Raw genomic sequence first — 210403 nt, forward strand, 5'->3', positions numbered from 1 at the left:
AATATCACAGATAATCGTAGCAAGATAAGCAGAGTCTACTTGAATTTAATTGTACGACCTGTTACCGAAATTTGTAAGTAGAATGTTTTCTCCACATTGTTACTTTACTTGATACTTCAATAAATTTCAGCTTTAAGCTATTTCGCACCAATCGAGAGTTTGCGTCAGCAAAAAGGTTTCGGAAGAAAACCGCCTTTTTGTTCTCGGAATAGTTGTGATTTGTATGTACTGGTATAACGATGTCCCATGGGGTTGCTCCAACTAACACACAAGCTCAGTACCCTATGAATCACTCTGTTGGTGTTGTAGACCTTCAATATCTGAACTCAAGAATGGTTTGGAGTACCGTAGCTATTCTGGAAATGATGATTTTTTATATACTGATGTAATGATGTCCCATGGGGCTTCTCCAACTAACACACATGCTCGGGAGCCTATGAATTACACTGTTGATATTGTAGATCTCCAAGATCTGAACTCAAGAATAATTTGGAGTACCGTTGATGTTCTCGTAACACTGCGATTTGATTAAAACAGTTTAATTATGTCTCAAGTACAACTTCAAATTAGTATTGAGGCCCCGTAAAACGCTTTGTGGTTTATGTAGATCATCAAGATGTGGACTCAAGGGAGGTTTGGAGACCCTAGAAGTACTCAAAAAAATTATTTTCCCCCATATTTGTAATTTTTCGTGGTTTGCATCCGTTTTTTAAGCAGTATGTCGAAAGTTTATGTTGAAATACGGCGAAAAAAACTGTATTGAATCGGCCAAATACAAAAACAGGTGCGGCTTGTTATTCCCTCCCCTATCCAGCACAGGGACCGATTAATGTCCAGAATTTTACATGTCCTGAAATGAAAACCCCTCACCATACTTCCAAATTGCATTACAAACTGATCCTATAATCTTATATTCTATTTTTTCCATCTGACACATTCTATGTTGGGAATAGTGCACCATGTTCGTTTGCCTTTTTCAAGGAAAAAGCTTCGCATTTTCATGAGAACTCAATCAACTGGCACTTAAAAATCACAAAGTTATATATTGAAATATAAACAATTATGCACAGCAATGATCTGTTGCTTAAACGTCATCTAAGAACATCAGTAGTGTATTAAAAACGTGCTTATACTATCTGGAACACCTCATATGTCATGTGTGAGCTATATTTATAAAATTTCTCGGAATATCATGACATTAATGTACTAGTTTGGTACTAAGGGCACTAACGCCGCCGATTTTAAATTTGGAGCAAGGACCTGTTGACAAAGTTTCCGGATTATTCAAGCCTTACATTGTTCTGGCTGTGTTCGAATAGATTAGATTACGTCCTTCGGATTTAAGGAAGTACTGAGTTGAGACCTCACGAAATTATAGATTAATAAATTGAGCAAAATAGGTGGTGTTTAAAAAATCCTAAAAATAGATACAGACCGATAAAATTATGGAATCCGACCGCATAAAAAGCGACCCCTGTGCCAGCACCTTCCCTCTGCGTATGAAATAATATTTCCTTCAAAACCCTCCCGAGCCCCCAACTGGTACATGCTGGTGAATTGTGTAATTTCTAGCTTTTCGCTCATCACAGCCCGGCAACGACGGCTATGAAAACGAAGACGACCGTGCCAGTATCGAATGTACCACGTGCTTTTTTGGCGCAAAGGTTCTCACTCTCATCCGCATGCTTGACGATAGCTCAGCCGATGTGACGGTTTCGGATGGTATCATATGATTCCGGTCGTGTGCTCGCTCGCTAATGAAGATCTCAGCAGGATTACTCGATGTATAGACACTCTGCTCCGACACGATAACGCATAATGAAAACATAGCCGGTTGATGTTGGCATTGTCGGTCCCATTCATGGAAATTCCAACCGGGTGGTCGAAACGATGGGGTTCTTTGCGAAATTTTAGCTTGTACAACCGGAAAACAAACCTCGCTACTGCAGCATTGCGGTGGTGGTTGACTTTGGCTGTAAAGCAAATTGGTTTATGAGGAATCATTCCTGAAACGAAAATCCTAATGATTGGCGGGAAGTCAGCCATTTCGATGCGAGTATTTTCAACAATCATTATTCTGCGATGGATTTTGTTGGCGGTAGAAAGTACACGTAGGTATCCGACGAATAAAGAATCCCACAAACATGCTTGTGATTGGATGTCAATCCACATATTTGATTGCATAGCAGAGGCTTGATCTATCGTTAATTAATCTCGATTTACCATTCTCGCTGTAATGATTCGATGAAATGTTATCTCTTCATTAGGGCACCATAATTCGTGGCGCTTGCTCAAATTCCAAGCAGGGGGCCATGCACTAATTACGCGAGGGTCTGTCATTTTCTAACGCTCTATACAAAAATAAATTGCGAAGCCAACACATAGGCGCAAATGCTAGCGAATAAATAAGTGTACCATGTGGAAGCAATAAAGGCGCATATATCTCCATTTGGCTGCTTGCAAAGTGTACGCATATGGCCTTCATTTTGTACAATAATTTGATATGATATACGATCTTGTGTTTGCTGGGTGATTTGTATAAAAGTATTATAGTGAAGATGGATAGTGGAAAAGGTGGAAGAGGTTTTCCATTATAGTGGAAAAGGTGGTTGAAAAGCCTAAAAAAAATCCTTACGTAATTATTGTTCTGCCACAATTTGAAATCCACATTTCAATGTTTCCTTCTACGGCTAGCGAAATGGGCAACAAAAACGAAAACTGAACGAATGGCAATGCGTCTGAGCTCAATTTCTTGGTATGCACTTAACTACTCAATAGTCTTTCAACAAAGTTTGCCACTGATCTCATGAATGGATAGGTGGGGAGATATTCTGCGAAATGTGTTTCTATGGCAAAAGGTTTCTATTATTACCGTTTATCATGTAAGTGCCTGTCTAAGTAAGAGACTTTTCTGGTTTTAGTCGGCATGGCTATCAAGTGGACCTTATTTTTCCATTTCGAAATTAAATTTCAATTTCGAAGTTCGTAGCACTTTGGCTTTTCAAACTTCTCATGCATTAAGTAGCTTCTTTTTCATTGGCTCTACATTCCTACCGGAACCAAACTTGCTTTTTCAACTTAGTAACTGATAGAACAGCATTTCAACCATTTCCTGCTAATTGCATGAATATCCATCCTGTGTGGCAAGTACAATGGGTATATTATCAGGGTATGCAATAGCGCACGTTTTCCTGGCGAATCGAAACGAAACGAAATATTAGGGTTATTTACTTAACGGCGTAGGTTGCTGCGTATCTGTTTTTAGAAATGTTTCATGAACGATTTGAAATATGTTCCTTCTGATTGTGTATGAAACATTTCAATAGTCAGATACGCAGCTGCTTAAGATGTTAAGTGAATACCTCTAGGGGTATACACTTAACAGCGTAGGTTGCTGCGTATCTGATTATAGAAATGTTTCACACTCAATCACAAGGGACATATTTCAAATCGCCTATGAAACATTTCCATAAACAGATACACAGCAACCTACGCCGTTAAGTAAATCCCCCTTCTAATATTTTTAAAATCGTCCAACCGCATTTAAGTTACAGAAAAAGTAGGCTATGATTAAAGGCGCGTTCTCGTTCACCATTAAGGATAGAGCTTTTATCGTCGATACACCTCTAACTGGCGTATTGTTGAGCTCCATAATTGTCGGACTCCAGTTTCCCAGAACGTTTAGGGTCCCCAGGTCCGCGTGCAGTCATCGTGTTTATGGCCTTCTATGAATTCGCCGGCCTCTATCCGGTTCTCTGCTGAATATTGTTTTCGCTCTTTTTTCTTGCGAAATTCGCACTAAGTCGGTTGTCCACTGAAGTCTACCGTATTTTATATGATTTTATATGGTCATTCGACATAACAGTTGTGTAAACACCGATTTCAGAACTAATACAAAACATATTTATTAATCCTAATTATTCAACAGGCTAATGCGCCAATGGACATAACGAAGTTTCTTTGAAGTTTCTGTTCACAATTTCATATTAAGCATATTACAGAATATCATAACTTTTCCAGAACCATCGCCAGAATGAGCAACGGCCTGGGCATACTGCTCCGTTACAAACTTTCTTATTCAAATTTGCTTTTCGTTTCGATAGCCGCCTTTTGTTCGTCGCTTCGATGAAATCAGATTCTGCTGTGGAGCTCGATGCTGGTGCTTTATCGTCGTCATCGTCGTCGTTGCTATTGTCTGCTTCAGTCAACGTGCCTTTGCTGTTTGCCGGGATGACGTCACACGAATCAGTGGGAGATGGTACTGCATGACTGCTATCCACCGCAGTTTGAGCAGCATTTGCAGTACCACCGGCACACTATTTGAAACGCCAGGAAAGTAGTGCTTCCTGCGCTCACTTTGGATGGAGATCACATTACCAAACTTTCTCATAAATTCACTAATTGTCCCGTGAGGTGTGGGAGTAGAGAGTCACTACCTCACTATCCACATACACGGAAATCTAGAAACGCTTCTCGATAGAAATAAAAACTCGCTTTATGTTATGCGCCTTTTCATAGCGCTGCATTGGATACTTTTAACTTCTGCAGGATTCAAATTGATTTAATTTTCTAGGAATTTCTACGGTTGTAGGACAAAAAGTCGAAAGTCAAAAGATCGAAGGTTAATAGGACAAAAGTTCGAAGGGACGAAAGATCGAAACAAAAATCTGTGCAAAAGGTCGAAGGACAAAAGGTCGAAAAGACGAAAGGTCGAAGGAACAAAAGGTCTAAACAAAAAAAATCTTCGACAAAAGGTCGTAGGACATAAGGTCAATACAACGAAAGGTCGAAAGAACAAGTGATAGGAAAAACAATGACTGGTATAAAATGTCGAAGGGACAAAATGTCTAATTTACAACAGTTTGAGGTTTTATTCTAGATCCTGTCATTTTTTTAATCACCTACTGTTATCTTGAATTTTACTTTTTCATATTTATTTGAGATTCACCTAATAATATTTCATTTTTTAATGAATTTCATATTGTTATCACGTAGAATTACGTTTTTCAAATTTGAGACCGTCACGAGGGTCAGGAAGTGAGAGCCAATAACTCAACTGTTTCCCAACGGATTCTGGAATTTTTGGTCAAAATTATTTCATTAGTATGCAGTTTACAATTGCTTTAGAATTTTCCGTAAACGAAGAACAGAAGGAATTGGCAACAATGGAGAAGAAATTTATCACTCATGCAGTGGTTCGGCGAGAGAACAGCAGCAGCGCTGACCAATCACGCAATGAGGATTTCAAAATAAACAAACTCCAGCTGGTTTTGGAAAATGAAAATATGAGCCGTTTCTAGAACAACATTAGAAATAATCGTGAGAGGATTTCTGTAAAATGTTTCCACACAAGCTTTGGAAACGATTTGGATAATAAAAATGGTGTTGGTGTAAATAAGCCAAATAAGGCAAATGAGAGTTCCTCCGGGAATTCCTCCGGAAGTTCCTCCGGGAATTCCTCCGGAAGTTCCTCCGGGAATTCCTCCGGAAGTTCCTCCGGGAATTCCTCCGGAAGTTCCTCCGGAAGTTCCTCCGGGAATTCCTCCGGAAGTTCCTCCGGGAATTCCTCCGGAAGTTCCTCTGGGAATTCCTCCGGAAATTCCTCCGGGCATTCCTCCGGAAGTTCCTCCGGGAATTCCTCCGGAAGTTCCTCCGGGAATTCCTCCGGAAGTTCCTCCGGGAATTCCTCCGGAAGTTCCTCCGGGAATTCCTCCGGAAGTTCCTCCGGAATTCCTCCGGAATTCCTCCGGAATTCCTCCGGAAGTTCCTCCGGAATTCCTCCGGAAGTTCCTCCGGGAATTCCTCCGGAAGTTCCTCCGAATTCCTCCGGAAGTTCCTCCGAATTCCTCCGGAAGTTCCTCGGAATTCCTCCGGAAGTTCCTCCGGGAATTCCTCCGGAAGTTCCTCCGGGAATTCCTCCGGAAGTTCCTCCGGGAATTCCTCCGGAAGTTCCTCCGGGAATTCCTCCGGAGGTTCCTCCGGAATTCCTCCGGAAGTTCCTCCGGGAATTCCTCCGGAAGTTCCTCCGGGAATTCCTCCGGAAGTTCCTCCAGAATTCCTCCGGAAGTTCCTCCGGGAATTCCTCCGAATTCCTCCGGAAGTTCCTCCAGAAATTCCTCCGGAAGTTCCTCCGGGAATTCCTCCGGAAGTTCCTCCGGGAATTCCTCCGGAAGTTCCACCAGGAATTCCTCCGGAAGTTCCTCCAGGAATTCCTCCGGAAGTTCCTCCGGGAATTCCTCCGGAAGTTCCTCCGGGAATTCCTCCGGAAGTTCCTCCGGGAATTCCTCCGGAAGTTCCTCCGCGAATTCCTCCGGAAGTTCCTCCGGAAGTTCCTCCGGGAATTCCTCCGGAAGTTCCTCCGGGAAATCCTCCGGAAGTTCCTCCGGGAATTCCTCCGGAAGTTCCTCCGGGAATTCCTCCGGAAGTTCCTCCGGGAATTCCTCCGGAAGTTCCTCCGGGAATTCCTCCGGAATTCCTCCGGAAGTTCCTCCGGGAATTCCTCCGGAAGTTCCTCCGGGAATTCCTCCGGAAGTTCCTCCGGGAATTCCTCCGGAAGTTCCTCCGGGAATTCCTCCGGAAGTTCCTCGAATTCCTCGGAAGTTCCTCCGGAATTCCTCCGGAAGTTCCTCCGGAATTCCTCCGGAAGTTCCTCCGAATTCCTCCGAAGTTCCTCCGAATTCCTCCGGAAGTTCCTCCGGGAATTCCTCCGGAAGTTCCTCCGGGAATTCCTCCGGAAGTTCCTCCGAATTCCTCCGGAAGTTCCTCCGGGAATTCCTCCGAAGTTCCTCCGAATTCCTCCGGAAGTTCCTCCGGGAATTCCTCCGGAAGTTCCTCCGAATTCCTCCGGAAGTTCCTCCGGAATTCCTCCGGAAGTTCCTCCGGAATTCCTCCGGAAGTTCCTCCGGGAATTCCTCCGGAAGTTCCTCCGAATTCCTCCGGAAGTTCCTCCGGGAATTCCTCCGGAAGTTCCTCCGGAATTCCTCCGGAAGTTCCTCCGAATTCCTCCGGAAGTTCCTCCGGAATTCCTCCGGAAGTTCCTCCGGAATTCCTCCGGAAGTTCCTCCGGGAATTCCTCCGAAGTTCCTCCGGGAATTCCTCCGGAAGTTCCTCCGGGAATTCCTCCGGAAGTTCCTCCGGAATTCCTCCGGAAGTTCCTCCGGGAATTCCTCCGGAAGTTCCTCCGAATTCCTCCGAAGTTCCTCCGGAATTCCTCCGGAAGTTCCTCCGAATTCCTCCGGAAGTTCCTCGGAATTCCTCCGGAAGTTCCTCCGAATTCCTCCGAAGTTCCTCCGGGAATTCCTCCGGAAGTTCCTCCGGAATTCCTCCGGAAGTTCCTCCGAATTCCTCCGGAAGTTCCTCCGGAATTCCTCCGAAGTTCCTCCGGAATTCCTCCGAAGTTCCTCCGAATTCCTCCGGAAGTTCCTCCGGGAATTCCTCCGGAAGTTCCTCCGGGAATTCCTCCGGAAGTTCCTCCGGAATTCCTCCGGAAGTTCCTCCGAATTCCTCCGGAAGTTCCTCCGGAATTCCTCCGGAAGTTCCTCCAGAATTCCTCCGGAAGTTCCTCCAGGAATTCCTCCGGAAGTTCCTCCGAATTCCTCCGGAAGTTCCTCCGGGAATTCCTCCGGAAGTTCCTCCGGAATTCCTCCGGAAGTTCCTCCGGGAATTCCTCCGGAAGTTCCTCCAGGAATTCCTCCGGAAGTTCCTCCGAATTCCTCCGGAAGTTCCTCCGGAATTCCTCCGAAGTTCCTCCGAATTCCTCCGGAAGTTCCTCCGGAATTCCTCCGGAAGTTCCTCCGGAATTCCTCCGGAAGTTCCTCCGAATTCCTCCGGAAGTTCCTCCGGGAATTCCTCCGGAAGTTCCTCCGAATTCCTCCGGAAGTTCCTCCGGAATTCCTCCGGAAGTTCCTCCGGGAATTCCTCCGAAGTTCCTCCGAATTCCTCCGGAAGTTCCTCCGAATTCCTCCGGAAGTTCCTCCGGAATTCCTCCGGAAGTTCCTCCGGGAATTCCTCCGGAAGTTCCTCCGAATTCCTCCGGAAGTTCCTCCGGGAATTCCTCCGGAAGTTCCTCCGGAATTCCTCCGGAAGTTCCTCCGAATTCCTCCGGAAGTTCCTCCAGGAATTCCTCCGAAGTTCCTCCGAATTCCTCCGAAGTTCCTCCGGAATTCCTCCGAAGTTCCTCCGGAATTCCTCCGGAAGTTCCTCCGAATTCCTCCGGAAGTTCCTCCGGGAATTCCTCCGGAAGTTCCTCCGAATTCCTCCGGAAGTTCCTCCGGGAATTCCTCCGGAAGTTCCTCCGGAATTCCTCGGAAGTTCCTCCGGGAATTCCTCCGAAGTTCCTCCGGAATTCCTCCGGAAGTTCCTCCGGGAATTCCTCCGGAAGTTCCTCCGGGAATGCCTCCGGACGTTCCTCCGGAATTCCTCCGAAGTTCCTCTCGGAATTCCTCCGGAAGTTCCTCCGGGAATTCCTCCGGAAGTTCCTCCGGGAATTCCTCCGGAAGTTCCTCCGGGAATTCCTCCGGAAGTTCCTCCGGGAATTCCTCCGGAAGTTCCTCCCGGAATTCCTCCGGCAGTTCCCCCGGGAATTCCTCCGGAAGTTCCTCCGGGAATTCCTCCGGAAGTTCCTCCGGGAATTCCTCCGGAAGTTCCTCCGGGAATTCCTCCGGAAGTTCCTCCGGGAATTTCTCCAGAAGTTCCTCCGGGAATTCCTCCGGAAGTTCCTCCGGGAATTCCTTTGGAAGTTCCTCCGGGAATTCCTTCGGAAGTTCCTCCGGGAACTCCTCAGGGAATTCCTCCGGTAGTTCCTCCGCAAAGCATGAAAAAAGAGTCGTCGAATGACTTCTTTTGGCGCTCAAACTGAAATTTTCTCTTCTACAGGCTCTTCTGGAACAATCCGTAGGTCCTATATTCAAACATCGCTTCCTGATCGAAAACCATGAAAAACCGCGCAAACTGGAACGCTTTCTTCTAAAGGTTCCCCTGGGGCAATTGGTAGGTCCTAGAAGTGGTCATAGTCGTCAATGGTCCATTTTATATTCAAACTGCGCTTCCTGATAGAAAATCATGAAAAAAGAGCCGTCCAGTGACTTGTTTTGACGCTAAAACTGAAATGTTTCCTTCAACAGATTTCCTTGGAGCAATGCATAGGTTCCGCAAGTGATCATAATCGTAAATAATTCATTTAATATTTATATCTCGCTTCTTGACCGAAAACCTTAAGAAAAGAACCCTCGAATGACTTATTCTGGCGCAGAATATGAAACGTCCCCTTCTACGAGTTCCCCGGGAACAATCCGTAGGTCCCGGAAGCGGTCAAAATCGTCAGTGATCCATTTTATATTCATACCCCACCTTCCGACAGAAAACCATGCAAAACGAACCGTCGAACGACCAGTATTGGCACTAAAACAGAAATGTCCCCTTTTTTATCCCTGGGGGACAATCTTAAGGTCCCGGAAGCGGTCAGATTCATCAATGTTCAATTTTATATTCATAGAACGCTTCCCGATCGAAAACCATGAGGAACGAGCCGTTGAATGACTAGCTTTGGTGATGAAACTGAAATGTCCTCTTCTACAAATTCCTCGGAGACAGTCCGTATGTCCCGGAAGCGGTTAAAGCCGTCATTGGTCCATTTGATATTCATACCTCGCTTCCTGTTAGAAAACCATGAAAAACGAACCGTCGAATGACCAGTTTTGCCGCTAAAACAGAAATGTCCCCTTCTACAGGTTCCCCAATCCGTAGGTTCCGGAAGCGGCCAGAGTCGTCAATGGTCCATTTTATATTCATACCTCGCTTCCCGATCGAAAACCATAAAGAACGAACCGTTGAATGATCAGCTTTGATGCTTAAACTAAAATGTCCTCTGTAGGAATAATGGCAGGCGGTTCAATTTATCGCAAGTTTTAAATACTCTACGCGAGAAATGCAACATTTTCATACTTCTACAAGATCCCGGGGACAATTTTTTAGGTCTCGGATACGGCCAAAGTCGTCAGTGTCTACAGGTTTCCCGGGGACAACCCGTAGGTCCCGGAAGCGGTCAAAGCCGTCAGTGGTCCATGTTGTATTCATACCTCGCTTCCTGATAGAAAAACATGAAAAACGAACCGTCGAATGACCAGTTTTGCCGCTAAAACAGAAATGTACCCTTCTACATGTTCCCCGGGGGCACCCCAGCAACTTTGGATCCGTCTTTTTAATTGGTTTTTCATTATTGCCGTATCAGAAGACTTTTGGAATGTAATCACAATGGAATATTAGTCAAAAAGCTTGATTCAAATGAATTTGTGGCCTGGTCCCTTTTAAAACTCCCGGTCGGCACCGATTCTAAACAAATGGCCATATCTCACTTGATCCTGGTCCGATTTCGAATTTCAACATATGGTTCCCATCAGTAAGAGCCCTACTTTATTTGTGGTTACTAATATTATTCTGTTTTTAACCACAACTAATCCTAATACCCACCACAAATTCACGGTTCTGAACCTAACCTCGAAAAACCCGGAATATCATCCGATGGTCGAGGTCGGTTCCATGGACATATGATGAAACTACATTAAATTTCTAGTTCATGCATCCCTGAATTGTCGAAATCGGATAATAATTGACATAGTTACAACACATCTAATTATGCCCAAAATGTGCCAATCCCAGTTATTTTGGACATCCCCTGTATATAATATTCTCTATCAAATGAAAAACGAAAAATCGATCATCAGTTTCGCATTCGGTAACTTATTTCTCATATCTTCCTCTTCAACTAAATGTCCTCTTTTTTAACCACGATTTTGTGGATTGTCCTCCTTCGGAAATATTTCTTATTGTCACCCTAAGTGAAGCGATGCACTACAAGAATCGCTGTCCAAAAACGAGAAAGCAGACGAAGAAGAAGCATGGAAGCCACGCGCTGTTAGCTGCAAGAAGGATGCTAGCTCCAAAGAAGAAGAAAAAGATTCGCTTAATTACTGACTCTGAGGCAACCGAGCACATGGTAACCGACGAGACAATTTTGAAGGACGTAAAGGTGCTGGACAAACCCGTCGCAATTTATTCCGCGAAACAGGGAGCTTCGGGCTACAAAGGCACGTAAAATGACATTAAAATCGGTCATTGGATTCAATAAAATGACAAACATTAAACTGTACAATGTTTTGTTAATTCCTAGTATGGATTCGAATGTTCATTCTGTGAGGAAGGCAAATGAGATGGGGAAGAAAGTCGTTTTTGTTAACGAAATTGTTCTTTTCATTAGCTTCGGGGAGGATCACTGGCGGAGCCAAGCTAGGGCACGTGACCCACCAAATTGAACATTTTCTTCACAATTTTAATAGATACGCAAGCGGAACTGAGGAATTGCTTTGAAAATTCCTGGGGAAATTCCAATATTTTTTTCTCGGGAATTCCATTGCGAATTATTTCGGGAACTCCTACAGGAAATTTCTTGAAGAGTAATTCGGAAAATTCCGCAAGTATTTTCTTTGGATACTCCTTCTCCTTTTAGAAGATTCTTCGGAAAATCCTGTGGAAATTTCAAAGGAATTCTAAAGATTGAAATTTATCCAAAAGTTCCTTCATTCCTTCGAAATTTCCCTTAGTAAAATCATATCCTTGAGAAAATCTTTCCAAAATGGCTGCAAGAGTTCTCTTCAAATTTTACTAAAGAATAAAACAGTTTCCGATGAAAATCCTCAAGAAATTTCCGAGGAAATTCCTGAAGGCATTAGGAAAAGAACTCATTCTAGAGAATCAATTAACTTGGTAAGTGTCGTGTCCTCAGGAGACGGCTGCATCCGAATCAGCCGTCTCCAGCTGCTGCTCGATCCGCAGCAGCTCCGAAGCACTACTGCTTCCCACGAAATACATCACAAAACTGAAGCTGACTCCGCTCATCTGTCACTCACACATCTGGCACTCGTGTCCAATGTATATGCCCTCTTATTCTGTTTATATTTATATTATCAATACCCGTCTCAATCCCTACATCTTCCGCCTGTTCTACTCTCTTATAGCTTCATTATCATTATTTTGTTCTACTATTTAATTCAATCTACTGTTTTATAATGAGTTTTTTTCAGTTGCGAGTTTTAAGTTCCGACCGAACAGAGAACTGTGACATTCATGAGATTCACAACAAATTAAAAAAATAAACAAATAAACTCATCAAGCTTTTTTTTCTACTCATATATGAGTGTTCACTAATTCCACATAAGTTTTACATAGTTCCAAACCGATTTACATAGAAAGTGTTCAAATCATGCAATTTAAAATTTTCTAATAAAATTCACACACGAACACGTAATTCGAATCTCCAATCAAACCATTAACAACATTCTACGCAACTCTTCGCTTACTTGAACTTAATCTTTGTTACCATTTTCTAACACTGAACTCAAGACAAACACTGATCTCAGAATGCAGTCATGGATAGAACTTACCAGGCTCTAGAACATCAATCTTGCATCAAAATCGAAAAATAATCATTAACAACATTCTACGCAACTCTTTGCTTACTTTTCCCAACTTTTTTGTTTACATTTTCTAACACTGAACTCAAATCAAACACTGATCTTGGAATGTACTCATGCATAGAACTTACCAGGCTCTAGAACATCAATCTTGCATCAAAATCAGAAAACAATCATTAACAACATTCTACGCAACTCTTTGCTTACTTTTTCCTACTTTTTGGTTACATTTTCTAAAACTGAATTCAAGACAAACACTGATCTCGGAATGCAGTCATGGATAGAACGTACCAGGCTCTAGAACATCAATCTTGCATCAAAATCGAAAAATAATCATTAACAACATTCTACGCAACTCTTTGCTTACTTTTCCCAACTTTTTTGTTTACATTTTCTAACAACGAACTCAAGGCAAACACTGATCTCGGAATGCAGTCATGGATAGAACTTACCAGGCTCTAGAACATCAATCTTGCATCAAAATCGAAAAATAATCATTAACAACATTCTACGCAACTCTTTGCTTACTTTTCCCAACTTTTTTTGATTACATTTTCTAACACTGAACTCAAATCAAACACTGATCTTGGAATGTACTCATGCATAGAACTTACCAGGCTCTAGAACATCAATCTTGCATCAAAATCAGAAAACAATCATTAACAACATTCTACGCAACTCTTTGCTTACTTTTTTTCTACTCTTTGTTTACATTTTCTAACACTGAACTCAAGGCAAACACTGATCTCGGAATGCAGTCACTGATAGAACTTACCTGGCTCTAGAACATCAATCTTGCATCAAAATCAGAAAACAATCATTAACAACATTCTACGCAACTCTTTGCTTACTTTTTTGTCTACTCTTTGTTTACATTTTCTAACACTGAACTCAAGGCAAACACTGATCTCGGAATGCAGTCATGGATAGAACGTACCAGGCTCTAGAATATCAATCTTGCATCAAAATCGAAAAATAATCATTAACAACATTCTACGCAACTATTTGCTTACTTTTCCCAACTTTTTTGTTTACATTTTCTAACAACGAACTCAAGGCAAACACTGATCTCGGAATGCAGTCATGGATAGAACGTACCAGGCTCTAGAACATCAATCTTGCATCAAAATCAGAAAACAATCATTAACAACATTCTACGCAACTCTTTGCTTACTTTTTTTTTTCTACTCTTTGTTTACATTTTCTAACACTGAACTCAAGGCAAACACTGATCTCGGAATGCAGTCACTGATAGAACTTACCAGGCTCTAGAACATCAATCTTGCATCAAAGTCGAAAAATAATCATTAACAACATTCTACGCAACTCTTTGCTTACTTTTCCCAACTTTTTTGTTTACATTTTCTAACAACGAACTCAAGACAAACACTGATCTCGGAATGCAGTCATGGATAAAACTTACCAGGCTCTAGAACATCAATCTTGCATCAAAATCAGAAAACAATCATTAACAACATTATACGCAACTCTTTGCTTATTTTTTTTCTACTGTTTGTTTACATTTTCTAACAACGAACTCAAGACAAACACTGATCTCGGAATACAGTCATGGATAGAACGTACCAGGCTCTAAAACATCAATCTTGCATCAAAATCAGAAAACAATCATTAACAACATTCTACGCAACTCTTTGCTTACTTTTTTTCTACTCTTTGTTTACATGTTCTAACACTGAACTCAAGGCAAACACTGATCTCGGAATGCAGTCATGGTTAGAACCTGGGAGGGAGCTCTCGATACTACACATCAAATAAACAAATACTGTCGTCAGGCAACAAGAAAATTTTCTACAAGAATAAACAATCAACGTAGGCGCACCTAAAAAGGCCAAATTTTGTTTTGTGTGTTATTGTTGTTATATTGCCTTAGAAAATTTTCTTGTCGAGAGTTTTGTTCTCGGCTCGCACTGACATTTCATGACAGCTAGATTTCGGCCCGGCTTGACACATAAATTTTTTTAATCTGTTTCTCCCTCCCAGGTTAGAACTTACCAGGCTCTAGAACATCAATCTTGCATCAAAATCAGAAACAAATCATCAACAATATTCTACGCAACTCATTGCTTACATGTTTCTCTCTTTGTTTACATTTTCTAACACTGAACTCAAATCAACTACTGATCTCGGATTGCAGTCATAGGTAGAGCTTACCAGGCTCTAGAACAGCAATCTCACATCAAAATCAGAAATAAATCATCAACAATATTCTACGCAACTCATTGCTTATATGTTTCTTTCTTTGTTTACATTTTCTAACACTGAACTCAAATCAACTACTGATCTCGGAATTCAGTCACGGATAGAACCTACCAGGCTCTAGAACATCTCGCATCTAAATCAAAACCAAATCATCAACAATATTCTACGCAACTATTTGCTTACATATTCATACATTGGTACCCTCTCGGGGGAATGATTGTTTACCCTATCAGGGATACCCTCTCGGGGGAATTACTGTTTACCCTCTCGGGGGAATTACTGTTTACCCTCTCGGGGGAATTATTGTTTACCCTCTCGGGGGAATTATTGTTTACCCTCTCGGGGGAATTATTGTTTACCCTCTCGGGGGAATTATTGTTTACCCTCTCGGGGGAATTATTGTGTACCCTCTCAGGGGAATGATTGTTTACCCTATCAGGGATACCCTCTCGGGGGAATGATTGTTTACTTTATCAGGGATTACCTTTCGGAAAATTATTGTCTAGTTCACACTACTAATAATCCACACTCAATCCCTACAGTAAGTAAAATGAAAAGTAAAAAAAAAACAATTACTAAAACAAATCAAAACACAAAATTTAGAAATATTGATTTACACAAAGCTTTGCAAGGGGCCGTACACTAATTACGTAAGCATTTTTTCAGGGTTTTTCAACCCCCCCTCTCCCCATGTAAGATTTTTCCCATACAAATTATTTTTTATTTATATGGAGCGTAAGAAAATGGCAGAACCCCCCTCCCCCCATAAATGCTTACGTAATTAGTGTACGACCCCCAATTACGATGACAACCAGATTATAGAAAATGTGGCGGATGTGATCCAATCACATGCACTTAACTTCAGTATTCGCGAAATGGGTAGAAAAATTTTGAGGAAAGGAGGAAGTCTTGCAGTAATACTAGAAAAAGCGCGAGCTATCGAAATCGCAAAGAAAAACGAGGAGTTATTCGCCAAGTCTCACACACAACAGACCCACGTTGCGCCAGTTTCTTCCGGATATTCATCAGGGTCCAGTCGAATTGAGTCTCATTACGCTCGCCCGGAATACGATCACCAGTATCAGTCGCCTGTTGGAAGTCAGACAAGGTTCGTCAATCAACAAATCAGACCTAGCAGACAATGTTTTCATCGGGATACAACCTCGCAGCCAAAATATAAAACTTGTTGGCGTTGCTTGGGTAGATATCACTTAGCTTCTTCATGCTCAGCGGCGGACAAAGTCTGTCGAACTTGTCTACGGAAGGGACACTTGGCCAAAGCTTGCAGCCAATCACGAGAAACTCAAAAACGAAAGGCGCTCAATGGTAATGATGGTACCGTCGGACCGACACCGAAGAAAATTGCCATGATTACCAAGGACGAGTCTCCGGAGGATTCTAACGTAAGTCATATTGTGTAATTCTCGATACGGTTCTGCTACTGTTTAACATACTACATTTCCATTGATTATTTTTCACATGAGTTGTGATTTTATAAACACACTTATTCTTGAATTCAATTCACTTACATTGAAATAAATAAAACAATACTACATAGAGCTTTTTTTGTATAGAACAAAAAAGTAAATATTTACAAATAAATTGAATAAACACTGGGTGTTTCTTGCGTTGTTTCAGGCAACGGAAGCGATGGTCAACGAGGTGCCTGTTTCACAGTTAGGGATTGAAAATGGGGCTTGTATTGAAGGACTTGTTGCAGGATTGTCTGGTAATTTTCTGTTCGACTCCGGAGCCGAAGTTAATACAATCAATGGAGACATTTTTCGAGAAATAATGAGCAACGATTAATCACGAGCGGCCATCTTTAACGTCCAAACAGGTTCAGATAAGGTATTGAAGGGTTACGCGGCCAATAGCAATATCAATGTCCTAGCCAATTTCGTTGCTGAACTTATTATCTCCGAGGATCGTCCAGTATTACTGGAAAAGTTTTACGCTGTAGATCAGGCTAGGTCTCTCTTAAGTAAAAGTACTGCATTTCGATATAGCATTTTGCAAGTTGGATTAAGGGTGCCAGTTATGAACGATGGTAGTTCAAGATCCAGTCCTACGCCTGGAGAAATTCTTTCAGTTTCGGGAACAAAGGAGTTTCCTAAATTTAATGTTCCGCCTGTTATACTAGCTTACGACAAGAACAAGCCTCGTTCAAGAAGCATTTATACTAGTATTCCACCAGCATTTAAGAAGGAAGTGAAACGTAGATTGGATGAATTGTTGGCGGCAGGGATAATTGAACCGGTATCAGACGGTATGGAAAAATCCTTTTGTTCTTCTTTGCAACCTACTTCTCTACACTTGATTTATCAAGTGCATTTTTTCACATAGTTTTGGATGAAAGATCTCGACACCTCACCAATTTCTTCGCTGGTGATGCGACTTATCGATTCAGAAGATTGCCCTTTGGGCTATGTAATGCCCCAGACATATTCCAGGAAGTTTGCCAGACAGTAATACTTTCTGGTTGTCAAGGAGTCGTGAGTTATTTGGATGACTTCTTAGTTTTCAGCCGCACTAAGGAGGAGCGCGATAGAAACTTGGAAGAGATATGTCAATAATCTGTAAATATATCTTGAAGTTAGCCTGACCCTTGCTGTTATCAATAGGTGCTTCGTCGTCTTCGCGAGCACAACGTTTGTCTTAACGAGAAGAAATGTGTTTTCGGTGAGACTTCTGTTAAGTTCATAGGATTCACAGTGTCCAGCGAAGGCCTTATGGTAGAAGAAGAGAAGTTGAAAGCCATTAAAAACTTCCGTAGGTCGGGGACGCAGTCAGAGGTTAAGAGTTTCCTGGGTTTAATCATTATCAAGCGGGCAGATAAGACGGAGAAGTTGCGGGAGTTGGCTAAATCAGAAACCTTCTATTGGACTGAGGACGAAGACTCAGGGATGATGCACTCACTACAGTCCTGAAACTGGGTTATTTCTGCAGCGATGATGAGACAGACGTCTTTGTGGATGCTTCGCCAAGCGGGCTCGGTGCTGTCCTTGTCCAATACGACAAAGAGAGTAAACCTAGGATAATCTCTTGTGCGTCGAAAGCGTTAACGGAATCGGAAAGAAAATATCCACAGACTCAGAAAGAGTCATTAGCTATTGTGTGGGGAGTAGAAAGATTTTCCTTTTATTTAACTAGCAAGTCTTTTTCGATCCAAACAAACTCTGAGGCAAGCCAGTTTATTTTTTGTGAAGGAAGAAAAGTCAACAAGCGAGCTCTTTCTAGAGCGGAGGCATGGGCGCTAAGACTCCAGCCTTTCGACTTCACGATAAAACGAGTTCCCGGACATATGAACGTAGCAGATGTGCTCTCGAGGCTTATCAGCAAAGCACAATGTGATCCTCCTTTTGATGATGCAGACGATAAATATGTTCTTTACGCTCTTGATGCTGGTTGTATGGATATTTCATGGAGCGATATCGAAAGCCGGCTCACTGCGCTCACTGCCTGACATCTCACGAGATTCCAGCCGCAGTGTGATTGGTGAACTTCAGGCCGCTCCGTATATCGTCTCAGTCAGCAGGCCACCAAACCACGATTCACCGCCTCTACCAGTTACACCTACCAGCGCTCGGCATTCCTCAAACCACATGATATCTGTTTACTACCAGAACGTGAGAGGGTTGCGCACAAAAATCAGTCAGCTTCGTTTGGCGTTATCCAGCTGTGACTATGACGTGCTCGTTTTCACAGAAACGTGGCTACGATCAGATATCAAAAGTAGCGAAATTTTCTTCCGATTACAATTTTTTCCGTTGTGACCGCAACGATTTAACTAGTCATCATTCACGAGGTGGTGGCGTTTTAGTCGCAGTCAGAAATTCACTGAAAAGTGAATGTGTATCATTAGCCAACTCGGTTGAACTGGAACAAATCGTAGTCCACATTAAGTCGAAGCCTCGTTCGCTTTTCGTTATTGCTGTGTATCTCCGCCAAACTCTAGTATGCAGTTATACGAATGCGAATGCTGTATGTTCCATAGCAAACAATTCCTCTGAGTCTGATAATGTTCTATCTATTGGTGACTATAACCTTCCACATTTGCGCTGGAATTTCGATGTTGATATCAACGGGTACGTCCCTTCCAACGTTTCTACTGACACTGAGCTGAACTTCACGAAAGCAATGTTTACCAATGGCTTGAGGCAAATTAACCATGTTGTAAACATAAATGGAAGACTTCTCGATCTGATATTCACAACTCTCCCTATATAATTGAGCCAACATCTCCGCCATAACCACCATAAACCAATCATCGTACTTCTTGACGAGAATGTCATACCAGCATTACCTGATGATGACACTGTTTTATATTTACCTATACGGCATGCAACTTCGATCTGATTAATTCTACTTTTAACGACATCGATTGGACATCATCTCTGCGGTCTGATACAGTGGACGGAATGCTATCGGCCCTCTACGAACTTCTCTTTGAAGTTATCAACACACACGTTCCTCGTAAGAAGCGTGCCTTAAAGTCTGATTTAAATAAAACTTGGTTTACTCCTGAGCTACGTAACCTTCGCAACAATCTCCGCAAGCTGCGTAGCCGATACTTCGTAACAAAGAACGTTTCTGACAGGGACAGACTTCGTGATTTCGAGCTGGAATATAAAGCAATTCTTTCTGCTGCCCACGAAAACTATGTGCACAACGTTCAAGCTTCTGTGAAAGAGAATCCTTCCCGTTTCTGGAACTACATAAAAAAAAGAAGAATGACTACGGTATCCCCAGTTTGGTGAAATTTAATGGAACTACTTCAGGAACAAGCAATGAAGCAGCTAACCTTTTTGCTGCCTACTTCAAAAGTGTTTTCTGTAAAGCATATCCTGTCCGTCGCCAGAATTGTTTTGGTCAAATACCTTCCTACAACATTGTAGTGAATATAATGGATTCAAGAAACTAATTCGCTGAGCAAGTGAATGTTTGCAAAAATAAAAATGATAAATAAAGTAGAAATTATTTTACCGAATAATCTATTCGAATGAGCGCCCAATTTTCTCAGACCAATAATGATTGTCAATGAGGCATTATTCCGAACTGTTATCAATGACGATGCGCTGTAAAAGCTTCACCGAAAGATCTATGTGTGCCACAAAAAAAAAGATGCTTAGGCTACACGTGTAAGTATGAGTGAGTCAAGGAGAGAAAACGAGCTGTTGATTGCCGGGGATTATGGAGTTTAAAAGTAGGAGATAGAAGGAAAAGGAAATAGCGAGAGCTTGCGTTTGAGAGTGTGTATGTGAGTGAATGAGTTTGATCCGGGCTGAAGAATAACAATCTTCAATTGCCTGGTCATTCTGTGCACGATCTTTGGTGCGAACTGACACGTTTTAAATTTTTCCGTTTCTGTTTTCGCGGATACGACATGGCGCGGTCGGTAGTGAACATTGTTGTGTTGCACAAGAGGTAAGAAAAATAGTGTAAAGAATATTATTATACGTGCAGGACGGGTGGGTACTTGCACGTAAACAAAAAAGCCAATGAAGTTACTGAAGTTAAAAAAAAGACCATAAATGAAAATTCAATCATTTGAATTGCATGCAGGACGGGTGGGTACCTGCATGCCAATAAGAGCAAATGTGAAAAATGTGCGGACGAGTGGGTACCGGCACGATTGATAAAAAAAATGCTGATGAAAGCAAATGTGAAAAAATGTGCGGACGAGTGGGTACCGGCACTATGGATAGAAAAAAACTAACAATGACGGTAATGTAGAATGCTTTTAAAAAAATATATAACGAAAAACATAAGATTTGTTTGGCTTGAAATGCGGTATCGGTTATAAAGGTAACAGAAGTTGAAATTAAATGTTGCGGTAGTTAAAAACTAAAATGAAAGTGTTGCATGAAATAAAATAAACAATTATAACCTGTAACTGATTATGAAATAAAATTAAATATTCATGTAAAAATGTAGGTGTACGGAAAGTCATTCATGATAAAAGATGATTAAAACTGGTTTCTAAATGATAAACAAAACTCGGCCTTGAACTGCGTTTAAAACGATTGATTTTTTTGTTGATTCGATTTGGATACTAATTTGAGTAACTGATCCAAAACTAGCTAATCAATTAAAAGAAGCAATTTAATTCATTTGCATACATATTTGACGGGAATTAATATGAATAAAATTGATTTAGATTTAGATCGGATTTGAATTTGATTTGGATTGAATAAATTGGAATCAAAATCAGTTGAAGGTAAGAACTAAATTTAGTTCTCGAATTGTTATGCAAAACTGGTAATTTTGTATAACATCTCGGGTATTAAGTAAAGCTGATGCAGACTCAAATTCCTGATGGAATAGAATGAATTCAGAGTGAGTTTAATTTGTTTCGATTGAGATTGGACGACTTTGGTGTGAGTCTTATATAACTTTGGACTGGATTTAATGTGTTTTGAATTGGATTTGGATTCAACTTGAATTGAATTTTGATTAACTTTGGATTTAATTTGGATTGGACTTGGAATGGATTTGAATTCGATTTGGATTCGATTGAATTTGAATTCGATTTGGATTGGATTGAATTTGAATTCGATTTGGATTGGATTAGATTTGGATTGGATTTGAGGTAGATTGAAGTTAAATTGGATTGTATTTGGATTGTATTAGGATTGGATTTAATCTCGATTTGGAATGATTAGGATCGAAATTAGATTGGACTTGGAACGGATTTGAATTCGATTCGGATTGGATTGAATTCGCATTGGATTAAGATTGAATTTGGATTGTAAAGAGTTTAGATTGGATTTGTTTTAGATTGGATTTAATTTAAATCTAAAGGCATGATTTAGATTCAATTTGGAATGGATTTGGATTGTACTTGAATTGGATTTGGATTTGATTTGGATTGAACTTGAATTGGAGTCAAATTGGGTTTGGATTGATTCGGGCTAGATTGTGATTGAATTTTTATTGGATATGATTTGGACTTGGAGGTGATTTGGATTCGATAAAATTGGATTTGTATTGAATTTGGATTGAAATCAGATTTGGATTTTGAGTAGATTGAAAATAAATTAGATCTGGATTTAGTTTGGATTGGATTTGGATAGGATTTGGAATTGTATTTAGATTGAATTTGATTGAATTAGGATTGGATTGGATTTTATTCCGATTTGGAATGATTTAGATTGAATTTGGATCGAAGTTGGGTTATATTGGTTTTAGATTTGATTTGGATTGAATTTGGATTGGAGTCAAATTGGGTTTGGATTATATTTGTATTGGATTTGGATTTTAGTTGGATTTGATTTGGATTGGATTGGAATTTATTTGGATTTGAATTAAATTTGAATGGGACTTAAATTGGATTTGGATTGGATTTGGATTGGATTTGGATTGGATTTGGATTGGATTTGGATTGGATTTGGATTGGATTTGGATTGGATTTGGATTGGATTTGGATTGGATTTGGATTGGATTGGATTTGGATTTGGATTGGATTTGGATTGGATTTGGATTGGATTTGGATTGTTTGGATTGGTTTGGATTGGTTTGGTTTGGATTGGATTTGGATTGGATTGGATTGGATTGGATTTGGATTGGATTGGATTTGGATTGGATTGGATTTGTATTGGATTTGGACTGGATTTGGATTGGATTTGGATTGGATTTGGATTGGATTTGGATTGGATTTGGATTGGATTTGGATTGGATTTGGATTGGATTTGGATTGGATTTGGATTGGACTTGGATTGGATTTGGATTTAGTTGGATTTGATTTGGATTGAATTTGGATTGGAGTGGATTGGAATTTATGTGGAATTTGATTAAATTTGAAAGGGACTTAAATTGAATTTGTATTAAATTTTGATTGAATTAAAACTGGATTGGATTTTATTTCGATTTGAATTTGATTTGCAATGGATTTTGATCGAATTTGGATTGGATTTGGATTGATTGGATTTTAGTTGGATTTGATTTGGATTGAATTTGGATTGGATTGAAGTGGATCGGAGTTTATTTGGGTTTGGATTAAAATTGGATTAAATTTGAATTGGTCTTGAATTGGATTCGATTTTGATTACATTAAGATTTTGGATTTGATTTGTATTGTATAATATTGGATGTGGGTTGAATTTTTATTGAATTTAAATTGGATTTCAATTAGATTTAAATTTGATTTGAATTTGAATTGGACTTTAATTGAATTTGAATGGGATTCTGTTTGGATCGACGATGAAGTCTCAACTATTTTTGAAAATCACTTTAATAAAGCATACAAAAATTTATTGGAGTTAAATTATATTTGAATTGGTTTTGGATTTGGAATGGAGATTTGCATTGAATTTTGATTAATTTGGGATTCGATTGAATTGGATTCAATTTAATTTGGATTAAGATTTGGATTTTGATTGATCTTGGGCTGGATTTAAAATGGATTTGGATTGCCTTCGGATTGGATTTGGATTGGGCTTCGATTTGATTCGGATTGGATTTCGAATGAATTCGGATATAATTCAGATTGTATTTGAATTGGATTTGAATTCCATTTGGATTGGATTTGTATTGAATTTAAATTGGATTGGTGGGAATATGGATTGAATTTTTATTGAATTGAAGTTAAATTGAATTAGATTAAATAAGGATTGGGTTAGAGTGGATTGGATTAAATTTGGATTTGGATTAAATTTGAATCGGACTTTAATTTGATTTGGATTGGACTCATATTGGATTTGGATTCAATTTGGAATGTATTTAAATTGGACTTGGATTGGATTTGGATTGTTTTTAATTGGATTCGGATTGGATTTAATTTGGATTAGATTAAGTTTGATTTTAGATTTGATTTCCATTGGATTGGATTTGTATTGGATTTGGATTGAATTTTGATTGAATGAGGATTGGATTTGGATTTTATTCTCTCAATGAACTCTCAATTATTTTTGAAAAATCACTTTAATAAAGCATTTAAAAAAATGAATTGGAGTTAAATTAGATTTGGATTGGATATGATTTGTATTGGATTCAGATTGCATTAAGATTGGACTGGATTTGGATTGGACTAGGATTGTATTTGAATGGAATTTCGATTGGACTTGCATTGTTGACGGCGCTACTTTGAGCATCAAGCCCCACGCGCCCCGCAAAATCGACATGAATTTGGAATTCATCCACTCTACACCCATCGCACGTTCGGAGGATCGTGCGAGATCTAGCGATCAAGAGAAGGTCAGACAAGTAAACAACCGCGTCTATTGTGTGGTCTGACCTTCGTCTGTAGAACGGTAGTGCATCAAAAGTGCGGAATGCTAAAATTGAACTACATATCTAATTGAATTATATCTTAAAAGTACTTATGAACTACCAATTTGAATGAACTATATCTTAAAAGTATGTGCTTAAAACTATTTACGAACTACTAGTGTAAAACTTATCATCTACTTATAGAGCTAAACCGTAAATCTAGGAGGTTGCTTATCCTAACTAAAACTACGATTACTGCCAAGTGCGTTTAGGTGGTTTTCCTGTGGCAAATATGCATTAATATTGCAATTGATTAATATAAGTATGTGACTAAGACAAAATTACAAGACTAAAACTAATCTGTGAATCCTAAAGTCGCTAAACAGGTTACGGATTCTTCTTAGGTGGTAACAGTCGTCGAACCTCTTTGTAGGAACAGTTGAGGCTCGAGTCGAGTAGAGGTGAGAATGGAATAAGAAAACCTCAATGAAATTAAATACTTACATAAACTTATAACTAGACTACAATTAGAACGACGCACAGTACGACTACGAAAAATTAAAATAATCACCGTTGAGTGGTAGTATCCACTAACGTAAGTTATAAGCATACATCCTATTTTTTTATATGTAACTAAAATTATTTTTACACGGCAGGAATTTTGTAATAAACCCATATATTCGCCAACGGATTGGTTAATTAACAAAATTGAGGATTTTACTACTACCACCCAACATTTTACAAAATTCGTTATTCATCGTAACAATGTTCGGTAAGGAGTTAAGGAATTCCAGGACGAGTTCCAAATCGAGTTCGGACATGGCTGCGGCGGGCCAGCTTTTGGCCACGGGTGCAATTGGAACCAACGACGCCATGGGTACTCCAACAACCAATGCAGATGTAGTTACCGGTATCAACAGTCTCACTATCGCGACTAGCGCGCAAGGCGAAGCGAGGGACTTAATGACGACGGTAACCGGTGCCAAGAGCCATGCATCTACGGTACAGGAAATACCCACTCCCCCAAGTTCTCAGGTAAATGCTGATATTGCCAATGTTAGTCCCAGAGGAGCCATACCGAAATTAAAAGCTGGTGTCAATACTAACGTCAATCCCATACGGTCGTCGAATGTCAACGATAACGCGAGTCCCACCGCGCCGCCAAATTCGAATCAACGCGTATACGTTACTCGGTATAGTCATTGCGAATGGTGTAGTGAACGAGATAATAGTAGAATGGTGCAGTGTGATGGTTGCGATAAGTGGTATCATTTTTCTTGTGTGGAAGTGACTGGTGGCGTTGCGAACCGAAGTTGGATTTGTCCAAAGTGTCCACATGAGCCAACGGGCGCAAGTAATCAAATGGAACAAGTACCAACACCCCAACAAAATCAAGCGGTAGCTCCACCCCCAAACACTACAAATACAAGGAAGTCCGCCGGAAAGGCAAGCAGCCATCGGAGTCATCAACGCAAGGTCGATCTACAGTTGCAGAAGCTCGAAGAACAGAAGAAATTGGAGCAAAAGTTTTTGGACGAGAAATACCGCATTTTGGAACAAGAAGACGGTGAGGGAACAGTGGTTAGTGATGATGATGTAGAGTCTGGTGAGATGTCCAAGGTCCGAGGATGGCTGAGAGATACGGATAAATGTGGTGAAGAAAGTGATTCCAGTCTAGTTGAAGAGTACGTGAACGGCGACCAGATGCAGCTTAGAGTTCAACAGGCACCAGATGGCGGGCAGATAGAACGGCGATCAACGTTACAGAGTTTCGTTCCCCCTCTACGATCAACACCCCAAGAAGCGGATCGATCAGATGTTCCGCTGAGGAATCGTGAATTTCGAACTTCGGTTCCTACGCCAATCCCCGAAGATCGGTTCCAGCGAAGATCAATACTAGTTCCAGAGAAGCAGTGTCCTCCGCCACCGTTTCCAAATAATCAACGAGCAGATGCAACACGAGGAGTCCAATTTCGTCGACCGCCGGCGTCCTTTCTTGAAGATCCGCGTCAGATGGCACAATTTTCAACTCCAGAGAACTTTTCTCACCAACACAAAGTTCGTCAATCAGTTCCAGTATCAGGAATACAGTTCAACCAACCGCAACATCGTCAACCGGTTTCATCTCAAAGCTACCAGGCTCAGGACCAGTGGTCGGGTTCGAATCCAAGAGCCCAGTTGCATCCTTCGTTCGATCCACAGGGGGCGTTTGGCCCAACAATCTCGGGTGTCAGAACAGCGCCCTCCGATCCAAACGTCCAGTTCTGGTCTGAACCATCTTTCCTACAAGAAAACCAGGGAAGGAATCCTGCCGGGCTTTCGAGTCAACACCTTCGAGGGCTCAGAAATTCGGAGTTTGACGATCGTGATGCTGACGATAACGTGTGTGTCCTCAACCGAAGTCAGGTGGCGGCACGCCAGGCTGTATCCAGAGACCTACCGAAGATTGGCCTCTCTTCTTCTCGATGTACACTTCATCATCTCAAATGTGCGGTTTTTCTAACGAGGAAAACATGCTCCGTCTTAGGAAATGCCTGAAGGGAAAGGCATTAGAAGCCGTTCGCTGCCGACTACTCCATCCGTCCAACGTTGGCGGTGTAATGTCCACATTAAAAATGCTCTATGGTAGGCCAGATGCAATCGTACATGCTTCGATTGGGAAGATCCGGTCGTTACCATCGCCACAAGTAGAAAAACTCGACACGCTGGTCACGTTTGCACTAACGGTCGAAAATTTGGTTTCTACTATAGAAGCATGTGGAGTTCAGGACTTTATCTACAATGCTGCACTGAAAGTCGAGCTGGTAGATCGCCTTCCACCCGGATTAAAGCTCGACTGGGCAAAGTATTCTCGAAGTAATCCTGCACCGAACCTACTACACTTCAGTCGTTGGCTGTATTCGATTGCAGAAGATGCTAGCGCCGTTATGCAAACTCCTTCCAATACACCTAGAAGCCGCGGCTGGAAAAATGACGGATTTATAAACATCCATTCAGATGTTGAAGAAGAACGAAACCGATCCGCACCAGCAAAAGCACTAGCTGGCCACCGATCGTCCTCAGCGTCAACCACTGCATGCATTACATGCAAAGGAAGCTGTCCCACGGTTGCCAAATGTAAACGGTTTGCCGAATTAAGCCTAGATGCCAAATGGGCCGTCGTACGGGAGGCAAAGCTGTGCCGTAAATGTCTACGGAAGCACAATGGTACATGCAGACAACAGAAACATTGCGGAATTAAAGGCTGCACCTTTTTCACCACCCGTTGATGCACAACGATAAGCAGGACAGTTCTGCTACCAGAAGCTGTAACATCCACCAAGCGCTAACCAGCGAAGTATTGTTCAGGATTGTTCCCGTGTTGCTCCGTGGGCCATCAACGCAGGTCCAGACGTATGCCTTCATAGACGATGGTTCGGAGCTAACGCTAATGGAGGATAGCTTAGCTGAGGAGTTGGGAGTAGACGGGCCTCGAACTCCGCTGTGCTTAAAATGGACAGGGAGGTACCAAGAGAGTAGAAAATGCGTCCCAGAAAGTTGGAGTAGAAATCTCGGGCATCGAAGCCGCTTCCAAGTCTCACAGGATGTCAAATGTGCATACGGTTCAGAGCCTACAACTTCGGCCGCAAACGTTAGTGTACTCGGAGTTACTGCAACGGTTCAACCATCTCGACGGGCTACCCGTAAAGTCCTACAGTAACGTATGTCCGAGAATTCTGATTGGTCTTGATCATGCGTCGCTTGGGCATGCTCTAAAAAGTCGAGAAGGAAAACCCTGTGAACCTATCGCCGTCAAAACGCGCTTGGGTTGGATCATCTATGGGAACACCTCACGAACACAACGACAGGGAAATTACGTGAACGTGCATTCTGTTAAAGTGTGTGAATGTCAGCATGAATCCGACGAGAATCTGCACGCCGCAATGAAAAGCTACTTCAATCTGGATAGCCTTGGGATTTCAAAACCGGAAAAGATTTTGCGGTCGAATGAAGATCAACGAGCGTTGGATATGCTTGAAAAGCTAACAACCCCAAAAGAGGGAAGGTACGAAGCAGGACTCCTCTGGAAGTACGACAACGTTCGTTTTCCGAATAGCCAAAGTATGGCTTTCAGAAGATGGCAGTGCCTTGACCGGCGTATGCAAATGGATAATAATCTCGCAGAAACCGTTAGGATGAAGATGAAGGACTACGTGAATAAGGGTTACGTGCGAAAGCTGACGCAAGCAGAACTCAACAAACAGCAGTCTCAACAATGGTTCGTGCCCGTATTCCCTGTTGTGAATCCCAACAAACCGGGTAAGGTACGGCTAGTATGGGACGCCGCTGCTCCTGCTCATGGTGTTTGCCTCAATTCGTTCCTAATCAAAGGCCCTGATCTTTTGACATCGCTACTAGCAGTTCTCGTCCAGTTTCAGGAGTTTCGCATCGCTATCTGCGGGGATATTCGGGAGATGTACCTGCAGATTCTTCTGAGACAAGACGTTCGCCTGTGCTTCTTTTGGAGGGACGATGTAGGGAGCGCTGAACCCAGCATATACACTTTGCTGGTGTTGCCGTTTGGGGTATCATGTGCCCCTAGTATCGCACAATATGTGAAAAATACCAATGCTCAGCGATTCCAGGAAAGTCATCCGGCAGCGGTTCGAGCCATCGTCGATAAACATTACGTGGATGATATGCTTGCAAGCGTCGAAAGCGAACAAGAAGCAATAGATCTCGCGCTGAACGTGAAGGAAATCCATGCTGAAGCCGGCTTTGACATGAGAAATTGGATCTCAAACTGTCCGGCTGTTTTGGAGGCGCTACATGAGAGAATCACGGAAGAGAAGGACCTTAGTATGGCGGAAGGAGCCACTACGGAAAAGGTACTCGGAATGTGGTGGAATACTTCGACTGACTGTTTCACCTTCAAGATTTCTCCTCGCTATGATCCAGAGCTTATGTCGGGCCAGCGGAGACCAACCAAGAGGAAGTACTCAGAACGTTGATGATGATCTTCGACCCCTTGGGGCTTATTGGTCATTTCTTAATGTTCTTGAAGGTGGTGTTACAGGAAATATGGAGAACGTCCGTCGGATGGGATGATCCTATAGAAGAAAAACAGTTTGGAATGTGGATGCAGTGGCTAAAGGTACTTCCTGAAGTGGCGACGGTAGAAATCCCACGTTGCTATAGGACCGCTACATCAATTGATAGTACCAACGAAGTGCAAATGCACATCTTTGTCGACGCTAGTGAGAAAGGGTTCGCTGCAGTGGTATATCTGCGATTCAAGCAAGGAGACATCATTGAAACGGCGCTGGTAGGATCAAAGACACGTGTTGCACCTATCAAGTTCCAAGCCAGCGTAATCGGAGTAAGGTTGGCGAACAGCATAGCGCAATCGCTGTCCGTCAAGATTAACAGGCGCTTCTTTTGGACCGATTCAAGCGACGTCATCAGCTGGCTCAAATCCGATCATCGCAGATATAGCCCGTTTGTCGCTTTCCGAGTGAGCGAGATGCTGGAAGCTTCGGATGTCAGCGAATGGCAGTGGATTCAAACGAATAATAATGTCGCTGACGATGGAACAAAGTGGAAACGAGTACCTGATATGAGAAAAACAAGTCGATGGTTCCACGGCCCGGAATTTCTCAAAACTTCAGAAGTAGAATGGCCTGTGAAGATACACGTCGATAACGCTACCTCGGAGGAATTACGTCCACATTTATTGCTGCACATCAAATTTCCAGAGCCAATCATCGATCCTCAAAATTTCTCCAAATGGACTTCGCTTCTACGTCGATGCGCATACGTTTTTCGATTCATCGGGAATGTAAAGACATCTAGCTCTGAAGAAAGAACTGTTGGAGCATTGACAGCTGGTGAGCTAGTAAAGGCTGAAAACTACTTGTACCGGCTGGCCCAAGGTAGTTCGTACGCAGATGAGCTAGCAATACTATCGAACACAAGAGCGTCCAAAGATTCTACCTTGACGATACCGAAGAATAGTTCAATCTATTATCTCTGTCCGTTCCTGGACCAACATGGCGTACTCCGGGTGCGTGGTCGAACCTCGGCGTGTCCCGGTGTGAATCCGGATGCAGTGAATCCAATCATCCTTCCACGAAATAATCACATCACGCGTCTCATCATATCCCACTACCACAACAAATATCATCATCAAAACCACAATACCGTGGTTAACGAGTTGCGCCAACGATACAGCATTTCTCGACTGAAGCCTGCCTACAATGAGATTCGTCGATGCTGTCAGCAGTGCAAAAACGATCGTGCACAACCACTACCACCAGCTATGGGCGACTTGCCATTACCTCGCCTGGCCGCCTACGCTCGACAGTTCACGTATATGGGGGTGGACTACTTTGGACCAATTATGATTACCGTTGGACGTCGTCAGGAGAAGCGTTGGGTACTTCTCGCCACATGTCTAACCACTCGCGCCATCCACTTGCAAATCATACACAATATGACTACCGATTCCTGCATTCTGGGACTGAGAAACGTAATGGCAAGGAGAGGGGTACCTGCTGTAATCTTTAGCGACCGGGGTACAAACTTCGTGGGAGCTAGCAGAGAGCTAGAAAATGCCATGCAGAACTTGGATCAAGAGCTTCTTGCAGAAGAGTTCACTACCTCACACACCTCTTGGAGCTTCATTCCCCCGGCCTCGCCCCATATGGGTGGATCGTGGGAGCGGCTAGTACGCAGTGTTAAGGCTAACCTTGCGAACCTGAAACCGAATAGGACGTTGTCCTATGAAGTGCTGGAAAACATGCTAGCAGAGGTCGAGAATATCATCAATTCTCGTCCACTAACCAGCATTCCGCTGGACGATGACCAGTCCCCAGTGCTGACTCCCAACCATTTTTTGCTGGGATCAAGCAACGGATTAAGACCTTGGTTGCGTTTGACGACAGCTCGAAGGCGCTCAAGTACGGTTGGGAGCTATCTCAAACCTTAACAAACCAGTTCTGGAAGCAATGGCTTCGGACTATCTCCCTACAATAACACGGAGGACCAAATGGTTTGCAGAGACGAAGCCCATATGTGTCAACGACATCGTCATCATTGTAGACCCGAAGCTCCCTAGGAACACCTGGCCCAAAGGTCGGGTCATTTCTATTAAGAAGGGATCAGACGGAAAGGTCCGAAGTGCTGCTGTGCAGACATCCAGTGGCATCTACGAGCGACCAACCGTGAAGCTTGCTGTGCTCGACGTAGGCGTTAGGAGTAATGGGCATCAGGATAACCAGGAGCCCATTCCGGGGGGACTGTTGACGGCGCTACTTTGAGCATCAAGCCCCACGCGCCCCGCAAAATCGACATGAATTTGGAATTCATCCACTCTACACCCATCGCACGTTCGGAGGATCGTGCGAGATCTAACGATCAAGAGAAGGTCAGACAAGTAAACAACCGCGTCTATTGTGTGGTCTGACCTTCGTCTGTAGAACGGTAGTGCATCAAAAGTGCGGAATGCTAAAATTGAACTACATATCTAATTGAATTATATCTTAAAAGTACTTATGAACTACCAATTTGAATGAACTATATCTTAAAAGTATGTGCTTAAAACTATTTACGAACTACTAGTGTAAAACTTATCATCTACTTATAGAGCTAAACCGTAAATCTAGGAGGTTGCTTATCCTAACTAAAACTACGATTACTGCCAAGTGCGTTTAGGTGGTTTTCCTGTGGCAAATATGCATTAATATTGCAATTGATTAATATAAGTATGTGACTAAGACAAAATTACAAGACTAAAACTAATCTGTGAATCCTAAAGTCGCTAAACAGGTTACGGATTCTTCTTAGGTGGTAACAGTCGTCGAACCTCTTTGTAGGAACAGTTGAGGCTCGAGTCGAGTAGAGGTGAGAATGGAATAAGAAAACCTCAATGAAATTAAATACTTACATAAACTTATAACTAGACTACAATTAGAACGACGCACAGTACGACTACGAAAAATTAAAATAATCACCGTTGAGTGGTAGTATCCACTAACGTAAGTTATAAGCATACATCCTATTTTTTTTATATGTAACTAAAATTATTTTTACACGGCAGGAATTTTGTAATAAACCCATATATTCGCCAACGGATTGGTTAATTAACAAAATTGAGGATTTTACTACTACCACCCAACATGCATTGTATTTGAATTGGATTCGGATTAAATTTGGATTGGACTAGGATTGGATTTGAGGGGCCTTCTTCTGCCGTGTGGTAAGATGCGTTTCTACAAAACAATACCAAACTGAAGGTTCAATTATTGGTGCGGCCTAGGAAATTTTATCGACATCCCTGAGCATAGATGTAACATCATATTAGTTCTATGGTATACGAATGGATCACAGGTAACAACTGCGAAATTACTTAATGAACACACAAGCTGCGAATCGGCAATGTCCCAGTGGGGGATGAAATACCAATAAGAAGAAGCAGGATTGGGATTTGATTGGATTGAATTTAGTTTAGATTGAAACTGAATAAGATTTTAATTGGATTGGATTCGATTTGGATTGAATTTGGATTGGATTTGTATCGGATTGGATTGGATTTAGTTTGACTTCGAATTGAACGTGGATTGAATATAGATTAGATTTGGATTATGATTAGGTTGGATTCGGATATTATTTGGATTTGGTACACTGAACATATTCTACACGCTTATTCTATATCCTTATACACGTGGATGGGACGTGTTTCTTCATTCTGCAATTTCATTGTCAATCCACGTTAAACCTTCAAGTGGAGAAGATGAATTCTTACCAATGAGTAATACTGTTTAATCTAATATGTTTTGAAACAGTTTTGAGCAGGTTTTGTTTGACAAGGCATGTCATCTTAGACAAAAATTGTTCATGTTTTTGACGAAAATTATGTTTCATTCAAAAATGGATGTGTAGCTTAATAAAGATTTATTAGGAACTCGATTGAAGTTTTACCAGCTGCAACATAAATAAGGATAATTACACCAGATTGGATTTCTAAAACATGGATGCCCGCCCACCATATCCAGCCGATGATAAACATAATATAGAAAATAATGAATAAATAGCTCACAAAAAATGTTTGGAAAGTTTGTTTTATTAATAATTATTCAAGTGAAATGATGTTTCATAAATCGAAAGCTTAAATATTTCCGTAAAACGAATGCTGGCACTGGCGTCCCACAATAATTTCTTGGCGATTTAACGTGTTTTACTATTGACTTCCTCGTGTTGTTCAATTATATCGAGCATTTAGGTTTTTGACATTTTGACTGGTTTTACACGTTGCATCCACATGTTTCTCAATAAGTGAGGATAGTGATGAACTTTGTTAAAAACTTAAAAACCACTCTAATAAAGTTAAAAAAAAGTAAGTGAGGATTCACGTGTGAAAACAGTAGCATGGACATGTAGATTATTTTTAGTGGATTGGAGTAGGAATGGATTTGCATTTGAATCGGATTGAGATTGGATTTGTGTTGGATTGGATTAGAATTCTATTAGGACTTGGTTCTAACATCCATTGCATCATGATTTGTTGGAACTATGTTTGTATTTTATTATAATGAAATTTAAAGCAAATTCGGATGTTGTTCGAGCAGGATTATTGACTACATTATTGGATTTAAATTGTTGATTTGATTTGAATTGGTTCTGTTTTGGATTTGAGATGGAATTCATTGTTTTTTGCCTTTCTCGTACAACAAAGTTGTACCGAAAGGCTATCATTTCACTCCGAAAACGAACTTTTTATAGAAGCCTCGGAAACCCATAGTGTTATATACCAATCGACTCAGCTCGTCGAGCTGAACAAATGTCTGTCTGTCCGTGTGTATGTGTGTGTGTGCACACGAAAACCGAAAAACATTAGCCAACTTTTCGTATAGTAATTTTTAACCGATTTCCTCGCAACAAGTTGCATTCGACGGGCGACAAACTCTAGTTGATCACTATTGAATTTCATAACGATCGACCGTTGCGCTTAAAAGTTATAAAGAAAATGGCACATCGACTCATATTAGCACCATATAAGGTTGGTGTCTTGGCTAAATGCGAGAAAGGCAGTATCACTACTCGGTGAAATAAGTTGAGTTTTTAGAAAGAAAAGCATGATTCGGCGCTAGGCTACATTGAACACATTCTCCACGCCATTATACAAAAATCATAATGGTTTTCTGGAAGCAGACACTTTTCCATTATCCTAGTTTAAATTGTAGAGAAGGGGACGAATGTAGTGAATATAATGGATTCAAAAAACTAATTCGCTGAGCAAGTGAATATTTGCAAAAATAAAAATGATAAATAAAGTAGAAATTATTTTACCGAATAATCTATTCGAATGAGCGCCCAATTTTCTCAAGCCAATAATGATTGTCAATGAGGCATTATTCCGAACTGTTATCAATGACGATGCGCTGTAAAAGCTTCACCGAAAGATCTATGTGTGCCACAAAAAAAGATGCTTAGGCTGCACGTGTAAGTATGAGTGAGTCAAGGAGAGAAAACGAGCTGTTGATTGCCGGGGATTATGGAGTTTAAAAGTAGGAGATAGAAGGAAAAGGAAATAGCGAGAGCTTGCGTTTGAGAGTGTGTATGTGAGTGAATGAGTTTGATCCGGGCTGAAGAATAACAATCTTCAATTGCCTGGTCATTCTGTGCACGATCTTTGGTGCGAACTGACGCGGTTTGAATTTTTCCGTTTCTGTTTTCGCGGATACGACAAACATCAGCTTACCATGCTTTGAGTTTTCTCCTGATGAGATTCGAACAGCTTTGGATGATCTTGACACACCTAAAGGTCCAGGAACAGACCATCTTCCTCCTGCATTTTTTAAGAATTGCGCCGCCACGTTAGCAACCCCAATTGCTGCAGTGTTCAACCGCTCGCTCCAAGACAGAGTGTTTCCATTTGCTTGGAAAACCGCGTCGATAATACCGATCCATAAATCTGGAAGCTGAAATTGCGTCACTAACCATCGGGGAATATCCATCCTCTGCTGTTTAAGCAAGGTTTTTGAAAAGCTGATCCACGCAAGATTGTATAGAGCCGCTGCACCGATTGTCTCGAGCTGCCAGCATGGATTTATGAAAAACCGCTCAACAACAACAAATTTGATGTGTTACGTGTCAACCATATCTCGAGAGCTTGAAGCCAAGCGACAAGTTGATTCCATATATGTCGATTTTGCAAAAGCTTTCGACACTATACCCCATGATATTATTATCGAGAAACTGAATCACATAGGATTCCCAGCGTGGGTCACAGAATGACTGCACTCTTACCTATCTGGTCGCAAGGCTTTTGTGAACTGCAGGCGCTCCAATATCTTTTCAATGACATCTGGAGTACCTCAAGGCAGCGTCCTCGGTCCTCTAATATTTGTCATCTACGTTAACGACCTCGGTTTAGTGATTTCAGCAAGCAAGATTTCATATGCTGACGACCTGAAGTTTTTCCGCGTAATTGCATCTCGTGCTGATTGTGCTGTTATTCAGTACGACATTAATCGTTTGCTTGTTTGGTGTGGCGACATGCGCGTAAACAGTAAAAAATGCAAGGTCATAACTTTCACACGTTCTGCCAACGCTATCCTGAAGCATTATTGCATTGGACCGGACGGCTTGGAACGCGTCAGCTCTATTTGTGACCTAGGAGTAACCATCGATGCGAAGATGAGATTTAACGAACACATCAGCATCATAACATCTAAGGCATACACTGTGCTGGGATTTATCCGTCGTCATGCTGCCGGCATCAGCGATGTTTACTGTATAAAAACACTGTTCTGCTCATTTTGGTACGGAGCATTTTAGAATACGCTTCATCAGTTTGGTCTCCATGTTACCTGGTCCATACGCTGGCACTCGAAAGAATTCAGAAAACTTTCATTAGGTTTGCTTTAAGACAGCTACCTTGGAACGACCCATTTAACCTCCCGAGCTATCCAAGTCGTTGCAAGCTGATCGACTTGGAAACGCTTTCCGCCAGGCGCCTAAAAATGCAGAGATTGTTTATCTTTGACCTCCTGACAGGGAATCTGGATTGTCCCGAGCTATTGGAGCTCGTACGTTGGAATGTTCCCTCACGCAGATTGCGAAACTCGCCTTTATTTGTGATCCCTTTTTACAGAACAAACTTTGGCTACAATAATTGTTTTGATTTGTGTTTGCATTCTTTTAACGATGTTTGTAACAAGTTCGATTTTATTCTGTTGAAAAATGTGTTTAGTGCTAGGATTAGAGAATTAGAATAATTTAGCGATTAAGGAAGCAATCTGTGCGACATGGTCGAAGATGGTGTACTAATAAATAAATAAATAATTCTTTCTTCTCTCTTCTTCCTTCTGCCTTCTTCCTTTTTCCTTCTTCCTTCTTCCTTCTTTCTTCTTTCTTCTTCCTTCTTCCTTCTTCCTTTTTTTTTCTCTTTCGTTCTTCCTTCTTCCTTCTTTCTTCTTCCTTCTTCTTTCTTCCTTCTTCCTTCTTCATTCTTCATTCTTCCTCCTTCCTTCTTCCTTCTTCCTTCTTCCTTCTTCATGCTTCCTTCTTCCTTCTTCCAACAAAAAAACAACAATTATCCCTGGCATGTTACGCTTTGGCATATATAATGGTAAAATCATGTGCAAATTCGAGAATTTACCAGCAGAGTTGTAAACATGTTTCATGACATCATTCGTTTTCAGCTTATGCCGGTTACCATTGTCCGCACATTTAATTATTCCTCCTGGAATATCCATGAGAGATCATGGAATTTGGAGCAGCGAAACCGAAAGCGATTGATGATGCATCCCGAAAATGAATGACATTCCGAAAGGGGCGGGGCCATCGTATATATCATCTGCATTCAGGATGAAAATCTTTTGCTTCTCAGCGCGTCGAAAACCGTACGACAGTGCTCACCATTGTTGGGGGCAGTGAAGGTCGGGAATGAGATGTTTTTCCTTCGATATCAAAGTAGGGTGACATACACCAACTCTTGGCACATGAAATCCAGAATATGATTTTATGATTCGAAGGGAATGGCGTATCATATCTTGAAAGGAAGGTGATTTGGTTCAGTGTAGAGAAGTCTTGAACACTAAAGAGGTTGTATCCCTGGTATTAGTTCCGTTAAACTCTGGGAGAGAAGAGGGGCGAGAGGAGAGAAGGAAGGAAAAGAAAGCAATGAAAGAACGGCCGAGACGACGAGGACTGGAGGCAGAAAGTCGAGAGAGCGCAACAAAAACGGTCGAACGGAAAAGTTTCCCTAAAAACGGAAAATTTTGATAGATTCCCGCGTGTGAAAGTGGTGTCCGTATAAATGGTCGTGGTAAAGTCACCCGAAAAGGACGCCGTGTAGCAAATCCAACGTAAGAAGATCGACTAGAAGCCGTGTGGGAATCCCACTGTTGCTTCGTATTTGGGACCCCGAGGTGAAAATCATCCGGCAAGCCACGATATCATTAGGCCACACGCCACGGTCGACGGTAGCCCTCGTTGTGGCGGTGAGGGCGATAGTGAGGCCCGGCGGGTTCGCCCCCGCTCATTGTTGCTCAAAACCCTATGGGCTACTATCCCGTCAGCGAGCGATTGGGACGTCGGTGACCAGAGTTGCCCAACCAAACATCGGATCGTTAGCAGACGAACTCGAACGAGATCAATCCGGCACAGCAACAGCGCACCTTGAGAGTACGAAGGATATCAGGGACGGTACCAGACCATACCCCTCCCTTTCGTTACTAGCCACGTGAGCCACAGTTTGGAAATTGAGTGGGCACCCCAGGTACGAAGAGCATCAAGGACCGTACCAGACCAAAAGTCCCCTTCGTAACACGCCACGTGAGCGACGATCTGGAATCCGAGTAGAAACTCCTAGGAAGTCGAGACGTGACCGCTTGACCGAGAAGCATTAAACCTGGTAAGTAAAGTAACCTCTCTCTCTCTTATTCCCGCATGGGCCCCAACGGTACTATCGGCCGGCCGCAACGAAACCGCCGCCCCAACAACGTTATCATCGCCTGACAACGTTTTATCTGAATTATAACTTAACTGATCAACTCCTCTAATTAAAGTTCTTACTGCCGACGTCAAATTATCAATGAACCGTTTACGCCAAAATTACTGTTGCCCTGCACATTGAGCAACCAGCATTCAGGACAAAAAAAGTTCATGCTTTTCACCCAAAATTAAACAAATGTAAACCATTAAATGTTAAACGAAAAATAATTCGCTTCTGGAAGATTTTTCGCCCTATAAAAACAAATTTATGAGACATCCGCCCTTTCAGCGTCCACCACCAGCCACCATCTTTAAACCAGCACTCCCTAATATTCTCAAATTGTCCTTCACAGGAAACACGCTTCTAGAATACACTTTTCTAAATATCTCGCTCCCCCTTAGATTTAAAAAAAAAAATTAAATCCTTTGGTGCGTCAAATGAGAAATAATTACCCCTAGTAAATTCGTTTTCCCCTAAGAGTGCTTTTCAGAGAAGCTTCCGCCCCTTATAGGTATTATCAAATTGTCTTCTACAGGATTTCCACTCTCGTAAACTACACTGTTCAAATCATTGTGCGCCTTCGTACATCAGTCTTCAAGGTGCAACATATGTGAGATCTTCACGAAAGTTTTTGAACCCAATCAAACCTTGCTTGCTATGTTAGAACTTGCACATAGTAATCTGAGCCCGAGCCTGAACTCCGATACACCCAGCCGTAATGTACATGTCATATATTGGGTTTTAAACCTTTCAAACTTGGGTTTGAACATGTACGCTTGCACGCGAATTTATCTAGTAGGCACTACGCTTGGGCAAATGCACGGGTTGCTAGGGAAACATTGTTGATTCTTCACGTCTCCCAGCCTCGTTATTTATGTCTCGAACTTAGGATTAATTCAACCAAACTTCAATGCAGGTTTGATTGAAAATTTGAAACATGTGCATATTTTCTGCAAATTGCATAACGAAGCGTTTACACCGGCGAGGTCTTGATTCAGGCCTTTCATCCACGACGTGGTCGTAGGTATGAATTTGGTCTGAGCGGAGCTATTTGTTACATTTTCCAAGTTCTGAAAGCAATTCTCAGGATTTCGGAATTTCGGGGCGTAACTGCATTGATCGATCTCTCTTCCTCGATATTATCTTTTTAACAATGCGATAGTTTGCCGATGGTTCAATGGTTTCGTGTGTCATAGTATGATTGCATCTTGCACCAGAAGCAACAATCACGGTTGCAAATTTCAATCCTGGGGTGTTATTGAAGAATAATAAAATCGATGAAGAGAAATCGACCATACAATTACGCCTCTATGATTCTAAGTGCGAGATGAGATATATAGAAATAGAGAATACATTACGAATAGAGCATCTACTATCTTTTTATCTCTATCAATGTCAATTTTGGTTTAACAATGAGTTCTTCACCCTCCCCCACTAAAAGCGTATAATTTCCATATTTTCTATATCTATATTTTCTGCACGATATGCAAATCCCTGAGTCTTTAACAAAACAAAATGCATACTTGCATATGTAATGTGTATAACATGATTTAGGGCCTAAATTTTAGACTAATGGTGAGGAATATCTACGTTCCGAAAAATATCAATACAGAATTATTTCAACAGCTCGTTTAAAACATAACGCAATGATACCGCGTGAGTTCTTCCCCACATTTATGCATGGTTTCGTTAGTTGCTGTCATATCGCATAGTGGTGGGTCCCAATACAAATGCCGGACAAAACCTAATATGTTGCTCGAATTTTTCACAAAAGAGTAATTTTGGAACCCTAAATTCGTTTTGAGGCTAGAATTGTTATCCAACATATACTATCCTACTCAAGTAGTTAAGAAAGCCCATGCCTTAAGGCCAGGAGCATTAGCACCATCCTCATTTTGACATTAAAACAGTCAATTTCCAGCATTTGAGCAGCTAGGAGCAAATCACCACACTAAGTACCTGAGAAACTACACAAAAATAGGTTTTAATATATTATACCAGATCAAAGAATAATTACCAGATGGTTTCGAATCTTTCCCTAAATAAAGTTTAGTCAAATTTTCTTTTACCATACAAATTTGTTAGGGAGATGCTTTACAGCGTTGAATTCAAAAAGCCACCAAAGGTTAAATATACAAGCTACAATCATAAAATTATGGAATCAGTTTATTTAATATAGGTATGTGTGAAATTAAAAAACTCAAAGGTGCAGCCCAATCGGGTTGTACGCAAAGGTGACGCAAAGGTGAAGGATGGTATTTGCCATAATAATTTGTGCCTCTTTATTAACATTGAGCAAACTGCTCGGAGGTCAACTGAATCAAGAAGGTGAATAGTTGCTTCCAGTTGGATGGACTTTGAGTCTCTAACCATGGAATTAACATGACTCATCGGCCGCATCGCCGCTGAAGCCACTCAACTGGCTTTCAGTGGAGTATATCACAATCCTAGAAGACAACATCCTCAAAAAAAATAAAAAAAAAATAAAAATAAAAAAATAAAGGAGAAATAAGCAGAATCAGAAATGGCATGAAACCAAATACAAATATATTTGCAACGTTTGGTTTTCGCCCGCGATGGGAAAGTGAGGAGAACTTAAAGAATTAATTGCACATAGTTCTTTTCAGGACTTAAACTATTTATCCAAGAAGAGGTATTGGCGTCTTCATCGATTTGGCTGTCATCGGCGGAAAGTGAAATTTTCTGGCAAGATTATTTGGTTTTGTTTCTGTTAGTCATTGGAATTGAAATCAGTTTTTTTTTCGAGCCACCATTTTATACAAAAGAAGGTCAATTCGAGATAAATTTTCTTCAAAGTGCAAAACTTAATCGTTTTGCGACGGCAGAAAGCTACTCTTCGGTAACAGAATCACAAGCGCTCGATGAAAGGGATGATGCAATAAATTTGTTTTGATGGATGGAATCACTCACAGCAACCAAGTCACCACGCCAAACGCCGATGCAACCAAAACAGACTATTTTTGCAATCAACCCTGAGAAGAACCGATTTTCTTTTCCCAATCCGCCTTTCCAATAACTAACTGTATCCAAATGCTTTTCAGAACCTAGCGTTGAAATTGTCCGACAGTCACTCGATGATCTTTCGCTAAGCCTCCACCATTTGAAATAAATTTTCAGCATTGCTACTGGTGCTACCCACGCCTTCATGCTACTGTGTCCGATCCGCTGCATAAAATCTTGTTTAACCGCTCTTTGCGGAATCCCGTTCAAAAAGGCTCGCGCGCGCCGGAAAGCAGCTTTCTTATATTCAATAAATTAGACCCGTAAGCCCCGCCCCTTTGTGATCTGATAAATATAATGTGCACTCATAACGATTAATGACGATTAATGGCTTATGGAATTACTTCATTAGATATAAGAAAGCTGCTTTCCGGCGCGCGCGAGCCATTTTGATCGGGATTCCGCAGACAACGGACAGTTTGGAGAATGACAAATTCTAAGAATCCTATGAAATTTTCTTGCAAGATTCTGAATTTGGTTATGAGCTGTTGATTATCTAAGACGCGTATTGTTGTGAAGAATAACAACAGAAATTTGACTCAAGACGAAGTTTCTTCATATTACAAAACATAATCTCTTGGCTTCTGTCTGTCCGAGCGACGTTCACTGATGGGTAGTTGCTGTAGATAGTTTCCACTGAGATTGCGTCTTCATTGATTTTATACAAAAGCCACCATTTTATACAAAAGAAGGTTGATCCGACTATCCGCAATAATCTTTCTTCAAAGTACAAAACTCAATCGTAAATAGCGAATTTGATAGCGCGTCGGAGGGAGATGATGCAGTCAATTTGAATGGATGGAATCACTAACAGAAACCAAGCTACCACGCCAAACCCTATGCCACCGAAACAATCCATTTTTGCAATTAACTCTTTCTTTCCATAAAATGTTGGTCCTGAGACGAACCATTTTTCATTTTCCAATGCGACTTTCCAATATCTAACTGCATCGAAACGCTTGCCGGCACTTTGCGTTGAAACTGTCCGACCGCCATTTGATGATTTTTCGCTGAGGCTCCAAAATTTGGAATAAATTTTCCGCATTTCCACTGCCACCCACGCTTTCGTGCTGCCTTGTCCACTGCGCTGCATCGAATGTCGAACCGCTCTTTGTGGAATCTCGATCTAAATGGCTCGCGCTCGCCGAACAGCAGCTTTCTTACATGTAATAAATTGAGCCCGTTAGCCCCGCCCTTTTGTAATCTGATATGGGTTTAAATATAATGTGCACTCATAACGATTAATGAAGGGGCGGGGCTAATGGAATTACTTCATTAGATATAAGAAAGCTGGTTTTCGGCGCGGGCGAGCCAATTTGATGGTGATTCCGAAAATAATGTCGGAGAATGTTATTTGCCACTGCCTTGCAAGCGGGAAAAAAAGCATCAAAAATAAATAAGAGATTTTAAAAAAATAGGTTTTACGTTAAACAAATCAAAACAAGGCACAATACATTTTTTAGCGAAGAGTCCTAGTTGGAAAACGCATCATAAGTGAAAAAAAAAATTGTTTTGCACTTTTTTTCCCGAGTAATTTTGTCAAAAATCAAAAAACCAAATATTCAAGAAAGGCAAAGTATTCTTCACGCTAATCACGCCATAATCTAACACATGAGATGTAAAATAATAAGTACCAATGGGAAAAATTATATCTTTGCCATCATTTTTCAACGAATTATAACTGAAAATCCATCTTCCACTCGAAACTTACGATCTGTTCGTAAAAAAACGTTCTCAAATTGACATTTCAATTTTTATGGCTTTATAGCTGCGATGGATTTCCGTTGAAAATGTTACCAGAGCCTCCGTGATGCTGTGTCCGCTCTGCGTGAAATCTTGTTTTTAACTGAGGATTAGATCCAAACCCGCAAGTGATTGATGTTTGATGTTGTGGAGTTTATTCTGATTATTTGCAAGCGGGAGCCACTTGGAACACCTTATCGCACTGTTTGTTCACTGAATGTGATCGACGACACATTCCCCGATTGCTTTGATTGCTGATGATGTGACTCTAAGTTGTGGTTCACATTAGGCCTACTTCGATGGTTTAAAAGCAATTGAATATATGATTTATGTAGTAAACGGCAAGTACTGTTTCACTGCCACACATTTCCCCTCTTCTCAGGAATTTATGTGAAAAAAATTGTCATTTGAATTGACTTTCAATGAAAAACATGAAAACTTTGTATTTTTATTATGCCTATAAGAAACCAAAATATAAACCCGTTTACTGTATGTGGCACATACTACATACATCACTTAACAACTGTGAGACGAAGTTGAATTCAGCTTGTAAAATTGTGTTGTTCTCCAGATATGAGTTCTCCAAATATAATGTTTACACTGACTAGATACCGCAAATATGCTATGCTAGCTGATCCGTCGAACTTCGTCTCTCCAAAAAAACTATTATTTAGCGCCAACATAGTTTTTTTTTACTACTTTATAGGCAAAATTATATCGATTCAAGCGCTTAGCAACGTACGTATCATCTGGTATTATAAATATTGCATTTATAGTATATGACTACTTTTATGCAAGGGCCTTAAGTGGCATTTATTAGAATGCAACTGACTGTATCTCATTGTTAAATGTAATTATATGAACCACTCGCGCTCCTTACGAAGATTAGCTACACTAAGTCTCACTTATCAATTTATGCGAGCACCACTCGTGCTCATTTAAAAAGTCATAACAATAACTCGTACTGAGCACTTCATGCGAGCACCACTCGCGCTCATTTAAAAAAAACATCATAACAATAACTCGTACAGAGCACTCAATGCGAGCACCGCTCGCGCTCATTCAAAAATTCATAACAATAACTCGTACTGAGCACTTTATGCGAGCACCACTCGCGCTCTTTACGAAGATTAGCAACACAAAGTCGCACTGAGCACTTTATGCGAGCACCACTCGCGCTCATTCAAAAATTCATAACAATAACTCGTACTGAGCACTTAATGCGAGCACCACTCGCGCTCTTTACGAAGATTAGCAACACTAAGTTGTACTGAGCACTTTATGCGAGCACCACTCGCGCTCATTCAAAAAATCATAACAATAACTCGTACTGAGCACTTAATGCGAGCACCACTCGCGCTCTTTACGAAAATTAGCAACACAGAGTCGCACTGAGCACTTTATGCGAGCACCACTCGCGCTCATTCAAAAATTCATAACAATAACTCGTACTGAGCACTTAATGCGAGCACCACTCGCGCTCTTTACGAAGATTAGCAACACTAAGTTGCACTGAGCACTTTATGCGAGCACCACTCGCGCTCATTCAAAAATTCATAACAATAACTCGTACTGAGCACTTAATGCGAGCACCACTCGCGCTCTTTACGAAGATTAGCAACACTAAGTTGTACTGAGCACTTTATGCGAGCACCACTCGCGCTCATTCAAAAAATCATAACAATAACTCGTACTGAGCACTTAATGCGAGCACCACTCGCGCTCTTTACGAAAATTAGCAACACAGAGTCGCACTGAGCACTTTATGCGAGCACCACTCGCGCTCATTCAAAAATTCATAACAATAACTCGTACTGAGCACTTAATGCGAGCACCACTCGCGCTCATTCAAAAATTCATAACAATAACTCGTACTGAGTACTTAATGCGAGCACCACTCGCGCTCTTTACGAAGATTAGCAACACTAAGTTGCACTGAGCACTTTATGCGAGCACCACTCGCGCTCATTCAAAAATTCATAACAATAACTCGTACTGAGCACTTAATGCGAGCACCACTCGCGCTCTTTACGAAGATTAGCAACACTAAGTTGCACTGAGCACTTTATGCGAGCACCACTCGCGCTCATTCAAAAAATCATAACAATAACTCGTACTGAGCACTTAATGCGAGCACCACTCGCGCTCTTTACGAAAATTAGCAACACAGAGTCGCACTGAGCACTTTATGCGAGCACCACTCGCGCTCATTCAAAAATTCATAACAATAACTCGTACTGAGCACTTAATGCGAGCAACACTCGCGCTCATTCAAAAATTCATAACAATAACTCGTACTGAGCACTTAATGCGAGCACCACTCGCGCTCTTTACGAAAATTAGCAACACAGAGTCGCACTGAGCACTTTATGCGAGCACCACTCGCGCTCATTCAAAAATTCATAACAATAACTCGTACTGAGCACTTAATGCGAGCACCACTCGCGCTCTTTACGAAGATTAGCAACACTAAGTTGCACTGAGCACTTTATGCGAGCACCACTCGCGCTCATTCAAAAAATCATAACAATAACTCGTACTCACTCACGCTCATTCAAATATGCACAATACTAAGTCGTACTAAACACTTCTTAGCATGTCTGAGTTGAAACTATTGTTAATTAACAACACATTTTATTACAACGGGAATCAAAAAAAAGATACCACTACCAGAGAAATTTTCGTTTGGTAATCATGAACAGCCCTATACGTGTGCTTGGGCCTACCTTTTTTTTATGTGCAAGTTTTCCGAGCAAAGCTTGAGAGCAAATCGATAACTAATTTTGTTGTTGTGAAATCGCCTAATTTTGATAACTCAGGTTGATATCCTTTTGGTCGTTTTAACGGTTAAAAGATCAAAATCTACAGCAGAAAAATCTTACTGTGACATCAAATCGAAAACTATTCGATGAGAGAAAATCGAAAACTAATTTTGATATTGGTTCCGATATCAAAATAAATACACAGTTTGATGTCAGATCATACAATTTAGAAATCAACAGCAAAATGAGATCAAAATATGTAATCAGTCATGATGATTCATATTTGAAAACAAATTAAGATTTCGATTTGATATCAATATCAAAATATGTTTTCTATATGCTCTCATTATGTTTTCAGACTTTGCTCGGGTTGTCCATCTATTTGCTTAAGTTGGTTTCAAAATAGGGGAAAAATGTCCATGCATTGGACAATTGTATCATCTGAAACAAAAACACTAATCTTTTTTTCTTATGCATATTTCATAGTTTTCTATAAGAAAATAAATATGTTCTGCGTTGTAGAAACATTTAACAATTGAATAAAACAGATAACATCTCATTCTTTCATCATTTTAAGATTTTTTTTACGGCTCTCGAATGTACCAACGATTTCAAGTCACTTTTGGAGTGAAATCAGTAGTGATTCAGTCTCGTTGCAAACCCTCGAACATCATTCTAGTTTGAATCTGAGGTAAAATAGAACAAACTCACTGGCTTCTCCAGCAGTGTTTTATTCATGTTTGAAATTTGCTTTCCCTTAGAAGAAACTAGTATGCTGCTGCTAAGAAAAGCGCCGCAACACAAAATGGATTGATCCGTACATAAAATGACGCATTCATACACCAACATAACTGAATCTCGTGATTCATTAGTGGTTCAAATCTGCAGAAAATAACAGGTCCAGTTTTAATTAATTTTCTAAAATTTACTCACCCAATGTCCAAGTATTTGACCACATCACGTCCACTTGCACAAACAATTCGATTACTTTATGGGTGCTCCCGCTTGCTCAATACTACATTTTTTTTTAAGGCTGAAAATCCAGTAGGATCGCCAAATGTGGAGTTTATTCTGATTATTTGCAAGCGGGAGCCACTTGGAACACCTTATCGCACTGTTTGTTCACTGAATGTGATCGACGACACATTCCCCGATTGCTTTGATTGCTGATGATGTGACTCTAAGTTGTGGTTCACATTAGGCCTACTTCGATGGTTTAAAAGCAATTGAATATATGATTTATGTAGTAAACGGCAAGTACTGTTTCACTGCCACACAGATGTCTGTGCTAGTAATGCATGTACGTGATTGGTTGGTTTACCTATTTCTAAACTTTTTATCAATTTTCGATAATAAATAGTTAAAATCAGTATTTCCATATAAATACAAATAAGCGTTGACTCATCCTTGATCGAATGGTCCAACAAAATTGAAAATCCATCGAGAAACGGCTGAGATATTAAAATTTAAAGTCTACCATATTTTCGTGACGGTCCCTGATTATCGCAATCGTAAAGTGTACCCCAATATAGAAAAAACAGACGTAGTCCTACGTCAAAAAATACGAGGAATCGATTGGTGATAATTTTATTGCAGTCAAGCAATGAGAAAGGCCACATTTTGCCCAATTTTCCCAAAAATAGGACTCAAATATTACCCAAATGTTGATAGAATATTGGTGAAATGGATTGCATTGAGCTTTGTACGTGACATATCTCAAAATTAATTACGGGAAATCTTATTTGCCTCTCTCGGAGATGTCTCAGATGTCACTCATGTGTTAATAGAATATTGGTGAAATGGATTGAATTGAATTCTGTGCGTAACATAACTCAAAATTAACCTATTTTTCCCGATTCTTCAAATTCAAAATTAACCTATTTTTCCCTAGGTTTCCTCGAAGGAGTTCCTCAGGAAGTTCCTCAAAGGAATTCCTCCGGAAGCTCCTCAAACGAATACCTTTGGAAGTTCCTCCAGGAATATTTCCGGAAGTTCTTCCAGGAAGTCACCCGGAAGCTTCTCCTAAACTTTCTCCGGAAGTTTCTCCAGGAATTCCTCTGGAAGTTCCTTCATGAATTCTTACGGAAGTTCCTCCGGATGTTCTTCGAAGAAATTCTTCCAGAAGTTCCTCAAAGGAATTCCACTGGAAGTTCCTGAAAGGAATTCGTTCGGAAGTTCCTAGAAGGGATTTCTCCGGAAGTTTACAAAGGATTTCCTTCAGATGTTCCTCAAAAGAATTCTTCCGGAAATTCCTCAAAAGAATTCCTCCGGAAGTTCCTCAAAGCAATTCCTCCGGAAGTTTCTAAAAGGAATTCGTCAGCAAGTTCCTCACATGAATTTCTCCGGAAGTACTACAAAGGAATTCCTCCGGAAGTTCTACAAAGGAATTCCTCCGGAAGTTCCCCAAAGCAATTACTTCGAAAGTTCTTCAACGGAATAACTCCGCAAGTTCCTCAAAGGAATTCCTCTGAAAGTTATACAAATGAATTCGTCAGGAGGTTGCTGAATTAATTACTTCGGAAGTTCCTCAGAGGAATTCCCCTGGAATTTGGGGAACTTCCGGAGGAAAACTTTTGTGTAACTTACGAATAAATTCCTTTGTAAAGCTTCCGGGCGAATTCCTTTGCAGAATTTTCGGAGGAATACCTTTGTAGAACTTCCGGAGGGATTTCTTTATAGAATTTGAGGAGGAATTCCTTTGAGGAATTTCCGGAAGAATTCCTTGGAGAAACATCTGGAGGAATTCCTTTGAGGAACTTCCGGACGAATTCTGTTGTAGAATTTCCGAAGGATTCCTTTGCACACTGTTCGAACGAATCATGTACATTTACATCAAATATCATGCACATAATTGGAGCATGATAAACGATAGAAATTTCCATTTCATTTTATCTTTACATCACTTATCATCTGTTGTTTTAAATTTACATTTTCTATTTTATGCTATATAAATAAAAAAATCGGTTAACATGAGAATCGAACTTAGGTCCGCGGAGTGATAGCCCGTTCTGATACCACTCTACCGTCTTCACTTCTTGAAACCGACGATGCCCAAAGAGTAACAGGTTCTGAGTTATGGCGATTCAAACATAAAGTATCGAACCCGTCGCGATCGGGTTCTGGCTAGGTAATGTAAAGTTACATGCACTGAGTAGGCGAATGCGCATCGTCAAGAGGGAATATCTGACTGAATGAAGTGCAAGATTTTGAAGTTTTTCCATCGATTTAAGTAAACGCCTGATGAAGTACACCGATGAAATGCAGCATCATGGATGCTGCTTTGTAGTCGTAATGAAAAATCTTCACTTTAGTATGACGGTGGTCGAAAACGAAGGTTTCCCGCTGCATTTGCAGCTGCCTTGATGGAATTGTTTGTTTTGTTTACCGAGATCGTCGCAAGCGTGGCCATCTTTAGTTTCGTTCACATAATATCATGTAAACTTAATTGTTTATAAATGAATTTTCAGGGTGAATAAAGTATTGCTTTCAATAAAGTGTAGTCATAATGGTAAGGTGCTGTATTTATACGGTTTAATTCATGCTCTGTTTATGTGCATGATTTTCAACGCATAATTACATTGAGAAAACGATTACATGATCTGCATTTACATTATTCTTATTGATTACATTACCAGTAAAAGTCAATTTTTTTTGCTGTGCAGAACTTCAGGACGAATTCCTTTGTAGAACTTCCGGAGTAATTCCTTTGAATTCCTCCCGGAGTAATTCTTGGAATGGTTTTCGGTCGTTGGTATTGAAATGGGTTTCCGGTCGTTTCAACAAAATTCCAAATTCCAATATGCAGACATACATATTCTAGCCGTATCTTGAATAGCAAAGATCATTTTAAACGCAAGATATTACTTTCCAACAGCTTATTTAACTAAGTCATGAGTTTGGGGGAGAATCGGGCAAAATAGACTAATTTTGAGATATGTCACGTACAAAACACAATGCAATCCATTTCACCTATATTTTATCATCACTTGAGTAATATATGAGTCGTCTCCGAGAGAGGCATATAATATTTCCCGTTGAATAATTTGCTTTTTGATGTACACAGAATTCTGTTTTTACACGATTTTTTTCGCTCGTTTTTTTGGTCGTGTCATTTCAATTTACCACCAAAATCTCTGCAACATGTTTAATAAAATGGACCCATTCGTAAATCGTCAATCACGAAACGATTAGATTATTATAACAATTATAGCATCTCGGACTCATCACTCAATATGAAAGCATTGCACAACTGTCATTTTTATTGTTCCACGCATGCTGCGACGCAGCAAAGCTGGAATAATAAAAACAAAAGTTGTCCGATGCCCTCGTATTGAGTGGTGTGCCCTTGAAAACGTGAGTGAATTTAGTTTTGGATTCTGTGATACTTGTCCTTAAACTTGAGAAATTACTTTCCCGCTGGTTACTTAACTAAATCATGTTGATGACTAGTCCGATCCGCTTAGCTTCCCTCTTCAGTCTGATGTAGGCTTCCTCCATCTTCTCAAAGTTACGTGCCATAATATCTATGTCGTCGGCGAAGCCAAATAGCTGGACGGACTTATTGGAAATTTTACACATTTATTCTTAAATAAATGAACAAATGAAGTAGGCTGGCCAAACGTTGCCAAAAATTGTTAATTCAACCCCTGAATCTACATTCAAAATTTGGTAAGGATAGGTGTTACAGAAAAATAGATATCCTTTCAAAATGGGGTATACCTATTAGCGTATAAAGCGTATAGGCGCTTTTTAAGAAGCTTTTGCCCTTTATATTCTTAATTTGTCCTCTACAGGATATCCACTCTATTTAGATTTTGGAAAAGGGGTAATGACGGCTTTGGCAGGTTTGGTTCTATATTATTGTCAGAGGGGTTGTCGTTAACTAATTATGCTAAAATTTGGCCTACACATTCTTTGCATATCAAAGAATATTATGGCAAAATTTCATAAAATTTGGTCAACAAAAACCCCCTGACAGTAATAGAACAAATCCTGCCGACCCCGTCATTTCCCCCTATATAAATCCATTGACACTTCAAATGGTATGTTTTCCGGTCATTGAAAACATCATTTCGAGAAGCTTCCGTCCCCTAATATTCTTAAATTGCCCTCTGCTATCATAGAATGTACTGTTCAAAGTCTACATCGATGTTTCAGCAAGCAAGCGTCCCAAAAAAATATTGATTTTCCTTTTAAAGATTTCTCCCATAAAATTAAACTTTCTTTTGAAAATTTCCGTCCTTGTAAAAGTGTTTTCTGTAGAAACGAAACAACCCAATTAGCATAATACAGTTCCATTTTGTAGCACCAACTTATTATTAAATGAACAAAGTCACATAGAACTCTGGTCTCTCTTCAAATGTCGAATAAAGTCACATAGAGGTTGCTGTAATCATTTTGTGACCTGTGTGCTGCTCAGATTCTCTGGTTTTCCAGCACAAATAAGCATGCGCCCACAAAATATTTGTTTTTTCTTAAGGGTTTCCGCTCTCCAAAACATTTAAATTGCCTCCAAATTATTAAATTTTCCTCCTGAACAGCACATTCTCGAATAACCAATCCCTGATATTTCACCACCATCTCCCATCCCAAGTTATTCAAATTTTCCTCCTAAAGGTTGCCGCCCTCCAAATTATTCAAATATTCCTCTTGAAGGATTCCGTCTTCCAAAGAGCGTATTCTCGAATAACATATCTACTCTGATGTTTCAACACTATTGAGCAGGCGTCTTCAGAATTATTCAAATTTTTGCTCTTTGCCCTCCGAATTATTCAAAGCGCTGCTACCGTTACCGGAACTCTGGCTCCGCCAGTGGTGAGGATATTGCCAAAGGAAGACTTTATTGTAAGGAATTTCTCCATGATTCGGTGGTCGACCCTTCAGCGTTGGTTGGTGCAATCCACGTAAGTAAGGAAAAGCTCCATAGGCATTTACGTTTTTTGGGATATAAAAACTGCTTTATCAGGTTGACATGGTTGAGGGAATCAATCAGTGTTTATCTACAGCAAAAAGTTAGGAAGGTATGTGAGAGTTATTTGGCAGGGAAACAAATTGATTTGAGCATCAAATTCTTCCTAGATCAAAAAGGCCGCTTGACATTATTATACATTTGGATGTATGTATGCGGTCCTATGGAAGCGAAGACGTATAATGGCTATTCGTATTTCGATACGCTTACCGATGATTATACACATTTTAATATTGCTTATTAAATAGCACGAAACAGCGATGTCTTCGATAAATGCGAAGACTATTATAATGGTGGAAGGACACTTCAGTCGAAGTATCACCAAGATCAGGTGTGATAATGGCGGTGAATACATTGGAAATGAATTCCAAGGTTTTTGTAGAGCTAACGGAATTCAAATGTTTTTCACAATACCTGACACTGCTCATCCCTTTACCAAACGGAGTTGGCGAGAGGTTAAATCGGACTCTGATATGAAATCGGAATGCAATTGGAAATGGAAACAGATGTTCAACGAATGAACTTGATGTGGAAAACAAGACTCCATATGAAATTGTTTTCAATGAACAATTTGATGTGAGTAATCTGAGTGTTTTTGGGAGCACAGCTTATGTCCAGTATCATAAGGAAAACCGACTGAAATAAGATGACAAGACCTAGCGTCTTACTTTTGTGGTGAAATAATGAATCTCGAATAATTAAATCTGTACGAAGTGTAATATTTGATGAAGAGAAATTATTTGAAAATCATTCAAACCATCTTGAAGATGAAAAGGATAAAAATTCCCCTGAAGAAACTATCGCAGTTGGGAATATTCCTGTTTCAAATGCAGCCAATAAATAAAGAAAAGAAAGTATCTCTAGAAAGGCAAGAATTAGTGATTAAAATACTCTAGCAGAAATATGACTAGAAAGAGACTATGAAAGTACTTTCGCAGACCAGTATTCCGAATAAACATAATGATGTTCCGTTTCATATTTCCATAGCACTGTATACAGGTAAGGAATGTTATGCCAAAGTTTCAGAAAGGTTGCAGTTTTTATAAAATAGTTAGATTTGTTTTTCTGATTAGAAAAAGGGCCAAAATTCAATGCTTTCGGAGGTTGATCTAAATCCTCAAAATATTGAAGAATTGAAAAAGCGAGACGATTGGGAGCAGCGGAGAGCTGCAATCAACAGTAAAATACAATCTTTGGAAGATAATCAAACTTGGGGCATGGCACAGACAAGCATTACCAAGAAGCCAATTCAATCGAAGTGTATTTTCAATACTAAAGATGACGGGCGATATAAGGCACGGCTATAGTGCCCAAAGGCTGTTTGTTACGTCCCGCGGGCTCAAATATATGGCGAAACATTTTCTCCAGTCGCAAAGATGGGAAGTGCTCGAACAATTATACCCATAGCTAATGAGATAAAATTGCAAATCCATCCATTGAATGTAAAGACGGCGTTTCTTAACGAGAACTTGGATAAGGTTATCTACATGACTACATATTACCAATGTCGGGAAAAATCAAACGATTCTTTTGCAGACCAGTCTGGATTGATTAAAACAGGCTAGCAGAAGTTGGAACCAATGATTTGGTACAGTCAGAGCGCATTGTGCTCTTGTACTGTGCGGTTGTCTGTTCTCTTTGCTGAAGGAAGTTTTTAATATTACCCGAAGCTATTTTAATGTCCACAGCGCTTCTCAGCGCTAGTTGTACCTGCTGAACCCGTTACGATCTTTGCTTGGACCCGTTTTGCGGAAGTAAATTTCTGACACCAGGACACCTTGGGCCTTGAAAAATGTACAAGAGTTGTGCAAAATAAAATTCAATAACCCATATATACAATTTGCAAGGCCCGTTCTACGAAATGCAAACTTTAAACCCAAAATGAAAAGTTTCTATGAAAATATTTTCTTTCAAGAATTTTATTCCGTTTTTTTAAATCAATGTATGTGCCAAATAAAATCAAACAATCCACATGCATTCTAGAAGGTCTATTCTATGGAAGTCAAATATTATTCTCGAATTGAAAAACCGACATATAGCTTTGTAGAGTAAAACACCAAATTTCTCTGAAAATACGTAGGGGAAGAAGCCCCAAAACGCGTCGGCGAATCAGTATTGGGGGCCTCTTCCCCTACTTGCGTCTTCACGCACTAGCCATACCAGAATGCTGATTCGCCGACGCGTAGTGCTTTGTTCCCTAGGAGATGCCAGCTAAAAGGCGTTTTGCCTCATGAGTTTTCCGGCAACAGAATATCACCACTTTTTTGAAATGTAAATATTATCAATATGATTAAGATTTTTGATAATTTTTGAATGGCATCAACTAGCTATCTTGTTTAACTGTTGCATAAAGTAAAAATACCCATGAATAGCATTACAAAGAAAACAATAAAGCAGTGTTTGCTAAACTAGGGCATATTGCTCCCTCTTCCCCTACTTTTGTTAATTGAATTCCGTTTTTCACAACAAATCTATGTGCTAAGAAAAATCCAACAAAACATATGCTAGGGTGGTTCAAAAAATCGATTTTGCTCCACAGCGCTCATTTGATTCTTTATCATGTTCTGAGTGTCCTCTGAAAATTTGAATTAAAACTGATTTAGCACAATCCGTTTCAAGTTTGCATCCAAATTAGTATGGGGAAATTTATTTTTTCATTATACTGTTAATGATGCTTCCCCATTAAGCACAGGTTATAAGAAAACCTACATACCTGGAAAGAATACTCAAAAGCTTTCACCCAACGAAAACCGCAAAATGAATCCAAATTTGTTATTATTTAAATTTCAACGACATTTCAGTATCGATTATTCGAAGGCTTGATTATCCGTAAAAAATGCTAGACCATTATAGTCCGACTTGCATAATACTTTACTCAGTAAAACCTTCGCCAATACTTCTAGAGGTATTTGCTCCAAATAATTATATATTATTAGGGGGGACTTGCTCCTCTCCAGATTTGCAAATCTGATCGAGCGTCTGTTCTCCATGTTAGAAGCGGCTCACAACAGCGTCTGTTTGCATGTTAGGGTAGGCTGATCATCTTCCGAGTGCTAGCGAGGGACTCTAAATAAAACTGTGCACATCATCGTATCAGCATCGAGAAGGCAGCCCCTTCAACGCGATGTAAATAGCGCAACCCTGGTAAGGTAGCATACCGAAGATTCTGCAGTTACCAAGAAAGGCAAAAGTAGAGCAAACGGATTGATTCAACGGGAACAGACCCGGCAACGAATAAAAGACAACGATTGGAAAGTCGGATCTTGGAACGTGAGAACTTTGAATGAACCCGCACGTGTTGGGCTCCTGGCTCGTGAGCTGCAGAAGGTCGGCGTGAGTGTGGCAGCAATCCAGGAAATACGGTGGCCCAGAACTGGAGAACGTGAATTCCGGGCGGTGGATCCCATAGCGAATACCACAGTACAGTACCACATCTACTATAGCGGCGGTGACAGAGCAGAACGAGGAGTTGGCTTCATGGTGATAGGGAAGCAGATGAAGCGTGTTATCCGGTGGAAGCCGATAAGCGACCGAATTTGCGTGTTGAGAATGAAGGGCAAATTCTTCAACTATAGCCTGATTAGCATCTATGCTCCAACGAACGATAAGCCTGATGGCGTGAAGGATGAGTTCTATGAGAGCCTTGATAAGGCCTATGGAGAGTGCCCAAAACACGATGTAAAGATTGTCATCGAGGATGCAAATGAGCAGATCAGAAAAGAAAGTTTCTTTCGCCCTGTTATTGGTACGGAAAGCCTTCATTCCACTACCAACGATAATGGTATGCGACTTGTAACCTTTGCTGCTGCTAAAGGGATTTGTTGAACGGTGAAAATGAAGCTGAAGGATGGACATAGTAGGCGACGGTCAAGCTGTACAACCACCAACGCTGGACGAGGTAAAGAAGGCTCTAAACGAGCTGAAAAACAGTAAAGCTGCTGGGAAGGACGAGATCCCGATCGAGCTTCTCAAACACGGAAGTGAGTAGCTGCATCAATCAATCCACCACATTATCTAGAAAATATGGGAGAATGAAGAACTGCCTGCCGGCTGGTTGGATGGTCTCATATGCCCAATCTATAAGAAAGGGCACAGACTAGAGTGCTCCAATTTCAGAGGGATCACCCTTCTGAACTCGGCGTACGAAATCGTGTAGCATATCCTGTTTAACAGGCTGATACCGCTTGAGCAGTTTTCGTCGGCGAATACCAGGCAGGTTTTCGTGAGGGTCGATCAACGACGGATCAGATGTTTAGCCTGCGGATGATTCTTGATAAATTCCGGGAGTACAGCTTACAAACTCATCAACAGTTCATTGTTTGCAAAGCAGCGTACGATTCAGTGAAAAGAAATGAGCTGTGGCTAGGGATGAAACGATACCACTAAGGTGTCAATAATTTTACTTTAAAGTAGTATCGCATAAAAGTATCGATACCACTAAATATCGAATTAATAGTATCGATACCTACTGGTATCATATGAGTACTCATAAATTTAAAGTAAATTTATTTTGTCACTAACAAGTAGTTATCCATAATTTATCTGTAATGAAAAAAAATAAAAATAATAAAAATAACAGTTGAGCGTTGCCCTTGAAAACGCGAGTAGATTTAAATTAGGATTCCTGAAGGCTTTTCTTTTTTACTTTTTTAACTGTATTTTGAATTCATGTTCCTATCGATGTGAATCCCTGATCCTTCTTCAATAGGACTACTAGAAAACAGCTGCAAATATTAGTGCAAAGTCAAGATTACCCAAGATATTTGAGTAATTTATTATTTATTTATTTATGTATTAAATTCTAATAGAATTGGATTAAAAGTTAACCATATTTCCGTTTCTCAATTTCAAGTTGATCATACAAAAATCATTAAAATTAATAAAACTTGATTCGCTTTTGCAATTTTCACTAATATTTTCAAGCAGTTAGCAGAAATAAGTGTTGAGCAAAAAAAACAATGTTTCTATTTATCTTTAGTAGATTTAATGGGTTTTGAATTGAGTACTCAATTGATTCAACTACTTCAATCCGATACTTACTTGGTATCGGGCATCACAGAATCGATTCCAAAAGTACTTGGTATCGAATCAAAAGTATCGAGTATTTACTCGTATTTACTTGTATCGATTCATCCCTAGCTGTGGCAGATAATGTCCGAACATGGTTTTCTGGCGAAACTAATTTGACTGATACATGTAACGCTGGATGGCTCAAAATCAAGTATTGGGATTGCAGACGAAGTGTCAACCTCGTTTGTGACCTTAGACGGATTGAAGCAGGATGATGCATTTTTGATTTTATGATTTTACCGTTTTCAAAATCAACTCCCTGTGTACCATCTGTACTAACAATCGGTGAACGGGAGGGCTCGTATACCCAAGGTGATGGAAAACGAGAGGAAAGCATGCCCTGCTGCTCTTTATCATGCTCGGTTTTCAGTAAAGCTTGACTTCCACCAGTAGGTTCGGTAGTATTCTAAAATCTAAGATGAACCAGATTTCATAGCAATGTTGCATATATGTTATGTGCTGGAACGCTTATGACATGTGACAATGACGTTTCCCGTGAAGTGAAAAGACGTATTGCTGCTGTGAATAGGGCCTTTTACGGATTACGTAACCAGCATAGGTCCTGCAACATGCAGACGGAAACGAAATTTGCTCTTGTCTTGTCTTGTCTTAGCACATGCACAGCCAGTAATGAAAAGCATCCTAGAAATGTCGGTTGTGTTTCCGAGCATTTTCTTGTCTGCATTAATATTTGCAGCATATCATAAATATGACACAAGTATTAAAACGACCAGGCCCACCGTGCAGGCTTGAATTTGGGAGAAATCCATAACTCCCCGGCAATCAGATTATTTAGTAATAAATAACATGATCAACGAAGAGTTTTGAATCTACGAAAGGAAGAGACGGGGACAGCCGTACCAACCGTTTCACATTCAGGGGAAAGATGCTTGACGAATCGTTGGGAGTGACTTTGCTAAGAAGATTAATGTATACTCCTTGGGTCCTCAACGTCTTGGGATGGGACACAGTTTTTAGTCTAGAGCCGTGGCTTATACACTGATGGGCAAAAGTATTCGCATAATTTCAGATAGATTACTATGAAAACATGACGAATACTTATGTACATCAGTGTACATATGGGCCTAGGTTTAAGCGCCATTACTCGCTCTCTGGAACGAGAAAAGAAAAAAGAAACAAAAACGATGAAAAACAAGGGGAAACTCATAAGACGATTCAATTATACCTTATTTTTACTTACAACATCTCCATATTTACTTCGTATTGACTTCATGGTATAACAAAACTGGAAGTAAATAACTAGCTTCAAGTATACCACATAATCTCTTCTAATTTGAACCGTTAAAAGTGACATGCGTATGAGTCAAGTCAAATACCACCAACATAAAACGCAAACAGAAAATCTGAACGATCAGAATCAGAGTCTGAGTCTGGATTTTTAGTCAGAAACATCGTGAATTTAATGAAAACAAAATTGTCTAACAGTTCAAAACAGTCAACCAGTAAACGAAAATTATACATCTGTCCTATGCATCAAATGCTTGAAAAATCTTGAAAGGCACTTACTTTCATGAACCTCTAGAATGTGAAGTGATCGATGAGCCTCACTTTCATGCATTTATCTAGGGGAAATAATCTAGAACAATGATAAGAATCGTAATTTCAAAAGGCTTCTCTAAAGATTAGGCCACGCTAACATTTGTCAAAACTTCATAGAAGAAATGTGCTCCTTACTTACGCAACCAAAAATATCTTTATAAATCCACCCACATAGGAATGACAATAAAATATGCAACCTAAAAATGTCCTAAACCGAACTGGAGATACAACTCAGGCACCTCCAGCATGATCTTGGCATGCCTATGGCACAGGTAGCGATAATGATGTCCTTTGAAATGTTATAAAAATCGTTAACCTATTCCTTATGAATCACATGCATTAAATGAATGTTCTTCATGTTACTTTATTTTAAGCCTAATTTCAAAGGCTCAGATGCGGAGAAGAATAGCGGAGCCGCAAATACTAAATTCAATAATTAGCTAACAAACATGACCGCTCCGCAATGGTTAACCCCACTAAATTATTATTAAAAGCAGCCTCTCCCTGGTCAATTTACTTTTATTTTTTGGTGAAGCTTTTCGGATAATAATGTAATTAGTAAAGTTCGTAGAGATCAACTATATCTTTGCAATTTGATAGTTTGAGCTCGAAAAACGATTGGATTCCGACATTCAAGTCATAAAGATTACAGCAGTGCTTGTCTTATGTTTAAAAAAGGAGAACAATGCAAATACCTTGTGAGGCAACATCTTAAAGAATTCCTTACCAATACCCAATTAAGAGAGCGCGAACTCGAAGGTGATATCCGTGACAGATCCTATCATAATTGCTACTATGAATAACTGGATGATGACTCTGGTGCGTTGTTTGCTGGTAGTTCCACAAGGTTGCACAGCACGATTTTAAATGCGTTTGATGTTGTACGAGACTCAAAAACTTGAGCCTTTAGGACGGCTGTTGAAGTTTGTTTTGAAAACAGCGTACTGATTCAAATATCGAAGAAAAGTGAGATAATAGAAGCAAACGGAAGTGTCCAAAATTGAAAAATTTAGAAGGTTTCCAAACATCGTTAGATGCGAACAAAGTTTTTCAGCTTACTACTGATTACTACTTTTTGATGAACAGTCCGTCAAACCAACAATGCATGAAAAAAGGAACGAACTTACCGAAGGTGTTAAACATATTACAATGTTTTTCTTTCGACCCTTTTGCCATCCATAGCGATGTCCACCAGAACTAATAGCTCCAGTATTTTGATCCGTATTCAAGGTATTAAAGCACTATGTAGACCTTCCTACCGTGCCGCGAAGCCGGCCTTTGGTGAGATTAATCTTCGATGTACAGTCCCATCCCGATTTTGGCAACACCCGTTTTTGTCTACCTCCGATTCTGGCAACACCCGTTTTTGGCAACATTTTCTTCCCGATTTTGGCAACAGTCTCGAAAACATGTTTTTTATTACTTTTTAGAGCTAAATCGTTTTTATTAATATGTTATAGGATAAACAAAACCAAAAGTGAACATCATTGAGGTTTATATGCATATTATGGGCTCTGTACGAATAGTGGACACTTTCACTGAAAAAATGAATCATCACTCGTATCACCGCTCATTGCAAACAGTTTCTATTGAAACTTTTCTGCTCTTTTTATTCACGTTTTCCATGTCCCTATTCACACTACCCTAATCTAACCAGCCCACCGTAGAATGTCGTATTTTTTGGCATTCTCACTGATTTTGTCGTCGACAAGCCAACTCACCCCGTTGTACATAGTAGGGGAGAATGGTCCAAAATGCACCCCTGGGCCAAAATGGCCTAACTCATAAAATCACTCATATAATCTGTTGTAGTACATTTATGAACGAATATTACCATTACAATTTATAATTAGTTATCCATCATTGAGCTCCATTGGAAAAATTTAGCAAAATCCATTCATATTCACTCAAATTTAACGATTTTCTATTCTTCCACCACATCCGTAAGTTTGCAGTTCAATCCATTAAGAAAAAACAAACAACCATGCGTTCACCATCATTTTACATGCAATTGAGTCATTTTAGACCACCATTCGGGCGTTTTGCCCCAGGCCTATTTTTAAAACATTTTTTAAATGCGTTAGAAAGTCATGAAAACCTTATTGTTTTGAATAGAAGAACATTGTAAAATGTAGCTGGGTTTGTAAATGTTGCACCTATACGTTGAAATGGTTGAGTATTTTTGTTAACATGGGCGAAAACATCGATAAAGCTTAAGGGGAGCATTTTGGACCGTTCTCCCCTACAACACCTATTAAGCGAAGCCCGCTGTTTACATCACAATGCAACCGATGCTGCATAAGTGATCCAGGAGCATGCAAGCCCCAGTAGATTTAATTGCTAGTGCGATTTTCTGAATGCGCTATATAGCCATCAAGTCGTTATGCTCATTATGCGCCTCTTTTCTGATATCAGCCGAGAAACTGTAATTTTATCATTTTATCCATCTTTCTGCTGCATTGGGGTCGTACACTAATTACGTAAGCACTTATGGGGGGAGGGGGGGTCGACCATTTTCTTACGCTCCATATAAATAAAAATTGATTTGTATGGGAAAAATCTTACATGGGGGAAGGGGGGGGGGTTGAAAAACCCAGAAAAATGCTTACGTAATTAGTGTACGGTATAGGTAGCCAATAAGCAATAATTTTATTTCAAAGAGTTTTATTGTTTTAAATTGAAGCAAATTTGTCTAGCGATTAATATCAGAACACTATGGGCTTTTCCAGTTTCCTGATGTGTCAATTGCATTACGAGCCTTTTGATTCCAGCATGTTTGCCAACAATGCGACAGTAATGGTAAGAGTTTGGTAAAATGTAACCGTAGGGCTCTCGAACAGGCATTGAAAAAAATCAGATCATGAGAAAAAATCGGGTTAATCTAAGCCAACTAGATGCTTTGTCGTGGGACAAGTTATGAGCAGGTATTGAAAAAAACTAGAAAAAATATTTTAAGCTGTTTTTAGTGGAATGTATTCTACCGTCTAAGACGAGTTTAGTACTCTCCATTTAATTCCCCTACATTTTGTTATCTTTGCAGATACGCGAAATGCGTATCTGCAGAGATAATAAAATGTAGGGGAATTAAATGGAGAGTACTAAACTCGTCTTAGATGGTTGAAAAAAATTAGTTCATGATTTAAAATCGATAGCCTCTGCGTACATAACAGTTGTCTCCGTCCACTGCTGCACGTTACCAGTCATGCAGTCTACAGAGGGTCCGTAAATCGTCTTCCACCTGATCGATCCATCTTGATCGCTGCACACCTCGCCTTATTGTGCTTGTCGGATCGTTGTAGAGAACCATGTTTACTCCAAGTGCGCGTTTGTCCTACACAAGTATTGTCCAGATCTCGTGTCCAAGGTAGGCTATCGCCACCGGTTTAATAAGGGAGTCTGTTTGGCACGGCGGCAAACTCTATTCGATCGGAGAGTTTTTTGGAGTCCAAAGTACGTACGCTTTCCTGCCGCGTTGCGTCTCCGAATTTGTCTGCTGGTCGTTATCGGAGGTCAAGTGAGCCCAAGTACACGAATTCTCCAACCACCTTGATTTTGTTGCCATTGCAATGCATTGATACAAGCTCGTGGTTAATGGCCGTTGTCTTCTCTTAAGCCTACTTCGTCTTCAACGTGTTATGACTTGTCCGATCTGTTTTGCTTCCCTCTTCAATCTGATGTAGGATTCTTCCATCTTTTCAAAGTTATAATAATGAAAGTACCGCATGGAGAACAGGAGTGCGATGACCTGCAGAGAGTACCAGTTTGTCCGTAGGTTGACTGCTGTCGAGTGTCACAGGTGGCATGCCGCAAATGGTCTTCCAGCTTCCACTTGGCCACACTGTCACTCGTAGTGCGAGGTGCACATTGTGCTGATGGATCAATCATTGCCGCTTGAAATATTCCTGAGTTGAGTGCTAGGAGACCGACTAGTGCAAAGGGATTTGGTTTTAGTGAGTCGAGTGTAGTTAACCCATACTCATACTACATTGGATACTCTTGACCAATGTGCAGAATGCAGATTTCTATTACCATTTTATAAAACAATGGAATGTCTTATGCCTTGCGTTCATTTTTTCCATAATGTCAGCGAAAGTTGTGAAAGAACTTTACTCTTAATCACACCGACCACAAGAAAGTTTTCCTCCATCAAAATCCATTATATAAGAATTCGAAATTTGTATCACATTTAGTCATCTTGTATCCGTCGGATCACTATTTGATTTATATAGTGAAAAAACAAGCATTTTTGGTGGACTCAAATTTATATGAGATGTCAGATTGAAGTTAGCACTTCAATAAACTACAATAGAAACGTTTTTTATCGCCACAAATTTTAGTAAGGACGTGGCCGACGCTATTGTTAATTTCTTATATTATTTATTATTAAATTTGTATTACGAAATTGGCTAATTATTTACATTATCGTTTGATTATCATTCTTGAAGTTTTTTTAAAATATGTTTGAACTACATTCTCCGAGTTATGAATAATACCGCAAAAATGTTAATTATGATGCACGTGCATCACTTAACTACACTTCACATACTTTGTAGTACATATTCTAAATATTTAGAATCAATCATGAAACCAAAAAAAAAATGAAATTTTGTATGAAATTTTTTTCCCGTTTTTGGCAACATCCCCATTTTGGCAACATTAAAATCCGGTCGTGTTGCCAAAATCGGGAAGGGACTGTATTCTAAAGCTTGACAAGTGTATACTCGAACTACTTGAAAATTTTCGCTCTCCCTCCTTTTCTCTGTTCGAATCTATTTTGACAGCTTCGCTTTTTTTGGCCCAATCACTCAAACTATTTGGCCACACTTTTATTGCAAATTTGTTATTATTCATGAAAATGACCACAGCAGCATGATTTTTTACGTCGTCTCTTGTCCGCAGCTTGCTAAGACTCCTCGCAAACGGAAACGAAATTTGCTCTATAGAAAACTCTGATTCTACCCGGTGGCCCTTTATGGACATGAAACACGGACGTTAAAAGAGGCGGACTGGAGAGCTTTCGGGGTTTTCGAGCAAAAAGTGCTGCGTACAATACTCGGAGGGAAACTAGAAAATGGTGTGTGACACAAACGCATGAAATGAGCTGTATCAAGTATACAAAGAAGAAAATATTTTGAATCGTATAAAATACGGCAGACTTCAGTGGGCTGGTCACTTAGTGCGAATGTCAGATGAAAGAATAGCGGAAACAATATTCAACAGAGAACCAAATAGAGGCCGGCGACTTCGTGGAAGGCCACGAGCACGCTGGCTGCACGCGGTGGAATCGGACCTTTAGACCCTAAACGTTTGGAGAAACTGGAGGAACATCGCCCAAGACCGACGATTATTGAGCTCTACAATACGCCAAGCATAGGTGTATTGACGATGTAGCCAACCAGGTATCCAGGCTGGTATTATTGTTGTGTTTATTAAAGATTCTAGCAGCCCTCGGCTGACTCATATCTGAAACAGTACTCCAATAAGAAAATAAACATCATCCATTTTTAGATGTTGTAAAAAAAAACTTTTAACTTCACTTCCATAAAAAATCACCCAAATTTAAAAAAAAAACTGTTTTCAATAAAAATTGAGTTGGATTGCATATTTCAAAGACACGATTGAGTGAATTACCGATTTTCGATATGTTTTTGTACACATCTCCATGAAGTGACACAGACACATATACACACATGTACATACACGTACATTCACAGTCCCACGTACACTAACACATACATTCACATCCTCACAGACCCATTCACAGATCACTTTGCTCCGTAAAGCGCATCTCGAAGCGAGGGATAATGGAAAATTGCATCCTCCATTCCCGACAAATGATAACAATGTTTGTTGAACAAAAGCAAGTTAAATTAGTTTCTATATTCATTTATATGTCGGACGAAGTCATGTTTATACATTATCATAAATAAAGTTTCTAAATATGGGAGCATATGTCTGCGTCTACCATTCTAACGAGCTCGGTGGTCTGGCGGCTGTCGCTTCTGCCTTGTAGGCGGGAGGTCGTGGTTTCACTTCCGGGCTCGTCCCTTTCTTGTTTTGTGTTTCTGTCTTACTTCTTTCTGTGTTTACGGTGCACCGGGGCGATTCCTGCTGCTGTAGCCCTTCACACGGTCCCGGGGCCTCTGAGAGGTCGTGGAGTTCTCTGCATCTTTCTTGAGTGGGTGTCCGGCGGGCCATCCCTCCCCTTCCTCAGCGTTTGCAGGGACGTGGCCGGGGCTGGTTTCGACTGATGGAGGGTGCATTGCTGCCGTCTGAGAGTTGGGGATTGGTCCCAGATCGGTGGATGTGGGGGAGGATGAGAGTGATGCTGCTTCATGCAGTAGTCTTGGCTTGTGCCACCTGAGAGTTTGTGCGAGCTGCAGAATGCTAGTGCTAATATGTCTGCGTCTACCATTATATAAAATTGAAGAATATAGTGGATATAAACTATTATACCTCCATACATTTGTGAATGAGAAGATCTTGTTTTTTGAACAGCAGGAATTCAATGTGTTGGTAAGTAAAATTTTGCATAATTATCTGCATTTTTATGTACGTTTCCATTTTAGGTATCCCGAGGAATGACCTGATTATAGAGTACTAGATCTACCAAACAATCGGACAAAGTAAGTGTGATCATCGAATATCTGTATACGTCTTAACGTTAACCAAACGATTCCCATTGTTAAACCTTTCCCCCACTCCAAAAAACTCCCGTGACACCTATGAGAGGTCGTAGAGTTCTCTGCATCTTTCTTAAGTAGGCGTACAACTAACTATCCTTCCCTTTCCTCAGCATTCGCAAGGACGTGGCCAGGACAGATCTCGACTGTTGGAGAATGTACTGCTCTCGTCTAAGAGATGAAGATTAGTCCCAAATCTTTTTCTGTGGTTACGGACGAGAGTGATACTACCCTTGTACAACAGTCTAGGCTTGTACCACCTACGATATTGTGCGAACTGCTCAATGCTAATGCTAATGCTAAATTGAGTTGGATTGCATATTTATCCTAAAATTTTTAGATATTTACTCTCAAATTTTTCTGTCTGGTACAGTACAGATTTTTGAAGATTTCGGTACAGATGAAAAAGATTTTGGAGTCCATGGTAGTAGTCATAGGAGGTGACTTCAATGCCTGGACTGTGGAATGGGGCAGTCTAACACAAGATGATATATCCTGCAGGAAGCTCTATTGAAGCTAACTGTACGACGATTATACGTACGATTGTGCAATGAAGGCTGCATGAGCTCATTTCGGAAAGACGTGAGGGCATCTATCATCGACATCACGTTCTGCAGTGGCAAACATGGACTTGAGAGTTGGCGAAGAGTACACCCACAGCGACCACCAGGCGATCCACTACAGTATCGGCCAACGAAACCCTGGTTCAACACGGAGAATGATGCCCAATGAACGGAAATGGAAAACGAAAGCCTTCGACAAAGACCTATTCGTTGAGGAACTTCCTCCATAGAGATTACGAGAAAGTTGCTGTGGCCGAGTTAACGAGAAGAAAAGTAACGATTTGCGACGCTGCAATGCCGCGAAAACTGAATCAGAGGTGTCCAGCATAATGGAGGAATGATAGGCTACGTGTGCTACGTTCTGCTTGTCTCAAAGCTAGGAGGCGGGCACAGAGAGCGAGGATGGAACTAGAGATTCATGTCTCTCTAGGCGGCAAGGCGGCTTTCCGGGAAGCTAGGACCGCATTAAAACGGGTTATCCAACTTAACAAGTCAGACTGCTTCAAGGAGTTGTGCCTGGAGAGACAGGTATCGAATCGTGTTGGCGAAGATTAAAGGTTCGTCTATGCCAGCTGAAAAGTGGCCGGACAATTTGAAAGCGATCATAAAGAGCCTCTTCCCGAAACAAGATCTGACCTCGTGGCCACCAACACCGTACGGCGAAAAAGGAGAAGCAAACGCTGATCTAATAGCGAGCTTGCATGACCGACAAAACGTCTGAAAGCGAAGAAAGCCCATGGACCATATGGAATTCCGAACGTGGCGCTAAAAGCTGAGGTCCTAGCATATCCAGACATGTGCAGGAAAGCGTTGCAAAAGTGCCTGGACGAAAATAACTTTCCAAAAATGTGGAAAGATCCTGATATACTGCCAAAGCGAAGAAAGTTACCCGCCAATCCGGTCGCGTACAGACCTATATGCTTGTTATACACGCTAGGGAAGCTCCTGGCAAGCATCATCCTCAATAGGCAAACTAAATGTACAGAGAGGGAGAGCAGACTGTCGATGTTGCAGTTAACCCAAGCAACACCTCTTGTTTCTCAGTGAGTAACAACAACTGTGGTGTGACTTACTAAAGGTCTGACTTATGCACAACGCGTCGTATTTGGAACTCCTTTGTGACACGGGGGCAGCAGGGACTATGTCCAAGGGCTTGACGATCCCTCCCCAGGCCATCTGCGAGTTGTGGGGCTTGCCTAGGATGTGGTGGGGTTTGACAGTGGGCCCTGTTAAACCTCTATAAAAAGCTGCATGTATCCGCAAGTAGGCTCCGCCAAAGCGACCGTGTGCCGCTCAAAGCGCACAAGCCCAAGTCCTGGTGTTAGGTGGGACGCTAAACAGCCCTGACACGACGGCCCTCCGACGAGACAGGAGGTTTGCGCAGGCCCAATAAGCCGCCTAGAAAACCAATCATTACGAACAATATAAGAGATAATGCGACTCGATATAATCGGCAAAGACCTAGGCGACGAATACAGGATCACGATTGGAAGCTTGGAACATGGAATTGCAAGTCGCTAGGTTTCGCAGGTTGCGACAGGATGATCTACGATGAATTACATCCCCGCAACTTCGACGTCGTGGCGCTGCAGGAGATTTGCTGGACAGGACAGAAAGTGTGGAAAAGCGGGCATCGAGCGGCTACCTTCTACCAAAGCTGTGGCACCACCAACGAGCTGGGAACCGGCTTCATAGTGCTGGGTAAGATGCGCCAACGCGTGATTGGGTGGCAGCCAATCAACGCAAGGATGTGCAAGCTGAGGATTAAAGGCCGTTTCTTCAACTATAGCATCATCAACGTACACTGCCCACACGAAGGGAGACCCGACGACGAGAAAGAAGCGTTCTACGCACAGCTGGAGCAGACATACGATGGATGCCCACTGCGGGACGTTAAAATCGTCATCGGTGACATGAACGCACAGGTAGGAAGGAGGAAATGTATAGACCGGTCATCGGACCGGATAGTCTGCACACCGTATCGAATGACAACGGCCAACGATGCATAAACTTCGCAGCCTCCCGCGGAATGGTAGTCCGAAGCACCTTCTTTCCCCGCAAAAATATCCACAAGGCCACATGGAAATCACCTAACCAAGAAACGGAAAACCAAATCGACCACGTTCTAATCGACGGCAAATTCTTCTCCGACATCACGAACGTCCGCACTTACCGCAGTGCGAATATTGAATCCGACCACTACCTCGTTGCAGTATGCCTGCGCTCAAAACTCTCGACGGTGTACAACACGCGTCGAAGTCGGACGCCGCGGCATAATATCGGGCGGCTACGAGACGGTAGACTAGCCCAAGAATACGCGCAGCAGCTGGAAGTGGCACTCCCAACGGAAGAGCAGCTAGGCGCAGCGTCTCTTGAAGATGGCTGGAGAGATATTCGATCCGCCATTGGTAGCATCGCAACCGCTGCACTTGGCACGGTGCCCCCGATCAGAAGAAACGACTGGTATGACGGCGAATGTGAGCAGTTAGTGGAAGAGAAGAATGCAGCATGGGCGAGATTGCTGCAACACCGCACGAGGGCGAACGAGGCACGATATAAACAGGTGCGGAACAGACAAAACTCGATTTTCCGGAGGAAAAAGCGCCAGCAGGAAGATCGAGACCGTGAAGAAACGGAGCAACTGTACCGCGCTAATAACACACGAAAGTTCTATGAGAAGTTAAACCGTTCACGTAAGGGCCACGTGCCACAGCCTGATATGTGTAAGGACATAAACGGGAACCTTCTTACGAACGAGCGTGAGGTGATCCAAAGGTGGCGGCAGCACTACGAAGAACACCTGAATGGCGATGTGGTAGACGAAGATGGCGGTATGGTGATGGACCTGGGAGAACGCGCGCAGGACATAATTTTCCCGGCTCCGGATCTCCAGGAAATCCGGGAGGAGATTGGCCGGTTGAAGAACAACAAAGCCCCTGGGGTTGACCAACTACCAGGAGAGCTATTTAAACACGGTGGTGAGGCACTGGCTAGAGCGCTGCACTGGGTCATTACCAAGATTGGGGAGGAGGAAGTTTTACCGCAGGAGTGGATGGAAGGTGTCGTGTATCCCATCCACAAAAAGGACGATAAGCTGGATTGTAGCAACTACCGCGCAATCACATTGCTGAACGCCGCCTACAAGGTACTCTCCCAAATTTTATGCCGTCGACTAGCACCAACTGCAAGGGAGTTCGTGGGGCAGTACCAGGCGGGTTTTATGGGCGAACGCTCCACCACGGACCAGGTGTTCGCCATTCGCCAAGTACTGCAGAAATGCCGCGAATACAACGTGCCCACACATCATCTATTCATCGACTTCAAAGCCGCATATGATACAATCGATCGGGACCAGCTATGGCAGCTAATGCACGAACACGGTTTTCCGGATAAACTGATACGGTTGATCAAGGCGACGATGGATCGGGTGATGTGCGTAGTTCGAGTTTCAGGGGCATTCTCGAGTCCCTTCGAAACCCGCAGAGGGTTACGGCAAGGTGATGGTCTTTCGTGTTTGCTATTCAACATCGCTTTGGAAAAGGGTAATACGAAGAGCAGGGATTAACACGAGTGGTACAATTTTCAATAAGTGCGTCCAGCTATTTGGTTTCGCCGACGACATAGATATTATGGCACGTAACTTTGAGAAGATGGAGGAAGCCTACATCAGACTGAAGAGGGAAGCTAAGCGGATCGGACTAGTCATCAACACGTCGAAGACGAAGTACATGATAGGAAGAGGTTCAAGAGAAGACAATGTGAGCCACCCACCGCGAGTTTGCATCGGTGGTGACGAAATCGAGGTGGTAGAAGAATTTGTGTACAGGCATACCTCGATAGTACGTACACCTCCGTAATTTTAGTGTACGTACTATCGAAGCGTATGTACTATCGAAGCAAAAAATACTGAACAAAAAAAAATTTGTTTTTGCCTTTCTATTTATTTGGGAGTGGTGTAATGTTTATAAAACCGCTCGGAAGCCAAAATTTCGATAGAAGGCTCTGTATTCTAAGCAAATTTATATTTGATATAGTACACAACGGACCAGCATGACTAAGATTTCTCTTGAAATGGTGCCTACATGTAGCATTGCGCAGAATTATCGTCCTTGCAAATGTGAGGCTATTGTTTTTATGAAATATTGTATGTTAATGCTTCGGAACATCCATAAATTACGTGATATTCGTAACGTTATAAAAATATGTTACACATCATGCATAATTATGCATGTAACTACAAAAAGTGACGATTGGAGGTGGATCACAACATTTTTACGTGACGTATTTTATGGATTCCACCTATAGATTTTATGTAAATGAAAAGCTTTAAGCTTGTCCCTAACTGTCACTGTCATTGTGATTCTATTGGCTCCATTGACGCTTCCTCACCAAAGCGACAAACTGTTAGCTATAGCAACAAACGCATCGCGTTGATTAGGAGGAATCTTCATTATGATTCGTAATTTTATACATAAATACATTACACTAAGATGAGTATAAAGATAACAAATAAACTGATTTCTAATTTTCTAATTTATTTTAATTTTCTCGTACATACAGGGTGTCTGCAAATTATCCGTACAGATTTTGATAGTTTGCTTCTACAAAACAAAAACAGACAATAATGGACTGAAAGGCTGTAACAGATGTATATTCTGAGAACACTGAGCGTCACATCAGCTTGATGTGCCGGCGAACACATCAGCTTGATGAATTGAGGTGTTGTCTGTCGATAAAGTATTTAAATCTAAATCATTGGATGTTGATCTACCGAACTAGTTGAACTAGCGTGGATCTCTGGCTAAAAAGTGCGACGTGGGATAATTTTCGGCAACATAGCCACTTTTCAACACATTCTCGGCCAAACATAAAGCTACTTTTTTCTGAAAATGTGGGTTTGTTCTTCAGGACACTAAGGAATTACTCCAAGAACACCCTCTGAACTTCTACTAGAGTTTCTCCGTATTTTAGTTTGAAATTATTTTAAAACTTTATTTGAAATTTATTTTGACATTCAAAAATATTTTCCTCTGAAAATTCCTTAGGAAATTCATTCAAAAAACTTCTTATTTTCATATTTATCCTGGATTTGTTTCAGATATTCTTCTAGGATTTTTTTTCGAGAATATCTCCAGGAAATCCATCAAGATTTTTCGAAACTTAAACTCAAACCAAGAAATCCATCGCGATTTTTTTCAAAAATTACTTTAGGAAATTCTTCAGGAAATCCTTTCGGATACTCCTATTCTTCCTGAAAAAGGAACTTCTCAGAGCAGTTTTTGAAGGAATTTTCTGCAGAATAATTTGAGAAAATTCTGTGGGAATTCCGATACGAAATCCCGGATAATTCTTGAATAACTTTTCGGGGGAACTTTAAAAGAGATTTCTGAAGAAGTTCTTGAAGTAATTTCCGGGGAAATTATTAATGGATTTTTTGGGAGAATACATGGAGGAATTTCTGGAATAAAAAGTGTGAGAATTCTTGAAGAATTTTCGAGGTTGTTGTTTTAAGATATTGCTGCGAATTCATGGAAAAAAATCTCGGAAAATACTCGGATGATTTTTTATAGAAATTTTAAGCGAAGTACCGTAGAAATTTTGAGAATGGCTGCAGGATCTTCCGGGAGAATCCCTTAAATAATTTTCAGAGGAATTTTAAGGGGAATTTTTGTAGGTAATTCCGAAAGAGTTTTGACCAGTGGTGGAAATCTGTGAACCTTGTTCACAAAACAAGAATAAGGCCATGCAAAATACTCGGGAAAACTTGTTTTGCCTTTTCTTGCCTACCTATTACTCGCAGAGAAAACAGAAAAGCGAACCCCGAAAAATGTTCGTAGAGCTCGCGAGTCATTTGGGTTAATTTGCTAAATGTCATAAACCAACCTCGGAACATGATTCTCACGGATGTTCGAGCAAGAACACATTTGTTTTTGTGTTTATGTTAAGTAAAATTTATCCATTTTATTCGAAGTAACCACAAATACTCGTGATCGTGATTTTTTCCTCGCGAAAAATACTGTCCTGCTTTTTGTCTTTGCTCTGCCCGTACTCGCGAACAAAGCAAGCGCTTGAAAAAATGCAGGCAGTAGGTTCACGCGAATTACACTCTTTTCTTACTCGTGAAGCGAGTATTTCCAGCACTGATTTTGACGAAATTTAATTTTTGTACCCAGATGAATTTGCAGACGAATTTTGCAAGGAATTTCCAAGAGAATTCCCGAAGAAAAAAAAAACAATTTTCCGGGAGAGTTCTTGGAGGAATGCCTGGGGCGTGAATATCAAGGACTTCCACGTGAGTTTCTGAAGAAATTCAATGAGAATTTCCGGAAAGACCTCGAAGTAATTAATGGAGAGATCTTCATGAAATTTCTGGAGTAACTCCAGAGAGGATGCCCGGAAGAGTTTGTATGGGAATTTCTGAATGATTTTCTGGTGGAAGTTCTGGGAAAGGGGATGTGGAAATTTCTAAGATAATTCCTAAGTGAATTGCTGAAGAAATTACCAAGAAAATAATGGAATTTAGAGGGAACTTTCAGAGAAATATCTGGAAAAACTCCCGTAGGAATTACCGAAGAAACTTTCGGAGGAATTCCTGCAGGAACATCTAGATAAATTCCGGAAAACTTATAATACACGAAATTGATTCACGCTGACTCACGCCGCCGCCAATCACCACCACGCCACTGCCACTGGCTGAAAATGATCTATCACGCCTCACCGTCGATAAAATTTCAATCGGCGCACAGGTCTAGATAGAATATCAAGTTAAATCATGTATGGAATTTTGAACCGAACTACCAAGGTATCCCAGGAAGAACCCTTGGGAGAACTACTGCTCCAGGATAAACTTCTTCGGAAATCCCAGTAAGACGTCTCAGAGGAAATTTTCGACCAAAAATTTTCCTCATTTTAGTAACGCTGCTAATTTGGTTCTCAAGAAAAAAATAATTTTACCGACAAGTGGATAGAATGGAACTAAACTTAATGTAAACTTAATTAAACAGTAAAGTATCTTGTCGAAAATTCAATTTTATGAATCACCATTCCCATGATGGAATTAATTTACTCCTCGGGGAAATATTTTCTGGTCTATCAGGTGAACTAATGCATGGGGAAGGGTTCTAGAACTAGAACTAATTTCCTTGATTGATAAAATAATTCATAAACATAATAACTGTTTAATGAAGTGGATAGCTAATCTGCTTTATAAGAAAATTATTCCCATAAAATTTCAATTATTGCTGATAACACTCTTATGCCGATGACATACTCACGCGAGTGCGTGTGCGAACGCGTCCAAGACAAAAGAATTCCTCTTGCTGATATTCAGCTTTATGAGGGCTTGGACGCGCTCCGCATCGCTCAGCCGTTTCAGATGTTCCTTCAATTGTTTAAAATGATAGTATAATATGTGTTATGTAAGACTGGGAAACATTTATGACACGCTGCTTTTTCAAAGTTTTGCTACTAAATTCTTTATAAGCTCACGATGGTGTTTAAATCAGTTGTGAAATTATTACGTAACATATGAAGGACCCCCGCATGTGCCATGATCAATGCATATTAAATTTTTTACTAAAATCGTACAGAAAATTGAACGAAAAAAAAATTTTTTTTGTGTACGTACTATCGAGGTAAAATGTACGTACAATCGAGGGTACGTACTATCGAGGGTACGTACTATCGAGGGTACGTACTATCGAGGTATGCCTGTACTTGGGCTCACTGGTGACTGCCGAAAATGACACCAGCAGAGAAATTCGGAGACGCATAGTGGCTGGAAATCGTACGTACTTTGGACTCCGCGAGACGCTCCGATCGAATAGAGTTCGCCGCCGTACCAAACTGACAATCTACAAAACGCTCATTAGACCGGTAGTCCTCTACGGACACGAGACCTGGACGATGCTCGTGGAGGACCAACGCGCACTTGGAGTTTTCGAAAGGAAAGTGCTGCGTACCATCTATGGTGGGGTGCAGATGGCGGACGGTACGTGGAGGAGGCGAATGAACCACGAATTGCATCAGCTGTTGGGAGAACCATCCATCGTTCACACCGCGAAAATCGGACGACTGCGATGGGCCGGGCACGTAGCCAGAATGTCGGACAGTAACCCGGTGAAAATGGTTCTCGACAACGATCCGACGGGCACAAGAAGGCGAGGTGCGCAGCGGGCAAGGTGGATCGATCAGGTGGAAGATGACTTGCGGACCCTCCGTAGACTGCGTGGTTGGCGACGTGTAGCCATGGACCGAGCCGAATGGAGGAGACTCTTATATACCGCACAGGCCACTTCGGCCTTAGTCTGAATAAATAAATAATAATTGTGACACAAAAAGCGCAAGAGGTGGAGCCTATTTGCAACATCTTGCGGTCACAATGAAAATAAAAACACAAAAACCAACCGGGAATCGAACCATGGACCTTGAGAATTGCAACCTTCTACTATAACCATTACACCAACAATTCTATTTGGAGGTTCTGCTACAAGTGCACTACATAAACAACAAAGTCATTTGTAACTTCATTGTAGCTTATACGGAACATGCAGGGGACTGTCAAAAATAAAATACTGTCAGCTGAGCTCTAAGTGTTTTGCTACATATCAGAAACATTGTCGTAACAGCAATGAACCGAAGTGTTATTATTTCTGCAACTTATCTGTTTTGTTTCTGATATGAAACACATCGAATTTTAAACCACCCAAGAAGTCAGATGGGTAGAATATTGCGACGCCACTTAAAAGGAAATGAAACATTGTGATTTCCTGAAACTGGGAAGTAGCTTTAATGAGACTCGATGTATTGCCAGTGTCTTCAATGCAATTCATTAGGAACAAACACCTATTTGAAAGATGTTGCACGTGCTGCTTGGGTAAGATTCCGTAAAGGAGTATCGATGGTAGATGCAATTCGAACAGTGCTCGAGAGTGCTGAGAAGGCGTCCAAACGGAAGAGACTAGGAGATTGATACTGCGCAGTGGCTACGATAGAGTTCAATAGTTCCAGCTTTGTGGCGATTGCCGCAACACTGCACAGAATGCGGGCTCCAGACTATCTTTGTCATATCAAAAAAAGCTACTTCCAGAGCACAGTCTTGGCGAACGTCACGATTATTATTATTATCAGACTAAGGCCGGAGTGGCCTGTGCTGCACGTAAAAGACTTCTCCATTCAGCTCGGTCCATGGCTGCACTTCGCCAACCACGCAGTCTTCGGAGGGTCCGCAAATCGTCCTTCACCTGATCGATCCACCTTGCCCGCTGTGCACCTCGCCTTCTTGTTCCCGTCGGATCGTTGTCGAGAACCATTTTCACCGGATTACTGTCCGACATTCTGGCTACGTGCCCGGCCCACCACAGTCTTCCGATTTTCGCGGTGTGAACGATGGATGGTTCTCCCAACAGCTGATGCAACTCGTGGTTTATTCGCCTCCTCCACGTACCGTCCACCATCTGCACCCCACCATAAATGGTACGCAACACTTTCCTTTCAAAAACTCCAAGTGCGCGTTGGTCCTCCACGAGCATCGTCCAGGTCTCGTGTCCGTAGAGAACTACCGGTCTTATAAGCGTTTTGTAGATAGTCAGTTTGGTACGGCGGCGAACTCTATTCGATCGGAGCGTCTTGCGGAGTGCAAAGTACGTACGATTTCCAGCCACTATGCCCCTCCGAATTTCTCTGCTGGTATCGTTATCGGCGGTCACCAGTGAGCCCAAGTACACGAATTCTTCAACCACCTCGATTTCGTCACCACCGATAGAAACTCGTGGTGGGTGGCTTACATTGACCTCTCTTGAGCCTCTTCCTATCATGTACATCGTCTTCGACGTGTTGATGACTAGTCCAATCCGTTTAGCTTCGCTTTTCAGTCTGATGTAGGCTTCCTCCATCCTCTCAAAGTTACGTACCATGATATCAATGTCATCGGCGAAACCAAATAACTGGACGGACTTCGTGAAAATCGTACCACCCGTGTCAATCCCTGCCCTTCGTATTACTCCCTCCAAAGCGATGTTGAATAGCAGACACGAAAGACCATCGCCTTGCCGTAACCCTCTACGCGTTTCGAAGGGACTCGAGAATGCCCCTGAAACTCGAACTACGCACATCACCCGATCCATCGTCGCCTTGATCAACCGTATGCAGCCGGCGAACGTCACGAACAAATGGCAAAAATCCATGTGTTTTACAGCGGGTATTCCTCAAGATTCCATACTCGGTCCAACCGTCTGTAATGGAATGGAATGGAATGTATGATGGAGTTCTGACACTGCGGCTGCCCAGGAAAGTGAAAATCGTGAGTTTTGCGAACGACGTATCATTAACAAGAAGTAGGTGCTATCAGTCAGCAACTGCAAAGCGAAGGTAATGAACGTGATAACTAGGATCAAGCCAAACGTTGGCGGTCCCAGAAGCAGCACGACGCGTCTGCTAGCCAGTGTCTCGTTATCGATACTGCGGTATGGGGCTCCTGCACAGAAACAAATCCATATCCATGATAATGAACATAAACTCATAAAATCATAGAATTTGTCAGATCATGAAACCATGATAATAGTTCACGATTTCAGGAACTTTATTCATGAAGCTCTGCTCATCAGTCGATAATATGCATAGCCTGTTATACTTCGATTGTTCCGTTCCCAAGAAGCACTCAGTGGACTCAAGTTCGATCCTCGTGTTGAACCTTTTGGGATGGGATTGTGCCCATTTGCATCATCCTGGGAAAGATGGTGAGAAATCATTCGATTGCAATGTGACAACAGGAGTGGAGCAGTACAAAGAAAATAAGATGGACCCACGGGCTTATTCCAAACTTACCAAAGTGGATGAACAGTTCTTGCTCAATCCTATCGAAATAAAGCACAAAATTTTCGATGGAACATTTCTGTTTTTATTGTATAATCTCTCCTTTTTTCAACATCACATACATAAGTGTGATTCATTACACATGTTATTGTATATTGTTTTTTATGTTATATCACATGAAGGACACGCATTATAAACTAGGAAACATTTAGATAGATACAGTCAGCAATTTATTTGTAATCAGTTATGCATTACTAATTGAACAATCAGTTTGTTTATTACCCTCCAAAAATTCTTTCCCTCGTCATATTGGAGTAATAAGTTTAACGTGTAAATATTTCCTTTGTCCACACACCTGGAGCCCGTTCATGTCCTGTCATACAAGTAAAACTTAATAACTATGGAACTTAAATATAAGGCTTTAGTTTCTGTGTATTGTTTCGGCCATTGTTTGTGGGTGTTTGTGTACTCTGTATTCTTACATCGAATTGTAATTTGTATCCTTGGGTATCGGTGCACTGCTAATTCTGTTTAAACAATCTTCAGATAAACCGGCTGCATATCGGCGTACCAGGCTACCTCTCCGTGGTGGTTCGGGATTGCACCTTCCCGGCAGGTAAGCCAGTACGTGTCCATTAAGCCTTTTCCCTTCACGTCGATAAGTCCCCTGTGTTCGGTTTTGAAGCCGCCGATTTTGACTAGTTCATCGTTCATCTCAGTGGAAATGTGAATTTTGAGTGCTGGAAATAAAGTAGATTTTGAAATGTTATCAGGTGTTATTTAAGTCCACAAAATATTGATTCAGGGTGCACCATGGTTCAAAAAATTTATTTTGTTCCACATCACCCATTGGATTCTGTCTCATGTTCTGGGTCTCATCCGTAAATTTGTGCTTATTTAGATAAAAACTAGGGGAAATGTGAGTAAGTCCGGCACTGTGGATAAGCCTGTCGCCCCCAGACTTTGACAAGAAATCATTTTTCAATTAACTTTATGACCTCATGTAATGTCAGCTTTTCTTAGTTTTGCTATTCTGAATCACATAAAACCTATGATGAACTGAATGTCAAGAGAATTAACAAAACAAGTGCAAACATCGCCGCCGCGTTGCCGGCGTTTAAGGGCACTCCTCACGGAATCCAATTTTCAAGGAACTCGCGTTATCAAGGGCACACCATTCGATGCGGAAGCAACGCACAGCTGTCATTTTTATTTTTTCAGTTTTGCTGCGTCGCAGCATGCGTGAAAAAATAGAAATGACAGTTGGGCGTTAATTCCGTATCGAGTGGTGTGCCCTTGAAAACGTGAGTACTTTGAAGTTTGGATTCCGTGAGGAGTGCCCTTAAGGTCACTCCTGACGGAATCCAAGTTTCAAAGTGCTCGCGTTTTCGAGGGCACCCCACTCGATACGGAAGCAACGCACAACTGTCATTTTTATTTTTTCACGCATGCTGCGACGCAGCAAAGCTAAATCAACAAAAATGACAGTTGTGCGTTGCTTCCATATCGAGTGGTGTGCTCTCGAAAACGCGAGCACTTTGAAACTTGGATTCCGTCAGGAGTGACCTTAAAAAGCTTTCAGAACATCAGTTTTTTCGTACAAACATTCTTTTGTGTACTCTTTGCTGTCATTAAGGTGGACTGAAAGGTGCCTATGATCAAAGATTTATTTATTATGGTGCTTTTGGAAAAAAAATCATAAGGGTTGTGTACAAGACACGACCGCCCGACGTAAACTACGTAAAACAGTTTGGTGAAATGAAGAATCTAGCAAGTCTCATCATTCATGAATATTGCTCTTTTAATTACTTATGAGACAACACTGGTTTCGAGCAATATTCAAAACATGAAATTTGTTGAATACGACAATTTAAAATTTACTTTTTGAAAGTAACTGATATATTTATGTAATTCAGCCAAATTTGTTAAATTCTCGAAATATGTATAATATGAGAAGTTTAGTTTTGTTTGTTCAATTTGTTAGGGTTTTCACTTTAAAAAATTCAATTTCATTGTTGTTTTTTTTCGAAAAATCTTCTAAATGAGCTTAACTAAATTTGGGTATTTCTATTGCAAATAATATTTTGTAAGGTTAAATTGCAATCTTTACTGAATTTAACCATTAAAATGTCAGTAATCAAGGATAATTACCGTCAAATCGCTGAAGGCGCATCTCGGTGAACAAAGCGAATTCGTGATTTTGCTACTGACGGCATCGTTTTGATTGAACTGTCGCCATCGCCATTTGCACTTTCTTGCAGTTCTGCGTAACTAATAGAAGTTTGTCTCGAGTCAATTTTATATTGTTATTTTTCGCATTGGAAATCACTAAGAGAACATAATCAAATTCATAATCTTGCTAGAAGATTTTACTGAAAGCCAAGAGTGTGCTGGTCACTAGTGGTTGCACTCTGGAAAAATCCTCTCAGCTTAACAACATTTTTCCAAGATAATGATGGTCATCAAAAGAATCGATTTACTTTAAATGACTATCAGCAATTACCGCAGCTCCACCATTGACGACGCGACCAACATCAACGCGGCAGCCTTTGTCGCTTGGACCGCAACCGGACGAAATTTTCACTCCCGTGAGGCTGCCGTCCCGACCGTCGCTCTACCATCGTTGACTGCCGCCTATCGCTGTGGGATGCCTTTGTCGCTGAGATCGCTACCCAACGCCATGATCCACTCTCCGCCCGACATTCACCTCCCATGCTGGTTCAAGGCAACAAATGAAGCATCGTGTCCGCTCTCTGAAAATGCTCGAATGAAAATGACGCGCGCGTCCGAGACAAGAGCTTTTATGCATAGAGAAATGGAGCGATGGGCGAAAAGGACCGTAACTTATAACAAACTGATGTCCGTCTTGGGGATACAGGATTATTGATTGGGTCTGAATATTTACTGGGTTTGGAAAGAATTAAAATTTCCACTAGTTTAACGTTGATAATCAAAATTTCAATAAAACTTATCAAATTGGTGAAGAGTTTCCGAAGCGCTTGATATATAAATCTCAAAAATCCATCAAAAGTAAAGATTAACGTTTAAAATCTTACATAATTACGTGACGGTCCCCAATTTTGAGATTTTCATCTTACGCCCTGTATCAGAGCCTCCACCTTAGACGTAGTTCACATCAAAATGCGATCACATTACCAATTTACTATTCATATGAATATACAGGGGATGTCCAAAATAACTGGGATAGGCAAATTCAAGGCATAATTAGATGTGTTGTAACTATGTAAATTATTATCCGATTTGGACAATTCAGAGATGCCTGAACTAGAAATTTGATGTGGTTTCACCATATGTTCATGGAACCGACAATGGCCGACATGGCCATCGGATACCGGAGAAATTCCGGGTTTTTCGAAGGTAGATTCAGAACCGTAAATTTGTGGTGGGTATTAGGATAAGTTGTGGTTGAAAACAGAATAATATTAGTAACCACAAAGTAGGGCTCTTACTGATTGGAACCATATGTTTAAATTCGAATCAAGTGAGATATGGGCATTTGTTTAGAATCGGCTCCGATCGGGAGTTTTAAAATGGACCAGGCCACAAATTCATTTGAATCAAGCTTTTTGATCGATCTTCCATTATGATTACATTCCAGAAGTCTTCTGTCACGTCAAGAATGAAAAACCAACCAAAAATACGGATTCTGAAGTCGCTGGGGTACCCCCGGGGAACCCGTAGAGGGGACATTTCAGTTTTGATACCAAAGCTAGCCATTCGACGGTTCGTTTTTCATGGTTTTCTATCAGGGAGTGAGGTATGAGTATAAAATGGACCATTGGCGGCTTTGACCGCTTCCGGGCCCTGTGGATTGTCCCCGGAGAACCAGTAGAAGGGGAAGTTTCTGTTTTACCCCCAAAAGTGGTCATTCGAAGGTTCGTTTTTCATGGCTTTCTATCAGAAAGTGAGGTATGAGTATAAAATGTACAATTGACGGCTTTGCCCGCTTCCGGGACCTACGGCTTGTCCCCGGGAAACCCGTAAAAGGGGCATTCCAGTTTTGGCACCAAAGCTAGTTATTCCACGGCTCGTTCTTTATGGTTTTCGATCGGGAAGAGAGCTATGAATATAAAATTGATCATTGATGACTCTGACCGCTTCCGCGACCTCTGGATTACTCCCAGGAGAACCTGTAAAAAGGTCTTTTCGGATTTAGGTCAAAACTAGTCATACGACGGATCTTTTTTCAAACACGGTTTAAAAAAATGTCTTCCTTTTACTTCCACTAATTCGTTTTTTGGTATCTACATAAATACGTAATTCATTCACCACTTGTGGACATATTCAGTGTGTTGTTTATCGTTTTATTAGTCGAACATTTTCCCCTAAGACGCTCGCAAATAATTATTAATCTAAATTAATGATTTTGTGTGTGTTACTTCTACGTGAAGTTAAACGATTTACAATGATATGGAAATGCTAATATCATCTTCCAAACTTGGACGTACATGTTCATGATAGAATTAGAGGCGAAAGTATAAAATTGATAGTTCCGTTAGGATACGGCAGGCATGAAGAATGTTTTTATAGAAGTCGATTTGAAAGCGAGTGGAGGGCAATATTTGTGATGGCACATATCACACGACCTTACTTCTGCCAAACTCCCGTATGAAGGGGGAGGGAAGAATATCAGTGTGGAAGCTGATATATCTCCACTGGCAAAAGGAAGGTGGTTTGATTTGCTCATATGCCATAGCATGTGGAAGGATTTTCTGTCGACGAGTACTGTCTCCAAATTTCTAATATGACATCAGCATCTAGTCGAATAGGATTTTTATTACACAGTTCTGTTTTCTCATTGCGTCCGTCTCGTCGACAGGACAGGACAGAAAGTGTGGAAAAGCGGGCATCGAGCGGCTACCTTCTACCAAAGCTGTGGCACCACCAACGAGCTGGGAACCGGCTTCATAGTGCTGGGTAAGATGCGCCAACACGTGATTGGGTGGCAGCCAATCAACGCAAGGATGTGCAAGCTGAGGATTAAAGGCCGTTTCTTCAACTATAGCATCATCAACGTGCACTGCCCACACGAAGGGAGACCCGACGACGAGAAAGAAGCGTTCTACGCACAGCTGGAACAGACATACGATGGATGCCCACTGCGGGACGTCAAAATCGTCATCGGTGACATGAACGCTCAGGTAGGAAGGGAGGAAATGTATAGACCGGTCATCGGACCGGATAGTCTGCACACCGTATCGAATGACAACGGCCATCGATGCATAAACTTCGCAGCCTCCCGCGGATTGGTAGTCCGAAGCACCTTCTTTCCCCGCAAAAATATCCACAAGGCCACATGGAGATCACCTAACCAAGAAACGGAAAACCAAATCGACCACGTTCTAATCGACGGTAAATTCTTCTCCGACATCACGAACGTCCGCACTTACTGCAGTGCGAATATTGATTCCGACCACTACCTCGTTGCAGTATGCCTGCGCTCAAAACTCTCGACGGTGTACAACACGCGTCGAAGTCGGACGCCGTGGCTTAACATTGGGCGGCTACAAGACGGTAGACTAGCCCAAGAATACGCGCAGCAGCTGGAAGTGGCACTCCCAACGGAAGAGCAGCTAGGCGCAGCGCAGCGTCTCTTGAAGATGGCTGGAGAGATATTCGATCCGCCATTGGTAGCACCGCAACCGCTGCACTTGGCACGGTGCCCCCGGATCAGAGAAACGACTGGTTTGAGCGCGAATGTGAGCAGTTAGTAGAAGAGAAGAATGCGGCATGGGCGAGAAAGCTGCAACACCACACGAGGGCGAACGAGGCACGATATAAACAGGCGCGGAACAGACAAAACTCGATTTTCCGGAGGAAAAAGCGTCAGCAGAAAGATCTAGACCGTGAAGAGACGGAGCAACTGTACCGCGCTAATAACACACGAAAGTTCTATGAGAAGTTGAACCTTTCACATGAGGGCCACGTGCCACAGCCCGATATGTGTAAGGACATAAACGGGAACCTTCTTACGAACGAGCGTGAGGTGATCCAAAGGTGGCGGCAGCACTACGAAGAGCACCTGAATGGCGATGTAGCAGACGAAGATGGCGGTATGGTGATAGACCTAGGGGAACGCGAGCAGGATATAATTCTACCGGCTCCGGATCTTCAGGAAATCCAGGAGGAGATTGGCCGGCTGAAGAACAACAAAGCCCCTGGAGTTGACCAACTACCAGGAGAGCTATTTAAACACGGTGGTGAGGCACTGGCTAGAGCGCTGCACTGGGTCATTACCAAGATTTGGGAGGAGGAAGTTTTGCCGCAGGAGTGGATGGAAGGTGTCGTGTGTCCCATCTACAAAAAGGGCGATAAGCTGGATTGTAGCAACTACCGCGCAATCACATTGCTGAACGCCGCCTACAAGGTACTCTCCCAAATTTTATGCCGTCGACTAGCACCAATTGCAAGGGAGTTCGTGGAGCAGTACCAGGCGGGTTTTATGGGCGAACGCCATTCGCCAAGTACTGCAGAAATGCCGCGAATACAACGTGCCCACACATCATCTATTCATCGACTTCAAAGCCGCATATGATACAATCGATCGGGACCAGCTATGGCAGCTAATGCACGAAAACGGATTTCTGGATTTCTGACTGCCGAAAATGATACCAGCAGAGAAATTCGGAGACGCATAGTGGCTGGAAATCGTACATACTTTGGACTCCGCAAGACGCTCGGATCGAATAGAGTTCGCCGCCGTACCAAACTGACTATCTACAAAACGCTCATTAGACCGGTAGTCCTCTACGGACACGAGACCTGGACGATGCTCGTGGAGGACCAACGCGCACTTAGAGTTTTCGAAAGGAAAGTGCTGCGTACCATCTATGGTGGGGTGCAGATGGCGGACGGTACGTGAAGGAGGCGAATGAACCACGAGTTGCATCAGCTGCTGGGAGAACCATCCATCGTTCACACCGCGAAAATCGGACGACTGCGGTGGGCCGGGCACGTAGCCAGAATGTCGGACAGTAACCCGGTGAAAATGGTTCTCGACAACGATCCGACGGGCACAAGAAGGCGAGGTGCGCAGCCGGCAAGGTGGATCGATCAGGTGGAAGATGACTTGCGGACCCTCCGTAGACTGCGTGGTTGGCGACGAGTAGCCATGGACCGAGCCGAATGGAGAAGACTCTTATATACCGCACAGGCCACTTCGGCCTTAGTCTGAATAAATAATAATATCATTGTAAATTATCTAATAAAATCTTTTTTCATAGTTTTCTATCAGGAAGCGAGGTATGATTATAGAATATATTATTGACGACTTTGTCCGCTTTCGGAACCTATGCATTGCTCCAAGGAAATCTGATGAAGTATAGACATTTCAGTTTTAGCGCCAAAACAGGTCACTGGACAGCTCTTTTTCATGGTTTTCTTTCAGAAAGCGCAGTATGAATATAAAATGGATCATTGAAGGCTCTGACCACTTCTGAAACCTACCAACTAAAGGGAGCATTCCAGTTTTTGCGCCGAAACTAATCATTCGACCGTTGTTTTTCATGGTTTTTGATCAGGAAGCGATGTTTAAATATAAGATGGACTATTGACGATTCTGACCGCTTCCGGAACCTACGGATTGCTCCAGGAGAGCCTGTAGAATGGGACATTTCAGTTTTAGTGCCAGAAGAAGTCGTTCGATGACCAGAAGTCATTCGAAAACCATGAAAAAAGAACCGTCGAATGACTAAATTTGGAGCCAAAACTTGAATATCCCCTCTACGGGTTCCCCCGGAACAATCCGTAAGTCCCGGAAGCGGTCAAAGCCATCAATGGTTCATTTTATACTCTAAACTCACTTTCTGATAGAGAACCATTAAAAACGAACCGTCGAATGCCCAGTTCTGGCGCTAAAACTGAAATGTCCCCTCCACAGGTTCCCCGGAGACAATCTACAGGTCCCGCAAGCGGTCAAAGCCGTCAATGGTCCATTTTATACTCATACCTCGCTTCCTGATAGAAAACCATGAAAAAACGAACCATATGGCTAGCTTTGGTGTCAAAACTGAAATGTCCCCTCTACGGGTTCCCTGGGGGCGCCCCAGCGACTTCAGAATCCGTATTTTTGATTGGTTTTCCATTCATGACGTGACAGAAGACTTCTGAAATGTAATCATAATGGAAGGTCGGTCAAAAAGCTTGATTCAAATGAATTTGTGCGCAACCTTTCCGTTGGAAGCGCCATCCAACACCATCGATGGGAACGAATTTTCTGCAGCAAGAACGCCGACGACCACCACCGATGCTGATAGATAACCGTTGGGGCCGCTTCTCACGAAATTTCGACCAAATGAAGCGCACCTATGCTGATGCTGGGACTGCTCTACCCTCTCCGCGATATATCGAACGAAATAGCTCACGCGCGTGGGAAAGCAGCTTTCATGTAAGCAATAAAGTAAAACATGTAGCCACGCCCTTTTGTAAAGTGTTATGGTTGCAAATAATATTTGCACTCATATCGATAACAAAGAGCCGGGACTAATGGGCTTCCTTTATTAATTACAAGAAAGGTGCTTCCCGCGCGCGCGGGACATTTTGTTCAAGCTGTCGCGGAGAACGATCCCAGCATCGGCGGCGGTCGTCGGTGAATTGCTGCAACGTCAACACTTTTCAGTAAGAATCTTGCGTGAAAATTTCACTTTTCGCCGACGACAGCCGAAGCGATAATTTATCGCTGAAACGCCTTCCACCCATGCCAATCAAAAGTCCATTGCAGCGTCTTCCTCCGAAGGGTGCTTATGATTTCGCTGATTCTTTACGACTGAACTATCTGTCGTTGTCCAGCGATTGTGAAGAGAATTAATTTCAGATCAACTTCCTCTAGAACAAATGGTGATTTCCAAAGAACCTATTTATCTTTAACAATGTGTATTAATAATCACTCATAGCGACAGAACAAAATTCGAAATCTTGCGTGAAAACTTTACTTTCTACCGACGACAGGCAAATCGGCATAGTGAAAAAAAAATTGTAGCAAACATCAATACTGACGCCATACGATTTTCTTCAGTCATAATGCGAATCAATTGTTTGCATCGTCTCCTTCCGACAGTTGCTTGGGATTCAACTACCAACGTTAGCGTTGCGCTTTGAATAAAGTTCATATCGGAACAGAATCATCAACAGGAAAAATACAAAGTTAGAGTCTCGCGGGAAAATTTCATGTAGTGTCGACAACATCCAAATCGTTGCAAACGCCACATTAGTGAATAAATTGCTGTAGCAATCATCTGCTGACAGCCTATGCTCGGATCGGCACTAATCCTATGATTCCGCTACCGATGCCAAACAATTATGATTTGTTCTATGAAGAAAGTTCTTCTAATATCAACTTTCTGAATCACTAAAATCATATAACTCCGAATTACGCTAGAAAATTCTCCAGTTCCTAGCGGTTGCAATTTAGAAAAATTATTTCAACTTAACCTTCCTCCCAAATATAATGATGGTCCTGAAAAGAACCGATTGTTTGTTGCTGGAACCGATTAATTTCCACTTCTGTGCCTTATTAACAGCAACCACTGGGCTGCGCGACCGCTATCCGATGATTCGGCTCAACGGATGCCGTCGATTGCAAGATACGCCGAAGATGGAACACGGATGCAAATGATGTGCTGCTGCTGCCCCGACCGCGAAAAAATGTCATCCGCACCACCACAGCCGTTGTCACTGGGACCGCTTCTAGACGCCCTGGTCCGCTCTCCGTGACATCCAGAATGAAAATACTGCAATCTGATGTCCGTGTTGGGGATTTATGAACGGGATTGATTATTTCTGAATTAGTTTTTAGTTAGTCTAAATTAGTTAGTTTAACGTTGATAATCAATAGTATCAATAGAATTGGCAAATTGCTGGAGAGTTTCAGAATCGATTGATAAGCAAATGTCGAAAATCCATCGTGATCATCGTGAAAATCAATCGATCCTAATTTCTTGACGGTCTCGAATTTGGAAATTTCCGTTTTACACCCTGTATCTGAGTTTTCCCCTTAGACTAGGGACGTTCCGATACTTCCGATATATCGGAATATCGATATTTTTGTTTCGATATCCGATATTTTTGTATCGATATTTTGCTTTCAATATATCGGTCATATCGATATCGACAAATGGCATTATATTTTGTGAAAGAAAATTCTTCAAAATGGATAGTGTGTGGTGTGCGCTGCCAAATGGTTTTGGCTACTCGACACGTTGCATTGACACGCCGTTGGGCAACAACTGTCACGCCGCTGGTCCTTGAATCCTCACGGGAATTCAATTATATATTTGACGTGGTAAATTTGATAAATTATAGCTTTAGGAATTAGAAAGAGATTTGTGGAAATGAGAATTTGGAAGAATTTGAAAACAAATGAAAATTTTCTGACGAAATTCAAAAGAATGCTCATTAGGAATGAAGGAGAATTTCCTTAAAATCAATTTTAATTGGGAAAGTTTTTTGATCACCGTACATGACTCAATCATTATTGATTTATTGGCATTAGGCAGAATAACAGCGATTTCAACAATGCTGTTCTCACAACTGGCCCTCTACTAAAAAAAAAAAAAAAATTTTCAATTTCTGTTCGCTTCATACTCGTCGCTCGCTTGTGACACCTATCCATACTGTTCTTCATTGTTGCGCTCCCTCTTACTTTGAGCTTTAGATGTTGTACTCACCGATAAATGCCAATAAATCAATAATGATAAAATCAATTTTGAAGAATGTCCAAAAAATCGAAGAGAATTTCCTGCCGAAATTCCTGGGAATTTCATATTGTTTCAGATAATTTTTCGTGAAAGTTTAAGAGAATTTCCTTTTTTAATCCTAAGAATATTCCAATGGATTTTTCCGTAAAAATTCTGATTTTTTAATGAAATTAAGAAGAAACTTACGTGGAAATTCTGAAGAGAGAATTTTCTGTTTTTAAAAATCAGATTGACTTGAAGAGAAATACAGAAAAAAATGTCAATGGTATTTCAGCAAATTTCTCAAAACTTCATATGATTTTTTTCAAGCGAACGGAAAATATTGAGGTCAGTGTCATGCAAAAAAACACCGCCACTACCGGTTAAAACTACCATGAACGTCGCTGCCGAAAATTGTTGGACTTGCACACTATAGAAGCAGATTGGATTAAGTAATAGAGAAAAAAGTCTATTCCAATCATTATTGTATTACGCCTTTACAATACGTTAATACGAAACGTTAATACGAAAAAAATAATCTAATAACTATAACAAATATATTATAAATATTCTCATTTCTGAAATATCATATGATTTTCCGATATATCGATATTTAAATTCCAATATATCGGTGATATCGATACATTACTTTGATTCGATTATCGTATCGAATCAAATATCGATATTTTGAAGTATCGGAACGTCCCTACCTTAGACGTAGTTTACGTCAAAATTGTAGATCCCTGAGGAAAACCGAGACCAAGGGCCGAAACGTAGGAAACTAAACCAACGATTTTTGTGAGAATGAGCCACTAATGCCAAAGTTGTTATTGTCTCAATTAACTAGGTTTTCGTCACCAGATCGCTTTACCTTGATTCCCGAAAACAAGAAAATATCACATAAAATAATATTACAAAGCTTATCCTTGCCACGATGATGGCTGTGCACGAGGCTGCAAAACAGCACAGCCGATATCAATACAACCCAGAGGAATGCTCTTCCGTTTAATTGCGAAAATTGTGGATCCTTAATATCATCATTGCTCAGCCGGCACATTCTTTCATGTATACCGCCAAATAACGACGATGTGGGTGCTCGATGAGATGCCAAACCTCAATAGAGATTCTCACGTCCGAATGTGTGAGTGGCCGAGTTGAGTTAAAATGATTAATGTTTCCGTACACCCAGGTTTTTTTTACACGTTTTGGTTTTAGTCGTTTGAGACCTTCAGCGTCAACGAAACAATGAGTTAACCCCACGAAAAAAAATCACAAAAAATCAAAGAAAATTCAGGTGGTATTTAAAAAGCTGTGAAAGTTCGGGTTAACCGAGAAATTAATAAATTCCAACCGTGTAAAAAAAAACTGGGTGTATATTATTTAACGTGGTTTAACTCTTCTACAATAATTGTGACGACAGATCAATTTTGAGGTTATGACCAGAAGGAAAACCAAAATATATTTACATCTGACGAAGCAAACATTAATGTGCGTTAATGCGCCAAACGATACTCATGTCAATTGATTTATTGATTGATTCGTCGTTTCCATAAAGGTTCCCCCAAACACACGCGACGTGACAGTCGCGACGCGATTCTATCGCTTGGCGACAGCGATTCTGTCGCCGTTGGTATGGAAGCGTAAATCAAACATATCCTGCAGCGACCCAACGATCGAATCGCGGCGACTAGTTGTCGCCGTCGCGGCGATGAATTCGCTTAGGTCTGGGGAAGCCTTAATGCTACATTTAGACTAGACAAGTGAATTGAGCAAGTCGCTTGAATCGAACGCGAACTGAACGTGTAAACAACTTAAATAAATTCACTTGAACGCAAAGAAAGTTGAACATGTTCAACTTCTGGAAAGTCAATTGAATTCAACCGAGTTGTTCAATTCACTTGCCCTGTCAAAACGTAGCATAATCCTACATTTAGGCAGGGCAAGTAAATTGAACAAGTCGCTTGAATTTAGAGCGAATTGATTGTCTAAACACCTCCATTCAACTCACTTGAAGGAAAAGAAAGTTGAACAGGATCATCTTTTGGCAAGTCAATTGAATTCAACTGAGTTGTTCAACTCACTTGCCCTGTCAAGCATAATTGTTACAAAAACCCTGATTCATCCACCTAGCGGTGTTTGTGCCTTTCTCGTGCATTATATATACTAAAAAGACTTGAGTGTATTTTCTAGCGTGTTTTTTTACGTAAACTACACGGAACCGCGAAACAACTCACTTTATGGTTCCTTTCACTCAAATCCGCCCTTGCGTGGAAGAAGCCAAAAATAGGTTAAATGCGAAAAAAAACCCGGTAAGTAATTTGCCTTTACTCGTACTCCCGCGTTGAATTTTCACCCACTATGAAGTTTCACCAACTCAAATTTATGTTATTTTCACTCACTCGAGACTATGGTGAAAACAACTCAAATTTAGCTTCTTCCACGGAACAGCACACGTTGGGTCGATGCAGCTCTCTTTGTTTATAATATCATTCATGAGAGGGAGTGAGAAAACTATCTAATATTGAGTTAAAAATTTGTACTCCGAACTCAAAGTTGAGTTCTTTAAACTTTTTTTTTTAGGTTCTTTATTTTTTCTGTGTATGTCTAAGGGGAAGACTCGTAAACAGGGTGTAAAATGAAAATTTCAAAATTGGGGACCGTCACGAAATCATGTAAGATTTGTAACATTTATAGGTCCTTTATCTTTCAATGGATTTTAAAGATTTATATTTCAATCGATTCGCACTCTGTACCAATTTTCCAGTAGTATTGAAACTTTTGAGTATCAACGCTAAACTATTGAAAAATTTCAGGCATCATGCATCCCCTATACAGCGCGTTCCAATCCTTGATAATTGCCTACTTTTAGGGTATTATCAATTGCGGAACTGGGGTGTATGAATGGGGTGGTCCAGCTGCTAGACCCTCCCTGTGGGATGGTTCCTTCTCTTATATATAGAGCGGAATAATTGGTTCAGTGTACTATATTTGGTGTTACCTAGTTTACGTCGAGCGGTCGTATCTTGTATACAACCCCTTTTTTTTTTGTACAGAAATCGTATTTTGGCCATAGCTTTTGATCCCACAGTTCGATTTGGCCAATTTTAATAGGAAACTAATGAGACAGGATTCCCCATGGAATGCAACATGATCAAGATAAGTGTCTAAAAGATGAGTGAGTTTTATTTTGCGCACATACATACACACACGCACACACATACAGACAGACATCATCTCAATTGGTTGAGCTGAGTCGATTGGTATATAACACCATGGGTCTCCGGGCCTTCTACCACAAAATCGTCTTGGAAGTGAATGTATAGCCTTTTCGTTGCACCTTGGTGTACGAGAAAGGCAAAAAGGCAAGAATAGAAACAATTAAAAGGTTTTTATTTTTCACATTCATTGATTAAGTTTCATGAATTCCTTGTTCCAAAATTGGTAATTATTTTACTCACCTTGTCAGAAACTTATTCTTCTGCAATGAAGGAATAAATACCTATTTTGTGAATCGGGTTTCCTCATTGAATGGGAAAATAGACTTCTAACCATAATGGGTGTTTTTTTTTTTGCAATCAACCGTGTATGGTTCTGAGCTTATTTTATTCGAATGACCGTTCCAAATACCCTTGATATTGCGAGAGCAAAATTAAAGTGAGTTCATAAGTAGAGTTCAACGACTACTCTCCCACAGCTGGGAAACATCACTGCCGTAATTAGGCAAAGCGATGCGTTCGCCAATTTGTCAATGGTGTAAGGGAATTACGGTTCCCCAAACACACGGGACGCGCCTGTCGCCGTCGCTTGGCGACTGAAATTCTGTAAATGGAACATTGAATGCAGCGACTCAGCAATAGAGTCGCGGCTACTAGTTGTCGACGTCGCGACGATCGCTTCGATTTGGGGGAGCCTTTATTATTATCATGATTTTCAGTTTCAAAACATCAAACGGGAAAATGGGAATCGTGCTCAGGGGCCATATACATATTACGTAAGGGATTATCCGGGTATTTCGAACCCTCCTTCCGCCATGAAAGATTGTTTCATACAAATTTTGTTTTAATATATGGAGGGTAAAAAAAAAAGACAGACCCCCTCCCATCATAAACCCTTACGTAATTAGTGCACGGCCCCTAATGTGCGCTCGGCTTCCAACGGCAATGCAAGGCATGAATGAAATCGACAGACAGGTGGGCAATGGAGTATTGTCTAATTTAATTACAGTACCTTCTCCGGTGGACTCCATCCTGGACGCAGTATTCACCGTGTCTCCGAACAAGCAGTACCGGGGCATTTTGGTTCCGACGATCCCCGCCACAACCGGCCCCGTATGGATTCCGACCCGTATCTCTACCGGCTCGTTGGATCTAAAATAATGAGCAATTTCAGTATCTCAATCATCGTACAGCCACCCATGCACTCACTTGTGTGGAATGCTGAAGCACCCGGACGCGTCCAGCAGGTCCAGCGCCATGGTTGCAATCTCCGACACGTGCTTGTTACCTGTGAAATGGAAAAGTCCGCAAGTGCAAGGCAAGCCTTTTAATTGGTGATATGAGAAGAATGCCATCAGAACAAAGCTTAGGGGGAAATAAATCACCGTTCTTCACCGGGAGGCCCGACGCGACCATGTACGAGTCCCCGATGGTTTCGATCTTGTACACGTCGTAGCACTCGATGCGTTCGTCAAACATCCGATAGATGGCGTTCAGGAACGAGACCACCTGTAGAAGCGGAAAACCGGTTGCGTGTAGGGAGAGACAAACGCGGGAGAAAAATATTAATGAACGTGTCGAGTGATTGATGATGAATCTCGTATTTGTTATATATCGTGGATTCAATGGCGGCTTTAGAACTATGATGGATATAGATTTTTTTTGCATTTCCGCTTGGCATCTGATATAGATGAAGTCCTTGAGACAGAAGTGTCATTTCCGGATTATCAAAATTCCAGATATTTTCGTATCCGTAAAACACCATTCAAAACTAACAAGTAGGTTTCTACGCAGAATAAAAATATCATCGGTAGAGTATCAATAAAAGAAAACATTCTAAATGAAAAAAAAAAAGAAAACATGAGAAATTTATATTTGTTGAAATTAAAGTGCTGCACCTTACTCTGTAAATCTGATATGCATGCCTCTTTCTAGACTTTCAAGACATAGAGAGTAGGACCATTTGGGCAGCAACCCCTATTCAGGTCCGCAACGTTCATTACTCGATTGCTTTCCAACCACATGACTTGATTTTGATTTGATTCGGTTCTAATGCGCCCGAGTAATAAACGTTGCGGACGGGAATAGGTGGTGCTACCCAAATGGTCCGAACCCCTACAAAAACTGAAAATTCCGATTCTTGCAATATTCACATACCTCCAGGGGCGTGCATTCCGCCGCTATCTCGGTAAAGCCCACGATGTCACTGAAAAAGATGGTAACGGCCGAATAGTATTCCGCCGGAACGGTTTGTGCCTGCTTCAGCTGGGTGGCCACCGTGGGCGGGAGCATCTGGAACAGCAGCGAGTCGGATTTGCGCTTCTCTCGTTTCAGTTCTTTGGCTTTTTGTGCCAGATTGACGGCGTACATCTGTATGGTGGCGACGGCATTCCGTACCAGAATAATTATGATGGGTGACACGATGAGGACAACGATGAGAATTCCGATGCCGAACGTTTCCATGCGGTCGGCGGTGTCCAGCACCTTTTGGACTTCTTCTCTGGAAAGTTTGTATGAGATGTAATTATTATTAGCTGAAGAATAGAAAAAAAAATTTTTGAAAGAATGAACGACACAATGATAATAAAATAAGAAGCCTTCGTTGAATTGGCAAAGGCTGCTGTCTAAACATATTAAATCGAGATTCTCATAAGCTGCATTCAACGGCATATGAATCGGGTGTTGACTGTTGACACAGGATTGGAATTTTATTATTAGGGTACGTTGCCTGAATAACTTTTCACTTTAATACTTTTGACGTAGAATTACGTCCTTAGGTAAGAAACGGGGGGTCATTCGAAAGTTTCAAATTTGGAACCGTCACGAAAAGAGGCCAAAAAGTACGAGCTAATAACTCAGCCGTTTTTTTATTCTTTATTTGTTTGCGAATGGTAGAATATTCAAAAATTTATTCAAAGAAATGACTTGATTGTTGCACTACTTTGTCACTAGGGTGTACATGATTTTATTTATTTTTTATCCATCTTAAGGAATTCAAACATTTTTCTCCAAAACATTTTCCCCTATCTAATAGAGGAATGTCTATTTCAATACCAAATTTTCAAAACGACTTATCTGCTTTTGTAAACAAAAATTCAAACGTCGATTTGACGAATCTGATAACACTCCCACGCAAACCAACACCATCAATAAGGCTTTTGCTAGCTGTTAATGGTGTTGATTTGCGTGGGAGTGCTATCAGATTCGTCAAATCGACGTTGGATTTTTTTTTACAAAGGCAAATAAGTCGTTTTGAAAATTGGTATTGATTTTATGCTGTATCGTGTTTTTCTCAATGTCGCGACCAGTATATTGTCGACCCGGTTTTAATCCGCTACCAACAGTGACTAGTGGAAGGGCGGTCGACTTGAGTTACAGCCTTTTCACTACCACCCGACATCACCCTGTTGGTCAGCTCAATCAGACTCCGTCCGAGCCTCGAAACTGGGCTCCGTCCGAACACTCAACCGAGCTCCGCCCAAGCTTTCAACCCGAATGCTGGTTCTCCAATCCGGGTCCATCCGCATCCGTCTATAAACTAAAGCTTCCTGCGACTTGACTTTTAATTAATTGATTTTTCAATGATTGGTGCCAGCAAAAGTGGTACATAAACCATTTTTGTCGATTTTGAGTTTTTTGCACCAACGGCTTCTGTTAGCAAAGATCTAGTAAGGGAATAACGAAAAAGTGATTTCCTACAACTAAATCTGGAGATATGCACTTTTTAATTTCTGGTATATATCACAATGCCAATTTCGTTGCCAGGAAAAGTGGTACATGTACAGTTCTACCCATTAAAATCAGCTTATTGATAAGAAAATTTGACAACATGGATGTTTTCGTTACAGATTTTAAGTCTATTTTGAATTTCAAGATGGTTTACTGCCATTTAAAATAATTTTATTAATGTACATGTACCACTTTTACTGGCAACGATTTTCGGTTTCTGTTGCATTTTATTCCTATTAATAGTGGTACATGTGCATTTTGTTTCAACAAATTTAAAATTTGTCAAGAAACATCGCAAATTTCTCATTACTGCCTTTAGGCACATCAGTCATAACACGTTGGTGCAGTTGAGTAGCAGAAAATTGCAAATTTGAATTTTATTTTCCATGTTTTTGGAAAAATGCGTCTCCTGTAAAATTTACTCATTGTAACATGTACCACTTTCGCTGGCACCGGTTCATATAGAGGAGAACAGTGCATAATGCACCTCTGGGGCGAAATGGCCTCACTTATAAAATCACTGAGAATATAATCTGTTGTAGGACATTTATGAACGAATATTACCATTACAATCCATAAATAGTTATTCATTATTGAGCTCCATTGGAAAAAGTGAGCAAAATCCCTTCATATTCACTCAAGATTAACGATTTACGATTATTCCACCTTACCAGTAAGATTGTTGCTCAATCCATTAAGAAAAAACAAACAACCATGCGTTCACCATTATTTTACATGCATTTGGGTCATTTTGCACCACAATTCGGGCGTTCGCCCCAGGCCTATTTTTAAAACATTTTTTTAAATGCGTTGGAAAATCATGAAAAGCATACGGCGAGAGACTTTTCTCGCAAGCTGTCATAATAAAGAACTGATTCGTGACGAGATATTTTTTAAAAAGCTCAAAACGCGGGGAGCATTGGTTCTGATGATGTATTTCAACACACAGTTCTACACAGCTGTGCGGTTTCCAACACAAAATGAGCGAGAACAAAGCGAGAATCATCACTTCTCTGTGGTTCTATTTTTGCTGATGAGCAATTTGGTTTTCGCCACGGGCATTCAGTAATTAAAAGTTACGAATTTAATCCTACTCAACAAATCTGAAGGATATTCGACTGGAATTGCTCTTTTTGATATAGAGAAAGCATTTGACAGTGTTTGGCATGAAGGTTTGATTGTAAAATTATTGAATTTTAATTTTCCTCTGTACATTATTAAACTGATCCAAATTTATTTATCAGATCGCTCGTTTCGATGAACCTATGCCGAATGGAGTATCCTTCTCCACTGGACTAGATCCTGGGCCAATCGCTTCCAGTCGCCCTGAACATTGAGCGCCCTCAGGTCCTCTTCAACTGCAAAAAGCCATCGTGTACGTGGCCTTCCACGAAGCCTGCGGTCTCTTCCGGGTTCTCTACTAAATATTAGCTTCGCTTGACGTTCTTCCGGCATACGAACAACGTGACCAGCCCACCGTAGTCTGCCGTGTTGTATAAGCTTAATAATATCCAGCCCTTCATACACCTGGTACAATTCGCGATTCATGCGATCATCAGCCTCCTTTAACATCCATGTCTCATAGCCGTATAAAGCCACCGGAAGAATCAGAGTAGTATACAGCGCGAGTTTTGTTTTCTTTTGCAGACTACGGGACTTAAGCTGGTTACGAAGTCCGTAATAAGCCCTATTTGCAGCTGCAATACGCCTTTTCACCTTGCAGGTAACATCATTATCGCACGTCACTAATGTTCTAAGGTACACAAATTCTTCTACCACTTCAAATTTTTCATCATCCAGCACCATTTTGCTACCACCACCACTAATGAACCCACGTTGATTACCAGCGACCATGTACTTCGTTTTGCTGGTATTGATCGTAACTCCAATCCTCGCTGTCTCCCTCTTAAAAGGCACAAAAGCCTCTCCTACGGCACGGCGCTCAATCCCGATATTATCGATATCGCCCGCAAATCCCAGGAGCATATACGATCGTGTAATAAAATAATGGTACCGCTTCTTTGCACACTAGCTCTCCTAATCGCTCCCTCGAGCATAACAGTAGATTCGAGAGTGCATCACCCTGCTTTAATCCAAAGGTAACAAATGACGTCGATATTTCATCCGCAGCCCTTACACTTGATTTCGATCCGTCCAACGTTATACGAATCAGCCGTATCAGTTTCGCCGGAAAACCATGTTCAAGCATAATTTGCCATATTTTTTTCCGTTTCACTGAATCGTACGCCGCCTTGAAATCAATAAACAGATAAATTGTCTGCAAGTTGTACTCCCGGAATTTATCAAGGATTCGTCTCATGGTAAACATTTGATCCGTCGTTGATCGGCCCTCACGAAAACCTGCTTGGTATTCGCCGACGAAGGACTCTTCCAGCGGTCGCATTCTGTTAAATAAAATACGGGACATAATTTTGTACGCCGAATTAAGGAGGGTTATTCCTCGGTAATTGGCGCACTCCAGTCTGTGCCCTTTCTTAAAGAGAGGGCAAATGAGGTCGTCCAACCAGCTAGCAAGCATTTCCTCGTCTTCCCATATTTTCGACATAATATGGTGCAGAACTTCATAAAGCTGCTCACTGCCATGTTTGAGAAGTTCAGCTGGGAGCTGGTCCTTCCCCGCAGCCTTATTGTTTTTCAGCTCTTTAACAGCTTTTTAAACCGCATCTAGTGTAGGCGACTCCACAAGTTGTCCATCGTCGCTAATATTTATTCTGTTCACCGATGCACCGTCACTTCCATTATTTAACAAAGTCTCGAAAAGTTGCTTTCATGTACCAGCCACTTCGGTTTTATCTGTCAGCAAATTCCCTTGTTGGTCGTTGCACATGACGGGAGATGGCACTGTCTTTCTCCGCACGCTATTGACAGGCTCATAAAACCTCCGCATATCGTTCTGCTCCATTTTTTCCTACGGCTCGCTAATCACTTGTTCTTTATATTCTTTCTTCTTCCTGCGGTGGGTTCGTTTTTTGGCTGCTCTTGCTTCCTTGTACCGATCTCTACTCGATAGGGTACCCGACACCAACACCGGCTTCTGACAACGTTCTTCTCGTCTGTCACTCTCTGATACTCCACATCGAACCAACTCGTCCTGGTTCGCCTCTGTGCAGTGGCTACCACTTCTCGTGCTGTTGTGCTCACCACTCCATGGATCGACTCCTACAGATCGTTGATGTTGTCGCTAACGTTGATTGCGCTTAAGGTGAATCGCGTTGGAGTCCAATTAAAATTCTACATAGCGCTTTGAAGGGCACATAACTCGAAAAGTAAACGACAGACATAAACGGAAAGTAGTTTTTCACCTTTGCTCACTTGCAGCATACACGAAAAAATGGTTTCCAGATGTGCTAACCGCCTAAATATTCACATTTGTGCGAGCAAAAACGCGAGGTGAGGGATAGCACGGCCATTGTGGCTGCCATTTTTGGACGCCGCCGTAACTCACCTTAACCGTTCGTCAAGCTTCTGGCGGTACTCAGCCGATACTCCTTCCGCCGACAATCGCTGCATATTGTAAAGCATCGTTCGCTGTGATCTTTCATTCGGTACAGTTGACAACCATGATCGAATTTTACTGACAACGAGGTAGTGATCAGAGTCAATGTTCGGGCCTCTGAATGTCCGCACATCGATAACATCCAGGGGGTAATATGCGGTGCATCGCGCCTCCTCGACATGTAGAATGAAGCAAATGTAAATAAACAATCCCACAAATTTTTCGTTAGTCAGCAGTAGTGTAGATTAAGTATTAACCAATATCTTACAAGATTCCAATTCGAACAATGTTACACTTGCCAAGCGGGGTGGCCCGCCTTTTCCAAGTGGCGTGGCCCGGATAAAACATCTTGGGTAGGCTTGATTTGTTCGTAGATGACAGGCTTACTCCCCCCTGATAACATCCGAGAAATGGCGCACATCCACCAGAACATGGTCTATGTGGTTGCAAGTTTCATCATTTGGGTGTCAATAGGTGTGCTTTCGGATATTCTCTCGTGCAAAATAGGTACTACTGATGGCCATCCCTCTGGCAGCAGCGAAAATTACTAACCGTAGGCCGTTGTCATTGGTAGCGGAGTGAAGGCTCTCCCTACCAATTATGGGACGGAAAAAGTCCTCTCTACCGACCTCATCGTTAGCGTCTCCGATAACAATTTTCATGTCATGCTTTGGGCTATGGCTATGGGCTATGGAGGCTTTATCAAGACATTCATAAAACGAGTCCTTCACGTCGTCGGATTTATCGTTTGTCGGTTCGTAAACGTTGATTAGGCTGTAATTGAAGAATTTGCCCAGTATCCTCAACACACAGATTCGTTCGCTAATGGGTTTCCACCGCATCACTCGCTTCATCTGCTTGCCCATCACTACGAAACCAACCCCATGCTCTGCTTTTCCGCCGCCGCTGTGATAAATATTATACTTGAATACAGTGTTGGTCGTGGGGTCCACGGCTCGGAATTCACGATCTCCGGATCTGTGCCATCGGACTTCTTGAAGAAAGCTCACTCGTCCAGGTTCATTTAGGGTCCTGAGATTCCAGGTGCCGAGTTTCTAATCATAGCTCTTATTTCGTTCCCAGGCTGCACTACCAGATAAGTACATAACCCTCAGCTGGCGGTCTTTTTTTCATCGGACGACCCGTGGAATCGTGAGATAGGAACTTGTGGGTACCAGAGCTCTGTTGGGCGCTCCTTCCTTGATGTCAACCCACCATTTTGCAGCCAACATATCAAAGCAAAATTTATGGTAGTATTTGTGTTGTTTACCAACATCTGATTTGATTCCCATTGGGATCCATAAATGTCAGAGGGAACCAGTCGTGCAATGTTGGCAGCAAAAAAGCCCATTGTGCGAGATATGGATGACATCCGCCTGGTAACTCCGTTCAGAAGTGTGCGCGTTCAAAGAATGACAACCGCCGCTCTGAAAACGGACTTCGTTCGGAACTTTGTGGACGCCAGATACGCCTGTTCCGGCATCTACAACATCTTGGCACTATTGGACAACAATCAGAGCATCAAAAGAACGGCAGGTTCCGGACGGCCGACGACCCTGAGCTACAAGAAGCTCCAAGGAAGCTGAAGAGGAAGACCGAGGGAAATGTGGCTGCGTGTACTTGGACGGCCAAACAGTGAAAAAAGTACCTGGCGAACATGAACATAAGAAATTTATCAAAAGCAATTATCTACCTTAGCTTTTTTATCACCGTCCGAAAAAAAAGTTTTTTTTTAATGCAAATGTTACTGAAAGGTATTGAATTCCTTTTATGAGGAATTTCTCCGATAACGAATTCTTCCGGAAGCTCTACTCGGAATTTCTCTGGAATTACTTTAGGCATTCCTCCAGACGGTGAACCCAATGATACTTAGTGTTTATCAGCAGAGATCACGCAGAAACTGCAAGTATTCATTAACCGATGTCTACGTTTTAAAATTCGGGCCTGATGGCCTCACAACTAGATCTCGAATTCTGAGGTTGAAGCGAGCCCATGAGCCCATTTTGAGCTTAAAGCCGCCCATGATGGAGATATTTTACGTTACTATGTACCCCTAGACATGCTCAGCATACATGACTAAGTGAGTGATTCCTCTGACCAGAAAATCCATTAGGAGCTACTCAAAATGTTTCGTATTGAAATCCTGCGTGCCCCCTAGGGAGTCAGGCAGTTGGGAACTCTTCCAGACGTAGCCAATGTGTCCAAAACCTTTCAAAAACTCATCTATTGAGTTTGTCTTTCAAAATCATGGAGTTTGATATGTCGCAGGATGGGTTTCGGTGCTAATCGAAATTTGTCCACTTCCTTGAGGGAATCAGGTTTCCGGGAACACATCCGGACGTGGCCAATGTGTCCAAAAGCTCTCAAAAACTCATCTATTGAGATTGTCTTCCAAAACCATGAAGTTTGATATGTCGCAAGACTGGGTTTTACACCACTTTAAAATTGTCCAGAACCCCAGTGAACCAGGTTCCCGGAACATCCGGAACCATGTCCTGGTGATTCAATTGTATCAAAACTAACTTCTGGTGCTGGTCAATGATGATTGACTACGTTTGCATCAACATTCTAGGCACTTTCGTTCATTTATCAATGGTTTTAAAAAAATGGCCCGTTTTTGACTGCACCTGACCCAGGACCCCACCCCTTAATGAATCCGGCCTGATTGGCACCATGGTCAAATCAAGTTATGAACCAAAAAATGGACATGATGACGCTTGTTCCCTGAAAATTTCATGGCAATCGGACGAAAAATGAGCCCACGCCACACGGGTTATTTCAATTTCGATTTCTAGGTCAGACCGAAACGGATTAATGCAATTTTTCTAAGAACTTCTTTTCTTTCAATTCTTTCAAAAATACTCACCCCGGGGATTTTTTCCAGCAATTTTTCGGTAATTTCTATGGAAATTGGATTATGAATTCCTCAAGAAAATTTTTATATAAAAATTCCTCTGGGAATTCATCCAGATATTCCTTAAAAATTCCTTCAGGAATTCTTCAGAAAAAAAAATCGCAAAGAACTCTTTATATTCCTCTGAAAATATTTTAAATAATTTTCTTGGCAATTTCCAAGGAAATTTGGCCAGAAACTCTCCTAGACGTTCCTGCCGGAAGTCTTTTAAAATATCTCTATGTACACCAATAAAAATTTCTCAAAGAATTCACTAAGAAACCTTTTAGGAATTTCCTCTAGAAATACCCTTAGTTTATCCTTTAGATATTACCCAGGAAAATCTTCCAGAAATCCTCCCACTTTTATCCACGGACTTCTCCTTAAGTCGTTCAGAAGTTCTCTCAAATTCATAAAGTAATTTCCGATGTTATTTCTCGATGATTTCTCAATGGACTCTCTGAAGGAATTTTCGAAGAAATTTCTGGTAGATTGTTTTGAAGAATCTGCCGGAGATATTCGTAAAGGAATAGTTTGGATCCTTGAAAAATCTGTTTAGAATTTATTCTTGAATGAATTTCAGATGCATTTCCAGGAGGAATTTTCAAAGGAATTCCTAAACAGTTTCTAAAGAATTTGAAGAAAAAATAATGTTTGGTCAAGCATAGGTTGCATAGCAACCCGAAAAGAATAGGTTTATTCTTCATCCCAATGTAAAGAATTGTTTCACTATAAAAAATGATTTAAAGATTCTCTGCTAGCCTTATGCCAGGTAAACGCATTCATTCAAAGAAGCCATTTCTTTGCCTTATGCCAGGCAGATTCGTTCATTTGAAGAAGCATCATCTACACTGTTCGCACAATACCGGGCAAACGCGTTAATTTATAGAAGGCATTATTTCTTATTTCTGCCTTATACTAGGCAGACGCGTTGATTTCGCCTAATACCAGGGAAACGAGTTCATTCAAAGATAACATCATCTATACTTTCCCCTTATACCGGGAAAACTCGTTTATTAAAATAAGGCATTATTTCTCCTTTTTTGTCTTACACCGGGCAGAAGCATTAATTTAAAGAAGTCATAGTCTTCTTTGCTTGACTTATACCGGCAATACGCGTTCATATAAAGAAGGCCTTATCTACTCTGTTTAGCTTGTACCGGGCAAACGTGTTCATTTAACGAAGGCATTATTTTTTCTTTTTGCCATATGCAACGTACACACCAGTCAAGCAGTTTGACGAACATTGACTCCGCCCCCAAGAAAACGCCTCGGTTGCTGCTTTGTTTGAACGTGTGTGAAGTTGTTCGACAACCATTTGACAGTTGGCGGCTCGGTTGGAAAAAATTGAAACGGTTTGATTTTGGTTTGAGTTGTCGGGGGTGGAGTCAAGGTTCTCCGAACATGTTTGAGCATTTGTAGTGAAGTTGCACAAGCCCCCATATATTTTTTGATGGTTGGGGCTCAAGTTGGCGCTTCGGTTGCTCTTGTTTGATATTGTTGGTAGAAAAAATTAATTGTTCGTGCCGCTGTTGGTTAAACTTGATGGATGTTTGAATAAACGAGAGGTGGAGTCAATGTTGTTCGAACTGCTTGACCGTGTGTATGTTCCATTATACCTTTAAAGAAGGCATCATCTACTCGGTTCGCCTTATACCGGGCAAACCCGTTCATATCTATAAGGCATTATTTGTTCTTCTGGCTTATACTAGCTAGATGCGTGGATTTAAAGTAGGCATTATTTATATGGTCCATAAAAAAATGCGAAAACATCAAAATTATAGTTACGTAGTTACATAGTTGAGAGACTATGTTACAGAGTAACAATTTTTTTCATTAATAAATTCACTAGATACAAATGTTTTTTTCATGATACGTTTGCTTACACACATATACATGAATAGTAGAAATAACACTTTCATGTACAAAAACATAAGTTAAAAAATATTTTCGCTTTTTTTTATGGGCCATACTGTACTACGCTACGATTTCAAATGATAAAATCCACCTTTTGTTTTTTGACCGATTTGCATGAAATTTGAAGGAAAGATGCATTAAACCCTATATTTTGTGTAGATGTATTGATTTGGTCTATTGTATTTGTGTTGCAAAATCATCAAGTTTGATGTATCACAAGCTGGGTTTCAGAACTACTCAAAAAGTGACCACTTCCCTACGGGCATCAGGTTCCCAGGTACCTCCGGAAGTGCCCAATGTGCCCAGATACTGCGCAAATGCCTTCTATTGTATTTGTGTCGCAAAATCATGAAGTTTGATGTGCTGAGTTTCAGACCCACTCAAACAGTGACGACTTCCCTGAGGGAACCAGGTTCCCGGAACATATAGAACCGGATTTTGGAGGTTCAAACGTGCCATTTTCATTCCCGCTATTGCAAAATAATGAATAAAAACGATTGCATCATTATTGAGACCATTTACTACTAGTTATCTACGATTAAAAGGAAGTTTACCTATTTTTGACCCCATTTGACCCAGGGGACTCGCTCGATAAAACCGTCTCCAAGAACCCAATCAGCAATTCAATACATCTACACAAAAACCTAGGGTTTAATGCATCTTTCCTCCAAATTTCATGCAAATCGGTAAAAAAACAAAAGAACGGTGGATTTTATCATTTGAAATCGTAGCTCGGGCCGAATGGTTAAATAGTGGAAACCGAAAAAAAAAACAGATTTGTAATCAACAGTTATTTGATTGTTTTCAATACTTTCACTATGTTTACAAAAAAATGGTGAGGGCGATACAAATATTTAATAACAATTATGTCCCCTCTCGTCCCCAATTATGTCGAAAGAAGCGTTCTACGCACAACTGGAGCAGACATACGATGGATGCCCACTGCGGGACGTTAAAATCGTCATCGGTGACATGAACGCACAGGTAGGAAGGGAGGAAATGTATAGACCGGTCATCGGACCGGATAGTCTGCACACCGTATCGAATGACAACGGCCAACGATGCATAAACTTCGCAGCCTCCCGCGGAATGGTAGTCCGAAGCACCTTCTTTCCCCGCAAAAATATCCACAAGGCCACATGGAGATCACCTAACCAAGAAACGGAAAACCAAATCGATCACGTTCTAATCGACGGTAAATTCTTCTCCGACATCACGAATGTCCGCACTTACCGCAGTGCGAATATTGAATCCGAGCACTACCTCGTTGCAGTATGCCTGCGCTCAAAACTCTCGACGGTGTTCAACACGCGTCGAAGTCGGACGCCGCGGCTTAACATTGGGCGACTACAAGACGGTAGACTAGCCCAAGAATACGCGCAGCAGCTGGAAGTGGCACTTCCAACGGAAGAGCAGCTAGGCGCAGCGTCTCTTGAAGATGGCTGGAGAGATATTCGATCCGCCATTGGTGGCACCGCAACCGCTGCACTAGGGACGGTGCCCCCGGATCAGAGAAACGACTGGTATGACGGCGAATGTGAGCAGATAGTGGAAGAGAAGAATGCAGCATGGGCGAGATTGCTGCAACACCGCACGAGGGCGAACGAGGCACGATATAAACAGGCGCGGAACAAACAAAACTCGACTTTCCGGAGGAAAAAGCGCCAGCAGGAAGATCGAGACCGTGAAGAAACGGAGCAACTGTACCGCGCTAATAACACACGAAAGTTCTATGAGAAGTTAAACCGTTCACGTAAGGGCCACGTGCCACAGCCTGATATGTGTAAGGACATAAACGGGAACCTTCTTACGAACGAGCGTGAGGTGATCCAAAGGTGGCGGCAGCACTACGAAGAGCACCTGAATGACGATGTGGCAGACGAAGATGGCGGTATGGTGATGGACCTGGGAGAACGCGCGCAGGACATAATTCTACCGGCTCCGGATCTCCAGGAAATCCAGGAGGAGATTGGCCGGCTGAAGAACAACAAAGCCCCTGGGGTTGACCAACTACCAGGAGAGCTATTTAAACACGGTGGTGAGGCACTGGCTAGAGCGCTGCACTGGATCATTACCAAGATTTGGGAGGAGGAAGTTTTGCCGCAGGAGTGGATGGAAGGTGTCGTGTGTCCCATCTACAAAAAGGGCGATAAGCTGGATTGTAGCAACTACCGCGCAATCACTTTGCTGAACGCCGCCTACAAGGTACTCTCCCAAATTTTATGCCGTCGACTAGCACCAACTGCAAGGGAGTTCGTGGGGCAGTACCAGGCGGGATTTATGGGCGAACGCTCCACCACGGACCAGGTGTTCGCCATTCGCCAAGTACTGCAGAAATGCCGCGAATATAACGTGCCCACACATCATCTATTCATCGACTTCAAAGCCGCATATGACACAATCGATCGGGACCAGCTATGGCAGCTAATGCACGAACACGGTTTTCCGGATAAACTGACACGATTGATCAAAGCGACGATGGATCGGGTGATGTGCGTAGTTCGAGTTTCAGGGGCATTCTCGAGTCCCTTCGAAACCCGCAGAGGGTTACGGCAAGGTGATGGTCTTTCGTGTTTGCTATTCAACATCGCTTTGGAAGGGGTAATACGAAGAGCAAGGATTAACATGAGTGGTACAATTTTCAATAAGTCCGTCCAGCTATTTGGTTTCGCCGACGACATAGGTATTATGGCACGTAACTTTGAGAAGATGGAGGAAGCCTACATCAGACTGAAGAGGGAAGCTAAGCGGATCGGACTGGTCATCAACACGTCGAAGACGAAGTACATGATAGGCAGAGGTTCAAGAGAAGACAATGTGAGCCACCCACCGCGAGTTTGCATTGGTGGTGACGAAATCGAGGTGGTAGAAGAATTTGTGTACTTGGGCTCACTGGTGACTGCCGAAAATGACACCAGCAGAGAAATTCGGAGACGCATAGTGGCTGGAAATCGTACGTACTTTGGACTCCGCAAGACGCTCCGATCGAATAGAGTTCGCCGCCGTACCAAACTGACAATCTACAAAACGCTAATTAGACCGGTAGTCCTCTACGGACACGAGACCTGGACGATGCTCGTGGAGGACCAACGCGCACTTGGAGTTTTCGAAAGGAAAGTGCTGCGTACCATCTATGGTGGGGTGCAAATGGCGGACGGTACGTGGAGGAGGCGAATGAACCACGAATTGCATCAGCTGTTGGGAGAACCATCCATCGTTCACACCGCGAAAATCGGACGACTGCGATGGGCCGGGCACGTAGCCAGAATGTTGGACAGTAACCCGGTGAAAATGGTTCTCGACAACGATCCGACGGGCACAAGAAGGCGAGGTGCGCAGCGGGCAAGGTGGATCGATCAGGTGGAAGATGACTTGCGGACCCTCCGTAGACTGCGTGGTTGGCGACGTGTAGCCATGGACCGAGCCGAATGGAGAAGACTCTTATATACCGCACAGGCCACTTCGGCCTTAGTCTGAATAAATAATAATAATATGTCCCCTCTCGGACAAAAGCAAAAAAAAATAAAAATTCAGGAGGTAACAAAAAATTCGGATAACTTTGAGGATTTTCAAAACATGTCAGATAGTTGACTCATTGTTATCTGTTTATATGTAAGCTAAATAAATTAAATGAATTAATCGTCATAAAATTTGAAGTTATAGATTTTTTTCAGTCTCACACCATTTACCTGATAATCCACCGGATACGATCCTGGAGTTTTCGCAGCTCATCAATATAAGCAGCCATGGCTTCATAGTAATCGGTCGCCGTCGATATGTCAGGCTTTTTCTCCACATTCATTCGTATCGTATGACCCCACTGCTTGAGCTTTCCATATCCCTTCATTATCCGACTCAATTCCTTGTAGTTTGCTTTAAGCTTCGGTATGTAATTCAGCGATCCATTGAGCAGCTCTTTCCCGACGATGTCATGCTGGATGTAGTTCACATATGGTTCCGGTTTCAGCACACCACGACCGTAATAAATGATCCCGTACATAGCCGAAATGTCCAAACACTCTATGCTCTTCAGCATGTTCTTGAAACTCAGCAAGAACCTCCAGACCCCACTTTTGTTGGCGTCTTTGATCTGATTCGTCAAATGCTCCAGCAAAGCCCCGTTAACAGTCGTGTACCAATGCAGAACGTCCCGCACTCGGCTGGTTTCTCCATTGTCCGACGAAATGTTGTCTCTGAACTCTGTTAGCTCCGCTCGGAACTCACTCATATTCAGCCATGTCACTTTACCATCGTTCAGCGTAGCAATGGTCAAATCGGGCCACGCGGACATATTTTCCAGGGCACGGTCCGTCTCCTGGAAACCTTTGGTCAAATTCCGCCGCAGCATACCTCCGTTGGTGTAGATATAGAACGCAACATCGGATCGCTCCAGCTGTAGCTTGGTAACGACCTTTCCCAAATCGGTGGCCATGGTGACCTGGCTCTCAATCTCGGTGGCCTCCATCCGATAACTGACGATGTCAATCATTTCGATTGAAGTTTGCAGGATCAGAGCCAGGATGGGAATGAACGGTAAAACAATCATCTGCATCAGCTGGATTTGGCGTCCGCGTTTGAAGGCTGGATTTTTCGCTTCAACACTGCAGCAGCCCTTTCCGTGCCAATTGGCGGCTGCTGCCGTGCTGATGTCTTCGGAACTGATCGATTTTATCGATGCACTGTCGACGTGGGCCAAATTGTTAGGCTTCATGGTGACAAGATCTGCAAGCAAAGGAAGACAAAAAGTACAGTAACTGTGAGATGGGTGGTGAATGGAGCGCTTAATTTTCCTCCTCACGGGAGGTTGGTGTTTCTGTAGTTCGTTTTGCGGGCGAGTTTTTGCTTCCCGCAGTGCAAAGAAAGTAGCATAAAAAGCGCTCGGTGCCAACCGAGAAGCCTTAGAAGAGATGTCTTTTGTATTTGATTGTGAAAGGATTATTGAGCGTGAGTGGAGCGGCCGGAACGGGGTCCGATACTGCAGCCGTACCCAGAAAATCGTTGGCATGAGTTGTCTACCGAAAAGCACTGCCGAGTCGTTACGATGAGAAACAATGGAGAGGTTTAATTAGGTAGTTGGAATTCTTGGAAATAATTCAAATGTCGCAATACACGTAAAGGGTTTCGTTTCACACTTTTTGCCCAGAGAAAAGATATTAAATTTAGGTAAGAGGCATCAGTATTCCACTTCATTCATGAAACAAGCAGGAGAATAAGTTTTTGGTTAAATCAGCTTGCTTGTGCTTGTGCCTACCATGTGTTAAATCAAGACCAATATTTGAAAAGGACGTAACAGCCAAAGTTTAATCTTTCCAGTTAATTGTCTATGTATGTAGACAAGGAACCGTTTCTCTCTTTCAAATGTTGGTTTAGAAATGCTCGATTGTTAGTTTCATCGTGAGCTAATCTGTCGCCGAAAGCACAACTGCCCCATATTAATAAGGATTTCATAATAATATGGGACAGTAATGCTTGCGGCATTTCGGAAAGTTCTATTATACTATTGAGCCTTCCAGATAAACACAAATTTTAGTCTTACTCTCAAAGCGTTGAAATCTCTTCTGTAAATGGATTACCACTCGCTTTATATTATCCATCTTACACAGTGGTTTCTGTGTTTATGAGGCTAAATTAAGAGTACTTAATTATTCGGTAATTAGTAGGGTGATTAATCACTGGTTGTATCGTATATGGATATATGGGAATAAAGCAGAGCAGTTTTTGCCACGTACGTTTGTTTAGAAAATTGGAAGCGGGCTTGGTAGTCATATGGCTACTGCTTCTGCCTCATACGCAGAAGGTCGTGGGTTCAATCCCAGGTCCGTTTCATTCTCCTACTTTGTATCTTTCTCTATATTTCTCATGTTCTAGCAATCGCTAGAACTGGAAATGGACTTCCATATCGTTTCCATTTCTATTCCTATATACCTTCAACTTGAATATTCTAGCAGTAATCTGCTAGAATAGGAAATGAACTATAAAGCTCGTTTCCTACATCCAATTAGAAATTCCATCAGTTGCTTTCTCCTATCTATCACATTGGCAGCTCGTTAACCAAGACGGACCTCTGCCTCTCGAACCTAACTCAAAAATTCCAACAAATTCCGCATGAACTCGTGGCAAGTGCAGAGGTATATTCGGCTTGCAGTGGGCGAGTGATTGTATCATCGTTTCCTTCCCCTTCCCTACATTGACTTCCATTCTGACGTGGCTGGCGCCAGTATGACCTAACAAATGAGATCACCAGTACTTGTACATTGAATATGTGGGCTAGTCCCAAGCAAACATCTATTGGTTCCCTGTGCAAGAACAGCTGATCTGGTCATAATGGAGTAGCAACTACGAGCAGTCAATCAAGCTCAAGCTCAAGCGTACGTTTGTTTAGAAAATTGGGCTGAATTTAGTGACTCCTATGTGATGTGTGTTCAGGAAGCATTATGTTTCCGAGATTGGATTGGAATTTCTTCCGAAAAAAGGGTAAACATGTGCTAGCTTTCAAACATCGTCATCAGCTCGTTGTATACACTCCTTTCATATAACGGAATGTCACGCCAAGTTTGCCTGTATGCTGTTGATTACACTGGGTTCGCTCTTTACACGATTTACGCGATACTATTTGCTGGTACTTAGCGGGGAGGGGTTTTCATGGAAAACAAGATTTCTATATCTCTTCTATATATGTCCATAAACATGAATTTCTGTCTGTCTGAACCTTATAGACTCCGAAACTACTGAACCAATCGGCGTGATAATTTGTATGCAGAAGTTTTTTGGAGCGGGATGATTCTTAAGATGGGTTGAGACCCCTCCCTCCTTTGGAAAGGGGGGTTCCCATACAAATGAAACAGAAATTTCTGCATAACTCGGAAACTAAGCAGTTCGTCGGGTCTGCTAGTAAAGTTCTAAAAAAAAGTTATTTTTATGCTTATTTTGCTTATATCTGAAAATCCTACACATTTTGAACTGCCCCTTTTCAAAACAGATTATGCAGGAAGGCGTGTGCTTTGACATAAGGCATTGATTAGTTTAGAACTTGGTCGTTCTTCTTCTTCTTATTGGCATTGTATCCCCACACTGGGACAGACCCGCCTCGCAGCTTAGTGTTCATTAAGCACTTCCACAGTTATGAACTGCGAGGTTTTTGAAATTCTAAGCCAAGTTACCATTTTTGCATTCGTATATCATGAGGCTAACACGATGATACTTTTAAATCACGGTGTATTTTTGCTGGTTCTTGGGTTAGTCTAAAATAATGATTTCATGAATACCTACACCTAACAGCCCTGGGACTCTCCTTAGCCATGCGGTAAGACGCGCGGCTACAAAGCAAAACCATGCTGAGGGTGGCTGGGTTCGATTACCGGTGCCGGTCTAGGTAATTTTCGGATTGGAAATTGTCTCGACTTCCCTGGGCATAAAAGTATCATCGTGTTAGCCTCATGATATACGAATGCAAAAATGGTAACCTGGCTTAGAAACCTCGCAGTTAATAACTGTGGAAGTGCTTAATAAACACTAAGCTGCGAGGCGGCTCTGTCCCAGTGTGGGGATGTAATGCCCAATGGCGGAGACAGAGGTGGGGCACCACACGATGCAATCACACCATTGTTCTCAACGGCTATTATTCTTGCAACAAGTGGTGCCACACCAAATAACAATAGCTGGCTCCGCCAGTGGTAATGCCAATAAGAAGAAGAAGAAGAAGATTCGACAATATAGAGCGTTTGTCAATAACAGTACCTATATGCTGAAAAAATATTAAAATATATTCATCAAATTACTTACGAACCGTCCAAAGGAGGACAAAGTAACCTGGATTTTACAAATGTTTCGCATTATATACAAAACACGTTCAACCGCACACTCATTCACCGAACATTAAAATCAGAACCAAAAACTCGGATTTTACGAATGTTCTAATGGGCCAAACACAATTGATACGTTTGCGTGCGTTTTGACAGTTTTCCCATGGAAAAACTGTCAAAACGCACGCAAACGTACCAATTGTGTTTGACCCATAAATCCTACCTGAAGCACGTCCGATAACGCACCAATTTATTTATTTATTTGCCGTCAATCAAATGTAGACCAATTATACTTTGTACAATAAATACTTATTATCTAGTCTATGTGTACTTCAGTCATTACCTAACTTGTCTAGAGAAGAACACTTTTTTTAGATTAGTTTTACTCATCGTTACATCAATTGTTTCACAATGTGCATTATAACATGTCATCATTCTATTTATTGGGCCATTTCTGCCATAGTTTGTTCTTTGATTATTGATATAAAATAGACTTCTATTTCTAAGTGGACGGATAGGGGCGTAAAAATAATATTTGCCAAAATTTCACTACTATCCACTCTTTGTGTGATAATATCGTTCATGAAAGCTATCATTGAGAATTCCCTGCGTTTTTTGAGTTCTTCTAGGTTAATTAATAAACACCGTGATTCATAAGGAGGCAATGGTAGAGACGTCCACCCTAGTTTTCGGAGCGCAAAAAATTCAAAATTGTTTCTGAACTGATTCTATGCGGTTTACATGTGTTTCATGATACGGAGCCCAAACTACACTGCAGTATTCTAAATGAGGCCTAACATGTGCAACGTACAAAGTTTTGATTGTGTAAGGATCATTGAAATTATAACTGAATCTTTTGATAAAACTAAGCATGTTGCTTGCTTTATAGATAATATTATTATAGTGATCTATAAACGATAATTTGGAGTCCAGAATGATACCTAAATCTCTAATTAGTTTGCATCTTTCAACTGTTTTCTGACCTATGTATATTTGTTCTTGTGCCGTATTGATCTTTCTTGTAAACGAGATTGAATGGCCTTTTTTGACATTCAGTTGTTACATATTTTTCTTACACCATTTATAAAAATCGTTGATTTCATTTTGAAACACTAGTAGATCAGATTGCTTATGTATTTCTAAAAAGAGTTTCATGTCATCTGCGTAAATTGAAACATTCAGGTAATTCAAAACATGATTCACATCGTTGACGAATAAGATGAATAACAATGGACCAAGGTGGGATCCTTGTGGTACTCCAGATGTAACCTTAACTTGTTTTGACAAACATCCATCAAATCTTATTCTCTGGGTTCTGCCAGTCAAATATGATTCAATCCATTTTATTAACCTGGGATTGAGGCCTAGCTTGGATAATTTGAAAAGTAAGAGAGAAATATCAACTCTGTCAAACGCCTTACTGAAATCAGTGCATAGAGCTTCAACATAATTTCCTCTATCTAAAGCGTTTATCGAAAATGATACAAATTGCAGCAAGTTAGTCGTTGTTGACCTTCCTTTAACAAAACCGTGCTGGTTACGGGTAATTAAACCTTGAACTTGTGTGAAGATTTTATTGTTAATAATGGATTCAAATAACTTAGGAATGCAAGACAATATAGCGATGCCACGGTAATTTTTAATGTCAGATTTTTTGCCACTTTTAAAAATTGGTATCAAAAACGATTGTTTCCAAGTAGAAGGAAGCGTATTGTGTTTCAGAGATGAATTAAATAACCAAAATAGAGGTTTTACAAACTCATTTGGAAGTGATTTAAACAGTATGGGTGGTAGGTGGTCAGGGCCAGCACCCTTCGAAGAGTCTAAAGATTTGAGGGCATGTAGAATTTCGTTTGGAGATATGTTATCGACTGCGACATCATTTTCTAACTCAGGAAGGTAAGAGAAATAAGAGTAATCACGATCACAGTTATCATGTATTGTGTAAACGTCTTGAAAAAAATCAGCAAATAAGTTACTGACTTCAAATGAATTATTCCCAATCTTATTGTCAAGTTGCATTTTTGTTGGAAAACTACTGGATTTTTGTTCATCTCGAACATAGTTGAAAAATGATTTTGGGTCTGATTTAATATTGCGTTCAATCTTATTAGTGTAATCACAATGTGCCTTTTTAATTTCTAAATTCAACTCATCACATAATGACAAATAATATGCTAAATTTGAATCGTTCCTATTATTCTCATACGCTTTATGCGTTTTTTGTTTTCTATTTTTTATATTAACTATATTCCTATTGTACCATGCTGGAATCTTATTTTTATATTTTTTGTTTTGCTTTATTGGTACTGCCATCATTAATACATCGCTCAATGTTTGATAGAATACATTTACGGCTTGGTCAGGATTTAGGTTGCCGATAAGGGTTTGCCAATTGTTTACTCACTCGGCAGCGCGAACTATCTGCTTACTGAGCAGCAGTCTTCCCAACGAACATCAAACCCGCTCGGTACAAGAGTACGCGTACTCTTTTTGAACTCTCTTCTTCCGTTCGAACCGCAACGCACGATGATGTACTCAAACCCGAACTTGCGTTCGAGTTCATTTTCAAACCCAAGTTCAAACTTCGGTACGGTAAGGGCAGGGTGGTATATATCGGGTGGCCCAAACGGCCTAGTTTTGCGAGTGTTGGTGAGTGTTTTGCCGTTGCAACGGAAAAAATTCATCGAAAATTTGCCATAAAGAAACCGAATCAGCTGTTGTTTACTTTTTTGAAGTAACAAATTTGAGCAAAATGTTGAAAATTTTCAATGAAGGGATGTGTTGTCAGCATAAATACGACGGAATCTTAGTACTGCATGAGAAAAATCTTGTGCAATACTTCAATTTCGACGGAAATTTTTTCTTTGTTTTGGTTAGTTGCCATAAGGAAACCGAATCGTGAACATTTTGCCATAAGAAAACCGAAAAGTTCACTGGGTGAGTACAAAATTCACCGAGCTCGGATTACCAACACAACTACACATCTTCCCACCCGTAATGTAGAGCCCTGCGGTAAGGGTACAGTACAGCTGACGTGTTGTGTTGTGTTTCACACTTATGTTCGTTTATTCCGAACGGTATACACGGGAGGTGCAACATTTGTCATCGCAAATACGAACAGTTTAGGTGCACCTGTTTGACTGCCAACACATGTTTTCGATGGAGTTGGTGATGCTGTCAATCAAATAGCAAGTAAATATTATTGAGATTTATACAAGGATTTATATTAAAGCCTGTCCACGTTAAATTTCGGACATCCATCATCCAACGCGATTTTTTTTAATTTACACAAACCACTGAGAAGATCAATTTACATAACAGCTGAATCTCTCCGCTTTGCGTGATGCTTTCAGCATGTTTTTATGCTTCTCCAAATTGATAAAATGGCTATAAATCAATTGGACATTGTCTAAGTGTCCAAAATTTAACGTGGACAGGCTTTATATTTTTATATCTACTTTATATTGCACAAATTATTACACCAATTTTGTAATTTAATTTTGCAAATTGAAAACGTAAAACATGGTTAGGCATAAGGTTTTGTTTATTGTTAATAATGTATGTAAGTGTAGAAAAATAAAAATAAAACAAATGGTTCTTGTAGGATTTGATTAATTCTAGACCAACATTTGAAAAGGGCGTAGCAGCCAAAATTTATTCCTTCTGATTCTTTGTGTACATATATAGCTTTATATGTAGACGAAGAATCAGAAGGAATAAATTTTGGCTGTTACGCCCTTTTCAAATGTTAGTCTAGAATTGTGAATGCTAGAAATTTATGGAATCTAGCCGTGGAAAAGTTACTGGATTCCAATCATATTATATGTTTGTATTTATTTAAAACTTACTAAAAATGAAGATTATTTCAATTACCGCCATCGACATTACTGACAGCCAAGAGGTCGATAACAAAATCGTTCGAAAAGGACTTTCATAATTAATAAATTCTTGCACTAAACACATTCTAAGCTGTTGAAACAGTGACCAATTCTCAACCCTATTCTCACCCCTCGATAACTGTATCAAAATGATCGTAAAATTTGAGTTTTATCCAAAAATAATGAGTTTGTAGACTTCAACATAAATAATTCATTAATTTATTATTACATTTATAGATGGTTAAATTTGAAAAAAATAGCACGTTGCAGGATTTACTTCAAAGTCGGTCTCTGGAAACTTGACATTGTTTCTTTTACTCCAATTATTTCATATAAATAGTATAGAACATAATTACACAATACATTTATATTAATAGTAGAAAAATTCAGATATGTGAATGATCCAAGTTTTGAATTTGAGTCCACCTTATATCTTTGCTTAAAAAATGATATGATGCGTAAAACTGATTGAAGTTAAAACCAAGAACACTGTTCTTGACCGCATATGTGCAAATTTAAATTATTTTTCGATTTCAACATAGTTATGTAAATTGACTATTAATTTGAGATCTATTTCAGAATTTCACAGTGAAAAACTGTTAGATTATGTCAATATTTGTTGGAAAAAGTTAAAATATACTGACTAATTGTTAGGTAATATGACTGACTGCAAGGTAATATTGAATATAGAAAGATTTTTCTATGAAGATTTAACATGTATTGAAATTTGATCTCCCTTTTTTAATGTCTACCTACTTTTGTTGATTTTGATATATTTAATCGTTTATTTTAACCACTGATAATTGTAATAGTCTATAAATATTATAACAAATTGTACATTTATAGAAAGGTCTTAGATAAAGAATCTTTGCAGCTTTTGATTGTACTTCAACAACATTGATACAAATTATCAAATACTAGTCGACCCGGCAGACATTGTCCTGCATAGTAGGCGATAAAGCGCGTTGTGAACTGCCCATGCGAAGATTCCAAACAAATCATAATTTTAATTTTTCACTATTTACTAAACTTTTCACGTAATTTTCGCATGAGGAAATATCATATAAACCCGTCGGAAACGATAACCAACATACTTGCTGAAGGAATGAAGAAAATCCATCCAGCCGTTTTCGAGTTATGCGGATACAAACACAGTCCATTTCATTTTTATTATATAGAAGATAATTTTAATGAGGCATAGATATCAGCAGATAATAAAACACACAAGTATTGTTACCACGCGGTGCCTACCCGCTTCAGGCAAAGTGTAAATTTTTCTACACCGGTGGCAAAATAAAGCAATAATGAAACTGCACCGTTTTTAAAAACGAACGATTCCAGTGTAAGTTTACCTACACCGGTACGAATAAACGAAAACGACATTATTCTTTTTTATTCTCTGCTGAAAAAAAAATTAAATCAAAATTTCTTTCGACATATAAAAAGAACGCTGGATCAGAACACTAGCATTCAACTCTTATCTTTACAGCCTCTCCCATTCTCCTTTCGCTTCTTTTCGTCGAAGTTTACAGTGACATACTTCGTCTTTTGTTCGGATATAGCTCGTCTGTGTTTGGTGTACCACAGTTCGAACCGAAGTTTTGTACTTCAGTTTATACATGTACCGCTCGGTACACGGTATACACCCGAACCTGAGTACAGTAGCGATGCGGGTTTGGAACTGAACGCAACTGAAGAAAATTAAACTCAAGTTGAACTCAGTTCAGGTTCGTGGGAAGACATAGACACTTAAGAGAACGATCATGATCGTTCTCTTAAGTGTCTATATACACTAAGGTGGCTCAAAAAACACTTTTTTAAATTTTTTAATGGGCTGCCCTCTTATTTGGTTCTATTTGATGCCCTGATGCTCTGGACAAAATTTCAGCCAAATCGGTCTACGTTTGAGCGGTGCTAAACTCGTTGGAAGTTTATATGGAAAAATGTATGCAGAAACATCCAAAAACAGTGATTTGCATTTGGACGGCACAATTTACGATCAAGAACCATGATACTCGTTCAGTTCTTGTAGAATTAAATACAGAATGTTATGCTGAAAACCGCGAGAAGATTAGAGTTTATTAGGCAAAGATATTAGCATTTTACTGGAGTGTAGTAGGGGTGAATTTATTTCTTTTCAAAGGTAAAAGAAACGAAATTTGCTCAAACCCCACTTCAGAAAAATGCTAATAACTTAGCCGGACAAACTCATATCTTCTCGCGGTTTTCTGCATAACATTCTGTATTTAATTCTACAAGAACTGAATGAGTATCATGGTTCTTGATCGTAAGTTGTGCCGTCCAACTGCAATTCATTGTTTTTGGATGTTTCTGCATACATTTTTGCATTAAACTTACAACGAGTTTAGCACCGCCCAAACGTTGACCGAATTGGCTGAAATTTTGCCCAGAGCATCAGGGCATCAAATAGAACCAAATAAGAGGGCGGCCCATCAAAAAAATTGAAAAAAGTTTTTCCCATACTAATTTGAGCCACCCTAATATACACTTATAAACAGAAAATCAAAACTTTGTCTCAAGAACAAAATTTTTATTTACAAACAAATTTTTAGACCTGCAATGTTGTATGCTGAGCCAATATGGACTAGTTGCTGCAATAACAGAAATAAGGCACTTCAGAATCACCGCATCGTGCTTTCGTGCTGTGCGGTTCTTTCTCTCTTTGCGGAAGGAAGTTTTTAATACTACCCGAAGCTATTTTAATTTCAACAGTGCTTCTCAGCGCTATTTGTACCCACTGATCCCGTTACGATCTTTGCAAGGACCCGTGCCTTCGTTTTACGTTGGACCCGTTTGCGGAAGTAAAATTCCGACAAGCGGTGGTAATCCTGCAGGGACACCGTTCTGGGAAAAAACCTCTTAGAAGGTCACGTCTCCAAGCTCATCAATGAGTATTAACAAAAACAAGAGGAAGGGGGAGTCTCTGAATTCTCCACTTCCTTCAAAGAAACAAGGTTTCAAGACCGTCCTGCCCAAGCGCGGAAAAAATAGAAGGAAGCTGGAGATATTCCTTCTAAATCTAATGTTGACATTGTTTCTTCTCCTATCGAACTGAGCAATCAGTTCGATTTGATTAACGAGGAAATTGAGCAAATCGAATCTACCTTTAGCCCAGGTGATTCGATTCATGCGAAGAAACAACGGATTCCGCCAATTGTGGTATCTGTTGCCGAGTTTTCTGGCTTTCGGAATGAAATCTTGAGTAACCTTCAGGGGATCAAGGTTTCATTTCAGATTGCTAGGAACGGTGACTGCCGCGTTTTGCCGGGATCCTTTGACGATCGCAAACGTCTTCTTCACTCTTCAGTATTTAACTGAGAAGCGCCATAAATTCTTCACATACGACGGCAAAACTGAGCGATTGTTCAAAGTCGTCTTGAAAGGTCTCCCCAGTGATGACAAATCTCTGGATGAGATTAAAATTGAAATTTCTCAATTACTTGGATTAGTAATTAAGTAATTAAGTAATTAAGATGAAAAAGAAATCCCACTCTGGTACTTCCCAGAGGGGCATTTCTCAAGAATTTTATTTAGTTCATTTTAACAAAAGTGAACTAAATAATATGAAAAGTTTGGAAAAGGCCTGTATTATGTCTCATGTCCGTGTTACATGGGAACATTTCCGCAGGCCTGGGGAAAATTTCCAAAACCCCACCCAGTGCCGTAAGTGCCAAAAGTGGGGTCATGGAACCAAACATTGTCATATGGATGCTAAATGCATGATTTGTGGTGGAACCTCTCACGCCAAGGACGCATGTCCTGTGAGAGAAGATTCCAATAAATTTAAGTGCGCAAATTGTGGGGGCAATTATAAATCCAATTTCTGGGAATGCCCTTCACGCAAAAAAGTTTTGAATTCCCGTGCAAAATTGGTGACGGGAAATTCCAATCGGATCCCAGATTCGACGGGTAGAAATTTTTCAAACGCTCAAATTTCGTTACCGGTCGAGCAATTCTTACCCACCACAATTCACACACAAATTTTGCCGCTCGTCAGCGGGTAGCTAGCACTTAAGTAAATTCCAATTCTTCCTATGTACCTACGTATGCAAACATCGCTGCTGGTAGACAAAATCTCTCTTCTCAAAATGAGGTTTATACCCATGTCCCAACGGAAAATAACGGTCATGTTGCCGATTCAGGTAGCATGACTGCTTCCGATTTTGATTTTTTAACTGAACAATTGCATCACATGATTGATGCAATGTTCAAAGCAAATACAATTCCTGAAGCTGTTCAGGTTGGTATGAAGTACACACAAAAAATTGTTATCGGACTCCGTTTTAATGGATCTAAATAATTGTGTGAAAGTTCTAAATTGGAATGCCCGCTCTCTAAAGGATCTTCTTCTTCTTCTTCATTGGCATTACATCCCCCACTGGGACAGAGCCGCCTCGCAGCTTAGTGTTCATTAAGCACTTCTACAGTTATTAACTGCGAGGTTTCTAAGCCAAGTTACCATTTTTGCATTCGTATATCATGAGGCTAGCACGATGATAATTTTATGCCCAGGGAAGTCGAGACAATTTCCAATCCAAAAATTGCCTAGACCGGCACCGGGAATCGAACCCAGCCACCCTCAGCATGGTCTTGCTTTGTAGCCGCGCGTCTTACGTCTTACGTCTCTCTAAAGGATAAGGAAGATGAATTATTCAACTTCCTAACAGTTCATAATGTGCATATTGCCATTATAACAGAAACTTATTTAAAACCAGGACTCTCCATTAAAAGAGATCCAAATTATTTTATCTACAGAAATGATCGTCTTGACAGTGCCTGTGGTGGGGTCGCCATTGTCATCAATAGACGTATCAAACATAAATTATTTTCTTCATTCGAAACCAAAGTTTTTGAAACCTTGGGAGTTTCTGTTGAAACAAATTTTGGACAATTTTCCTTCATTGCAGCCTACTTGCCTTTTCAATGCAATGGACAGCAAAATAATTTGTTGAAAGCTGATCTTCAAATTCTGACTCGCAACAAATCTAAATTCTTCGTAATTGGTGACTTCAATGCCAAACACCGTTCATGGAATAATGCTCAAAGCAATTCCAATGGTAAAATTTTATTTGAAGGTTGTTCTGCGGGATATTATACTATTCAATATCCCAATGGACCAACTTGTTTTTCTTCCAGTCGAAATCCTTCTACAATTGATTTAGTTTTAACGGATTCAAGTCAGCTGTGTGGCCAATTGGTAACTCATGCTGACTTTGACTCTGATCACCTTCCTGTGACGTTTGAAGTCTCACAAGAAGCCATTTATAATCCAATCAGCTCTACTTTTAATTATCATAGAGCTGATTGGGATTTATATAAAACGTATATCGATAGGAATTTTGATGTTGATATTCCTCTCGATACCAAAAGTGATATTGATAATGCTCTCGTATGTTTGACAAATTTAATTGTCGAAGCCAGCCATTGCAATTCCGAAATGTGAAGTTAAATTCAACTCCATTATTATTGACGACGATCTTCAGCTACTGATCCGTCTTAAAAATGTGAGAAGAATGCAATACCAAAGAACTCGCGATCCCGCGTTGAAAGTTATTTGGCGTGATTTGCAAAATGAAATTAAAAAACGTTTCGCTATTCTGAGAAATACCAACTTTGAGAATAATGTCTCGAATTTGGATCCCAGTTCGAAACCCTGGAAATTAATAAAAATTCTTAAAAAACCTCAAAAGCCAATTCCAGCGAAGGGAAGGGAAATAAAATTTTATTATCAAATGGCGAAAAGGCTCAAAAACTTGCTCAGCAGTTCGAGAGTGCCCATAATTTTAGTCTAGGTCTCACAAGTCCAATTGAGGATCAGGTTACACGGAGCTTCGAAGACATTCTCAATCAAGAGAATGTTTTTGACCCTTCGTTGGGAACTAATTTGGATGAAGTGAGATCTATTACTAGAAAATTTAAAAATATGAAAGCCCCGGGTGATGATGGTATTTTCTACATACTTATTAAAAAACTTCCTGAGAGCTCTTTATCCTTTTTGGTAAATTTATTTAACATACAAATGTTTTCAATTGGCATACTTCCCAGATAAATGGAAAAACGCCAAAGTTGTTCCTATTTTGAAGCCGGACAAAAATCCAGCTGAGGCTTCTAGTTATCGCCCAATCAGTTTGCTTTCTTCAATAAGCAAACTGTTTGAAAAGATTATTTTAAATAGAATGATGGTTCATATTAATGACAATTCTATTTTTGCTGATGAGCAATTTGGTTTTCGTCATGGGCATTCAACCACCCATCAGTTATTAAGAGTTACGAATTTGATTCGGCTCAATAAATCTGAAGGATATTCGACTGGAGTTGCTCTTCTTGATATAGAGAAAGCATTTGACAATGTTTGGCATGAAGGTTTGATTGTAAAATTGATGAATTTTAATTTTCCTCTGTACATCATTAAACTGATCCAACATTATTTATCAGATCGCTCACTGCAGGTAAACTATCAGAATTCTAAATCTGATAGATTACCTGTAAGAGCTGGTGTTCCCCAAGGCAGCATACTGGGGCCCATATTGTATAACATTTTTACTCCTGACTTTCCTGATTTACCACCAGGGTGTCAAAAATCTTTGTTTGCAGATGACACGGGCCTTTCAGCCAAAGGGCGAAGCCTTCGTATCATTTGTAGTAGATTGCAAAAAAGTTTTGATATTTTCTCCACTTACTTGCAAAAATGAAAAATTTCCCCGAATGCTTCCAAAACTCAGCTTATAATTTTCCCACATAAGCCGAGAGCTTCTTATTTGAAACCTTCTAGCAGACATATTGTCACTATGAATGGGGTTCCAATTAATTGGTCTAGCGAAGCTAAATATTTAGGACTTCTGCTAGATCAAAAATTAACTTTTAAAAATCACATTGAAGGCCTTCAATCCAAATGTAACAAATATATTAAGTGTCTATATCCACTTACAAACAGAAAATCAAAACTTTGTCTTAAGAACAAACTTTTGATTTACAAACAAATTTTTAGACCTGCCATGTTGTATGCTGTGCCAATATGGACTAGATGGTGCAATACCAGAAAGAAGGCACTTCAGAGGATTCAAAATAAAATTCTGAAAATGATTCTGAAGTTGCCTCCGTGGTATAGTACCAATGAACTTCATAGAATTTCTAATATTGAGACATTGCAACAAATGTCCAACAAAATAATTTCCAATTTTAGACAAAAATCGTTGCAATCTTCTATTGCAACGATTAACTCCTTGTACCCTTAGTATAAAATAGGTTAAGTTTAGTTTAAGTTGAAAACTTTGTAATTCCTACATGGTTCAATTCAACCAGAGGAAAAAAATTCTAACTGCCAGAGGCAATTGAAATGTATTAATAATAACTAAAAATATGACATAGCAAATAAGGATTATAGTGTTAAGAAAACACGGAACACCTAGTCTAAGAGATGAATGCATGTATTAGATAATTAGCAAATAAAATTAGTTAAAAAAAGGCACTTCAGAAGATTCAAAATAAAATTTTAAAAATGATTCTGAAGTTGCCTCCGTGATGCTGGTGGTACTCTACCACGGAGCCAACTTCAGCAGTCATGAAAACAAAACTATCGCACTTGTATACAAGTTGGAAAAAATCTGATTCGGATAAGCGCCCACCAAGGGGGTTTGATAAAACGTTATGTTGACACTCATTTTATGTTGGGGACCATTTTGTTTGCACGGCTGTGTAAAACAAGTTGAAATGCATAATCAGAATCGGTGCCTCCCGCAATGGGGGCTTATCAAAATAAATTTATCATGGGTACCCCGAATCAGTTCATTATCGTAAGGGTCTGTTCACAAATTACGTAACGCAAAAATCCGAGTTTTTGACCCCCTCCCTCCCCCTCGTAACAAAAAGTAACATTTTTTGTACCCCCTCCCTCCCCCATGTAACGCGTAACTGTGAAAATTTTAAAGACAGATTTTTTTACCTTCTCTGAAGCATTTGGGTTTTGGTATTTTGTGAACACTGTTAGGATAGGGACGGCACATGATTAAAAATCAAGGATATCAAGAATGCAGCTAGTAAAAACGAAAATAGAATTTGCGATCATAACCATTTACATAGTTTTGCGGAACTGTGGTGTCGAGAAATACAATATTCGCTTGGTATTTTTACGCATATCAGTCCCGCTATGTCAGCATGCTTGATTTCGATAGTGACTAATATACGATAATGACAGCAATTACTTCAATCAGTGATTAAAAAAAGACATTCAAATAAATTTTTATTCGCGTTATGCGTAACATGTGGTAGTACCCCTTCCCTCCCCCACCTTTTAGTGTAACAAAGTATAACGCCAGTTGGACCTCCCCCTTCCCCCAGAAGCGTTACGTAATTTGTGAACAGACCCTAACATCAACCGAAAAACGTCCCTCACGGTATGCTACCTATCGAGAGTGTATACAGACATGACAAGTGAGAGATTTTCTCATTCTCCTTTGGATTCAAACCCTAGTCCAGGTTCAACACCCGTCTTTGGCCGAATTTTTTTTGTAAGGTGACTGAGGTTGTCGAAGTATACAGAATATTATTCCTTGATGGGAATGTAAAATAAGATTCAATGTAGACACAAACACATAACCAGTTCTTATTTTCTCGTGACCGGGATCCTAATGCAAGGGTCTGCCATTTACTTAGTGCAATCTGTGCATATGTCGCAAATTGTGGAAAACTGTACGCAAAACTAATGCAAGATTGCAATAAAATGTTGCATTCTCTGGTTGGGTGTAGTTGTGCAACTTTGATGGAGAACATCTTAATGCTGGCACGTTGTCTTTGAGAACTATAGCGTGCATGCGACGACTGGTGCCCCACCTCTGCCTTCGGAATTGGAGCTCTAATTTACGAGTTGATGAAGTCCTCAGGGCATCTTTAGTAGAATTATAAATTGTATGGGAGTTAGGAAATTAATTTGAAATCTTCAACAAACGTTATAATTTTATAAATTCGAACAGTTTCGTCGGGAAATTTATAACTGGGATACTGCTCAGTTGTATTTTTTGCAAGAATTTGCAAAAGAATTTACTCGAGTTTTATTTCGTTCGAAACAATAGAAGATGACGTCATCAGCTACCAAAAATACTATTTCATCGGCATCATAACAGTTTGACATTTGAATTGGCCTCGGAAGATTATATTTTCGTTTTCCAGTATAAAACATGTGCAGTTTATAACTGCTACTGAAGATGCATTTCTTGTTTTATATTTTTGACAGTTATAAAATGTTAAACTCGGGAAATAAACATAACTATAACTGTAACATTACTAAAGATGCCCTTAGGGTTGTAGAATTGCTACCATTGTGCGGTAGGATCCGGACTAGTAAAAGCAGTGAAATGGTTTTGATTTTAATGGGTCGGATAAGAATTTCTATGACAGCCATACCCACACTACCTAAGTCTTCTTCTTCAGGTGTCTAGTTGCAGATTTCAGTTTACCTCAGGAAAAAACCGCAATCTTGCACACCATCAACGATGGCATTCCAATTTTCAAGCCCATATGAGTACTCCTCGAGTATTATCCATGTTTCATGTCCATACAAAACCATTCCGGCCTTGCTAACGTTTTGTGCATATGATACATTGGGGGCAGGTGTGAATCTTTTTTTGAAGACAGTTACTTCTGGAGCTGTAAGTAGCCACGACTTCCACAAATGACGTGCCTCCGTATTTCACGACTAATGTCATTCTCAGCCGCCAGGATGGTATTTTATTTATATTGACGAAAAAAATTGCTTGGTCGGATCTGATGTCACGATGATAGTAACCTTACTACATGTGTCAACAACGCAAACATATTCTATTTGCATCCATGCGTGTCCGATCGAATCACATTGGGCATCAATCATCTCACACCCCTGTTCGATCGAAACGGTTGTTGTTTATAGCTGAAACCGTGACTTAGGCACGATACACGAATTGGACAAACAAAACATCTGTAATAGAATAGGCAACCCTTGTGGTCAGCTGATGAACCCAAGGCCGAAAATCTGCACAAACAAGCATTCAGTTTGGATTATATTATTGGCTCTACCACTGATACGGATGCGGAATTGAAATTAGATACTGTGGAAATAGAAGCTCGTACCCTATGTCTAGTCCGTCTACTAATAAAAATCGAAATCAGGAGCTTTACTTTTTATTGACTGTAGGGATGAAGTGCCCAAAATGCACTCATATAGGTTGAAATATATAAAGCATAACATAAAATCACGCTAAAATCGGTTCAGGGTAACTTTAATACAATTGATACTTCCATGTAGGTATTTCATATATAGTGACCATTGCGACTTTACGATTGCGGTGTACATGATTTGGTAAACACGCTTTGAAAATGCTACAGAATGTGCTTTTATCTGTAAGATAGGGTAATAAGTTTGAAGAAAAATGTTATGACTGACTAAGAAATGGTAAATGTAAAAAAGGTGGTCTAGTGGTTTTAATATATTTTACAAACACCCAATTTAAGTGAAACATCATGAAAATATCAGTTCAATCAAAGATAATTGCCTATTTCCGGGGATTAAACCACCCGACTTGGACGTTAATTTACAATGTTATGAAAACTCATATGTGAATATGTACGTTATGTGGAAGATATTGATTTGAAAAATGTATTGGAGGTAACCACTTTCCCTTCGATGGGACTCGAACCCATGACCCTACTGACCTACATCGAAGGGAAAGTGGTTACCTCCAATACATTTTTCAAATCAATATCTTCCACATAACGTACATATTCACATATGAGTTTTCATAACATTGTAAAAAAATACATGAAAATATGTTTATCTTTCAACAAAGCCGTTAAACGAACTTTCAACGAAATCCGTTTGTTCAAGAACGCAAGCGTTACAACGCGTTATGTGGATACGTCAAGTATTCAATTTATTTAAATTTATGTCCATTCCTTATAGAAACTTCTTTCTATTGAAATATCATTAAGGAATTGTTATACCATTAATTTTCCGACACTCTGTATACACATTACACATATTACATTCATATCATTGATCGCATCAAAATCTGTATATTCACCAACCCTGTAAAAATATGCTGGTATCTTAGGGATGCATATTTGATCAACCTCCCCTACATATGGAACAGCAATACACTAGTGAAGATATCGAAACAAAACATGGTCGAGTGGCAGAAATTGGTGTTGGTTCATATATTTGTGCTTCCTTATTTTCCGCCTCAGCTCGCAATCTATTTCTATCGTATTTTCTTTAGTTTGTCAGTGGTTTGAGTTTTCGGCATTGAGTATCCTGATTTTAGCTTCGGAGAACAAATAAGCTTCAGACCCAGTGAAGGGAGGGGAGTTCGTTCACGGGGTTACGATGTGACCGTTAACCTCAGCATGATTGCTCCCCAGGGCCACAGAGCCGTTTAACAACGTTTTACATAATTCTAGAACGGACAGGGTAACGTTTTTCAGCTGCTCATCCGGGCCTTTAACGTCTTGTAACTCATAGAGAAAATCTCAAAGATTCAGCTCAATCGGGTTGTACGCAAAGGTGACGTTGGACTACGTAGCTGTATGTTACGAATGCTGTCTGTAATTATGGTTTCTGTGTCTTCAGTACATTCATATTTCACTGCTCTCAAAATATCAAATCGTTGCAAATAAATTTTCTCCGATGATCGCAACGTATGCTGATAGTTTACCGCTGTAGCTCAATAAATTTTAGAACTAAACTTCGGCAGAAAAAATCATTTATTTATGATTCTCAGTAAAATATTTACTGTTCCTCAGCAATCGAAACGTCGCTTTCACTGAGATCTCGACAAAAATTATGTTTGCTGAAAACGGTGGTGCCCATTTTTGGATAATAAATAAAAAATGCTGCGATCTCGACGAAAAAACTCAAGTGTCGTACATATACTTTGAAAAAGCCATATAATTTTAAGTGCTCCGAGACTGACACTTAGGGTCTGTTCACAAATTACGTAACGCTTCTGGGGGGAGGGGGGAGGTCCAACTTGCGTTATACTTCGTTACACTAAAAGGTGGGGGAGGGGGTGGGTACTACCAAATGTTGCGCATAACGCGAATACAAATTTATTTGAATGTCTTTTTTTTAATCACTGATTGAAGTAATTGCTGTTTATCGTTTATCGTATCATATATTAGTCATTATCGAAATCAAGCATGCTAACATAGCGGGACTGATATGCGTAAAAATACCAAGCAAATATTGTATTTCTCAACACCACAGTTCCGCAAAACTATGTAAATGGTTATGATCGCAAATTTCATTTTCGTTTCTGCTAGCTGCATTCTTGATATCTTTGAATATTAATCATGTGCCATCCCTATTCTAACAGTGTCCAAAAAATACCAAAACCCGAATGCTTCAGAGAAGAGAATTTTTTTTTCACAGTTACGCGTTACATGGGGGAGGGAGGGGGTACAAAAAATGTTACTTTTTGTTACGAGGGGGAGGGAGGGGGTCAAAAACTTGGATTTTTGCGTTACGTAATTTGTGAACAGACCCTTACGAGCATGATCACTATTGATGCGAAATTGTGTAGTGACAAAGGTGAAACTAAAATTCACTATTAAGGTCTGAGGGAAGCTCTCTCGCGGTAGCTCTTAATAGGCAGGGATTTCGCTTATCCCAGCTGTCAATCTTTTTGAAATTTATCAAGGAATGTTCCTAGAAAACTTCGTGGACCTACTATTTCCCAAATTTGAATTAAGCTCTAAATTCTGAACTATTGTACAACTGAAATTTTTGCTTGTCATTACCTCTCTCGAATGACTTGAGGCATAAAAGAACCGAATTTTGCATTACCCAACTCAGAAAAGTTTTGAAATTTTCCAACGATCATCTTGGTGTAATAAATATTTGTAACCACCGAGGTAACCACATAATATTTTGAAGGAAAGTCTTTTAACTTCAACCAAGTTTCCCAAATTCCATACAAAAAATACCATTTTGGGAGACCAGCCAACAGCATATTTTCTCGTGGTGCACGGCAGAAAAGGAGCGATGAGAGACCCCCCCCCCCCGGTACGCCATATTAACATAACGAGTTTGACAATAGCCACCCTGTCCACGGGGGAGTAAGCCTGTCATCCACGAACAAATCAAGCCTACCTATGTATAGGCCTTTTCATGTGACACTGCCGAGACTGCACTTGTTTACAACCGCTGAACAGGCCCGCAACCCCGAAGCTGTCACCTTCATAGAAGAAACTCTCATGTCGTTTTCGGTTTTAAACCTGGGTCAGGTCCGACCCCGACCCTGAATAACCGAACGAAAAACGAATCGGGATCGAGTCAGTATGCTGGTATTAGTGAGAACTCAAGCCCTATCATCTGTTTTGTTTTCAATTCGCACTTTTATCAGCTGGCAGAAACAGACATATTTTATCTAATGAATTTTGTTATTAGTGTTATTTTTTCTCGTTTGGGAAAATCAGATGTTTCTTCTGTTAATTGTTTAATGATTAAAATGACTATTAATCCATCAATAAATTAATGTGATTAGGAGCTTGTGATGAATGATGACGGCAATGTGGATTGCCGTGAAATAATTTATACCAATCCGTGTTTGGGTCTGTTCTCAAATTACGTAACGCTTTGTGGGGGGGGGGGGGGTGGGCAGGTCCAACTTGCGTTATACTTTGTTACACTAAAAGGTGGGAGAGGGGGTGGGTGCTACCAAATGTTACGCATAACGCGAATAAAAATTTATTTGAATGTCTATTTTTTAATCACTGATTGAAGTAACTGCTGTTTATCGTTATCGTATATTGGCGACATAGCGGGACTGATATGTGTAAAAATACTAAAAGGACGTTGTATTTCTCGACACCACAATTCCACAAAACTGTCTGGTTATGATCACAAATTCTATTTTCGTTTCTACTAGCTGCATTCTTGATATCCTTGATTTTTGATCATGTGCCGTCCCTATTATAACGGTGTTAAAAAAATACCAAAACCCAAATGCTTCAGAGAAGGAAAAAAAATCTGCCTTTAAAATTTTTACAGTTACGCGTTAAGTGGGGGAGGGAGGGGGTACCAAAATTGTTACTTTTTGTTACGAGGGGGAGGGAGGGGGTAAAAAACTCGGATTTTTGCGTTACGTAATTTGTGAACAGCTCCTTTCCCGATGAACTATTATGCTGATTCTATATGGCTTTTTGATTAACAGTGATTGTGGTGATTGTGTTACAGTAGATTGAATTATCAATTATGTCATTGAAATGGAACAGAACAAGAAAATATGGGAACACTTTGTAAAAAATCCAATACAAAATTTATTTAGATTTGGTGCCTTTTATTTTAAAACAAAGAATCAAATAGTACAAGAGTTGAACAGCATTCTTTTTTGCTATTTGCATTCTTTCTGCTATTTTTTCTCCCCAGAGGGGACCCTTTGGGATAAATTGCGATTTCGTCAGAACTGCAAAAACCAAATATACAAAAGAGGCCAATAATTTTTCACTACAAAATCTAAACAGGAGATTCAACATAATAAATATCAATGGGAATAAATATGTTTTTGGCCGTTTTTTAACGAATTACAATTAAAAACCTTTCTTCCACTCAAAAATTATGCACAATTCGTATGAAAACTGTTCCTAAATTTGTTGAAGGCAACATAGGGGGAAAGACGGCTTTGGCAGGTTTTGTTCTATTATTGGTAGGGGGTTTTTTATGTCTGACTATGCTCAAATTTGGCCTGAACATTCTTTGCATATCAAAGAACATTGTGGCCAAATTTCATAAAATTTGGTCGACAAAAACCCCCTGCCAATAATAGAACAAAGCCGTGTTCCCCCCTAGTTGCTAAAGCCTTATAAATGGGTAATGCCAGGGTTAATACATTATGTGTATATTCTTCAAATCCGTAACCTTGAACAAATTATTCACAGAACTGCAATAATGAATAAAATAATGGTAAGAACATTTTGGTATAAATAACTTCATAGCGGCTCTGGTACGCTATTTTCCCATTGATAGAGTAATTATACCTAAAGTATATGTACGAATAAACAACGTAATAGTGAATAAATAGCAGCTACCTTCTCGTCACTGCATTTTATAAATCACATTTTCAACAAAATGTTTAACCCTCATTTTGTTTATAATGGAGCTACCATTTGAGGTAATCAGCGAAAAATATGACGATATCTGAATCAGATTCACCATCAGAGAAACTTGAAGACAGCACAACATTAAAATAATCAATTTTTGCGTGGAAAACAGCAACAAAATTGATAAATTTAACAAATGAAACAAACAAAATCAAATACCCATCCGTGTCTTTTACGTTTTCATTTTCCTTTAGCGTAAACATAAACACCAGTTTGACAATTTGTGTTCGAATGTATTGGTGAATCTAGGTTGGATCTCGATAAATCGGCAGAGCATCATTCATTTTGGGTCGGATCTGGTGCGGATCGCGATCCAACCTGAACGAATAACCGAACGTTTTGACAGCTGTTAGAGCGGATCCGGTGCAGAACTAGGTTCGACCCAGCAATAACCGAAAACGACATCAATTGACGATAAAATCAGCTGCTTTTAAACGTCTCGTAAAAAGGCACATTATCCGCGCCACGCCGCTTGGGAAAGGCGGTAGAGCGCTATTTTCAACCCCGCTTGGCAAGTGTAATAGTGTTCGAATTAGAATCTTGTAGGATATTGGTTAATATACACTACTGCTGACTAACAAAAAATCTGTGGGATTATTTATTTACATTTGCTTCATACATCCATAGGAGGCGCGATGCACCGCATATTACCCCCCTGAGTAAAGTAGAGGTTATTAAGAATCAAGAAGATTTGAAAAACTTAGTACGACTCTATTCGACGCACACAGGGGCAGACCACTGTATTTGTTGGACAAAACCTCTAGCACTCTCTGTATACGTCCTAGAGTTTTGGTGTCTTCAGCACACTATCGCGGGTGATTTTAAGCTTCATTTTGTTTAGTTGAAGTTTATTTTTATCTAGATAAGTTAAAACTTACCTAGATAAGTGTTATCTTTTGATAGAAACGAGGTAGAGCAACACTTTCTTCTACAAAGTGGTTTGTTTTGACATTTTGTACTTATGCTCCATAAACACCAATGCTCTAAAACCTCTACAAGATAGCGCTGTACGTTATTTCCTTAAAAACAACAAGGAAATGGTTTTCTTCTAAATTTTTTCGCGTTAAACCTCTGGTAAAAGTTTTTTGAGGTATGCTTTCAAAGGATAATAATAATAAAGCTGATCGTGAGATGTTAACAAGGATTTTAAAAGCTTTAGTAGTGGATTTCTGGAAACTAAGTAAAAAACACTGTTTAGAAAAATATGAATAACTTAAGAATGGGCAGATGGTGGCAGCTAAAATTTTATCTGAACTTAGTTCAAACTTATATCTTTGATATCAAGAAGAAAAAAGCGGAGACTTGTGGAGCTTTTTGTCTGTGATTTTTATATTTTTTGTATTACTATGCATTAAAAATCAACATATTACAGAAATTCCGAATGAAACGGATGTACGATATCTCCGAATTATGCAATATATGATAGAATCGTCTCTTTCCGAGAATCATTAGTCTTGTCTTTTTTGTTCCGGCACTAGGGTGACTAATTTCGGATAAGGTGATTTAAAAAAATCAACGTTTTTCCAAAAAACAGTTATTTAGCCTAACTTTTGAAATACTGGCTCGATTTTCAATCAATAGCCGTGAAATTTAATCTCCCAACTTCACATATTATGTGGAAATAGAGATATCGGACTAGCCATTCTGGAGATAGTATTTTCAAAAATTAAAGTAATTGATTCGCCATGCAAACAACATGGTGGGCAACCGTGCGTCTCCATATTCGTGTGATATATGAATTGTGTACCGGTGTTTGTTATCAGTGACTCAAAAAATGTATTTTCAAAACGGATTGCTCAACATTTCAATTTTTTTAAACAATGTGTAAAATTGAGAGAATAATTGTCTTGACTTGATTCGATTTCGAAAAATGCTAAAAGAAATGATTTTTCAAATTCATCTATATTTTAGATCACCCGTCTAGTGACGGAACAAACAATACAAGTCTAATCATTTTTGGAAGGGGACGATTCAACCAAATATTGCAGAATTCAGAGATATCGTAAAATCGTTTCATTCTGAGTTTCTGTAATATGTTAATTTTCAGTGCATATTAATACCAGATTTAGAATAATGGTAGACAGAAAGCTCCACATGTCTTCACTTTTTTTTTGAACTGTGCTCAGACAAAATTTCAGCTGCCGCCATCTTCCCATTCTTAAGTTATTCATATTTTTCTAAACAGTGTTTTTTTAATTAATTTCAAGAAATCCACTACTAAATAGACATGTGCGCCGCCGCGCCACGCTGCCGCCGCCGGTGATTTTCTCACGCCGCGGCCGCCGCATGAAAATTTTCCACGCCGTCGGATATTTTTTACCACGCCGATGGCTATTGAAGGGCTAGTAATAATAAGTAGGGTAATGGGTTTCGTACATTTTGTTAAAAGATCATTTTGACTGTTAAGTTCATCCTATCGGAAATATATATTTTCAGTCAAGATAATATTAAAATTATCTAGAATTACTGCTCCTGGACTTCATCGTATAGCTCCGATATTCATTCCATGGTATTTTATTTGTTTCTTTTTTTTCCTTTCTTTATTTGGTAGGCACTCTGTGTTACTTAACCGCTACTGTGCCGAGTTCTACTGTGGTATTCTGCTGCCAGAATCCACACAGAATCTATTTTTAGATTTTTCCATTATCATTATTGTTGTCGTTGCTTGTCCATCTCATCGTGAGTCCATTGTGTCCGTTTGTCCATGTTGACTATCCAATGATCGTTGCATTGTTCGGTTGCCATTTATCCGGGTAACGTTGGAGGAATGCCTCCGAGAAGAACAAGTTGTCAGTCGTCATCAGGCAGCCGTGACGGTAAGGCGTGCACCCCAGAACGCCACCGTATTGGCTGCGGATCCGGCGACTGACGAGGGTTTGGTGAAGGGGCTGGGAATCGAACCCATGACCATTCGCTTGTAAGGCGAACGTGTAGCCAACTACGCTACGGGACCCCCCTTATTTGTTTCTTATTGTTGTGATATTTTTCAGCAGTACGCATTTGAGCAAAAAGGAGCGAATAAATTAGTGCCGTATTTCTTTGTTTCGCGATGAGATTGTTCAGTGAGATGGTAAACGGAATAGTTCCCCTACTTCCAAGTATGCAGAAATTATTGGATGGCGGCCTACCGAAAACTGTAACTAGCATTGGGCTGATTTTGCTATACAATTATGCTAGGGAAAAAATATACATATTTGGTCAAAGGATGCTACTTATTTCCCGAATTGAACTAAAATTCATTTTAAAAGTGCTAGTTGAATAATTTTCGAATAACACTACTCACAAAACCAGATTACTTTATTGGTGTCTTTGGTGGTTTGGTCTATGTTAGGACAGGCTTATCTCAGAGTTTCATAAAAAATTTCAAATAATATAATTTGAGAATATTTTTTTTTAATTTCTTATAAGCTCCATTTGAAAATGCTTCAACTTCTTGCATTTCTTATGGGATTTCTTCAGAAATGTGAAATCCACCCGAAAATGTTAACAATTAATTCAAAAACTTCTACAGTGATTCAAACAAGGAATTTCTTTACGAATTTCTACAGATTTTTTTTGGGAATTCCTTCAGGAAATCCATTGAGAAATGAATCAGAAATTTTATTGAAACTAATTCACACATTAATTCATCCCAAAATTACTATACGGATTTGAATCAGAAATTCTTTCGCCAATTTCTTCAGAAACTTCTTCAAAAAACGCCTACAGGGCTTGTTTCGTGGTACCGTTTAAAAACTACTTCGAATATTCCCACGAAAATTCCACCGTGAATTACATCTGGGCACAGATAACAGACATTGAAGCTAGAACAAATTTTATTGAAAATCCTGTGTAAACTTTTGAATTGATATACGTTGGCCCACTACTGCCATCTACTCAACTGATTGCGGCAGTACCTAAGAATGCAGCTGAATTACAACCGTCGAACGCAGCCAATGCATTTGACAGCCGCAATCGGGCTGCGTTTTCAATAACAATGATTCTTGCGCCATCTCCAATCGATTGCCAAACGCGGTCCCAATTTAAAATACATTTAAATTAACGGTTGCGGATGTTTACACACGTATGGGATGCCAGCCTCAACATCTGTTATCTGTGGTCTGGGGGAATGTACCGAAGCAGTTCCTGGAAGATTTTTTGCATTATAACTTAGTTTGTTTTTAAGTTTGTTTTTTGTTGTTCTATATTTTAAAAATAAATGGCCACTGCATCTGATGACAGATGACTTCAACGAATGTCTAATTGGTAACGACGATAAAGAGCTCAGAATGTTGCAATGTAATGTCAGGGGCCTCAATAACATGGATAAGTTTGATTCTATTTCACAATTGTTGGAAATGTGTAAATGCTCTATTGATATAACTCTTATTGGAGAAACTTGGTTACATTATAAAAATTGTTCTTTGTATAAAATTCCTGGATATTACAGTTTGTTCTCTTGCAGAAATCAGTCTAGTGGTGATCTCGATGTGCTTGTTAAAAATAGTTTGACACATAAATTTGTCAATAATATTTATTGTGATGATTTCCACCGCATACATCTGGAACTAAACATCAATGGTGTTTACTACGATGTACATGGTTTATTTCGCCCCCCCCCTCCCCCTTCATATGATTTTATAAACTTAAATGACAAAATTGAGAAAATCTTATAATCTACTAGCTGTATTATTGTTCTTGTTTCATTGTTGGTGATATTAATGTTCCAACTAATAATGGTATTAACAATATACCGTTTTGGCTCAAATCCCAAACATGGCTCATATTCCGAACACTGGCGTTTGAGCACCCTAAAACTAATAAATTCATCGGTTTGTCGTCCCGGACATTCCTCCAATAGGTCCACTGGATATTCCACCAGGAATTCCTCCTAATATTCCTCTAAATATTTCTTCGGATGTTCCTCCAGGAATTCCGCCTAGCAGTGTTATCCTACACTCGGGGATCAAAATTCTGCTCTTTGATTTAACTCCATCTAAACAATTTTATATTCTTAACTAAGTAAGATCAACTAATAAGGGGATATTTGAATTTTTCAAATGTCATGGCAAACTGTCAAAAAATGCACGCCAGATCCACAGGAGCGCGCGCACTGAAAATACATTGGATTGTATTTTCAGCGCGCGCGCGCTCCTGCCCGAGCAGGAGAAATTGGCTAAATAATACTTAATTCTGTTATCGACACCTTACTCTGTTATGAACTAGCCCTGGATAAGAGGTAAAATACCAAAGGAATAATACCAAAAACTAATATGTACAATACTTAAGCCATAACAAACTCAGTTATTAAATTGAATTTCAATACCAAATGCATAACCAATTATTATTCGTTTGGTATTGAAATACCTAAGCATGGTATGCCTCACGTATTCTGCATATAAATTTTTGGTATTATTTTTTGGTATTTTACCTCTTATGCAAGGCTAAATCATACCAATTTCTGTTATCGAGGTCGTCGCTCCTGCTCGGGTGTGGCTCTGGCGTGCATTTTTTCGACAAGACATTTAGAAAATTCAAATATCCCTCTATTAGTTCAATTTACACAGAGAAAAAGGTTGTGTTTTTAACATTTTTCAATTTTCAGCTGTTCTCAGGAATGTCATAAAAACCTGTACCAATCAATTAGTTGAACAAAAGTTTGTATCTCAAAATAATTCGAACAGCTGGTACAATTTAGACCTCTTGCGCCTTAAACGTAAAAGATATAAGTTTTACAGAAAATTTTGTAGACATAACAGTGATTATCGTTGGAATAGGTACCAGGTCGCGCGTAATAAATATTCGCAACGTTTGAAACGTACGCGATGCGAATATATTCAGAGGAAAATTGATCAACATCAAAACAACAGCAAAGAGTTATGGAAAATATTGAAATCACTTTTGAAATCTAGTACTAGTAAACCGCGGTCCATAACTTTTGATGGCACACTAGAACTATCAGAACAATTAATTGCAGATAAGTTTAACGAATATTTTGTCAGCAGTGTTTCATCGATTAATGCATCTATTGAATTAGTTGATGAACCCGACGAAATACGACAGCCGATCGATGTTAACTGTAGATTTGAAGGCTTTCACCCAATAACATTGGAAGAATTAAGGAATATTGCTTCTCGATGGGAAAAACGGTTGGTGTAGATAACGTAAATGCAAAAGTGATACAAGACTGCTTTGATGTCATCGGAGACAGCTTGCTGGACTTAATTAATGAATCTATACAAACTGGGCACGTGCCACAAGTTTGGAAGGAATCCCTTGTGGTTCCTATACAAAAAGTTGCTGGAACGATTAAATCCGAAGAGTTTCGTCCCATCAACATGTTGCCCACATTAGAGAAAATTTTAGAACTTGCTATTAAAGGCCAGCTGCTAGAGTATTTAAATAATAATAACTTGCTCATACCGGAACAATCGGGATATCGAGAAGGTCATTCTTGTGAAACCGCATTGAACTTGGTATTGGCTAAATGGAAAGAAAAAGTAGAGCAAAAAGATACGATTGATGCGGTGTTCTTGCATCTAAAACGCGCTTTTGAAACAATTTCTCGGCCCTTATTGTTGAAAACAATTCAGCGCTTTGGAATTTCGGGTTCTGCTTACAAATGGTTTGAAAGCTATTTGAGTGACAGAACTCAACGGACTGCTTTTAACGATTGTGTATCAAGTCCCGTGGAGAACACGCTCGGAGTGCCACAGGGAAGTGTATTAGGGCCTATTTTATTCATTATGTACATAAATGACATGCGACGAGTCTTACGATTTTGTGATATAAATCTTTTTGCTGATGACACCGTGCTGTTCATTGCAGCTAAAAACCTAGAAGAGGCCGTTTCACACTTAAACGAAGATTTGCATTCTCTAAGTATTACGCATTGCAAGAAAAATTTGGAATGCAGGATAATTCAAAGCGCCTCCAATGAATATTTCCCTGGCAAATGATCAAAGGAACCTTTCGTGAAATTTGCAATGTTTTGTTTATATTTATACTTATGACATTTCGTCCTGAATCGACGCGAAATGAATAAAAAAACTATGCCTAGCAGAATAGAAAAGGGAAATTCAATTATATTTGAAGTTTGTGAGTTTTCGGGGCAGCATGAGCTATGTGCTTGATAAACCGCCCTCTGGTCACTGCAGGTTGTGGGGATTGTTTAGGATGGGATTGGGTTTGAAAATGAGCTCTGTTTAACTACCTACATTATATCCTCAAGTAGGCTCTACTAAAGAGACCGTCTGCCGCTTGAAGTACGCTAGCCCAAGTCTTGGTGTTGGGTGGGACCTGACTCAATAGCCCGGACCTGACTCGGCGAGAGGTGGCAGGCCCAACAAGTCGCATTTAAAACCAACCGATACGAACTGAGGTATACCACGCGTAGAAACCGACTCGTACAACGTACATAGGCACCTCAAAAGAAAAGTATGTATAATGCGTTTCGGGTTAGTTGTTGACTCCTCGGCCAGGTACTGATTATTATTTAATCTTTTCATATTTGTGTATGTCAAATCATTGGACTTCACAGCAGCAGGTTTGTCCATTCAACGCACACTATGTGTGATTTGTTCTATGCGGGGATTTCCCTCTGCGCGTTATTTCCGCGAAGCTATCCAAATTTTTCTTTTTCTCCGTAATAGATGGTTGAAATATAAACAGCTAAAATTGAACATAAGTAAAACTAAGTTCTAGATAATTTCGCGGAACCGAATAAGTGAAAATGTCTCTGTTATGATGGATGATGAGGCAATTGATCGCGTACGGGAGATTAAATATCTTGGCGTGATTATTGATGACAAGCTAATATTAGACAAACATATTGACAATGTTATCAAGAAAATTGCCAAGAAGTATGGAATTCTTTGCCGATTAAAACACGATTTGACCATTGCTAGTAAAATATTGTTGTATCATCTCTCCTCATCTGAATTTCTGCCCGTCCATCCTATTCTTGGCTAACGGTACACAAATATCGAGATTACAGCGTTTGCAAAATAAAATAATGCGCTAGATTTTGAGATGCAATAGGTTCACTTCCTCAACTTTTTTGTTAGACGCCTTGCAGTGGCTGTCAGTGAAGCAACGCATTGTTTATTTGACTATGGTGTTCATTTTTAAAGTAATAAATGGTTTGCTGCCTCGATATTTGTGTGATCGAATTGAAAGAGGAAGTGACATAGATATAATACGAGAAACGCGGTTGATGTAAGAACACCTTTCTTTTTGCATGGTGCTTCACAAAATTCATTGTTCTACAAGGGTGTAAACATATTCAATTCGATGCCTACACACATCAAACGTGCGGGGGGCAGCAGGGACTTTGTCCAAGGGCTTGACGACCCATCCCCATGGCCACTGCGAGTTAGACCAGGACCATCGTCCCTAACCCCTAATCCCAAGGCGTCAAGCGACCCGTGCCGAGGGGATGCATGGCCAGGAGGGTGAAATAATGAGCTAGGCCTTTAACGGAGCCTGTGGGGTACCTGGGCACCCTCCACAGTAATTGTCCCTTACCGCGTCATGCTGGGCTCTGGCGTGGTGGACCTCTTTTCCCGAGCAACTCGTGGGACCAAAATGGAAAACCAAGTCAATTATTCAATTAGTGGTAGTAGTGTAGGCGACAACCCCTTCGCAAGAGGTGGGTTGTTCAGGTCTCCGCTTAGGAGGCCAGAGGCAATAGTCGGCAGCTCAGTGCGCAGCGCCAGCGTGGGTCACTCAACCTTCCTCTCGGCTAGAAAAACGCCGGTAGGGGTTATTGACGGCCGATGGCTTGTGGAGGCGATGAACCGCAAACGCGATGGGCTTTCGGCCTTCGAGGTGGCGACGGAACAGCTGGACGCCATCATCGACTTTGCGTCATCGAAGCATAATATCAGCATGGACCTCAAGAGGAGCTTGCAGAAACTTCGAAAGTCGATGCTGGACGCCAAGCTGGAGAGGGCGGTCGGGACGGCCAAGTGTAAACCCGTGAAATCGGTGGAGTCGAGGTCTACCCAGACTGAGGCCCAAGGATTCGCGGACTCGGGCAAGGTCGAATCGACCGAAGGCGTGCCAGCGAAGACGGTGGTGCCAAAGTCTACCCAGACTGAGGCTCAAGTATTTGCGGGTACGTCAGGGGTGACTGCTCCAACGGAGCAGACACAAAAACGGGGGAGACAGTCTCCAGGGGATGAGCTCCATGGGGCCGCTCCAAAACGCGGAGGGTTACTACCCCGAACAAGGGTAGTGGGGCTGGAAGCTGAACCCCGGTCAGGTATCTCCAAAACTGGGGAGGAAGGACCTGGAAAGGTCCGTCCACTCAGAAAAAGACGGTGGTAAGGGCTACGGCAGGCTGAAAGTTCTCAGCCGCACCAGACCAGGGAAATAGAGGGGGATGACGCCTCCTGGACCATGGTCAAAAACAAGAGGAAACCGAAGACGTCAAGGGCCGAAAAGAAGGCCCAGGCAAATGAGAGTAGCAAGAAGTCTAGGGTAGGCGCCAATCGCTCCAGGGGCGATGCCCTAGTCATCACGGCAGGCGAGGCTAAGTACTCGGATGTTTTGAAGGCGATGAGGAGTGACGTCAAGCTCGGTGAACTCGGCGCCGAATAAGATGTACCCGGATGGGCGAGATGATACTCGAGCTGAAGCGGGGCGTCTCGCAAAAGGGCGCCGCCTACAAGAAGTTGGCGCAGGAGGTCCTACGCGAGACGATCAAGGTGAGGGCACTCACGACGGAGGTGAATCTAAGGGTTAAAGACCTGGACGAGATCACTGAAGTCGAAGAGCTCGTCACGGCATTGCGGCGACAGTGTGAAGTGGAGACGCCCACCGCAGCCGTTCGGCTACGGAAAGGTCCGGCAGGGACGCAGGTAGCATTGGTTCGGCTATCTTCAGCGGACGCCTCCAAGGTAGTCAAGTTAGGGAGCGTCAAGGTGGGATGGTCGGTATGCCCTGTGCGCATATACGAGCAACCCGAAGTTTGCTTCAAGTGCCTGGAACCGGGGCACAAGCAATGGGACTGCAAAGGCCCTGACAGAAGCAATCTCTGCCGACGCTGCGGATTGGAGGGACATAAGGCACAATGCTGCACGAACCCTCCCAATTGTTTGATTTGTTGCAGCAAAGCTGTGAACAGCAAGCACCCCATGGGGGGTTCGATGTGCCCGGCGTTTAAGCGTGCTGCAAAATCAAAGTGCAGGTAACGCAGCTGGCTTGCTCGGCCTCGCCCGAGTGTTTGGTGTGCGCAGGTTTAGAGGAAACGGCGGAACACGTGTTGTTCGTGTGCTCACGTTTTCGCGCAATGCGTTACCACATGCTTGCCACATGTGGTCTGGACACTACCCCGGACAACCTAGTTCGGAGGATGTGTGAAGATGAAGTTGGCTGGAACGCCGTTTTATCGGCTATCGCCCAAATCGTCTCGGAGCTACACAGAAATTGGCGCGTGGAATCAAGGATGGCTAGTTCAGGCGCAAATAAGAGGTGGTCCAAGGGATCGGAGTCGGCTTCATGGGTCATACCGGTGGTCATGCTCTGTGGTCGAACTCGATCCTTTTATCGAACAAGTGGCCGCGCGAAGAACAACATGGTATCGTCGCTTTCGCGGCGTCGGTCAACCGGGCGGGTTCCGAGCCCGAGGACGGAAAGGGGTCCTCGTCAAGGCTGGGGCAGGCGTAGGCCTCGCGTCGGCAAGTCCCTCTGTGTGCTGGCGAATAGGCCCTATCGCAGAAAGGTCAATTTGGGGTGCACGCGGCATCATCATTTTTGATACCAGTCGTGCAGAGGGAAGCAGGCGCGAAGTCGACCCTTCCCACCTTCCGAGGACATAGGGCGTGGTAAGGCCACCTGGAAAGCCGGCAACGCGCTGGCACGATACCATGGTGTTCTTCTAAAAAAGCTAGTTACGGTGTTCGGTGCTGCAAGGACACGCAGCTAACCTCGAGGGTGCGTTGTGCACTGGCCCCCCTTTGAAGCATTACTTTCTGGTTGTACCGAAGGGACTATGGGCTTGGCGGCTATGGCAACGGTTTAGCGGGTCGGGGATATAGTCCTGCCTCCCTCGGTGATCCCTAACCCCGCACTTCCTGGTCAACCCAGGATGTCTGTTGAGCAGATTCCCCCTCCATTGTTTAGGAAGAAAAAAAAACACATCAAACGTGCAGCGACACTAGCACAGTTCAAGAGACAATGTATTTCACACGTCAAAGCTGCATTTTAGACAGCTACTCGAAAATTTTTTAGCATTAACAATTTAAGTTTTGACGAAGTTTTACCCAACGGATACTTTTGTGTGTTTTATTTTAATTTTATTTATTGTTTTTTTATTATTAACGACTACAACGATCGCCTCGATGATGATGATGGATTTTTTACTTTCTTGACGTTATTATTAATTTAACTTTTCTTTGTGTAGTCTACAAGAGTTTGAGCCTCGCGCGCGAAATACAGGTATAAATTATTTCAAATTTAATTTTCGTGTGCCACATTTTGATCTGTTTGAATGATTAGGAGTGAATGACTTTTGTATGGTTACTGCTGAAAGAGTTTTGAATGTTCGATATTGCTATCCAGTAGATTGTTTCGCGGTTAAACTGAAACTTTTGATATCGACGGAGCGGTATCACAAGTGTTGGTGCCTGTATTGTCGAGAATCATGAATACTATAGATACATACAAGTTGTTGAGCGAAAATTGACTTGATACGCGATTCCTGGTGAAACTTTTGAAACCTGTGCGAGAGGTATCACAAGTTTTGCATTTTCATAGAGCTGTATGTATCACTACTGATGCTTTAGCAAGATTGCGGTTTTGGAAAGATCAGTTTTTTAAATTTATAATTTTTGCTGTATAGTGATGTAAAATATTCAAATTTATATCTGTGATAAGAAATCGGATCGTTTTTCTTTTTGGAAATCCGATAAAATCTCGCTTAACTTTTCAAAAGGACCTAAGTAACATTTTTTTCATTAATTAATTTGAGTACTGCAATCAAAAGCTTTCATGTTTTTCTGTTGATTGCGCTATTCAAATTTATTCATGAAAAAAATGTTACTTAGGTCCTTTTGAAAAGTTAAGCGAGAAATGCATATCAATTAATTATCTTAAAGATAACTCGTCTAGCTCAAACCCTTGTAGGGGTATGTGGTGGGACCATCATTATCATCATAATTTAAAAATCTGCAAAATTCGGTATTTTTGAGTGCTAAAATTTTTCAGTCAAAAACAAAATCGTTGACTTAAAAGCTTTTTCCTCAATTGAAAATTTTAATTTTCACAGTTGGAGAACAAAAATCGTAAAAATATAAAAAAAAAATCATATTTAATATTTCCAGCAACACCAACATGAAAAAATAATTCAACTGGCAGCAAGCGATGATCTGTCATAATAGAGATCTGGAAGAAAAGGAGTTTTCTTTTTTTCGATTCCCAGAGTTTATTTTCCATTTTTAACCGACAAAGTGGTATATCTGGTTGGGAAATTAGAGGAAAACCGCGCCATGTTTACCAAACCGAAGGATATTGAGGAACAAAAGGCCAGGTACGTTTTTATTTGCGGCATTTTTCAGACGACTGAAGTGCAGCACGACATACGCACACTGCAAGAAAGGGTCTGTTCACAAATTACGTAACGTAAAAATTCGAGTTTTTGACCCCCTCCCTCCCCCTCGTAACAATAAGTAACATTTTTGGTACCCCCTCCCTCCCCCATATAACGCGTAACTGAGAAAATTTCAAAGCATTTTTTTTTCTTTCTCTGAAGCATGTGGGTTTTGGTATTTATTGAACACTGTTAGAATAGGAACGGCAGATGATTAAAGATTTCTCCAAACACACGCGATGCGACAATCGCGACGCGATTCTATCGCTTGACGACAGCGATTCTGTAGCCGTTGGTATGGAAGCGTAAATAGAACATTGCCTGCAGCGACCCAACGATAGAATCGCAACGACTAGTTGTCGCCGTCGCGTCGATGAAATCGCTTAGGTCTGGGGGAGCCTTAAAACCTAGGATATCAAGAATGCAGCTAGTAAAAACGAAAATAGAATTCAAATTTTAGTTTAGCGGGACTTCCAGAAAAAATATTTTAAGCTCTTTTTAGTGGAATGTATTCAACCGTCTAAGACGAGTTAAGTAAGCACCATTTAATTCCACCAATTATTTCGATATCGTTGCAGATACGTATTTCGACCACAACTGTGTGGTCGTCTTCAGTGTCTCGTAAGTCGAGTTAAGTACGAGACACTGAAGACGTCCACACAGTTGTGGTCGAAATACGTATCTGCAAAGATATCGAAATAATTGGTAAAATTACATGGAGGTTACTTAACTCGTCTTAGACGTTTTTTTAGCGGGACTGTTCTGTTGAGAAAAACAATATTCGCCTGGTGTCTTTACGCATAATGGTCCCGCTATGTGCTTGCTTTTGGTAATGACTAAAATGATCACGGTAGAGCTAGAGCACTATAAGAGCTTAAAATATTTTTTCTTTAAAATATTTTTTTCGCGTTATGCGTAACACTTGGTAGTACCCACCCCCTCCCCCACCTTTTAGTGTAACAAAGTATAACGCAAGTTGGACCTCCCCCCTGCCCCCAAAAGCGTTACGTAATTTGTGAACAGACCCAAAGGTATGGCCCTCTGCTAACGGCTTTGGGACAGAATGTCAAAAGCCAAAAGGTCGAATGACAAAAGGTCGACGGACAAAAGGTCTAAGACACAAAAGGTCGAAGGGACAAAAGGTCGACGGGGCAAAATGTCGATGGGACAAAAGGTCGAAGGGACAAAAGGTCGAAGTGACAAAAGGTCGAGTGGACAAAAGATCGGAAGCCTGAAATTTAAAAATCTATAATTCTGTACACATGAAAACGACTAAATATACGACAATAAGTTTGAAAACATGTTTCTGAAGAAAAATCTAGACTATTACATTTCCCAGAGATTTCTCCTTCTTTATTTCATGAGCAGTTCTTTATCCAATTTAAAGTGAATATACCGCAGCCAGGGCGAGCATTGCATTTTATTAGCTCTCGTGACGATGAAGCTTAATAATTAGTACTTGTTAGATTGTGCTCTTGTAACACGTGTCGCTTTCAGTGCATGTTTGGGTGAAACACGTTGGTTTTGGTATCTTTGAATCAGTGTCGTATAATAAATTATTTCGCAGCTAACCAACGCGACTTCCTATGCATTCATATACAGAACATTCCGATGTCGATCATGGAGATACCGATTTATATGTGCATTTGTTACGGCATATAGGCAATTACAGTGTTGAGAAAATATCACATACCAAAGATTGATGAAATTTCATTTGGTACAAAGATTGTGCGGTTGATTGGAACCACATATAGTCGTATACATCTACTGCGTAAGCCTGCTTACTTAAATATCGACTAAAATTTTTGCATAAGCCTTTAAGAGTATCCCTTTTTCTATGGCAACATATGATATGTACTCCCGTGAGCCTCTTTCCGGTTTTCGTCTTTCATTGTATCTTTTTACATTCATTCCTGCCCATCAGATGCTTGAGGAAAGATATAGTAGTGGGAAGCATGGCACCTGATCCAAGGATTTGATTCCCGATATCCTCAACCGCAATAATGGAATGTTCCACTTTTGGGAAACATCCTGGTATGCAACATTGTTTGCAGGAGGAAGTGGTATGGCACATAAGCCATACCCATAAATACGATGGGCTTTAAGAAAGTAAGAATTTTTCCATTAGGTGCAATATTTATCCATTAACCTTTTTTGGCAATCATAAACTTAATTTTCGCAAAATCATTCCCATACGCATTATTTCATCTGTTGATTTAGGTATTGGAAAACATGAAAAACATATTTCTAATTCCATAGCTTTGTTGCCAAATATTTTCGCAATGGTTGCACATTCCTCTCACGATTCAAACTCGTTCCAGCAAATTTATTCATTGCCAATCCTTTTCTCCATCATCGTCATTTCTATCGACCTGTCACATACATGGCGACAGACTCAATATTAGAGAGAAGCTTTGTATGGACCTCAGGCTTGGAAAAAGAAGGTTGTTAGGGTGCTCAGGATAATGCAGAATTCTGGATGGTCCTTCACATCACATAGTTATTGAAGTCCAATGCAAGTTCGAAGCGACTATACCAATTTGCAACCTTTTGAATCAGCAATCTTTAGCAATCTCAGTCTTGTGTGACATTTTGCGGATCTCAATTCTTAACTTTGCTATTTTAAAAACATGTTATTAAGACGAATTAAGATTTGTCTGAGGAATATAAGCAAAATAAAAAATAAAAAGCACATTTAATTCTGCTTGAATTTGAGACATAGCATTATGTTGAAGTAGGGAGCGGGGCAGGATAGTTATTTCATCGCTCAGTCTACTGCAATTGATAGAATATGTAACCACGTTCTATTCTGCCACAGCAGTAGAGAATAGTTGCACAACAGGTAAACATTTCTCAGTTTATTGCATCCAACCCAACAGGATGAGCTGCGTCTGAGCTGAATGAATGAACGTCCTAATCGCTCGTAGTATGTAGAAGAGTACCTGTCAGCAGCTATGGATGTAACTCGTTGATAATGACTACATCTCCTCCTACGTTGTCAGGAACGACACCGCATCGTCACTTTCTGCATCATCAATTACTCTGATTAAATTAATATTGATCATAATGAACGTCGTGTAGTTACCCTCCCTAAGACTTCGGTTGAAACTTGGGATGGAGTCTCCGTCTTCGACAAAATTAAATAGCTCGATGAGAAAAAAAAATCTTGAAACAATAAATTTAATTAATTCGTGTTTCGATTATGGACAATTACTAATGGGGAGAGGGGGCACAATAATATAAAAACTTTTTTTTGCAAAAGTTAACAATTAATTCCGACAACCTACTCACATGAAATATTCACGCCTCATCGCACGTCAAACCGAACGAATGTACACATCAATCATTTTGCACACCACCCCCAACGATTGTTCGCTTCTGATGTTGCACCGTTCGTTAAAGCTTTCATCACGTGGAAAAACGACAATGTCGGCGATCCTCGGCGACTGTACCAAACCGCTGAATGGCTCCTAGTGGAAAAACTGTTCCCCTCCCACCGAACATGATACCTCTCGTTCAACGGCTAGATCGAACCGTATTTGCATACGCGCCTCACTGTGGTGGGGAAGTTCAGTGATAGCCCATTCAGTGAAAGTTACCACCGCTTGTGAATGCGTATATCTATATGTAGATATATGGATAGGAGGGTGTTCTAATCGATGCCGCCGGAGATGCTGCTTCTAAAAATGAGGTATCATCAAGACTGCATTGCTGGAGTATGAGATCCATAACACTCGTATGAATATGATAATAAGATGAGGAGCAGGATTTACATACTTCGAGAAACGAGTTCTTTGAATCATAGGCAAGCAGGCAACATTAAACAACATTTAATCATACATTTGCTGGCCCACCGGTACATTCAAATACGTATTAGATGAACAAACGACTACCCGCGACACGGTTTTGTTTTCATGACTATGAATTCCATGGATAAACATTTCATGTATTTTATATGTCTATTTGCCTGTGGTGCTGTTGAAGGTATATTATAAATGTGAATAAACCTTGAGGTAAGGTTCAGTATGTGTCATAACATGTTTTGAATGCATTATGCCACATCTTATATGGGATTGAACCATATGTGCACGTGTTACTTGGAAGTTTTCTAGACAGACACCTATTTCTTTTGCTGATCTCGGATGTGTATAGCTTGAATAAACGATTTAAGGATTTTTTTATATTAAATCGCAAAATTCATCAAGTGGTTAACCAAGAATTTGCCTTTTTAGCGACTAAAAAAACAGTTATTAAAGTCGAACCATAAAAATTTTACACCTGTGCGTCGCCGCGCCACGTCGCCGCCGCCAACGATTTTCACACGCCGTCCCGGCAGTCAAAAATGAATCGGCGCGCCGCTGTATGAAAATTGATCACGCCGTCGAATATTTTTTACCACGCCGATGACATTTTTACTGTTAAGTCTAGATTAATCAATTCATGTCAGAAATACATATTTTCAGCCATGATTATATGACATTATTCTTATTTACAATTAAGCAGCATCAATTCTCATTTCCAATAAAGTCTAGATTCAACAAAATTGAAAGCTGATGAAGAACTTATTTAATTAAAAATATGCTATTTCAGCTATAGTAAGTAAGTGAGTAAGTAAATAGCATATTCAGCATGAATTGTACGTTGGGGAACCACTACATTCCTTGTTGTTCAACGTATGCTCGATCAAACAAAACAATATTTTTTTCTAACAAAATGCACCTGACATTGAATTTTTAAGAAAATAAGGGAATTCTTCTTCAGGTATTCAAGAAATTGCTCCTAGATCTTCTTCGGCGTAAGCCCCCAAAATAAACGAAAGAATAAAACAACTTCTTTGGCAGTACGTACTAGAATATTTCGGTCTGAAAATATGTCAGAATTCCATTTTCAAATTGATTGGAAAATCGACAATCTTTTTTTTAAATTATTTATTAAAAATTAGCTTATTATAACTAATTATAAACTAACTAATATGTCTACTTCTAGAATTTCTGCAAAAACTCTTAAGGAATTCCTTCGAAAATTTATCCTAAAAATCCATCGGGAAATCCACACGAACTTCATTAAAGAGTCTATATAAAAATATCTTCTGAGTTTCAAATCAGGATTTCCTTTGCGAATTTCTTCAAGAAATACTTCATGCATTGATAATCAAAATCTTTTATGAACTCCTTCGGATATTTCCACAAAAAATCCGTTGTGAATTGTTCATAAAAGAGGAATTTCCCGGAGTAGTTCCTTGAGGAATTTTCAATAGAAATTGCCAGGAGATCATTTTGAGATATTTCTGGAAGAGTTCTTGAAGAAATTCTAGACGATATAATAAATACCTATTAAGAGAATTCTTGGAGAATTTCCAAAGAAGTGTCTGAAGAAAAAACTGAGTTTTCGGAGTATTTTCTTATATTTCGGAGGAGTTTTCAAGAGAATCTACCGGAAAAAAACTGTAAAGTTTTCTGGGCGAGTTCTTGGAGAAATTCTGGAGAGCTTTCCTTAAGAATTGCCGTGGAGATTCGTGGAGGAATAGGTGAAGAAGTTCCTAACAATTCCTAAACAAATATCCAGAGAAATAATTTCCAGAATAATTTATTTTTAATCGACTTTCTGAGAGAGTCTTTGGAGGAATTTTCTGTCGTGCCAAGCATAGTTGTCCCATGTCGTTTTTAACGATGCCATTCCCACTCTGCTGGCGGTGTCGCATTTGCTCAGACAAGTTATTTCTCTATCAGACATCATAGCTAGGCTTGCCAGCAGACCTTTTTAGTTCTTAAATCCATTGATGGACTCTTTTGCTGGCCACCAGGGCACCAAGAAGGCATGGGACAACTAAAAACGATATGGGACAACTATGCTGGGGATGGCAGTTTAGAGCTAGAGAATTCTGGAAGAATTCCCAGAGAAATGCGCGTAATATTTCTTACTTTAAATTCCGCATTTTTTTTTATTTCCATAAGGAGTTCTTCAAGAATTCCTGGACAATTTTCTGGAAGAATTCCTGGGTGAAGGGTTTATTGAAATTCCATATGAGTTTCGGAAGGAACTCAGAAGAAATATCTGAAGAGTACTCGTGGTCATTTCTGAAGAGTTTGCGAAGTAATTTATTAAGTGTTCTTGGAGTAGCTTTTGAAGGAACTCAAGAAAGAATTTCAGGAGAAATTCTATGAGTAATTATTTAAGAAGTTACAGGACTTCTCGGAGATTTCCTGAGCAAACATACTGAATCATTCATATGAGAACTTCCGGAGGAATCCCTGAAGAATTTTGGAAAGAATTAGCGGAAGAATTCTGAGCGCACTTCCGGAGGAATTCCTGGAGGAACTTCCGGAGGAATTCCTGGAGGAACTTCCGGAGGAATTCCTGGAGGAACTTCCGGAGGAATTCCTGGAGGAACTTCCGAAGGAATTCCTGGAGGAACTTCCGGAGGAATTCCTGGAGGAACTTCCGGAGGAATTCCTGGAGGAACTTCCGGAGGAATTCCTGGAGGAACTTCCGGAGGAATTCCTTGAGGAACTTCCGGAGGAATTCCTTGAGGAACTTCCGGAGGAATTCCTTGAGGAACTTCCGGAGGAATTCCTGGAGGAGCTTCCGGAGAAATTCCTGGAGGAACTTCCGGAGGAATTCCTGGAGGATCTTCCGGAGGAACTCCTGGAGGAACTTCCGGAAGAATTCCAGGAGGAACTTCCGGAGGAATTGCTGGAGGAACTTCCGGAGGAATTGCTGGAGGAACTTCCGGAGGAATTCCTGGAGGAACTTCCGGAAGAATTCCTGGAGGAACTTCCGGAAGAATTCCTGGAGGAACTTCCGGAGGAATTCCTGGAGGAACTTCCGGAGGAATTCCTGGAGGAACTTCCGGAAGAATTCCTGGAGGAACTTCCGGAGGAATTCCTGGAGGAACTTCCGGAGGAATTCCTGGAGGAACTTCCGGAGGAATTCCTGGAGGAACTTCCGGAGGAATTCCTGGAGGAACTTCCGGAGGAATTCCTGGAGGAACTTCCGGAGGAATTCCTGGAGGAACTTCCGGAGGAATTCCTGGAGGAACTTCCGGAGGAATTCCTGGAGGAACTTCCGGAGGAATTCCTGGAGGAACTTCCGGAGGAATTCCTGGAGGAACTTCCGGAGGAATTCCTGGAGGAACTTCCGGAGGAATTCCTGGAGGAACTTCCGAGGAATTCCTGGAGGAACTTCCGGAGGAATTCCTGGAGGAACTTCCGGAGGAATTCCTGGAGGAACTTCCGGAGGAATTCCTGGAGGAACTTCCGGAGGAATTCCTGGAGGAACTTCCGGAGGAATTCCTGGAGGAACTTCCGGAGGAATTCCTGGAGGAACTTCCGGAGGAATTCCTGGAGGAACTTCCGGAGGAATTCCTGGAGGAACTTCCGGAGGAATTCCTGGAGGAACTTCCGGAGGAATTCCTGGAGGAACTTCCGGAGGAATTCCTGGAGGAACTTCCGGAGGAATTCCTGGAGGAACTTCCGGAGGAATTCCTGGAGGAACTTCCGGAGGAATTCCTGGAGGAACTTCCGGAGGAATTCCTGGAGGAACTTCCGGAGGAATTCCTGGAGGAACTTCCGGAGGAATTCCTGGAGGAACTTCCGGAGGAATTCCTGGAGGAACTTCCGGAGGAATTCCTGGAGGAACTTCCGGAGGAATTCCTGGAGGAACTTCCGGAGGAATTCCTGGAGGAACTTCCGGAGGAATTCCTGGAGGAACTTCCGGAGGAATTCCTGGAGGAACTTCGGAGGAATTCCTGGAGGAACTTCCGGAGGAATTCCTGGAGGAACTTCCGGAGGAATTCCTGAGGAACTTCCGAGGAATTCCTGGAGGAACTTCCGGAGGAATTCCTGGAGGAACTTCCGGAGGAATTCCTGGAGGAACTTCCGGAGGAATTCCTGGAGGAACTTCCGGAGGAATTCCTGGAGGAACTTCCGGAGGAATTCCCGGAGGAACTTCCGGAGGAATTCCTGGAGGAACTTCCGGAGGAATTCCCGGAGGAACTTCCGGAGGAATTCCCGGAGGAACTTCCGGAGGAATTCCCGGAGGAATTCCCGGAGGAACTTCCGGAGGAATTCCTGGAGGAACTTCCGGAGGAATTCCCGGAGGAACTTCCGGAGGAACTCGGAGGAACTTCGGAGGAATTCCCGGAGGAACTTCCGGAGGAATTCGGAGGAACTTCCGGAGGAATTCCCGGAGGAACTTCCGGAGGAATTCCCGGAGGAACTTCCGGAGGAATTCCTGAGGAACTTCCGGAGGAATTCGGAGGAACTTCGGAGGAATTCCCGGAGGAACTTCGGAGGAATTCCCGGAGGAACTTCCGGAGGAATTCCGGAGGAACTTCCGGAGGAATTCGGAGGAACTTCCGGAGGAATTCCCGGAGGAACTTCCGGAGGAATTCGGAGGAACTTCCGGAGGAATTCTGAGGAACTTCCGGAGGAATTCCCGGAGGAACTTCCGGAGGAATTCCGGAGGAACTTCGGAGGAATTCCCGGAGGAACTTCCGGAGGAATTCGGAGGAACTTCCGGAGGAATTCCTGGAGGAACTTCCGGAGGAATTCCCGGAGGAACTTCCGGAGGAATTCCCGGAGGAACTTCCGGAGGAATTCGGAGGAACTTCCGGAGGAATTCCCGGAGGAACTTCCGGAGGAATTCCCGGAGGAACTTCGGAGGAATTCCTGGAGGAACTTCCGGAGGAATTCCCGGAGGAACTTCCGGAGGAATTCCCGGAGGAACTTCCGGAGGAATTCCGGAGGAACTTCCGGAGGAATTCCCGGAGGAACTTCCGGAGGAATTCGGAGGAACTTCGGAGGAATTCCCGGAGGAACTTCCGGAGGAATTCCCGGAGGAACTTCCGGAGGAATTCGGAGGAACTTCCGGAGGAATTCCCGGAGGAACTTCCGGAGGAATTCGGAGGAACTTCCGGAGGAATTCGGAGGAACTTCGGAGGAATTCGGAGGAACTTCCGGAGGAATTCCCGGAGGAACTTCGGAGGAATTCCCGGAGGAACTTCGGAGGAATTCGGAGGAACTTCCGGAGGAATTCCCGGAGGAACTTCCGGAGGAATTCCGGAGGAACTTCCGGAGGAATTCCCGGAGGAACTTCCGGAGGAATTCCCGGAGGAACTTCGGAGGAATTTCGGAGGAACTTCCGGAGGAATTCGGAGGAACTTCCGGAGGAATTCGGAGGAACTTCCGGAGGAATTCCCGGAGGAACTTCCGGAGGAATTCCCGGAGGAACTTCCGGAGGAATTCGGAGGAACTTCGGAGGAATTCGGAGGAACTTCCGGAGGAATTCGGAGGAACTTCGGAGGAATTCCTGGAGGAACTTCCGGAGGAATTCGGAGGAACTTCCGGAGGAATTCCGGAGGAACTTCCGGAGGAATTCCCGGAGGAACTTCCGGAGGAATTCTGGAGGAACTTCCGGAGGAATTCGGAGGAACTTCGGAGGAATTCGGAGGAACTTCCGGAGGAATTCCGGAGGAACTTCCGGAGGAATTCCCGGAGGAACTTCCGGAGGAATTCCCGGAGGAACTTCCGGAGGAATTCCCGGAGGAACTTCCGGAGGAATTCGGAGGAACTTCCGGAGGAATTCCCGGAGGAACTTCCGGAGGAATTCCCGGAGGAACTTCCGGAGGAATTCGGAGGAACTTCCGGAGGAATTCCCGGAGGAACTTCCGGAGGAATTCCCGGAGGAACTTCCGGAGGAATTCCCGGAGGAACTTCCGGAGGAATTCCTGGAGGAACTTCCGGAGGAATTCGGAGGAACTTCCGGAGGAATTCCCGGAGGAACTTCCGGAGGAATTCCCGGAGGAACTTCCGGAGGAATTGGAGGAACTTCCGGAGGAATTCCGGAGGAACTTCGGAGGAATTCCTGGAGGAACTTCCGGAGGAATTCCCGGAGGAACTTCCGGAGGAATTCCCGGAGGAACTTCGGAGGAATTCCGGAGGAACTTCCGGAGGAATTCCCGGAGGAACTTCCGGAGGAATTCCCGGAGGAACTTCGGAGGAATTCGGAGGAACTTCCGGAGGAATTTCGGAGGAACTTCCGGAGGAATTCCCGGAGGAACTTCCGGAGGAATTCCCGGAGGAACTTCCGGAGGAATTCCCGGAGGAACTTCCGGAGGAATTCCCGGAGGAACTTCCGGAGGAATTCCCGGAGGAACTTCCGGAGGAATTCCCGGAGGAACTTCCGGAGGAATTCCCGGAGGAACTTCCGGAGGAATTCCTGGAGGAACTTCCAGAGGAATTCCTGGAGGAACTTCCGGAGGAATTCCTGGAGGAGCTTCCGGAGGAATTCCTGGAGGAACTTCCGGAGGAATTCCTGGAGGAACTTCCGGAGGAATTCCTGGAGGAACTCCGGATTAATTCCTGGAGGAACTCCGGAGGAATTCCTGGAGGAACCTCCGAAGGAACTTGTGGAAGAACTTCTGGAGGAACTTTCGAATGAACTCCTGGAGGATCTGTCGGAGTAATTCCTGGAGCAGCTTTCAGAGCACCTCCTGATGGAATTTACAGAGGAATTTGTGGAAAAATTTCGGAAAATTTCTATTGATTTAAATAAGCTCACGCCGCCGCCGATTACCAACGGCGTGACGCCGCCACTAGCTGAAAATGATCCATCACGCCGCCGCCGATAAATTTTCAATCGGCGCACAACGCGTCTTAAAAATTCAGACAAAATGGTAAAATATATACTTCAGATAAAAAGCTCCACGTATTCAAAAACTTGGCAGATATTGGCAAACCATGGGATAAGAGGATTGATAATTTGCCTCGCCTCCTCTTTAGTATATGGCAACTTTGGTGTGTTTTAAGAAGAATACTCATAGGAAGGTGAGGTTTATGATATACAAATTTCAAACAACGAGTTCATAATTGGCAAAGGAATTGGTCACAAAGCAAACTTGAACGGTTGTTATTTTCCATAACTCCTAAAGTTTCTGCGCGAGCGTGATTCAGAGATGTGGCCTCAGTCGAGGCTTCATTAGCATGATGCCGAGGCTTATGTCCAATCACTATTCACTAAAGGCACATCTCTACAGAATGAACCTTGTCGATAGCAAATAATGTAGATGCAGAGCCGGTTATAAAGACAGCGATCGTGTATATTGGTACTGCTCGGAAAATTATGCGTCCAGAGCGAAACTAGTGGATACACGGTCAGAAAAAGGTACTCAACGCCTAATTAACGTAAATTTACGTAAACATGTAATAAGTATTCTTTGAGTAGAAACATGAACCTTTTTTCGTTTTTGGCGTTAACCTTTGTGTTGATTTTTCGCCCTTTATTTATTCAGACTAAGGCCGAAGTGGCCTGTGCGGTATATAAGAGTCTTCTCCATTCGGCTCGGTCCATGGCTACACGTCGCCAACCACGCAGTCTACGGAGGGTCCGCATGTCATCTTCCACCTGATCGATCCACCTTGCCCGCTGCGCACCTCGCCTTCTTGTGCCCGTCGAATCGTTGTCGAGAACCATTTTCACCGGGTTACTGTCCGACATTCTGGCTACGTGCCCGGCCCACCGCAGTCGACCGATTTTCGCGGTTTGAACGATGGATGGTTCTCCCAGCAGCTCATGCAACTCGTGGTTCATTCGCCTCCTCCACGTACCGTCCGCCATCTGCACCCCACCATAGACGGTACGCAGCACTTTCCTTTCGAAAACTCCAAGTGCGCGTTGGTCCTCCACGAGCATCGTCCAGGTCTCGTGTCCGTAGAGGACTACCGGTCTAATGATCGTTTTGTAGATTGTCAGTTTCGAAGGGACTCGAGAATGCCCCTGAAACTCGAACTACGCACATCACCCGATCCATCGTCGCTTTGATCAGCCGTTTAAGTTTATCCGGAAATACGTGTTCGTACATTAGCTGCCATAGCTGGTCCCGATCGATTGTATCATATGCGGCTTTGAAGTCGATGAATAGATGATGTGTGGGCATGTTGTATTCGCAGCATTTCTGCAGTACTTGGCGAATGGCGAACACCTGGTCCGTGGTGGAGCGTTCGCCCATAAAACCCGCCTGGTACTGCCGCCCCACAAATTCCCTTACAATTGGTGCTAGTCGACGGCATAAAATTTGGGAGAGTACCTTGTAGGCGACGTTCAGCAATGTGATTGTGCGGTAGTTGCTACAATCCAGCTTATCGCCCTATTTTTGTAGATGGGACACACGACACCTTCCATCCACTCCTGCGGCAAAACTTCCTCCTCCCAAATCTTGGTAATGAACCAGTGCAGCGCTCTAGCCAGTGCCTCATCACCGTGTTTAAATAGCTCTCCTGGTAGTTGGTCAACCCCAGGGGCTTTGTTGTTCTTCAGCCGGCCAATCTCCTCGTGGATTTCCTGGAGATCCGGAGCCGGTAAAATTCGTCTGCCACATCGCCTTTCAGCTGCTCTTCGTAGTGCTGCCGTCAGCTTTGGATCACCCCACGCTCGTTCGTAAGAAGGTTCTCGTTTATGTCCTTACACATATCAGGCTGTGGCAGGTGGCTCTTACGTGAAAGGTTCAACTTCTCATAGAACTTTCGTGTGTTATTAGCGCGGTACAGTTGCTCCGTCTCTTCACGGTCTCGATCTTCCTGCTAGCGCTTTTTCCTCCGGAAAATAGAGTTTTGTCTGTTCCGCGCCCGTTTATATCGTGCCTCGTTCGCCCTCGTGCGGTGTTGCAGCAATCTTGCCCATGCTGCATTCTTCTCTTCCACTAACTGCTCACATTCGCCGTCATACCAGTCGTTTCTCTGATCCGGGGCACCGTGCCAAGTGCAGCGGTTGCGGTGCTTCCAATGGCGGATCGAATATCTTTCTAGTCATCTTCAAGAGACGCGGTGCCTAGCTGCTCTTCCATTAGGAGTGCTACTTCCAGCAGCTGCGCGTATTCTTGGGCTAGTCTACCGTCTTATAGCCACCCAATGTTAAGTCGCGGCGTCCGACTTCGACGCGTGTTGTATACCGTCGAGAGTTTTGAGCGCAGGCATACTGCAACGAGGTAGTGGTCGGATTCAATATTCGCGCTGCGGTAAGTGCGGACGTTCGTGATGGGACGTTCGACGATTTGGTTTTCCGTTTCTTGGTTAAGTGCTTCGGACTACCATTCCGCGGTAGGCTGCGAAGTTTATGCATCGTTGGCCGGACTATCCGGTCCGATGACCGGTCTATACATTTCCTCCCTTCCTACCTGTGCGTTCATGTCACCGATGACGATTTTGACGTCCCGCAGTGGGCATTCATCGTATGTCTGCTCCAGCTGTACATATAACGCTTCTTTCTCGCCGTCGGGTCTCCCTTCGTGTGGGCAGCGCACGTTGATGATGCTATAGTTGAAGAAACGGCCTTTAATCCTCAGCTTGCACATCCTTGCGTTGATTGGCTGCCACCCAATCACACGATGGCGCATCTTACCCAGCACTATGAAGCCGGTTCCCAGCTCGTTGGTGGTGCCACAGCTTTGGTAGAAGGTAGCCGCTCGATGCCCGCTTTTCCACACTTTCTGTCCTGTCCAGCAAATCTACTGCAGCGCCACGACGTCGAAGTTGCGGGGATGTAATTCATCGTAGATCATCCTGTCGCAACCTGCAAAACCTAGCGACCTGCAATTCCATGTTCCAAGCTTCCAATCGTGATCCTTTATTCGTCGCCTAGGTCGTTGCCGGTTGTATCGAGTCGTATTATCTTCTATGTCGTTCGTAATAGTTGTTTTTAAAGGCGGCTTATTGGGCCTGCGCAAACCTCCTGTCTCGTCGGAGGGCCGTCGTGTCAGGGCTGTTTAGCGTCCCACCTAACACCAGGACTTGGGCTTGTGCGCTTAGAGCGGATTCATGCAGCTTTTTATAGAGGTTTAACAGGGCCCACTGTCAAACCCCACCACATCCTAGGCAGGCGCCACAACTCGCAGATGGCATGGGGAAGGATCGTCAAGCCCTTGGACATAGTCCCTGCTGCCCCCAGTATCCCAGGGGACAAGTATCCCCACCATAAAGAGTACTGAAACTCGCATGGAGAAAGATCTTTCATGAAGAAGTTCGTGAACCCCAAAAACCGCGAAACGAGCGGAAAAGGAAGCCGCAAACAAAACGGCTTGAGAGAGAGGAAGGAGCGGCAGCCAAGAAGGGTAACGTCCGTATGTGAAAGGGCGCACCTCCCAATAGCCGTAGTCGAAGGGACAGAGGCGAGGCAATTATTGTTAAAGCCGAGCGCAAAAGCTACGTCGATGTACTGAGGGTCATGAGAAGTGATGAAAAGCTTGCTGACATGGGTGAGGATGTCAACTGTATTCGCAGAACGCAGAAGGGTGAGATGATTCTCGTCCTGAAGCGGGATGCTGCACAAAAGAGTACTGCGTATAAAAAGTTGACAGAAGAGGTAATGGATAATATGGTTCATGTTAAGACCCTATACCCAGAAGTCCAGTGTCAGGACTTGAATAAAATAACCGAAGCCAAAGACCGGGTGGCTGCATTGAAAAATCAGTATGGCGTCGAAATTCAGGATACCGCGATTCGGTTACAGAAGGGTCGAGCTGAAACGCAGGTTGCCACATTCCAAGTTTCTTTGGCTGATGTCAAGCAGTGGCTGGGTTGGTCAGTTTGCTAGATGAGAATAAATCAACAAACTCAAGCCTGCTTCGATTTTGAACATAAGACATATGACTGCAAGGGGTCCAGATCGGAGTAGGGTATGCTGGAGGTGTGCAGCTAAAGGACGTAAAGCTCACACCTGTCAGGCTGCACCGAGGTCTGATCTGCGCACCTGACGTAGACAACAAACACCCACCTAATGGGCTAGCCTGTCCGGATTCAAAATGGGTTCGGGCATGCAGGTAACTCAGTTGAATCTCAACCACCGCGAGGCAGTGTAAGCGTTGCTACAACGGTCGGTATATGATAACAAGTCTTAGATTGCGGACAAGTCCAGAACAGTATCAATCTGGACATGCGAGAAGAAGTGTAGTGTAGCAGTGTAGGCGTCTGAAATCATTATTAGTAGCAGGTGACTTCCATGCGTGGGCAGTGGACTGGGGATCCCAGTTCATTAACGCCTCAGGTAATGTCTTGCTAGAGTCGCTAGTCGATATGACCTTCTGCAGCGCGGGATGGACAGCAGATCCTGAATGGAGAGTTCATGATGTCAATACAGTTAACCTAAGATGGCGTACCTCGCTGTTCAACCCGGAACTATTAGAGTAATCATTACGATGGGAAAACCGGAATCTTGACCTAAGCGTCGACGAGTTATCCGATGTCCTGACACGAGTTTTTGACGTTACAATCCCAAGGAGGACTAAGCCAACCGGCAAGCGCAAACCGGTTTATTGGTGGGCGAACACGATTGCTGATCGCAACACCTGTCTTAGAAGTAGATGATGATTGCTATATGCTAGAGCCGTGGTGGACAAGGTCGAAAGACTCTAGGAGTTAAAGAAAGCGAGCTCTAATCTACGAGATCAAACGTAGTAAGAGAGTCCGCCTTGAGGAGCTGTGTAGTATGACTATTGACTACATAAGTACACTCCATGGGAAAATGCATGCAGGATACGGATGGCTAGGATGAATGGCCCACATTCTGAAAAGTCCGAATAAGGCCGAACGAATTATTAGGCCGAACGAACCATTAGGCCGGAACCCAGCTGGCCGAAAGTCATAATCATATTAGCAAAACAATGGATCATTATCACAATTGCGCAACTTTGTTTTTTATGGATCACAATATAGATTTTTTATGGATCATTTTTTAAACATTTAGATCATTTGTCATACGTTCATGGGAAAATAGCAGGAATGTTATTGTTTTTCTTGATCATGTTTAACGGTACATATTTTTCAATTAATTGCTAAATTTTAGCTCAGTTATGGATCTTAAAATAATTCTTTATGGATAATCCTGAACTATTTCATGGATTTATGGTAGCGTTTTATGGAACATTCAGATGTTATATACGGATCGTTTTTCATTTTTTATGGATCGGCCAAATGACCTGACCGCATAAATCCTCGAATTTTGAATGATTTTTTTGTTTCTGCGGATTCCGCATTCCATTCCAGAGGTCAAAAGTGCAATTCCACATAAAAACTACTGAACGCTATGTGCGATAAATCCAATTACAAATAGGAGCTGACTGGATTCCGCGTCGAATGCAACTTGTTGTGAGCAAATCAGATGATGCTAAGTACCGTTTTCGGGGGTGACAATGGGTCACTGTTTCAACTACTTAGAATGATAGTAGAATAGATTGAATGGCATCGGATCCAAGAAATCTATAGAATATAATAGACCTTTATAAACATTTTTGGTCTACGACCTCCAGACTGCAGGTAAGAGCGATGACCCATTGCCACCCCAAAGACGGTACCCAAAAATGTACCCATTTTTGTATACATTCACACACACATACATTATTTATTATTTATTCAGACTAAGGCCGAAGTGGCCTGTGCGGTATATAAGAGTCTTCTCCATTCGGCTCGGTCCATGGCTACACGTCGCCAACCACGCATTCTTCGGAGGGTCCGCAAGTCAACTTCCACCTGATCGATCCACCTTGCCCGCTGCGCACCTCGCCTTCTTGTACTCGTTGGATCGTTGTCGAGAACCATTTTCACCGGGTTATTTTCCGACATTCTTGCTACGTGCCCGGCCCACCGCAGTCTTCCGATTTTCGCGGTGTGAACGATGGATGGTTCTCCCAGCAGCTGATGCAACTCGTGGTTCATTCGCCTCCTCCACGTACCGTGCGCCATCTGCACCCCACCATAGATGGTACGCAGCACTTTCCTTTCGAAAACTCCAAGTGCGCGTTGGTCCTCCACGAGCATCGTCCAGGTCTCGTGTCCGTAGAGGACTACCGGTCTAATTAGCGTTTTGTAGATTGTCAGTTTGGTACGGCGGCGAACTCTATTCGATCGGAGCGTCTTGCGGAGTCCAAAGTACGTACGATTTCCAGCCACTATGCGTCTCCGAATTTCTCTGCTGGTGTCATTTTCGGCAGTCACCAGTGAGCCCAAGTACACAAATTCTTCTACCACCTCGATTTCGTCACCACCGATGAAAACTCGCGGTGGGTGGCTCACATTGTCTTCTCTTGAACCTCTTCCTATCATGTACTTCGTCTTCGACGTGTTGATGACTAGTCCGATCCGCTTGGCTTCCCTCTTCAGTCTGATGTAGGCTCCTCCATCTTCTCAAAGTTACGTGCCATAATATCTATGTCGTCGGCGAAACCAAATAGCTGGACGGACTTATTGAAAATTGTACCACTCGTGTTAATCCCTGCTCTTCGTATTATACCTTCCAAAGCGATGTTGAATAGCAAACACGAAAGACCATCACCTTGCCGTAACCCTCTGCGGGTTTTGAAGGGACTCGAGAATGCCCCTGAAACTCGAACTACGCACATTACCCGATCCATCGTCGCTTTGATCAACCGTGTCAGTTTATCCGGAAAACCGTGTTCGTGCATTAGCTGCCATAGCTGGTCCCGATCGATTGTATCATATGCGGCTTTGAAGTCGATGAATAGATGATGTGTGGGCACGTTGTATTCGCGGCATTTCTGCAGTACTTGGCGAATGGCGAACACCTGGTCCGTGGTGGAGCGTTCGCCCATAAAACCCGCCTGGTACTGCCCCACGAACTCCCTTGCAGTTGGTGCTAGTCGACGGCATAAAATTTGGGAGAGTACCTTTTAGGCGGCGTTCAGCAATGTGATTGCGCGGTAGTTGCTACAATCCAGCTTATCGCCCTTTTGTAGATGGGACACACGACACCTTCCATCCACTCCTGCGGCAAAACTTCCTCCTCCCAAATCTTGGTAATGACCCAGTGCAGCGCTCTAGCCAGTGCCTCACCACCGTGTTTAAATAGCTCTCCTGGTAGTTGGTCAACCCCAGGGGCTTTGTTGTTCTTCAGCCGGCCAATCTCCTCCTGGATTTCCTGGAGATCCGGAGCCGGTAGAATTATGTCCTGCGCGCGTTCTCCCAGGTCCATCACCATACCGCCATCTTCGTCTGCCACATCGCCATTCAGGTTTTCTTCGTAGTGCTGCCGCCACCTTTGGATCACCTCACGCTCGTTCGTAAGAAGGTTCCCGTTTATGTCCTTACACATATCAGGCTGTGGCACGTGGCCCTTACGTGAACGGTTTAACTTCTCATAGAACTTTCGTGTGTTATTAGCGCGGTACAGTTGCTCCGTCTCTTCACGGTCTCGATCTTCCTGCTGGCGCTTTTTCTCCGGAAAATCGAGTTTTGTCTGTTCCGCGCCTGTTTATATCGTGCCTCGTTCGCCCTCGTGCGGTGTTGCAGCAATCTCGCCCATGCTGCATTCTTCTCTTCCACTAACTGCTCACATTCGCCGTCATACCAGCCGTTTCTCTGATCCGGGGCACCGTGCCAAGTGCAGCGGTTGCGGTGCTACCAATGGCGGATCGAATATCTCTCCAGCCAACTTCAAGAGACGCTGCGCCTAGCTGCTCTTCCGTTGGAAGTGCCACTTCCAGCTGCTGCGCGTATTCTTGGGCTAGTCTACCATCTTGTAGCCGCCCAATGTTAAGCCGCGGCGTCCGACTTCGACGCGTGTTGTACACCGTCGAGAGTTTTGAGCGCAGGCATACTGCAACGAGGTAGTGGTCGGATTCAATATTCGCACTGCGGTAAGTGCGGACGTTCGTGATGTCGGAGAAGAATTTACCGTCGATTAGAACGTGGTCGATTTGGTTTTCCGTTTCTTGGTTAGGTGATCTCCATGTGGCCTTGTGGATATTTTTGCGGGGAAAGAAGGTGCTTCGGACTACCATTCCGCGGGAGGCTGCGAAGTTTATGCATCGTTGGCCGTTGTCATTCGATACGGTGTGCAGACTATCCGGTCCGATGACCGGTCTATACATTTCCTCCCTTCCTACCTATGCGTTCATGTCACCGATGACGATTTTAACGTCCCGCAGTGGGCATCCATCGTATGTCTGCTCCAGCTGTGCGTAGAACGCTTCTTTCTCGTCGTCGGGTCTCCCTTCGTGTGGGCAGTGCACGTTGATGATGCTATAGTTGAAGAAACGGCCTTTAATCCTCAGCTTGCACATCCTTGCGTTGATTGGCTGCCACCCAATCACGCGTTGGCGCATCTTACCCAGCACTATGAGGCCGGTTCCCAGCTCGTTGGTGGTGCCACAGCTTTGGTAGAAGGTAGCCGCTCGATGCCCGCTTTTCCACACTTTCTGTCCTGTCCAGCAAATCTCCTGCAGCGCCACGACGTCGAAGTTGCGGGGTGTAATTCATCGTAGATCATCCTGTCGCAACCTGCGAAACCTAGCGACTTGCAATTCCATGTTCCAAGCTTCCAATCGTGATCCTGTATTCGTCGCCTAGGTCTTTGCCGATTATATCGAGTCGCATTATCTCTTATATTGTTCGTAATGATTCGTTTTCTAGGCGGCTTATTGGGCCAGCGCAAACCTCCTGTCTCGTCGGAGGGCCGGCGTGTCAGGGCTGTTTAGCGTCCCACCTAACACCAGGACTTAGGCTTGTGCGCTTTGAGCGGCACACGGTCGCTTTGGTGGGGCCTACTTGCGGATACATGCAGCTTTTTATAGAGGTTTAACAGGGCCCACTGTCAAACCCCACCACATCCTAGGCAAGCCCCACAACTCGCAGATGGCCTGGGGAGGGATCGTCAAGCCCTTGGACATAGTCCCTGCTGCCCCTAAACCCTGCCCCCCCCCCTGCTAACCCCTGCTCTTCGTATTACCCCTTCCAAAGCGATGTTGAATAGCAGACACGAAAGACCATCACCTTGCCGTAACCCTCTGCGGGTTCCGAAGGGACTCGAGAATGCCCCTGAAACTCGAACTACGCACATCACCCGATCCATCGTCGCTTTGATCAACCGTGTCAGTTTATCCGGAAAACCGTGTTCGTGCATTAGCTGCCATAGCTGGTCCCGATCGATTGTATCATATGCGGCTTTGAAGTCGATGAATAGATGATGTGTGGGCACGTTGTATTCGCGGCACTTCTGCAGTACTTGGCGAATGGCGAACACCTGGTCCGTGGTGGAGTGTTCGCCCATAAAACCCGCCTGGTACTGCCCCACGAACTCCCTTGCAATTGGTGCTAGTCAACGACATGAAATTTGGGAGAGTACCTTGTAGGCGGCGTTCAGCAATGTGATTGCGCGGTAGTTGCTACAATCCAGCTTATCGCCCTTTTTGTAGATGGGACACACGACACCTTCCATCCACACACACATACATAGACATACATAAAGACATCACCTCAATTCATTTAAATCATCACCTCAATTCGTTGAGCTGATTCGTTTGGTTATTACACAATGGGTCTCTGGGTCTTCTTTAAATAGTGTGTTTTTAAAGCAAACTTATAGCCTTTCGGTACGTTTTGTGTACGAAAGAAACAAAAAATATGAAAAGCAATAACATTAATCAAAATTCCTTTTAATTTTTTATCTTATAGCTTCTAAAATGTTATTGAAATTATCATTTTTTTGGAATTGTATACTTTCGAACTACTTTCTTTTTTTATTGGCAATTTTCAAATAATAACGGAAAATTTCAAATGCTTCATGGGACGATTCTATTTTAGTCACGTGTGATACGAATGATGTCCTGCATAAATTATTAACTTCACTTTTGCCCACACGAAGCTGAGTGAGAATCAAAGACGATGAAGGAATTTTCCTACAAAAGATGTTTTAAAACGAAGCAAGCGAACTGAGCCAGAGGGTAAACTTGCGTGGATTAGAACTAACTCCACGATTCCTACTCCAAACAAGTAGCCATTCCGTTTGGAGCTGTATCATCCTCTGCATTTGCATAAAAGTTTCCTTTTTATGTGATCCCCTATAGCAATGGAAACGGTTACTGATCTCCATTGCTTCGTCGTAAATAAATGAAAATCGATGACCGGTGGAACGATCCCGCTGGCACAGCAGGGACAACTTATCTTGATTTATTCGAATCCACTTCCGTGGTTCCCCAGCGTGGATTATGGACTACTTTTCCTGCGAAAATGCTCTCTGCTCGCGGGCTCGTGTCGGTCGTCTAGGTGCGCGCCTCGTGGACATGGCCCCCGGCCCGACGGAGGTGCGGTAAATTGCAATTTAATTTCAAACAACTTCTAACGGAACGATTTTACGACTTTGGTGTTTTAGTGCTCATCCGTTGCAGCAATTGTGAAAGATAAACAGCAGGACAAATCGATTGATTGATGGGGTCATGGTGTCTCAGTTTTTATGTCGCGAAATTAAATTTTATGTGGCTAGAGAGGTGCGGTAATCGCAATGAATGGAGAATTTTCTTTCGTCGAAGATAGGAAGTGCAGATGGGTCGCTTCTGTGAAAATCTATTGCACGATGCGAATATAGTTATTGCGTATCCAAGAGATTATGAGATTATGAGGCGAAAACGGCTCTATTCTGATAGAAATATTGTTTTAAAGATAAAGGTCTCAGATTGAATTTTACGAAGCTTTTAACTCCTCTCTATTGGGAAAGTCTCAACAGTAAGGCCATTTGGAAATCGGACGTCACACTTCCATCGAATGAAGCCTGGCTATATGTTATACCCTCAATGTCTGAGGTAAATGTTTTTGGCAAAATATCCTAAAAGTGCCCAAGTGGACATTTTTAAGGCTCTCTACCGTGCCATTACTTAGCAGATAATTCAGCATTCAATGGAGCATGACTACTTTACCGTGACAGCTTTTGAGCACCGATGACCGGACATCGGCCACTGACTGGTGAAGCCCACTGACAATGGTTTATGCATTCACGTAAATAAATGTGGCAGTCAATATTGATGCCGGTGTTGATGGCAGCAATGAATTCAGGATCCTGTTGCTGTGGTTGGGCTGAGAGAATATTACATACATGTCACGGCATATACATACGTATTACGTATACAAAGAGATGGATTGATAGATATCAGACGGTACGCAAACAAACTGTTGCACTTCTGACTTCATCACGTCATGAAACGTTTCCGGTTTCAATATGTGCACTACTTGACCTGACCTAACCTATCATGCAATGAACATTTTTTAACTGACCGATGTGCTGCGATGGTTGATTACATGCATTAGAGTTGGACAGTTTGTGACCTTAATTTCGAATTGTGATAATAATATTCAGCACGCAATTTGAATAGGATATCAACTTTTTTACAACTACGATTTCCAGTTGGTTGGGTTTGCACACAAACGAATTTTGAGGTCCGATTGCAGGGTAAAAAATAACAAACAGGAAGTACATATTAACATATTCCTCTCTTCAATATGCTTTCTATCAGGATTTCGTCGATACCAGCGCCAGCCACGTCTTTGTAGTCAGTTAGGAAGAGGGAAGGTATATTAGTAGGTGGTTTTTGCTATTTGAAGACCGTGTTTACTTCTGCCTCTCCACAAACACCACAGGAAGAATTATCAGTTAATCAGTAGGCATCGTTAAATCTGGCTTTACTCTGATAAGTGATGTGACCGTGCCTTTTTTTACCCAATGATTTTAACTGACTATGATTCGGCTGCACAAAGCAAACTAACTACCGGCACACCTCGACCGCACAAAGCACAACGATACCAGATCGTTCGAACCCGAGCAAAAATGAATAACTAATTTATAACAAATTCTATTATCCGGTTATCGAACATATTGATAACTGAACTTGTTATCATTTTGGCTGAATTAACAGCCAACAAAACAAAAATGATACCAGAATTTTGTTCCTGAAATAACTGCGTGAAAACAAATTAGGTTATCACTGATACCAAATTGATAACACATTTTGTTATACATGTTTCTCACTCAAATAACTAATATAGTTATTATTCAGTTATCAGCCATCACTGTTTTATCGACCAAAATAGTTAAATCTTCTTTGCCGACTTCGTTACGCATTGAAAAAAATGTTGGCATTCACTGGGATTCGAACTCGGATCGAATGATTGTATGGCGTCGTCACTAGGCACTCACCCAATTACGCTTTCTTGAGGAGCAGGAGAGAAGAGCACTACGCTTTCTACGATCTTGCATTTACTGAAGACTATTTATAATCAAATCATGATACCATAACCACTTATGTAAATAACAGTCGGCTGGACAGAGTGCGAAGCAGAATAACTTATTAATAACAAACTTAATTATCCAGTTATATTGATAACTAGAATTGTTATCATTCTGGTTGAATTTCAAGACAACATAGCAAAAATGATAACCGAAATGAATTTCATTCAAAATAGCGAATCGGCAATCAATTAGGATAAATACAGTTCATCGTCCTTTTATTGAATACATTTCGTTTTCAGCTGTGACCAATTAAATAATAGACTTAGGTTAATTTTTCTCTCTTATATTATCATTCATTAGGTTGCTAGCAGCACCATGCTGTAAATCGATTTCGGTTATAGTAAAGTTAGTAAGCATAGTATAAAACAGATAGGAAATGAAAGTAAAGTTGATAAGCATAGTATAAAACAGATAGGAAAATTTCAATTTTTGTGGAAATTCCTATGTTGACAGAGAAATAAACAAATCAGTAGATATCGCTAGTAACGAGGAAAATCACAGTCTGCTTAGACGAAAATTTCAGTTCAGTGTATGAAAAACAGCTCTTGTCACACTATTCATAGCATTGGCCGGGTACATTTAGCAGAAGTATTGTGCCTTGTTGACATCTTTTATGATCATTTGTTCAAGGCTTCTGGCTTCAAGGCTTCAAGGCTTCAACAGATCTGGTATTCATCGCTACAAACCACCGCGTGGCGGTCAAATTTTCATAATTATCAAAGTAGCTTTTTTGCTACAGGTTTGTTTTTCTTAGGCGCCTATCTGGCGCTTATTTTTGGTTGCGTCGAAAACTAAGCGGATGAGTAGATTTTTTTTATGCGCTGTACAATATGTTTGAAAGAATAGAATGCTTAGCCCGATATCCGAACGACGCGAAATTTAGAAGAAAATACCAAATTTGTATTGATAATACATTTTGTTATTATTCAGTTATCCGTTAATCACATGATTGATAACTAAATATCAAGATGATAATAAGGATAACTTATCCTGTTATCAGTTTGATATCATTTCAGTTATCTGCCTTTGCTCGGGAAGTGTCTATGAACCAAGCATGAATACTTCCCACCATGCATGCCCGTTGACATTTGAGCAAGTCTCTGTGAAATCATGATTTTTTTTCGATATTTCAAGTTTGTATTTTTTTATTCTCCCGAAATTTTGCATATACATTCTTTGTGATATAAAAACACAATTCGCATCATTGGTTTGCAATTTTGACTCTAGCCTAACTTTTAACAAGGGCCTAAGCAAAAACACCTTGAGCACTTATAAAAAATATAACTTGAAAACGTCTGTCCGATCGTTTTGTTGTCTTCGACAATGTTTTAGGTAATAATTGGGGCTATGTGAAAAAATATACACTGTAATAAAAATGTTCAGGAAGGGGGTTCCGAAGTTACACTGAATTGTCCGTTTTCTGAACAATACCCCTTCCTCCAGACCATCCCCTTTTCCCAAGTATCCTCCCATACAACTGTCGCCTCATAGTGAATAATATTATATATGTGTACAAATATTTGGTTGAAATCGGTGCTGGGGGTTGGAAGTACACTTAATTGTTTGTTTTCTAAAGAGAACCCCTTCCCTACCTTCCCCCTCTTTCCAATGACCCACTCACCCCTTTCCCCAGCAGCACATACGTGCTGGGGGAATTGTTATATTCGGGAAAATGTCATTTTGGGGGAAATATCGATTGTACGACAATTCCCCGAGTAACAATTTCCCGAATGCAATTTCCCCGAATGCAATTTCCCTGAATAACAATTCCCCGAATGTAACATTTCCCAGAATGTAACATTGCCCCGAATGTAACAATTCCCCGAATGTAACATTTCCCCGAATGCATCTCCCTTCTTTTTGAGTGAGGCACAAGGCGATGGGTATTAAGTAAGCCATGCGAACAAAGTCGTATGATTGCCGATCCCGAGGTTGCGAGTTCGATTCTCAGTGCGGCCTAAGATGCTTCAGGGTGGGGAGCATTTTCGGCTCCTTGTGCACAGTGTATCCATTGTACTCGCTACACAAGACATTTATGCAACTGGCAGATACCGAAAAGCTTTCGATATCTGTGGGAAAGTCTTCTTGAAATGAACGCGTTTGTCCGGTATAAGACGACGGTAGGAGATAATTCCTTCTTCAGATGATAGCATCATCCGGTATTAGGGGAAAGAAAGTGATAATGTCTTTCTCAAATGAACACATTTGCCCGGTATAAGGCAAAGAGGATAGATAGTCCCTTCTTTAAATGAACTCGTTTGTCTAAAATAAAGTGAAATAATGAAACAACACCTTCTTTAAATGATCGCGTCTGTCCGGTGTAATGAGAATGGAGGAGATGATGCTTTCTTTAAATTAAGATCTCTCGAGACAGAAATTCTGTCCGCAATACAGCAAAAAGAGGAGATAATTCGTTTACTAAGCAAGTACCACGCTTGCCAGGTATAATAAATGATTGATATAAAGCAATTATATGTTTCAATACTGCTGTTATATTACACCACACTTATCTATGAAAATGCTTATTTGTTTAATATAACATTCTGAAAAACGGCATTTTTCCAAAGGTCATTCTGAAAAAGGAAGAATCCCTCAAAAGTCACACCGCAAAAGTTACAGACCGCCTAATGCTATGTTGAGAAAATGAATTCGGCAAAATGTTTTTCGGTGTGTTATATCATTTAATACATATTGCGTAATAAAGGATCTTATATATTTTTTTCCTTATTCTGGCCAAATTCGCCTGCATCAAAATAAGAGATCAGATTAGTCATTGTTCTCATTCTCAATTCATACATCTTTGCATTATTTCGAGCTATCGCCTATTTTTGAAGGACCGCATCTACCATTTTCTTACTTTGTAAAAATGCCTTCTTTCAAGGAATGCATCACATCCCCTATTATCCCCCATATTTAGGACAGATACATGTTATTAAAGAACGAATAATAACATTCATTATCTGGTGAGACACGTACTGAGGAAGGGACACATTTACCATTGCATTATTCCGAGCAGATGCATTCTTTTTAATGAAGGAATTACATTCACCATTGCCTCTTTCCGGGCAAACGCATTATTTTTGTTTACAAGGATTCATATCCACGGTGGATGATCCACCATTGCCTTATATATTTGAAGAAGGTATATGCAGGACAGAAGTATGATTCCGAAGATAGGAAAAATATTTACCAAAAGGCTTTCAATCGGAATTGCAGTTTGATACTATTTTTGGAAAAAAAAACTACCTTAGAAAACACTGTACTCTGATATCTTTATAATTCAACAACGATGCTGGGTCATTAGGCCAAAGGCCGTTAGGCCGAAGGTCATTAGGCCGAATGGCCATTAGGCCGAACGGTCATTAAGCCGAATGGCCATTAGGCCGAATGAGAACTAGGGAGTGAGAAGTGAGTAGTGCGAAGTGAGGAAGAAGTAGAATGGAGAAGAAAGAAGAAGGAAGAAGGAGGAAGAAAGAAGGAAGATGGAAGAAGGAAGAAGGAATAAGAAAGAAGGAAGAAGGAAGTAGGAAGCAAGAAGAAGGAAGAAGGAAGAAGGAAGAAGGAAGAAGGAAGAAGGAAGAAGGAAGAAGGAAGCAGGAAGAAGGAAGAAGGAAGAAGGAAGAAGGAAGAAGAAAGAAGGAAGAAGGAAGAAGGAAGTAAGAAGAAGGAAGAAGGAAGTAAGTAGAAGGAAGAAGGAAGAAGGAACATGGAAGAAGGAAGAAGGAAGGAAGAATGAAGAAGGAAGAAGGAAGACGGAAAAAGGAAAAAGGAAGAAGGAAGAAGGAAGAAAGAAGAAGGAAGAAGGAAGAAGGAAGAAGAAAGAAGGGAGAAGGACGAAGGAAGAAGGAAGAGGAAAGAAAGAAGAAGGAAGAAGAAAGAAGGAATAAGAAAGAAGGAAGAAGGAAAAAGGAAGAAGGAAAAAGTGAGAAGGAAGAAGGAGGAAGAAAGAAGGAAGGAAGGAAGAAGGAAGAAGGAAAAAGAAAGAAGAAAGAAGGAAGAAGGAAGAAGGAAGTAGGAAGTAAGAAGAAGTAAGAAGGAAGAAGGAAGAAGGAAAAAGTGAGAAGGAAGAAGGAAGAAGGAAGAAAGAAGAAGGAGGAAGAAAGAAGGAAGAAGGAAGATGGAAGAAGGAAGAAGGAATAAGAAAAAAGAAAGAAGGAAGAAGGAAGTAGGAAGTAAGAAAAAGGAAGAAGGAAGAATGAAGAAGGAAGAAGGTAGAAGGAAGAAGGAAGAAGGAAGAAGGAAGCAGGAAGAAGGAAGAAGGAAGAAGGAAGAAGGAAGAAGGAAGAAAGAAGAAGGAAGAAGGAAAAAGAAGAAGGAAGAAGGAAAAGAAAGAAGGAAGAAGGAAGAACAAGATAGACAGATAGATAGATGAAGGAAGATGCAAGAAGGGAGAACGAAGAAGGGAGAAGGAAGAAGGGGTAAGGTGAAGAAAGAATTTCTCATTTTTCACTTTTCGCTTCTTTCTACTAATTCGGCCTAATGGCCATTCGGCCTAATGACCATTCGGCCTAATGACCATTCGGCCTAATGACCATTCGGCCTAATGACCTTCGGCCTGATGGCCTGACACCTTCAACAACACATCTTGGAGGATCAAGAACTACAAATACTACCAATTCAGCTGATAATCTCCAATAAGACACTCTTGAATGTATCTTTAAACACTGCTTTTTCGAACGCATACTGTCTATTGCGAAGATGTATTGCAGGTGCATTTTATTTTCGGGGTATTGTTCCATTCGGGGAAAAGTTACATTCGGGGAATTGTTACATTTGGGGAAATTGCATTCGAGGAATTGTTACATTCGGGGAAATTACATTCGGGAAAATTGCATTCGGGGAATTGGTTTTCGGGGAATTGTCGTACAATCGGAAATATCATATTCGGGGAAATGTCATATTCGAGGAATTGTCATATTCGGGGAATTGTCATATTCGGGAAATTGTCATATTCGAGAAAGATTGTACGACAATTCCCCGAAAACGAATTCCCCGAATGCAATTTCCCCGAATAACAATTCCTCGAATGTAACAATTTCTTGAATGTAACATTTCCCCGAATGGTTCCCTCTTCTATTTGAATACGGTACAAAGCGATGGGTACCCAGTTAGCCATGTGAGCAAAGGCGTAAGATGGCCAATCCGGAGATTGCGAGTTCAGTTCTCGTCACGGCCTAGGATGCTTTCAGGTGAGAAACATACTTGGATCCTTCGACATAGTGTATCCGTTGTACTCGCCACACAAGATACATACTCATGCAACTGTTGAGCATAGGAAAACATTCAATTTATTAATCGTGGTAATGCTAATAGAACACCAAATTGAAAAATAGGCCAAGTTTGAGGTGGAAAGTAGAGCAATTGGAGAAGAAGAAAACAAAGTCGTGAAAGAAGGCAATGCTTTCTTTGAATGAATGCATCTGGCCCTTTTAAAGAGATGTGAGGAGATAAAGCATTCTTTCAATGAAGACGTTTGAGCGGTATGAGCATCGGTTAAATGCAAAGGGACAATGCAAGAAGGCATTATCTTCTTTGAATGATGGCAACTGCCCGGTATAAAACAAATCAAAAAGATAATTCCTTTTTAAAGGCAAACCTCCCGAAATCCAAAACTAAATGCACTCGCGTTTTCGAGGGCGCCCCATTCAAAACGCAAGCCACGCACAACTGTCATTTTTATTATTCCAGCTTTGCTGCGTCGACAAAATGACAGTTGTGTGTTTCCAAGGTACTTTTTTTTCTAAAATAATCAAACGGCTTCATTTTTTGAAAAAGTAAAATTGCGAACAGTAATTCCCTAAAGAACTATAAGGCAAAAATGGATCTGAATCTTTTTGAACAATAATCATGACCTGAATGAGGCAATGGTGAATGTGATTCCTTCTTCAAAAAGAATGCATTTGCCGGAATAATGCAATAGTATATGTGTTCCTTCTTTAAAAGTGGGTTGTTTCCCAGAATAATGGAATAGTAAATTAATTTTATTATGGTTATTCTTTCTTTAATAAAATATATCTCGCCGGAAAAAAGAAATGAGGGATGTGATCCATTTATTAAAAGAAGGCATTTTCACGAAGTAAGGAAATGGTAAGAAGAAATGGTAAGTAAGAAATTTTCGAAACGAATTCGCAAAGGAGGATATTGAGAAGAATCACCAAACATAATTTCTGAAGAAATATCTAGATTTCTTCAGGAATTCCTTCGGAAATTCCTTCAGGAACTCCTTCCAGAATTCCTTCTGAAATTGTTCCATTTGGAATTTCTCTTGGATTTCATTCGAAAATAGCCCCAGGTAGTTATTTTTTCGATAGATTCACCAGTAAATTATTCTAAAACTCCTCCAAAAAATCCTTCGAAGATAACTTCAAAATTTCCCGTAAAGATTTCTTCAAAACATCCTCCTGAAATAAATCCAGAAATTCCTTCAAAAAATCCTTCGGAATTTCAATAACACATAAGGTCAATATTTCCACACCTTCCTTTCTTTAATTTCTTTCAAAAGCATCCTAAGACCTCCGGAAATTGCTGCAAGAATTCCTTCGGCAATTCCTTGAGTAATAATTTCAGAAATTAGCCGAGGAATTCCTCCCAACATTCTAGAATAAAATTCAAAGAAACTCATGGGGAATTTCTGTACTCCTGAAGGATTTTTAAAAGGAACTCCTGAAGGAATTTCCGACATGCTCAGATTTTTCCAAGAATTTCTTTGGGCATTACTTCAAGATTTCCTTCGGAAATTCCTCAAGGGATTTCTTTGAAAAATCCTCAGGAAACAACTTCGGCAATAAATCTAAAAATCCTGTTTAAATTCCTCCGCATGTTCCTTCGAAAATTGAAAGAATGAATTTTAAGAATTACTTCAGAATCTACTTCAGGAGTTCAAACTTCCTCCTGGATTTCTTTCGGAAATTCTTTGAATCATTTATTTAGAAAAACATTTACGAATTTCTTTAAAAATTTTTCTGGGAATACTTTTTGAGACACCTTTAGAAATACTTACGGAAAATATTTTGGTAATTCTTTTGAATATTCCTTCGAAAATTCTTTAAAGCAGTGGTTCTCAAGCTTTTTCTTGAGAGGTACTCCTTTAAGCTTTTTTGGATTCATTGAGGTACCCCCTGTTTTTATCGTCGTAATGAAAATAAGCGTAGCTAATAAGATATATGAAAGACGGACCTGAGAACTAAAGTGATAAATGGCTCTCCATCATTCCCCTGGTTTCTATCGAAAAAAAGTTGTTCCGTGAAATTTTCCAATAAAAATTTAGTTTATACATTAATCTTCCAAGCCTCTTGAGAAGACGCTTCCGAGCCTCTTGAAAGAAGGTCTTCAACCCTCATGAAAGGAAGGCTTCTGAGATTCTTTGAAGGAGGCTTTCAAGCCCCAAAAAGAGGCTTACGAGTATCTGGACATGAGGCTTCCGTGCTTCTTGAAGTGGGCTTCCGAGCCTCTTGAATTTTATCTAACTTGTGCTGCTTGGGAAAGAGGCTTCCGATTATCCTGAAATGAGGCTTTCGAACCTTCTGAAAAAAGGCTTTCGACCCTATTGAAAAGAAGCATCCAAGCCTCTCGAAAAAAGGCTTTTGAGAATCTTAAAAGAAGATTTCGAATGAGGCATCTGAACCATTTGGAATGGGCCTCAAAGGCTCTTGAAGAAGGCTTCTGAGTCTTTTGAAAGCCTCCTTTATCGCCCTTCTTGAAAGGATGCTTCAGCGCTTCTTGAAAGGGGCTTACGAGCTTATTGAAAGATGGCTTCTGGAAAGAAGGCTTTCGAGTCTCTTGAAAGGAGGTCTCTGAACCATTTGGAAGGGGTCTCTAAGGATCTTGTAATGAGTCCTCTGAGCCTTAATAATGAGAAGCATCCGAGTCTCTTGAAGGAAGGCTCTTTATATTCGTCAAAGGAGTCTTCGTAGCCTTTTGAAAGGAGGCTTTTAATCCTTTTAAAGAAGGCTTCTAAGAATCTTGAATGGAGGCTTCCAAGCATTTTAAGAAAAGGCGTACGAATCCCAAAATGAGACTCCCGAGCGTCTTGAAAGAAGGCTTCTGATACTCTCTAAGGCTCTTGAAACGAGGCTTTCGAGCCTCTTGAAAGAAATTTCCGAGTCTTTTGGGCCTGTTGAAAGGAGGGTTTCGAGAGTCTTGAAAGGATGCTTTCGAGCCTCTTGGAAGGAGGTTTTCGAACCTTTTAAGCCATTTAAATGGGGGCTTCTTAACATTCAGATTCTAGATTCTGGTTCGGATGCTTATACATTTTCTTTTCTCGATCAAATAGATTGCATTAAAAATTTTCAAATTTTGTAGCTTCGTTGTGTTGTTCTTTTTCCATTTTGACCTACAGTCCTTCAAACACTGTGCTGTCCCATGCATATTATGTACAACACAAAGTCTTAAAATCAAAATTTAAACAAATATCAAAACTTCATCAATAAGTTTTTATTGGAATTGTAATACATCCGCCATTACGCATTTTTGTCCAAGGTGCCCCCAGGGGTACATGTATCCCAGTTTGAGAATTTCTGCCTTAAGGGATTCGTTCGAGAATTCCTTCACAGATTCCTATAGATTTTTTTTAGGTTTGGAAATTCACGTCGGAATTTCTTCGGAAGATACTTTAGATTTTTTTTGATTTTTTAAAGAATTCATTTCCACCGGAAATTCCTATGAAGATTCTATCAGAAATACCTTGAGGAATATCTTTAGAAATTCATTCAGGAATTCCTGTTAGTGTTGAATTAATTTCAAAATCAAAAAAGCACACAAATACAGATTTAAAAAAATCAGGAGTTCCTTACAAATCCTCCAGAAATTCATGTAGAATATCAATCAGCAAATCTTTCAGAACTTCCTATAGGAAATCCATTAAGGAATTGACTAGGACATTCCTCAGTTTTTCAGAAATTTATTTGGAAATTCCTCTGGAATTTTCTTCAGAATTTCTTTTAACATTTCTGAGGAAATTCCATTGGAATGTTTTTCGGTAATACCCTTACAATATTTTTTCGATTTTTTTTAATTCCTTTGGGAAATAATTTGGAAATACCATTCGGAATTTCTTGGGAAAACCCTTTCGGAAATCTTTGACTAGTTCGTTGAAAATTCCATCAAAAAATTCTTCAAACATTCAATTGGAAATGCCAAGGAAGTATTGAAATTTCTGGAAGAATACTTCAATCAAAATATCGGATTCAGGTATTTTGTATGGTTTACTAAAGAAAATATAAAAGGAATTTCCTGTGAAAAAATCCTTCATTTCTCCAGAATCTTCTCCTGAAATTACTTCGGAAATTGGCAGGAAATCAGATTTATTTTTAAGAATAATATTGGCGTATATATATTAAAATTTCAGAGAAAACTCCAAATTTATCCCCCAGTGGTGATTATGCCTTTCTCGATTCAATGTGTTGAATTCGAATTAGTATGGTAAATGCAACGTAAATTCCCTACGTTTTGGCGGTTAAAAGCTTTAATGCGATTATATCACGCTGCTTAAGAATTACTCAACTATGAGAGTAATGGATTGCGTCACGGGTAAATTGATTAATGATTTAAAGTGTGCATGTAAACAGCGTATTTGTTAAAAGAAAAATATAAATATTATTCAAACCGTATGAGTTATTAGCAAACAAAAACAATAGCGTCCAACTAGGAAAGTTTCTCCGTCGAATGTAACTAGTTGCACTTGAAACGGTCAAGTCCTTCTATATGAAACGTGTTTATTGTTTATTGTTTATTGTTTATTGTTTATTGTTTATTGTTTATTGTTTATTGTTTATTGTTTATTGTTTATTGTTTATTGCTTATTGTTTATTGTTTATTGTTTATTGTTTATTGTTTATTGTTTATTGTTTATTGTTTATTGTTTATTGTTTATTGTTTATTGTTTATTGTTTTTTGTTTATTGTTTATTGTTTATTGTTTATTGTTTTTTGTTTATTGTTTATTGTTTTTTGTTTATTGTTTATTGTTTATTGTTTATTGTTTATTGTTTATTGTTTATTGTTTATTGTTTATTGTTTATTGTTTATTGTTTATTGTTTATTGTTTATTGTTTATTGTTTATTGTTTATTGTTTATTGTTTATTGTTTATTGTTTATTGTTTATTGTTTATTGTTTATTGTTTATTGTTTATTGTTTTTTGTTTTTTGTTTTTTGTTTTTTGTTTATTGTTTATTGTTTTTTTGTTTATTGTTTATTGTTTATTGTTTTATTGTTTATTGTTTATTGTTTATTATTTATTGTTTTATTGTTTATTGTTTATTGTTTATTATTTATTGTTTATTATTTATTGTTTATTGTTTATTGTTTATTGTTTTATTGTTTATTGTTTTATTGTTTATTGTTTATTGTTTATTATTTATTGTTTATTGTTTATTGTTTTATTGTTTATTATTTATTATTTATTGTTTATTATTTTATTGTTTATTATTTATTGTTTTATTGTTTATTGTTTATTATTTATTGTTTATTATTTATTGTTTATTGTTTATTATTTTATTGTTTATTGTTTATTGTTTATTATTTATTGTTTATTGTTTTATTGTTTATTGTTTATTATTTATTGTTTTATTGTTTATTGTTTATTATTTTATTGTTTATTGTTTATTGTTTATTATTTATTGTTTATTATTTTATTGTTTATTGTTTATTGTTTTATTGTTTATTGTTTATTGTTTATTGTTTTATTGTTTATTGTTTATTGTTTTATTGTTTATTGTTTATTGTTTATTATTTATTGTTTTATTGTTTATTGTTTATTGTTTATTGTTTATTGTTTATTATTTATTGTTTATTGTTTTATTGTTTATTGTTTTATTGTTTATTGTTTATTGTTTATTGTTTATTGTTTATTGTTTATTGTTTATTGTTTATTATTTATTGTTTATTGTTTATTGTTTATTGTTTATTGTTTATTGTTTATTGTTTATTGTTTATTGTTTATTGTTTATTGTTTATTGTTTATTGTTTATTGTTTATTGTTTATTGTTTATTGTTTATTGTTTATTGTTTATTGTTTATTGTTTATTGTTTATTGTTTATTGTTTATTGTTTACTAGCTTTATGTACCCGGCCTTGCTCGGAATTGCCAGTTTGATTCGCAGTTTTTTTTTCACAATCGGAAAATGAATAAACCAATTGGTCAACAGGATAATTGCGTTATCTTATCGATACTTCATCATTTGATCAAAAGAAGGCAGATTTCATTTGAAAACATTGACTGATTTTGGAAAAGGGAGCGAATCCATAATCGTCATATTCCGGGCAAACGTCTATTTCTAAAGAAGGACAAACATCCACCGATGCCTTATTCCGAGCAAACGTCTATTTTTAAAGAAGGGATCACATTCACCATCCAGAAGGAAACACATTATTCATTGCTTTTTACGTTGGGCAAACCATGATTTCGATAAATGGTTGAATTGATCGATAACTAAACAATACAATAATGGGTTCAGAAGTTAGGCTGGAGCACACACACAAACATACAAACATTGAGTTTTATATATCTCGGCAACTTATTCAAAACGACGTATGTGATTTTGTAAACAAAGATGCATACGTCGATTTGTCAAATATGATAACACTCCCGCAAACCAATACAACGAACATGTGGCCGAAACCTCCCCTACCTGTATGTGGCGATAGTTTGCGTGGGAGTGCTATCAGATGCAGAAATCAACGTTTAAATTTTTGTTTACAAAATCACATACGTCACATACGTTGAATAAGTATCCGAGATATATAGATAGCTAATAACTATATGTATCCGGCTTTGCTAGGGACTGAAAAGTAAATTATAAATTAAAATGTCAATGCTGTAGCACGAAACCCACAGAGGTAGATCTACCGCTCATAGAATTGAACCTTTGTATCAATATATTTTTATATCTTTGTTTGGCCCTACCTTTTCAATAAACATCTTCCAAAAATAGAGAATAAGTGTACCAAATCTGGTTGGAATTTATCCTGGGAGTTACACTGAATTGCTCATTTTTAAAGACAACCCCTTCCCCCATAACTTTCCCTTTTCCAAAATGACCCTCCACCTTCTTTGTTATCTTCTCCTTAGAATAGAAAATGTGTGCACCAAATTTGGCTGAAATTGGTCCTGGGAGTTGGGTGTTACACTGAATTGCTCTTTTTCTAAAGACAACCCTTCCCCTTACCCTCCCTTTTCCCAATGATCATCCCACCCTTTGTTATTTTCTCCTTAGGATAGAGAATGTGTGTACCAAATTTGGATGAAAGCGGTCCAGGGGTTCAAAAGAAACACTGAATTGCCTGTTTTCTGAACAATACCCCTCCCCCCAGACCCCTCCCCCCTTTCCCAAATTACCCTTCCATGTGATCGACTTCTCTTAGTGAATACGTGTACAATATTTGGTTGATATGGGTACTGGAAGTTGGGAGTAACACTGAATTGCTCGTTTTATAAAAACAACCCCTCCCCCCCATACCCTCCCTCTTTTTACAATGACCGCCCCACCCCCATTTGTTATCTTTTCTTTAGGGTAGAGAATGTGTGTATCAAATTTGGTTGAAATCGGTGCAGGGGTTCAGAATTTACTCTAAATTACCCGTTTTCTGAACAATACCCCTCCTCCAGACCCCTCCCCTTTCCCAAAATCTCTCATATGATTGTTTCCTTATAGTGAATATGTGTACAAAATTTGGTTGAAATCGGTCCTGGGAGATGAAAGTTACACATAATTGTTCGTTTTCTAAACAAAACCCCTCCCCCTTTCCTAAATGACCCTCCCACCCCCTTTGTTAACTTCCCCTGAGGATAGAGAACGTGTGTACCAAATTTGGGTGGATTCGGCCTAGTGGTTCAGAAGTAGTTAGCGAACATACATACATAGATTGGTTTTTATATATAAGAGAAAGAAGAAGATTGTTTATTGTTTATTGTTTATTGTTTATTGTTTATTGTTTATTGTTTATTGTTTATTGTTTATTGTTTATTGTTTATTGTTTATTGTTTATTGTTTATTGTTTATTGTTTATTGTTTATTGTTTATTGTTTATTGTTTATTGTTTATTGTTTATTGTTTATTGTTCATTGTTTATTGTTTATTGTTTATTGTTTATTGTTTATTGTTTACTAGCTTTATGTACCCGGCCTTGCTCGGAATTGCCAGTTTGGTTTGCAGTTTTCTTTTACAATCGGAAAATGATAAAACTAATTGATCAACAGGGTAGTTGTGTTTACTTATTCATACTTTATCATTTTATTAAAAGAAGGCTTTTGGAAAAATTGACTGATTTTGAAGAAGGGATCGTGGGTTTGAAAGGTTTTATTCCGGGAAAACGTCTATTTCTAAAGAAGGAAAAACATTCATCGATGCCATATTCGGGCAACGCATATTTTTAAAGAAGGGATCACACCCACCATTGCCTTATTCCGGGCAAATGCCTAATTTTGAAGAAGCAATCACATCCACCATTCAGAAGGAAACACATTAATCATTGCTTTTCACTGGGTATACAATTATTCAATGAACAACAATACCCAATCCCAATACACCCCCCATTCCATTCCAAAAGTCCCTTCAGCCTCTCTATAATAGTTTTCTTTGGGTAGGGATTACGATGCTTACGTGTTTGGTTTGAATTGACCTATGCGATAAAAGGTATACTAAACTGTTCGTTTAATGAATATATCCTCTCTCTCATTTAGCTATGGCACTCATACCCAGTCTGATATAGTCTTCCTTAGACAGATAATATGGGTTCCAAATTTGGTGGACATCGATAAATGGGTTCAGAAATCATGCTGAATTGATCGATAACTAAACAATACCCCTCTCCCACACCCTCCCTTTTTTTTTAAATTACTTAACCACATCCACTAAAATCGCTTCCTTAGGACAGACAATGTTTGATACAAATTTGGTTCAAATCGGTCATGAGGCTCAGAATTTAAATTAAGTTGATCGATTGCTAAACAATACCCCTTCCCCCATACCCTCCCTCTTTTGTAAAGAACACCCCTCCTCCCACACCCTCCCTCTTTTCCAAAGAGCATGCCTAACCCCCTATCGTCCCCTTCTTAAGATAAAGAATCTGTGTTCCAAATATGGTCGAAATCGGCCAAGGGGTTCAGAGTTTACACTGCGTTGATCAATAATTAAGCAATACCCCTCCCCCCATACCCTCCCCTTTTTCAAAGAGCATACTCAACCTCCCTATCGCTCCCTCTGTAAGATAAAGGATTTGTGTTTCAAATTCGGTGGAAATCGGCCAAGGGGTCCGGAATTTACACTGAGCTGACCGATAACTAAGAAATACCCCTCCCCCACACCCCTTCCCTTTTCCAAAGAGCATGCTTAACCCCCGATCGTCCCCTTCTTAAGAGAAGGAAATTGTGTTCCAAATTTGGTCGAAATCGGCCAAGGGGTTCAGAATTTAAACTGCTTTGATCAATAGTTAAGCAATACCCCCCCCCCATACCCTCCTCCTTTTCCAAAGAGCACGCTTAACCCCCCTATCGTTCCCTCTGTAAGATAAAGAATTTGTGTTTCAAATTCGGTTGAAATCGGCCACGGGGTTCAGAATTTACACTGAGTTGATCGATAACTAAGCAATACCCCTCCCCCCACACCCTCCTCCTTTTCCAAAGAGCATGCTTAGCATGCCCTATCGTCTCCTTCTTAAGATAAGGTAATTGTGTTCCGAATTTGGTCGAAATCGGCCAAGGGGTTCAGAATTTAAACTGCGTTGATCGATAACTAAGCAATACCCCTCCCCCCATACCCTCCCCCTTTTCCAAAGAGCATGCTCAACCCCCCTATCGTCCCATCCTTAAGATAAAGAATTTGTGTTCAAAATTTGGTTGAAATCGGCCAAGGGTTTCAGAATTTACACTGGGTTCATCGATAACTAAGCAATACCCCTCCCCCCGCACCCTCCCCCTTTTCCAAAGAGCATGCTTAACCCCCTATCGTCCCCTTTTTAAGATAAGGAATTTGTGTTCAAACTTGGTCGAATTCGGCCAAGGGTTCAAATTTAAACTGCGTAGATCGATAATTAAGCAATACCCCTCCCCCCATACCCTCCCCCTTTTCCAAAATGCATGCTCGACTCGTCCCCTCCTTAAGATAAAGAATTTGTGTTCTAAATTTGGTTGAAATCGGTCAAGGGGTTCAGAATTTACACTGAGTTGACCGATAGCTAAGCAATACCCCTCCCCCCACACCCTCCCCCTTTTCCAAAGAGCATGCCTAACCCCCCTATCGTCGTCTCCTCAAGATAAAGAATGTGTGTTCCAAATTTGGTTAAAATCGGTAAATGGGTTCAGAAGTTATGCTGGAACATACATACAAACATACATACAAACATACAAACATTGAGTTTTATATATATAGATTGTTTATTGTTTATTGTTTATTGTTTATTGTTTATTGTTTATTGTTTATTGTTTATTGTTTATTGTTTATTGTTTATTGTTTATTGTTTATTGTTTATTGTTTATTGTTTATTGTTTATTGTTTATTGTTTATTGTTTATTGTTTATTGTTTATTGTTTATTGTTTATTGTTTATTGTTTTATTGTTTATTGTTTATTGTTTTATTGTTTATTGTTTATTGTTTATTGTTTATTGTTTATTGTTTATTGTTTATTGTTTATTGTTTATTGTTTATTGTTTATTGTTTTATTGTTTATTGTTTATTGTTTATTGTTTATTGTTTATTGTTTATTGTTTATTATTTTATTGTTTATTGTTTATTGTTTATTGTTTATTGTTTATTGTTTATTGTTTATTGTTTATTGTTTATTGTTTATTGTTTATTGTTTATTGTTTATTGATTATTGTTTATTATTTATTGCTTATTGTTTATTGTTTATTGTTTATTGTTTATTGTTTATTATTTATTGTTTAGTGTTTACTGTTTATTGTTTATTGTTTATTGATTATTAGTTTATTGTTTATTGTTTATTGTTTATTGTTTATTGTTTATTGTTTATTGTTTATTGTTTATTGTTTATTGTTTATTGTTTATTGTTTATTGTTAATTGTTAATTGTTAATTGTTTATTGTTTATTGTTTATTGTTTATTGTTTATTGTTAATTGTTTATTGTTAATTAATTATTAATTATTAATTATTAATTATTAATTATTAATTATTAATTATTAATTATTAATTATTAATTATTAATTATTAATTATTAATTATTAATTATTAATTATTAATTATTAATTATTAATTATTTATTATTTATTATTTTATTATTTATTGTTTATTGTTTTATTGTTTATTGTTTATTGTTTATTATTTATTATTTATTATTTTATTGTTTATTGTTTATTGTTTATTGTTTATTATTTATTATTGTTTATTGTTTATTATTTATTGTTTTATTATTTTATTATTTATTATTTATTGTTTGTGTTTATTGTTTATTGTTTATTATTTATTGTTTATTGTTTATTGTTTTATTGTTTATTGTTTATTGTTTATTGTTTATTGTTTATTGTTTATTGTTTATTGTTTATTGTTTATTGTTTATTGTTTATTGATTATTGTTAATTGTTTATTGTTTATTGTTTATTGTTTATTGTTTATTGTTTATTGTTTATTGTTTATTGTTTATTGTTTATTGTTTATTGTTTATTGTTTATTGTTTATTGTTTATTGTTTATTGTTTATTATTTTATTGTTTTATTGCTTATTGTTTATTGTTTATTGTTTATTGTTTATTGTTTATTATTTATTGTTTATTGTTTGTTTATTGTTTATTTTATTGTTTATTGTTTATTGTTTATTGTTTATTGTTTATTGTTTATTGTTTATTGTTTATTGTTTATTGTTTATTGTTTATTGTTTATTGATTATTGTTTATTGTTTATTGCTTCTTCTTTCTTGGTTATTGTTTGTATTTATTATTTTATTGTCATTAATGTTTATTGAGTATTGTTTATTATTTATTGTTTATTGTTTTATTGTTTATTGTTTATTGTTTATTGTTTATTGTTTATTGATTATTATTAATTGTTTATTGTTTATTATTTATTGTTTATTGTTTTATTGTTTATTGTTTATTGTTTATTGTTTATTGTTTATTATTTATTGTTTATTGTTTATTGTTTATTGTTTATTGTTTATTATTGTTTATTGTTTATTGTTTATTGTTTATTGTTTATTGTTTATTATTTATTGTTTATTGTTTATTGATTATTATTAATTGTTTATTGTTTTATTGTTTATTGTTTATTGTTTATTGTTTATTGTTTATTGTTTTATTGTTTATTGTTTATTGTTTATTGTTTATTGTTTATTATTTTATTGTTTATTGTTTATTGTTTATTGTTTATTGTTTATTGTTTATTGTTTATTGTTCATTATTTATTGTTTATTGTTTATTGTTTATTGTTTTTGTTTATTGTTTATTGTTTATTGTTTATTGTTTATTGTTTATTGTTTATTGTTTATTGTTTATTGTTTATTGTTTATTGTTTATTGTTTATTGTTTATTGTTTATTGTTTATTGTTTATTGTTTATTGTTTATTGTTTATTGTTTATTGTTTATTGTTTATTGTTTATTGTTTATTGTTTATTGTTTATTGTTTATTGTTTATTGTTTATTATTTATTGTTTATTGTTTATTGTTTTATTGTTTATTGTTTATTGTTTATTGTTTATTGTTTATTGTTTATTGTTTATTGTTTATTGTTTATTGTTTATTGTTTATTGTTTATTGTTTATTGTTTATTGTTTATTGTTTATTGTTTATTGTTTATTGTTTATTGTTTATTGTTTATTGTTTATTGTTTATTGTTTATTGTTTATTGTTTATTGGTCTTCAAATACTCCTTATGGATTGCACTGCTTGGTCCAGATCCTGTACTGGGCCACTCACATTTTTGGTTCAAATAAAAATTAGTTCAATCAATGCTAGGGACACGGCAGGTATTTTCGTCCATCGTCATAGGGGCTAAAACCAACGAAAGCAACGTACATTTGCTAGAACTCCACTATAGCAGAACGTTTCTCCAGAGCTTACGATTTGGTACGCATGAATTTTACAAAAAAGGGTCTCTTTTATTGGTTTTCGAGACTATGACGAACAGACGAAAATACCTGCCGTGTCCCTATATGATGTCCTATATCGACGAAAGTAATAGCGTTTAATGTCAATTATTTCCATACGCGATTAAAGCCGTTTGCAACAGCCAAAAGAGGACACATCAGCTAATCGCTGATGCTTTTAATATGTCACCAGTCCCACTTATTCCTCTGAATATGATGATAATTTCCATAATGCCGCTCGTGAACCTCGTGGATGCACTACGCATTAGAGCGAATTTCTTCTTCCTGACTTCTAATTGTTACTTCATGTCTACGGATAGCCTTAGCTCCCTTGAGGCTATTCATTCATTGAGGATGGTACAGCACTCATTGTATTTCTTAGGCGAAATACAAAACAGTGCTTCATCGAATCGTTTTCACACTATCACCTTGGTATGGATGCCTTCACATTGCTCTATTCCAGGTAATCAGAAAGCGGACTCACTAGACAAGGTAGCCGCCTTTGATTTTTTGTTTCTTTCTTATACATTTATTGGAGAAGCTCAATCATTATTCATTATTCATTATTTTCCTTCGAATAAACAGCAATATTTGGGGCTGAAGCTAACAAGACTACGAAGTTGCCAGATCCGATTTATATGATTCGCACGTAACTATCAGCCCCTTGGACAGTACATAAGTTCCACTTGTAAAATAGACAAACCACCTCGTCTGTAAATCGTGAAACACCAACCAGTTTGTCTGTAGGCCAATTTTCATTTAAATCAGAACAGTTTTTACATAGATAGATTATCAAAAAGATTATTAGAAGTTTGCATGATCGAAGAGCATTCTAGCATTTGAAGAAAAATCCAGTAGAGTCGACGGATTGGATGAAAAAGAATAGCGTATTGAACAAAAACTGTAGGGACTAGTAACATACACAACAGCTTCATCCATTATTTCAATTGAATGTATTCATCTGCTCCAAACATTTCTTCGCATGACTGTAGCTTGACGGTAACAGTTTGATGCAGTCGAGCTGTTATGCCGCCGTTAAGATGTGGTTGTACGACGAAAGAACATGTCATACGTCATGCATTAACTAATAAAAAAAACGAGCAATGGGTAATGTTTTCAACATAACCGCGAGTAGACGTAGGACTTGTATAAACGTAGCGTATTTACATATAACTTCTAACTTTTGGGTCTATGGAGTTTGATTATAGTATTGATATTGGAAACGACAACCTGCGTAGAATTATTAGCAATTTGTTTATTCAAAACTTCTGGAAATAAAATTTATAATTGAATACATAATTAGAATTGCTTTGTTTCTAACTATTAAGACCTTATTTACTCAAGCAAATGTAGGGTATTTATTGATTTCTTATTTCTTTTCTCTAGTTATAAGATTTTCAAACTTGTGCAAAATGTGCTATTTTGAGGGAACTATCCCGTTTTCCAAACAAAGAAATACAGCATCAATTCGGTTACTTCTTTTTGCCAACATGCGTGCTTACTGCTGAAAAAAATTACAACAATAAGAAACAAGTCAAGGAGCAGTAACCCTACTAAAATAGAGGAGGTACTGTTAATACATCAACGAAAAAATGTTTATTGTTACGATTCCAAACTCCGAGTCTACGTCAAGTTTAATAATACAATTTCTCAGAAAATGAAAAACAAAGAATAAGATAAAGTTTATTTAAATATTCCTCTGGAAATTATGTTTTATGGACTTTTTTAAAACATTTACATGTAATACAGCGAAATTTTCTAATCTAAAATGGATATTAACAATATTGCTGATTGTGCATCTTTAATTGCTAATGCCTTCTGCAAATAAATGAAAGTAATTATTTTAATCAAATTTTTATTTTCATCAGCGCAGCAGATTTTTTTTTTTGCTGGGGAATCAGAACTGTTATAGTATAACCATGTTTTAATGTACGTGTCGTTTAGTATCAAGCATAACTTAACATATGGTCAGTCATATGACATGACCCGTACCCATCCTGGGATCATGTGGATTATGAAGCCAATCACTTTTCGTGGATGGGCAGACTAAATCTCTCTAATTTTCTTCTGCTTCATCCAGCACCGCTGCCCTCGCTGCCTAAGCGATGCGATGGGCGATTGCATCCATCGCAACCAACACCACTGCATCCGACCATCATCAAGCACAGAATGACAAAAAAATGCGCCCACTTCTTTCATGCATATTCGCAGACCCACCGGCAGTTCTACCGCTGGTGACTGCATGTTGTCGCTGTGTAGGTAAACAGCGAACGAACGAACGAAACAAAAAATGCGCAAGCAAAAAGCACGCCAGTACGCGCTGCTGTCACAAATTGTAATGACTCGCACACGGCACGCACTGTTTCTTTTATACACAAAGAAAATCTTCCGGTGGACCCGAAGGTCCGTGTTAGGAATGCAGGAAATTGGTTACATATGAAATTTTTACTGGCTTTGACAAGAATTGAAATTTTCAATAGTTTATCGTTAAAAATCTTAAGTTTCAATGAAATAGGCAAAATGGTGGAGAGTGTCCGAGTCTATTGATGTATAAATCTTAAAAATCCATCGAAAGATAAAGGCGCTAGTAACGTTCAAAATCTTCCCTTCCAGCGTAACGCTCCCGATTTCCAAAAATCTAAATGACACCCAGTATAGTAAAGAAAGACGTAAGTCCTACGTCAAAAATTTACCAATCTTCGCGAGAAATCTTTAACAAGGCGTTTACCGGAATGAACCTTTGCATCGCAATTTATTTGTAACAGCGCACTTTATATTCACTTGATATAGTCGATACGGCCTTTACAACATCCTCTCCCTTCGAAGGAAAAGCAGCGGTGCCAAACGGAAACCTGGTTCCGGCCGCCCGACGGTGGTGCACGATCGTAGAGTGTAGTCAAAGCTGAAGGAGAAAAACGTTGACTAGGTAGCCTTATCGTTCCACGCAATGGATTATGTACGAAAAAACTGTACAAAAATGCTGTTTTAAATACAGTGTTGACAATTAACGAGGGAAACTGTTCCGTTTTCCATCTCACTGAACATATATTCATCTCATCGCAAAACAGAGAAATACAGCACCAATCTTGTTGCTTCTTTCTGCTCACATGCGTGCTCACCGCCTTAAAAATCACAAAAATAAAAAACAAATCAAATTATTTTTCATTGCTTTGTTTTTTAATGGGATGGAAATGAGAGCTATGAGATGAAGTGCCAAACCGTTTCCCTACTACCTATCTATTTATCAACTCACGTTCACATATTCAGAAAGAGCAGAAAAAAGAATAAATTACAAGTTCTTTTTGTTGATGATAATCATAAAAAATTAAACCAATCTTGTTTTCTTTCCTTTATTTTTTTAACAGACTCCCATCTAAAATTCTAACATATTGCATTTCCAAATGAAGTTCTTATTCCTACAACAAAGGACGATTTTTCAGTTATAACCACCTACATTTTTTTCTGTTCGGGTGTGCCACTGCGACCAGTTATTAGATCTGTTGTAGCGAACCACCTACATAGTCTGATCCAACAAATAACGTTCAGTTACAAAAAATGCCAAATAAAATGTTCCCAATCCCGAGATTCAGGTTGGTCATTTCATGCAGAAGAAGTCCACCCAGACCATGCGTTTCCATTAAGCGCTCAAAGCTATTCACGTCGACCTCATCGCTTTGCCGTTAATTTATAGCTTTCCAAGAACGGCATTCAATTATTTTGAAATTTTCCAATTACCCCCGGCGCTATAATCATACCTCCTCTCTGTGCCAAAATTGATCCTTAACTGCGGCCGATATTGTAATCCGCTCCAGTCCACCGTATGACGGCTCAAGCCACGAATCACACTTCTGCCGACCCCTTTTTTTTATAATTGCACACAAGTTGTTATCCACAGGCAGCGGTTCACTCCAACCAACAAAACCAACCAAAACCAATGCGCCAGCAATGGTGGCCACTTCACGCGGATCCGAAAAAAGGATAATACCGAACGCGTCGAGCTCACGGACTGAACTGAATCTGCTGCGGCAAGCTGTTGATCGGAAAACCCACAATCCGCACTGGTGGAGCAGAGCTTTGCAGCAGCAGTCGCAGCAGTGTGCGGCCCCGCAGCTGGACTCCTCGTCAAAGCGTACGGCCATCTGCCTCCTCCTCCTCCCAGTAGACTAAATCCCCGAGTCAGACGACAGACAGTCGTCGACAGCTTCCTCGGTAAACCACCGACAGACCCGACCGGCGGTGTCTGTCTTTCGGAAGGCGAAACCTGCGTCCAAAAGTCCGTGAATAAGTTGCCTTTGGCGGTAAAAACAAGACATGCACCAACACCGATGAAGACACATGTGCTTGGATTAGGCTTTTTCTCGCGTTTGGGGGAACACAGTGGTGCTAAGTAGGGACAGAAACGGGGAGATATTTGCAGATGCGTTGAGTGAGAATGAAAGTGTCCATTTTTGAAACAGGTAATTGACTATACTGCCGTAATCTGGAAATGTGACGTAAATATCATTATCCAAAAATGCTGTTAACAAATAGCAAACATCGAGCTTTGGAACGGAAAAATGAAAAACATCCTAGGTTGTAATTTGGCGCCTGGGGCACTTTTTCAGTTTACACCAGTGATACATACAGTACGGCCCATGAAAAAAGCAAAAGATTTCATAGCTTATGTTTGTGTACATTGAAGAGTTATTACTCCTTCTAGGGAGGGTTAAGGATTAAAATGAAATAATAATAAAAAAGACTCTACGACACTACCCATAATCCCATTACCCATAATGCCATTACCCCGAAGGCCACTACCCCGAACGCCATTCCCCGAATGAGCCAGTACCCGGAATCAGTTATGATTTCAAGTTCATACTTCATTTCAATGTAAAAAAAAGTAGTTTTTCAAATATCATAATGTTAAAATAATAATAATAAACTTAGAAATCAAATTCAGTTGGACGTTTCTCATAGCCCACCTACGGAAGTGGCACACTAAGAAAAACTCTACCAAATAAATACTGCGTCTCATTCCCTAAAAAAAGTTTACCATACATATTAAGGGGAACTATTATTACATTTGATCAGCTAAATATAAGTTTGAATGAAATGATTTGCTGCAGTGAGATAATCTATATAATAAAAAATGAGTTGAGGTTTCTGTTGCCACGATTCAATTCGCGAAAAGATTCACAAAATAATGTATCCTAGGATTAGCAGTGCTTATATATGAAAAAGAAAGAACGGCACATTTAACTGGGACATGAAAGGTTGTGGTATACTTTGATGAGAAGGATGAAGTGAAATAGATCTAGAGTGAGGGAAACTGGACACACGTGTTCCCCGGGGGCACGTGAACACCCCCCATCTATTTTCTCGAAAACTAATTACATTTTTATACCACTGATATGTGTAAGAAGATCCGTTAGACAGATAATTGAATTTGAGTAGCTTTTGATGTTGGCTGCTTTATGTATATGGGTTTTAGAGAGGAATTATTATTGCAGGGGAGATGCGGTCAATATGTACCCCCTAAGCTAATCACTTAATTTAATAGTGATTTCCTCCGAAAACCTGTATTTTTGAAGTGTTTATCAATAATCTAACATATCAGTCATCATATGGTCCGAAAATTTCCATGTAAAGCCATCAATATTGCAACAAAGCGATTTATTCCAAAATTGAGAATTTCAATCCAAAATGAACGATGCTGGCAATATGCGCCACCCAAAAAAGATAATCAAAATATTCCAATATTTTCACCAAAATTTTCAAACTCTTCTGCACAAGATTAGTGTCAACTCTATCATTTCAGTAAGTCAATGTCGCACCTACCTACCTGGATACCTGGTAGGCTAGAGCGTCGATACGCCTATGTCTGGCGTAGTCAATGTCGCACACTGATAGTAATAAGTAGAAGATATTTTTTGTATCTGAAGAAAAAGCATTGAGTACATAAAAGCCAAAATTGCGCTGGAATGATCAAAAATAATATTTTATTTTTAAATTTTTAATACAGAGTTTTTAACTGAGTTTTTTTTATTTGACGGCTTACAAATGTTTTTGGCTTCATCTGCCTCCGATTTCGAGACAAATTTTAGGATATAAGCCAAGAAAAGGTGGTGGCGCATTTTATCCAACCGGTGCATTTTATACATACTTCCCCTAGCAGCGTTCTCAATCGTTTTTTTCTGCAAAGGAAGAATTTTAATAACTATGAATATTGGTGTGGATAAGAAACGCCTTTCATCCTAAACTATACTATGATATATTAACTGCGAGTCTATGGTGCATGCGGTTCAGCAAACCATCATACGGCAGGTCTTCTTTTTGTTAATCTTTTGTTTATTTAGAAGGGTCATATTTGCCGTGAAGCACTACGGAGCCGAAATCAGGTTTAACAATACACTTCTCGGACCCGGAGATGTTCAGTTAGCTCAGATCTGAGGCCACGATGCTCCTCGGTTTTCTGACGAATTAATGTTAAAAATTCATCGAAGGTGATTTTCCGATCGTAAATATAAAACACTCAAAGCTTTCCTTATCCCGTTTAAAAGATACGCTGAGTGCTTCATTAACCGAACAGCCTTTAAGGAACTTAGACTGTCGGTGAAGATGAAGAAGTGGTCAGGAGGTAGGGATGCGATTTGCTCGAGTGAATAGTGTATAGCTGCTAGCTCAGCAGTATACACTGAACTAGGCTCTTTGAGCTTAAAGTAGACGTCATGAAAAACGTTGAAAACACCGAAACCAGTGGAGTCATCCATTTTTGACCCGTCTGTAAAATAAACTTCTCTCCTCGCTGACGTGCCCGTATTTGCTTGCAAATAATGGAGGTAAGATCTCCACACGAAGGAAGTCTGGTATTCCATGAACCTCCTGCTTCATGGACAGATAAAAATCAGAAGGGTTATGTACAAGACACAACCGCCCAACGTAAACTACGTAAGGCAGTTTTGTTCATTAAGGATTGTAGTGCCATCATGCATGAATATTTTTAGAAAATTCATTTGATTACTTATGTCACTGGTGTCGAACAAAACTAGCGTATCTTAAGATATTAAAATTGTTGGATACGACAATTGTTAAAAAAATTTACTATAAAAAAACAAATTTATTCCTCAGTGGTAATGATGCCTTCCTTGGATCCGAATTGCCTACATTTGGGTTTTGAAGCATTTGATGAAATATTTCAATAGAAGAAGCCCTAGGGGAGCATCCTCTTTTTCGTTTACAACATTTGTTATTCAGAAACATTCCAATCATAGGCATATCTTGTTTTTCGTGCATCATTAGAAATTATAAAATGTCAATCATGTACCAAAACCCAATTAATTTGGTTGTGATGCGCGCGAGTAGTAAACGTTGCGGACGGGAAAAGAGGGTGTGTGTGTAATTACAATCTAACTCCCACTGTCTGGCAGTGTGACCAGTGTTGGTTAAATCTCAAAATCTCAAATCTCATCGGCGATTCAAACCACCAGTCAAATCCCATCAGAATCATGGCCCAGAGATTTGCTCATGATTCGAATCGCAATTTGCATCATTGCATAATATTTACGTGTTCTTCATTGTTGAATGCAATGAATTAACCTTTTTTTTCGTCTAAAACAATGACTAATAATTGCATATATAAACAAAACATGCGCCTCGATTGCGTTTTGACGCTTTTTAGAACGAAATCATATTTCGGTGAGTGAGCGAAGCGATGCGATTCTGGCCGAGAAACTCAAGCGCGATGCTCCCCCTACAGAATCGCAGGCGAGTTAGCTCGTGCATGAAACCTCGATGATTCAGATTTGAGTATGATTCTACCAACACTGAATGTCACCATGGATAAAATATTCGTGCAACCATTTTATTAATATCATTGCAATACTTTTTAATCAGGGAGCAAGAAGGTGATAGCTCAATTGTAACTCATATAGCCCGTTTCAAGAACGTATGCGAAGCTTTTGTCGTGTACAATAAGTAAAGCATGTTTGCACCCACATATTATAAAAATATCTTAAGTACACTTACACTTCCTGAATCAAAGATAAATCCTTCTGATTCAGGCGCGCTTTTGATTGGACAAAATAATATTAGGCCGATATAAATATTTTTTTTTTAAATATGCCCCCCTCCCTTCGGATTGTTTTGCTCAAAAATAACAATTTGAGGGGCAACAAAAAAAAAATCCGGTAAATTTTGAGAACTTTCAAAACATTCTTTAACAATTTTACATATTTATTTTTTACTAGCAGACCCGACGAACTTTGTGTCGCCTAAAATTAATTTATTCTCGAGTTATGCAGACATTTTTGGTTCATTTGTATGGGAGCCCCCCTTTCCAGAAGGGGGAGGCGTTGCAAACCACTACAGAAACATATCTTCTCTTCCAAAACCTCCACACGCCAGATTTGTTTCCATTTGCTTGATCTCGAGTTATGATGAAATTGGTGTTTCATTTGTATAGGAGCCAAGTTTCAAAGAGGAGAGGGGTCTCGAACCATCTTAAGAACCTTCCCCGGCCCCAAAAACCTCTGCATTCAAATTTTCACGCCGCTCGATTCAGTAGAAGAAGAAGATTACCCCCTCCCTCTTGACTTTGCGGAGACCAGTAGACCTTGACCTTGCGTAGACCATAATTTTTAATAAATATGTGTAATGGCCTTATTAGTTTTCAGTTTGCAAAAAAAATGCTTAACATTTTTCCAAAGTCGTTTTTAATATAAACATGTTTGTGCAATTACATTGCGATGATTGCATTACTAGCAAGGGTATTGACATTGATAACAATTGATCGTCTCATGCCTGCACAAACATGCCCCTATCTGCATCACTTTTTATACACCATGCACTACATTACGCATTTTTGTTACATTTGTTTCGACCGCGGTAGAGGTGTGCGCCGCCGCGCCACGCCGCCGCCGCCGACGGTTTTTGGCACGCCGCCGCCGCCGGTATTTTTGCATCGGCGCGCCGCCGTTTAAAATTTTGTCACGCCGCTGACCTATATTTTTCCACGCCGATTCAAATTTGAAGAAGTCCGCAAAATTATCTGTGGAAATTTCGAAGAATCAGTCGAATTTCCGTAGAATTGTCCGAATGATCCCCACATCATCACGTTGGAACCCCAGAGAATTTTTTGTGAAAATACAAATGATTTCCTTGAGAATTACCGTTGAAATTACGAAAACCTCTCCGTAAAAACTTAAAAAAAACTGTGAGTGGTTTTCCGAAGATTTTCTCGCTGAAATAGAATTTTTGTCGTTTGGCAGAAAGTAATTTGGCCGAAAGTTGTTAGGCCGAATATGTAGTTTGACCAAGCACATCATTTGATCGAAGTCCATCTAGCCCAAAGTCATTTGGTCGAAAATGTCATTTGGTCGACGACCCTTTCCTGTTTTAAATGTTTTCCAATGGAACTTTTGAAGAATTTCTTATGGACAATACAAAGAACCGTAGAAATCCAAAGTCCTTCCGGAAAAAAATCGTTGAAATACTAAACATTTTCCGTGAAAATTCGAAAATTTCACTTATAAATTCTGAATGTTAGTGGAACAAGGTGTCTACTCAACTGTAAAAACAAAATTCCCTGATTTTTCCAGTTTTTTCAGGTACTCTACATTAATTTTGTGGTAAAAACATACGTGCCATATACAGATTTTTACAGCAAAATAATCAATTCAAACAAGTCAAACGAAACACGTTTCTCAAAAAAAATTATTGGTGGCCTCACAACATTTTTTTCGTCATCTTTTTCTTCTTATTAGTAGAGGTTGCATATCCCACTAGCACATTGCCACCTCGCAGTTTAGTGTTAAGTAAGCACTTCCACTGTTATTAAATGCACGGTTTATCTAAGCCGGGTTACCATTTTTCATTCATATGACGTGAGGCCAAAACGATGATAAATTTTAATACCCAGGGATGTCAAAAAAATCCAACCCGAAAATTGTCTAGGCCTGATCGGGAATCGAACCCAGCCCCCTTCTGCATGGTTTTTCTTTATGGCCCTGACTCGTAAATCAGTTCATCCAGAAATTGCTTCAATCATTCAATCAAAAATTCCTTCAGCTATTCCTTCGAAAATTCCTCCAGGAAATGAAATAGTAAATTCCTTCAAAGAGACATTCCAAGAATTGCTTCAAAAAAATTTCCCTCAGGAATTCCTTCGGAACTTCCTACAGAATTCCATAAAAAAAATCTTTTAGGGTATCCTTCGTAAAATACTTTGGAGATTTTTGCAGATATTCTTCTCAAATATCTTCGAAAATTCGATCGATTTTAATTATTAATTTCTTTAGAGAAACTTTAGTTAACTTTTCCAAGAATTGTTCCGGAAATTTGTTTGAGACTTTCTTCAAGAATTACTTCAGAACTTCGTACGGATATTCCTTCAGAAAATCATTTGACGATTCGTTTGTAAACTCTTTTACGAGTTCCTTTAGCACATTCCTCGGAAATTTGATTGTCTTTATTAATATGGAACTATGACTTGGTATTTTTTGCACATACAATACAAAATCGCAGTTTTTATTATGATTTATGGAAGTACATAAGAAATAAACCCATTGGGTTAACTCAAAAGTGACAAAAAGTCAAATGGGACTTTTATGCGATTGGGGGCAGTATTGTGCTCAAACATTGCAGCCAAAAAACCGGTGGTATAAGTATCAAACCGATGTTGTTGATGCAACTAATCATACACTACAACATGATAGATAGCATATGCCAAGTTAAGTTTATTGAAGCGAAATAATTTTAAATGGCGACATAGTTATAATGGTTACAGCGCTACTAGCGTTTACGTACTGGGAATACATTCGGAAAATGCTCCGGTTTTTATTTTGAAATCCTTGGGGATTTTTTTAGGAATTCATTCGAAAATTTATTTACGAAAACTAAAACACCTTAAGGAATTGTTCTGGATATTCTTAGGAAAATTCCTTTAGAGGTTCCTTCGAAAATTCCTTTACGAATTTCTTTGAAAATTTTAATAAACTCCTTCAGGAATTTGTTTGGAAATTATTTCTAGAATTACTAGAGGAGATTATTTTCGATATTTGTTTTGAGGAATTCCTCCAGTAACTTCTCCGTTAATTTTGTCCGTCATTTCTAGAGAGCTTCTCTTCTACAAATTCCTTTGAACATTCGGAAAATGTTTTCGAAATTCCTTCGGGAATCTATTTATAAATTCATTTTGGAATCCTTCTGAGAAATTCTTTATTTTTTTTAAAGAATAAGTTCGAGAATACCTTTAGTAGATCTTTTGAAAATTCTTTTGGGAATTCCTTTGAAAATCCTTACGATATTCCATCCAAAAATTCCTCAAGCAGAAATCCTTCACAATTTCCTTTAGTTTTTTTTTCTTGATAATCTCTTTATGTTCTACCGCGGGAATTCTTTAAAAAAATCCTTTCAAAAATTCCTCCTGAATTACCTTTAGAAATTCCTCCAGGAATTCATTCGGGGACTTATCTTGGAAATTCGACCCATACGTGTTCAATTCTTAAATTGTTTAATTTTTTTTCATATTTGAAAACTCCCTGATTGTGTCAGAAATTCTCTGATAATTCCAGCATTTTTCTAGGTAGTAGTCACCCTGTGGAAATTCTGGAAAATTCCTCGTGAAAATTCCGAAAAACTTTCCATAGAAATTTAAAAAAAAATCTCGTACCAATTAGAATAAATTTCCTACGAAAACTCCTAACAATTTCCATTGAAATTGATTTTTTTTCTCATTTTGAAAAATTTCCCGCAAAAAAATTCTGGTGAAAACTCCAGCGAGCTTCCCGTAAAAACTCCTTAGAGTCTCCCGCGGATGTTCCGAAAAATGTTCAGTGTAAATTTGACAAAATATTTTGTTGAGTATTCTGGAGTACAAAATTTAGACCAATTTCTCATGCAAATTCTGAAAAGTTTCTCATGCAAATTTTGAATTATTTTCCCCTGAAATTCCAAACAATTTTCCTTGGGAATTACAAAGAGCTGCAAAGTAGTTCCTGTGGAAAATTTGAAAATAATTAACAATGAAAAAAAAATCTGAAAAAGATGCCTCCGTTGATGTCGAAATGTTGATGATAAAATCATCCCGAAAAAATGAAAAAAAAAAAAAAAATTCGAGAACGATATAAAAAAATCACCACGCCGATTCACGCCGCCGCCGCCGCCGGTTAAAATGGCTTTCGGCGTGACGCCGAAAACGCCGCCGCCGCCGACCAAAATTCTGACAAACGCCGCCGCCGTCGATTTTCGGACCGGCGCACACCTCTAGACCGCGGTCACTGGTCCGGCTCCATTGTTCTACCTTTTGTGCGAAACACCGCACAAAAAGCAGAGTCCAAAAGCCAACCGCACTGAACGGCGACGACCGAAACGAGCCTCTTGCGGACAAGAAAAGAGGGTGCTGCCAAAATGATCCGATACCCTATTTTAACGTTCATGACCCAAAGTTTCAATGTAATTGACAAATTGGTGGAGAATTTCCGAGTCGATTGATATATAAATCTAAAAAATCCATCGGAAGATAAAGGCGCCATTAAAGTTCAAAATCTTACATGATTTCGTGACGGTCTCGAATTTGGAAATTTTCATTTGTCACCCTGTATCCGAGTCTTCCCCTTAGACGTAGTTTACGTCAAAAGTAAAAGAGGAGCTGTAAGAGTTTAAGAAGATAGCTACTAGGTTGGGTCTGGTAAATTGGAACGCTTGCTCACTCAAGAGCAAAATCGTCTAGCTCATTCCTTCCGATTTCCTTCAGGAGACGGAGATTGACCAGACTTTCATCACCGAAACCCACCTGAAGCTCGAGGTAAACCGGGTTTTAGCCTGGTGAGGTTCGATCGAACAAGCTCCAGATGGGGAGGGGTGGCAATCGCCTTGCGGTCGCCCAACATCGCCTCCGCCTGCTGCCGGATTTCAAGCTCAAAATCATCGAAGCCATTGGAGTGGAAGTCGGCGACAGGGGCAGTTCATCATCGCTGGAGATCTGAACGCAAAGCACCAATCGTGGGGAAACACCGTCTTCACCGGCACCGAATCCGGACAAACTTTCTTTGCGAAGTCGAGTATCCACCGCGACGAGCTTTCACGATCTTTGTTTACGGACGACGCGTTGCGCATTACAAACCGTCAACAAAAATGCGCCAGTATCCGCGTTTCATCACTTTTACCAGTTTCTTGAACTGAATCTCGAGCGCGATGTACCGTTTGTGAAGCTTCTACTTTCCTGGCACGTAGGCCGAGCTAGGAAAGGATATAGTCAAGCTCACTCGGTGGCAGGGGCAGTTCATCATCGCTGGAGATCTGAATGCAAAGCACCAATCGTGGGGAAACACCGTCTCAAACCGAAACGGAGTCGTCTGGTCCAACGCCCAGTTGAAGGGCCACTACACCATCCTAAGCCCTGACAGCCCTACCTGGTTGAGACGGCCCGGGGCCCATGCAACACTCGACATCTTTATCACGAACATGAACGTTCACGTCTCCCAGCCAGTCGTCTTCCAGGAACTCAGCTCGGACCACTATCCGGTGGTGGCGGAAGTTTGAACTTCAGTGAATCGGTACGAGCTAACCCGGCGAAACTACCACCAAGTCGACTGGGGTCGGTTTCAACGGTGCGTGGACGAGAACATCGATTACCAGCAGCACCCGGTGTCATCCGAAGACGTCGACGAGCAGCTGCACGCCATCCTAGCCCGCGCTCTCCCTAGCCCGCGAGCAGAATGTACCAAAGGCTCATCAGGTAAGCAACACCCTGACCATTGATACACTCACCAAAGAGTTGATCCGTCTGCGAAATGTCACTCTCAGGCAGTACCAACGAACTGGGCTGCCTGCGCTTAAGTCCCGGTGCAATCGCATGACTAAAATTAACCAGGCCAAAATGGTGGACCTCAGAAATAGTGATTTTTCCAATAAGATCCGCGCTCTCCCAGACTGAGCTAAGCCGTTCTGGAAGTAGACCAAAATTCTAAAATCCAAGCCTTGGTCCATTCCACCTTTGATCCCACTAGACAACAATGACTCCAAGAGAAGGCAGCCGAAATAGGTCGCCATTTCGTCAGCTCACACTATCTTGGACAAAACATCATCAATCCACATGAAGCAGCCGTTAGCGAGGTTGCGAACAAGATCCATCTGACTCCAAACGATTTTTCAGAGGAGTTGGAGATCTCAGCTAGTGAACTGACGACCTATATAAAATCATCGAAAAACATGAAGGCCCTAGGCTTCGACAGCATCCTAAATCTCGAGCTCAAACATATGAGTGCTCCATTCTTTGAGCATCTTTCGCTGTTCTTCAATCAATGTATGCGACTCAGCTACTTCCCATCGTCCTGGAAGTCTGCAAAAGTCATTCCCATCAGGAAGCCTGGGAAGGATTCTTCCTCTCCAAAAAGCTAACGTCCCATCAATCTTCTCTCAGAGTTATCCAAGCTGTTTGGAAAAGCAATTCACCACCGTCTACTCGAGTCTGCCGAACAACATAACATCTTGCGCGATGAGCAGTTTGGTTTCCGACGTGGTCGATCAACCGTAAACCAACTGACCCGAGTCACCAACGTTCGCAGACGGAACAAGCATGTCTCTCACACATCCGTCATGTCCTTACTTGATATCGAGAAGGCATTCGACAAAGTATGGCATAATGGTCTGGTGTACAAACTACATCGCTACAACCTTCCGAGCTACCTAGTGAAAACCATCCGCAACTATCTGTCGGCTAGGACATTCCGGGTCTCAATCAGCGGAGCGAGTTCGAACGCGCGCGCCATCGTCGCAGGCGTCCCGCAAGGTAGTATCCTCGGGCCCCTGCTGTTCAACCTGTTCACCTCCGACATGCCAGAACCTCAAGAAGGCGGCACTTTGTCACTGTTCGCAGATGACACCTCTATCGTCTACAGGGGACGATTCATACGAGCGCTCGTGGCAAAACTCCAACGAGGCCTGGATGTCCTGACAGATTATTTCACCAGCTGGAAGATCTGTATCAACGCGGCGAAGACCCAGACCATCATCTTCCCCCACTCGAAATCCCCCAGGCTTGTTCCGGCTGAGGACTGCAAAATCATCCTCAATGGCACGACAGTGGAATGGGCCAATGAGGCCGACTACCTTGGCTTGACCCTCGACAGCAAGCTTATTCTCCGGCAACAGGTTGACAAGACGGTGACGAAGTGTAACGTTTTGTTGAAACTACTGTACTTTTTGATCAACCGCCGGTCGTCATTGTCACTGAAGAATAGGCTTGCTGTCTACAAGCAAATCATCCTCTCCGTGATCGAATACGACATGCCGGTCTGGAAGAGCTGCACAAAAACTCATCACCTCAAACTCCAAAGAGTGCAGAACAAATTCCTGAGGATGATCCTCAACACCCCTCCCAGGACACGAACTTCTGAGCTCCACCGTCTGGCCGGGATTTGAGTGAGTGTTTGGTGAGTGCATATATCGGTTTAGGGATCGTTGCTTAACGTCAGAACGGCAGGCTATCCGGGATTTGTTTCTCAACTAGGTTATCAAATTATAGATATATTGAATAGTTAGGTAAGTTATCAAATTAACAAATTTGAAACTATCAGAGCTCCATGCGAGCCGGAATGTACATTAGAATAACGAATTGCATTAAAAATATTATTCTTGAACGAAACTTAAAAGTGAAAGCTAAAGATGAGTGCTTAAAGGCAGTAACACACAAAAACAAAAATGAAAATAAAAATTAATTTCACTACTAGGTACTTGGTTTTATGAGACTCTTCAAGATAATCATAACACCACTGATAAGTTTGAAAAGTGTTTGATATTTGTGAATTTATTACAACATTAATAATAATTTTGAAGATGGTTAAAAGCGCATAAGTAAAGATAATCTCGAAGTATTCAACAAAACTATAATAAAACTGTTAAAAAAATAACCAAAACTTTTTCCAGGATAAAACAACAAATTTTGCTGTAGACTGTGCCCAAGCCACTGTGTACTGTGCAGCTTGTGGCAGCAAGCGAGGATGGATGTTTTATTATTATACCATAAGAAATGATTATTCGTACAGTCCTTTTCTGGTTAATGCTTTCTTATTGGTGAGCGTCTTCTAAAATGCACCACTAAATCAAAGTATAAGTACTTACTTGGCATAGCTGTTTAATACTCAAAGTATTATCGTTAAATTTCGGACACACAACTTCCCACTTTTTTTTTTAATTTTAACAAACCACTTATACGAACCAGCTAAATCTTTCGCTGAGTGTCCGGAATATAACGCGGACAAGCTTTATTCTAAACTGAAAACAAATATTAATGCCATACAATCAAGTATTATGCAAGAGTCAAGTGAATTGGCGAATTTAGTTGTCCGCCTACGATCCAAGAATTGGCGCGCAAAACATGCTACAACAAATTTGACTAAGGCGGTGGGTCTTGGCTTTACGGACGACGAAACGAGCAAATGAATGGGAAAAGCGAGGGTAACTTTATGGTCCGGGCTTTGAATTCTGTTTTATCTCCTTTTATTTGTGTGCGGAAGTTAGAAAGATAAAGTTCAAGAGACTTCCAAATTAAACTATATAGCATCGCAACGCAAGGAACAATCATTTATATCGTTTAGGGACCATTATCCCGTCCTACAAAGGATCTAATTTCTCAACAGATTATCACTCATCTAAATCTATGATTTACACAGTACTGCAGTATACTATGGGGAAATGGGAGGATATTGCTTGTAGCATTCTGAATGACTCTTAACACGCAATTCTTGTTACAGATCCGTTACGATGGCACAGATTTTACGCATTCCGGATGCTGGATTTTATTTGATAGCAGACTTGTTTCTTTGAAGTTTATAAGATAAAAACGGAATATAGCAATAAGAAGTTTTGAGATAAATTGCTCATGATATCGTTTAAAATTATTTCAAAAATTAATCACCCTTACCCTACTTCAAAAGTTATTCCAGAAGAAAAATTCTTCAGTGAATCACGCAATTACCTAGCCTCGCATAAGAGTGATGTAAATTTAATGAATTCAAAGAACATGCCCTGCTTTGGCGCTCAGTTGAAATAGCAATCAAGTTAATCTCTGTCCGGTTCATCCTATCTCAGTCCAACATTGATTTATTTTGGACTAGCTTTATGTACCCGGCCTTGCTCGGAATTGCCAGTTTGATTCGCAGTTTTTTTTTCACAATCGGAAAATGAATAAACCAATTGGTCAACAGGATAATTGCGTTTTCTTATCGATACTTCATCATTTGATCAGAAGAAGGCAGATTTCATTTGAAAACATTGACTGGTTTTGAAGAAGGGAGCAAACCCATAATCGCCATATTCCGGGCAAACGTTTATTTCTAAAGAAGGAAAAACAGCCACCGATGCCTTATTCCGGGCAAACGTCTATTTTTAAAGAAGGGATCACATTCACCATCCAGAAGGAAACACATTAATCATTGCTTGTCACTGGGCAACCATAATTTCGATAAATGGTTAAATTGATCGATAACTAAACAATACAATAATGGGTTCAGAAGTTAGGCTGGAGCATACACACAAACATACAAACATTGAGTTTTATATATCTCGGTACTTATTCAAAAGGACGTATGTGATTTTGTAAACAAAGATGCATACGTCGATTTGTCAAATATGATGGCACTCCTACGCAAACCAACACAACGAACATGTAGCCGAAACCTCCCCTACCTGTATGTGGCGATGGTTTGCGTGGGAGTGCTATCAGATTGCAGAAATCAACGTTTAAATTTTTGTTTACAAAATCACATACGTCACATACGTTGAATAAGTATCCGAGATATATAGATAGCTAATAGCTATATGTATTCGGCTTTGCTAGGGACTGAAAAGTAAATTATTCAATTAAAATGTCCAATGCTGTAGCACAAAACCCACAGAGGTAGATCTACCGCTCATAGAATTGTTCCTTTGTATCAATCTATTTTTATATATTTGTTTGGCCCTTCTACCTTTTCAATAAACATCTTCCAAAAATAGAGAATAAGTGTACCAAATCTGGTTGTAATTTATCCTGGGAGTTACACTGAATTGCTCATTTTTTAAAGACAACCCCTTCCCCATAACTTCCCTTTTTCCACAATGACTCTCCCCCCTCCTTTGTTATCTTCTCCTTGGGATAGAAAATGTGTACACCAATTTTGGTTGAAATCGGTCCTGGGAGTTAGGTGTTACACTGAATTGCTCTTTTCTAAATACAACCCTTCCCCTTACCATCCCTTTTTCCCAATGATCATACCACCCTTTGTTATTTTCTCCTTAGGATAGAGAATGTGTGTACCAAATTTGGATGAAATCGGTCCAGGGGTTCAAAAGATACACTGAATTGCTTGTTTTCTGAACAATACCCTCCCCCAGCCCCTCCCTCTTTACCAAATTACACTTCCATATGATCGACTACTCTTAGTGAATATGTGTACAAAATTTGGTTGATATGGGTACTGGGGTTGGGAGTTACACTGAATTGCTCGTTTTATAAAGACAACCCCTCCCCCATACCCTCCCTTTTTTACAATGACCGCCCCACCCGCTTTGTTATCTTTTGTTTAGGGTAGAGAATGTTTTGTATCAAATTTGGTTGAAATCAGTGCAGGGGTTCAGAATTTACTCTGAATTACCCGTTTTCTGAACCATACCCTCCCTCCAGACCCTCCCCTTTCAAAGATTACACTCTCATATGGTTGTCTCCTTATATTGGATATGTGTACAAAATTTGATTGAAATCGGCCCTAGGAGATGCAAGTTACACATAATTGTTCGTTTTCTAAACAAAACCCCTCCCCCTTTTCTAAATGACCCTCCCACCCCCTTTGTCAACTTCCCCTGAGGATAGAGAACGTGTGTACCAAATTTGGTTGAATTCGGCCAAGTGGTTCAGAAGTAGTTAGCGAACATACATACATAGATTGATTTTTATATATATAGATTTAAGATTTATTTTGTATCTCGCATTCACTATAATCCAATGCTTGCTTTCCTTAATTACATTAAGGAGCCCCAGAAACAGCCCAGGTCAACGATCCGGAGCCTTTCTTTCTAACTTCGGATGAAGCAATCAACTGGCAAAACCGATCAAACGGTAACCTGACACATACCTCGCTACGCACGCCAAGGTGTGGGCGGGACGCTCGAAGGCAACGACGACGCGTGGACCACTCCTCGGAATTTCCGCCCAGGGCATCACCGCACGGTGTGGCGGCAAAGATGGATGCTTCGCAACATCAATCGGACAGCTCATTAATGGCGAATGTGGTCGACGGCTGTGGGGCAACTGTACTGAGCGAAATCAACAGGAAAGTCGAAACCATGTCCCGTTTTCGGGTTTATTCTCGTCCGGTGCACGGTGGGACGGGAAATGGACCAATCGCGACCAGAACAACTCGTTTTTTTTCTCACCTTTTTCTATATATTTTTTCCGTGATTATATGGAAGAAACAAATGATTTCATTATTATGATTATTCACATTAGGGAATTTTGTGATTTTCGTAGCCACCTTTCTAGTGAAGTCTGCTCATTTTTTGCTCTAGCTGCAAAAAACAATGTTTAAAACATGTTTATTGTTTATGATACTTTAACGCGTGCTACTTTCACAGGACCAAATATTGACTAAAGCGTGTTGATGCCTTCGAAGCATATTTTGTCGCTTTTGTACATAAAGCCATCCTATTGTGCTTTGGTTGGACGAAACCATCGTGAAGGTTAGTGGCAATAAGAAAACGGAGGGTAATGGGAAGACGGCAGACCGGAAAAAAGACACGCGTTAAATCAATCCCCCGGCGTGGCTCGATTTACATCTCAAGGTCATCAAATTTGATAGTGCGTGGCAGAGCAATAATATTTCATCGCTGATCTACGTGCCGGCTGCTCTTCCCTCCTGCACTCCCTGGCCCGACGGAGGTTTGAAGTGGATGTAGTATCATCAGTATGAGGACATTAGAGCTGGTACGATTGAGTGAGAAAATGAGGAGAAATTTCAAATGGAACGGCACAATTGCGACGTTATATTATTAGCCGATTGTAGCACAGATAAAACGACGTAAAAGAATACAATTTATTTTTGTTTGGTGAGATTTTACCCAACCTGGGTATTAAGGTGGCTCAAAAAACACTTTTTCAATTTTTTTATGATACTCATTCAGGTCTTGTAGAATTAAATACAGAATGTTATGGTGAAAACCTTCTCACGGTTAGTTTATTAGAATTTATTAGGCAAAGATATGCTGTATTAACTACCTTTGCCTACCTTTGGGCATTTTTCCAGAATAGAGCACGCTTTATTAACAAGCGAAGTTGTTACACGATGCTGGAAGGGTAGGTATCCAGATTTGACGAGCATTGGGGGGTATGGGTGTCGTTCGGAAGCCTCTGGAGGCTAGTCGAATGATTTGTTTGTAGATGGGCGTAAGATTTATGAAGTTATCTTTTTTCATAACCTCTGCTCCGTAGAGAAGCTTGGAAACAATTGTTGCTTCACCTTTGTACAGTAGGGTGTAGTATTCAGAGCAAGCGGCTAATGATTTTTCAATTAATGAGTAAAATGCATTGATACTACGTCGAACTACGTCTGTGACCACTTTGCAAATGCGAAGCAGGATTCCAAGACATTTTGTGTTCATTCCATAGACGTAGGACTACGGCTGTGTATTCTATAGAGGAGTACACTTTGCAAATGTGAAGGACTCCGAGGCATTCTCGTGTTTATTCCGGAGCGAGTAGAACTCCGAGGCATGTTGGAGTAGGGCTTCGTCTGTGTATTCAAAAGAAGAGTACACTTTGAAAATGCAAAGCAGGACTCCAAGGCATTTTATCTTCATCCCGGAGCGGGTAAACATCAGAGACATTTTGACGTAGGACTGCATCTGGGTATTCTAAAGAGGAGTACTTTTTGCGAATGCATGGCAAGATCCCGTGACATTTTTTGTTTCTTTTTCGGAGCGAGTAGAACTTCGAGACATGTTGACGCTGGACTACGTCTGTGTATTATGTGGAGTACACTTTGTGAATGCGAGCCGACCTTCGAGGCATTTTCGTGTTTATTCTGAAGCGAGTAGAACGCCGAAGCATATTGACGTAGGACTACGTCTGGGTATTCTATAGAGAACCACACTCTGCGAATACAGAGCATGACTCCGAGAAAAAAATGTTTATTCCATTTTCTGTTCATTCCGGAGCGAGTAAAAATCCGAGGCATTTTGACGTAGAAATACGTCTGTGTATTCCATGGAAGAATACACTTTGCGAATGCGAAGGACTCCAAAGCATTTTTGGTTATTCCGGAGCGAGTAGAACTCCAAGGCATTTTGAGGTAGGACATCGTTTGTGTATTCTATAGAAGAGTATACTTTGCGAATGCAGAGCAGGACTCCGCTGCAACTCCAAGACATGTTCGTCTGGGTATTCTATAGAAGGACGTAGGATTACGTCTGTGGCTTCTATGAAGGAATGGACTCCGAGGCGTTTTTTTATTTATTCCAGAGAGGTTAAACTCCAAAGAATGTTGACGTAGGACTACGTTTGCAAGTTCTATAGAGGATTGCTCTTTGCGAGTACCGAGCAGGACTCCGAGGCATTTTTTTTGTTTATTCCGGAACGAGCAGGTTTCCGAGGCATTTTTTTATTCCGGAACAAGCGGGTTTCCGAGGTATTTTTTTGTTTATTCCGGAGTGAGCAGGTCTCCGAGGCATTTTATTTTGTGAATGCGAGCAGACCTTCGAGGCATTTTTTTTGTTTATTCCGGAACAAGCGGGTTTCCGAGGTATTTTTTTGTTTATTCCGGAGCGAGCAGGTCTCCGAGACATTTCATTTTGTGAATGCGAGCCGACCTTCGAGGCATCGTGTTTATTCTGAAGCGAGTAGAACGCCGAAGCATATTGACGTAGGACTACGTCTGTGTGTTCTACACAAGAGTACACTTTGTGAATGTGAAGCACTCCGAGGCATTTTTGTTTATTCCGGAGTGAGCAGAACTCCGAGGCATGTTGACGTAGGACTACGTCTGGATATTCTATAGAGGACCACACTCTGCGAATACAGAGCACGACTCCGAGAAAAAATTTGTTTATTCCATTTTCTGGTCGTTCCGGAGCGAGTAAGAATCCGAGGCATTTTATTTTGTGAATGCGAGTAGAACTCCGAGGCATGTTGACGTCGAACTACGTCTGTGACCACTTTGCAAACGCGAAGCAGGATTCCAAGACATTTTGTGTTCATTCCGTAGACGTAGGACTACGGCTGTGTATTCTATAGAGGAGTACACTTTGCAAATGTGAAGGACTCCGAGGCATTCTCGTGTTTATTCCGGAGCGAGTAGAACTCCGAGGCATGTTGGAGTAGGGCTTCGTCTGCGTATTCAAACGAAGAGTACACTTTGAAAATGCAAAGCAGGACTCCAAGGCATTTTGTCTTCATTCCGGAGCGGGTAAACATCAGAGACATTTTGACGTAGGACTGCATCTGGGTATTCTAAAGAGGAGTACTTTTTGCGAATGCATGGCAAGATCCCGTGACATTTTTTGTTTCTTTTTCGGAGCGAGTAGAACTTCGAGACATGTTGACGCTGGACTACGTCTGTGTATTATGTGGAGTACACTTTGTGAATGCGAGCCGACCTTCGAGGCATTTTCGTGTTTATTCTGAAGCGAGTAGAACGCCGAAGCATATTGACGTAGGACTACGTCTGGGTATTCTATAGAGGACCACACTCTGCGAATACAGAGCACGACTCCGAGAAAATTTTTGTTTATTCCATTTTCTGTTCATTCCGGAGCGAGTAAAAATCCGAGGCATTTTGACGTAGAAATACGTCTGTGTATTCTATGGAAGAATACACTTTGCGAATGCGAAGGACTCCAAAGCATTTTTGGTTATTCCGGAGCGAGTAGAACTCCAAGGCATTTTGAGGTAGGACATCGTTTGTGTATTCTATAGAAGAGTATACTTTGCGAATGCAGAGCAGGACTTCGATGCAACTCCAAGACATATTCGTCTGGGTATTCTATAGAAGGACGTAGGATTACGTGAGTAGAACTCCAAAGAATGTTGACGTAGGACTACGTTTGCAAGTTCTATAGAGGATGGCTCTTTGCGAGTACCGAGCAGGACTCCGAGGCATTTTTTGTGTATTCCGAATTGTGCAAGAGCAAGTAGAATTCCGAAGAAAATGTGACCCACAATCATAATAAGTTTTTAGCAAAAATATGACGGTACTTAACATATCAAGTTTGTTCTTCTTTGCATTAGATGTTGATGGTATTACAATATTATGAATTGTTTTAATTTATTTTGAAGCAATTTAGGTATGATTTTTCATTATAATGAAATATTTATAAAATTGAAATCATATTCTTACAAAGTTGAAAGAGTAGGGAAAGATAAAGATGTAGTATTCAGAGCAAGCGGCTAATGATTTTAGTTTGTATAAGTGATTCTAGACTATGAATTGATTCTGCTATTGCGGATTGTACATTAAACATAAGCAATCAAATATACCAATCGTGAAATCACATATTTCACGTGCCCCAATTTACCGTACAATGTGGCAAGTTTTACATTAGACTTGATTCGAATTCTCAATTTTGCATATGCGCTAATACTGATCTCTATCGTGAAAGAATCTGTGCATGATTGAGTATTTGAGAGTATGGAGAGCAACATATTGAATTTTCTGACGAACTTTGCTTCATTTAAGCGTGTTCCAATGAATCGGTAGCTTGTGAGGGGCTGGGAGAGGTTGCGCGGTGGGGTATGGCAATGCTAGCGCATTGCTGCCACCGCAGTATGAGATGGTGTTGGTAGCGCCATCGGGTTGAGTAGCAACGACGAAGATTGCACCGGTAGTTTGTTGTCGAATTTTAAAACGAACAGTCGCACCGCTCTTCAACGGCGGATTCCATTCAGCCGTTTTCGGCTAAAATACGACATAGGGTTTTACGATCTGCTCTATTGGATATTGCTTTTAGTAGGCTCAAACGAGATAGACAGTCTTCCTTTAATATATTTTTTTAACGTGTTGGGTAAAAAAACATTTTCGGTCGAAGTAGATTCCTGGTATTCTTGTGGTCTTCACTTTTTGAAGTAAAAGATTAGTGCCCTCCAAGTGCCATTTTTGTGGCAAAAATAAGGATACTGAGAGGACGGATGTGGTGGGGTTTGACAGTGGGCCCTGTTAAACCTCTATAAAAAGCTGCATGAATCCGCAAGTAGGCTCCGCCAAAGCGACCGTGTACCGCTCAAAGCGCACAAGCCCAAGTCCTGGTGTTAGGTGGGACGCTAAACAGCCCTGACACGACGGCCCTCCGACGAGACAGGAGGTTTGCGCAGGCCCAATAAGCCACCTTTAAAAACAACTATTACGAATGACATAGAAGATAATACGACTCGATACAATCGGCAACGACCTAGGCGACGAATAAAGGATCACGATTGGAAGCTTGGAACATGGAACTGCAAGTCGCTAGGCTTCGCAGGTTGCGACAGGATAATCTACGATGAATTACATCCCCGCAACTTCGACGTCGTGGCGCTGCAGGAGATTTGCTGGACAGGACAGAAAGTGTGGAAAAGCGGGCATCGAGCGGCTACCTTCTACCAAAGCTGTGGCACCACCAACGAGCTGGGAACCGGCTTCATAGTGCTGGGAAAGATGCGCCAACGCGTGATTGGGTGGCAGCCAATCAACGCAAGGATGTGCAAGCTGAGGATAAAAGGCCGTTTCTTCAACTATAGCATCATCAACGTGCACTGCCCACACGAAGGGAGATCCGACGACGAGAAAGAAGCGTTCTATACGCAGCTGGAGCAGACATACGATGGATGCCCACTGCGGGACGTCAAAATCGTCATCGGTGACATGAACGCTCAGGTAGTGAGGGAAGAAATGTATAGACCGGTCATCGGACCGGATAGTCTGCATACCGAATCGAACGACAACGGCCAACGATGCATAAACTTTGCAGCCTCCCGCGGAATGGTAGTCCGAAGCACTTTCTTCCCCCGCAAGAATATCCACAAGGCCACATGGAAATCACCTAATCAAGTAACGGAAAACCAAATCGACCACGTTCTAATCGACGGTAAATTCTTTTCCGACATCACGAACGTACGCACTTACCGCAGTGCGAATATTTAATCCGACCACTACCTCGTTGCAGTATGTCTGCGCTCAAAACTCTCAACGGTGATCAACACGCGTCGGAGTCGTCCGCCGCGGCTAAACATTGGGCGGCTGCAAGACGGTAGACTAGCCCAAGACTACGCGCAGCAGCTGGAAGCGGCACTCCCAACGGAAGAGCAGCTAGGCGCAGCATCTCTTGAAGAGATATTCGATCCGCCATTGGAAGCACCGCAAGCGCCGCACTAGGCACGGTGGTTCCGGATCAGAGAAACGACTGGTATGACGGCGAATGTGAGCAGTTAGTTGAGAAGAAGAATGTAGCATGGGCGAGATGGCTGCAACACCGCACGAGGGGGAACGAGGCACGATATAAACGGGCGCGGAACAGACAAAACTCGATTTTCCGGAGGAAAAAGCGCCAGCAGGAAGATCGAGACCGTGAAGAGACGGAGGAACTGTTCCGCGCTAATAACGCACGAAAGTTCTATGAGAAGTTGAACCGTTCACGTAAGGGCCACGTGCCACAGCCCGATATGTGCAAGGACATAAACGGGAACCTTCTTACAAACGAGCGTGAGGTGATCCAAAGGTGGCGGCAGCACTACGAAGAGCACCTGAATGGCGATAAGGCAGACAACGGTGGCGGTATGGTAATGAACCTAGGAGCACGCGCGCAGGACATGCGACTTCCGGCTCCGAATCTCCAGGAAATTCAGGAGGAGATGGGCCGCCTGAAAAACAACAAAGCCCCTGGAGTTGACCAACTACCAGGAGAGCTGTTTTAACACGGTGGTGAGGCACTGGCTAGAGCGCTGCACTGGGTGATAACCAAGGTTTGGGAGGATGAGGTTCTACCGCAGGAGTGGATGGAAGGTGTCGTGTGTCCCATCTACAAAAAGGGCGATAAGTTGGATTGTAGCAACTACCGCGCAATCACATTGCTGAACGCCGCCTACAAGGTACTCTCCCAAATTTTATGCCGCCGACTAACACCAATTGCAAGAGAGTTCGTGGGGCAGTACCAGGCGGGTTTTATGGGCGAACGCTCCACCACGGACCAGGTGTTCGCCATTCGCCAAGTACTGCAGAAATGCCGCGAATACAACGTACCCACACAACGTCTATTCATCGGCTTCAAAGCCGCATATGATACAATCGATCGGGACCAGCTATGGCAGCTAATGCACGAACACGGATTTCCGGCTAAACTGACACGGTTGATCAAAGCGACGATGGATCGGGTGATGTGCGTAGTTCGAGTTTCAGGGGCATTCTCGAATACCTTCGAAACCCGCAGAGGGTTACGGCAAGGTGATAGTCTTTCGTGTCTGCTATTCAACATCGATTTGGAAGGGGTAATACGAAGAGCAGGGATTACCATGAGTGGTACAATTTTCAATAAGTCCGTCCAGCTATTTGGCTTCGCCGACGACATAGATATTATGGCACGTAACTTTGAGAAGATGGAGGAAGCCTACATCAGACTGAAGAGGGAAGCTAAGCGGATCGGACTAGTCATCAACACGTCGAAGACGAAGTACATGATAGGAAGAGGTTCAAGAGAAGGCAATGTGAGCCACCCACCGCGAGTAGAAGTATTTGTGTACTTAGGCTCACTGGGTGACTGCCGAAAATGATACCAGCAGAGAAGTGGCTGGAAATCGTACATACTTTGGACTCCGCAAGACGAATAGAGTTCGCCGCCGTACCAAACTGACAATCTACAAAACGCTCATTAGACCGGTAGTCCTCTACGGACACGAGACCTGGACGATGCTCGTGGAGGACCAACGCACACTTGGAGTTTTCGAAAGGAAAGTGCTGCGTACCATCTACGGTGGGGTGCAGATGCCGAACGGTACGTGGAGGAGGCGAATGAACCACGAATTGCATCAGCTGTTGGGAGAACCATCCATCGTTCACACCGCGAAAATCGGACGACTGCGTTGGGCCGGGCACGTAGCCAGAATGTCGGACAGTAACCCGGTGAAAATGGTTCTCGACAACGATCCGACGGGCACAAGAAGGCGAGGTGCGCAGCGGGCAAGGTGGATCGATCAGGTGAAAGATGACTTGCGGACCCTCCGTAGACTGCGTGGTTGGCGACGTGTAGCCATGGACCGAGCCGAATGGAGAAGACTCTTATATACCGCACAGGCCACTTCGGCCTTAGTCTGAATAAATAAAATAATAAAATAAATACATCTGAATCTGATCTGGATATAAATTGAAAGAATCTACACAAACAAAGATGCTGAACCACCTTGTGGTGAAAATATATTTTTCAACAACGCTATAAGGTATGATGCGACAATGAAAATCCCTTTTCGTTCTTCATAAGAACGACTTAATTCAATTAAATAAAACTTACTAATATATGGACATTAAAAAAAAAACTATTGCAAATATTCAACAGTTAGAGTGTATTAGGCACTTCAGTCACCCCGTGGCCTCATCAAGGGAAGTACTAAGAAGGTCCCAGGTGGTTTAGTTTACCTGGGTAGACCTAAGGGGCTGAGAAATAGTCGCATAATTGACACAGTACTGGTATATGGAGATAGGACAACTATTGCAAATAATCAATAGTTAGAGTGTTTTAGGCACTTCAGTCACCCCATGGCCAGTATAAAATCGTGCAAAATATAGCTAAAAGTAGAACATATATTCAGATGTTCCAAATACATCACTTAGCTGGTCAAAACTGGTTTCACAATTTCACTAACACCGATGTACAAGAAAAGCTTAGTCCATTTATTATTAAAATTTGAATTATTTCAGTA

General features: G+C 40.8%; 2 protein-coding genes across 3 annotated transcripts; one reads left to right on the forward strand and one right to left on the reverse strand.

Annotated features, from left to right (window-relative positions):
• The first annotated feature begins 28929 nt into the window (after positions 1–28929).
• On the forward strand, positions 28930–30864 carry LOC134206189 (uncharacterized). Its single transcript, XM_062681880.1, has one exon. It carries the CDS (start codon positions 28930–28932, stop codon positions 30862–30864), a length of 1935 nt encoding a protein of 644 aa, XP_062537864.1.
• Positions 30865–76133: 45269 nt separating this feature from the next.
• Positions 76134–186507, reverse strand: LOC134205379 (adenylate cyclase, germination specific). Of its 2 annotated transcripts, none has more exons than XM_062681748.1 (7): positions 186273–186507; positions 105712–106744; positions 92124–92466; positions 91352–91475; positions 91176–91254; positions 90979–91118; positions 76134–76797 (listed from the first exon to the last, which is right to left on the reverse strand). In XM_062681748.1, the coding sequence occupies exons 2-7, from the start codon at positions 106731–106733 to the stop codon at positions 76589–76591; spliced, it is 1917 nt and encodes a 638-aa protein (XP_062537732.1). In that variant the 5' UTR covers positions 106734–106744; positions 186273–186507; the 3' UTR covers positions 76134–76588. The 2 variants fall into 2 exon arrangements, with proteins under 2 accessions (XP_062537732.1, XP_062536997.1); XM_062681013.1 differs by having other exon boundaries at positions 91176–91290.
• Positions 186508–210403: the final 23896 nt, after the last annotated feature.

Source organism: Armigeres subalbatus, chromosome 1 (assembly GCF_024139115.2).
Source record: "Armigeres subalbatus isolate Guangzhou_Male chromosome 1, GZ_Asu_2, whole genome shotgun sequence".
In the NCBI taxonomy this organism is placed as follows: Eukaryota; Metazoa; Arthropoda; class Insecta; order Diptera; family Culicidae; genus Armigeres; species Armigeres subalbatus.

Excerpts from the sequence above, each read along its gene's own strand:
- LOC134206189 (XM_062681880.1), top strand. The coding sequence starts at position 28,930 with ATGTTCTTGAAGGTGGTGTTACAGGAAATATGGAGAACGTCCGTCGGA.
- LOC134205379 (XM_062681013.1), bottom strand. The coding sequence starts at position 106,733 with ATGAAGCCTAACAATTTGGCCCACGTCGACAGTGCATCGATAAAATCG. Across the intron at positions 92,467-105,711 it reads CGTATCCGGTGGATTATCAG|AGAAGAAGTCCAAAAGGTGC; the intron begins GTAAATGGTGTG and ends CAAACTTTCCAG. Across the intron at positions 76,798-90,978 it reads GATGGAGTCCACCGGAGAAG|CACTCAAAATTCACATTTCC; the intron begins GTACTGTAATTA and ends CTTTATTTCCAG.